General features: G+C 42.0%; 6 protein-coding genes across 15 annotated transcripts; 3 read left to right on the top strand and 3 right to left on the bottom strand.

The window, feature by feature from the left end:
- The first annotated feature begins 24,532 nt into the window (after positions 1–24,532).
- On the top strand, positions 24,533–26,132 carry LOC123996627 (transcription factor jun-D-like). The gene has a single exon (XM_046300147.1). The coding sequence runs from the start codon at positions 24,836–24,838 to the stop codon at positions 25,655–25,657; it is 822 nt and encodes a 273-aa protein (XP_046156103.1). The 5' UTR covers positions 24,533–24,835; the 3' UTR covers positions 25,658–26,132.
- Positions 26,133–29,614: 3,482 nt separating this feature from the next.
- On the bottom strand, positions 29,615–53,986 carry LOC123996327 (ras-related protein Rab-3A). Of its 2 annotated transcripts, none has more exons than XM_046299684.1 (5): positions 53,905–53,986; positions 38,239–38,463; positions 33,876–33,994; positions 30,508–30,632; positions 29,615–30,089 (listed from the first exon to the last, which is right to left on the bottom strand). In XM_046299684.1, exons 2-5 carry the CDS (start codon positions 38,461–38,463, stop codon positions 29,899–29,901), a joined length of 660 nt encoding a protein of 219 aa, XP_046155640.1. In that variant the 5' UTR covers positions 53,905–53,986; the 3' UTR covers positions 29,615–29,898. The 2 variants fall into 2 exon arrangements, with proteins under 2 accessions (XP_046155640.1, XP_046155641.1); XM_046299685.1 differs by lacking the exon at positions 53,905–53,986 and adding an exon at positions 44,483–44,576.
- Positions 53,987–69,716: 15,730 nt separating this feature from the next.
- On the top strand, positions 69,717–75,572 carry LOC123996816 (rho family-interacting cell polarization regulator 1-like). Its single transcript, XM_046300554.1, has 4 exons — positions 69,717–69,929; positions 73,012–73,395; positions 73,641–73,801; positions 74,143–75,572. The coding sequence occupies exons 1-4, from the start codon at positions 69,869–69,871 to the stop codon at positions 74,194–74,196; spliced, it is 660 nt and encodes a 219-aa protein (XP_046156510.1). The 5' UTR covers positions 69,717–69,868; the 3' UTR covers positions 74,197–75,572.
- Positions 75,573–75,683: 111 nt separating this feature from the next.
- On the top strand, positions 75,684–235,632 carry LOC123997192 (cAMP-specific 3',5'-cyclic phosphodiesterase 4D-like). Of its 7 annotated transcripts, XM_046301334.1 has the most exons (17): positions 75,684–76,178; positions 79,815–79,883; positions 116,689–116,891; positions 197,989–198,180; positions 198,739–198,780; positions 199,425–199,461; positions 200,601–200,730; positions 202,425–202,537; positions 210,205–210,298; positions 218,082–218,254; positions 219,420–219,518; positions 219,704–219,868; positions 221,740–221,839; positions 222,029–222,183; positions 224,543–224,665; positions 231,508–231,690; positions 232,660–235,632. In XM_046301334.1, the coding sequence occupies exons 2-17, from the start codon at positions 79,863–79,865 to the stop codon at positions 233,215–233,217; spliced, it is 2,388 nt and encodes a 795-aa protein (XP_046157290.1). In that variant the 5' UTR covers positions 75,684–76,178; positions 79,815–79,862; the 3' UTR covers positions 233,218–235,632. The 7 variants fall into 7 exon arrangements, with proteins under 7 accessions (XP_046157290.1, XP_046157292.1, XP_046157291.1 ...); XM_046301336.1 differs by lacking the exons at positions 75,684–76,178; positions 79,815–79,883; positions 116,689–116,891 and adding an exon at positions 118,984–119,817; XM_046301333.1 differs by lacking the exons at positions 75,684–76,178; positions 79,815–79,883; positions 116,689–116,891 and adding an exon at positions 123,169–123,826.
- A 7,325-nt stretch (positions 235,633–242,957) lies between these two features.
- On the bottom strand, positions 242,958–247,637 carry LOC123997256 (gamma-interferon-inducible lysosomal thiol reductase-like). The gene is made up of 6 exons (XM_046301418.1): positions 247,617–247,637; positions 244,200–244,388; positions 243,748–243,840; positions 243,482–243,634; positions 243,146–243,218; positions 242,958–243,013 (listed from the first exon to the last, which is right to left on the bottom strand). The coding sequence occupies exons 1-6, from the start codon at positions 247,635–247,637 to the stop codon at positions 242,958–242,960; spliced, it is 585 nt and encodes a 194-aa protein (XP_046157374.1).
- Positions 244,544–258,546, bottom strand: LOC123997852 (phosphatidylinositol 3-kinase regulatory subunit beta-like). 3 transcript variants are annotated; one of them, XM_046302462.1, is made up of 12 exons: positions 258,133–258,546; positions 257,632–257,834; positions 256,861–256,940; positions 254,353–254,458; positions 254,108–254,206; positions 253,743–253,923; positions 253,217–253,342; positions 252,974–253,116; positions 252,658–252,834; positions 252,335–252,406; positions 252,042–252,239; positions 244,544–250,234 (listed from the first exon to the last, which is right to left on the bottom strand). In XM_046302462.1, the coding sequence occupies exons 3-12, from the start codon at positions 256,868–256,870 to the stop codon at positions 250,042–250,044; spliced, it is 1,305 nt and encodes a 434-aa protein (XP_046158418.1). In that variant the 5' UTR covers positions 256,871–256,940; positions 257,632–257,834; positions 258,133–258,546; the 3' UTR covers positions 244,544–250,041. The 3 variants fall into 3 exon arrangements, with proteins under 3 accessions (XP_046158418.1, XP_046158419.1, XP_046158420.1); XM_046302463.1 differs by lacking the exon at positions 258,133–258,546 and having other exon boundaries at positions 257,632–257,863; XM_046302464.1 differs by lacking the exon at positions 244,544–250,234 and having other exon boundaries at positions 250,267–252,239.
- Positions 258,547–271,091: the final 12,545 nt, after the last annotated feature.

Below are 271,091 nucleotides of genomic sequence, written 5' to 3'. Positions count from 1 at the left end.
CATGAAGTTAAATATCACATGAGATGCTGACTGATTTAGGATGCTGTTCCATGAGTTTTATTACTGTAGTGTTGCAAGTATTGTGGCTGTTTTCTAATGAATTGAAATGGAACATCTGTATTAGTTTCAGTAACCTGTAACATGAAACCCCCAAAAAAGAACTCAAACCTCAACTTCATTTGCATGAAAAGCCAGCTTCAATGTAAAATGCAAAAGTGTTTTTTGACAAGGGGTTGCTGGAAATTATGAGATGGTTTCCCTACCTCTGAAATAAGGTGCCTTCGGAAAGTATTCAGACCTGTTCACTTTTTCCACATTTTGTTACAATACAGCCTTATTCTAAAACTAATGAGGAACATTTGAACTCTTATTAATATACACACACAATACCCCATAGTGACAAAGTGAAAACAGGTTTTTAATAACATTTACCAAATGTAATACATTTTATATATTTTTTTATCCTTATTTACATAAGTATTCAGACCCTTTGCAATGAAACTCGAAATTGATCTCCAGTGCATCCGGTTTCCATTGATCATCCTTGAGATGTTTCTACAACTTGACTGGAGTCCACCTGTGGTATATTTAATTTATTGGACATGTTTTGGAAAGGCACACCTGTCTATATAAGGTTCCACAGCTGACAGTGCATGCCAGAGCAAAAACCGAGCCACGAGGTCGAATGAATTGTCCGTCGAGGCACAGATCTGTGAAAGGTTCTGCAAAAACGTTCTGCAGAGGCCACTGGCCACAAAAGGCATAGATTTTTTTTAGGGTGCATTACAGCCACACAAAGGGGATGCTACCGTGAAATTGTGAATGAATGACTGATGTAGGGTGTACGTCCTGCGCAACAAACAAAGCACACAAAGCAGAGCTCATGCCTTTTTAAAGCAACTTTTTTCAAATCATCTTTAGTTACGTCATGCAGCCTTACAATGTATTACAAATCTAAGCATATAGATCAATGTTTGTAGAACAACTAAAGTTACATTAACTCTAAATGAAGCATATAGGAATACCTATTTCTTTGTTAACCGCTCGACACAGAATTGCGCACTCTCAAATTGTTTGGAGTAAATCTCCTTTCTATTTTATTCAGCATTGTTCAATTGTATTATTCATACTAAAAAGATGATGTAAAATAATCCTATGGAATTCTAAGCGAGTCGTCTGCTAAATTAACTAATGTAGCCCACAGCCATTTGGCATAGCCAGATCAGAGCCTAACATAAGGACAACTCAAAGTATACTATTCTGTTCTTCTGAATTCGATTTTCTTCAAGTCATACTTCTTTAGACCTGTCTAAAATAATAATTGATTTATTGCGAAGGTGTATGATATATATTACATGGATTTATTAGACTTTTTCAAATGTAGATGTTCTGCATCAGGGGTGCCAGGAGAAGCTAAATGTGTTTGTTAATTAACGGTAAGTTACCATGAGACCGACCAGTTATTTACTTGACAATCACCAGCCGACTAAATCTCGTGACCGCCACAGCCCTAGTCAAATCAAATCAAATTGTATTAGTCACATGCGCCAAATACAACAGGTACCTTACAGTGAAATGCTTACTTACGAGCCCCTAACAAACAATGCAGTTGAAAAAATATGGATAAGAATAAGAAATAAAAGTAGCAAGTAATTAAAGAGCAGCAGTAAAATAACGAGCGAGACTATTTACAGGGGGATACCGGTACAGAGTCAATTTTCGTGGGCACTGATTAGTTGAGGTAATATGCACATGAAGGTAGAGTTATTAAAGTGACTATGCATAGATGATAACAGAGTATCAGCGGTGTAAAAGAGGGGAAGGGAGGGGGGGAATGCAAATAGTCTGGGTAGCCATTTGATTAGGTGTTCAGGAGTCTTATGGCTTGGGGGTAGAAGCTGTTTAGAAGCCTAGACTTGGCACTTCGGTACCGCTTTCCGTGCAGTAGCAGAGAGAACAGTCTATGACAAGGGTGGCTGGAGTCTGACAATTTTTATGGCCTTCTTCTGACGCTGCCTGGTATAGAGGTCCTGGATGGCAGGAAGCTTAGCCCCAGTGATGTCCTGGGCCGATCGCACTACCCTCTGTAGTGCCTTGCGGTCGGAGGCAGAGCAGTTGCCATACCAGGCAGTGATGCAACCAGTCAGGATGCTCTTGATGGTGCAGCTGTAGAACCTTTTTGAGGATCTGAGGACCCACCCATGCCAAATCTTTTCAGTCTCCTGAGGGGGAATAGGGTTTGTCGTGCCCTCTTCATAACTGTCTTGGCGTGTTTGGCCAATGTTAGTTTGTTGGTGATGTGGACACCAAGTAACTTGAAACTCTCAACCCGCTTCTCTGCAGCCCTGTCGATGAGAATGGGGGTGTGCTCGGTCCTCTTTTTCCTGTAGTCCACAATAATCTCCTTTGTCTTGATCACGTTGAGGGAGAGATTGTTGTCCTGGCACCACATGGCCAGGTCTCTGATCTCCTCCCTATAGGCTGTCTTGTCAGTGATCAGGCCTACCAGTGTTGTGTCATCGGCAAACTTAATGATGGTTTTGGAGTCGTGCCTGGCCGTGCAGTCATGGGTGAACAGGAAGTACAGGAGGGGACTGAGCACGCACCCCTAAGGGGCCCCTGTGTTGAGGATCAGCGTGGCGGATGTGTTTTTACCTACCCTTACCACCTAGGTGCGACCCGTCAGGAAGTCCAGGATCCAGTTGCAGAGGGAGGTGTTTAGTCCCAGGGTCCTTAACTTATTGATGAGCTTTGAGTGCACTATGGTGTTGAACGCTGAGCTGTAGTCAATGAATAGCATTCTCACATAGGTGTTCCTTTTGTCCAGGTGGGAAAGGGCAGTATGGAGTGCAAAAGAGATTGCATCATCTGTGGATCTGTTGGGGCGGTATGCAAATTGGAGTGGGTCTAGGGTTTCTGGGATAATGATGTTGATGTGAGTCATGACCAGCCTTTCAAAGCACTTCATGGCTACAGACATGAGTGTTGCGGGTTTTCTTGGTGTTCTTGGGCACAGGCTCAATGGTGGTCTGCTTGCTCGCAGTGCACGTCCTGGTAATCTGTCGGGCCCTGCAGCCTTGTGAATGTTGACCTGTTTAAAGGTTTTACATCGGCTGCGGAGAGCGTGATCACACAGTCTTCTGGAACAGCTGGTGCTCTAATTCATGTTTCAGTGTTATTTGCCTCGAAGCGAGCATAGAAGCTGTTTAGCTCGTCTGGTAGGCTCGCGTCACTGGGCAGCTTCAGGCTGTGCTTCCCTTTGTAGTCTGTAATGGTTTGCGAGCCCTGCTACAACAGTCAAGCATCGGAGCTGGTGTAGTACATTCGATCTTAGTCCTGTATTGACGCTTTGCCTGTATGGTGGTTCATCTGAAGGCATAGCGGGATTTCTTATAAGCTTCCGGGTTGGAGTCCCGATCCTTGAAGCGGCAGCTCTAGCCTTTAGCTCAGTGCGGATGTTGCCTGTAATCCATGGCTTCTGGTTGGGGTATGTACGTGCGGTCACTGTGGGGACGATGTCATCGATGCACTTACTGCTGAAGCCAATGACTGATGTGGTGTACTCCTCAATGCCATTGGAGGAATCCCAGAACATATTCCAGTCTGTGCTAGCAAAACAGTCCCGTAGCTTAGCATCTACTTCGTCTGACCTCTTTTTTTATTGATCTAGTCACTGGTGCTTCCTGCTTTAATTTGGCTTGTAAGCAGGAATCAGGAAGATTGAATTATGGTCAGATTTGCCAAATGGAGGACGAGGGAGAGCTTTGTATGCGTCTCTCTCAGGTGGTCCTGAATTTGGTCAAACTGATTTAAGTTACCCTGCATTAAAGTTCATGGCTATTAGGAGCACCGCCTCTGGGCGAGCGGTTTCTTTTTTGCTTATGTCGGAATACAGCTCTTAGTGCCAGCCTCTGACTGTGGTGGTTTGTAAACAGGTACAATAAATACAGATGACAACTCTGGGTAGATAGTGTGGTCTACAGCTTATCATAAGTACTCTACCTCAGACGAGCAATAGCTCGAGACTTCCTTAGATATCATGCACCAGCTGTTATTTACAGTGGTGGCAGCATTATGCTGTGGGGATATTTGTCAGCGGCAGGTCCTGGCAGAGACTAGCCAGAATTGAGAGAAATGTGAACAAAATACAGAGAGATCCTTGATGAAAACCAGAGTGCTCAAGACCTGGGGCGAAGGTTCACCTTCCAACAGGACAACGACCCTAAGCACACAGCCAATGCAAAGCAGGAGTGGATGCGTGCCAAGTCTCAATGTCCTTGAGTGGCCCAGCCAGAGCCTGGACTTGAACCCGAGCGAACATCTCTGGAGAGACCTGAAAATAGCTGTGCAGCGACGCTCCCCATCCAACCTGACAGAGCTTGACAGAATCTGCAGAGAAGATTGGGAGAAATTCCCCAAATACAGATGTGCCAAGCTTGTAGCGTCATACCCAAGAAGACTTGAGGCTTTAATCGCTGCCAAAGGTGCTTAAACAAAATACTTATGTAAATGTGACGTTTCAGATTTTATTCATAAATTTCTATAAAACTTTTTGCTTTGTCATTAGGGGGTATTGTGTGTAGATTGAAAACAATTTAATCAACTTTAGAATACGGCTGCAACCACACAAAATGTGGAAAAAGTTAAAGGGTCTGAATACTTTCCAAATGCACTGTATTTGTATGGAAAAAGTGTTTATTTCTTGTGTCAATACCAAAATCCCTAGGCACTGGTTTTGTGTCCCATAAATGTTAAGAGACCAATATACCACAGCTCTCTTGAAGAATACAGGATATAAAAGTTATGTAGCACTTATATTATCAAATTAGCAGAATGTTGTTCTCCATACTTGGCGCTCAGTCATGAAAAACGCTTGCTCGCCTTTTTACTGCCTGTGGGGAATGTTTTTTAACAGCACTTTTGTGACGTCGTGAAAGATAACATTAACAGAAGTTTCATGCTAATGAGCTTTCATTTTCCGACTTTTAGTTTTTGGAGGCCACGATTGTGAGATACTTTAATGAAGGTTGAAGTTACCCTGTACCCAAATCCATTGGTATAGCATTACTCCTATGTATTATATGTCCCTGTAAGCTACAATTTCACACCATTGTGGGGAACTACTTAAGAGAATGTGTATGTGGGTAGGTGAGTGTCTTGTGTAGCAATGTATGAGGGAGAAAGATATTGTGTTTAAGATGTTTGAGCTAATGTCCTCTGTTTGGAAGATATTTTCCTCTGACAGGTTATGCCACAGTACTGCTAAGCCCTGAGATAAAGATACATGGTTCTCTTCAATTAGAGCCCAATGCCCTATCATCTACCTTCTCAAAAGGGCCAAGACAAAACTTACAAGCTTGACTAATACAGGCCTACCTTTGCTGTCTTTCAGTTTCCAAATTATATCCTTAGAGTTAATTACAACCTTAGAACTAGCCTATTTCTTTGCTCATAGTTTAAAACCTAACAGACAGCAAAACATGTCAAACTAAAATTACTACAGGTTGCTATTATTTTATCCCCATACCAGCAAACTGGAACTAGTACATCTAGCTGGTAGACAATGGACAGTCAGCCAGAAGGCCTGTGACTCATGCCTGATGATAATGGCCATGTATGAATTAGGGCAGGGCGGTATATCATATTTTACGATATACTGGTATTGATGCACAGAGCGGTTTTGGTTTTTACTTTACCTTCTATAACTGTATTGGAATGTTTGTTAAATGGGACAAGCCACGTGTGAAGTCCATTTTTATAGTTTACTTCGCTACTTGAGTCATCTCTATCTGCTCTCTCTCCTTGCCACTTTCCACACAGACCTAGCCCCACCCCCTGTCACTCAAAGAGCGCATTTGTTGTTCCTAGACCATGAGACACTTGCATTCAGTCTGCATGGTCAATGTAGCACATGCAACAATGTTGATGACAAGGTTGCTGTTTTCACTTTGCTTCTTTAATATAAATCCACTACCGCTCTATAATTACACATAGTTTGTGTGTCTTACAGCTGCAAACATATACTTTGTCTTTTCTTAGCAAGTTGGTTCTAAATCTTGTTAGCCTCTAGTTAGCTGGCTAGCTAGCTAACAAATGTACTGGGTCAGAGCAAACGTAATTAGCTATACAGCCTGATAATACCAGTGATGGTGTAGACCTAAATCAGCATGTTATTTGTGCAATAGTATATTCTAAATCAAAGAGGAATACGCAAAGCATGAATATGTTAGCTACATAAAGTAGCTAAAAGAAAACATTAAATGTAGCCAAAGATTATAGGGTCCCATAGGAAACACTTGTCAACACTATGGTTCCTACCCTGTCACAATAACTCCACCCTGGCATTTTCACTAAATCGCAAGTCAAATCGGAATTGCAACATTTGGTTAAAAATAAGGCCTAGGTTGTTTGCCCATATCGTGCAGCCCTACATGGCAGTGTGGAAAGGATCTCAAAGGAGTGCGGGAAATGCAGAAATTGATGAGTCTTAAATAGTTTTTGGTTGAATTGAACAGTGTAAAACAATCAGAATGGAGAAAGACCAATTGAAATGGCTTAGAATGTATTTGTTGCCACCCTAGGGTCACGCACTACTCATGAAGCAAATATAAGAACTTCTATTATTAAAAAACATAAAATACCATCCTTTTTTTCTTTAAATACCTTGATATGATATTTTGCCCATATTGCCCAACCCTAGTAGGAATGTAGGTGTACATACATTGGCAGCCAGATATACAGTTGAAGTCGGACGTTTACATACACTTAGGTTGGTCATTAAAACTAGTTTTTCAAACACTCCACAAATTTCTTGTTAATAACCTCTAGGGTACTGGCCAACATCCAGTGAGATTGCAGAGCTCCAAATTAAAATACAGAAATACTTGTTATAAAAATTCAGAAAAGAGACAACTATTTTACATAGGTTTAAAGATTAACTTATTTTAAATCCAACATTAATTTATTCAATAAATGTTCGATAAAGTCTCTCTTTATATCCAAAAACCTCAGTTTTCTTCGCGTTTTCTTCAGTAATCCACATGCTCAAACGCAGTCACAACAGGCAGACAAAAAGTCCAAATTGTATCCGTAAAGTTCATAGAAACATGTCAAACGATGTTTATATTCAATCCTCAGGTTGTTTTTAGCTTAAATAATCGATAATATTTCAAACGTCGTCAAGGTAAACAAGAAAGGCACTCTCTCGGTCGCGCGCATGATAAAGCTCTGTGACACGACAGGGTCCACTCATTCCGACTGCTCTTACTCCCTCACTTTTAAGAATACAAGCCTGAAACAATTTCTAAACACTGTTGACATCTAGTGGAAGGCATAGGAACTGCAATTTGAGTCCTAAGTCAATGGATACTGTAATGGCATTGAATAGAAAACTACAAAACCAAAAAAAATCCTAAATCCATTTAGGAAGTTTCTCAGGTTTTTTCTCAGGTTTTTCGCCTGCTAAATCAGATCTGTTATACTCACAGACACTATTTTAACAGTTTTGGAAACTTGAGTGTTTTCTGTTCAAATCTACCAATTATATGCATATCATATCTTCTGGGCCGGAGTAGCAGGCCGTTTAATTTGGGCACGCTTTTCATCCAAAATTCCGACTGCTGCCCCCTACCCTAGAGAAGTTAACAAACTATAGTTTTGACAATTTGGTTAGGATATCTACTTTGTGCATGACACAAGTCATTTTTCCAACAATTGTTAACAGGCAGATTATTTCACTGTATCACAATTCCAGTGGGTCAGAAGTTTACATACACTAAGTTGACTGTGCTTTTAAACAGCTTGGAAAATTCCAGGAAATTATGTCATGGCTTTAGAAGCTTCTGATGGGCTAATTGACATAATTTGAGTCAATTGGAGGTGTACCTGTGGATGTATTTCAAGGCCTACCTTCAAACTCAGTGCTTCTTTGCTTGACATAATGGGAAAATCAAAAGGAATCAGCCAAGACATCAGAAAAACCTGTTTATTCTAAAACAAACTTTGGTCTCCACTGTCCACATGTTGTTATTGGATTGTCAAGATTGCAGAAATACATATTTGGGGTAAACTTAAAGGCTATCTTCAGTCAACGTGATTTTTCAGATATTTCCACACCGAGGTTGGAATACATTTACAATTTAGTTATTTAGAAGAGGCTCTTATCCAGAGTGACTTAGTTAGTTCATTAATCTTAAAATAGCTAGGGGGGGCCAGCGACATATCAGAGTAATATTAACTACATTTGTCTTAAAGTAGCTATCAGAAAGGTCAGAGCTAGTAAAGGGGGAAAATAAAGTCAAGTGCGAGTTAGTTCACAAAATGCTTTTTTTCTTTTTTTAGGGGTGTCAGGATGCTGTGGGATTATTTAAAATACTCTTTGAAGAGGTAGGGTTTCAGATGTTTTCGGAAGATGGGCAGGGACTCTGCTGGCCTAACTTCAGGGGGAAGTTGGTTGGGGGCGCTAGGACAGAGAAGAGCTTGGACTGGGCTTTGTGCGAGCTGCCCTCTTATAGGGGTGGGAGGAGCAAGTGACCAGAGGTGGCAGAACAGAGTGGTTGGGTTGTAGGGTTGGGATTGTAGGGGCAGTTCCCTACCTTCAGGCTATGCTCAAACCCTACACCCCAACTCGAGCACTTCATTCTGCCACCTCTGGAATAATACTGTGACAATTATGATAATGGTATTTTAGTGTAAGTGATGTTTGAAAAGGCTGAAAAGGTTTTACATTTCAGCCTGTTTTGGTGGAATGGAGTATTGACCTGCCTGGGGACATCACCAGGCTGTAAATTTAGTTAATAGACCAATAACAAAGAGTTCCTAACCTCTCTGCCAATAACAGCTACATTTCAGTTTTCCAATCCCCACTCAGACTACTCCCAGACAGTCCTGGCAAAAAAAGTTGTTTGAGAAATTGCTCTTTGAAAATAATCAATTTTTGTTTCTCTTTGACCATTTAAATTAATAATCACAGTATGGTACTTCATTGTTTCACAGAAATGATTTGATATTGAGATAAAAAAATATAATTGAAATGTCTGCATTGGACCTTTTTAAGTTTACAATGTTAATTAAGAAAATTAAAACAAATAGTCGCATGGACAAAATTATTGGCACCCAGGAGCTAATACTTGGTTAAACAGCCTTTGGTGAAGATAACTGCATTGATGAGCTTGCTGCAGCTTTCTACTGGCAGTTTGGCCCACTCTTCAGCTGAAAACTGCTCAAATTCTTCAATGTTTGAGTGGTGCTTTCCACAGACGGCTTTCCATTGATTTTTTTGATGGAATTCAGATCTGGACTTATCGCTGGCCACTCCAGATCAGCCCAGTGTTTATTCTTGAACCATTCCTGGGTGCTTTTTTTATGTGTATTTATGTTGTCCTGCTGGAAGGCCCTCAACAGAGACTACATTTTTGGACACTGGGTTATACATTTCACTCAAAAACACCTTGATAATCTGCTGATTTCATTATGTCTTGTACACGTATAAGGCCCCCATTTACCAGAGGCAGCAAAGCAACCCCACAGCATTATCAAACCTCCCTGATATTTGTTTGTAGGGAGGATGTTGTGTTCTTTGAATGCTTAATTTGGTCATTGATAAACATAGGAAGACCCCACTGCTGAAAGAGACACCAGAAACTCAGATTCCACCTAAACAAGCCCAAATCCTGGAAGAAATGTTCTGTTGACCAATTAAACTAAATTGGCAAATCAAATCAGCACTATAGTTACCAATGACCAAATTAAGCATTCAAAGAACACCCTGACAGAAATGACACTTTTTTTTCTAATTTCAATTCATTTTAGAAGAAATAAATACTTATTTAAAGGTCCAGTGCAGTCAAAAATGTGATAATCCTGTGTTCTATATTCCTGTATGTCTTCCTATGTATATATATATTCCTCTGTGTAGAAATACAGCATATATATAAATATATATATGTGCTGTATTTCTACACAGAGATTGGAATAATACTGTGAAATTCTGATAATGCTATGATTATTATGATAGGCTAGTTTTAAGTTTTTCCCTCCCGCTCAGACCACTCCCAGACAGTCTTAGCAAAATTCTTAAAATAAAAGTAAGGGTTACCCAGAAATGATTTGCTATTGAGATACAAATGGCTGCATTGGACCTTTAAGAAATGTGCAAGGGTGCCAATATATTTGTCTGCCACTGTATCATGCGTTGTATGTATCATAACTGTATGTGGGTGGATTATGCTTTATAAATTGTCCCTGAAGGGATCAATTATGGTAATGTAATTAATCAAATCCTTGCTAGAACAAGGGAAGTACAGGGTGCCCAAGGAGTTGAAGATTGGAAGGATATTCATTTTACCACCAGCTTTCATGTGATGGATCAATCTGTGTCATGCCATATGCATTGAAATACAGTTTCCCACTATCCCTACAATACCATATCTGTGGGTGTATTAAATCAAAGGAAACCTCTCATAAAACCGAAAGGATTCGGCATCTCTGAATCACCAGTGTTAAGTGTGTTGCCAAATGCTTTTTTCTTGCCGCATTGGAATTCATTCACTGTCCAGTTTCCTTTTCATTCTGAGAGACAGAATTTCACCACAAATGCAGAACAATTTTTTTAAAATCAATTGCTAAGGGAGGAAAAACATTTGTTCTTCTTCTCAGACATTGCTCAAGGGGCGTGCAGATCAGATCTTCGGTAATTGTTTCGCTGAAATTTTAGCTGTGATAACTGGCTTTGACTTAAGGATGGAAGTCATCTCAGAGATGGTCTTTATATCCTCTTCTCCCTCTCCTCACATCCTTGCTCCCATCCTCCCACGTATTGTTTGCCCACACAACACTGCACCAGCCCATCCAATCGCAGCCACACTCTCCTCTGCCACACTCTCCTGCGTCATGCTACATGTAGGTGTTGCCATGGCGATGGTCGACAATGCCCCCCCCCGCGCTACCCGAGGATGATGATGACGACTGCTGATGCAGGCAGGCTGTGGACGTCATCACTTCCCTTCGGAATCGGGGCTATTTTTACTGCAGGGCACAGATATACCAGCCTGCCCATGTATTTATGGAAACTTGTATCTAATGCAGGCTGCCAGGAAACATTTTTAGTTTCTCTTACCGATCACATTAAAGAGAAGCTTTTCCTTTCCTGTAATTTTGGTCTATTTGATTTCAGTGTAAGTGGTGAAATAAGATTATTCCAGTGCTGCTGTTTTGAAAGGCATTCTATTACTTTGGATAATGTCTCCTGAGCAGTTGTCTGACTTTGTTTATCATCTTGTGAATGGATTTAACACTCACTGTGAGACATGGTGTTACAGGGTCTTTTCCTTATACTAAGTACCTGGATGGACTGACTGATCTGAGACATCGTAGGCCAACAGAATGTTCTCTTGTAAGGACATCTGTCAAAATTTCAAGCCCCACGAGAAAGATTGTTTTGATTCCCTTTTTATTCCGCTTTATTGCACCACTCTTGACTCTTTTTTTTTTTAACCAAACATACAGTGAGCTCCAAAAGTATTGGGACAGTGACACATTTTGTTGTTGTTTTGGCTCTGTGCTCCAGCACGTTGGATTTTAAATTACAGTGACTACGTGGTTAAAGTGCAGAATGTCAGCTTTAATTTGAGGGTACCATTTAGAAAGGACAACATTGTACATTGTCCCCCCTATTTTAGGGGACCAAAAGTATTGGAGTACAGAGCCAAAACAACAACAAAAAATGTGTCACTGTCCCAATATTTTTGGAGCTCACTGTTAGTGTTAAACACCTTTGCATATTTATGTGGCTATAAGTGTCATTTCTTGTTGTTTCTTGCCATTGTGAAATGACTTATTCATTCCCCATATCTTTTGTTCTTATCAAGAGGGTGTCAAGTGATGACTTATTTGTTGTGACTGGGTATCAGAGGGGCATGTTAAACATTTTTGGGCACTGAGGGCAGGTCAACTTTTTGTCTGAATCACAGAATTCCTTCTGGCCTTAGTTCAGTGATTGTAGGGTTCCTTTTACTTTCAGGAAAAAATCTACAGAGAAAATATTGTTTAATATGTCATTCCTTTTCTGTAGGAGTCAACACACCCAGAACATTTGATCCCACTAAACAAATGATGGATTGTTTCACCATTTTCCCCTCATACATCAATATTAATCTTAGTAACATGGTTTCCATAAAAATATTGCTGTGTTGTTGGCCGCATATTACTTTCCATCAAGTTTTTCCCTCAAACGTCACTAATTTGCATGCCTCTATTTCCTTTTAGGAAGTGAGATGAGAATGAATGGAAAAAATCTTGACATTTTGTTATTTTGAGTTTTTTTTTTTTCTTGTTCTGAAGGACAATGATGATTAACTAAATGCTAACTGTCCACCTGTCCTGTCCATTGCACGTTGTATAACAGTCAACACAGCAGTATCAAAGCCATAACACATAACCACTGCTGTGATGCGTGGCTGTGGGTTTGTGGCTTTGAGTGCATGTCTGTGTGTGAGGGTGTGTGACAGGCCACCGTAGGCTCCCTCTAACCTCGCATGTGAAACTACTCTACCCCCTCGCACACAGGGATTCCCCCATAGCCGTGAGTGTGGAACGTCACCTACATGTTGAAACTGCGTCATGGGTCTGTGGGACCAGAGGTGAAGGCAGACTACGTACTGTGAAACTGCTACCCGTGCTCATTCTAACGGTAAAAACACTGCAGAACCACATTTTGGTTAAGGTAGAAAACACATATCGAAGCAGTCATGCTGTAATACATGGCATCAGGTATAAACTAATTAGGTCATTTATATTTTCTGAGATATGCGATCATTAACATCCTTGTGCTTGTTACTGCCATCCCAGACTTGCCATTGGAGGGGATATAACGCGTTCTGTATCAGAGGATACAACCAGTCAAAAGTTTGGACACACCTACTCATTACAAGATTTTTCTTCATTTTTACTATTTTCTACATTGTAGAATAATAGTGTAGGCATCAAAACGATGAAATAACACATATGGAATCATGTAGTAACCAAAAATGTATTAATAAATCAAAATATATTTTATATTTGAGATTCTTTAAAATAGCTACCCTTTGCCTTGATGACAGCTTTGCACACTCTTGGCATTCTCTCAACCAGCTTCTTGAGGTAGTCACCTGGAATGCATTTTCAATTAACAGGTGTGGAATTTCTTTCCTTAATCCATTTTTAGCCAATCAGTTGTGTTTTTTGTGTGTTTTTTCACCTTTATTTAACCAGGTAGGCTAGTTGAGAACAAGTTCTCATTTGCAACTGCGACCTGGCCAAGATAAAGCATAGCAGTGTGAACAGACAACACAGAGTTACACATGGAGTAAAAAATTAACAAGTCAATAACACAATAGAAAAAAAAGAGAGTCTATATACATTGTGTGCAAAAGGCATGAGGAGGTAGGCAAATAATTACAATTTTGCTGATTAACACTGGAGTGATAAATGATCAGATGGTCATGTACAGGTAGAGATATTGGTGTGCAAAAGAGCAGAAAAGTAAATAAATATAAACAGTATGGGGATGAGGTAGGTAAAATTGGGTGGGCTATTTACCGATAGACTGTACAGCTGCAGCGATCGGTTAGCTGCTCAGATAGCAGATGTTTGAAGTTGGTGAGGGAGATAAAAGTCCAACTTCAGCGATCTTTGCAATTCGTTCCAGTGTTGTGACAACGTAGGGGTGGTATACAGAGGATAGCCCTATCTGGTAAAAGACCAAGTCCATATTACATCAAGAACTGTTCAAATAAGCAAAGAGAAATGACAGTCCATCATTACTTTAAGACATGAAGGTCAGTCAATCCGTAAAATGTCAAAACTTTGATTTTTTTTCCCAAGTGCAGTCACAAAAACCATCAAGCGCTATGATGAAACTGGCTCTCATGAGGACTGCCACAGGAAAGGAAGACCCAGAGTTACCTCTGTTGCAGAGGATAAGTTCATTAGTTTACCAGCCTCAGAAATCAGCAATTAACTGCACCTCAGAAATCAGCAATTAACTGCACCTCAGATAGCTGCCCAAATAAATGTTTCACAGAGTTCAAGTAACAGACACATCTCAACATCAACTGTTCAGAGGAGACTACGTGAATCACGCCTTCATGTCAAAATTTCAAATTTTTGGTTCCAACTGTCGTGTCTTTGTTAGATGTAGAGAAATTGAACAGATTATATCTGGATGTGTGGTTCCCACCATGAAGCATGGAGGAGGAGGTGTGGGGGTGCTTTGCTAATGACACTGTCGGTTATTTATTTAGAATTCAAGGCACACTTAACCAGCATGACTACCACAGCATTCTGCAGCGATATGTCATCCCATCTGGTTTGGGCTTAGTGGGACTATCATTTGTTTTTCAACAGACATTGACCCAAAACACACCCCCAGACTGTGTAAGGGCTATTTGACCAAGAAGGAGAGCGATGGAGTGCTGCATCAGATGACCTGGCCTCCACAATCACCCCACCTCAACCCAATTGAGATGGTTTGGGATGAGTTGGACCGCAGAGTGAAGGAAAAGCAGCCAACAAGTGCTCAGCGTATGTCGGAACTCCTTCAAGAAGGTTGGAAAATCATTCCAGGTGAAGCTGGTTGAGAGAATGCCAAGAGTGTGCAAAGATGTCATCAAAGCGGCTACATTGAAGAATCTCAAATATGAAATATATTCTGATTTGTTTAACACTTTTTTGGTTACTACATGATTCCATATGTGCTAATTCATAGTTTTGATGTCTTCACTATTATTCTGCAATGTAGAAAATAGTAAAAATATTGTAAAACCCTTGAATGAGTAGTTGTGTCCAAACTTTTAACTGGTACTATTTGATTAGATGAAGACAGATGCTCTCACCAAATACCTTTTTAACAGCGCTAAACCACTCCAATCAGGGACATAAATCCTGGGCGATGCCTCGCATACAACAGCTCAGCAAATGACATGTTGCTCAACATAAACACACACTACCTATTCATTACCTGGGCCTGGCCACGGCTTAAAGGTGTTCCATTCCCAGCGTGCATTAGTGATGCCAAACATTCCTGATGTGTTATCTCACTGTGCCTTGACTTGTAGCATTGAAAGATGTGTAGTCTATATCCACCGTCTGTCTATAAAGGTTAGATTTTCTTCTCCTGATTTATTTGTATAATTAACCTGTTGTTGCAGTATCAGTTATAGTATAGGTTTGTGTTCATTGGGGTACACTGTAGCAAAACAGTTTGAAAAAAAGGAAAACAAACATTTATTTTTGCACAAGATCAGCTATGTCCCCGTTTCACTCCGTTTCGGGCAGTTTTTTCTGATTTCATGCTGACGAAACATGACCCAGGTTCCTGGTGTTAGTGAAGCAGGATAGCATCAGCAGATGACATTAGACAATATCTCGGGATTTCCTTAGCTAATTGTGAAATCAAGACTCATCGTGGAAACAAGTTCATTGGAAGCAGCACCATTGCAGTGTTCTTCCTTCCCTGAGGGCTGCCGTGTGTGCAGGCTTTTGTACCAGTCAAGCAATACATTACCTGATTCAGCTAATCAACAAGACCATGACCTGCTGAATCAAATGTGTTAGTCCTGGGTTTCAACTAAAGCCTTTGCACAACTGCAGCCCACTATGACCAGGAATAGAAACCAAAGCAACAGGGTTGCTTCTAATGAATATGAATTGATTATGTTTTCAGGTTAAGATCATTGCAACATGTATATCTGCTCCTAAGCAATTTATTACATTGCCTCCAAATGTTAGATTACATTAAAGAACCAGGTTAATCTGCAGGTGGAATGCTCTTCTATAGGAGTTGATGTAGAGCTGGTGAATAGCTCAATCGCAGAGAGAATAAGATTATTCCTTTTGTACTCTTCTGTACATTGTCATTCCTTGACAGTACCAAATATAGTGTCATGCCCTATAATATACTTTCCCGGCAGCTGATATACCCACCATGACATTCATTTCATCTATTACATTTTGGGTTATTCGTTGAAAATAAATCATCATTGGAGCATTGAGCCTTCAAATGTAATAAAATGAATGTAAATGATGTGATTACATACTTCTTCATGGTCTTTTTCTTGCCCCCAAAAAAAACATTTCTAGTAACAGCATGTATATTATAGTATGAGCATGCTACAGCAGCCCTGTTCACATTGCAACAAAAAAATACTAGATGTTACTGCCTTTTTTTAATCCTCTACTGGTTGTTTTTTTCACTGGACCGCCCCCGCACGCTTTGCACTGTTGTATTCAGCCTTTTCTTACAGGGAAATATTGCCTGTTCAGTGAGCAGCGTTCACCTCCTCCCTTTTTTCTTTTTTTTCCCTACCCCTTCCGCCACAGAGAGCGCTGTCGCTGCTCTCTCTGACATCACAGGCAGACGTGGTCCGCCCCCACGTTGCCTTGCAGAGATGGGCCTACCTGTGACGCACACACTCCTCCTCGGTGTAACCCTTACCATGCCAGAGGCCTGTATGAACACAGGGTGAACCGGATTGGGATCATGTTTAAAAATAAGATTAGAAGTGCATGCACTGCAGTGGTTTGTTGTAGAGGTGGAGCAGCTCCATTTCACAGGGGGGACAATTGGGTTGTGTGACGTGTGTCTAATAAAAGAAACAAGTAAATGTCCGAAATGCTTTATTGGCTCTTCTATGACATTTGTGTGTAGAAATAATATGTTGATATAGTTTGACCTTTGGGACAGGACTTTAATGTTAAGAAATACTTTGCATGAAGACTAAGGGAAGATTTCCTCTGGTGACTTTCAGCAAATATTCCCTGCATCATTTTATACATTTCTAGCTAGTTTGTGGTCAGTTTTATCCAAGATGTGAAGTATAGTTCGTATTAGATTGTGAAGAATAGGCAGCATGGGAACTGAATACACAGCCTTTGCACTGTGCTTCAATCAACCAAGCTAGGCTCTTCTATTAAAGTCAGGTCAGCCTTATGGTTGAATTGAGTGGGGATACATGTAGATGGAGTAAGTAGCAGTGAAATGGGTGTACCCGCAGGATATTTGGCTCAGGGAATTGTAGTGGACTTTCCTTATCCAAGCAAGAACTGTATCCTCCCTTATACTCATGGAACATGAAATGGCGACAACACATAGACATGGCACAAGTGAGGCTGATCGAGGGGTATTGGATATACAATGTTTCTGTTAGTAGTAATGGGATTTTAGTATATGGAGTGGTTAAAATGTGAGTGTGTGGTGTCTGGGGACCCCTATATCAGGCTATAAGTGGTAAATGTCTCCCCTCCTTGTAGCTCCTTATTACACTGTCACATAATAGCTACATTGTTGCTATTGTGTAATGCAGTTTTACATGAATTAGTAACTGGAATATTGACACTTTGTAACAGAGAGCAGTACTAGTGGTTGACAAGGTACCCCCCCACATGTCTATCCAACTTGATGGATTCTCCATTCTACAAGCGAACAGGTCATTAGATTCAGGGAAATCCAGAGGGGTATGTCTCTTCATCAATAACAGATGGTGTGCAGACTCTAGCACAGTGGAAGTCTCGACCTATTGTTCACCCGTCTTGGAATACCTGACGGTCAAATGCCGACCCTTCTACCTCCCGAGAGAGTTTATCTGTTATCGTGACTGTGGTATGTATATATTCCACCTCAGGACTACAACAAGCACTTAACAAACTCTACGAGGCTATAAACAAGCAGGAAACCATGCACCCGGAGGCTGCTTTACTTGTTGCCAGAGATACGTGATGCCCAACATCTATCAACACGTCTCCTTCACCGCTAGGGCAATAAAGTCCTTCCTCGTCCCCCTTTCGGCAAATCAGATCATGTCTCTATACTCCTGCTTCCTGTTTACAAACAAGCTCAATCAGAAAGTACCTGTGACGCGCTCCATAGAGAGATGGCCCTTCGAATCGGATGGGTGCTTCTATGGTGACCAGTGAGCTGAGATAAGGTGGGGGTTTACCTAGCAAATACTTATAGGTGACCTGGAGCCAGTGGGTTTGGTGACGAATATGATGCGAGAGCCAGCCAACGAGAGCATACAGGTCTCAGTGGTGGGTAGGGAGTTTTTCCTAACCACCGTGCTTCTACACCGTGCTTGTACACCTGCATTGCTTGCCATTTGGGGTTTTAGGCTGGGTTTCTGTACAGCACTTTGTGACATCAGCTGATGTAAGAAGGGCTTTATAAATACATTTTATTGATTGATTTGATAGTATATGGGATTTTGGTGACAAAACGGATATTTTGTAAATGACATTGCCGAAGTCGAGGATTGGTAGGATAGTCAGCTTTACGAGGGTATGTTCGGCAGCATGAGTGAAGGATGCTTTGTTGTGAAATAGGAAGCCGATTCTAGATTTAATTTTAGATTGGAGATGCTTAATGTGAGTCTGGAAGGAGAGTTTACAGTCTAACCAGACACCTAGGTATTTGTAGTTGTCCACTTATTCTAAGTCAGAATCGTCCAGAGTAGTGATGCTAGATGGGTGGGCGGGTGCGGGCAACGATCGGTTGAAGAGCATGCATTTAGTTTTACTTACATTTAAGAGCAGTTGGAGGCCACAGAAGGAGTGTTGTATGGCATTGAAGCTCGTCTGGAGGTTTGTTAACACTGTGTCCAAAGAAGGGCCAAAGGTATACAGACACAACTACTCATTCAAGGATTTTTATTTTTTACTATTTTCTACATTGTAGAATAATAGTGAAGACATCAAAACGATGAAATAACACATATGGAACCATGTAGTAACCAAAACATTTTTAAACAAATAGATATATTTTTTTTATTTTAGATTCTTCAATGTAGCCACCCTTTTCCTTGATGGCAGCTTTGCACACACTTGGCATTATCTCAATCAGCTTCACCTTGAATGCTTTTTTCAACAGTCTTGGAGTTTGCACATATGCTTTGCACTTGTTGGCGGCTTTTCCTTCACTCTGTGGTCAAACTCATCCCAAACCATCTCAATTCGGTTGGGGTCAGGTGATCTGATGCAGCACTCCATCACTCTCCTTCTTGGTCAAATAGCCCTTACACAGTCTGGAGGTGTGTTGAACCAACAATCTCAAATTTGGACTCATCAGATCAAAGAACAGATTTCCACCGGTCTAACGTCCATTGCTCGTGTTTCCTGCCCCAAGCAAGTCTCTTCTAATTGATGTCCTTTAGTAGTGTGTTTCTTTGCAGCAATTCAACCATAAAGGCCTGATTAATGAATTCTCCTCTGAACAGTTGATGTTGAGATGTGTCTGTTACTTGAACTCTGGTGAAGCATTTATTTGGACTGCAGTCTAAGGTGTGGTTAACTCTAATGAACTAATCCTCTGAAGCAGAGGTAATTCTGGGTCTGCGTTTCCTGTGGCGGTCCTCATGAGAGCCAGTTTCATCTGACCTTCATGTCTTAAAGTAATGATGGACTGTCGTTTCTCTATGCTTATCTAAGCTATTGTTGCCATAATATGGACTTATCCCTATTTGGTAAAATACCATCTTCTGTATACCACCCCTACCTTGTCACCAGGGTTGGGGAGTAACGGATGACGTAATCCGTTACATGTAAGGGATTATAATAAAAATGTAACTGTAATCTGTTACCAGCTAAAATATTGGAATCAGATTACATATACTTATTAAAAAACTAGATGATTACTTTGAGGATTACTTTTAAATTCAGAAAGGATGTTTGCGGAAAATAAATCTGACACTTCTGTTTTTTCAATGCATTCAAATCAGCATTGAATAAAGGCACACTTTTAAATGTGTACAACGTGAGCGAGTCTGTCCATAGGTCTGAGACCACTATGATGACACACCAAATCTGTTTGATGGATCGCGGGGAATAGGCTTTTGGGATAGGCTTTTGTAGGCTACAGTCCAAGCTATATCTTCCAATGATGTGACTGCTGTTGGCATCCAAAGATTATACAACTAAAAGAAATGCTTGGAGGTAAGGATGACAGCAGTGGTGTTGTCTCCGGCGATACGGTTTTCACTTATTATTGATATCTACATAGCGCGTTGATGTGAATCACACTGCTGCTCTCTCGTTTAGCTATTTGCGCCTTACGGATTGTGGTTGTTGTAGATGGTGGTTCACAATTCTAAATGTGTATTTCAACCCAATAATGGTTGAATTCAAGAAGTTTAAGTTGCCTACAAATCACTGTTCTTTAAACCATTGGACAGCCAGTGAAAAATGCGCTCTTGCAACAGCTGCATAGTGTTTAACTTGGGTCAAATGTTTTGGGTAGCCTTTAACAAGCTTTCCACAATAAGTTGGGTGAATTTAGGCCCATTCCTCCTGACAGAGCTAGAGTAGCTGAGTCAGGTTTCTAGGCCTCCTTGCTCACACACGCTTTTTCAGTTCTGCCTACACATTTTTTATAGGGTTGAGGTCAGGGCTTTGTGATGGCCACTCCAATACCTTGACTTTGTTGTCCTTAACCCATTTTGCCTCAACTTTGGAAGTATGCTTGGGGTCATTGTTCATTTGGAAGACCCATTTGCGACCAAGCTTTAACTTCCTGACTGACGTCTTGAGATGTTGCTTCAATATATCCACATAATTTTCCTCACTCATGATGCCATCGACTTTGTGAAGTGCACCAGTCCCTCCTGCAGCAAAGCAACATGATGCTGCCACCCCAGTGCTTCACGGTCGGGATGGTGTTCTTCTGACTTGTTTTACTGTTGCAAGCCTCCCCCTTTTTCCTCCAAACATAACGATGGTCATTAAGGCCAAACAGTTCTATTTTTATTTCATCAGACCAGAGGACATTTCTCCAAAAAGTAGTTGAAAGCCGTAGTCTGGCTATTTTTATGGTTTTGGAGCAATGGCTTCTTCCTTGCAGAGTGGCCTTTCCAGGTTATGACGATATTGGACTCATTTTACTGTATATATAGATACTTTTGTACTTGTTTCCTCCAGCATCTTCACAAGGTCCTTTGCTGATGTTCTGGGATTGACTTGCACTTTTCGCACCAAAGTACGTTCATCTCTAGGAGACAGAACGCATCTCCTTCCTGAGCGGTATGACGGCTGCGTGGTCCCAGGGTGTCTATACTTGCATACTATTGTTTGTACAGGTGAACGTGGTCCCTTCAGGCGTTTGGAAATTGCTCCCAAGGATGAACCAGACTTGTGGAGGTCTACAAAAAACAATTCTGAGGTCTTGGCTGATTTCTTTAGATTTTCCCATGATGTCATGCAAAGAAGCACTGACTTTGAAGGTAGGCCTTGAAATATATCCACAGGTACACCGCCAATTGACTCAAATGATGTCAATTAGCTTATCAGAAGGTTCTAAAACTATGACATAATTTTCTGGAATTTTTCAAGCTGTTTAAAGGCAAAGTCAACATAGTGTATCTAAACTTCTGACCCACTGGAATTGAGATACAGTGAATTATAAGTGAAATAATCTGTCTGTAAACAACATTTGTTGGAAAAATGACTTGTGTCATGCACAATGTAGATGTCCTAACCGACTTGCCAAAACTATAGTTTGTTTACAAGAAATTTGTGGAGTGGTTGAAAAACACGTTTTAATGACTCCAACGTAAATGCATGTAAACTTCTGACTTCAACTGTACATGTAGGTAGAGAGGGAAACACAGAAAGTCTGGGTAGCCGTTTAATTAACTGTTCAGCAGTATTATCACTTTGGGGTAGAAGCTGTTCAGGAGCCTTTTTGTCCCAGACATGGCGCTCCGTTGCCGTTTGCTGTGTGGCAGCAGAGAGAACAGACTGTGACTTGCGTGGCTGGACTCTTTGACCATTTTTAGGGCATTCCTCTGACACCGCCTGGTATAGAGGTCCTGGATGGCTGGGAGCTCGGCCCCAGTGATGTACTGGTTCGTACAGACTACCCTCTGTAGAGCCTTGCGGTCAGATGCCGAGCTCTCAAGGGTGCAGCTGTAAAACGTTTTGAGGATCTGCGGGCCCATGCCAAATCTTTTCAGCCTCCCGAAGGGGTAGAGGCGTTGTCGTGCCCTCTTCATGACTGTGTTGGTGTGTTTGAAACCATGATAGGTCCTTAGTGATGTGGACACCGAGAAACTTGAAGCTCTCAACCATCTCCGCCACAGTCCCGTCGATGTGAATGGGGTCGTGCTTAGTCCTACGTTTTCATGTATTCCACGATCAGTTCCATTGTCTTGCTGATATTGAGGGACAGGTTGTTGTCCTGGCATCACACTGCTTACCCAGAAGTCAGTGAATGTTCCTGAGTGGCCGAGTTACAGTTTACACTTAAATTTGCTTGACATTCTATAGCAAGACCTGAACATTGTTGTTTAGGAATGATTAACAACCAATTTGACAGAGCTTGAAGAATTTTAAAATGAATAATGGGAAAATGTTGCACAATCCAAGTGTGGAAAGCTCTTCGAGACCCAGATAGACTCACAGGTATAATCACTGCCAAAGGTGATTCTAACATGTGTTAAATCAGGGGATTGAGTCCTTATCTAATCAAAATATATTACTGTTTTATTTTTCATTATTATATATATATATATATATATGTTTTTACAAATTATAGTTTTTCTTCCTTTGACAGAATATTTTGTGTATCTCGTTGAGTCTGCGCTCCACTCCATAACGATTTAATTAGCCTACATGTATTTATATATATATTATATATCAACTGTTACTAATAATAATCCTCAGCAACAACCACATGGCCGTGGCAGCATTTACAGAGGTAAGCAAATATAGGTCAGCAAAACAATATAATTAAATGGAATAATAATGTAGGCTGTAACAACTGAAGGGAACTAACAGTAAACACTGACACTGACTCAACTCCAGCCACTTTAATAATGGGAATTGATGGGAAATTATGTAAAATATCACTAGCCACTTTAAACAATGCTACCTAATATAATGTTTACATACCCTACATTATTAATCTCATATGCATACGTATATAATGTACTCTATATCATCTACTGCATCCTTATGTAATACATGTATCACTAGCCACTTTAACTATGCCACTTTGTTTACATACTCATCTCATATGTATATACTGTACTCGATACCATCTACTGTATCTTGCCTATGCTGCTCTGTACCATCACTCATTCATATATCTTTATGTACATATTCTTTATCCCCTTACACTGTGTATAAGACAGTAGTTTTGGAATTGTTAGTTAGATTACTTGTTGGTTATTACTGCATTGTCGGAACTAGAAGCACAAGCATTTCGCTACACTCGCATTAACATCTGCTAACCATGTGTATGTGCCAAATACAATTTGATTAGATTTGATTTGAAATGGGCAGTTGAATATGTGTGGTTGTTAAGACTCCCTACGGTCGATACTGATTGTGGCTAATATTTACCTTGATAGAAATAGGAAACAGAGAAAGTCTGTGTAGCCTATAACTAAGACATTCGAGGGTGCCCATCCCTGCAAGTAAAAAGGCAGTACAATTTAAATTCTGCATAATGGCACAGCATTTCATCAACTTTAATGTTCATGAAATGCTGCCATTTGACTGGTTTCACATTAGTTTCCAGTGATTATAAGGTAAAAATAGATCTAAAACAATGTATATTTACAATCCCCTTATCCAAACGGATTACTCAATTTACCTAGCTCTTATCAATAGCTCTCATTAAGTTGTAAATTACAGTGCATGGAGAACGGTGTTATTTCAATCTAAAAAAATTAAGTATATGCTTTTTCCACTTGGAACCGGTAAGTTCGCTAGACCTTATTAATGTTTTCTTTGTGCGTAGAGGTGGTGGAATTAATAGGGAATTAAGTCAAGGTCAGAATACGAAGTATCTGTTGACACACCTCCGCCACACCTTAATTTACTAGATCTCCACCCCAAACGAAAAGCGGTTGAATAGCATGCTATTCTCATGTTTCTCATGTTTAAGTTAAAGGTCATAATACACCTAGAGAGAAAAGTGCATGAAAGGGGAATTATGTTTCATTTACTTGCACTTAACTCGGGTCAGAATCAGCCCTGTGGTGAATAAACTTTGAAACTTGAAAACAAGACTAGGTCACTCTTAACTTATAACATTGTATATGCCTCAGTTAGTGAAAATAGTGTGACCTTCAATACACTGATAGTCATTATATATCATGTGTTTTTATAAAGCTCATTCTAAAAACCACACTCTTAGTCCTAGTTTCTCCATTTGCTATTTTCTTCTTACACCACACTTTTTGGACAAGGTAAAAAATAATGTTACAGGGTATTTAGTGCAAAAAAACATTTGTCAAACAGAACTCAATGACTTGTTTTTACTGTGCAAAAGCAATAGAACAGGGAAGAAAACAAGCCTTGACCAACCCCCACGCCTCCATCCAAGATTTGCTATGACATCAAACCACAATGCACCGCAGTGTTTGCAGTTTACCCGCCTTCTCCATGGCAATGGGGCTAGTACGTCCCCTTATTCAAATAAAATACGAAAAAAACGTGATTTCTGTCCAATCTGCGTGCTCTGAAGTGACATAATGGAATTTACGAGGATAGAAAAGGTAGCGGCAGCATGCGAGCGCACACATTGGAACTTCTACCCCTCTAGTCGAGAGATTAACCATCGACTGTTTCTTATCAATGGTTTATTAACAAGGGAAAAAACGACAACATTTGAGGCAAAAGGTGATTTGTACCCTTAACTTGGAGAAGGGGTAGGGCAACTTTAAAAGAGCATTTGATTTAATGTTATGCAAATTACGCATCGTTTTCTCGACAGCAACTGAGATTATGGGAACCCCTCTTTCTGTCGTAAGGCTCTGCTGACTTTTTTACAGCTGCTGTCATCTTAGATTTAGTCTTTTACCAAAATATGATGAAGAATGACATTCATTTCAACCTTGTAGATGCCACTAATCTAAAGCCCCATCTCCGCGACGCCGAGAGCATTCTCAACTCCCCGGACCTTGGGCTGCTGAAACTGGCTTCCCCGGAGCTGGAGAGACTCCTCATTCAGTCCAACGGAATGGTCGTAACAACACCGACCTCTCAGTTCCTCTACCCCAAATCAGTAACTGACGAACAGGAGTTTGCCGAGGGATTCGTCAAGGCTCTGGAGAACTTGCACAAACAGAACCAGCTGAACGGGGGGACTTGCGCTCAAATGAACAGTCTCGACCTAAGTACCAACGTGGCTCCTGTCACTGTACACATGGATTTACCCGTCTATACGAACTTGAACAGTTATGGTAATGGGCCTTTGGGTACCACTGTCAATTACTCCACAGACACTGTACCCTTCCCACCTCCCCCCTCTCACCATTTAGGTGGCACACAGCAGCAACAATCACATTCCCGGTTGCAATCCTTGAAGGATGAGCCGCAGATAGTCCCTGACTTGCACAGCTTCGGCGACAGTCCACCACTGTCACCTATCAACATGGACACACAGGAGCGCATTAAAGCCGAGAGGAAAAAGCTGCGGAATAGAATTGCTGCGTCCAAGTGCCGAAAGAGGAAACTGGAGAGGATATCCAGACTCGAAGACAAAGTCAATAACCTAAAAACTCAAAACACTGACCTGGCCTCAACGGCAAGTGTACTCCGGGATCAAGTGGCTCAGCTAAAACAAAATGTTTTGAATCATGTGAACAGCGGATGCCAATTGTTGCCACATCAAGTTCAAGTGTACTAATCGCAGGACGACATTGGTCAACCAGCATAAATAAGCTCAATATCTGTTCTCTTGTTGGCTTTCAAATATCTCAATTATGCACGTAGAGCCATCGACTTTACAGACTAAAAGGACTTCACTAATGTACATTTTCGGTTTACACATTCTTTATCATGTGTGTAAGACTGGATCAAACCAGTTCATCATTATTGTATTACTGTATCATAGCCTTATACTGAATAAATACATATTTGCATGTTTATTGACAAACTCGAATGTTACCTAAGAGGGTGTCATTGGGTGCAAGTATTTTTTTTACCCCTTTTAACGTTTACAAGCAAGCACTTGTACATTTTATATTCAATGCTCCAGTGTCTTATTTCAGTCTTATCTTAATGTGAAACTGTTGTCACCTTTTTGTTGCACTGAATATTTCCCTTCACATTCCTATTTTACTTGGATTCAGTTATCAAATAAACCTTGCTTGGTAATTCAAGGCACGTGTTTTGCTGTCTGTTGGTTCAGTTTTCTGATTCATTTACAAGCAACAAAACAAGATCTTACACACCAATGTCTTCACAAGCGACAGTAAGCCTTTATACTAGTTGCGTTTTCACAATAGGATAAATGATTGGGTGGGGCACACAAGGATATTGCTCAATACATATTTGGAAAGTCCAATAAATGATGACTTGGGTCCAACCCACCATTACAATGTATTTGATATAAATACACTTTTTAGTACAATATTCCCATGGGACACTTTTCCACTTATTTATGTGAATTTTACAAGTTTGCATATTAGCCAACTTTATTAGGCCTAAATTGACTCCTAACTCTGGTTTCACGTCCGGAGAATGGATTCCACCGTGACATTGTAGCATTTAGCATATTGGATACAAACGTATCCATTCCTCGCAGGAAGTCCGTTTGCTGTGATATGTCCGTGAATTGTGTATCAACATGGTGTGTTGTGCCCTCTGCTGGTGTAATACGGTAGGCCTTATGCAGAAATTAGACCGTTTTTTTTTGTTGTTTTTCTTTCACCTTTATTTAACCAGTTAGGCTAGTTGAGAACAAGTTCTCATTTACAACTGCGACCTGGCCAGGATAAAGCAAAGCAGTTGGACACATACAACAACACAGAGTTACACGTGTTATAAACAAACATACAATCACTAATACAGTGGGAAAATCTATATACAGCATGTGCAAATGAGGTAGGATAAGAAATTGTGCTGTAGATGAGTTCATGTATTGATTAAGTATACGAAATGTCATCTAATTGTTGTATCAACACCATTTTTTTGTTCAATTGAGTGCCGGTTATGCTGGTAGGTCTACGTATGATCATTTAGTCCAAATCAAAAATGAAGACTACTTTTAGTTACTTTATACAGTATGAAAATGTTTGCATATGACCACGTTGTGGTAGCACAGTTGACTGTTGGTGTTGTTTTTGTAAGTCAAACCTGTAATAATGCTTCATGGATAACTTTATGACAAAGGTCATCTCTGGTATAAACACCTTAGTGTAGACAGCCTGACACCTATGAAACAGATGGTCCCAGCTTGCTTTGAACGCAGCCTCAGAGACCACTCTATAGATACTGTAGCCAGACACCTATGAGACAGTGAATAACAGATGGTCCCAGCTTGCTTTGAATTTGCAGCATCAGTACCAGGGCTATAAAAGATGTGATGTTGCAGGGGCTGGCAGGCTCCTGGAAGCAAAGCCAAATGAGATGGTGCAACTGCTGTGTTTGTGAGTGTGTGTCTTCTGTATTTCTATGTGAGACGCACACTACATAATGATAGTGGTGAACATGCATCAATGAGGAAAACTGCAATATTGCAACAGGCCAAACTTTTATTTTTGCCAAAAGTCTTTTTTTTTGCAAGCCTGGAGTCAATACAACACACAATCCACGCATGAAACATATGACTAAAATGCATTTACAGTTTGTTTCATAGAAATGAAGACGGCATCGGCGAGGAGGACAGTTTACAGAGGGGGATGGGGGTTTCTCTGGATACTACTGAGATGGCAGACTCACAGCCATAATATAGTAGAGCAAAATTATGTTGAAAATGTATGCAAGATGATCAAATATTGTTGCTACTGTAACTACAGTAGTATTATTCTAATATTATTGTTACACATTGTCATTGTCTCACATCAAAACTTTGGTATGACTCAGTGAAGTAAACATTGGCCAGTTTCATCAATTGAGGATGCTTGAATGACTGATCTATTTGTATGATTATTTCACACTCATTCACTCTAGTAAAGACTGCCAGTAAAGACAACAACATAGAAACGTTCACTCGTAAACATCACACAGGTCTTAAGGGTGGTTTCGATCGCTTACAATGAGTAATAATATATTCTCTAATTTCAATGGAAACTTGCCTGGATTGAGACCTTGGACTGAATGTCAATTCAAAGACAAGAGGCAAAAGGCCATTCAGGTTTTTCTTTCCTAAATTAAACGGTTGACTAAACTGCGCTCAAACAGTCTCACGGGTTAGCGTTTAATTTTACACATATTTTACAGCAAATTGGTCCAATCGCACACACACTACAAACCCATAAACTATTTGTTGCATAAGCCTACGCTTGTGTGCATTAAAGGTAGACTCAGCAAAATGACATTGCCACGAGCAGCATCGCAGATATTGCGATGAGTGAGATGCAAGACTCACACACACACAGTATCTGCGCATGGGTTCGGGTCAAGCTGTTTGCGCATGGTAGGTACGGGACCAAAACAGCAGAAGTTTACCATCGCTCGTTAATGCTCTTAGTTATTGTGGATATTGGCCCTGGTTTACTTGTGCACCTACGTCATATCTACCTTTAAGTACTTACAAGCTGTGGGACAAAAACAGCCGTTGCCAAAACGAAGCAAAACATTTTTTTTTAACCTGTTGTACAGGACACAGTATGATTTCTATATTATTTAACCTCACTTCTGCGGTCTGTTGTATCCTATTTCAAGTCATAAGGAGCCAAGTATTGCCTCTGATATAACATGCACATTGCAATTCCTTATTTCTCACAAAAATACAAAATAAGATAATTGAAATGGATGTAAAAGGTGAGCGATGCTGATATACTTCAGCTATGCTCTGGTTCCGTGGCTTCAGCCTCTTTCCATGCAAACTAGCATTAATCTTAACAGCTCTTAGTGAGTGTATTTGCAAGTACCTGAGAGCGGTAGTAGGAGCGAAGATGTTTCGTGTAAATGGGCATAGGGGGATGACAATGAGATTAATTCAACCATAAATAAATTGATTCAGAGAAAATCTACAGCATTGACCTCTCATATCTTCATAGATCGTCTCTTTATGCTTAAAAAAAATAATAATTCTAATGGATCCCTTAGATATTATATTATGCACATTATTTACATACAAATTTAAACCAAACATATACAGTACCAGTCTAAAATGCCAAGAGTGTGCAAAGCTGTCATCAAGGTAAAAGGTGGCTACTTTTAAGAATCTCAAATATAAAATATATTTGGATTTGTTTAACACTTTTTTTGGTTACTACATGATTCCGTAGTTGTTATTTCATAGTTTTGAAGTCTTCACTATTATTCTACAATGTAGAAAATAGTAAAAAATAAAGAAAAACCCTGGAATGAGTAGGTGTGTCCAAACTTTTGACTGGTACTGTATAAATAATGTCTCTGTTTCTTTTTACCTATCTATAATTTGTTTGTATTTTCCTTACTTTTTTTATATGCGAAAAGCTTTACAAAGGAAAGCGGTACCAGTATACAAAACATAAGGTACATAAAAAAGAAAAAAAAGAAAGGCTGATTGGACAAAAATTTGAGACAGGAAATGATGTTATACCAGTGACTGATGCAATCCAATATATGTTTTCTTGTATTTCACACAGACAGGGGACTTAGACAGTATATATGCACTTGGCTTCAATATCTCTGTTTCCAAAGTATTGACCTCTTTATAACAACACATACTTTAATATGGAATTCCATCCGTCTCTAACAAAGGCTTTTATCAGAAAACCATTAGTCTGAGAAAATAAGGTAAACAATGATGAAGATTTGGGGCAGACTCTGGATAGAGAATTTAAGACCAGTGAGGACCCGAGTAAAGGAAGAGAATCATGTGAGAAACAGAGTGAACATCACCTATTCCCCCATATGGAGTGATTCATTGATTTGTGGGGAAGGGGGGGGGACCTGAGGATGAGTTGATGGTGTGTGTGGGGGGGTCGCTCAGCTTTAGCATGCACAGTCCTGGTGGGGGGGTGCGGGCTGCTCGGTGAGCTGGGGCCCCTGTTTAGCCCCTGTAACTGCCGGGTCAGCGGCATCCAAGCTCTCAGACATCTTTTCGCAGATTATGTCCACCAACCGCTCGAACGTCTGTTTCACATTGATGTTATCTTTGGCACTGGCCTCAAAGAACTCGAACCCTGGAACATGGTGTTATAATGGTGTTGGATTTAAATGTTTACCAAACTAGCCATACGTGATCAGTAATCTTGCCCATTGGTTTCTGAAGCTATTGTGAGCAAACTTTGTGTTTTGTCATTCCTGTATGACATGATATTTGGTGGTAGCTGGGAGATCTGTGTTCAACAGCCAATTCGGCACAATTATTTTTATGTTTGCTTATGATGCTGTTCCACCTCCTGATCGCATTTACTCTGGATAAGAACTTCTACCAAACGATTGCAATCAAATTATACATGTTATTGTTGCTGACAACTCAGATGATAAAATCAACTCATCAGATAAGAAGTACCATTAACATCAGCAGTATCATTGAATTATATAGCTCATGTAGTTATGGTGGGCACTGTGAGCTGGTGTTGTGTGACTTGAACTCACCCATGTGTTCAGAAAGCTGCCTGCCCCTGTCTCCTGCCACCACCCTCTCGTCCTCCATGTCACACTTGTTGCCTACTAGCAGGACCTGGGCGTTGTCCCACGAGTACGTCTTAATCTGGGTCGACCTATGGCAGCCATACAGAAAGGTTCAGTATTAGAAAAGATTACACACACACACACACACACGCATCCAGTGGTTTTGAGCAGGTGCTTGAGGTCAAAGAGACACAATGATGATCTGAGGATCGAAACATTGTTTCAATAAACCACTCTTACTAAGAACATAGATTGTAGTGTGCAGTCTGCAGAGACATGGTCCACTGCAGAGCCATTGAAAGCTTAGGTGACATTTTCACTGCACTTATCCAACACTCAAGGGTCATCTAAAATGAGTTTGGAATAATGCAACTTGCGATACGATTAACGTTTATTTGGGGTTATTGTGAGTAATAGTATTTGGTAACACGCAAACTTCACCTGCCACATTATGTAAGCAAGCATTGAAAATAAATGTACACATACATGTTATTCAATCATTTTACTCACGTGAACAAGCGCCTGCTTAGCCAAACGTTAAAATAGAACTTAGTTTTATTTGAGATGCTCCTTATTGGATATCAGGAAGATACAAACCCACGTCCCCTCCTTATTGGACATCAGGAAGATACAAACCCAAGTCCCCTCCTTATTGGATATCAGGAAGATACAAACCCACGTCCCCTCCTTATTGGACATCAGGAAGATACAAACCCAAGTCCCCTCCTTATTGGATATCAGGAAGATACAAACCCACGTCCCCTCCTTATTGGATATCAGGAAGATACAAACCCACGTCCCCTCCTTATTGGATATCAGGAAAATACAAACCCACGTCCCCTCCTTATTGGATATCAGGAAGATACAAACCCACGTCCCCTCCTTATTGGATATCAGGAAGATATAAACCCACGTCCCCTCCTTATTGGATATCAGGAAGATACAAACCCACGTCCCCTCCTTATTGGATATCAGGAAAATACAAACCCACGTCCCCTCCTTATTGGATATCAGGAAGATACAAACCCACGTCCCCTCCTTATTGGATATCAGGAAGATATAAACCCACGTCCCCTCCTTATTGGACATCAGGAAGATACAAACCCACGTCCCCTCCTTATTGGATATCAGGAAGATACAACCCACGTCCCCTCCTTATTGGATATCAGGAAGATACAAACCCACGTCCCCTCCTTATTGGATATCAGGAAGATACAAACCCACGTCCCCTCCTTATTGGATATCAGGAAGATACAACCCACGTCCCCTCCTTATTGGATATCAGGAAGATACAAACCCACGTCCCCTCCTTATTGGATATCAGGAAGATACAAACCCACGTCACCTCCTTATTGGATATCAGGAAGATACAAACCCACGTCCTCTCCTTATTGGATATCAGGAAGATACAAACCCAAATCCCCTCCTTATTGGATATCAGGAAGATACAAACCCAAGTGGATGTTTTTTGTCTGGGGATTAATCGTTGTAATTAGAGAAACACACAATTTTGTCTGACTCCGGTTCAACAAAAATATGAAACTAAACATGTAAAGTGTTGAACCTTCATTTCATTAACTGAAATATAACATCCCAGAAATGTTCCATACTCACAAAAAGCTTATTTACTTCTACTTTTGTGCACACATTTGTTTACATCCCTGTTAGTGAGCATTGCTTCTTTGCCACGATAATCCAACCACCTGACAGGTGTGGCATATCAAGAAGCTGATTTAAAGGCATGATCATTACACAGGTACACCTTGAGCTAGGGACAATAAAATGTCACTCTAAAATATGCAGTTTTGTCACAACTTAAGGCCACAGATGTCTCAAGTTTTGAGGGAACGCGCAATTGGCATATTGATTGCAGGAAAGTCCACCAGAGTTGTTGTCAGAACATTGAATGTTCATGTCACTACCATAAGCCACCTCCAACGTTGTTTTAGAGAATTTGGTAGAAGCGAGGTCCAACCAACGAGAGCGTACAGGTCGCAATGGTGGGTAGTGTATGGGGCTTTGGTGACAAAACAGATGGCACTGTGATAGACTGCATCCAGTTTGTTGAGTAGAGTGTTGGAGCCTATTTTACCAGATGAACCAGGTGATGTCAACTATACAACTGCTCTTGCTTCATACTCATCGCCAAACCCACTGGCTACAGGTTATCTACAAGTCTCTGCTAGGTAAAGACCCGCCTTATCTCAGCTCACTGGTCACCATAGCAGCATTCACTTGTAGCACGCGCTCCAGCAGGTATATCTCACTGGTCACCCCCAAAGCCAATTCCTCCTTTGGTCATCTTTCCTTCCAGTTCTCTGCTGCCAATGACTGGAACGAACTGCAATCATCTCTGAAGCTGGAGACTCATATCTCCCTCACTAGCTTTAAGCACCAGCTGTCAGAGCAACTCACTGATCACCGCACCTGTACATAGCCCATCTGTAAACAGCCCATCTATCTACCTACCTCATCCCCATATTGTATTTATTTATTAATTTTGCTCCTTTGCACCCCAGTATCTCTACTTGCACAACTATACTTGCACAACTATACAACTATAACTGCCAAAATTAAGGAAACACCGACATAGAGTTTTAATTGGGCATTGGGCCACCACAAGCCAGAACAGCTTCAATAGACCTTGGCATAGATTCTACAAGTATCTGGAACTCTATTGGAGGGAAGTGACACCATTCTTCCACAAGAAATTCCATCACTTGGTGGTTGATGGTGGTGGAAAATGCTGTCTCAAGAGCCACTCAAAACTCTCCCATAAGTGTTCAGTTGGGTTGAGATCTGGTGACTGAGACGGGCTAGACATATGGCTTACATATTGTTTTCATGCTCATCAAACTGTTCAGTGACCACTCGTGCCCTGTGGATGGGGGCATTGTCATCCTATGAGGGCATAGCCATGGTAGCCAAAACGACCAAAATAATGGCCTGCCCAGCATTTTTATAAATGACCCTAAGCATGATGGGAGGTTAGTTGCTTTATTAACTCACGAACCATACCTGTGTGGAGCCCCTGGCTTTCAATGTACTTTGTATCCCCCATTTACTCAAGTGTTTCCTTTATTTTGGTAGTTACCTGTATATATAGTATATGTGTCTCAAGTCCAATGGTCTTTATTTAGAAAAGGTCAACAAATTCTTATCACTTCGTAGGCCTTTCTGAAGAAAAGGTCAACAAATCTTTGGTGCCAATTGGACCTACTCCAGTCAGGCCTGTACTGTATCAAGGAACACTGGTCTGTGTTTGTCCTCTGTTTTACTACTATTTGCCATATGGTCACATGACCACACCACATTCCTGAGCAATCACTTACCAGTCCTGCACAGCATTAAAGGACTCCTCATTGGTGATGTCATACATGAGGATGAAGCCCATGGCACCGCGGTAGTAAGCCGTGGTGATAGTCCTGTACCTCTCCTGCCCTGCCGTATCCTAGAAATATGACACACACACACACACATACACACGGAGGTTGCATGAAAACGAGCACCACAGCCTATTTGACATTCACCACAGTCAAATTGACATTGACAGCGATCGTCCCACGCACACCAATAACGACAGAACATTAAAACCCTCCGGTGATTTCAAACAGTCTACCCGCAGACTGCTTTTGATGCCAACAGATGATGATGGGGTATCAGTAGCTTTTACAGCTCCTGACGCATTTCCACTGTGACTTGCCAAATTTCGCCTCCCTTCCTTGGTTGGCAAGCCAGGGGGTGGAGGGGGCAGATTGAGTTACGGCCTAAGCTCTAATGAATGCTCAGGGAATGAGGCCTCCCTGACAACCCAATACTGCATCTCTCTAAACTGTGGAGCAACATCAGCCCCAATCCCCATTACACACAACACTATGCTGGTTAGGCTTCATTTTAGGGTAGTAGTCAAATTGTTGCTTTTTGTATGAGCAATGTCTAGCATGCATAATGAATCCGAATACACATGTAAATATGTAAATTGGGTGAGATAAGTACATTATATGGTGTGTAACAAATGTGCTTGTTTATGTTTTAGGTCATATTTGAATTATCAGCATTCACAGCTTTTTCAATTTATACTGTATGCTGTACTGGGAGGTGGGGGATGGGGAGCAGTGTGTGTGTATAGGTGGTGGTGGTGGTGGTGGTGGTTGGGGGGGGGGGGGGGGTATATACTCAAGAGAAGTGTGTAGTAATGGGGGAGGGTGCAAACTTCAGAGTCATTGCCCTGGGAAAAGGCTGACCACAGACCAAGCCTTTCCTCAACACACATACACGTATCCTCTTTCACCAGCCCCCAGTGTTTGATGCACAATATGGATGCCCACTGCAGTGCCCCACTGCAAACTGGTTGAATCAACATTGATTCAACATACTTTGTCAACGTATTGTGATGTGGAATCTATGTGGGAAATACATTGGATTTGAAAAAAAAGGGATCAACATACAATGTTGTTTTGAGGGTGAAATTTCAACCACAGCTATGTCACCATGATAACCAAATTTCAACATAAACCTTCTAGAAAGTATGTTGAATTTGTAACTTTAAAAATGTCAGCTTTTCAACATTATATCCACTATCAGAATATGATTTTAAATAGTCTGGGCATCACCTCCTACTGGAGAATTGATCTATCGACAGCTACCCTTTGGTCTTCCATCCAAGGTTTTAACCAAGGCCCAGCCCTGCTTAGCTATGATATTTGTCATTGATTATTAACAATGTGCTATCATGAGAATGATTGTTGAGAGGGCGCCACTTAAAAATTAAATAGATTCACTATTAAAGTCATTCCAAAGGGTAGGTTTAACTTAGCAAATTAAATGTGACCATACTTTATCAATCATCAATGATGCTATTTAGGCCTATATAGCATTTGCAAAGTCATCAACAGCAACTGTTTGAGTTCAACCCAGAATTCAACTAAAAATAGAATACAATAGGCCAAATATCAACATTTGAAGGAGAAGTATTATCTACTTGGATAGTTCCACTTTTGCCACTGACTTAGTCTTGCTTTAATTCACATCTCCATCTCAAACAAAAATCATAGTTCAATCAAATGAATTTAATTTAATTAAACTTTATTTAAAGTTTGATTTGATTTTTAACACATCAATTATTAATTTGTAGACAAACTGGAATTAAAGCCAGACTAAGTCAGTGTTACAGATGGAACTATCCAAACAGAAAATAAATATTCTTAAAATGTTGATATCTGGTTGCATTGACAACTAAACACAATTCCTATGTGGCCCAGCTGGTGGAGCATTGCAATTTTAATGCCAGGGTTATGGGTTCGATTCCCATGTGGGACTATTATTAAAATGTATGCCGTCACTCTGGATAAGGGTGTCCTCTAAATGTAACTCAATATTACTTTTGAAATACAATAAATAGCTTATTAACATGTCTACAAGTTAACTAAAATAAAGTAGATACATCTCTTTTATATGTTGATATTTGGTTGCATTGTCAACCAAATACAAATCAATACTACTTTGTAATACAGTAAATAGCCTAAAGTTAAAGGAGATATATGAAATATTTGTGAATTTTCATTTAATTTAATTTCATAGTGTTTCACAATGTTTTAAAAAATAACGATTTTGGGCCCACACGAAATGACATACAGCTTGTTCAGCCGTCCTATTGGTCAACAAAAGCCAGACTGGCTCGATGTCAAATTGGCAAGCTGCACCCCCCTCTCTTCCATCAACGTCTCTCAGAGACGTGGTTATCATCTCACAAGCAGAATCATCAATGGCAGAAATCGCCTTGCCATTACCTGGTTGATATAATTCTAGAATGCTGGCCTCCCGAGAGGTGCAGCGGTCTAAGGCAGTGCTAGAGGCGTCACTACAGATCCGGGTTTGATCCCAGGAGACACATGAGGCGGTGCTCAACTGGCCCAGCATCGTCTGGGTTAGGGGAGGGTTTGGTATTTTATCAGGATCCCCATTAGCTGTTGCAAAAGTAGCAGCTACTATTCCTGGAGTCCGCACAAAACATGACATAATACATAACATTAGACAAGAACAGCTCAAGGACAGAACTCCATTTATTTTGGCCGGCTGGGATGTCCTTGTCCCATCGCTCTCTAGCGACTCCTTGTGGCGGTCTGGCGCATGCACACTGACTTTGGTTGCCGGCTGTACGGCGTTTCCTCCGACACATTGGTGCGGCTGGCTTCCGGGTTAAGTGGGCAGTATGTCAAGAAGCAGTGCGGCTGGGCGGGGTTGTGTTTCAGAGGACGCATGGCTCTTGACCTTCGCCGCTCCCGAGTCTGTAAGGGTGTTGCAGCGATGGGACAAAACTGTAACTACCAATTGGATATCACGAAAAAGGGGTAAAAAGTACAAAAATAATAATACAATTGAAAGATTCTGTTCATGTGACAAAACAAGCAATTTATAGTGTAAAGAATCATTTCACCATCTAAAGCGCTATGGAATATATTTTCAATTACAAAAAATATTGTACTTTCAGCTGTTTGAAAGTGATGTACAAAACCAAAAGTAAAAAGACACAGAAATGCAGCATCACATTCATGGAAACCAAGACTGTTCTCAAGGCAGGCCTGGTTTTATCTAGATACTGTATGTTCAAGTCACGTCTGGGATCATTTTTGCATTTTAGCTAACCCTAAACCTTTTCCTAACCTGCCATGTTAATTATCCTAACATGCCACGTTAATGATCCTAACCTGCTACAAAAAGTTGCTTCTGCTAGTCAAAACTGGCAGATCTGCCATGAGAATAGTCTTAGTTTCCACTAATGCCATACAGCCACAGAAACCACCATGCCATTACCTGGTTGCTAAAATTAAATTGTTTGCCTAATTTCATTTTATGTGAAAATACAAGCAATTCATAGTAAACAGAATCATTGCACCATCTAAATCGCTGTGAAATATCTTGTTTTCAGCTGTTTAAAGCTGGTGGACAAAACTGAAAGTAAAATGCTCAAGCGCGAGTGGTTTCCACTAGATTCCACAGACACAAGTCTCCAACATGTTGCAGGGAAATGGGATGTAGAGGAGAAAGTAGAGTTGTTTGTATTCAACCTAAGTGTTGTTGCAATTCACCTAGCTTCCACATGTGTGTACGTAGCACCTTTAAGGCTATCACACAAACTAATGTTACATTCAACCTAAATTGACTAACATATCCATGGACACATTTTGAGGTTACTGTAACTATGCATTCCTTCTTATGTAATCATATAAAGCGTGCTTGTTCAAGATAGCATGCATAGGTTATCACAGGTCTACCTATTGCTATAAAAATCTACGCAGAATCTCGAACGGCATGAATCACTTGCACTATGTACTTTTAATGTAATCTCAACTGCAGTCCAGGTCATTTGGTTCTGCTATTAGATGAAGCACAATGATCACATTAATCTGTTGTATAAATAAACAAAGTATCTGACATTGTATTCCCATTTGAACTTTGCTGTGCTTTTAAATGGTTGAAAGCCCAGTGATAAACATTTGGGCGACAACTAAACCAAAAATCTGAAATTGTTTTCCAATTGGAATTTGTTTTTGTTTTTTAGATGGTTGAAAGTGTAGTGATAACACATTGGAAGTTCAACTAACTTTAGGCTGTGTTTTTGAGCGAGTGAATACAGGGACAGAATTCTTCGTTACAGGGACATATCAACCGTATGAAAGGGTCTCCAAATCTCACCCAGATCTGTAACTTGATCCTCTTGTCGTTCCTGTAGATGGTCTTCACCTTGAAGTCAATGCCCACCGTGCTGACGAAAGCTGGCGTAAAAGAGTCGTCTGCGTAGCGGAACAGGAAGCTGGTCTTGCCCACGCTGCTGTTTCCAATGATGAGGATCTTGAACATGTAGTCAAAGTTCTGGTCTGAGGACTCCTTCTGTCCATAGGTAGCTGTAGCTGAAGCCATCTGAAATATTAGAGAGAGAGAGAGAGAGAGAGAGAGATTTTGTCAACCGACTGAAAATATCCCTTGTATTTGGAAGTATCATGGAAAGAGTTCCAATACTGATTCTTGGCGGATCACAGGACAGTACTATTATTACATTGTGTTTCTATAAATGGCCTCCAACACTTCAGAAATATCAAAGGTAAAGCCTAGGATAAGCAGTGGAGGCCATGTTCTAAGTACAGACGAAACGATACAGAATCCAAAGTGCCAAATATCCACACAGGGCCTGCTTAACCCCTTGTCAAACACACCTAGTACAAAAAGTGAGCAACCTCATCCACCACAGTGCAGTTCATCAGTGTTCACCAAGGCCAAGTAGTGGTAGTACTCAAGAAGACACTAAGTTCTGAAACATCGATATACCAGAGGCACAAGAAGACAAGGCATTGCATCAAGAGACATTTAAAATCGGTTCCCTTCAGCGTGACAAGATATCAGTGGGCGAGGAAATAGTCCCCCGACGGCTTCTCTTGCACCTGACAGGAATCAAAGCTTTTCGCACAAAGTGGACAATTCTGAACCGCCTAATACTTACAACACCTCTTTAATTATGGGTTGCTGGTTTTACAGACCAATCATTCTGTCTCTCAAAAGATGTGAGCCATTGTGTACATATTTAGTCAGCTCTCAACAGTGCATTCTTGAAAGATAGAGCAGCCTACGCCACATGCCACAAAAAGGACTTCAAGTGGATTGACTGCTCGTCCTCTCAGGACATCTGCCCCCGTGATAGGACAGTATAGTTGTGTTGGAAAGTGATTGATCGCATTGGCAGGGATCATATTGAACTTGTGACGGGAATCGTATCTACTCTTTAGGGCAACAGTGACTTCACTTCAGCCCATCAGGATTCAAAGTCTCTTAAGGCTCCATCTATAGCACAAACATGTGCTTTTTGGTCTTAATTTAAGGTTAGAATTCAGCATTATTGTTAAGGCTAGGGTTAAGGTTAGGGTTAGGTTTAAAATCAGATTTTATGACTTTGTGGCTGTGCCAGCTAGTGACCACTCTGCAGAGCTGCCTCCAGAACTAGATTCATGATGAAAATCGCTAACCTGTGTGGAGTACATAGTGCATCTTTGACCTTAGTGCAACTGTACCCATAGTGCTATTTTAAGATTTACTGTGGCGCTGTTCATAGCTTTTCAACACAGGACTCTTGTAAAGAGTAGAGAAGGAAGTGCCAATAAGGTCAATAGAAAAAGCATGCCAGAAATTGATATGCAACCGGATCAATACTGCAAACTCTAAATGCATTCTAAATAAGTCTTGACAAAATAAACTGACAAAACAGACTATGCATCCTTCAATATAATACATCACAAATGTCCGGAACCTGAATCATACAGGTTCTGGTTTAGGTGTATCCATTACATGTCAAAATATCAGAGTGAAATTCAAAGTATTTTCTAAAGTGTCTGCTTCTAGTCATGATGACTAAGATTTATCTAAGCTTCCTCTGATGATAGATAGTCATATGACTCTGCCTTACATGCTGTCCAGTGCTACTAGAAAAATACTGTTTGTCTCAAAGAACACTCTTGGCTTTGAACACTCAGGTTATGAGTGAAATAAGCTTGCTTGTGGGCCTGATAACTAATGTCCCCAACATTCAAAGCCATGTTATTTTGGCTATTGTTTCTGAAGAACATCATTTAGATGATAGGCCTAGACCTACCAGTACATAATTGCTGGACCTCACAAAGAGCTCATAGAGTGGTGAGAAGGAGTTTACTGTGCCCGGAATTCACCATTCATTCTCTGTATTCTGGGTTCAATCAAACATCATTTTAATCTTTGCTTTACTGTGAAAAGTTACAGCTGATTTTGGGATTGTATATCGATTCTCTCTCCTTAAATATAAACCATCTGATTTATTTGTTTCAGTCTTTGAATTGTTTAACTTTTCGCAAACAGCTCCTGATAATATCAGGGCATAAGAACTCTAATCTGTCTCCTGCATTAGCCTAGTGTGCCCAGCTGGCGCACATGATCACAAGGCCCAAGCTCATTTCCCCCCGATTTTCCCTGGCTAAACTAAATTCAGTTTAAAAAAGAAACGTCCCTTTTACAGGACCCTGACTTTCAAAGATAATTCATAAGAATCCAAATAACTTCACAGATCGTCATTGTAAAGGGTTTAAACACTGTTTCCCATGCTTTGTCAATGAACCATAAACAATTAATGAACATGCACCTGTGGAACGGTCGTTAAGACACTAACAGCTTACAGAAGGTAGGCAATTAAGGTCACAGTTATCAAAACTTAAGACAATAAAGAGGCCTTTCTACTGACTCTGAAAAACACCAAAAGAAAGATGCCCAGGGTCCCTGCTCATCTGCGTGAACGTGCCTTAGGCATGCTGCAAGGAGGCATGATGTGGCCAGGGCAATAAATTACAATGTCCGTACTGTGAGATGCCTAAGACAGCGCTACAAGGTGACAGGACGGACAGCTGATCGTCCTCGCAGTGGCAGACCACGTGTAACAACACCTGCACAGGATGGGTACTGCTCTTAGAACTGTGACAACGGGCAACCTCGATGGAATATGTAATCATTTTGCCAATACAGCTGTATATGTACACAAAATAGCAACTCAAGAAAATATGATACAATGAATGGCTAAATTGCTTCCGGACACTTAAGGGTCCGCAGAGCTCCTCCTCCCACTTACTATTGGAAACCCAATCATCGTTATTGACACCTCCCTCTCAAGAGATTTGTGCAATTTATCTAAATGTTAAATGCATTCTATTCAATTATTGACCGAAATATGCTTCTTGCAATGTCATGACAGGACTTGATGGTCCCTAGACTCCTTATGTCTTTCTAAGGACACAAGTCTGACTGGCCAGGAGAACTAATCCCACAACTTGGGCAAAAAAAGATGACATGAGTCTTGACTAGAGGTCGATCGATTATGATTTTTCAACACTGATACCGATTATTGGAGGACCAAAACAAGCCTATACCGACTAATCTGACAGTTTTTTTGTAATAATGACAATTACAACAATACTGAATAAACACTTTTATTTTTATTTAATATAATGGCTCAAATAAATAATGAAACATGTTCAATTTGGTTTAAATAATGCAAAAACAAAGTGTTGGAGAAGAAAGTAAAAGTGCAGTATGTGCCATGTAAAAAAGCTAATGTTTAAGTTCCTTGCTCAGAACATGAGAACATATGAAAGCTGGTGGATCCTTTTAACACGAGTCTTCAATATTCCCAGGTAAGAAGTTTTAGGTTGCAGTTATTATAGGAATTATAGGACTATTTCTCTCTATACAATTTGTATTTCATATACCTTTGACTATTGGATGTTCTTATAGGCACTTTAGTATTGCCAGTGTAACAGTATAGCTTCCGTCCTTCTCCTTGCCCCTACCTGGGCTCGAACCAGGAACACATCGACAACAGCCACCCTCGAAGCATTGCTACCCATCACTCCACAAAAGCCGCGGCCCTTGCAGAGCAAGGGGAACAACTACTTCAAGGTCTCAGAGCGAGTTACGTCACCGATTGCAATTCTATTAGCGTGCACCCCGCTAACTAGCTAGCCATTTCACATCGGTAACCCCAGCCTAATCTCGGGAGTTGATAAGCTTGAAGTCATAAACAGCTCAATGCTTGAAGCACAGCGAAGAGCTGCTGGGAAATGCACGAAAGTGATGTTTGAATGAATACTTACGAGCCTGCTGCTGCCTACCACTGCTCAGTCAGACTGCTCTATCAAATATCAAATCATAGACTTAATTATAACATAATAACACACAGAAATACGAGACATAGGTCATTAATATGGTCAAATCCGGAAACTGTCATTTCAAAAACAAAATGTTTATTCTTTCAGTGAAATACAGAACCGTTCCGTATTTGATCTAATAGGTGGCATCCATAAATCTAAATATTCCTGTTACATTGCACAGCCTTCAATGTTATGTCATAATTACGTAAAATTCTGGCAAATTAGTTCGCAACGAGCCAGGCGGCCCAAACTGTTGCATATACCCCGACTCTGTGTGAAATGATGCAAGAGAAGTGACACAATTTCCCTAGTTAAAAGAGATTCATGTTAGCAGGCACTATTACAGTAACTAAATATGCAGGTTTAAAAATATATACTTGTGTATTGATTTTAAGAAAGGCGTTGATGTTTTTGGTTAGGTACACATTGTTGCAACGACAGTGCTTTTTTCCGCGAATGCGCTTGTTAAATAACCGTTTGGCAAAGTAGGCTATGATTCAATGATAAATTAACAGGCAACGCATCGATTATATGCAACGCAGGACAAGCTAGATAAACTACTAATATCATCAACCATGTGTTGTTAACTAGTGATTATGCTAAGATTGATTGTTTTTTTATAAGATACGTTTAATGCTAGCTAGCACCTTACTTTGGCTCCTTGCTGCACTCGCATAACAGGTAGTCAGCCTGCCACGCAGTCTCCTTGTGGAGTGCAATGTAATCGGCCATGATCGGTGTCCAAAAATGCCGATTACCGATTGTTATGAAAACTTGAAATCGGCCCTAATTAATCGGCCATTCCGATTAATCGGTCGACCTCTAGTCTTGACCATATGTTAAACGAGAGACGAAGACTCAAAATAATTCCAATCAATGTGATTTACCATAAACTTTTCAACCTCTCCCAACTGAGGAAAGTATCTGTGGCATCAACCTGTGCGTCTGTGGCATCAAGCTGTGCATCTGTGGCATCAACCTGTGAATCTGTGGCATCAACCTGTGAATCTGTGGCATCAACCTGTGAATCTGTGGCATCAACCTGTGCATCTGTGGCATCAACCTGTGCATCTGTGGCATCAACCTGTGAATCTGTGGCATCAAGCTGTGAATCTGTTGCACCAACCTGGGAATCTGTGGCACCAACCTGTGAAACTCTGGCACCAACCTGTGAATCTGTGGCACCAACCTGTTGGCTCTTCTTTTCAGCCTAAAGAGTTTGACACCTTAACAACAGATGTGTGATGTCAGCTGGTCCTAAACTGTGTTGGTGCACTATGAGTCAGACAGTTTTGATCAGTCTTTTGAATGGGTTCCCACTGGCATCTTGTTAATCCTGTTTTAGTCCAGGATGATCCCAGAAAGCCTGAGAGTCAGACCTGATCCAAACACCGTGGCATTAGGCAAGCTAATGAGAAAGACAATGACAGTCTGCCAAAGGAGCTGAAGTATACCTCAGCTTAATCTGGCTCCTATAAAACAAAACCAACATTTTGTTAAAGCAAATTGGACAGCGCTATACATTACATAGGCATTATTCCAGGGTAACTACAAGGGAATAACTTTAGTGAGTTAGTCAAGTTAAGTCCAGGCTGTTACCTAGCTAGTAATTATTTTCTTACAAGACAATACAAAAATGCTATTGAAATGTGCCATAACTTAATAGCATATTACTACGTAATTACTAAGGTTATTCCGCGCCGGGTAGTTGTTTTGAGCCCCATGTAATGTGAGGCAATAAATAATCCACTTACATTTTGGGATGTTAGAATGTCCATAATATTGTTACAACCCCTGTCCTAAAAATGCTTAATCTTTATTGAAGTGAGATACTTCAATTTATTTTCCCATCTAAGCAGTCTGAAGAAACCATTGTGCTTCTTTATAAAACATTTGATTTTCCAAACCCATATCAAACATTTACATTTAAGCAGATGCTCTTATCCAGATTAACTTACAGGAGCAATTAGGGTTAAGTGCCTTGCTCAAGGTTACATTAGCGTATGTTTCACCTCATTGGCTCAGGGATTCAAACCAGCAACCTTTCAGTTACTTGCCCAACGCTCTGAACCGCGAGGCTACACGCCAACCCCAGGTGACCCAAGTTCATGAAAGATATAAAGAGTTGCTTGGGTGATCTAATTAGCAACACATTGTAGCTATCCTCTTTCGTCAAATGAAGTGGCCGACAGTATTAATTCAAGAGCAAAGATTAAACTTACTTAGCGAAGATGAATTTCTCGTCTAGAAATCACAGAACTGAATGTACTAAGGCACTAAAAGGCCCTCTACAGTAGAGTAACCTTGCCCAGTAAAATAAACATCTGTCAACACATTGCTAAAACTGAGAAATTATACTCCACAGCAGACACACCCATTTCCAAGACAACTCCCTGCATTCTCTTTCAAGGATGGGTTGAATTCATTTAACAAAAAGTGATGATTCATTACTTGGGTAGTGGCAAAACATAAGAGGGAAATAAACGTTTTTGACAGTTTGACAATTGACAGTGGACCGAATTGGACTGAATCAAATCACATGAAAATTCATAGTGAGACATTAACCAAAGAACTGTAAGGTACCAAAACATCCAGAAGATTGCCTAATATGGCATTTCCCCTCCATCCAATCACATTTTCCATTTTCTAAGAAGACAAATGCAGATCAGAAGGAGCTAAAAATATAATTTCCTCCCTCTTTATAGAGCAGAAGATGCCATGAACCTGCTAGTATCACAATGGAAGCCTGCCATTAAGAGAGTGGAGTTTTTGTTTTTGTAGTATGGGAGGGGGAAACAAAAAGTGCCCTGTAATCTAATATAATATTGTAGGGCAGGCAATAGCAGCCCTTATTTAACCATTAAACATTGAAGGTGCCTTAATACTTTTTCTGTGATGCATTTCCCCCAGAGAATCCAGCAATAACATTGGATAAATAAAGGTTAAAAAAATATGCTGGTGTACATTTCAAACAAATTAAAAATGGTTGGATAGGTACAGTTGAAGTCGGAAGTTTACATACACCTAGCCAAATACATTTAAACTCAGTTTGTCATGTTTTGTCATAGATTGTCATGTCTTGTCCCTGTGCTTTCTCTTCTATTCGTTTCCCCCTGCTGGTCTTATTAGGTTCTTTCCCTCTCTCTATCTCTTTCTCTCTCTCTCTCTCTCTCTCTCTATCGTTCCGTTCCTGCTCCCAGCTGTTCCTCATTCTCCTAACTACCTCGTTTACTCTTTCACACCTGTCCCCTATTTTGCCCTCTGATTAGAGTCCCTATTTCTCCCTCTGTTTCCGCTTCTGTCCTTGTCGGATCCTTGTTTGCTGTTTGCTGTACTGTGTCCTTGTTCCGTCCTGTCGTGTTTTTGCCTTCTTCAGATGCTGCGTGTGAGCAGGTGTCTCTATCAGCTACGGCCTGCGCCAACCCGAAGCGACCTGCAGTCTGTGGTCGCATCTCCTGTTGTTCCCCTCTACTGACTAGAGGATTTCAGTTATTCCTGTTTGGACATTACCAGTGAAAGAATTCAGGATTAATCTTTTTTTGTTAAGACTGGAATAAACTCTGTTTCTGTTAAGTCGCTTTTGGGTCCTCATTCACCTACATAACAGAAGGATCCGACCAAGAATGGACCCAGCGACTACGGATTCTCTCTACTCTGCTGTCGAGTTCCAGGGAGCGATGCTAGGCAGACACGAACAGGAATTGTCTGCTGCTCGACATGCCGTTGAGACCCTGGCCGCCCAAGTCTCCGGCCTCTCGGAGGAGATTCACAATCTCCGCCTCGATCCACCGATTACCTCCTGGGCTTCCGGGTCTCCGGAGCCCAGAATTAATAACCCACCGTGCTACTCTGGGGAGCCTACTGAATGTCGCTCGTTCCTTACCCAGTGTGATATAGTGTTCTCTCTCCAGCCCCACACGTACTCCAGGGGTATTGCTCGTATCGCCTACGTCATATCTCTCCTTACTGGACGGGCTCGGGAGTGGGGCACGGCTATCTGGGAGGCAAGGGCTGAGTGTACTATCCAGTATCAGAACTTTAAGGAGGAGATGATACGGGTTTTTGATCGTTCTGTTTTTGGGAAAGAAGCTTCCTGGTCCCGGTCTTCCCTATGTCAAGGTAATCGATCCATAACGGATTACTCTATAGAGTTTCGCACTCTTGCTGCCTCCAGTAACTGGAACGAGCAGGCGTTGCTCGCTCGTTTTCTGGAGGGACTCCACGCTAAGGTTAAGGATGACATTCTCTCCCGGGAGGTTCCATCCAGCGTGGATTCTTTGATTGAACTCGCTATTCGCATAGAACGACGGGTAGATCTTCGTCACCAAACTCATGGAAGAGAGCTCGCGTTAACTGTGTCCCCCCCCCCTCTCCCCGACACTACCATCTTTCCCCACTGACTCAGTTGTTGAGCCCATGCAGCTGGGGGGTATTCGCATCTCGACTAAGGAGAGGGAACGGAGAATCACCAACCGCCTCTGTCTCTATTGCGGTTCCGCTGGTCATTTTGTCATTTCATGTCCAGTTAAAGGCCAGAGCTCATCAGTAAGCGGAGGGCTACTGATAAGCGCTACTACTCTGTCCTCTCCGTCAAGTTCCTGTACTACCTTGCCGGTCCATCTACGCTGGACCGGTTCGGCAGCTTCCTGCAGTGCATTAATAGACTCTGGGGCGGAGGGCTGTTTTATGGACGAAGCCTGGGCTCGGGAACATGACATTCCTCTCAGACAGTTAGGGGGAGCCCACGGTCATGTTCGCCTTGGATGGTAGTCCACTCCCCAGGATATTATGTGAAACACTACCTTTAACCCACACAGTATCTGGTAACCATAGTGAGACCATTTCTTTTTTGATTTTTTGTTCACCTTTTACACCTGTTGTTTTGGGTCATCCCTGGCTAGTGTGTCATAATCCTTCTTTTGATTGGTCTAGTAATTCTATCCTTTCCTGGAACGTTTCTTGTCATGTGAAATGTTTAATGTCTGCTATTCCTCCTGTTTCTTCTGCTCCCTCTTCACAGGAGGAACCTGGTGATTTGACAGGAGTGCCGGAGGAATATCATGATCTGCGCACGGTCTTCAGTCGGTCCAGAGCCACCTCCCTTCCTCCTCACCGGTCGTATGATTGTTGTACTGATCTCCTCAAGAAGCGTTTTACATCCGCTCCTATCCTTGTTACACCTGACGTCACTAAACAGTTCATTGTCGAGGTAGACGCGTCAGAGGTGGGCGTGGGAGCCATTCTGCCCCAGCGCTCCCATACTGACGATAAGGTTCACCCTTGCGCGTATTTTTCTCATCGCCTGTCGCCGTCGGAACGTAACTATGATGTGGCTAACCGCGAACTGCTCGCCATCCGTTTAGCCCTAGGCGAATGGCGACAGTGGTTGGAGGGGGCGACCGTTCCTTTTGTCGTTTGGACTGACCATAAGAACCTTGAGTACATCCGTTCTGCCAAACGACTTAATGCGCGTCAGGCTCGTTGGGCGCTGTATTTCGCTCATTTCGAGTTCGTTATTTCTTATCGTCCGGGCACGCACTAAGAACACCAAGCCTGATGCTTTATCCCGTCTCTTCAGTTCTTCTGTAGCCTCTACCGACCCCGAGGGAATTCTCCCTGAGGGGCGTGTTGTCGGGTTGAATGTCTGGGGAATTGAGAGACAGGTAAAGCAAGCACTCACTCACACTCCGTCGCCGCGCGCTTGTCCTAGTAACCTTCTATTCGTTCCTGTTTCTACTCGTCTGGCCGTTCTTCAGTGGGCTCACTCTGCCCAGTTAGCTGGCCACCCCGGCGTTCGGGGTACGCTTGCTTCTATTCGCCAGCGTTTTTGGTGGCCTACTCAGGAGCGTGACACGCGCCGTTTCGTGGCTGCTTGTTCGGACTGCGCGCAGACTAAGTCCGGTAACTTTCTTCCTGCTTCTGCTCCTGGCCTTGCTGGGTTTCAGTCTGTCCCCAGCCACCGCATCTCTCCTGGTCCTGTTCCTGCACTTGCTGTGTCTCAGTCTGTCCACAGCCACCGCCTCTCTCCTGTTCCTGGTCTTAGCCTTGCTGTGTCTCAGTCTGTCCCTAGTTGTTACTCTCCTGGCCTGTTTGGTCCTGATTGCTCTAACGCTTACAGTTCTCTACCCGTGTCTCATTTTTATAAGAGTTATTGCACTAGATTCCCTCTTCATCGTTTCCCGTTACGGTCCTGAGGAGAGGAGTTGGGTTCTTTCTCGGGACGTGCTGGACCGTTCGTTGATCAATGATTTCCTCCGTTGCCGCCAGGGTTCCTCCTCGAGTGCGCCAGGAGGCGCTCGGTGAGTGGGGGGGTACTGTCATGTTTTGTCATAGATTGTCATGTCTTGTCCCTGTGCTTTCTCTTCTATTCGTTTCCCCCTGCTGTTCTTATTAGGTTCTTTCCCTCTCTCTCTCTCTCTCTCTCTCTCTCTCTCTCTCTCTCTCTCTCTCTCTCTCTCTCGTTCCATTCCTGCTCCCAGCTGTTCCTCATTCTCCTAACTACCTCGTTTACTCTTTCACACCTGTCCCCTATTTTGCCCTCTGATTAGAGTCCCTATTTCTCCCTCTGTTTCCGCTTCTGTCCTAGTCGGATCCTTGTTTGCTGTTTGCTGTACTGTGTCCTTGTTCCGTCCTGTCGTGTTTTTGCCTTCTTCAGATGCTGCGTGTGAGCAGGTGTCTCTATCAGCTACGGCCTGCGCCAACCCGAAGCGACCTGCAGTCTGTGGTCGCATCTCCTGTTGTTCCCCTCTACTGACTAGAGGATTTCAGTTATTCCTGTTTGGACATTACCAGTGAAAGAATTCAGGATTAATCGTTTTTTGTTAAGACTGGAATAAACTCTGTTTCTGTTAAGTCGCTTTTGGGTCCTCATTCACCTACATAACACAGTTTTTCACAATGCCTGACACTTAATCTGAGTCACAATTCCCTGTTTTAGGTCAGTTAAGATCACCACTTTATTTTTAAGAATGTGAAATATCAGAATAATAGTAGAGAGAATTATTTATTTCAGCTTTTATTTCTTTCATCACATTCCCAGTGGGTCAGGTTTGTAGGCCTCCTTGCTCGCACACACTTTTTTAGTTCTGCCTACAAATTTTCTATAGGATTGAGGTCAGGGCTTTGTGATGGCCACTCCAATACCTTGACTTTGTTGTCCTTTTTGCCATTTTGCCACAACAGTGTAAGTACACTTGGGGTCATTGTCCATTTGGAAGACCCATTTGTGTAACGTCTTTCATCTGTTGAATGAAGAGAGTCAGACCGAAATGCAGCGTGTAGGTTACTCATGACTTTAATGAAATATGTCGTGGTACATGAAATAACTGATAATACGAAAACAACAAATGAGTGAAACTAATTACAGCCTATCTGGTGACTACTACACAGAGACAGGTACAAACACCCACAAAATACAACGCGAACTCAGGCTGCCTAAATACGGTTCCCAATCAGAGACAACGATAAGCAGCTGACTCCAATTGAGAATCGCCTCAGGCAGCCAAGCCTAACTAGACACACCCCTAATCATACACAATCCCAATACTACAAACCCCAATACGAAAACACAACATATAAACCCATGTCACACCCTGGCTTACCCAAACATATACCAAAAACACAAAATATAATGACCAGGGCGTGACAATTTGCGACCAAGCTTTAACTTCCTAACTGGTGTCTGGAGATGTTGCTTCAATATATCCACATAAATTTCCTCTTCATGATGCCATCTATTTTGTGAAGTGCACCAGTCCCTCCTGCAGCAAAGCACCGCCAAACTTAATGGTGGTCATTATGGCCAAACAGTTCTGTTTTTGTTTCATCAGACCAGAGGACATTTCTCCAAAAAGTACGATCTTTTTCCCCATGTGCAGTTGCAAAGTCTGGCTTTTTTATGGCGGTTTTGGAGCAGTGGCTTATTCCTTGCTGAGCGGCCTTTCAGGTTATGTCGATATTGGACTCATTTTACAGTGGATATAGATATTTTTGTGTCTGTTTCCTCCAGCATCTTCACAAGGTCCGTTGCTGTTGTTCTGGGATTGATTTGCACTTTTCGCACCAAAGTACGTTCATCTCTAGGAGACAGAACGCGTCTCCTTCATGAGCGGTATGACGGCTGCGTGGTCCCATGGTGTTTATACTTGCGTACTATTGTCTGTACAGATGAACGTGGTACCTTCAGGCGTTTGGAAATTCCTCCCGAGGATATACAAGACTGAGGTCTTGGCTGATTTCATTTGATTTTCCCATGATGTCAAGAAAAGAGTCACTGGGTTTGAAGGTAGCCCTTGAAATACATCCACAGGTACACCTCCAATTGAATCAAATGATGTCAATTAGAATATCAGAAGCTTCTAAAGCCATGACATCATTTTCTGGAATTTTACCAGCTGTTTAAAGGCACAGTCAACTTAGTGCATGTAAACTTCTGACCCACTGGAATTGTGATACAGTGAATTATAAGTTAAATAATTTGTCTGTAAACAATTGTTGGAAAAATGACTTGTGTCATGCACAAAATAGATGTCCCAACCGACTTGCCAAAACTATAGTTTGTTAACAACAAATTTGTGGAGTGATTGAAAAATGAGTTTTAATGACTTCAACCTAAGTGTATGTAAACTTCCGACTTCAACTGTACCTGGGGGCTAAGTCTGTGAGAATTCTGTCATCCAGACCAAGTTTAATTAATACAACTCTTTTTTTCCACAGATAGCTAACTTAGCTGCTTAAAATGCTCGACCTCCAGATGAGTAGGAGGGAGGAGTTTAAGTATAATTCTTACAAGCTTGTTTTGGCTGGTCTGTATCTTATTCTTCAGACATTTGGGGCTGTTGGTGAACCATGTAGTGCAGGCATAATCAAAGTGACACCAGACTAGCGCACTTGCCAGACTCTTTAGGGTGTCAATTGCTAGGTTTCCATCTGTCACGCCTTGGTCATAGTATTTTGTGTTTTTGGTATATGTTTGGGTAGGCCAGGGTGTGATATGGGTTTATATGTTGTGTTTTGTATTGGGGTTTGTATTAATTGGGATTGTGTATGATTAGGGGTGTGTCTAGTTAGGCTTGGCTGCCTGAGGCGATTCTCAATTGGAGTCAGGTGATTCTCGTTGTCTCGGATTGGGAACCGTATTTAGGTAGCCTGAGTTTGCGTTGTATTTTGTGGGTGTTTGTTCCTGTCTCTGTGTAGTGTTCACCAGATAGGCTGTAATAGGTTTCACGTTCCGTTTGTTGTTTTTGTATTTATCAGTTATTTCATGTACCACGATACTTTCATTAAAGTCATGAGTAACCTACACGCTGCATTTCGGTCTGACTCTCTTCTTACAACAGAAGAACGTCGTTACACCATCCAATTGGCGACAGATTTTCTTGTAAATATTCTAAAATCTGCATAAAAACAATATGCACATTTTCCCATCAGAGTTGTGTTTCCATCAAATTGTCTTGTTTGCGGATAAAAGTTTGCGTAAATACGTAGTGCACATAAAAATAACTTTTGCAGTTACATTCCCATGTACCAAATAAAAAAAAAAATGGAATGGGTTTCCATTGCAGTCAAGGCCTACTGCTGGTTTTGTCACAAAAAATATTGCATAGGTATTGTGAATATACCCACTCTGGTATTGACACGTGCACTCTAGCCAACAGCTCGCAGATACAGGGTGGGTATAGCCTACATGATGAGATTATGATGGATAAAAGTGAGAGATTATTGTTATTTGTCAAACAGCAGCCAAGCATCGATCATCATATCACCAGAACAAGACCCTCGATCAGGGCACTTTCACCACCCTGTGAAGTTCATTGTAATTTATTTAATCTGTAGCCTAATAAACTGCATGCTTTCCCATGATGTGACATTTTTTTATCTGACATGTACTTTACTCGCATGAAAAGGTTGGGTGGAAACCTGGTTAATGTCAAGCCATTTTGATGATGCTAGAATTATATTTTGAACGGAAGTGTGCATACCTACGGGAGATTTTTGAAGAGGCCTAATAAGATTAAAACATTGTGAATGGTTGTGTTTATGTCACATATAAAAGGTAATACATGTTAAAAGTTAAATAACAAATATTTAGGCTATATTGAGGTTCTAGGTGTGTGAGGAATAGCCACTTGGATTAGAGAGGAGGCAGAGCGTGCACTAAGCTTTCCTGAATAATTAGGCCTGCCGAAGCATATGTGGGCACATTATTATAGTCCGATTTGGGAGAATGATGATCTGCAACAGACAGCGCATCTCAGTATAGGTAAAAAGACAGCCAGAATGGCTTGCTACTGTGCCTTTCTAGACTTTATAAAATATCTAGAGTGGACCCACAACTGATCCAAATGGAATGAAACATTCAAATCACAGGGCTTTTGCGCTGTTATTAAAATGAGATTTTCACTGCAGCCTAGAGTAGAATTTAGTACTCATTTGAAAACAATAATGAAATTATTCATTGCGTTGTGGTGTTGTTGGCTAGTCTAGGTAGGATAATAGTTTTTTCCCTAAACATGGTCAATAGGGGAGGTTTTTGAGTGTCTCTTGTCTTCAGTGTTCATTCATGCGCAATGACGCACCTGGCCTCTCCACTGCCTATCTGCTATTCCTATTTGTTCTTGTGGATTCATATTGAAAATTGATCCAGCCTATTTTGGACCACCCCCCACCCCAGTACATTTCGAACTGTCCTCACTGCCTACAATTTCCTTTATAGCATAGAATATCTACTTTCTTGCATTCAAATTATGATTATTTCAAATGGTCCCAATCTAACATGCAAAAATGCTCAAGTAGCTTTTTTAAAATGGGTATTTATTATTAGTTGTCCAATTTAACATAGCCTGCTTTGCTATTTTGACCATTAATATAACGATGTATAACTACCTAAAATGAGAAAAATGTACAATGCATCATCCCAGACCTCATAGACCGTGACCTGGGTGAGTGTCCTAAAACTGTGCGGTGTAAACTATCCTGAGATTGCAATCAGTAGGTAACTAGAGTCCCCAACCCTTGCTTGCTGATGTGGTCCCATTCAGACACACAGCATTACGATTCTCTCTGTTAGGTATTGTGCTGTCAAAGCAGTGGTTTTATGAAGACATCAAGGATTTAAATAGCCTGCAGAACAGTGTAAAGTCAATCTATACGAGCATGTTCGTTCCCTTGTCTTTGAGAGCACAGAGCGACCCGTGCACCTATCTAAAGCGCATTGGATTTCCATGTGGCAGGCCTGATATTAATTCACGTAAATTATACATTGCTTATTTGATGTAAGAATTATCTCGCACTACAAATGAAGGATACACATGCGGTATCGCGAACCAGATATGCTACTGTAACCGATGAGCTATTTTAGGAATTTCGACAGGTCATTCTTCTCCCACTGATGCTGTGGTTATTCGAGGCTTGACATGTCATACATTACGGCATAATTGTAACCAACCCCATATGAAATACTATATTTACGAGCTACTGCACTTACATTTATCTGTAAAAAGCAAGCATCGAATGTCAAATGATGGTTATTGTTTCTCCTTTATTCTATTTTGTTGGCGCATTTCCATAGAAACTTCTAAACAAATGTAACTCTACACCAGCTATGGTATAGTGTAAATGAAGAATATAATAATTATATCCTTACCTTTAAGTGTATTTTCTGCTCTTATTACGCAATACACCACCGCGTCAAGCACCTGCAGAAACACTAACGTCATATGACTGACAGTTGACTACTGAGGTAGGCGGGCCCTCAATGTTGGTGGGGTTTGATTGATATTTCAAGCCACTAATCCTGGACCACGTACACTGAAACGTCCTAAAATATTCAAGATGCGTTAAACCTATCCCTATTTATTATTTATCCTCCTAGCTTGTGCTTCTTTATAATTTATTACAAAAGAGTGTCAGGAAATTATTAATTGAATGACCATACATAGCCCTGCTCTTCAACATCAGTTGATAATAATAATAATAATCTTATCTTTCAATCTTTCAATTTCTTTAAATAATGATGTCCTTGGTGTATATAATTATTAGATCTAGTTTGGGACTTATTATTACTTATCATTTACTTGAATCATGTAGAGTCTACCACAGATTGCAATAATTAATTGTAGCCTACACTGTTTATTTCATTTGAATGGATATGGTGATGAGGGGAAGGGGGATAGGCGCAGCGATGAGTAGAGAGACTGGCGGTGCAGTATTTCTGGTCCCATAACTCTTCTGAACAATGATAGCAAGCATTGGGAGAGTGTCTGCCATTTTGAATGGATGAGGAGCAGAGGGAAGGACAGCCACCCTTGGCCACCCAGCTTTGTCTCCTGACTGCTTCTATCTTGTAAGACCCTCTTATACTTCAGCCAGCAGGGCTGGTGTCATGCAGGTGAAAGAGGACCCAAAAGCGACTTGGCGAAAACAGAGTCTTTAATCCAGTAAAGTAAATACAAACAAAAAACACAACTTTCACTCGAAATGACGAGGACAAACTGGAGACTCGATCTTGAACAGCAGGTGAACAGCAGGTTGCCTCGGGAAGGCACTTGAACCAGACAGACTCAGACACCTGCTCACCACGCAGCATCTGAGGAAAACACGACACGACAGGGCGATACACAAACACAGCACGGTGAATTCTAGACAAGGAACCGACAGGACAGGAACGGAACACAAAGGAAGAAATAGGGACTCTAATCAGGGGAAAGGATCGGGAACAGGTGTGGGAAGACTAAATGATTGATTAGGGGAATAGGAACAGCTGGGAGCAGGAACGGAACGATAGAGAGAAGAGAGAGCGAGAGAGTGAGAGAGGGAGGGGGAGAGAGAGGGATAGAAAGAGGGAAAGAACCTAATAAGACCAGCAGAGGGAAACGAATAGAATGGGAAGCACAGGGACAAGACAAGATAATAAATGACAAAACATGACAGTACCCCCACTCACCGAGCGCCTCCTGGCGCACTCGAGGAGGAATCCTGGCGGCAACGGAGGAAATCATCAATGAGTGAACGGTCCAGCACGTCCCGAGACGGAACCCAACTCCTCTCCTCAGGACCGTAACCCTCCCAATCCACTAAGTATTGGTGACCCCGTCCCGAACGCATGTCCATGATCTTATGTACCTTGTAAATAGGTGCGCTCTCGACAAGGACGGGAGGGGGAGGGAAGACAAACGGGGGTGCGAAGAAAGGGCTTGACACAGGAGACATGGAAGACAGGATGGACGCGACGAAGATGTCGCGGAAGAAGCAGTCGCACAGCGACAGGATTGACGACCTGGGAGACACGGAACGGACCAATGAACCGCGGAGTCAACTTACGAGAAGCTGTCGTAAGAGGAAGGTTGCGAGTGGAAAGCCACACTCTCTGGCCGCAACAATACCTTGGACTCTTAATCCTGCGTTTATTGGCGGCTCTCACAGTCTGTGCCCTGTAACGGCAAAGTGCAGACCTCACCCTCCTCCAGGTGCGCTCACAACGTTGGACAAACGCTTGAGCGGAGGGAACGCTGGACTCGGCAAGCTGGGATGAGAACAGAGGAGGCTGGTAACCCAGACTACTCTGAAACGGAGATAACCCGGTAGCAGACGAAGGAAGCGACCAGAGCGTATTCTGCCCAGGGGAGCTGTTCTGCCCAAGACGCAGGGTTTCTGAAAGAAAGGCTGCGTAGTATGCGACCAATCGTCTGATTGGCCCTCTCTGCTTGACCGTTAGACTGGGGATGAAACCCGGAAGAGAGACTGACGGACGCACCAATCAAACGACAGAACTCCCTCCAAAACTGTGACGTGAATTGCGGGCCTCTGTCTGAAACGGCGTCTAACGGGAGGCCATGAATTCTGAATACATTCTCGATAATGATTTGTGCCGTCTCCTTAGCGGAAGGAAGTTTAGCGAGGGGAATGAAATGTGCCGCCTTAGAGAACCTATCGACAACCGTAAGAATCACAGTCTTCCCCGCAGACAAAGGCAGACCGGTAATGAAGTCTAGGGCGATGTGAGACCATGGTCGAGAAGGAATGGGGAGCGGTCTGAGACGACCGGCAGGAGGAGAGTTACCCGACTTAGTCTGCGCGCAGTCCGAACAAGCAGCCACGAAACGGCGCGTGTCACGCTCCTGAGTCGGCCACCAAAAGCGCTGGCGAATAGACGCAAGAGTGCCTCGAACACCGGGATGACCAGCTAACTTGGCAGAGTGAGCCCACTGAAGAACAGCCAGACGAGTGGAAACAGGAACGAAAAGGAGGTTACTAGGACAAGCGCGCGGCGACGCAGTGTGCGTGAGTGCTTGCTTAACCTGTCTTTCAATTCCCCAGACTGTTAACCCGACAACACGCCCATAAGGAAGAATCCCCTCGGGATCAGTAGAAGCCACAGAAGAACTAAACAGACGGGATAAGGCATCAGGCTTGGTGTTCTTGCTACCCGGACGGTAAGAAATCACAAACTCGAAACGAGCGAAAAACAACGCCCAACGAGCTTGACGGGCATTAAGTCGTTTGGCAGAACGGATGTACTCAAGGTTCTTATGGTCTGTCCAAACGACAAAAGGAACGGTCGCCCCCTCCAACCACTGTCGCCATTCGCCTAGGGCTAAGCGGATGGCGAGCAGTTCACGGTTACCCACATCATAGTTGCGCTCAGATGGCGACAGGCGATGAGAAAAATAAGCGCAAGGATGAACCTTATCGTCAGACTGGAAGCGCTGGGATAGAATGGCTCCCACGCCTACCTCTGAAGCGTCAACCTCGACAATGAATTGTCTAGTGACGTCAGGAGTAACGAGGATAGGAGCGGACGTAAACGTTCTTTTAGAAGATCAAAAGCTCCCTGGGCGGAACCGGACCACTTAAAACACGTCTTGACAGAAGTAAGAGCTGTGAGAGGGGCAGCAACTTGACCGAAATTACGAATGAAACGCCGATAGAAATTAGCGAAACCTAAAAAGCGCTGCAACTCGACACGTGACCTTGGAACGGGCCAATCACTGACAGCTTGGACCTTAGCGGAATCCATCTGAATGCCTTCAGCGGAAATAACGGAACCGAGAAAAGTAACGGAGGAGACATGAAAAGAGCACTTCTCAGACTTTACGTAGAGACAATTCTCTAAAAGGCGCTGTAGAACACGTCGAACGTGCTGAACATGAATCTCGAGTGACGGAGAAAAAATCAGGATATCGTCAAGATAGACAAAAACAAAGATGTTCAGCATGTCTCTCAGAACATCATTAACTAATGCCTGAAAAACAGCTGGCGCATTGGCGAGACCAAACGGCAGAACCCGGTACTCAAAATGCCCTAACGGAGTGTTAAACGCCGTTTTCCACTCGTCCCCCTCTCTGATGCGCACGAGATGGTAAGCGTTACGAAGGTCCAACTTAGTAAAGCACCTGGCTCCCTGCAGAATCTCGAAGGCTGATGACATAAGGGGAAGCGGATAACGATTCTTAACCGTTATGTCATTCAGCCCTCGATAATCCACGCAGGGGAGCAGAGTACCGTCCTTCTTCTTAACAAAAAAGAACCCCGCCCCGGCCGGAGAGGAAGAAGGCACTATGGTACCGGCGTCAAGAGACACAGACAAATAATCCTCGAGAGCCTTACGTTCGGGAGCCGACAGAGAGTATAGTCTACCCCGAGGAGGAGTGGTCCCCGGAAGGAGATCAATACTACAATCATACGACCGGTGAGGAGGAAGGGAGTTGGCTCGGGACCGACTGAAGACCGTGCGCAGATCATGATATTCCTCCGGCACTCCTGTCAAATCGCCAGGTTCCTCCTGAGAAGTAGGGACAGAAGGAACCGACCAAGGAATGGACCCAGCGACTTCAGACGCTCGTTACACTGCCGTCGAGATCCAAGGAGCCATGCTCGGCAGACACGAGCAGGAATTGTCTGCTGCTCGCCATGCCGTGGAGAACCTGGCCGCTCAGGTTTCCGACCTCTCTGGACAGTTCCAGAGTCTACGTCTCGTGCCACCTGTTACTTCCTGGCCTGCCGAGCCTCCAGAACCTAGGGTTAATAACCCACCTTGCTACTCCGGGCAGCCCACTGAGTGCCGCTCCTTTCTCACGCAGTGTGAGATTGTGTTCTCTCTCCAACCCAACACATACTCTAGAGAGAGAGCTCGGGTTGCTTACGCTATTTCACTCCTTACTGGCCGGGCTCGAGAATGGGGCACAGCTATCTGGGAGGCAAGGGCTGATTGCTCTAACAAGTTCCAGAACTTTAAAGAGGAGATGATTCGGGTTTTTGACCGTTCAGTTTTTGGTAGGGAGGCTTCTAGGGCCCTGGCTTCCTTATGCCAAGGTGAACGGTCCATAACGGATTATTCTATTGAGTTTCGCACTCTTGCTGCCTCTAGTGAGTGGAACGAGCCGGCGCTGCTCGCTCGTTTTCTGGAGGGACTCCACGCAGTGGTTAAGGATGAGATTCTCTCCCGGGAGGTTCCTTCAGATGTGGACTCTTTGATTGCTCTCGCCATCCGCATAGAACGACGGGTAGATCTTCGTCACCGGGCTCGTGGAAGAGAGCTCGCATCAACGGTGTTTCCCTGCTCCGCATCGCAACCATCTCCCTCCTCTGGCTCAGGGTCTGAGCCCATGCAGCTGGGAGGGATTCGCATCTCGACTAAGGAGAGGGAACGGAGGATCACCAACCGCCTGTGCCTCTATTGCGGAGTTGCTGGACATTTTGTTAATTCATGTCCAGTAAAAGCCAGAGCTCATCTGTAAGCGGAGGGCTACAGGTGAGCGCAACTACTCAAGTCTCTCCATCAAAATCCTGTACTACTTTGTCGGTCCATCTACGCTGGACCGGTTCGGGTGCTACATGTAGTGCCTTGATAGACTCTGGGGCTGAGGGTTGTTTCATGGACGAAGCATGGGTTCGGAAACATGACAGCTGGATTCAATTGATTTAAACTCACACATCTGGGAGCAAATAAATAATGGAATTTCTGAATTGTAGAAATGCAATAGACCCCAAACCCTTCCAGACTGGGGTTAAACCATAGGTTTACTATTACAACCCTCTGGGCTCACGTCAAATAGAACACACTAAATGAGGATGTGAACCCCTATAGGCACGAGCACTACATCTAATGAAATAGAATCGGTTCATACGATTTTCTCGTGACCCCATTTTTTCAATAAGATACCCCATAAGAGGGCACAAGAGGGCCTGTTACATTTCAGACAGAATGACATTACTGGTGACAGCCACTGGTTGCCACAGCCTACAGCAGCAATATAATCATTGATTTGTAGCTTCCCCAGGATGACATGCAGAGAGAACACTATCTCCTTTATAAGATGGTTACTGTGCATTCAGTAGACCTTAGTGTACTGTACAGTAAGTAAAGATAATTCACAGATGTAAAATATACTCCATAATATTGTATCGTTGAGGTGATCACTTGCACTAGCTGCAAGTGCTGCAGGGTCTAACTAAACATTTTACAGCCAGCACTAGGTGGCAGTAGCTGTGGCTTTTGTGTGATTTCAGGACTCTTTATATCAGCCAGGAAGACAGGGAAACTCCTACCTGTGTTGATGAGGAAGTAAGTCAGTTGTAATTAAGATAAGTCACGTTTTAATGACTATTTTAACGCATCTAATGTGTCTTTGTCAGCTAAATTGCCACATCAGATGTGGTCGACTTCTATACTTGCAAAAAATATATTGATTAACCGTGAGGGTGGGCAACCTTTTGCCAGTCAGGCATGAGCATTAGTTAGCTAGCTAGCTAATGTTTTGTAGATAACTTGTCCTCTGCAAATCAAGCTTGATGATTGCTCATATTAACATAAGACCTCCGCTGAGAGTGTATGTTGTCTCTGGGAGATATCATACAGCAAATCAGGGAGAAAAGGAAAGATCATGTTATAATTTGTGACTGGAGTCGCAGAGGTGAGAATATCCAATGACAAATTGATGCAGTGAAATACAAAAATATATACAGTAGTATGTGGACACACCTTCAAATTAGTGGATTCGGCTAGTAAAGCCACACCCGTTGCTGACAGGTGTATAAAATCGAGCACACAGCCATATAATCTCAATAGACAAACATTGGCAGTAGAATGACCTTACTGAAGAGCTCAGTGACTTTCAACATGGAACCATCATAGGATGCCACCTTTCCAACAAGTCAATTCCATGACCAAGCAGCCGTACGTACACAAGCCTAAGATCACCATGCGCAATGGCAAATGTCGGCTGGAGTGGTGTAAAGCTCGCCGCCATTGGACTCTGAAGCAGTGGAAACACGTTCTCTGGAGATGATGAATCACGCTTCACCATCTTGCAGTCTGACGGACGAAAGTGGGGTTGGCAGATGCCAGGAGAATGCTATCTGCACAAATGCATAGTGCCAACTGTTAAGTTTGGCAGAGGAGGAATAATGGTCTGGGGCTGTTTTTCATGGTTTGGGCTAGGCCCCTTAGTTCCAGTGAAGGGAAATCAGGAGGCTGAAGAAATTCGGCTTGTCACCAAAAGCACTCACAAACTTCAACAACAAGCAACGGCTCCGCCCACAACCGTAAGGCTCTCCAGAGGGTAGTGAGGTCTGCACAACGCATCACCGGGGGCAAACTACATGCCCTCCAGGACACCTACACCACCCGATGCCACAGGAAGGCCATAAAGATCATCAAGGACAACAACCACCTGAGCCACTGCCTGTTCACCCCGCTATCATCCAGAAGGCGAGGTCAGTACAGGTGCATCAAAGCTGGGACAGAGAGACTGAAAAACAGCTTCTATCTCAAGGCCATCAGACTGTTAAACAGCCACCACTAACATTGAGTGGCTGCTGCCAACACATTGACTCAACTCCAGCCACTTTAATAATGGGAATTGATGTAATATATATCACTAGCCACTTTAAACAATACAACTTAATATAATGTTTACATACCCTACATTATTCATCTCATATGTATACGTATATACTGTACTCTATATCATCTACTGCATCTTTATGTAATACATGTATCACTAGCCACTTTAAACTATGCCACTTTGTTTACATACCCTACATTACTCATCTCATATGTATATACTGTACTCGATACCATCTACTGCATCTTGCCTATGCCACTCTGTACCATCACTCATTCATATATCTTTATGTACATATTCTTTATCCCTTTACACTTGTGTGTATAAAGTAGTAGTTTTAGAATTGTTAGTTAGATTACTTGTTGGTTATTACTGCATTGTCGGAACTAGAAGCACAAGCATTTCGCTACACTCGCATTAACATCTGCTAACCATGTGTATGTGACAAATAGATTTGATTTAATGCTACAGCATACAATGATATTCCAGACAATTCTGTGCTTCCAACTTTGTGGCAACAGTTTGGGGAAGGCCCTTTCCTGGTTCAGCATGTCAATGCCCCCATGCACAAATGGTTTGTCGAGATCGGTGTGAAAGAACTTGATTGGCCTGCACAGAGCACTGACCTCAACCCCATCGAACACCTTTGGGATGATTTGGAACGCCGACTGCAAGCCAGGCCTAATTGCCCAGCATCAGTGTCCAACCTCACTAATGCTGTTGTGGCTAGATGGATGCAAGTTGTGTGACTTTCCTTGTCTATCAGTGTTTTGGTACTTGTTTTGTGTTTTTTTGTAGACCCAGGAAGAGTAGCTACAGCCTCGGCAGAAGCTAATGAGGATCCAAATTAAAACCAAGAGGACTGCATTCAAATATAATTACAGTAGGCTCTATAGGCCTATTTCAATCATATTATAATACCTTTCATGTTCAATAAATTGAGTTATATTTTGCTACTTGTAGGCTACTGTCTAATTTGTCTCAATATATTTAATGATGTGTAGTCTTAAGGTAAGCATTAGAATAAGCCGCCTCAATATCTACTGTTTGATGCAAATTTGCCGCAAAACTAACTATCAATATGCAAATTAGATCATGTTTGTGGTTAATGTGTGTTAAAACATTTCAAATATGTTATATACATAAACCAAATCACATATGACTTTAAATGAACTTCTCAGAGAAAAAACAAAACATACAAAATGTTGTAAATATATTAAACATGTTGATGTTATTTTAATGGGGGAAAAAATGTATTTTTCTTTCAAAAATCATAGTCGCACACCTTATGTAGCATAGCCCATAGGCCTTTATGTTATGATAAGGTTTGTATCACAACTAAAGTTGCAACATAAATTCTTAGAATTAAGCACATTAATCCACATTACACTGGGTTTAGAGCCTAACTGGCATACATAAGTAGCGCATTAGTTTCAAGTTTGGGGAAGATAATTCTCACCATAAAAATGCACCTTTTATAATAAAAGCATTAAATGCATACTTGCATTTGCTGTAACCTTTGATAATGGTGTTTTCCTGCTCATGGAACATTTGCGCTTATAGCCTACTGCCATGTGCGCATTGCTGCACTTATAATTTGAAGAAGTAGTTTAGCAACATTTTAAGCTAAATGTTATGATCAGTTGCGTCAGCCATGTTGCGTAAAAAAGTTTAATGCTAGTGGTTGTATTAATTTGGGATCTATTGCACCCCACAACTGTCCCAGACTGTTTGGAATATTTATTTCTCGTACAGAATAGAATAGGTCGACTTTTGTACAATGTCGTATATTGACATAGGCTAGTGCTTCTGCTGTTTGTTAGGCCTACTCATCTTGTTGGCTGTCGAAAGTAAATGTGGACAGTTCTTCCAATATCTTCAATATCCACCTAGGTATTGGATCAGGACAAGCATAGTCTTCACTTGTAGCCTGTGAGAAAGACCCGATCACGTGATGGAGAGCCATGTGAGTGAGAGGCAGCACTCAGGGAGAAGGGCATAATGCAACAATCCGGTCCAGGAGCACAACTGCCACTGGCCGCAAAAGGCATGGATTTGTTTTAGGGTGCATTACAGTGACAAAGGGGATGCAGTCGGGAAATTCGAGGCATTATCAAGTGCTTGTCAAATTGTGAATGAGAGACTAATGGAGTGTGTACAGCCTGGAAAGAAAAAAAAGCTGAGCTCATGCCTTTCAAGCGGCATTTTTCAAATCCTCATTACAGTTGCATCATACAGCCTTACAATGTATTACAAATCAATCAGCTATGCGGTCGAGACCACCAGTGCGCCTCCACGGCCCTGTGTATCTGGTGCCTCGGCCAAGGAAGAGGCCGTCTGTATGTCTCCCCAGCCTGGTGAGGCCTGTGCCTGCTCCCAGAACCAATTCTCCCTCCAGTCCGGATCTGCCAGAGTCTCCCTCCAGTCCGGAGCTGCCAGAGCCGCCCTCCTGTCCGGAGCTGCCGGAACCGCCCTCCTGTCCGGAGCTGCCGGAACCGCCCTCCTGTCCGGAGCTGCCGGGAACCGCGCTCCTGTCCGGAGCTGCCGGAGCCGCCCTCCTGTCCGGAGCCGCCCGTCAGTCCGGAGATGCCGGAGCCGCCTGTCTGTCCGGAGATGCCGGAGCCGCCCGTCAGTCCGGAGCTGCCGGAGCCGCCCGTCAGTCACGCCCTGGCCATAGAGGATTTTTATCCTCTATTTTGGTTAGGCCATGGTGTGACTAGGGTGGGCATTCTATATTCTTTTTTCTATGTTTTGGTATTTCTTTGTTTTTGGCCGGGTATGGTTCTCAATCAGGGACAGCTGTCTGTCATTGTCTCTGATTGAGAACCATACTCAGGTAGCTGCTGTTGTTCAGTTAAATAAAATAAATGACAAACACGTACCACGCTGCATCTTGGTCTTCACCTTCTTCCACCAACGGCCGTTACACTTTTTGCCTTTATACAGATGACAACTTCTCATTTCTGATGAATTTAAACTGAAATTTTGTTTAAAGTATCACCCTTTTTTAAACAAGCCATACAAAGCTGGTTACACTTTTTTTTAAATCCTCCAGAATGTATGTCTATGGGTTTCCTGATTTCCCATTTTTGTGGTTTTTCCTGGACAGTTTAAGTCCCCCTGTTTGGGGCGTTTGTTTGTTCATTACGCCCTGTGTTTTCGTGGGGTTGGCTTATGTTCTCCGTTTCTTTGTGCATTAAAATAGCACTCCCCTGAACTCTCTGCTTCCTGCACCTGACTTCTCACCCACTACACTCAGATTGTTACAATTACCACAAAAATGGAGGAGGCAAGTGGTAGAAGGTAGGGAACTTGTTTGTCTGCCATTTTTTAAGATACAAATTGGCTGAAAATAATTGGCATAAATAGAAAAATATACCAGGTTTTTTGAGGACAAAAGTTTTGACTGCTGCACCATACAGATTGCAAAATAAACGATGTACCAATTCCATGGCACATGGTTTATGAACCGATTCAACACTTCGAGTTTTTCCATTTAAATTATTATACAACATTCTTGCCACCAACAGAATGCTACATACAACAATCTCAGCTTTGTAGATTTTGCTATGAAGAGACAGTATCACTACATAATTTATTATGGTATTGCCTCTATGTTGCTTGTTTCTGGTCACAGGTTCAGGAACAGATAAAACATCACAACATTTACTTAAAATGAACCTTACAAATAGCAGTGTTGGGGCGATTTGGAAAGCCATAGTCAGTCAATAAATAATACTCATAGGAAAGGTTTTCATCTTTCATCTATGGCTACTATACGATTAGGAAGGTTCAAAATGTATGTAAAACATCACAGCACAATTGAAAAATATATGGCACATGGAAACCAAACGAGGGTGGTCTATGGTGATGGGTGGGATGGGCTGAGAGTGGCTGAGGGGTGAGATGAAGGAGCTTATGTTCAGTAATGTATTATTGTTATGTGATTGTGGTATATAAAAGTACCAAGTATGTAAAATGTATATATATGTAACAGAAAAGCTGTAAAAAAATATATATAAAAATATGTGTCCTCCAAAGAGGGGGGGTGATAGATGGATTATTAAAAAATAAATACAAAAATAGAAAGTTGCCACGTCTTCACACTTGCTCACATTCTGGAGGACTTCACGCGCTGGTGGCGGGAGAATTAACCCATTGGCTTGGTTAAATATCAGTAACACAACTTTAATAACCCAGCACCAACAACCCAAACTTGCTCTTTTTACAGAAAACAACCAAACTATTGACCCAATGCCTGCAACTCAGCAATTGGGTCATTCAAACAACCCAGCATTTTTTTAATGTAACTTCAATTTTAAAGCCATGCATACATATTTCTCTGTCCTCAGTTAGATTTGAGGCCTCAATCTGTATTTTTGCCTTGTAACTGATTTGATTCTAAAAAGAGATAAGGAACAATACATGATCAAAATGTGCTAGCTACTAGTTTAAATACATGAAAGATCTAATTGTTAAAGAATGAATGTATGGGCTACATGCATTTGCTTACCTTATCAATGTTGAAGACGATAAACTAATTTATCACTCAAAAAAAAGTGTTATGAGTGAGTGCACCGCAACTATATTTCAAGTGTGTTGTGCAAAAATATGATTGCTAACATGAGCTAGCTAAGCGCTAGCCAGTCAGTGGCACTGACAGATTGAAATTGGTATCAACAAAATGTTTCACTCTCTCATAAAACATGACATTGCTAACTAGGCATAATTGAGCTAATACAATGTTCAAGTTTATTAGCATGTTTAATTAATAAGTTAGACACTCACTGAACAAATTTTGTAGGTAGCTAGCTAGATAGCTTGGTTTCCATTTTTCTAATCCCCATGATTGGTCATCAACTGGTCTTGGAACTTGTGTTCACCAGAAACAACTTCTGGTAAACTGTTTTGTAAGGAATCTCTCTCTGAGCTGATGTTATTATTGTGAAATAATTATAATGTTAAGGTAAGATTGGAATTGAGAAAGCTTAGCGACTGGTGTTTTGGGAAACACATGTTACATCTTCGGTCATTGTAGGGAAGATGACTCCTTTAAACACTCATAAGCCTAAGTTCCATGGCTATCGGGAAACCTGGCACTGAATGTGAAAACGCCTTGTGCATGTTTACCTTAAGTGTATGTGTGTGTGTGTGTGGAGTCAAAGTTCAATTCCTTCAAGACACTAGTGAAGTAAGAAAAGGGTTTGTGTACGTCAAAACTAGACATTAAAGATTCAGTCAAAAGTTACCTTGGCTTTATGACAAATGGCATACTATGGTGATAGGATGTCATTTGTATGTGTTCCATTGTTATACTTACTATGTACTGTTAAGTCTTTTAGTAGACATCCCAGACTTTTACACAGTAAATGCACCAATCCGTCCCCTTTGCTGATTGCAGGCATGGGAGTAATGGAAGGACACAGTCTATCCAAAGGCACACAGGAATTCAAAGACAAGTTCTGGGAGTTCTATAAGCTAAGTACTACAGTCTTGTATGATGTGTAGAATATGTTTGTTGTTTAATTATGTAACATCCAGTTATTTAGATTGCTTATGTTTATAAGAATTGAGGTCGGGGCGTTCGTATACTTTAGTTTAACTTTACTCAGAAGTATGCTGGCATTACATAGTTCACATATCATATCCCTCCCACCGTCTGGCTGTTGTAAAACATGGAACTGGAATCCCACAGTACAAATACATGGACTGGATTATGGCATAAAGTTCACTACGTTACAAATTATACCACTTTATATGTTATATTGTATCTGATGACAGAGAATGTAGAGGGTTGATTTGACTGAGATTGTGACATTTGGAATCCTAGGGTCTGATTGTAACCGTTTGTTTGTTATGTCTAACTATAGGCTGATTGGTGTGGTCTGATTGCCCTAGTACTGAACTCAATACTGAACTCCAAAGAGTTGAATATCAATGTTTCATTCTTGGTATAGTTGTCTCTTGCACACTGCAGGGTGTATAATTTAAATGTGTGTATGATTATATGTGCATTTTTATGTATTGCAGAACTTTTCTGGTGTAATATTCACATAATGGTATCCTACTGGTTAAGGTACCAATCTTGCCCTTGACCCGTCATTCAGAGCCCCAGCTGTTTTAAGCCCCACATTTTTGACTTGCCTGATTTGCATGTTATTTTGGCATTAATATGTCACATATCAGTTTGCAAACAATGTTAAAAAAAAAAATATATATATATATATCGTTGAGTTAATAAAGAATACAAGATGGTCTCTTTGTTTTCTTGAGTAAGGCAGTTTCAAAATGCAGTTGTTTCAGCCTAGCTCAGTGCTTTCTGTGGTGTTGGGGCTAGCCACCAGAAAATATAGAGCACTACGCCGTGTATGGCTCAGTGTTCTGTCGCTCATAGGGACACTATGTCACCGCCAAGTCTTAGGTTAGACCTAAAAACTTCTAGCCCCTTGGGTGCTGCCATAGAGTTAAATTAGAAGTGCCCATCCAAGAAGGCTCAAGGTCATTGGCCACAGATAATATGACATCAAATCACGTTATATGTACAGTAGCTTTGATTGGACTGATCATGTCAACATCATACTTTCAAAATCTTAGCTAGCAGTCATCATCATGAATCAAGTCGACAATCTACTGGCAAATCCTTGTTAATCCTTGTCATGTGAAGAGAAATAATGAAGATAAATTATAGATAAAACATATCAGTGCTCATCGGCCATTGGATATTACACAACAATGTGGAAATCGCAAATTCAACAATGAGTGGCTTGGAAGGAATCAGTGATAGTGGCTGTGTGGTCCAAAATCTGGGATTAAGGCGCTCTTTTCCAAATTTAAAATGATAAACAATCAACATTGGCCATGCTGTCAATGAAGCATGATTTGTGCCACGCTCAAAACAACTGATTTAATATGCCAGGGAGATATGTATACTGTAGCTAAGAAAGTGTATGTTGTGCAGTAAGATGTTAGTAGCCCATGTACCTCACCCTAATAATTTGATATATTTACCCCTCTTAATTTCACCTATTGTTCTGACTTGGTGGTGCACATGTAGCCTATAACCTGTTTTCGAGAAATGTAATCATTGAATATTGTAAGAGCTTTCATTGTCTGCTTATATGCCCCATTTATTTATCCTATGGTTCTAACTTGGTGTACAGGGAGAACACTGTAAGAACGGCCCATGTTCTGAATTCTGTCACTGTACATTTCAAAACTGCTAAACAAATAGTCATATAGACTACGTCCGTCCTAGCTCGCTCATTAATGTCTTAAATCAAAATTACGGATGGCCTCTTATCCACTTGTCGTCCCCTTATGCCATAGTTTGTACATCTCAATTGTCATTAAAAACCACATTTGTTTAAGCAAGTCAACAATATCAGCTATGTTTTTTAAAGACAGTAAATGAGGCTGAATGAACTGTTTCGCTGACAGACAAGGCTCCGCTGATAACCAGGTGTAACAGTGGTAAGATGTTGGGACTGCTGTTGGGACAGCTTTATGTAGGTCTTAACAGTTTGTGGGCACCGTTTGTCACCGTTATTGTGCAATTCATGTATTGTTTAGTTTTGTGTAGTGGCTTTGCTGGCATGCATTACACCCCCCACCACCAAGATTTACATGTTAAAATCGACACTGAAAAGGATTTACAGAATCAAAAGTTAATGGAGGAATGTGATGTATTTATTACATAGTTGGCCATTTATGGCAAATGTGTTGAAGAATGGAAATGATAGATTATGCACAGTCCGTCTATAATACATATAATTTGATGATCTTGTATTAGCGTAGGCACATGGAAAAAGTTCAAGTTAAATGCTGTAATTAACATTTGAAACATGAATAACATGTCATGTTATTTTTGGGAGAAAATACCAAATTTAAAAAATATATGTGAAGTTGTCGTACCTTCATAATACATTGCACTTCTACTTATATGAATTTGTATGAAAGGGATCAAAGGGTCGATGTGGCACAGATTAAAAAACCCACATTTCTGGTATGACTGGGGGTTATAGATTCAGGTATTACAACATTTAATCCATAAACACCCTTGTGTAGTGAGGAATTCCTCCGCCTGTTGACTAAGAATCCTAAGACAACGTTCAACTTCCTTATCCACTAAACTAGTGTATTTCCAACAGGAAGGACCCAAGAAACCTGTGAAATCCTATGCAAGTAGTCTCTCTGATTACTCAATCATTTACTTTTGTCAATGTTCTACTAATCTACGTACACTGTTATGGGATGGGCAGAATAAATGTAATCAGTAAGAAGGGATAGCAAATTATGTTTCAAGGGTCCTCATGTTCAACTGTGATTATCTTCTCAGACAATGCAATGCTGCTTTATTTTTGTGTTTTACTTGTATTTTTAGGAAATCAAGTGGCTTTATATTTTTTCTAATCATTTTAAAACAGTAGATATTAAATAATAGGTGACGGAACTAAATATGCATTAAGAAAGTTATCCTGTGAATGGGTGTTTGAAGGATATGAATTGTTTTGTGGAAAAATGTATCCCACTTTAATGCCTCTTGACTGTAGACTGTCATTCAACTCCCTCAGCTCTTAGGGTGGTTAGTTTCATTATTGAGCAAACATACTTGTTCAAACAGTGACTCGCCCGCTCCAGGCATTGAATATGCACTGAATAAAAGAAGCAGATCGCCCTGGCCATTCACCAACATCCTGCTTTCAAGGATGTATTAATGTGGGCATGCTGTCAAGTTGACCATCACGTCAATACCTCTAGGGAAACATGGCGGGAGCAATGAGTGTCGCTATATTTCTACCTTTTGTTTTGGTAGCCGTCACTCTAGGTAAGTCAATATTTAAAATCTTCTTCGTAAAAACCTATTCCCTTAGAGAATAATTTACCTAAACTGTATGGAGAGCTCCGTTGTAACTGGAAATTTATGCTAAACAGGGAGGTTATGGTCACACCGTAAAACAACCATGACCAGGAAATATGTATACAGGACATTGTGGTTTCAAGTCAAGTGAAATAGATTTATTTTTTGGATATTGCACATAAAAGCAGCTACAAAGTATTAAATAAAAGATCTGAATTTAAGCAATAGATTTTCTTACGCCATAGAACATTAGGTCACTAATGAAGAAAGTTGCAGCAACAACTAAAGGGCCAGTGGTGTGTGTCCAAGCAAATATGAGTTTGGGATGAGTTGAATCGATGGTTGTCTGTTAAAGTCCTGCTCTAGAACTTTGGTAATCACTAAGTATTTTTACATCTTACCGTTTTAAATCAAATCAAATGTCATTTGTCACATGCGCCGATAACAACAGGTGTAGACCTTATAATGAAAGGCTTACTTACAAGCCCTTAACCAATAATGCAGTTAAGAAAAATAAGTGTTCAAGTATTTACTCAAATAAACTGAAGTAAAAAACTATACAAAATTGAAAAATAAATAATTAAAGAGGAACAATAAAATAACAGTAGCAAGGCTAGATACAGGGGGTACCGGTACAGAGTCAAGGTGTGGGGCCACAGGCTAGTCAAGGAAATTGAGGAAATATGTACACGTAGGTAGAGGTAAAGTAACTATGCATAGACAATAAACAGAGAGTAGCAGCAGCGTAAAAATTGGGGTGGGGGGGTCTCCTGAGGGTGAATAGGCATTTTTGTGCCCTCTTTACGACTGTCTTGGTGTGTTTCAACCACGATAGTTTGTTGGTGATGTGGACACCAAGGAACTTGAAGATCTCAACCTTCTCCACTACAACCCCGTCGATGAGAATGGGTGCGTGCTCGGTCCTCCTTTTCCTGTAGTCCACAATCATCTCCTTTGTCTTGATCACGTTGAGAGAGAGGTTGTTATCCTGGCACCACAGGTCTCTGACCTCCTCCCTAAAGTCTGTTTCATCGTTGTCGGTAATCAGGCCTACCACTGTTGTGTTTTCTGCAAACTTAATGATAGTGTTGGAGTTGTGTTTGGCCATGCAGTCATGGGTGTACAGGAAGTACATGAGTGGAGTGTGGCAGATGTGTTGCAGATGTGTTGTTACCTTCCCTTACCACCTGGGGGGCAGCCCGTCAGCAAGTCCAAGGATCTAGTTGCAGAGGGAGGTGTTTAGTCTCAGGATCCTTAGCTTAGTGATGAGCTTTGAGGGCACTATGGTGTTGAACGCTGAGCTGTAGTCAATGAATAGCGTTCTCACATAGGTGTTCCTTTGGTCCAGGTGGGAAAGGGCAGTATGGAGTGCAAAAGAGATTGCATCATCTGTGGATCTGTTGGGGTGGTATGCAAATTGGAGTGGGTCGGTATGCAAAAAAATATGTCTGGCCCTGCGGCCTTGTGAATGTTGACCTGTTTAATGGTCTTACTCACATTGGTTACGGAAAGTGTGATCACACAGTCGTCTGGAACAGCTGATGCGCTCATGCATGCTTCAGTGTTGCTTGCCTTGAAGCGAGCATCGAAGTAATTTCACTCATCTGGTAGGCTTGTGTCACTGGGCAGCTCGCAGATGTGCTTCCCTTTATAGTCCGTAATAGTTTGCAAGCCGTGCCACATCCGACGAGCGTCGGAGCTGGTGTAGTACAATTCGATCTTAGTCTTGTATTGACGCTTTGCCTGTCGGAGGACATAGCGGGATTTCTTATCAGCGTCCGGGTTAGAGTCCCGCTCCTTGAAAGCGGCAGCTCTACCCTTTAGCTCCATGCGGATGTAACTGTAATCCATGGCTTCTGGTTGGGGTATGTACGTACGGTCAATGTGGGGATGATGTCACTGATGCACTTATTGATGAAGCCAGTGACTGATGTGGTGTACTCCTCAATGCCATAGTAATTTAGTTTTATTTTTTGCTTGTAAGCAGGAATCAGGAAGATAGAGTTATGGTCAGATTTGCCAAATGGAGGGCGAGCTTTGTCACTTCTCTGTGAGTGGAATAAAGGTGGTCTGGAGTTTTTGTCTCCTCTGGTTGCACATGTAACATGCTGGTAGAAATGATGTAAAACAGATTTACGTTTCCCTGCATCAAAGTCCCCAGGCCACTTTGGATGAGCATTTTATTGTTTGCTTATACCACTTGTTGAGTGCGGTCTTAGTGCCAGCATCGGTTTGTGGTGGTAAATAGACAGCTACGAAAAATATTGTTGAAAAATTCCTTGGTAAATAGTGTGGTCTACAGCTTATCATGATATACTCTACCTCAGGTAAGCAAAACCTTAAGAGCTCCTTAATACTAGATTTCATGGAACACCTGTTATTTACAAATAGACATAGACCGCCACCCTTTGTCTTACCGGAGGCAGCTGTTCTATCTTGCTGATGCACTGAAAACCTAGCCAGTTGTATGTTATAGATGTTGTCGTTCAGCCATGATTCAGTGAAACACAAGATATTACAGTATTTAATGTCCCATTGGTAGGATAGTCTTGACCGGACCTCATCCATTTTATTATCCAATGATTGCATGTTGGCAAATAGGACTGATGGTAGAGTCGGATTACTCACTCGCTGTCGGATCCTTACAAGGCACCCCAACATCTCTGTCTCTTCTTCAATGCAAATGACGGGGATATTACTTTCATTATATGCAAATGTGAAGTGTTGTTTTTCATTAGAAAAACAGAAGGGAACTAGACTTTTCCACATTACATTTATTTTTGACACCCCAGATCGACCAAGTACAGAACCAAATGTTGCTTGTGCGCTGGCAAGTAACAGTCTATCACGAGAGACTACCCGAATGCATACCAGGTTTTGTCTCAATGTGTTTAACAACAAAAAAATTGTCTCAAAACATTGAACTCCGATACAGATTTGTTAACAGGGATGAGCCAGTTGCAGAGCATAACTAAATATGATAAATATATGTATGCATGCCTAGTTTGTAAATGTGAAATGATTCAATAAAAACAATCTTTTAATGCAGGGTCCACTGGAGCCCCAAACTTGTCTTCATTGAAGGATACCAACAAGACAACCCCAACATTGTATGTCATCACCACAGTGGTCCCTGCCTCAAAAGCCAGTATAACAAGTCTCATAGTCAGTGAAACACCTGATTCAGCTCCTACTGGTAACACTGAAGTCCCATTGGAATCATCACCGACAACCGAGCCTTCCCAATCCTCTCAGACACTGACTCCATCACAAGCATCCGATGGTAGCACCACCTCTACAGGTTTTACAGCTGACACTTCTACAAATGAGACCCTAACTGGAACAACTTCTCATGACTCCACATCCTCAAACTTCTCGTCAACTTTGTCACCAAACTCTGATTTTACCACAGGGAACATAAGCTCGAGCACAGGTGTGTGTTTCAGATTCAAATAGTATATTATTGAATTCATCAAATCAATCCCTGCAGACAGTGAGTCTTAGCGGTAAGGCTGTTACCAATGGGCACCTAGGTTCTATTATAATTAAGTTTTCAAGATAACAGCATTTTCATGTTTTGTAAATGCCACAGAATGAATCAATACAGGTGACGACTTTTAAGACAACCGATTCATATATTTGCGTAACTATACTTTTTCACTGTAATTTATTCTTTAGCTTTACAAAGTGATGGGAGCCATGACTTATCAAGGAGTCCGGGTCTTGTAGCAGTCCTATGCATATTTTGCATCTGTCTGGGTCTTCTACTGGCTGTTGGGATTGCAAAGTTCATTAATTCCAGAGGTTCAAAGTTTGAGAGGCTCGAAGATGTGCCAATGGTGAGTAAATTTTTCTGTGAGGATAGCATACGACAGATATTGCATGCAAAAGAGCTTTCCGTTGAATGTACAGGACATTCAGATATGGAAGTGATATAGAAGAAATGCTGTGTAGCGCACAGGAAACCAAACCAAAATGGATGTTAACATATGAGAATTAGGAGAATTTATCAGATAAATTAAATTGACTATTAATTATATGCAAAGATGGTTTACTTTTCTATATGTTGTGCTAAGCACTTTTTATGCTCCAGTCCTTTTTCTCTCTCATACAATGTGTTCAAAAGGTAGAAATCTTTGAATCCAAATTAATTCGAACTCCTTTTCATTCCTGTTTTCAGGGCAAGATGAATGAAGAGTCTCCATTTGCCCGTTATCCAACAAAACAATTCTGAAAGATAACACATCATGAGACAAAGCCATTGATCCAGAACTGATAGAATGTAAATCAGTCTTTTGTTTGGGTTCAGATGGTGCCGTTCATGACATGTCATCCACCATCATGTTTTTTTCCTATCTTTGTTTGTTTTGTCTGGCTGCTGGAAAGTGACAAATGTTTGAAAGAAATCAGTATAGCCCAAGGGCTACAATCAACCCTGTGATGTAGTACGGAATATCTACTCTGAGGTTGGTCAGCAGCATACTAAAGTTGATCATTGGCCCAAGGTGAAGTACTATTCATTCACAGATGGCTGGATGCGTCAAGAACCATAATGTAGAAGATGCACAGACAATGGCTGCGCTTACACAGGCAGCCCAATTCTGCTCTTTTGTCCAATTATTGCAAAAAGATCAGATCTGATTTGTCAAAAGCCCAATTATTGGCAAATGTACAGAATTGGGTTATCTGGAATTCTACGTCTGGTAGAAATGTGTTTGGATAAGGAAAGTTTCCTCTCATAACCTCTACAAGACAGCATGTTAAATAAAACAACATTTAAATTTACTCAAACTAGGGGTCATGGCCAGATTAGAAAATGGGGTCCTGAGAGAAACTCCAAAATGTTTATTGCATATTGTTTATTGCTTATTGCCAGATGATCTTCTGAACTTCCCAATACCTTTTTGATGCATTTCAGTCACTTCAAACCATACTTCCATCAGATATGAATAATGTCAAAAGTACTGTCCAAAATGATTTGTAATAGACTGTCATAGATCCAATTTAAAAAGTATACATTGGCTGTTGATTACATCACTTTTTTTATTTTATCTAATGGGGTTAGCAGCCTAAAAAAAATTGGAAAACCATACTCTACCCGCTGTTGGTTCTTTTGACTTTAGGAATGCCAGACAATATATCCGCGGGAAAGTATAATCCAATAAAGTTACCAAAGCACTGGTAGTGTGTTCCGATTTCCATCACCTGAAGCATGCACCGAACTATGTAAACGCGTGCATGAGTTTGGCAAGTATCATGCCTGTATTTGCGTCTTGTGGCATGCTTCAAGTGATTTTAGAATACTTAACGCTCTACCAGCGCTTTGAAACGTTTATTTAATTATACTTTACTGTGGATGTCTCACAGTCCTACCTGCAAAAAGACCACCCGCATGGACAACCGGTAAAGTATTTTAAAATAAACCGTTTACTCCAAACAGAAGACGCAAACGATAGTTTCTATTGGACAATTCGGGTATTCGTTTCGTTCCTTTTGCACTGTTTGCTTCCGTTTTGTTTTAAATGGCAAACGGTTTCTATAATGAATACGCCCCCGTGTAAATGCAGCCAATGTGTCAGGTATCATTAGAAATAAAGCGGCTCCAAATTCTCTGCTTCTTGAAAATACTCAATGGCCTAATTTTTGTATGATTTGAATTATGTTTTCTGTTCTCCAGACGTGTTATATATATATATATATATATATATATATATAGGTAGGGTTATATAAATTGTTATTCTATGACACATTTTTTAAAGTGACCCACAAACAGCTAGTCAATAGCACAATTTTTGTTTGTTTACCTGTGTTAACTAAAGTAATGCTATGACAACAACCTGGAAAATTGACAATAATAGGTCGCTTTCTCAATAAACTCCAGGCTTGTTGTCATTGACAAAACGGCGAAGTTAGAGCGAAAAAAAACTATTTAGCTGCTCACTGTTCAGCTTTCAGCCTCCCATAATTTGACTGAACTGCGTGTCCTCCTCCGTTGCACGCGAACATTGTTTACAGTCACAAACATTTCCTGGCATGTGACTGAACGCCGTTCGCAACGATAGCAGCACGGACAGAGTTTCAAGTCTAAAAAGCAATAATAATAAAAAGTTTGGTGATAAAGACAACGAACTTCAATGAAGAAACAGAACTACATTTTCCTTCATAAGCTGCAGTTGTTGGTGTCTTTCTTATCTGAAATACTAAAGTCGACCAAAGGTAGGAAAGTGAAACTTTTCAAATAACGTTACGTGTTGACGGCAGGAGACTTTTAAAAAGGAACACTACATTTCGAAAACAGACAGTGAAATGTGGGATTTACATTTGTCAAGGAATTAAACAAAGTATGTTTTGATTGTAATTGGCTGTAGCCTACAAATGCAGGGGGAATAACTAAATAATGGCTCTCTTAAAATTTCCAAAATGTGTCTTCCACTAACTGGAAATCTTAAAGTTGAGCCTACGTGCCTTACTCAATTCTGGCAGGTGTGTCATTTGTGTCTTGCCTTTATCCAGTTTATACAGGGTTGGGAAGGTTACTTTCTGAACGCAATCCATTTGTTACTAGTTACCTGTCCAAAATTGTAATCCCTTGTGGAAAAAGTCCCTAAATGTCATACTTTAGTAAAAGTAAAGATACCTTAATAGAAAATGACTCAAGTAAAAGTGAAAGTCACCCAGTAAAATACTACTTGAGTAAATGTCTAAAAGTGTTTGGTTTTAAATCTACTTAAGTATCAAAAGTAAATGTAATTTCTAAAAAATACTGAAGTATAAAATGTAAAAGTATTACTATTTCATATTCCTTAAATTAAGCAAACCAGATGTTTTTATTTATTTATGGATAGCCTGGGGCACACTCCAACACTCAGACATAATTTACAAATGAAGCATTTGTGTTTATTGAGTCCGGCAGATCAGAGGCTGTAGGGATGACATCTTGATTTCTGTCCTGCTCAGCATTGAAATTGTAACAAGTACTTTTGGGTGGCAGAGAAAATGTTAGGAGTAAAAAGTAGATTATTTTCTTTAGGAATGTAGTGGAGTAAAAGTGAACGTTGTCAACAATATAAATAGTAAAGTACAGATACCCCCAAAACTACTTAAGTAGTATTTTAAAGTATGTTTACTTAAGTATTTTGCGCCACTGGTAATCAGTGAAGTAAATGTTGGATTACCCAAACTCAGTAACGTAATCAGATTACTTTCAGTTACTTGTGGATGAATTTATTCTTAAGGCATTAGAAGAAGACAAAGGATCCATCAGACACATTTGGTGTGTCATCATAGTGGTCCATGACTTGTGGTCAGACTTGCTCAGGTGGACCATACTTAAACTTGTGCTTTTTTTCAGTGTCTAATTGAATATCATTGAGAGAACTGAAAGGTGTCATAATGTGTTTTTTAGCAAACATCCTTTCTGAATTTAAACAAAATCATCTAGTTTGTCAAAAGTATCTATAATCTGATTACAATATTTTTGCTGGTAATTTAACTGATTACAGTTCATTTTCATGTAATCAGAATACTCCCCAAACTTGTTTGTCAATATTCTCTTGGTATTTTAATAGGGTTGAAATATAGACCTATTGGTCCAATAATTGTATTTTTATTTCTAGGTCATCTTGTTCTATTATTTATGTAGCCTACATGGTGTAGGCCTAGCTAGAAATGAATTAGGCATCAGTGTAACTGATCATATATTAATTGTAGCTCGCGGAATTTACACATTTCGAAATGAGTTCTTCAGGAAATTTCTGAAGATTTTTTTCTGAAATATCCTTTCGAATCTGTGCCTTCATTGTAACTTGGGCCACATTTATTGTTCAGGCTATTCCAATTGACAGATTTTGCTAAGACGTTCAGAGACTTTAGATTGTGCAAGCATGATTATTATATTTGGCAAAGAAGACTGTTTACATTATGAGTACTGATACTGAACATTCAGACATTTTTATGAACAGCGCTTAATGGCTGTTTGGAAGGCCATCATTACCATATGAATTTAGAATGAATTTCCCAGAAAATATTTATACAATCTTGCCCTCCTCTCTTTATCTTCCCCTCTTCCTGTTCAACTAATTTATCTCTCCGTCCCTCTCTCACACACTCTCTCAGTCACTCACTTATGCTATCAAACTTACTGCTGATTGAGTATAAATAGAAGGTCCTCAGCCTCTGCTGGAGTTGGCATGCAGTGCCAAGGAACTAAGCTAACAATTGTAAATCTGTATCCCATTCAGACATTCATAGTAGCTCTTCTGCTCAGTCAGTCATGGGTAGGCAGTGTGGGACAGCATGGTCTGTGGTATGACAAAACTGTGTCCCTTCGCATCCTGTACAAACAATTCACATGGGGTCGCATACATATGTAGTTAACAACAATTTACTGTTTCACAGACATAATCCCCCTGTCTGGTCCATATACTGTCAGTATGTTATTGTAGTACCTTTTGAATGGGGAAACGTTTAACAGCTTAGATGGCAGCTTATTATTTGGATCTTTGAGCACTATGTTGATAAGCGCTTTACAAATAAATTAGATTATTTTTTACAGTAGTAGCCTATACGCAGTACTTAATGATTGTGAGGGGCAGTAACTAGAATGCACAGTGTATGGTAGTCTTCTGATAAAGATTACTTTTGTGTCCTGTAGATGGGGTACTACTGCTTTTCAACAGATTTTTCCAATTGTCATGGAACAAAATGTGCAATCTGAGCTTGACTGACGCTTAGAAAATATTTACAAAACTGATGCCCAAATATGCAGTGTTTGTAGTTTGGCAGCCTGTGTGACAAGCTGTATAATGAAGATAAATATTTATTTGGTTTCACGATCATTGGATATGTCAGATTCAGTTTGCATACACTACTTGGCAACTGATGTCAATCACAACAGCAGGCTTTAATTTGATACAGAGATGTAATGTGGGAAAATAAACCACAATATAAATGCACGGTATGACAAAACTGTATTTTACGTAACTTGGGTTACTTACGGTGGGATAGTGCAGAGGGCACTGTTTATAATAATAATAATAATATATGCCATTTAGCAGACGCTTTTATCCAAAGCGACTTACAGTCATGTGTGCATACATTCTACGTATGGGTGGTCCCGGGGATCGAACCCACTACCCTGGCGTTACAAGCGCCATGCTCTACCAACTGAGCTACAGATCTAAGAGGCTTCTAAACAGCTTCTACCCCCAAGCTATAGGACTCCTGAACATCTAATCAAATGGTTACCCAAATGACTACCCAGACCCCCCCCTCTTTTACACCGCTGCTACTCTCTGTTGTTATCATCACTTTAATAACCCTACCTACATGTACATATTACCTCAATCACCTCGACAATTTTGCACGCCCAATTTATCAGTTTTTGAAGTGTTAAAAAAGTTTGAAATATCCAATAAATGTCGTTCCACTTTATGATTCTGTCCCACTTGTTGTTGATTCTTCACAAAAAAAGACAGTTTTATATCTTTATGTTTGAAGCCTGAAATGTGGCAAAAGGTCGCAAAGTTCAAGGGGGCCGAATACTTTCGCAAGGCACTGTATGTAATAACTGTCTGTTCTGGTTCATTAACCTCTTTTTCTTGGAGAAAAAGGCCCCCAGTGAGAAATAGGCCCACTATTCACTAGTGTACTTATTTCCCTAGAATCCATTGTGAAAGTTTGTTGAACAGAGTAGCTCATCCTGAGCTATTTTGAGGTTCTTGTGGAATAATGATATATTCTGCACTGGTAGAATATGTATTTTCTTCAGCTGTATAAGTAAGATCTGAAAAAATGAGGGTAAAAAAGTGATGACAAGGTATCTCAACCCAACTCTCTGTTTGCCTCCCTCAGCTGCGGTCTTGCCACACCAGGTGAAGGCGTCCCAGAGCTTCTGTGTCAATGTCTTGGCTGTTGGCTGAGGTAATTAAGATTCAAAGCTGTGTTCCCTCTCACCACACCCTCACCACTTCCTTACCTTATCGCCCCAAGAGGTATGGCTGTGACGGTCATGGAATTTTGGAGTATGCTTAATTGGTCAGCCAAATGACCAACTCACCAAAATAACCCAGTTAACATTTCCATGTGGGGCCTATATGGGTAATGGAGGGCTGTTTCACGGGCCCCATGAGGGAAACACAACGGGGACCCACAAGGTTTTGTCCTCAGTATCCACATTTGCCCCACGTGGTTGCCATGTTGGGCTTCATAATTTGCCCTAGTGGTTTACCCAAATGGATTACAGTGCATTTGGAAATTATTCAGACCCCTTGACTTTTATATGTTTTTGTTATGTTATAGCCTTATTCTAAAATGGATTCAATTGTTTTTTCCCCTCAATCTATACACAATACCCCATAATGATAAACAAAAAAGTAAATATCACATTTACATAAGTAGCAGACCCTTTACTCAGTACTTTGTTGAAGCACACTAGGCAGCGATTACAACCTTGATTCTTCTTTGGTATGACTAGTGTTGCAAAGGGTTGGAAACTTTCCGGTAAATTGACGGAATTGTTCCGGAAATTTTCCATGGGTAATTAAGCCCTGGAATCTTGCTTAAATTCATTTAAAAAAGTAAGCTAATAACAGTGAACCTTTTTTTGTGGGATACACATAAGGCAATTCTAGGTCTTGTGGCATATTTTGGTTAAACTATCCCCAATTGCATGCAAGGTGCATTCTTCCATCACATGAACAGCTGAGTCTCAAGATCTTGCACACTAATGAGATGCTATTGAGCCCACACTACTACACTGTCTGAGCCAAGGACTACATGCTTTCTGGTAAGTTTTGATGACAATACTGGGTGGGGTGAATATATTGTATATGACATACATGATTTTTTTGTTATTTAGTAAATAATTGGCAGTCGCCAATGACCTTGAACCTCAGAAGGTATTTGCATTGGTTACAGACAATACTTAGAACATGAAAGCTGCTTGGTCTAAAGTGGAGAAGTCCTACCCTCACATCACACCCATTGGCTGTGCTGCTCATGCATTGAATCTGCTCTTCAAGGACATCATGGCACTGAAAGCAATGGATACACTCTACAAGAGAGCCAAGGAAATGGTTAGGTATGTGAAGGGTCATCAAGTTAAAGCAGCAATCTGCCTCACCAAGCAAAGTGAGCAGAATAAGAGCACCACATTGAAGCTGCCCAGCAACACCCGTTGGGGTGGTGTTGTCATGTTTGACAGTCTCCTGGAGGGGAAGGAGTCTCTCAAATAAATGGCCATATCATAGTCTGCTGATATGGACAGCCCCATCAAGAGGATCCTCCTAGATTATGTATTTTGGGAGAGCATGGTAAGCAGCCTAAAACTCCTGAAACGTATAGCAGTAGTCATTGCACAGATTTAGGGAGACAATGCCATCCTGTCTGTTGTTCAGACTCTGCTTGCAGATGTAAGATAAGAAATCCGTATTGCCCTGCCCACTTCACTGTTGCTCCAAGCAGGGGCAACTGCAGTTCTGAAATACATCCAAAATCTTGAAGAGTTCTGCCTGAAAATCCATACACGCCACAGGGTACATGTTGAACCCCAAGTATGCTGGCAAGAGCATCCTGTCTGGTGCAGAGATCAACAAGGCCTATGGTGTCATCACTACCATGTCTCACTACCTTGGCCTGGATGAGTTCAATGTTCTTGGCAGTCTGGCGAAGTACACTTCCAAACAAGGGCCAACATATCTCATCAGCCACCTGGTGGACGGGACTTTATGGATCTGAGGCTCTCACCTGATGCCTCCATCATCCTCCAAATCACACCAACATCTTCCTCAGAGCGCAACTGGTCCTTGTTTTGGAACACACACACCAAAGCACGCAACAAACTGACCAATACAAGGGTTGAAAAATTGGTGGCCATCTGGGGAAATTTGAGTCTTTTTTTCACCTGGCAACGAATCATCCTCAACATGGTTGGAAAGTGACAGTGAAGATGAGGCCCAGAGTCTGATGTTCAAGAGGTGGACAATGAGGTGGTCCAGAGAGAAGAAATGGAAGCCTGAGAGGAAGACTACCAATGCCTTAGTTTCTAGACCATTATTTTACAGATGTACAGTGCCTTGCGAAAGTATTCGGCCCCCTTGAACTTTGCGACCTTTTGCCACATTTCAGGCTTCAAACATAAAGATATAAAACTGTATTTTTTTGTGAAGAATCAACAACAAGTGGGACACAATCATGAAGTGGAACGACATTTATTGGATATTTCAAACTTTTTTAACAAATCAAAAACTGAAAAATTGGGCGTGCAAAATTATTTGGCCCCTTTACTTTCAGTGCAGCAAACTCTCTCCAGAAGTTCAGTGAGGATCTCTGAATGATCCAATGTTGACCTAAATGACTAATGATGATAAATACAATCCACCTGTGTGTAATCAGGTCTCCGTATAAATGCACCTGCACTGTGATAGTCTTAGAGGTCCGTTAAAAGCGCAGAGAGCATCATGAAGAACAAGGAACACACCAGGCAGGTCTGAGATACTGTTGTGAAGAAGTTTAAAGCCGGATTTGGATACAAAAAGATTTCCCAAGGAGCACTGTGCAAGCGATAATATTGAAATGGAAGGAGTATCAGACCACTGCAAATCTACCAAGACCTGGCCGTCCCTCTAAACTTTCAGCTCATACAAGGAGAAGACTGATCAGAGATGCAGCCAAGAGGCCCATGATCACTCTGGATGAACTGCAGAGATCTACAGCTGAGGTGGGAGACTCTGTCCATAGGACAACAATCAGTCGTATATTGCACAAATCTGGCCTTTATGGAAGAGTGGCAAGAAGAAAGCCATTTCTTAAAGATATCCATAAAAAGTGTTGTTTAAAGTTTGCCACAAGCCACCTGGGAGACACACCAAACATGTGGAAGAAGGTGCTCTGGTCAGATGAAACCAAAATTGAACTTTTTGTCAACAATGCAAAACGTTATGTTTGGCGTAAAAGCAACACAGCTCATCACCCTGAACACACCATCCCCACTGTCAAACATGGTGGTGGCAGCATCATGGTTTGGGCCTGCTTTTCTTCAGCAGGGACAGGGAAGATGGTTAAAATTGGTGGGAAGATGGATGGAGCCAAATACAGGACCATTCTGGAAGAGAACCTGATGGAGTCTGCAAAAGACCTGAGACTGGGACGGAGATTTGTCTTCCAACAAGACAATGATCCAAAACATAAAGCAAAATCTACAATGGAATGGTTCAAAAATAAACATATCCAGGTGTTAGAATGGCCAAGTCAAAGTCCAGACCTGAATCCAATCGAGAATCTGTGGAAAGAACTGAAAACTGCTGTTCACAAATGCTCTCCATCCAACCTCACTGAGATCGAGCTGTTTTGAAAGGAGGAATGGGAAAAAATGTCAGTCTCTCGATGTGCAAAACTGATAGAGACATACCCCAAGCGACTTACAGCTGTAATCGCAGCAAAAGGTGGCGCTACAAAGTATTAACTTAAGGGGGCTGAATAATTTTGCACGCCCAATTTTTCAGTTTTTGATTTGTTAAAAAAGTTTGAAATATCCAATAAATGTCGTTCCACTTCATGATTGTGTCCCACTTGTTGTTGATTCTTCACAAAAAAATACAGTTTTATATCTTTATGTTTGAAGCCTGAAATGTGGCAAAAGGTCGCAAAGTTCAAGGGGGCCGAATACTTTCGCAAGGCACTGTATGTTGAAAACGGTTTTGGGAGATGTGATGGATCATTGGGGATCATTCAATATTCCCCTTCTTTTGTTGTTCAGTGAAATAATCCCAGCTGAAGAGTCAACTCATTTAACTAAATTGGAAGGGTTGAATCATTTGCAAATAAAGCCTACTTATGATAAGGTAAAAGGTTTATGTTTCAGTCTCCGTATGATATGGTAAATATATCCAATGCAAAAAAACATCTACATTTTAAATGGTATTAATATTAGTTTGCATATATTCCAGTTAATTCCCATATATTCCCATATATATGTGTGTAATCCAGTTGAAAAAGGAAACTATCCCAGTATTTGTTATTCTGTACAGGCTTCCTTCTTTTCACTCTTGTCATTTAGGTTAGTGCCATGGAGTAAATACGATTTTGTTGATCCATTCTCAGTTTTCTCCTATCACAGCCAATAAACTCTATTTTAAAGTCACCATTGGCCTCATGGTGAAATCCCTGAGTGGTTTCCTTCCTCTCTGGCAACTGAGTTAGAAAGGACGTCTATCTTTGTAGTGACTGGGTGTACTGATACACCATCCAAAGTGTAATTAATCACTTCACCATGCTCAAAGGGATATTCTTTGTCTGCTTTTTTATGTTTACCCATCTACCAATAGGTGCCCTTCTTTGCGAGGCATTGGAAAACCTCCCTGGTCTTTTGTGGTTGAATCTGTGTTTGAAATTCACTGGTCAACTGAGGGACAGTTAATTTAATGTGTTGGGTACAGAGATGAGGTAGTCATTCAAAAATAATGTTAAATACTATTGCACACAGAGTTAGTCCATGCAACTTATTGGGCTCTATTTTAACAAACCAATGTATTGCCTTGGAATCAACTCCCAAGTCTAATGTTAGTCTGTTATAGTTTGTTAAATGGCTTACAGATATGAAATAACAAAATGTAGAACAATATTTGCTAAATACATTAACTTGAACCCATTTGCAGTCCATATTGTTCTAAGTAATTGCATGGCTTCAGTAGCATTCACACTGATATACGGTAGTGGCTAGGCCTACTGTAAATTACATTATGGCTCAGCATGGACATGCCAGACATTGTCAATAAGCCAAATTAAACATTGATAAGGCCTAAAAAGAGAATGAATAATTCTAATTAAATTCTAAACTAAACATAACAACAACTTGTTTTAAATAGGCTATGTCACACTTACAGGCACCATCATTTCTCCCTGTGGGCATATAATATTAAAACATTGCAAACTATTGAGGGTTTTATGCGCATCCAAACTTGTCAAAGTAGCTGGACAAAGATCCAATATAAGGAGAAAGGGAGAATGTTCACTCACCGTTATACTCTTCCCAAATTGGCCTATGTTTTATGAACATAATCGGAACCATCTCCAGAAGTTGCATTGCAAGCGCGCCAAGGACGTTGTCACCGCAATACCAGAAAGGTGAATCATTCTAATAAATTGGGTTTGAATAACAATTTAAACAACAACAAATAAGTAGTCATAAAATGGCCAGGATAAAAAAAGACAGTCACTGCTGTTGAACCAGTCTTATAGTCGGCCCTAAGGGAGGTCTTGGGTTTTGAACGTATGAAATGGAAAACAAGCAGTTGTTACAGGTTACAGAACTTCTAAATATGAGGTTCACTGGTATTCACCGAGGTTCTCATCTCTCATGATGGACATGCAGCCTACATCATGGAGGGGTTTTTACGCACAACCAAAACGGGACCTGTATGGCTAAATGAATGTGGGCCTGCCTACAATGCATAGATTAAAAAGGGAATGTCGGCTCACTGTTTTACTCCTCTCAAACTTAATATTTTAATAACGCTTTGGTGATTTAAGATGTATTTGCAAGCGGTCTCAGTAGCCAAACCCTTTATCGGCTTTGCAATTTCATTGGGCAGACAAAAATACGAAGTATACAGGCACCAAAAGCACATTAGGCTACTCTTGTTCAATGTGCATATGGGCAGTGTGCGTCATGGCTGGATAGGCTGCCTTTCCGCTGTCAAAAGTCATGCCATAACCAACTGCGTTACTGGTTGGTCTAAAATATCACTATCCAGCCCACTATCACCACTACCTGAAATGATCACTTTCGATCATGTTTTTAGGAATGCACCTCAAATATTTCCACCCTGCCTATCTGGGCACAAGCGAGCTGATATAAGACAGGTATATTGCTGGAAAATGCCAGTGTGACAGTTTTTGCATGACCTAATTGCAAGTGCTGCTGAAACGCCAGCTGAAATTAGAGCCTATTACTTGACTTGTGAAGAACATTTTTACTTAGACTTGCCATAACAAAGGGGTTGAATACTTATTGACTCAAAAATAGATCTCAATACATCTGTAAAAATGTCTAAAAACATAATTCCACTTTGACAATATGGGGTATTGTGTGTTTTCCAGTGACACAAATCTAAATGTAATCCATTTTAAATTCATCCTGTAACACAACAAAATGTGGAATAAGTCATGGGTTGTGAATTCTTTCTGAAGGCAGTATGTATATATATTTTTTAAACAGTTAGGACCCCGTGCTTAATTTAACCTCTGTTTTGGACTGTTTTGTTCTGGAACCCATTTGTCAGGATATGGCACATCGCGTGGCATGAAAAATATTTTGCGATGTCGAAATCCTAATAAAAACATTCACAGGTCATCCAAGTTGACTCCTCTGTAATTCACCTGGCTGCCTCCCTAAAAAAACATTCTGTGAAAATAGTGCCTAATATTCTAAGAATTGATTTGTGTTGGTCCTCATGGTTTGCGCAACATTGTAGCATATAAACCAATGCGTGGCCATTGCAGTGGTGAGAGAGAGAGAAGCAAGCCTGTATCTCTCACAGAACTAGAATGACATTCTCTTTCTTTCATCTCTCTCCCCCTCTTCATAATTGATTTGATTAAATTGAGATATATTTGCCAAAGTTCTAGAATTACTGCTGTCTATTAAAAAATAAATTACATCATTCAGAATATGACACCAATGAGTAGGCCTATAATTTAGGCACAGATGTTCAATAGGCTATTTAAAACAAAATGTGATCTGTGGATTGTGTGTAGCCCAATCACAAGGCATGCTTACAGTCGGGAACGGTGTGGCAAATCTGTCAGTGAACAGCATGCAGCCAAAACAGGCCTTTCGTATTCTTTTAAATGCAATCAAGGGAAAACAGAGGTTGGAAAGCAAATGGATCCTGCTGAAAAGAAAAGACTAATCTGTCTGTAGGCTACCAAGTTATCAACTTCTAAACAAGAAAGAGAAGCTTTTGGCACGAGTGCAGCTGTGCATTATTGGGTGAGTCAGTGAAACTGGAAAGCTTTTTTGTTTTGTTGGACTAACTACCTCATCAATGTACAATATATGTGTCTCCACACATGTAGGCCTAGGCTATTGATAGATTCAGGGCAAGGTTGATTTTATTGATGTCAGATTCTTAGTTTGTCAGTGTCAAACTACAGTGCATTCAGAAAATATTCAGACCCTTTGACTTTTTACACATTTTGTTACATTACAGCCTTATTTTAAAATGGATTAAATAAAATCCTAATCAATCTAGACACTCAATACTCAATGACAAAGCAAAAAAAAAAAATTAAACGAACAAATGCCTTATGTAAATAAGTTTTCAGACCCTTTGCAATAAGACTCGAAATTGAGCTCAGGTGCGTCCTGTTTCCATTGATCATCCTTGAGATGTTTCTACAACTTCATTGGGAGTCCATCTGTAGGAAATTCAATTGATTGGACATGATTTGGAAAGGCACACACCTGTCTGTATACTGTACCACAGTTGACATTGCATTTCAGAGCAGAAACCAAGCCATGCGGTCAAAGGAATTGTCCGTAGAGCTCCGAGACAGGATTGTGTCGAGGCACAGATCTGGGGAAGGGTTCCAAATCATGTCTGCAGCATTAAAGGTCCCCAAGAACACAGTGGCCTCCATCATTCTTAAATGGAAAAAGTTTGGAACCACCAAGACATTTCCTAGGGCTGACCGCCCACCCAAACTGAGCAATCTGGGGGAGAAGGGCCTTAGTCAGGGAGGTGACCAAGAACCCGAAGGTCACTCTGACAGGGCTTCAAAGTTACTCTGTGGAGATGGTTGTCCTTCTGGAAAGTTCTCCCATCTCTGCAGCACTCCACCAATCAGGCATTTATGGTAGTGGCCAATGGAAGCCACTCTTCAGTAAAAGGCACTTGACAGCCTGCTTGGAGTTTGCTAAAGAACTCCCCGACCATGACAAACAAGATTCTCTGGTCTGATGAAACCAATATTGAACTCTTTGGCCTGAATGCCAAGCGTCACGTCTGGAGGAAACCTGGCACCATCGCTATGGTGAAGTATGGTGGTGGCAGCATCATGCTGTGGGGATGTTTTTCAGCAGCAAGAACTGGAAGACTAGTCAGAATCAAGGGAAAGATGAACAAAGTACAAACAGATCCTTGATGAAAACCTGGTTCAAGCTCAGACTGGGGCGACGGTTCACCTTCTAACAGGACAACGACCCTAAGGGCACAGCCAAGACAATGCAGGAGTATTGGAGACAATGCAGGAGTCTCTGGAGAGCCCTGAAAATAGCCGTGCAGCAACGCTCCCCATCCAACCTTACGGAGAAGATCTGCAGAGAAGAATGGGAGAAACTCCCCAATACAGGTGTGCCAGGTGTCGTAATGTTGGCTGTCAATAAATGTGAAGACTGTTATATTATGAAAACAATTCTTTGTGTAATTATTCTGTGATTTAAACACATCATGGAATAGTAATTAACTAGGAAGTCAGGGCACCATGGGAAAATGTTTAAACAGTTACTATTTCCAGAATTGAACTCTATTCAGATATGTTCATATCTTATCGATTACAGTCACTTATTAAATGTCGCAAACCCTTGGATATTGGCACGAACCCTAGCATAAATTATGAATCAGCGATATAGAAATTGGCTTAACTAACTAAATAATCACACACACACAATTACATAAACACACACACAATAGGTCATACATTGGTTACTAACATGATACACAGAAAAGTCCCTAGTGGATGAAACCGATATGACGGCTAAATAGACAAAGAAAAGGGTTGGGGACAGCTCAAGAGTGGGAAAGGCAGAGTGGACACGTACATACAGTTGATAACCACGCTCATGGAAATGCTAACCCTTTTGCACATGAGTAGCCGTTCGTTCAAAAATGAATAGCAATTTACGAGTGTATGCCTTTGTCCCTTTCTGTGATCGACCGGTCCGTCTTCTGGATAGTCAGTCGACAAAAAGTCACAGGTTCGTCCACCAGCGATCAAAGTCTTTCGTGGTCGTAGCTTGTTATAATGAATACGTCAGGCGTACAAATGGTAGTTTGATAGTGAAATGTTCTTTTAGAATGGATCTTTCAGAGTACCATTTGGTCATTCGATCGCTCGCTTTTACCAGACTAAAGTACTCCAACAGCTGCAGACTGAATGCGTAGGCTTCAGTTGTAGAGATTTTCTTCTTAACCTTTTGTAACGTACGGACTGTGTCCCTACGTCCTCTGGTCTGTATTTAAATTGCCAACCATTTCAACATGTTGCTACCGCTCCATGCTCTCTGGTCTCAATGGTTGATTATTCAGGTCATAGCTAGAACCACTTCACACACCGGCAGCAAGCCGGCATGTTTTGGTCTAATGTACGTTTTGGCGAAAGTGGGTTTTATACTGGAGTAGAGAAGGGGCGTTCCATGACGCCGATGTAAATGTCTGTGCTCACGGGGGGTGGCCACTGAATGACCATAAGTTACTATGAAAAACAATTCTCATTTAGAAGACTAAAATCACATTATCTTTCCAAAAGTATTCTTATACTTTAGCATTTATTTTATACAACATTTAGATGCAAACCCCATAATTTAGAAGTGTATACAAACAAAGATACAGTAATGTGGGTCTCCTGTCTTTCATGAGGTCACCAAATGAAACAAATTCGGGCAAAAGGTCATTCCTTGATTTCCCACCAACCATTCGAACAGTCCGGAAATACAGAAATACTGTTTCATCATTCAACTTTTTTTTTTATGTTAAAGTTTGGCCAAGTCTCTCTCTGTGTCCCACAGTCAGACATTCCAATCCCAATACTACAGACCCAGAAGCAGAGTATTTAGGACCATCATAAAACTGTGGAGAGAGAGAGAGAGAGAAAGGGGGGGGGGGGGGGCGCTTTTATCTTCCCCTCAGGGGCACGTCATGACACAAGCTTGTAACATCATACCCAAGAAGATCAAGGCTGTAATCGCTGCCAGAGGTGTTTCTACAAAGTACTGAGTAAGGGTATAAATTCTATATAAATGTGATATATCTGTTTTTGCATTGTTATTATGGGGTATTGTGTGAAGATTGATGAGGGAAAAAACAATTGAATCCATTTTAGAATAAGGCTGTAACATCACGAAATGTGGAAAAAGTTAAGAGGTCTGAACATGCACTGTTGCCTGTCATTTCAATAATTTGTGAGGTAATAAAAAAAGGGTTTAGAATTGCATAAAATGTATTTAAAAAGGCCATATTTTTCCTGGACCCTAGGCTACAATTTATTTTCCCCATGTGTGCAACTTCTGGAAGCACCTCTCTCTACTCTACTGTTCTATGTCAGCACTCAAAAGTGAAGATATTGCATGCAATGCTTTATTATTAAAAAAATTAAAATGAGTTCTTGTACCTCAGAGCCCCCCCAGGTCACCCCCCTCTCAGGCTCACTTTTGGTTCCGGTACCTTCCAATTTATAGATTTAGCACGGGTTATGATGGTTATTTTATTTTCATGACAATCTTCACCCATAACCTTCGGTTACACAGTTATATGGTAATTGTGCCAGCCCTACTGAAAGACTCCTTTTGTGATAAACTTGGGCCATAAGGACAAAGCATAAGTCTCAGACGATTCTACTACTTGCTCTTTATAGCGTCACTGGATGCAATTTGTCAATTTATTAATGCTTTACTATCTCTGTCAAATGTCTTGCTTAAGTATGTGTGTGATTGTGGGTAGACTTGAAAGGCCCTTCCGTCATAGTCTTATATGCACGTCTGGGGCATTCCTCATTCTTGACATGGGGCTCTGCCCTGCTGTTCCAAAGCATGCTCACACACAGCACTCTGAAACTCTGGGGTCCAGGGTGAAGTGATTTTTACTAGACTCAAAGGCTGTTATGTCAACTTTGAGGTGTCGGAGGATTGTGTTCTGTACCGGAATATTTTCAGCTCCATGTTCCATTGAGGAAAATGTAATTTTTCTGTTCTTGCTAGCATAATTAAATGGGGAAAAGTTATTTATTTCAGATTTGGAGAGGATGAGAGCTGTGAATTAATGTGTTGAATTCTCGTAAATAATGGTGATTTCACATTTAACACTGATGTGCCCACCTCTTGACGCCACAGCTCATGTTCTCATTATCAGTCGTGTTTTTCATTCCTACTTATAAAATCAATTATTTTGATTGTGATATTTAATTGAGGCCTCCTGCTGATTTCCCCAGAAAGTGGAGCTGTAAGAGTGAGGGAGACACACAAACACCATCAAAACACTATTTTCCCTAACCCCTTAACCTAACCCTAACTCCTAAACATAACCCCTAAGTCTTTTTTCCTTGTGGGGCTGGCGAAATGTCCCTCTTCTGGTCCCCACAAGGATAGTAAAACCCGCAACACACACACACACACACATATACATACACATACATACACACACAATGGTACTGAGACAAACAAACCCACTGATTGAACAGAACTCTCTTTGTACATTTAGTCAAGAGGCCTCCTGCTGATTTCCCCAGGAGGTGGAGCTGTAAGAGAGAGCGAGACACACACACACACACACACACACACACACACCATCAAAATCCTATTTCCCAAATTAGGGCTGTGGCGGTCATGAAATTTTGTCAGCTGGTGATTGTCAAGAAAATAACTGGTCGTCTCACGGTAGTTGACAATTAATTAACATGAATACATTTAGCATCTCCAGGTTTCCACACGTATCCTACAAGCCACTGATTTAGACCTTTGGAACATCTACATTTTAAAAAGTCTCAATCCATGTAATATAAATCCATTATTTATTTTAGACCGGTCTAAAGAAACATGATGTAGTCTTTCAGAAGAACAGAAAAGCATACTATGTTGTCCTTTTGCTATGCCACATGGCTGTGGGCTACACTAGTGCATTTAGCAAAAAAAAATTCTTAGAATTTTGTGGCATTATTTTATAGTAGGAAGAATACAATTGAACATAGCTGACTAAAATAGAATGGATATTTTCTAAAAACGATTTGAGGGAGTGCGCACATGCGGATATTCTGTGTTGAGTAGTTAACAAAGAAGCAGGTCCTCCGATATGCTTAATTTAGAGTTATTTATGCAACATTAGTTGCCATCAAATGTTGGGATATGTTTTGATTTTTAATATATTATAGGCTGCGTTATGCGACTCAAATGATTATTTGAAAAAAGTTGCATAAAAGGCATGAGCTCTGCTTTCTTTTTTGCGCAGGCTACACACACTTCATCAGTTTCCTATTTACAATTTGACAAACTTGATAACGCCTCGAATTTCCCGGTGGCATCCCCTTTGTGTGGCCGTAATGCTCTCTAAAAAAAATCCATGTTTTTTTTTTGCAGCCAGTGGCCGTTGTGCCCTTGGGTTGAATAGAATAATGATCATTTATTTTTCCTGGCTGCGTGCTCCGAAGTACCTCTCACTCACACGGCTCTCTCAGGTATCTCAATTCTTATTAGCCAATGCCAGTCACGTGATTGGGTCCTTCTCACAGGCTACAAGTGAACACCGACACATTGGGGATGCAACTGCGCGTCCTTATCAAATTCTGAGACGCATATTGAAGATGTTGAAAAAACTGTTCACATTTACTTTTCATCAGCCAACAGGATGAGTAGGCCAAACGAACAGCGAAAGCACTAGCCTATGTCAATCTACTATGCTCCATATTACAAAAGTTGACCTATTCTAAGCAATAAATAAATATCCAAACATAGTCTGGGACAGTTGTGGGATGCAATAGATCATAAATGAATACAATCACTAGCATCAAAAAATATTTTAGAAGTGAGAAGGCTGACGCTGTCGATCAGAATGTTTATCTTAAATTATCTTCCCCAAACTTGAAATTCATGCTGCGTATGTATGCCGTTGTAAAGCGAATTGATGTGCTGAATTTTAAGAAGTTATTTAGCCACTTTAGTTGTGATACAAACCTTATCAAAACATATAGGCCTATGGGCTTGGCTACATGAGGTGTGCGACTATGATGGAGAAAAAGTTGCAAAAAAAAGGCATGCTGTTTATTGCCTTACTGTACACAAGCTGGGCATAATTCACAAGTGATAGTGTAACGAATCCAGCCGAAGATGGTGCCTCTTCCTGTTCGGGCGGCGCTCGGCGGTCGTCGTCGCCGGCCTACTAACTGCCACCGATCTCCTTTTCTGTTTCATTTAGTTTTGTCTGATTAGTTGCACCTGTTTCTTGTTTTGGTTTTGGGCTTTTTAAACCCGGTAGGCCCACCGGCTTTTGTGTGGGCTTGTTTTCTGTTATTTGATATGTGTGATTTCTGTGGAAGTATTTTGTTCTCGAACCGTTTCGTCCTGTTGTTTTGGATTGGGTCTTATTGCGCCCATGTGTGGCGTTGACCGACTGTTGTTTTTGGAATAAACATTCCACATATCAACTACCCTGCTCTCTGCGCCTGACTCCTCCACCCACTACTTCTAGAAGTACATGACAGATAGGCTCATATTGTCACCCATCAGACTATACTTAATTTAATCTTGTCTTTACATATACTAAATCATACAGTACCAGTCAAAAGTTTGAACACACCTACTCATTCCAGGGTTTTTCTTTATTTTTACTATTTTCTACATTGTAGAACAATGGTGAATACATAAAAACACATGGAATCATGTAGTAACCAAAAAAAGTGTTAAACAAATCAAAATATAGGTGTACCTTGTTAAACTTGAACTTTAATGCATTTGAGCCAACCAGTTGTATTGGTATACAGGGGTGGTATACAGAAGATAAGATTTAAAATGTAATTGTATTGATCACATACACATATTGAGCAGATGTTATTGTGGGTGTAGTGATATGCTTATGTTCCTAGCTCCAACAGTGCAGTAATATCTAATAATTCACAACAATACACAGAAATCTAAAAGTAAAATGATGAAATTAAGAAATATATATATATATATTAGGATGAGCAATTTCGGAGTGGCATTGACTAAAATACAGTAGAATAGAATACAGTAGATGCATATGAAATGAGTAAAGCAGTATGTAAACATTATTAAAGTGACTAGTGTTCCATTATTAAAGTGGCCAGTGATTCCATGTATATAGGGCAGCAGCCTCGAAGGTGCAGAGTTGAGTTGGGTGGTAGCTGGCTAGTGATGGCTATTTACAGTTGCAAGAAAAAGTATATGAACCCTTTGGAATTACCTGGATTTCTGCATAAATTGGTCAAAAAATGTGATCTGATCTTCCACTATGTCACAACAATAGACAAACACAGTGTGCAATAACACACAAATTATTGTATTTATATTTAATACATACTTTTTCCAACCTACACTGAATGTTTAAATTATGTGAACCCCGAGGCTAATGACTTCTCCAAAGATAATTGGAGTCAGGAGTCAGCTAACCTGGAGTCCAATCAATGAGACGAGATTGGCGATGTTGGTTAGAGCTGCCCTGCAATATAAAAAACACTCACTAAATGTGAGTTTGCTATTCACATGAAGCATTGCCTGATGTGAACCATGCCTCGAACAAAAGAGATCTCAGAAGACCAAATATTAAGAATTGTTGCCTTGCGTAAAGCTGGAAAGGGTTACAAATGTATATCTAAAAGCCTTAATGTTCATCAGGTCATGGTAAGACAAATTGTCTATAAATGGAGAAAGTTCAGCTCTGTTGCTACTCTCCCTAGGAGTGGCCGTCCTGCAAAGATAACTGCAAGAGCACAGAGCAGAATGCTCAATGAGGTTAAGAATCCTAGAGTGTCAGCTAAATACTTACAGAAATCTCTGGAAAATGCTAACATCTCTGTTGACGGATCTACGATACGTAAAACACTAAACAGGAATGGTGTTCATGGGAGAACACCAAGGAAGCAGCAACTTCTGTTAAAAAAAAACATTTGCTGCACGTCTGAAGTTCGCAAAAGAGCACCTGGATGTTCCACAGCACTACTGGCAAAATATTCTGTGGACAGATTACACTAAAGTTGTGTTGTTTGGAAGGAACACAGTGTGGAGAAAAAAGGCACAGCACACCAACATCAACCTCATCCCAACTGTAAAGTATGGTGAAGGGAGCATCATGGTTTGGGCTGCTTTGCTGCCTCAGAGCCTGGACAGCTTGCTATCATTGATGGAATAATAAATTCCCATGTTTATCAAGACATTTTGCAGGAGAATGTAAGGCGATCTGTCTGCCAATTGAAGCTCAACAGAAGCTGGGTGATGCAACAAGACAACGACCCAAAACACAATAGTAAATCAACAACCGAATGGCTTCAACAGTAGACTGGTTAGCTCAATATGCCTTCTGGAGTGGCCCAGTCAGAGTCGTGACCTCAACCCAATTTGAGATGCTGTGGCATGACCTTGAGCGGTTCACACCAGACATCTCAAGGATATTTCTGAACTGAAACAGTTTTGTAAAGAGGAATGGCCTTCCTCCTGACCATTGTGCTGGTCTGATCCGCAACTACAGAAAACGTTTGGTTGAGGTTATTACTGTCAAAAGAGAGTCAACCAGTTATTAAATCCAAGGATTCACATACTTTTCTCACCCTACACTGTGAATGTTTACACGGTGTGTTCAATAAAGACATGAAAACGTATAATTGTTTGTGTTTTATTAGATTAAGCAGACTGTGTTTTGCCACTGTAACAGTCTGATGGCCTTGAGATAAGCTGTTTTTCAGTCTCTCGGTCCCAGCTTTGATGCACCTGTACTGACCTCACCTTCTGGATGGTAGTGGGGTGAACAGTCCGTGGCTCGGGTGGTTTATGTCTTTGATGACACAAAGGTCCTTAGGAGCTGAAGCAGAGCTCACATGTCTCTCGGCACCATCTTGCTGATAGCCCTATTTGGTAAAATACCAAGTCCATATTATGGCAAGAACTGCTCAAATAAGCAAAGAGAAGCAACAGTCCATCATTACTTTAAGACATGAAGGGCAGTCAATCGGGAAAATGTCAAGAAGTTTGAAAGTTTATTCAAGTGCAGCCGCAAAAACCATCAAGCTCTATGATGAAACTGGAACCACCACAGGAAAGGAAGACCCAGAGTTACCTCTGCTGCAGAGGATACTGTAAGTACATTCGAGTTAACTGAACCTCAGATTACAGTCCAAATAAATGCTTCAGAGTTCATGTAACAGACACATCTCCACATCAACTGTTCAGAGGAGACCGAGTGAATCAGGCCTTCATGTTCGAATTGCTGCAAAGATACCACTACTAAAGGACACCAATAAGAAGATAATTGCTTGGGCCAAGAAACACCAGCAATTGACATTAGACCGGTGGAAATCTGTCCTTTCGTCTGATGAGTCCAAATGTGATATTTTTGCTTCCAAGCACCATGTCTTTGTGAGACGCAGAGTAGGTGAACGGATGATCTCTGCATGTGTGGTTCCCACCGTGAAGCATGGAGGAGGAGGTGTGATGGTGTGGGGGTGCTTTGCTGCTGACACTGATTTATTTAGTTTTCAAGGCACACTTAACCAGCATGGCAACTACAGCATTCTGCAACGATACGCTGTCAGTCCCACTAAAAGCAAACTAGGTCGGTCATTTGTTTTTCAACAGGACAATGACCCAAAACACACCTCAAGCCTGTGTAAAGGCTCTTTGACAAAGGAGAGTGCTGCATCAGATGACCTGGCCTCCACAATCACCACAACCCAATTGAGGTGGTTTGGGATAAGTTGGAACGCAGAGTTAAGGAAAAGTAGCCAACAAGTGCCCAGCATATATGGGAACTCCTTCAAGACTGTTGGAAAAGCATTCCTCGTGAAATTGGTTGAAAGAATGCCAAGTGTGTGCAAAGCTGTCAAGGCAAATGATGGCTATTTTTATTTATTTACTTAACACTTGGTTACTACAGGATTCCATATGTGTTGTTTCAGAGTTTTGTCTTCACTATTATTCTACAATGTAGAAAATAGTAAAACATAAAGAGAAACCCTTGAATGAGTAGGTGTGTCCAAACTTTTGACTGGTACTGTATGTGTGTGAAATGTTTTAATTTATAATGGACCATTATCATGCATCTCGAAGCGGGGGGGGGGATACATGTCGTATATGCAGTTAAATAGTGAATGGAGGACGCTTTCCCGTGGTTTATTTTCATGTCAGCCAGGTAGGCTATTTTCCTGTTGTAAAGAGAAGCAATGTGCTTAATATTAGGAAAGTTGAGAAATAAATATAGTAGGCCTAGCCTATAGAAAGCTGATGGGATCCTCTTTTTAGTAGCAGGTAGGCTATTTTCCTGTTGTAAAGAGAAGCAATGTGCTTAATATTAGGAAAGTTGAGAAATAAATATAGTAGGCCTAGCCTATAGAAAGCTGATGGGATCCTCTTTTTAGTAGCAGCCATCACTCTTTTCTCATGCAATTGCATAGCCTATAGAAAAGAACATGAGCTCTTGGGCTCTCATGAAGTGTTTGATTCGATTTTTGATTACATTTGCATTGATGTCAGTGATTAGAGAACAATACAGTGCTGAGTACCAGGCAGTTAGTGAGTTTGGTAGGCTACTAATGACCATCAGCAGCATCAGAGCTCGGAGAAGCCTAATTACTGTGACCTAAACGGTCACATGGAATTTGACTGCTGTCATGACTCCTGACCACCGGTGTGGCGATAATGCGGTCACCGTAACAGCCCTAACCCTTAACCCTAATCATAACTGATAATCCTAAAATAGCTTTTTTCCAAAACAAACACACATGCATACACAATGGTACTGAGACAAACAAACCAACTGATTGAACAGAACTCTCTTTGAGCATTTAGTCAAGAGGCCTCCTGCTGATTTCCCCCGGAGGTGGAGCTGTAAGAGAGCGTGAGACACATATATGCGTGCGCGCACACACAGACACTTAAAATAGCTGTATGCGGATTTATGTAAATTTGGCATTCAATCCATAGCTACCAGTTCAAGTCTTTTACCCTCCGGATGCAAATGCAGGTGAGGGGTAATCATTACAAAAAGCAAATGGTTCGTATCAGCCTCCCTGTGGCTGTAGTTAACCAGTGTGCTCCAAATTATTTCTCTCATCTCTCGCAAGGTGATGATTTTAAGAATCAATATTCATTTTCTGAATTCAGACTGTTTCACACTCTAATGCTCCCAATGGTAATATCAAGTCATGCAGCTGGGAGAAACAAATAAAGTCAACTACTTTGCTTTAAGGTGTGCAATGTTTGGTTTTGATGTTAAATGTGTTTTAGGTAGTTTATTTTAAACTGTATCTCTGTCTTAAAACATCATAGCTATTTTAAGTGTGTGCGTATGCAAGTTTGAGTGTGTGTGTGTGTGTGTGCGTCCTTGTACATGCAGTGAATTCGGAAAGTATTCAGATGGACTTTTTCCACATTTTGTTACGTTACCAACTTATTCTAAAATTGATGACATTTATATATATATTTATCCATCTACACACAATACCCCATAATGACAAAGCAAAAACGTTTTTTTAATAATTTATGTATTCAGACACTTTACTCAGTACTTTGTTGAAGGACGTTTGGCAGCAATGACAGCCTCGAGTCTTCTTGAGTATGACACTACAAGATTGACACACCTGTATTTGGGGGTTTCTCCCATTCTTCTCTGCAGAAACTCTCAAGCTCTGTCAGGTTGGATGGGGAGTGTCGCTGCAAATATATATTTTCAAGCCTCCAGGGATATTCGATTGGGTTCAAATCAAATTTTAATTGCCACATACACATATATAATTTGCAAATAAATTAATAAAAAATCCTACAATGTGATTTTCTGGATGTTTTTCTTCTCATTTTGTCTGTCATAGTTGAAGTGTACCTATGATGAAAATTACAGGCCTCTCTCATCTTTAAGTGGGAGAACTTGCACAATTGGTGGCTGACTAAATACTTTTTTGCCCCACTGTACTTCTCGTGTCTGAGCCGTTGGATTGCGACTCCACTTTGTCTCTATACTGACGTTTTTCCTGTTTGATTGCCTTACGGAGGGAATAACTACACGTTTTGTATTCGGCCATATTCCCAGTCACCTTGTCATGGTTAAATGCGGTGGTTCGAGCTTTCAGTTTAGCGCGAATGCTTCCACCTATCCACTGTTTCTGGTTTGGGTAGGTTTTAATACTCAGTGGGAACAACATCCCCTATACACTTCCTGATGAACTCAGTGTCCGTGTATACATCAATGTTATTCTCAGAAGCAACCTGGAACATATCCCAGTCCACGTGATCAAAACAGTCTTGAAGTGTGGATTCCAATTGGTCAGTCCAGCATTGACTAGATCTTAGCACGGGTACCTCCTGTTTGAGTTTCTTCCTATAGGAAGAAGCAAAATGGAGTTGTGATCTGATTTGCCAAATGGAGGGCGGGGGAGGGCCTTGTAGGCAGCCCGGAAGAGAGAATAGCAGTGGTCTAGTGTTTTCCCATTGCAAGTACTACAGCCAATGTGTTGATAGAACTTCGTTAGCATTTTCTTCAAATTTGCTTTGTTAAAATCCCCAGTTACAAAAGATACAGTCTCAGGTTATGTGGTTTCCAGTGTGCATAAAGTGTAGTTCTTTGAGGGCCGTCGTGGTGTCGGCTTGAGGAGGAACATACATGGCTGCGACTATAATGTAAGGGAATTATCTTGGGAGGTAATACGGTCTGCATTTGATTGTGAGGTATTCTAGGTCGGGTGAACAAAAAGACGTTATCACACGTTTCTGTACGTTATCACAATCAGACAGTGGTTAATCATGAAACATACACCACCGCCCTTCTTCTTCCCGGAGAGTTCTTTATTCCTGTCCGCGCGCTGTACTAAGACCCCAGCTGGCTGTATGGACAGGGACAGTATATCCGGAGAGAGACATGATTCTGTCATGGCGTTGCCCTCTTTGGGTATAGCGAGCACCATCCCCTCTCACCACCTCTCTCTTCCCCCTACACCCAGGCTCTGTTATTGCAGGTCATAAATTCCTAGAGGAGTCTCTTCATGGCCATGCAGTATATAGAGAGAAGGTTTCACAGGAGAACAAAGGAAACTCTTCTCCATCATAAAACTTGAACTGAACAATGTCCATGTTTTGGAGAATGTGTACCTGGTAGGGGGAGAATCCAGCTATGACTGGTCCATTTCGTTTAATGTTTGTGAAACTCATGAGACAATACAGCCACATTACCATAACTCTGGTTATACAAGAGTCTCAGTTGTGAGGCTTGCATCTAATTGTTGTATAAAATGAATGAGTAAAGATGAAACTATTTGTGAAATTATGTAATGTAATTATAAACGGTTTAATGAAGGAAACTCCAATTCCCTTTGGAGTGTAACTAAATCATAGGCCCGCCCATGTGCACAGACATTAATCTGGCGTCATGGGACAGCTCTTTCCTACTGTTCTGGATTTAACCCCCACCTTGGGAATTTCCCGGCAGACCATGCTTACCTCGATTACCGAGAGGGCTAAGGTTTAACTTCTTCGAGATAGGGGGTGCTCTTTTAATTTTTGGCTAAAAAACTTTCCCGTTTTAAACAAGATATTTTGTCACGAAAAGATGCTCGACTATGCATGTAATTGACAGCTTTGGAAATAAAAAACTCTGAAGTTAACAAAACTGCAAAGATATTATCTGTGAGTGCCCCAGAACTAATGCTACAGGTGAAACCAAGATGAAATTTCATACAGGAAATGGTCCAGATTTTGAATGCCCTGTGTTCCAATGTCTCCTTATATGGCTGTGAATGCGCCAGGAATGAGCCTGCACTTTCTGTCGTTTCCCCAAGGTGTCTGCAGCATTGTGACGTATTTGTAGGCATATCATTGGAAGATTGAGAGACTACATTTACCAGGTGTCCGCCCGGTGTCCTCCGTCGAAATTATTGCGTAATCTCCAGGTCCATGCGCGTTCCATTTTCTTCAGAGGAGAAACCAAACTGCCACGAACGATTTATCATCGATAGATATGTGAAAAGGACCTTGAGGATTGATTCTAAACAACGTTTGCCATGTTTCTGTCGATATTATGGAGTTAATTTGGAAACAAGTTTGCGTTGTAATGACTTAATTTTCGGTTTTCTTCTTACCCAAACGTGATGAACAAAACGGAGCGATTTGTCCTACACAAATAATCTTTTTGGAAAAACCGAACATTTGCTATTTAACTGAGAGTCTCCTCATTGAAAACATCTGAAGTTCTTCAAAGGTAAATTATTTTATTTGAATGCTTTTCTTGTTTTTGTGAAAATGTTGCATGCTGAATGCTAGGCTTAATGCTATGCTAGGCTATCGATACTCTTACACAAATGCTTGTTTAGCTATGGTTCAAAAGCATATTTTGAAAATCTGAGATGACAGTGTTGTTCTCAAAAGGCTAAGCTTGAGAGCAAATATATTTATTTTATTTTATTTGCGATTTTCATGAATAGTTAACGTTGCGTTATGGTAATGAGCTTGAGGCTATAAATAGGATCCCGGATACGGGATTGCTCGTCGCAACAGGTTAAGTAAACACCATAAAACTTGAGTATTAGCTCAGGTTGTAATGGTTGTTGAAACTCCGAGACTATCGAATCCGACAGAATAAGAGCAAATCTTTGATACTAATTACTAGTCTGCAGCTAGGAATTATGTACCATTGAATGTGAAGGCCGACAACCGTCAACATCTACAGGAATATTTCTGAATGGGACTCTGAAGTATCCATTCTAATCACAAATGACTGGCGGATGAACTTCCAACAGAAAGAAGGACGATTCCAATGACACACTGGGCGTAAATATATACACTGCTCAAAAAATAAAGGGAACACTTAAACAACACAATGTAACTCCAAGTCAATCACACTTCTGTGAAATCAAACTGTCCACTTAGGAAGCAACACTGATTGACAATAAATATCACATGCTGTTGTGCAAATGGAATAGACATCAGGTGGAAATGATAGGCAATTAGCATGACACCCCCAATAAAGGAGTGGTTCTGCAGGTGGTGACCACAGACCACTTCTCAGTTCCTATGGTTCCTGGCTGATGTTTTGGTCACTTTTGAATTCTGGCGGTGCTTTCACTCTAGTGGTAGCATGAGCCGGAGTCTATAACCCACCAAAGTGGCTCAGGTAGTGCAGCTCATCCAGGATGGAACATCAATGCGAGCTGTGGCAAAAAGGTTTGCTGTGTCTGTCAGCGTAGTGTCCAGAGCATGGAGGCACTACCAGGAGACAGGCCAGTACATCAGGAGACGTGGAGGATGCCGTAAGAGGGCAACAACCCAGCAGCAGGACTGCTACCTCCACCTTTGTGCAAGGAGGAGCACTGCCAGAGCCCTGAAAAAGGACCTCCAGCAAGCCACAAATGTGCATGTGTCTGTTCAAACGGTCAGAAACAGACTCCATGAGGGTGGTATGAGGGCCCAATGTCCACAGGTGGGGGTTGGGCTTACAGCGTGCAGGACGTTTGGCATTTGACAGAGAACACCAAGATTAGCAAATTCACCACTGGCGCCCTGTGCTCTTCACTGATGAAAGCAGGTTCACACTGAGCACATGTGACAGACTGGAGACGCAGTGGAGAACGTTCTGCTGCCTGCAACATCCTCCAGCATGACCGGTTTGGCGGTGGGTCAGTCATGTGCTCGCCAGAGGTAGCCTGACTGCCATTAGGTACCGAGATGAGATCATCAGACCCCTTGTGAGACCATATGCTGTTGCGGTTGGCCCTGGGTTCCTCCTAATGCAAGACAATGCTAGACCTCATGTGGCTGGAGTGTGTCAGCAGTTCCTGCAAGAGGAAGGCATTGATGCTATGGACTGGCCCGCCCGTTCCCCAGACCTGAATCCAATTGAGCACATCTGGGACATCATGTCTTGCTCCATCCATCCCTCAGGAGACCATCCACCACCTCATCAGGAGCATGCCAAGGAGTTGTAGGGAGGTCATACAGGCACGTGGAGGCCACACACACTACTGAGCCTAATTCTGACTTGTTTTAAGGACATTACATCAAAGTTGGATCAGCCTGTAGTGTGGTTTTCCACTTTAATTTTGAGTGTGACTCCAAATCCATACCTCCATGGGTTGATCAATTTGATTTTCATTGATAATTTTTGTGTGACTTTGTTGTCAGCACATTCAACTATGGAATGAAAAAAGTATTTAATAAGAATATTTCATTCATTCAGATCTAGGATGTGTTATTTTAGTGTTCCCTTTATTTTTTTGAGCAGTGTATATTGATTGCAATTATTCCCGAATGAGTGAGCGTTCATGTGCAAAGGATTAGCATTTCAATTTGTCATAATTATCAACTGTGTAATGTCTCTTGTCTTTTGCGCCCTTCTCAGTCCCTTTGTCTACCAAGCCGTCATACCGGTTTAGCCCACTAGGGCACACCCCCTATCATTTCCTTGTAACCATATCTACTTTGTTTGTTTGCATTTCTGTGATTATTTTGTTAATAAAGAAATAAATTGAGACAATTGATGTATGGATGATTCATAGTGAAGACTGGGTTCGTGCAGATAACCAACAATTTATGACGTTTGGAAGACTAATTGATCAGATATTAAAAATGCCTGAAAGTTAACTTTAATCTGAAGATTTCCTTGGTGCCCCGACTTCCTAGTTAATTACATTTACATGATTAGTTTAATCACGTAATAATAATTAGAGAATTGATTTGATAAGTCTTCAGTTTAATGATGCTAAAGACACGACAATTCCGTAAAACAGGGTATGTTACAGTCCCTGATGTCTCTCTGGAAGGAGATCCTCACCCTGAGCTTGTCTACTTTATTGTCCAGAGATGGAATATTAGTGAGTAATATATTCGTAAGTGGTGGATGGTGTGCCTGCCTCCTGAGTCTGACTCTGTATAAACTCTGTATACCTGTTCTCTGCCGGCGGTGTCTTGGAGCAGCCTATGAGAAGTTCAATTGCCCTGGGGGGTGTGAACAAAGGATCCAATTCGGAAAGTCATATTCCTGGTCGTAATGCTGGTGAGTTACCACCACTATAATATATGTAATATGTTCTGGGCTAATAATGTAAGAAATAACATACAAAAAAACAAAATTCTGCAAAGTTGTTTGGCAGCTCGGCTTCTAGCTCCTATGTCTGTCGGGCTCTGGCTGGGCCACTTAAGGATATTCGGAGACTTGTCCCAAAGCCACTCCTGCGTTGTGTTGGCTGTGTGCTTAAGGTCGTTGTCCTGTTGGAAGGTTAACATTCACCCCAGTCTGAGGTCCTGAGCTCTCTGGAGCAGAGTTTCATCAAGGATGTCTCTGTACTTTGCTCCATCCATCTCTCCCTCGATCCTGACTAGTCTCTCAGTCCCTGCCGCTGAAAAATATCCCCAAAGCATGATGCTGCCACAACTACCATGCTTCACCGTAGGGATTGTGCCAGGTTTCCTCCAGACGTGACATCAAAGAGTTCAATCTTGGTTTCATCAGACCAGAGAATATTGTTTGTCATGGTCTGAGAGTCGTTTAGGTGCTTTTTGGCAAACTCCAAGCGGACTGTCAAGTGCATTTTACCGAGTAGTGGCTTCCATCTGGCCACTCTACCATGAAGGCCTGATTGGTGGAGTGCTGCAGAGATGGTTTTCCTTCTGGAAGGTTCTCCCATCTCCACAGACAAACTCTGGAGCTCTGTCAGTGACCATCGGGTCTGTGGTCACCTCCCAGACCAAGAGTTTTGGTGATTCCAAACTTATTTCATTTAAGAATGATGTAGGCCACTGTTCTTGGGGACCTTCAATATTGCATAATTTTTTCGGTACCCTTCCCTAGACCTGTGCTTCGACATAATCCTGTCTCGGAGCTCTTAGGACAATTTCGTCGACCTCATGACTTGGTTTTTGTTTTGACATGCACTGTCAACTGTGGCCTTTTCTATAGACAGGTGTGTGCCTTTCCAAATCATGTCAAATCAATTGAATTTACCACAGGTGGACTCCATCCAAGTTGTAGAAACATCTCAAGGATGATCAATGGAAAGAGGATGCACCTTAGCTAAACTTCAAGTCTCATAGCAAAGGGTCTGAATACTTATGTAAATAAGGTATGTTTTTTATTTAATAAATTAGCAACAATTTCTAAAAACCTGTTTTCACTTAGTCATCATGGGGTATTGTGTGTAGATTGAGAATTTGTATTTAGTTAATCCATTTTAGAGTAAGGCTGTAAAGTAACAAAATGTGGGAAAAGTCCAGGGGTCTGAATACTTTCCGAATACACTGTGTGTGTGTGTGCTTGTGTATTCGTAAGAGGGTGTGTGTATTGTTTGTACAGGGCATATGGGAGAACAGTCAGTCCTCGGTGCCAATGTGTGCATAGCTCTTCCCAGTAGGCCCACATGGTTTTAAGTCTCTCTGCTGTCACAAAGCCACGGCTGGCGCATTAAGGGAAGTCTCACTGTCTCTATCAGAGCCAAAACATTCACTGTAACAAGAACAGACAGAATGGCATACTGTAAAGCATCGTGTGTCCTCTACTCTCAACCATGATCTTATAACAACCCAGCCACTGCTCATCAGTATTGTTAAGAGTCGAGGGTTGAAGAATGCAGGTGTACTGTCGATTACAACGTGAACCGTATAAGATATTATTTATGGTTTATTTGTACTTATTATTGCCCTGAACTCGCAAGTAGTATTTTAGTAGTTGTAAACGTGAGTTAGGAAGCAGGTGCAGAAGGTGAGTTTAATAATGAAAAGAAACAGATGAACACACATGAGAAGCGTATTGAACGTGAGAGAAAACAATACTACCTAATGACTGGTGTCAAGTGAGGGCTAAATAAAGGGGGAATAATCACAGAGAAAATGAAGACCAGTTGTCCATAATGATGGGGAGCAGGTGTGGTAATCATAGTTGCCAGGGCCTGTAGTTAGTAGACCAGTAACGTCGAGCACCGGAGGGAGGGAGGGAGGGAGCAGGAGTAGGCGTGACAGTATTAGTATTTATTAGGATCCCCAATTACGCTACTCTTCCTGTGGTCCAAAAAGGAAACAAACATGCATAAAATAATTACATAACACTGCATAATACTACATGATCTCCTGCTTCTGCCTCACGCTTCAGAAACAGGAGATGGCTCCTGCCCTATGAGCTGTTCCGGCTCGCACAAGCCAAAGATTCGTTCAAGGCCTCCCACCTTATTATACAATAAATAATACAGTGCAAATTACAATACAAATGGCTGTGTCTTCACAGTCCCCTTTGCGCCGTGAGGTGTTCTTTTATCATTTATTTTATCTGGTTTTATTGCCAGCTTGAGTTACCTGCGGTAGTCATGACTATTTAATACTGTGCGTTTCCCAGCCTCTGTTCTGGACTTGGGGACAGTGGAGAGACCTCTGATTGCATGTCTTATGTTGTACCGATGAGTGTCCGAACTGTGTGCCAACTGCTTGAACAGACAGTTCCGTACCTTCAACACCTCGCATGAAGACCAATAGTGATACAGTCAGTCAATCTCTCCTCAACTTTGAGCCCGGAGAGATTGACGTGCATGTGACTGTCACTCGCCCTCTGTGTACATCTAAATGCAACACGTGCTGCTCTGTTCTGGACCAACTGCAATTTACCCATCTCCCTCTTTGCCGCACATGACCACACAACTGGGCAGTAGTAAAGGTGTGACAAAACTGGGGCCTTTAGGACCTGTCAAGAAAGCAGACCAAAGCATTATCATGGATAGACCTCTTCCCATTTTAGCAACCATTGAGTCTATATGTTTTGACTATGACAGCTTGCTATCTAGGGTTGCACCCAGCAGTTTAGTCTCCTTCACTTGCTCAATCGCCACATTAATTAATAATAGATCTAGATTTGGTTTAGGGCAGAGGATGCAAATCCATAACAGTTAGGTTTTTTTCAGCAATTAGTTTATGATCAATTCTTTCGAAAGCTGCACTGAAGTCTAACAAAACAGCTTCCCAATCTTCTTACTAACTATTTCTTTCAGCCAATCATCAGTCGTTTGTGTCAGTCGTTTGTGTCACCTTTCCCTATACTGTAAGGATGCTGAAAGTCTGTTTTGATTGTTTTCTGTAAAATAACTACATTTGGTCAAACACTATTTTTTCCAAAAGTTTGCTAAACACCGGTAACAGGCTGATTGGTCAGCTGTTTGAACCATTAAATGGTGCTCTGCTATTCTTGGGCAGCAGTATGACCTTTGCCTCTTCAGGCCTGAGGGTCTCACCGTCTTCTAGGCTCAAATTGAAGATGTGGCAAACAGGACTCACAATATTTTCCGCTGCCAACCTGAGCAATTTACCATCCAGGTTGTTGGTACCAGTTGGTATGTCATTTATGGATAGCAATAATTTTTTCCTCTTCCACACCCACTTTGTAGAACTCAAAACTACAGACCTTTTGTTTCATTCTTCTGGTCCATTATGCATGAATATGAAGGCTCAGTGTTTGTTTGCTTGTCATGCATACATTTGCTAATCTTGTCAACAAAAAAAACATATTAAAGTGGTTGGCAATATCAACGGGTTTTGATATTGACTTGCCATTTGCCCTAATGAAGGATGGAGCCGAGTTAGCTTTTTATTTTACTTAGAATTTAATTTCAGGTACGCCAGAGCTTTTTACTTTAATTCTTTATGTACAGTACCAGTCAAAAGTTTGGACATGCCTACTCATTGAAGTGTTTTTCTTTTCTTTTCTTTATCTTTACAAAAAAACTATGAAATAACACATACGGATTCATAAAGTATTGAAAAAAATTAAATATATTTTATATTTGAGATTCTTCAAAGTAGCCACCTTTTGCCTTGATGACAGCTTTGCACACACTTGGCATTCTATCAACCAACTTCATGAGGTAGTCACCTGCAAGGTATTTCAATTAACAGATGTGCCCTATTAAAAGATCATTTGTGGAATTTCTTTCCTTTTATGCGTTTGAGCCAATCGGTTGTGTTGTGACAAGCTACGAGTGGAATACAGAAGATAGCCCTATTTGGTAAAAAACCAAGTCCATATTACAGCAAGAACAGCTCAAATAAGCAAAGAGAAACAACAGTCCCTCATTACTTAAGACGGGAAGATCAGTCAATCTGGAAACTTTCAAGAACTTTGTGGTGGTCAGTGGTCTGGCAGAGTGCCTTGGTCTCATGACGCGCAGTCACGAGAGAGTTGGCTCTCGTTCCAGTGCTTTTCTTCAGACATAGGAATTCTCCGGTTGGAACCTTATTGATGATTTATGTTAAAAACATCCTAAAGATTGATTCCATACATCGTTTGACTTGTTTCTACGACCTGTAACGGAGTGCTTACACCTCATGAAGATGGATTACTGGGCTGAACACACTAACAAGTGGCTATTTGGGCATAAATGATGAACTTTATGGAACAAATCAATCATTTATTGTCGAACTGGGATTCCTGGGAGTGCCTTCTGATGAAGATCATCAAAGGTAAGTGAATATTTGTTGTAATTTTTAACTTCTGTTGACTCCAAAATGGCGGATATTTCTCTGGCTAAATTGTGCTCTGAGCGCCGTGCTCAGATTATGCTTTTTCCGTAAAGCTTTCTTAAAATCTGACACAGTGGTTGCATTAAGGAGAAGTCTATCTTTAATTCTGTGAATAACACTTGTATCTTTTATCAATATTTATTATGAGTATTTCTGCAATATCACCGGATGTTTTGGAATCAAAACATTACTGCACGTAACGCGACAATGTAAACTGAGATTTTTGGATAAATTTTTGTATAAATATGCACATTATCGAACAAAACATACATCTATTGTGTAACATGATGTCCTTTGAGTGTCATCTGATGAAGATCAAAGTTTAGTGATTAATTGTATCTATATTTTTGCTTTTTGTAACTCCTATGTTTGGCTGGAAAGATGGCTGTGTGTTTTTTTGACTTGGCGGTGATCTAACAATCATATGTGCTTTCGCTGTAAAGCATTTTTGAAATCGGACACGATGGGTAGATTAACAAGAAGTTACTTTCATTTGCTGTATTGGACTTGTAATGTGTGAAAGTTACATATTTCTCAAAAATATTTTTGAATTTCGCTCGCTGCCTTTTCAGCGGAATGTTGTCGAGGGGTTCCGCTAGTGGAACGCCTGCCCTAGAAAGGTTAAAACTAGCTAGCGATGTTTCTAACATGTTTTTATTTATGTACTTAAATGCAGAGGTCAGGCACCGAAGACGTGGCTGTCAAATTAAAAGCAACCTACCATCACTTCTCTGATTTAGAGGGGTTGGGTTAATTGCATTAGACACATTTTGGATGAATGAATTCAGTTGTACAACCGACTTGGTATCCCCTTTCTCTTCTGCAATGGAGGAGATAGACAAGGTAATGCTCTTGCTTTTGGACAACTCGACTATAGCCTGAAGTTAAAGCAGAACATGAAAGACTAACGCAGTGAGTATTCTGTAAACGCCACCTTTTTTATACATAAGTGGAGGTCCTCGGCACACACGTGAATACATAGGACTGTAGACACACAAAGCGACACACCAAGCTTGAGCAGTAGCCAGATCTTGCTAGGTACAAGTTGTTTATTTTGAAAACTGATTGTTTAAAAATGAATTTCTAATTAATTTCATGCTTTGTGCTCAAAACATTGTCAAATGTGAGAGTGCAGCCCAGCTGACCGAGTGGGTGAAGAACAACCTGGCCGGCAATCCAAGTTGCAGAGTACTTGAAATAGACCGCAATCCAGAGGGCTCAGAGGACCAGTCAGAATGGGGCCAAGACAGTTGAGATAGCCCGAGAGCATCCTCGTCTGCTGGATAGAGCCCCACAGTGGAGGTGTCTTAATACCTATAAAACCTAGCGGTTAAACAAGGAAATGGTTCCAATCGTTTTTCCACCATTCCATTTTCCGATAGGGTATTTTAGAAACACCTAAAATAAGGGCTGTGTTTTGTGTGGGCTTACTCTTGCGTGACATTTTGATAACTATGTAAATCTCTCTTGGCCAAATTGACTTATCAATATATTCTTCTCTATTTACTCCAATTCTAAAATGTTAATTAGCATCAAAGTAATGTCATGCAAGACTACAAATCCCTGCAAGCTCCTCCACATTTCTATCTGACATATTTGCAAACCAGTATTGTTGTTCTCTTTATAATAGCCACATTAGCAGCTAATCAGCGTTTCCTTTTTAGGGAGTAAATAGTCACCTTGTCCTAGAGAGATTTACATGGTTATCAAAACGTCACGCCAGGGTAAGCCTACACAAAACACCACCCTTATTTTAAGTGTTTCTAAAATCCCCTATGGGGAAAAGTAAAAGGTGGAAAAAATGATTGGAACCATTTCCTTGTTTGACCACTAGGTTTTATTGGTTTTATGACACCTCCACTGTGGGGTTCTATCCAGCAGACTAGGATACTCTTGGACTCTCGACTGTCCCCATTCTGTCTGGTCCTCTGAGCCATCTGGATTGCGGTCTATTTCATGTATTCCGCTGCTTGGTTTTCCGGCCGGATGTTGTTCTTCACTCAGTCATCTGGGCTGCCCACATTTGACAGTGTATTGAGCACAAACTATTCAATTAATTCTAAATTAAATTAATTGTGCAATAGGATTTTAATTGGTTCTCTCAAAATGTTTATTTTCCTCAGGTTGAGATCTCTCAGACCTCTCATTGTTTGGATTTGAAAATCCAACCATTGTTATAGAAGGGGGCAGTGCTCGGGGGCCGACTGTGGCTGTTGGTGTTTGTGTGAGAAAGACACAGTGGAGAGCCAATAAGTAAAATCACAGCTCCCTTCATTATTGACGCATTGTGCCGACAACATCAAAGAGCCATTCCAGACTGAGGTCAGGAGGACTTAGGTGTTAGCCAAGCTAATGACTAACTGCAATGGAAATAAAATGTTTGTCTGCTTTACTACAGATTGCCCAGGACTTTTCCGTTTTAAACCCAGACTGCTCAGGGAAACTCGCTGAGAACTGGATTGCAGTCTTAAAGGACAAAAAAACTTTGCTTCGACAACTGAGAGAAGCAGGCCCAAGATTTTCTCTTTGAATTGCAGGTATAGTTTGAAATAGCCCTGCTGGTGGAACCTCATATGCTCATTAATTTTTTTGTTTGAAACAATCAAGTTATTCACTAAACATTCTTCTCTCCAGATACACAATGTGACATCGATTTAAGACTTTTGACAATGGTCCTCCCAACACCAGTCTACAAGATTGGCAGGATGAATTCTGACCCAGCTTCCAAAAGACCAGAAAATTCTTAATTGACTTGCAGCCTGTACGCGGATAGGCATATGGAGATTGTTGGAGAAATTAAATGATATAATTTGTAAACCTTGAATGACAGGAACAGCATTCCAAAATCGGTGAACTGAACACTCCAAGACATGGTGTAATTGAGCCTCAGTCCCAAATGAATGGAAAATGTAGGCATCAAACTAGGATTGGGTGTTTATATTGATGTGTAAATTGTTATATAGTCCATGATTTGTAAAAGTCCTCATTCTAAAATCGAGTGATTTCTATCTGACAGGTTGGGACCAACATGGCGATGACCAAAACCCTATCCATTTATGTTGGCTCTTGGGGACTGCTCACAGGTGTTTACGGCCATAAGTGGACAGGCATTGGAGCAAGGGACATTGCTTGGGGCACTGGATTGTTTAGCTAAATATTTTTTTGCCTATGGTACATTTCTGAGATCTTTTATTTCGACTCATGAAACCAACACTTTACATGTTGCATCTATATTTTTGTTCAGTGCTCTGGCACTGTCTGGGAGACATACATTTGAAGTCAGAAGTTTACATACACCTTAGCCAAATACATTTAAACTCAGTTTCACAATTCCTAGTAAATATTCCCTGTTTTAGGTCAGTTAGGATCACCACTTTAATTTAAGAATGTGAAATGTCAGAATAATAGTAAAGATAATGATTTCTTTCATCACATTCACAGTGGGTCAGAAGTTCACATACACTCAATTATTATTTGGTAGAATTGCCTTCAAATTATTTAACTTGGGTCAAACGTTTCGGGTAGCCTTCCACAAGCATCCCGCAATAAGTTGGGTGAATTTTGGCCCATTCCTCCAGACAGAGCTGGTGTAACTGAGTCAGGTTTATAGGCCTCCTTGCTCGCACACGCTTTTTCAGTTCTACCCACAAATTTTCTATAGGATTGAGCTCCGTCTCCTTCCTGAGAGGTATGACGGCTGCATGGTTCCATGGTATTTATACTTGCGTACTATTGTTTGTACAGATGAATGTGGTACCTTCAGGCGTTTAGAAATTGCTCCCAAGGATGAACCAGACTTGTGGAGGTCTACAATTTTTGGCTGATTTCTTGACTTAAATGATGTCATTTAGCCTTTCAGAAGCTTCTTAACCCATGACATCATTATCTGGAATTTTCCAAGCTATTTAAAAGCACAGTCAACTTAGTGTATGTAAACTTCTGACCCACTGGAATTGTGATGCAGTGAATTATAAGTGAAATAATCTGTCTGTAAACAATTGTTGGCAAAATTATTATGTCCAAACCGACTTGCCAAAACTATAGTTTTTTAACACGAACTTTGTGGAGTGGTTGAAAAATGAGTTTTAATGACTCCAACCTAAGTGTATGTAAACTTCCAACTTCAACTGTAAATAAGCATGTTTAATTTTGTCTGGCTTAGCATTCCAAATAAAATAACCTTTTTCTCTCATATAATTTAAAAAAGTAAATGTGATGTTTCCATAAATAGACAAGTATTTACCTCTCCATGGTTGCAGAATCTTGTCAATTTTTGCAAACTTTCTATTGAAATTGATTGCGGTAAGTTCATTTATGTTTTTTGAGCTATGAATACTAAGTATGTCTACTTCACCATCCGCCCATTTTATTGGTAAACTACAAGGTAGTGTAAACACTCTTTTAATGATCCAAGACGCAATATGGTACACTTGTCATAATTGGGTTTTAGTCCAGAGAGGCTAGAAAAGTGATCAAGATCTTCAATAAGGATGTGCAAGGATCCAGATTACGGACTTTAGATCCAACAAGAACATCCAAGGGTTAGAAATCCAGGGGATAAAAACAATAGTGTCAATGTATGCCGATGACTCAAGTTTTTTCTTATTTAATAGCTAGCATTTGAATGGCCATAATAAATAGATATCGAGACAACGGACAGCCTTGTTTTACTCCTCTGTAAAAGCTCAATACGTTCTGACAAGTAACCATTATTTACTGTTTTACACCTGGGGTTGCTGTACATTAACTTTAACCCATTGTGTAAGAGATTCACCGAAATTAAAGTAATCCAGGCATTTATATAGAAATTAGAGGCGTACTTTATCAAACGCCTTTTCAAAATCTGCTATGAAGACCAGGCCTGGTATCTTTTGATGTTTCATAATGTTCAATTGTTTCAAGTAATTGTTGTACATCATCTACAATATATCTTCCATGTAAAACAACATCTGGTAAAACCTTTTTTTATTCTATGTGCTATGCATTTGGTCAGGATTTCTGCATCACAACATTGAAGTGTAAGAAGCCTTAAATGAATTAGATCTTTATACTTATCACCTGGCTCCTGTTTCAGTAGTATTTAAATCAGACCTTCTTGTTGAATACATAAGTATACCACTTTTATAGGAGTAATTAAAACATGCTAATAATGGATCTTTGAGTACATCAAAGAAGGTCTGATAATACCTCTACTGGTATACCATTGAGCCCTGGTGTTTTTCCAGACTGAAATAATTGAATTGCTTCAAAAAATTCCTCCTCTGTATGTAAGCCTTGGCTGATTTCTTTTGAAAGAAGAGGCACTGAGGTTGAAGGTAGACCTTGAAATACATCCACAGGTACACCTCCAATTGACTCAAATTATGTCAATTAGCCTATCAGGAGCATCTAAAGCCATGACTTCATTATCTGGAATTTTCCAAGCTGTTTAAAGGCACAGTCAATTTAGTGTATGTAAACTTCTAACATTAACATTAACATTTAAGTCATTTAGCAGACGCTCTTATCCAGAGCGACTTACAAATTGGTGCATTCACCTTATGACATCCAGTGGAACAGCCACTTTACAATAGTGCATCTACATATTTTAAGGGGGGGTGAGAAGGATTACTTTATCCTATCCTAGGTATTCCTTAAAGAGGTGGGGTTTCAGGTGTCTCCGGAAGGTGGTGATTGACTCCGCTGTCCTGGCGTCGTGAGGGAGTTTGTTCCACCATTGGGGAGCCAGAGCAGCGAACAGTTTTGACTGGGCTGAGCGGGAACTGTACTTCCTCAATGGTAGGGAGGAAAGCAGGCCAGAGGTGGATGAACGCAGTGCCCTTATTTGGGTGTAGGGTCTGATCAGAGCCTGGAGGTACTGAGGTGCCGTTCCCCTCACAGCTCCGTAGGCAAGCACCATGGTCTTGTAGCGGATGCGAGCTTCAACTGGAAGCCAATGGAGAGAGCGGAGGAGCGGGGTGACTTCTGACCCACTGGAATTGTGATTAAGTGAAATAATCTGTCTGTAAAAAAATTTTTGGAAAAATTGCTTGTGTCATGCACAAAGTAGATGTCCTAACCGACTTTTCAAATCTATAGTTAGTTAACAAGAAATTTGTGTAGTGGTTGAAAAACAAGTTTTAATGACTCCAACCTAAGTTGACTACAACTTACGACAGTGTCACACGCTCTCATGCTTTGTTTTTATCAGATTGCAATCTGAGTGTGAACATCAAGTTCAGCTGAGGCTTTAGTCTGATGTTTGGACTGTTGGGTTCATGAAATAATATAAATCCATTTGAAGATTTCATAAGATAGGATTGTTTATCTTATGAAATAACACATAAACAATATGGATTTGTTTTGGGGTGCTATTTACATTTTTTTTTAAATATATTCTTGTACTTTGTGGACAATTGTCTGATGTTGATGTATGTTCCGAAATGCAGGCAATACAAATTAATGATTTGAAATCCAACATTTTATATGGATTGTGTGTAGGAAAAGGAAGAGGATGGGATGGTAGGGAAGACAAAAAATATACAGTTGAAGTCGGAAGTTTACATACGCTTAGGTTGGAGTCATTAAAACTTGTTTTAGAGTTTTGCAGAGTTGCAAAGAAAAAGCCATATCTTAGACTGGCCAATAAAAAGAAAAGAAAAGATTAAGATGGGCAAAAAAACAGACACTGGACAGAGGAACTCTGCCTCTAGAAGGCCAGCATCCCAGAGTCTTCTCTTCACTGTTGATGTTGAGACTGGTGTTTTGCGGGTCCTATTTCATGAAGCTGCCAGTTGAGGACTTGAGGCTTCTGTTTCTCAAACTAGACACTAATGTCACTTGTCCTCTTGCTCAGTTGTGCACCAGGGCCTCCCATTCCTCTTTCTAGTCTGGTTAAGGCCAGTTTGCGCTGTTCTGTGAAGGGAGTAGTACACAGCGTTGTACGAGATCTTCAGTTTCTTGGCAATTTCTCGCATGGAATAGCCTTCATTTCTCAGAAGAAGAATAGACTGACGCGTTTCAGAAGAAAGTGCTTTGTTTTTCATTTCTATTAATTTTAATTGCAATCTCAACTCTCAAAGCAAGAATATACTGAATTAGAGATATCTATGTATTTCCCGTCCGTATGTTCCCTTTTTGCAACCACAGACTCAAAATAACACCAGGTAAAAATATATCCAGATGGCGCAGTAGAAATGGAATAGTATATTCTGGCAGGCTACTTCACACCAGCCAATTTAACCCATGCACTGTTTAGCACAGGAGGTTGGTGGCATCTTAATTGGGGAGGAGGGGCTCATAATATTGGCTGGAACGGAATAAATGGAATTGTATCGAACTCATCAAACACATATTAAATATGAATTACCACTTTAAAGCTGCAATATGTAACTTTTTGGACAACAACAAAAAATCTAAATGGGTACACCACAAACTCACACAGATGGCTTGACTTCACTTTGAAACCCTTCATTGATGGGAAACTTGATTAATGCCAGGCTTAAGGCAGTTAACGACTCAGGCCTCAGGTGTTAACAACAAGGCAGGAATCAATACTCGTCCGGTCTCTGAATTGTCACTCCTTAGAACACAAGGAGACCAGTCAAGCATGGTTTGGGTTAGTGCACTCAATAATTAGGAAATATATGTATTGAGCTGAGTCCACTTTGTCACTCTGGTAATTGTGTTTTTGGCATTGGGTGAAGATGTGTTCATGAATGAGGCTTTTTGTGTTGAACTTTTGTCACACATTTGAAATGGTCTGACACATCACATCAACTCATTCTCTGAGCCTTGTTGTCCCACATGTATACACAGAGGCCTGTTACATTCACTGGTTCCAGTTGAGTTGATACATTTGACCCGTGCAGTCATTGCCCTGTTGTGAGAATCCATTGTTTAGTGTCTGAGTGTCGTCATGCTATTTGTCAGGAAGCTGTAACCTAGCTGCGGAAGATCTTACATTGAGAATTGTATTACTTTGTGGTCCAAAGAAATTACATTTTTACTTTTCATAAGTTTTAGCTTTTCATAAATGCAACAACATTGTGATATCCTGGACAAGGTATTACTTGTAGATGTTCATAGAGTTCTCAAATTCCCTTCATATTTTACTCAACAATAAAAGAAAAATCTAAGTGATTGCTTTTCCTGAAACTTAGCTAAATAATATCCCTTGTGGACAGAAATGTCAATAGAAATATGTCAAAAATCCTTTCTTAGTAATTATTTTATAATTGATCAGAATACCTATCCTCTGATTGTATTTTGTTTCCTCCACAGAGTCTGAGGGACTCTCTACCCACGGCCAACCTCAGCTATGCAGTGCGGCGGCGTTTCTCAGGGACAATACTGCTGCCCCCACTGTCTCGGCGCCACTCCACCCACACCCAGGACCACCGCAGGCTGTTGGACCTGGAGGCCCTCTACAGGAATGCCCTTGCCAGTGTGGCTGCCACGAGCCTGGAGACCATCAACAACTCCAAGTCAGTGGAGCAGCTTGTTACTCTTTCAACTATGTCTCTGTAATGCTCTGTTTCCGTCTCTTTGTTTTTCGTTCTCTCTCATTTCGTTAGAAACACTCGCTCTGTCGAGAGCTGCCTCTCTTTATTTCTCACTCTGTCACTCGAGTACTCACAATTTCAGGGTTGGGTAGTTTACTTTCTAAATGTAATCCGTTAGTTGCCAGTTACCTGTCCAGAATTGTAATCAGTAATGTACATTATTGATTATCAAACTCAGTATTGTAATTTGCTTACTTTCAGTTAATTTTAGATTACTTTCCCATTAAGAGTCATTAGAAGAAGACAAAAATGAATATTACCAATTGAATGACATCTATTGCAGGATAAATCAATGTTAGAGTTTACTGGCCATAAATTGATGTTGCATTTTACTTTATGGGTTGGTTATGTAGGCTTCTTTTAACCAATTGCTTTCTACTACAGATAATTATATGAATTGTTATATATTTACATTAAAATCTAAGTCTGTCAGATTTCCAGTCATTCCAATTCATTTAATACCCCTTGATCTTCAAGAATAGGAATTGGAAATATGGAAGTATAGATTAGACAGCTTGTTCTACCTGGGCATAACCCCACAACTAAAGGACCTATTAGCCTACTCTGTTGTTTATGATTTAGTTGTCCAGGTGGTATAGGGCAGTGTGGAGTGCAATAGAGATTTCGTCACCTGTGGCTCTTTGATGATGGTGTTGATGTGAGCTATGACCAGCCTTTTAAAGCATCTCATGGCTACAGATGTGAGTGCTTCGGGGCGATAGTCATTTAGATATTTTACCTTGGTGTACTGTTAATCCGTCAGAATGTTAACCTGTTTAAAGGTCTTACTCATATCAGCTACGGAGAGCATGATCATACAGTCGTCCAGAACAGCTGTTTGCTCTCATGCATGGTTCAATGTTTCTTGCCTTGAAGTGAGAATAGAAGACATTTAGGTCATCTGGTAGGCTCACATCACTTGGAAGCTCGCGGCTGGCTTTCCGTTTGTAATCAATGGTAGTTTGTAAGCCCTGACACGTCCGACGAGCATCAGAGCCAGTGTAGTAGGATTCGATCTTAGTCCTGTTGACACTTTGCCTGTTTGAGGGTAGTAGCGGGATTTCTTACACGCGTACGGATGAGTGTCCTGCTCCTTGAAAGTGGCAGCTCTAGCTCAGTTCGGATGTTGCTTCTAATCCCTAGCTTCTGGATGGGATAGGTATTTACAATTACTGTGGGGATGAGGTCGTCGATGCACTTATTAATGTAGTCGGTGACTGATGTGGTAAACGCCTCAATGCAATTGGATGAATCCCGGAACATATTTCAGTCTGTGCTAGCTTAGCATCCGCTTCATCAGACCACTTCTATATTGAGCGGGTCACTGGTACTTCCTGTTTGAGTTTTTGCTTGGAATCATGAGGGTAGAGTTCTAGTCAGATCCTCCAAATGAAGGGCGAGGGAGAGCTTTGTATGCATTTCTGTGTGTGGAGTAAAGGATGCACAGGTGACATGCTGGTATAAATTTGGTAAAATGGATTTCAGTTTTTCTGGCCACTAGGAGCACCGCCTATGGATGAGCATTTTCTTGTTTGCTTATGGCCCTATACAGCTCCTTGAGTGTGGTCTAAGTGCCATATAGAAATATAGATGAAAACTCCTCTTGTTATAAATACTGTGGTCTACAGCTTATCATGAGTTGTGTGTGTGTACGTACATACATGCATGCATACATGCATACATGCATACATGCATACATGCATACATGCATACATACATACATACATACATACATACATACATACATACATACATACATACATACATACATACATACATACATACATACATACATACATACATACATACATACATACATACATACATACATACATACATACATACATACATACATACATACATACATACATACATACATACATACATACATACATACATACATACATACATACATACATACATACATACATACATACATACATACATACATACATACATACATGGGATGCATACATACATACATACATACATACATACATACATACATACATACATACATACATACATACATACGGACTTGGGAGAGGCGAAGGTCGAGAGCCATGCGTTCTCCGAAACAACCCTGCCAAAAGCCGCACTGCTTCTTGACACACTGCTTGCTTAACCCCGAAGCGAGCCGCACCAATGTGTCGGATGAAACGCCGTACAGCTGTCGACCGAAGTCAGCGTGCATGCGCCCGGCCCGCCACAAGGGGACACTAGAACGAGATGGGACAAGGACATCCCGGCCGGCCAAACCTTCCCCCAACCCGGACGACACTGGGCCAATTGTGCGCTGCCTCATGGGTCTCCCGGTCGCGGCCGCCTGCGACACAGCCCGGGATCAAACCCGGGTCTGTAGTGACACCTCTAGCACGGCAATGCAGTGCCTTAGACCGCAGTGTCACTCAGGAGGCCCATGTGGTATTTTAACACTGGTGAGCAGAACCTCGAGTCCTCCTTAATATCAGAGATTACACACCAGCTGTTGTTAACAAAGAGACACACACCTCCCCACTTGAGATTACCCGACACTGCCGTTGCATAGAAAAAACAGTTCGATGTTCAGTATATTATCCATGTCCTTGTTCAGCCATGACTCTGAGAAACGTAGGGTATTACAGTTATTCAGGTCCCGTTGATAGGATAGTCTCGAACGGAGTTTGTTCAGTTTGTTCTCCAGTGATTGTTCTCCAATGATATAGAGGCGGTTTATGTATGCCCGTGATCGGCCTCTCTTACTCCACCTTTTTCTTTTTCCGAGTCTCGGGATTAGGGCCTGGTCCGGGCTGAGCAGTATGTCCTGTGCCTCCGACTCGCTGAAGCAAAAACCTTCATCCAAATCGAGGTGAGTGGTCGCTGTTCTGATGTCCAGACGCTCTTTTCAGTCATAGGAAACGATGGCGGAGACATCTACCCTACAAAGTTAAGATCAGCGAAAAAACAAACACAAAATAGCCCGTAAAGTGGCTGCTATCCATTGCACCGCCATTTTTTATGTTATCATGAAATGGCATGCTTTGAGCACTACCGAAAAGTGCTATTTGCATGTGACAAAAGTATGCCATATGCTGTTGGTGACACTTTGATATCTCGATAATTTGCAGCTGTTTAGAGGACGAATCCACAGTTGAAACAACAACAAAGCGAAACCCCGCCTCTGTTTTGGTAAAAAGCTGAGGGATGTTTCTGGAGAAATGTTTCTAAGGTAATAGACAGAGCTATGGAAGAAGGACTGACCATCTATGATATCAAAATGATTGTTTTAACCATGTTTTGAGGCTATATACTGTTTGTTTACATTTACCATGTTTTTTAACATTGGAGAAAAACAATCTTATATTTTGGATTCACATGTGGTGTGACAGTTGAATTAGTAAGGCATTGTTAAGTTCACGTCAACCATTTTTGGGTTAAAATACACATACATTAGTGAACAGCCATCCACAATAACCACAATCCGTAAGGCACAAATGGCGAAATGAAAGAGAAGCAGTGTGATTCACATCATTGCACTATGTAGATATGAATAATACGTGATATCCGTATCGCCCTTAGGCTACACCACCGCCGGTGTCCTTACCTCCAGGCATTTATTGAAGTTGAATAATCTTTGGATGCCGACAGCTGTCGCACCATTGGAAGACATAGCTTGAACTGTAGCCTAAAAAAGCCTATTCCGGCTTTTTCCCTGTGATCCATCAAACACGTGCTGTGTCATAGTGGCCGCCGACTTGTCAGATTCGCTCCGTTACTCCCCGACCCTGCACAATATCTCGTTTCTCTCCCTCTATGTGCTCAACAAGCCATGAGAGGTCCGCAGTGTGATTCATTGAGAAGGCTACTGTGTGATATTTATGTCTGCTGCAAGGGTTTGAATTTACTCCACACTTCAGGAGAATGTTACAGTATGTCATGTCAGAAGGACAGACTGTCAACTGACTTTCTTTCAAAGCAGTCAAATTAACTGGGATGGAAACTGCACTGCACCTGTGACACTTGGTTTTCACATCAAGCTAATCTAGCCAAGGCTGAGGGAAGCGGAGACTGAATAACGTTTGTGGATGTGTGTGCGTGTGCTTGGACGTACAGGTAACTTCCAAAATAAAGGAAACCCCAATATAAAGTTTCTTCATAGGGCATCGGGCCGCCACAAGCCACCGTAACAGCTTCAGTGCACCTTGGCTTAGATTCTACAAGTGTCTGGTATTCTATTGGAAGTCTATATGCGACACCATTCTTCCACAAGAAATTCCATAATTTGGTGTTTTGCTGATAATTTGTTGCTGTTTCAGGCGCCACTCCAGAATATCCCATAAGTGTTCAGTTGGGTTGAGATCTGGTGACTGACTGAGACACACACATAAACACACACCTTTTTAAAAACCCTATGCTCCGTTGAGACCTCTATATCAAAGTCACTGAGATCTTCTTCTAGCCATGGTAGCCAAAATAATGGGTAACTGGGCATTTTATACATGAACCTAAAAGCATGATGTTAATTGCTTAATTAACTCAGGAACCACACCTGTGTGGAGGTATCTGCTTTAAATATACTTTGTATCCCAATTTTACTAAATTGTGTCCTTTATTTTGGCAGTTATCATTATCTCTGTGTTTGTCCCAGTGTTTATGCACTCACTCACACAGCGCCTTCCTATCACGCCTCCCTGCCCCTATTTATCTTTGTGGCCCAGATTCCGCTCAGTCAATAATATGAAGGTGGAATCTCTCTGAATCCTGTATCTCTCTAAGCCCAGAGGGGGTTAAGAGAAAAGCCTTCTGTCTGACGGCTGCTTCCCGCCTCTCCCTCTCCCAGCCTCAGGTCAACGGAGGTCACCTGCTTTATTGTGTCTGTGTTTGTTTATCCATACATTTTGTTATGGCCCGGCGGTACATGTATCCTCTCTGAGCTGACGCCTCTACCGTCTGCTTCTCGGCATCGCAGGCCTCACAGAGGCAAGATGACAGGAAAGGAGGCAGGATTCTGTATGATGGGCTTTTGTTGTTGGTTGTTGCTGTGTTACGGGTGTTAATGATTCTCCTTTCTCCTTATGAATTGATGGGTAATTACTGGAATGGCCTGGAAGAGGCAAGTGGGAGAAAGGTCAGAGAAGATATGGGGAGGGGAGAGTCTTGCCTGGTTCTCTTGCTCTCTCTCTCTCCATGTCTGTTTGTCATGTCTTTCTCTCCATTTTTCTCCCTTTTTTTCTTTCTTCCTCTGCCCTCTCGGGTTTCTCTCATTTTTTAGTTGTCTTACGTCTTCCCCTCTCTTCATATTGCTTGCGCTCTCTCTCCTATTTCAATAAGAGCCCATCATGTTTGCAAAGTCGGGAAAAGGGCACAGTGACATGCTCAGATCTAGAGAGAAAATGAATGGCTGAATCCTTGGTAATTAATTTGAAAACTTTGTGCAATTATGCAGGGCTTTTTGGTACAGAATGTATTCAAAGGTCTATTACTGTCAAATAAAAATGACTGGATGTCAGGTCTATGTGGAGTGTATGGAGAGTGTTATTGCCTTTTCATGTTGAGCATCACATGGTATATAAGTCTGTAGAGGGCTATATCAACTCTGAGTCATATTTTTATCAATAGTAGAATACCATTTTATTCATAGATGTGACCGTAAACTGATAATGAGATGAAGAAACAATGTTGTTATGTCACAGTCCAAAGGTAGTATCATGGTGAAGGAAATGAAAGAGAACAAACTGGAACTGGAAGTACAATTCATTGTATTCTATCTATCTTGGAGGGAAATGAAAGTTAAATAAAAGCTGTTCCCTTTTTATTGAAATCATTTACCAGCATTATAAAGAAACACATTTAATAGGAATGAACTTAAACTTTCCTTGCCCCCCTTGAGTGACTGAATATCTTTTGTAGTCTGTTTTTAACTGAACAAAATATACGGAAATGATTTGAGTGATGTTTAAAAAAAAACATAATCTCTTCAATTGAATCACAGAAAACTGGGGGCAATTTTCACTTTAATGATTTGAACCCCATGAAGAAGCCAACTTGAAAGTGTCCAAAGTTGATAACATAACAAATCAATGTTTTATTTCACATAAGGATTAATCGTTTCCTGAATTCCTTGTCAATGTTGCTCACCCGATGATGTAATGTGATGAATACCTCGCGTCAGTCGTGCTCGCGCGGTCCCAACGGTTGGCTGAACTGCTTCATAACGCGCGCAGATGGGAGCCCAACAACACAAGCAGCGGAGTGAGTTCACCTATCGATAGATGCTCCTCTCACTCCGACATCCTGCGGTTTGAAGAGGTTTCTGAATTGGGCGAAAAGTTGTTTTCTTTTACTCTTATACGCACATGTAGGCTACATTGAGAGAACGAGGATTGCAAAAACATTTTTGACAACCGATGAATCTCCATAGATTGAAAGGCAGCGATAGAAAAGAGTATCAAATGAATAGTTTCGTATAATATTTGAAGAGTTAATATTATTTGTTTGTGGCTTTTATATCCCCTGGGGTTCTGTCGATATTGACGCAGAAGAACTTTCCTATCTGACCTTCCCTCGTTTCAGCACCTCGTGTCGTGGACAGCACAATGTGCCATCGCCTGTAGCGCACATTGAAGTTTCATACGAAGAGGTAGCCTACTGATGTTGGAGGGAACAACCGAAAAGATGGAGTGCACAGGTCTAAGTAGAGAAAGTGCTGGTTCCGCCAAGGCACCCAAACACTTGTGGCGACAACCAAGAACTCACATCCGAATCAAGCAGCGTTTTCACTCCGACACAGAGCGTTACCTGACTCGCAACAGAACTATGGAGAAGGATCGCCCTGGGCTGAAAAAGCCACGATTGTCGTGGCCATCCGCATTTAAACGGTAATTGTAATGCGTCATTATTAATGGTGTTTTAAATAGCCTTACTAACCTCTTGATCTCTTTTTGCAACTGCCTTATTGTCACTTCCAAAGTTCATAATAAATGAGAGGGATAAAAGTGCTCAATTTAATGGCGGTGTCTCAGCAAGCTACTCCACTTAATTAGAATGCCAATATCCTCCCCACACTCTCCATTTTGTGTGAAGTAAAGTCAGTCAGGATGCACTGATTTAGCTCTTAACACAGAAAGATATTGAGCTCATGCTGATTGAAGTGTGTGCATAATCCCAGAATAAAAGGAACTACCTCTTTGACCAGACTGGGCTCATTGGACAGACGTTTGGTATTTCACGTAAATCCTTGCACCTCCAATAAGTGTGATATGTTACGTTTGGTATGGTTACCAAAGACAGAAGGTTACTGAAGGCAGAAATGATTGGAGGTTGGTCAGCGGAGGATGGGTGGGTGTCAGTGGAGGCTGGTGTGGGGAGCTATAGGAGGATGGGCTCATTGTAATGGCTGGAATGGAATAAATGGAACACTATCAAACATAGCTCCTCCCACCAGCCTCCACTGGTGGGCGTGTACCCAAGGCCCCAGGGTTCTGGTCTAGAAGCACACTTTCCACTGTGCTCAGAGGACACTTTCGGTATTGCAGTTTAGTCGAGCCGAAAATACAATTCCCATAGACTGCCCCATAGAGAAGTCCCAATTCAAAAATATTTTAAAAAATCACTTTTTTTCATCACTTTTGTGGCAAAAAAATATCCATTTACTTATTCAAGTAATTATTTTATACCGATTTGTATTCCGTTAATCAAAGAGGAAAATATGGACATTTTATATTCATCCAATGTCTGTCATGTTTCTGACGTGATGACGTTGTCGTTGCTCACACTGCTTCAGTGTGCACTGAGTGCTAGTTTGCAGGCGTTATCGGCTCTGTAAAGCAGATGGCAACCAGCATGACATGGCGTATGCGAATGTGAGCAGATTATGTTAAAAACAATGGTCTGCCATCTTGGAAGCTATCTCCTGTTCATATGTACTTCAGTGCTTAACAGTCTAGAAATCCAAAGGTTGTGTGTTCTAGTCGCATCTGGGCCAACTGTAGCATTTTAGCTACCCCTTAACCCAACCTTTTTTCTAGCCTTAACCAAATTCACCTAACTTGTTATATAAATTATCCTTGCCTTTGTTGTTAGTTCTCCTAACCACCAACGTCAATTCAAACTATCCCTGTAATTATCTTTTGTTGTTATGATGCAACAAAAGAGCCTTTATTTTTTACATTACTTAATTTTGCAATCAGACACGCACACAAGCACACACTGGGTTGCTGAGCATTTCCCCTGGAAAGAGAGTGTGGCAAGGGGTAGTTTGTGCAAGAACAGCGTTGGCCTACTAAAGTGAGAGAATATTGCATAGGGACCTTCCCCGTCTCTGTGGTCTATGAGGTCATCTGTCTGCAGTCTTAAGTTTGATCCTGGGGGAAATGTTTCTTGTTGTTTGGTTGCTTTTCATTAACGGTCTGTAGATATTGGACTAACCAGCGTGAGAGGGTGTTGTGTTGTGGCTGAATCCCTTTCTTCTGTAAGCCACGTGTAGGCTAAGATTACATGGTCAATTTAAAATAAGATCAGACATTCATTCAAATCATTGACATCATCATACGTAGAATGTATGCACACATGACTGTAAGTCGCTTTGGATAAAAGCGTCCACTAAATGGCATATATTATTATTATTATTATCATCCATCATCAATTTACATCAGATTGAAGTGACACCTTCAACCCATTCAGCTGTGATTTCCTGTGATCTTTGTGACCCTGGCTTTTTGGGCTGGAAACATGTTGTACTGGGGTCAGTAATGGTTCATGACTGGGGCCTACCATTATAGCATTGCAGCGTTTCACGTCACATTTCACCTCAGTTATCCACTCTGGAGGGGCCCACTGCCATGAAAGCTGCCTACTGACTGCCGCTGGCTGTTTGGCATTGAGGATAGTATGGCATTGAAATCACTGCAGGCTTCAGGTAGGAGTAGAGACGTGACTCACTCCGTGCATTCTGCCTCCCCGGTGCCTCGTATTTATGTATGAATGAATGCAGCTATCCCACACTGATGACTCAGTTCACATGGGCAAGGTAGAGAGAGATGAACGGACTGCTCCGTGGCTGAGGTGTGAGAGATGCTCCTGTCTTTGCTGATGGAAACTGTGTTGTGTGTTTTTTTTGTATGGTTCTGATTAGATAAGGGCCCAAGAACAGCATTTGTTTGAGGATTGAGGTGTGTTGACAAAATGGCGCAAATCCTCAAATGTTCCTGAATGTAGCCTGCTTCTTGCTGTCTACCCAAGCCGCTTGCCGGTGTCTCCATGCCGTTCACATGTTGGCCGTGAGGAAACAGAGCCTTTAATAAAGGTCTGTGTTAGTGCTGCTGAGCTGAGCCCGGACTGTGGACCGCCTCAGACGATGCCTCTCTGTCAGTGCTCCCCAGCTGGGCTGTATGAGGTCATGCTTCTGGGAAGAGTGACCCATATGTGGTCAGTGCTGCTGCCGTTTTACTCAGACGCTCTGTTTGCTTTTAAAGCACTTTTAACACTGAGACAGTGGAAGGATTAGCCATTCCATGGATGATGTTGCCATGGCACCCATCTGTTTTCGAGTGATAATGGCTAAAGGTCTGTGTTGGAAAGGGGTTATCAAGCCCCAGTTTTAAATCTACTGGTTTATGATTAAACTAGCCAATGTTAACATTGAGCATAGAAACGGTTTCAGTGTGCAGGATTTGTGTTATATTCGCAAATTTATAAAAGCTTATGGGTGCTATGTTCTAATGGGGTGACCTGCAAATGCCAGCTGTTGCATTACTGATTTGGATGTCCTGGTACATAGGGCTGGGGATTGCCAGTCACCTCACAATATGTATTTTGATTCTCATGATTCTATATATATTGCGATTCGACCCTGCAGCCCTTCTATTGTGATTTGATGTTCCCGAACATATTGCTCACTATACTGTATGTCTGCTGCAGAGAGACTAGAGAGAGCATGATAAAATTAGTTTTGATCAGTCAGGGAAATAAATGTGCTGAAAACATGTTGGCTCACTATTTACAAAGAAGATGGAGAACAAGCTATAGGATGAAAACCTACTGCTGTTATGGAGTTTATTTATTAGTACAAATCGATACTTTGACTAATATCAATAGAATATTGTGCCAAAATAATATTGCGAAATGTAAATGTAATCAATTTTTCTCCCCAATCACTACTGGTACACGCCCTGGTATTTGACATGAGCCTTGTATTATATTCCTGGATGCTGATTGGTTAAAACTCCATTCCAGCCAGTGTCTATTCCAGAAGTTACCACCGGCTAAAGCTATGATGTTGAAATGCCTATTTACTCTGTTCCATCTCACTGCGCAATCCACAGTCTCATCAGCCCTGTCAGATCATTTATAAACTTGATCTCCGCTGTAAAAAGAACCTAGAAATTATCTCCAATTTCTTTTAGACTAGCAATTGGTTTTCAATAGTGGAGATTTGTATAAACCTTGCAGTCTGTCTCCTCCAAGACGGGCAGGCAGGCAGCTTTTCTCAGCCAGTCGAAATCATGAATCATCATCATTACAGTACCAGTCAAAAGTTTGGACGCACCTACTCATTCAAGGGTGTTCCTTAATTGTTTTACTAGTTTCTACATTGTAGAATAATAGTGAAGACATCACAACTATCAAATAACACATATGTAATCATGTAGTAACCAAAAAAAAAAGGTGACTAAACAGAAGTGTTAAACAGATCAAAATATATTTGATATTCTTCAAAGTAGCCTCTCTTTGCCTTGATGACTGCTTTGCACACTCTTGGCATTCTCTCAACCAGCTCCACCTGGAATGCTTTTCCAACACTCTTGAAGGAGTTCCCACATATGCTGAGCTGTTGTTGGCTGCTTTTCCTTCACTCTGCTGTCCAACTCATCCCAAACCATCTCAATTGGATTGAGGTTGGGTGATTGTGGAGGCCAGGTCATCTGATGTAGCACTCCATCACTCTCCTTGGTCAAATAGCCCTTACACAGCCTAGAGGTGTGTTTTGGGTCATTGTCCTGTTGAAAAACAAATGATAGTCCCACTAAGCGCAAACCAGATGGGATAGCCATGCTGGTTAAGTGTGCCTTGAATTCTAAATAAATCACAGACAGTGTAATCAGAAAAGCACCATCACACCACCACCTCCATGCTTCACAGTGGAAACCACACATGCAGAGATCATCCATTCCCCTACTCATTCACTAACACTTTTTTTGGGGGGGGTTACTAAATGATTCCATATGTGTTATTTTCATAGTTTTGATTTCTTCACTATTATTCTACATTATTAAATGCGCGAAATTGTTGCCTATAGACCAACTTGCATCCATTGCTGTGATGAGAGAGAGAAGCTCGCCTGTATCTCACCCAGAACTAGAATGAGATTCAAGGTCTATGATCTCTCTCCCTCTCTCTACTCTAATAGACATGAGCCTGCGACTCTCATCTCTCCAGCGTTGCACATCATTTATTTCCTTATAGAATCATAGCCGCAGGAAGGGTGCCGCAGCACCCCTGAGAAATTGAAATACATTTGCCAAAGTCTGTTCAGAACAAAATGAAATCATTCCGAATACTACACCAGGCCTATAATTGACCCACAGTAGCGTAGCTGTGGATTGTGTGTAGCCCAATCACAAGTCAGGCCTACAGTCAGGAGCAAGCGGCAAGTCTGTCAGTGAACAGCATGCAGCCAAAACAGGCCTTTTGCAATATTTTGAATACAATCGCTGGAAAACACAGGTTGGAAAGAAAATACTTATCAGCCTGTAGGCTGCAAAAATGTATATATTTTTTAGCAACTTCCAAATTAGGCCTATTGCGAACAGCATTGTTTTACGAAGTAAAACAAGAGAGGGGATAGGCTTTTGTCACTTTGCGCATCGACTGTCACCGGTGATTGGAACTGCGCATCACTGGGTGACTGAGTGGAACTGGAAAGCTTTTTTTTTGTTGGACTTACTTCCTCCTCGTTGTACAATATGTGTGTCTCCACACAGTTAGGCCTGGGCTATTGATTTGATTCAGGACAGGGTCATTTCCTTTCAATCATTTGAATCATTTGTGAGGTATTAAAAAATATTCTGCTAAGGTCTCCAGTCATCAAAAATGATGTAGAATTCTATGAAATGCGTTTGATAAAATGCCACATTTTCCTGGACCCTCGGCTTAAAAAAATCTTCCCCGTGTGTGCAACTTCTGCAAGCCCCTTGGCTATAGTGCTCAATGCCACTACGCAATAGCGATGATAATGCATGCAATGCTTTATTCTACAAGTGTTTTTTTTTCTTGCGTTCTGGTGCCCCAGTGGTCACCCCCCTCTCTGAGCACTTTTTGTTCCAGCACCTCCCAATTTACAAATTAAGCACTGTGTCGGACGGAAGCCAGCCGAGCATTAGAAGATTAAGGAGGAAGCCTCTGCTTGATCACAAGCCAGATGAGTAGTGACGAAAGGAAGTCCAGTGCGCTGTTAGAGAGCGAGGTCAGGATGGGAGGTCGTAGTGTCGTACTGATATTCTAGCTGGGCCCCAAAATGGTCCATCTCGTCAGAGCAGTTTCTCTACAAATACTGGCCTTAGGTGTCTCATGCATACCTTGTTCCCCCCTCAGAAGTGGTCATCATCAGAGAGATCATTTCTCATTTGCTCTCCGATTCGCTCATTCATGGCAGGTCGGGAGTTTTTTTCTGATGAGGTGCAAATTAGGTTCTAATCCTGGCACATTAAGGCCATTAAAATGGTCCTTCTCAAAGCTTGATGAGGTTCTAAGTTCATCCACTTGAAAATATGTGTTTGCATTTATATCAGTGTTTTTGTAAGGGGCTTGGGTCGCCTGGTCTTAAGCATTAGCACCGTTTGTCTTCTTCTTTACTCATGGCCATGGAAACGTTCCAGGTAATTATTTGATTGGAATCACTCCCATTGTCTCGTGAAAGCTAGGAGTTAATGCACATCATTTGTTCTACTCTATCAAGAGCTTTCCGAGACCCAATGCGTTGTTTATTTTTCTTATGTTCTTTCTGTTGGCTATTGACAAAGCAGTGCAATCAAAATACTAATGGTTCAGGTTAAATGGTCTTTATGTATGGGTGACCAGGACCTCTAGTGATTCAGATTTGTTTGGGGCTATTTGTTTCCCTTGGGTGGCAGCCCAGTATTATAGTATAGCAACAAAAACTGTCTCTTCATTCTCACCCCAAGATACATTTTTTTACTTCAGTTTATTTTAGTAAATACTTTTTCTTTCTTTAAAACTGCATTATTGGTTAAGGGCTTGTAAGTAAGCATTTCACTGTAAGGTCTACATCTGTTCTATTTGGCGCATGTGACAAATACAATTTGATTTGAAGATTTGTGACAAGAGAACTGCAGAGCTACCCTGAAGCTGTACAGAGATCCACATTCAACATTTACAGTGTTTACTCAATACCTACCAAGTTGTCCAATTGCTCATGGAAAAATCTGTACCTGGTAGCTATAGTACTATGGTCTTGTCTGTTTCTATTTTATGACTCAATGTTACCTGATACCTGTATTCAGATGACTTTTATATTGGTACTTTGACATAAATTGCTCTGCTTACAAGGATAACCAAGAACGACTCATAAAAAGGATACCTATCTTCAAGATGGGTCTGTCATATGAAACTAAAACCCCCCTTAATTGTCTCAATGAAGGCCAGGGTTTGTTTTCCCACCTTTCCAGCCAAATGACTATGGCCCGTAGCTGTAAACATGCTGATTTCTTAGCCGGTGAGTCAGCCTGGTGTAATAGATTAGAATTTACCTTTGTGTCACCTGGTCAACACCATTGTCTCCATAGGCAAATATATTGCACCTTTTTTAAACTCAATTATCTCATTAGCAACAGACAACGACGAGACCGCCTATAGGGAGGAGGTCAGAGACCTGGCCGGGTGGTGCCAGAATAACAACCTATCCCTCAACTTAACCAAGACTAAGGAGATGATTGTGGACTATAGGAGGACCGAGCATGCCCCCATTCTCATCGACGGGGCTGTAGTGGAGCAGGTTGAGAGCTTCAAGTTCCTTTGTGTCCACATCAACAACAAACTAGAATGGTCCAAACACACCAAGACCGTTGTGAAGAGGGTACGACAAAGCCTTTTCTCCCTAAGGAAACTAAAAATATTTGGCATGGGTCCTGAGATCCTCAAAAGGTTGTACAGCTGCAACATCGAGAACTTTCCGACTGGTTGCATCACTGCCTGGTATGACAATTGCTCGGCCTCTGACTGCAAGGCACTACAGAGGGTAGTGTGTACGGGGGCTAAGCTGCCTGCCATCCAAGACCTCTACACCAGGCGGTGTCAGAGGAAGGCCCTAAAAATCGTCAAAGACCCCAGCCACCCCAGTCATAAACTGTTCTCTCTGCTACCGCATGGCAAGCGGTACCGGAGTGCCAAGTCTAGGACAAAAAATGCTTCTCAACAGTTTTTAGCCCCAAGCCATAAAACTCCTGAAAACGTAATCAAATGGCTACCCGGACTATTTGTATTATGTGCCCCCTCTTAACCCCCCCAACCCCTCTTTTTACGCTGCTTCTACTCTCTGTTTAGCATATATGCATAGTCACTTAAACTATACATTCATGTACATACTACCTCAATTGGGCCGACAAACAAGTGCTCCTGCACATTGGCTTACCGGGCTATCTGCATTGTGTCCCGCCACCCACCACCCGCCAACCCCTCTTTTACGCTACTGCTACTCTCTGTTCATCATATATGCATATTCACTTTAACTATATCTACATGTACATACTACCTCAATCAGCTTGACTAACTGGTGTCTGTATATAGCCTCGCTACTGTATATAGCCTCGCTACTGTATATAGCCTGTCTTTTTAATGTTGTTTTATTTCTTCACTTACCTATTGTTCACCAAATACCTTTTTTTGCACTATTGGTTAGAGCCTGTAAGTAAGCATTTCACTGTAAGGTCTACACCTGTTGTATTCGGCACACGTGACAAATAAACTTTGATTTGATTTGACATGGACATGAGAGCAAAGCCTTGTCATCCTCCTCTTGTTGAGCCAAGTCTTTTTGGTGGTGATATCTTTGGAACGTCCAAGGCGTCAGCCCGCCCCGGAGTGTGTGATGAATGCGAAATGGGGGCCTGGCAGGGTTATCAGTGAGCACTGTGTCGTGCTTGCATCAGCCAAAAGACCATGCTGTGATGAGTAGGGCCGGGAGTCTACAGTGAGCACTCGTGATTCTGGGGAAAGGAAATGGAGCTCTGTTTGCAGGGGGGGAGAGAGGGATGCTGACATTCTATATCAGAAGCTCACTTCAGAGGGTGTCCTCCAACGACGGCAAAACCAAGGAGGTTTAAAAAAAATAATATACATCATTGTTGAACACTGCTTCACCCGGCAACAAGCCATGGTGTGTTTTTTCTTCCGGATCATTATATATATATATTTTTTACACCACTTACAAACATACACATACGAATAATAACTTACAGACGTGCACAAACAACAAATACATCTCATCTGCTCAGACACACATGCTCTCACTCCCATCTCTTGTGACTGCACTGTTGTTTGCCACATGGCCTTAAATTGTACCAATTATTTTTTCTCGGTCGCCCATGCTATTTCAACATTTCAATAATAGATCATTTGATTATTCTATTGTGTTAATGATGTTGGATTGATTGATTTTCCAAGTGTTTAGTGTATGTTTTTTTTTTCAAAATGAGTGATGAGAAGAGAATCGTCCAGCCCATTGGGTGTCTCACGACACCCACATATGCCATGTCTTGAAATATGCAGACAGACCGATTTAAAAGTATAACATTACATTGTAATACTTCTGACAGCCAATTTCTAGCCGCCCATAACTTTTGGACTTCATAGCATTCCCAGAAATAATATATTATTTACTCATTGTTATTCTTTTGTATCTGGTGTAAAAAAATATATAATAAAAAGAATACGGTTAAAAAAATACACCATGGGTTTTTACACCAGCTTCAAACGGCTGAAAATCCAATATTTTTGCTTATGGAAAATATATTTTACCACGGTTTAGATGGTACAATGATTCTCTACAGAATACCTGCTTATTTTATTGCATAAACTGAAATTAGGCAAACTATTAATATTTTAGCAACCATGAAATGGTAGAGCAATTTCTGCGTAGTGCATCTTTAAATAACATAATCTTGAACAGTGCTATGGTTTCATCAGCCATGATTTCATCATATGTGCAGCAAACGTATGTGATAAATATTGTTTCAGTTGATAATAAAACATGTTTAGTTTAGCTACTTTTTCCTCAATCTATTACTTTCTAGCAAGTCAAGCTAGCTTTACAGAGCCGCTAGCTAGCTGAAAGCTAGGCTATGCTGTAACTAGCAATGCTTCATCGACATACCTAGCGACTGTTCTCTCTGCGTGCTGTTTTGGGAAATGCATGTCCGCTACATCTTCGGCTGTTGTAGGGAAGATGCATTGTTTAAGCACTCGTAAGCCTAAATTCCATCGCTATCGGGGAAACTGGGCCCAGATTTATTGAAGTTGTTATTTCTGTCATTAGCTAGGTTTCCATCCAATTGGCAACAGATTATAATGCAAATATTCTAAAATCCATCAAATGTACTTGTTGCGGATGAAAGGCTGTGCATAATGATTACATTTACGGTTAAATTCCCTTGTTCCGAATAAAAAATACAAGTTAAAAGGATTTCCATTGCATTTTCAACTCTACAGATGGTTTTGTCACAACATGTTTTGTGTTGTATAGTGAATGTGCCCACTCTGGTCTTGGTATATGCGCTTGAGCCAACAGCTCACCGATACAATGCAGTTACAGCCTACTATCTAACTCAACTCTGGACCTCGAAGCCAATTCCACTGCATTTCTTCATTGTTCCCCTCTAATCAGGGACTGATTTAGACCTGGGACACCAGGTCTATGCAATTAATTATCAGGTAGAACAGAAAACCAGCAGTCTCCGGGCCTCGTAGGGTAAGAGTTGTGTACCCCTGGGTAACATGATGAGATTATTATGAACAAAAGAGAAAGATAATGTTTTTTTGGGTCAAATGGCAGCCAAGCATTGATCATCAAGTCACCAGAATTAGACCCTAGATATTTATTGGAAAGGAGTATCAAGCTCATCACCTTGCACTTCCACCACCCTGTGAATTTCATTATTTATTTAATCTGTAGCCTCATAAACTGCATGCTTTCCCGAGTCACAGTGGGAGGACCACACGTCATCGCGTGAGTTTATTTTGATATGATGGTTATTATATACATTTTTGTGCGTAAAAGCGTTTCCACAGCCATTTCTTGCATTATACATTTTACAGACACATTAATATCACACCTTGTCTAGCAGATTCTGTTTTGTCTACATTTGGAAAGTTTACCGACAAATTTGCTGTTTCCATCAGGCCTGTCGGAACATTTTTTTTTCTTCAAACATTTACGTTAGATGGAAACCTGGTTAGACACTCAAGATAAAATCTAATGTAGGGAAATTGATCTCAGAAATATAAAAAAATGTGCGTTTTGAAGCCTTCGATAAGTCAGCCTCCGCATTAGTTATGTCTTACACTGAGATCCATACATATTTTTGGGAGAAGATTCTAGACGCATTTGTTTCAATGCATTTACAAGCCCATTAACCTTTGCCTTTGCAGTGCAGTGACATGCTCTGGAAAAGAGAAGATTTGTGTGGACAGTTTTTAGGGCCGATGTAGTCCCCTCTATCAGATACAAACACAATTATAATTTGGGGGAAATTGCAGAAAACTTTTAGTATAAACAAGACCCTGGTCCAATACCATGCTTTTAGCTCTGATAAAATATGTTTTGGGTCACAAACCCAGCATGAGCTGGCGCACATCCAGAGAACATTTATTTAGTGTAGAGGTGCTGACTAACGGAGAATAAAACTGTAAGCTATAAAAACAGAGTCACACACGCCATATGTATATCCTCCCAGTAATAACATTTTTTTTTAAATGTTTCGGCATCACTGTGCCTTCTTCAGGGTTGGCAAACCCAACAATATCAATATGTCTACTAATATTCCTTCACTCAGTACCATGATGTTTTTGTTAAAAATAGTAAATAATCTACATGCATAGATCTACTGTTCACATGCGTGCACGCGCACACACAAACACAAAGGTCTAACTGTTCACATGTGCACACAAGCTTCACAACCGCTGTAATTACGTTTGTTTGACCTGCACCTTGTAAGGCGAGGTCATGCTGATTCCAATCTGCCTGCAAGCTAATGGACAAAATTACACAATTCATCAGTGTGCCCTACGGTTGAATATTTTCATGGTATTTTACATATGTTCCATCCTGAGAATAAATCACTTTTCTCCCAGGTAACCCAGTATTTACCGCCAAAACCGTAAGTGTCATTCTAAAGCATATAAATGTGTCTGGATTCGATTCGAGCTTTGATCGGCATGCTAATTCTGATGCTTCCTGAGACAGATGAGCCCTACATTAAATACATTTTATGGGCCCTACATTAGACATTTTATGAGCTCAAGGCCAAAAAAGGCCAAAGGATTGTGTCGTTATCCAATAGGATAGGTTATAGGCTACATTACGCAAGGTGGAAAAACATGAAAGCCCATAGATGTATGCTCGCTCGGGTAAATAAATGAAACAAGCTTCCGTAGTCTGAGTGTGGACTGTATTTCTGTATTCTGTTGTACTGTATTATGTGGACTTTAATTACGCACCTCGTTCAAACCATGAAGCTGGGAGCGAACACGCAATGCAGGACAGGACATAAAATCAACGTTTATTGGTCGCGTACAGAGTTCAGAAGGTGTCATAGTGGTGCAGCGAAATGCTTATGTGACTTGTTCCTAACAATGCAGTCAAATGTCAAACATCTTTTAATGTAAAGAAAAATACAACAAAATTATGTGAAGAAATCAAGAGCGGCAAAATGAATCCAATTAACAACCCAAATAGCACTGTAGCAGTATCAAAATGCAAACTATACGTACAGTATGTACACCGAGGGAATATGTGCAGCAGTAGATATATTAGAATGAGCTATATCAAGAATTCAGTACATAAATAAATATGTGGTGTGTATAAACGGTGTAACTAAAATACAATGTACAGTAGAAGTATTAGCATAAGCTATGTTTGGGATACAGTATTTAAATACACAGTGTGAAACGGGGTGACCAACACACAGCCTGTCAGGATGCTCTCAGGGGTGCATCTGTAGAGGTTTGTAAGGGTTTTAAGGGCCAAGACCAATTTATTCAGCCTCCTGAGGTTGAAGAGGCCCTGTTGCGCCTTTATCACCACACTGTCTGTGTGAATGGACCATTTCAGGTCATCAGTGATGTGCACGCCGAGGAACTTTAAGTTTTTCACCAACTCCACTGCAGCCCCATCAGTGTGGATGGGGGCGTGCTCTCTCTGCTGTCTCCTGTAGTAACACGATCAGCTCCATTCGTTTTGTTGACATTGACATGCGGCCAACTGTTACAGGTTTTGGTTTTTCCATTTTTGTTTTTAGGTTGGACTTTTAGCACGTATAGCATTTTAGCACACAGATTTGTCACCTCGTCAGTCATCATGTGGTACAACCTTAACTTCCAGTCGCACTCTGTAAACGATCTGTGAAAACTTGAGTGCTTGGATGACTCATACAAAGGCTACACTTTCTCACCCATTTTCAGTCAAGTCTCTCTGTCATCCCAGGCAGACTGATACACTTGAGCTACTGGCAGGTATTCGTTATATGCATTGAGTCTCTTCTAACACACACACACACACACACACACACACACACACACACACACACACACACACACACACACACACACACACACACACACACACACACACACACACACACACACACACACACACACACACACACGAGCTGCATGGTATAAGATGACATTTAAGTTACCTTCATTACGACTCTATATTTTGGCTTCAGTCTAAGGCAATCTGAGTCGAGCTCAAAATCCAGAGAAAAGACATAAGAAAGAACTGCTCTTAAACGGCTTTTAACCCAATCAGTCCAACCGTATCGCCTGCTCATTTTGGACTTCTAACCCCTTTTAAACGTTGTGTGTTTAAGCTACAGGGTTGTACCATTGGATTTGTCTATTTATTCTGCACCCGTAGATACCAACCATTAGTCTGTGTGATTAATAATGGAGGCTGAGCTAGAGCGGTGTTTGTGAGACAAGGGCGGATCCTGAGTTTGTAGCTCAAAATGGTTAGAGCTACAAACTATTAAGGCATTGCAGTGTTTGTGGCATCACTACAGACCCGGGTTCGATCCCAGGCTGTGTCACAGCCGGCCGTGACTGGGAGACCCATGAGGCGGCGCACAATTGGCCCAGCATCGCTCCTTGATGTGGGCCGGGCGCTTGCAAGCTGACTTCGGTCATCAGCGGGACGGTGTTTCCTCCGAAATATTGGTGCGGTTAGCTTCCGGGTTAAGCGAGCAGTGTGTCGAGAAGCAGTGCGGCTTGGCAGGGTGGTGTTTCAGAGAGCGCATGGCTCTCGACCCTCGCCCCTCTCGAGTCCCATCGCTACAACTCCCCTACGGACAAGACTGTAACTACCAACTGGATATCACGAAGTTGGAGAGAATAAGGGGTTAAAGTACAAAATATAAATATATATGTGTGTGTGTATATATAAACACACACACACACACACTACCGTTGAAAAGTTCGGGGCCATGTAGAAATGTCCTTGGTTTTTGAAAGAAAAGCTTATTTTTTTGTCCATTTAAAATAACATCAAATTGATCAGAAATACAGTGTAGACATTGCTAATGTTGTAAATGACTATTGTAGCTGGAAACGGCTAATTTTTCATGGAATATCTACATACACGTACAGAGGCCCATTATGAGCAACCATCACTCTTGTGTTCCAATGGCACATTGTGTTAGCTAATCCAAGTTTATCATTTCAAAAGGCTAATTGATCATTAGAAACCCTTTTGCAAATATGTTAGCACAGCTGAAAACTTTTGTTCTAGGTGAGTATCTGGAGTATCAGCATTCGTGGGTTCGATTACTGGCTCAAAAAGGCCAGAAACAAAGACTTTCTTCTGAAACTCATCAGTCTATTCTTTTTGAGAAATGAAGGCTATTCCATGTGAGAAATTGCCAAGAAACTGAAGATCTCGTACAATGCTGTGCACTACTCCCTTCACAGAACAGAGCAAACTGGCCCTAACCAGAATAGAAAGAGGAGTGGGAGGCCCTGGTGCACAACTGAGCAAGAGGACAAGTACATTAGTGTCTATAGTGCAAAAGACTAGTCTCAACGTCAACGGTGAAGAGGCGACTCCGGGATGCTGGCCATCTAGGCAGAGTTGCAAAGAAAAAGACCTATCTCAGACTGGCCAATAAAAAGAAAAGATTAAGATGGGCTCAAGAACACAGCCACTGGACAGAGGAACTCTGCCTAGAAGGCCAGCATGCCATAGTCACCTCTTCACTATTGACGTTGAGACTGGTGTTTTGCGGGTCCTATTTCATGAAGCTGCCAGTTGAGGACTTGTGAGGCGTCTGAAGAAGGTAAGGAAGGTAAGGAGTTCTTCAACATAGGCCATTGGAAATCCCAGGGCATATTGCCTATAATTCTGTGTTAAGCTCACATAATCGCTGTCATAAACTCCACACAGCTGACTTTGACTTGTTGGATATTCATTTCCCAGTGAGAGAAAATGATGTACTTACAGCATTAATATAAATACCTTTTTATGAGGTTTTTGCTGTGGCGGACTGTATTGTTTTTTTTATTGACATTCGTCAAAACTTATGAATGCTACTGTTTTTGTCAAATTGTTTTGTGTTCTACTTGTAGCCTTTGTTGTCCTGAAAAGAAAATGGTAAAATACTTAATTGTGAGGCTAAATATAAGGGCTGGACATCAATGGAAGTCAGATAAATGAAAAGCTGGGATCTCGGGACTGATCGGGTTAACACTTCCAAATGTGTTTGTTTATTTATTGATGACAACTTGGCAACATTTTTGTCTTCCTCGATCTTCACCCTGAGACCAGACAGAGACTAGGGTGGACACATCAAGCAACCACCTTCGGGAGAGTTAAAACGGCGTACATATTTGTATTTTCTTTAACCTGCACCGTGTCATTCAGCTTCTGTGAGATGAGCATGTCGAACTTCTATTCACTGAAAAGTATTGAAATAGCAGGAAATTCACGGAGGCATCTTAATGGCACTGACATTGTTAGCTGCTTGTTCTGGCATGTCTCAGAAACAATTTCAAACAAACAAGACCTTTATGCAAAATCTCTAATCTTGCAGAGACATGCCACTCTAATCTTTTGTATGTTTATCTATTTGGGTCATACACAGTCTTCCCTTCGTACTAATATGTGCACCAGACCAGCACTGAGCACTCTAATAGTACCTATTTATTAACAATAGATTTAATGCTGTGTATGTGAAGTACTTAAGAAATTAAGTGGAAATGGTCTCCGCTTAGGGAAGCCATAATTAAGATGAACTTAAAGGTCCAATGCAGCTGGATTTTTAAAATTTGATCTCAATGTCAAAACAGACTGAAATTCCAGACGGTCTTTTCAAACAGCTCTTACACGAAAAGGGCATTAACATAATTTTCACAGTTTCACAGTATTATTCCAACCTCATAGTGTGGAAATATACCGTATATAAAACACAGGAACGTCAAGTTTTTGACTGCACGGAGAGGTTGGTTTCATTTCTGTAGTTGGTGGAACATGCAGTACGAGCAGATGTTTTTTCAGTGTCTGCATTTGTAAATTAGCGCCTGTGTAACAGTATAGCTTCCGTCCTTCTCCTCGCCCCTACCTGGGATCGAACCAGGGACCCTCTGCACACATCGACAACTGACACCCACCAAGCATCGTTACCCATCGCGCCACAAAAGCCGCAGCCCTTGCAGATAAAATAACACGTACATAACATTAGAACATCACAGCCATCACAAACACGTTTTTAAAGTCAATCAATCAAAACAATGAAATCTGCATCAGAAATCAGCATCAGAGTTTTTAAAATGCCTTCGTGGCATCATGGAATCCAAATGTAATTCATATTATAAGTGATTCCAAAAAATGGGGAGCGTTAAAACTCAACGCGGATTTACCTAATTTGGTGGAGACCAAAGGAACTTGGAAAAGTTAACCAATCCTGGTAGCTTGTATAGTAGAGCTTTGTAAACAAACAGGAGTAATGAAGTGATCTACGGCACTTTAATGAGGACCAGCCAACCTTTTGATACAGGAAAGGGAGGAGGTAAGTGAACTGGCATTGTGTCATGACAACCCTCAACGTCAGCGAAACAAAGGAGCACATATACAATCATGTAACACAGATCACAGCTGCTGCTACCAGCCTCTTATTATACTGCTCAGTTTATACACTGCACCTGTGGGACTGGGATATGAGTGGGGAAGTAGAAAGGACACCCCTGCAGCTACAAATCTACTGACTGTACGGTTCTTTTGTATGGAAGTTTCCCTTAAGATTACATGCACTCACTGGCCTTTTTTGAAGTTGACTGAAAGCTTGTTTTTTTCACATTTGAGCTTTTGATAACCACAAGGGGGCAGCAAGGGATGTAACATCTGAGCAGTAGGGAGAAAAGACTTACTTTTTGAAATTCTCAATATGAATGAGCCACTGAATATACGTGCACTCAGTGCTAGTCTGTTTGTGTACATACTGTAGTCGTAACCATGGTAATTACTTCCACAGTGCCGCACCATTCATCTGTACTGGGCACCCTTAAAGGAAATATCCACTCAAACTATATTTTGGTATAGTCCACTGTTAATACAGTCCCAGAATGTCACTTGATGTGGCAGTGACACTATGCTTCTTGAAAATCCTATATCTTGAAAATTTGATTGCTGACATGCAAAACCTTTTGGGTGGACTCATTTAAATAAATGATAGTTTTGTGAGTGGAGGGTTTCCTTTAATAGCACACTCATTGCAGATGCAGGTACAAGGAAGGTCGCTGACATATCCTTAGCTCTAGCTGTCCTTTTGAATAAATACACACTTTTTGCTTTTGAGAAGCTGTTGGTTGCCTAGGAGATGTTGCAGGGTGTAACAGACAGGAGGATGTGATTATGCAACATGGTGAAGGCTGCTATGGTAGAGCATGCCTGTGGTGTGGTAATGACATCCAGGTCTTCACAGTGTCTTTTAACACACCACCTACTGAACCCAATAACCATACTTTACTAAACATATGCACTGGTGCTATGTTTGTGCTCACTGATAACAGAGAGCAGTTAAAACGTTCATCAAAAAGGTGAATATTAAGCAAATACCTTACTTGTCCCGATTCAAGATTCTCCAATGAGAATGCTTTTTAGTCAAGGAGTAGGTTAATCTGGCTCTTATTTCATGGATAACCATTCCTTCGTGATGAAGCATTGGATTAAAAAATAAATAAATAATCCCCACTTAACATAACAGGTGCACATTTTGTATCCACAATCTGGCCCACTGACTCTTCCTCTTGCGAGCATATACCCATGCCAGGGACAGCCGTGCCAGGGCTTGCCTGCTCTAGTCCATAGAGGCTTCTCTTTGCCATCACTTGCTGACAATCAGTGACACACAGACAGGTCTTTCCAAGTTCCAAAGGAGATCGCCGCATTGCACCCACCCCTATACCCTTGGTTCCAAGAGGATTTTACTATTATTTGATTGTTCCATCTGGGCTTTTACCTTGAAAGTTCTGTGTTCTGTACTTTTTTACATTTGCTGCACTACATTCTGAGACCATCTCTTCCACTCCTTGATCTTTCCAAGTTACTCTTTAGCTAACATACACTGCCTTCAGAAAGTATTCACACCCCTTGACTTATTCCACATTTTGTTGTACCACTTGAATTTAAAATGTATTAAAAGTAGGTTTTTTTTGTCACTGGCCTACACACAATACCCCATAATGTCAAGGTGTAATTATGTTTGTAGACATTTTTACAAATGAATAAAAAATGAAAAGCTGAAATGTCTTCAGTCAATAAGCATTCAACCCCTTTGATATGGCAAGCTTAAATACCAATTCATCCCAAAGGTGTTCGATGGGATGGGGTTGAGGTCAGGGCTCTGTGCAGGCCAGTCAAGTTCTTCCACACCGATCTCGACAAACCATTTATGTACGGACCTAGCTTTGTGAATGGGGGATTGTCATGCTGAATCAGGAAGGGGCCTGCCAGATAGTGAAGCGTGATTCATCACTCCAGAGAACACGTTTCCACTGCTCCAGAGTCTAATGTCTGCAAGCTTTACACCACTCCAGCCGCCGCTTGGCATTGTGCGTGGTGATTTTTGGCTTGTGTTTGACTGCTCGGCCATGGAAACCCATTTCATGAAGCTCCCGATAAACAGTTCTTGTTCTGACGTTGCTTCCGAGGACAGACAATTTTCACTTGCTAAACGCTTCAGCACTCTGGTCCTGTTCTGTGACCTCTGGTCCTGTTCTGCAACTGCGGCAGAGCCGTTGTTGGTCCTAGAAATTTCCACTTCACAATAACAATACTTACAGTTGAGTGGGTCAGCTCTAGCAGGGCAGACATTTGATGAACTGACTTGTTGGAAAGGTGACATCCTATGATGGTGCCATGTTGAAAGTCACTGAGCTCTTCAGTTAGGCCATTATACTGCCAATGTTTGTCTATGGAGATTGCATGCCTGTGTGCTCAATTTTAGACCGAATCCACTAATTTGAAGGGGTGTCCACATACTTTTGGATTGTGTAGTGTATGTTCAGGAGTAATCATGTACTTAACAAGTCACATAATAAGTGGCATGGACTCACTTTGTGTGCAATAATGGTGTTTAACATAATTGTTTAATGACTATCTCATCTATGTAACCCACACATACAATTATCTGTAGGTCCGTCAGTCAACCACAAAGACCAGGGAGGTTTTCCGGAGTTCCTTTGTCCAGTGTCTTTGTTTTTTTGCCCAGTGGCTGTGTTCCTTTGCCCATCTTAATCTTTTCTTTTTATTGGCCGGCTTTTTCTTTGCAACTCTGCATAGAAAGCCAGCATCCCGGAGTCACCTCTTCACTGTTGACATTGAGACTGGTGTTTTGCGGGTACTATTTAATGAAGCTGCCAGTTGAGGACTTGTGAGACGTCTGTTTCTCGAACTAGACACTAATGTACTTGTCCTCTTGCTCAGTTGTGCACCAGGGCCTCCCACTCTTAGTTCTATTCTGGTTAGAGACAGTTTGCGCTGTTCTGTGAAGGGAGTAGTACACTGCACTGTACGAGATTCTCAGTTTCTTGGCAATTTCTTGCATGGAATAACCTTAATTTCTCAGAACAAGAATAGACTGACAAGTTTCAGAAGAAAGTCTTTGTTTCTGGCCATTTTGAGCCTGTAATCGAACCCACAAATGCTGATGCTCCAGATACACAACTAGTCTAAAGAAGGCCAGTTTTATTGCTTCTTGAACAAGCACAACAGTTTTCAGCTTTCAGTTTTAGCTGTGCTAACATAATTGCAAAATCGTTTTCTAATTATCAATTAGACTTTTAAAATGATACATTTGGATTAGCTAACACAACGTGCCATTGGAACACAGGAATGATGGTTGCTGATAATGGGCCTCTGTACGCCTATGTAGATATTCCATAGAGAATCTGCAGTTTCCAACTTAAATAGTCATTTACAACATTAACTATGTATACACTGTATTTCTGATCAATTTTATGTTATTTTAAATGGACAAAAAAATAGCCTTTCTTTCAAAAACATGGACATTTCTAAGTGACCCCGAACTTTTGAATGATAGTGTAAATGAGATATTACTGCAAGCATTTCTAAAAACATGTTTTTACTTTGTCATAATGGGTTATTGTGTGTAGATGGTTGAGAAAATCCACTTTGAATTCAGGCTGTAACACAACCAAATGTGGAGTAAGTCCAGGGGTATGAATACTTTCTGAAGGCACTGTAATTGGTCTTTAAAAAATCGAAACACTTGTGCAGTTTTCCTCCACATGAAGACACACCTTAGGGGGATAATGTACTGTAATTGGACTGTCAAAAATCAAATCACTCTGAAGGTTATCCTCCCCTTGGAGTCTTTATTGAAACCGTGTATGTGTGTAAGCCTGTGAGTTTGTGTGAAACGGTGTATGTTTGTGATATGGTATATGTAATGTACGTGTTTAGAACTGTGTGGGCTGCTATGTGTATGTCAGCATGGGTGTGTGGGTTTGAAACTCTGGATTTGAAACTGTGTGTGGTATGTTGTGTTTGTGCAACAGTAAAGGGTGGCAGTTAAGTGACTTCGCATTGAAATTAATAGTTTAACGCGCATTCAGAGGTCAGTAATTTAGTGGACATAAGATCTGGTACAGTCCTCTGCATTCCTGGTGACTCAAAATAACCAAACAGCTGATAAATCCTTATTATCCTATTGGGAATCAGTCCTAGAAGGGTGTACAGCCCTCCCAACCAAATAGGGCACTATGTACTGTCCTCAAAGTTCAATAGAGAAAGTCAATCTAATCTTAAAGGGATACTTCGGGATTTTGGCAATGAGGACATATCTTTTTCCCCAGAGTCAGATGATCTCATAGATACCATTTGTATGTCTCTGCAGCCAGTATGAATGAAGTTAGAGGCAGTTTCGTGAGCCAATGTTAACTAGTGTTAGCACAATTACTAGAATACTAGCAGTAACCATATTCTAGTCATTGCGCTAACGCTAGTAAGCAACTTCCTTCAAACTGCACGCAGATTATTATTATTTTTTATTTTATTTTAGCCCCAGTCCCCACAGAAGGCCTTTTGCATTTTGGTCAGGCCGTCATTGTAAATGAGAATTTGTTCTTAATTGACTTAAATAAAGGTTCAATAAAAAATAAATAATAATAGAGACATAAAACTGGTATCCACGAGTTCATCTGACTCTGGGGAATTAGGTAAAGGGACAAATTCATTGCCAAAATGCTGAAGTATCCCTCTAAGCTGTTAATACTTGGTCATCCAATTGCATTTGCTACATTCTATTCATGCATATTGGATACACAACACACCATGATGGCCGCTAGCATTATTGATTCTTGCTTACATATGAATGAACACAGTACTCAATTTAATGGATTACCTCGTCCATAGTACCACCTTTTCAAAGAAATAACGGAAAAAACTATTACAGTGGTGTTATGCCATTGTGATATAGTATTTGAAGTTACCCTGGTCCTAGATCTGTATGGGCTTTACCCGACTACCATCAGAGGAGTTAAAATCCATACAGATCTGGGACCAGGCTATTGGAAGTCCCACATACTCTTTTTGGTGCTCTGTCCCTCGCATACATCTGCAATATTCAACCGTTCAAAAGTTGGCCTGTTGCGTGGGTCTGGTGTCTGTCATTAATTCCTCACAGACGCACAGTATTTGTTTAGTTGTGATCCTAGAACACTCAACCCTGCTTTGTGAGTGTTCCGGGCCGGAATGTGTTGACCGTAACGGCCCTGTGTGCAGGGAGGGGTGGGGGCCCTGTAGCGGGGCTGGGAAAACTCAGAGTGCACCATCTGCTGGTTGCATTTGGCAAAGGTTCACACAGCAGCTGTGTGTGGATAAGTGAGCTCATTCCAGTACGTTGATCCCCTGACCCGCGTGCATTAGATCAGCCCTGTCTAGGGGGCCGGCCTGAGACGGACCACTAAACTGTAGTAAGACCACCTCATCACTTTCATGTTTCATAGATATTGACAACGAAGAGAAGAGCATTGAGTTGCAAATGACTGCAATATCTTCACTACAACCCTGTCCACATACAGTATGAGTAGGTGATAGAGAGAGCTTATGACAATGAGAGTTGTTTTTTGATTTTACCAGATGTTGTCATAGCATTAACAATACAGACGGACATTGTTGGCAGGCTCAAATAATTATTTACTGTACTATTAAATCTTAAATCTCCCAAATTCAGATTTAGGATACTTTTCAAATATAGTATAAAAAGACTTTGGAAATGTGTACTTTTTAATTTAAATAATTGCATAAAATAGGATCACAATTTGTTTGACTAAAGAAATATGATTAAATTCAGCCTTCTTACATTCCTTTTCAGACTGAACTTTCAGGAGTATTTTAGTCTAAGGGCCGTATTTGTATAGGTCTGATGCTGGCTTATGAGTTGTAGATACAGTACTGTAGGCATCAGGACAAACTCGAAATTCAGTTTTCCCTTAGCATATTCAGCCAATTATAGCCTGCTTTTTCCTGGCCCTCTTTATAAAAGCATGTTATTCTTTCTAGGTGGCACAGAATGTGTTATTTTTACTTTGTAAATATAAAAGTCGTATTGTTCCTCATCTACCCTCCATATTACCAGAAGTTACAAGTTACAAGATATTGGTTAAAACGGATGGGCACATGTTTTGGCTTCAGGGCTGCACATATTTGCTTGTCAAAATCAATTTTCAGGCCAGACAAGGTTATTTTTCCCACCGCTGGGTTAGAACCATCACACAGAGACTCATACAAAGCTCTCCCTCGCCCTCCATTTGGCAAATCTGACCATAATTCTATCCTCCTGATTCCTGCTTCCAAGCAAAAATTAAAGAAGGAAGCACCCGTAACTAGATCAATAAAAAGAGAGGTCAGATGAAACAGATGCTAAGCTACAGGAATGTTTTGCTTCCACAGACTGGAATATGTTCCTGGGATACTTCTGTTGGCATTGAGGAGCACACCACATTAGTCATTGGCTTCATCAATAAGTGCATCGATGACATCATCCCGACAGTGACCGTACGTACATACACCAACCAGAAGCCGTGGATTACAGGCAGCATCCGCACTGTGCTAAAGGCTAGAGCTGCTGCTTTCAAGGAGCTGGACTCTAACCCGGAAGCTTATAAGAAATCCCGCTATGCCCTCCAACAAACCATCAAACAGGCAAAGCATCAATACAGGACTAAGATCGAGTCGTACTACACCGGCTCTGACGCTCGTCAGATGTGGCAGGGCTTGCAAACCATTACAGACTACAAAGGGAAGCACAGCCGAGAGCTGCCCAGTGACACGAGCCTACCAGACGAGCTAAACTACTTCTATGCTCGCTTCAAGGCAAATAACACTGAAACATGCATGAGAGAACTAGCTGTTACGGAAGACTGTGTGATCACGCTCTCCGCAGGCGATGTGAGTTAGACCTTTAAACAGGTCAACATTCACAAGGCCGCAGAGCCAGACGGATTACCAGGACGTGTACTCCGAGTATGCGCTGAACAACTTGCAAGTGTCTTCCCTGATCTTTTCAACCTCTCCCTGTCTGAGTCTCTAATACCAACATGTTTTAAGCAGACCACCATAGTCCCTGTGCCCAAGAACACTAAGGTAACCTGCCTAAATGACTACCGACCCGTAGCACTCACGTCGGTAGCCGTGAAGTGCTTTGAAAGGCTGGTCATGGCTCACATAAACACAATCATCCCAGAAATCCTAGACCCACTCTTTTTGCATACTGCCCCAACAGATCCACAGAGGATGCAATCTCTATTGCACTCCAAACTGCCCTTTCTCATCTGGACAAAAGGAACACCTATGTGAGAATGGTATTCATTGACTACAGCTCCGCGTTCATCACCATAGTGCCCTCAAAGCTCATCAATAAGCTAAGGACCCAGGGGCTAAACACCTCCCTCTGCAACTGGATCCTGGATTTCCTGAAGGGCCGCCCCCAGGTGGTAAGGGTAGGCAACAAACAGATCCTCAACGCTGATCCTCAACACAGGGGCCCATCAGGGGTGCGTGCTCAGTTCCCTCCTGTTCTCCCTGTTCACTCATGACTGCACGGCCAGGCAGGTCTCCAACACCATTAAATTTGCCGATGACACAACAGTGGTAGACCTGATCACCAACAATGACGAGATAGCCTATAAGGAGCAACAACCTCTCTCTCAACATGATCAAGTCAAAGGAGATGACTGTGGACTACAGGAAAAAGAGGACCGATTACGTCCCCATTCTCGTCGACGGGGCTGCAGTGGAGCAGGTTGAGAGCTTCAAGTTCCTTGCCGTCCACATCACCAACAAACTAATGTGGTCCAAGCACACCAAGACAGTTGTGAAGAGGGCACGAAAAAACCTATTCCCCCTCAGGAGACTGAAAAGATTTGGCATGGGTCCTCAGATCCTCAAAAGGTTCTACAGCTGCGCCATTGAGAGCATCTTGACTGATTGCATCGCTGCCTGGTATGGAAACTGCTCGGCCTACGACCGCAAGGCACTACCGAGGGTAGTTTGATTGGCCCAGTACACCACTGGGGCCAAGCTTCCTGGCATCCAGGACCTCTATACCAGGCTTGTGTCAGAGGAAGGCCCTAAAAATTGTCAAAGACTCCAGTGACCCTAGTTAAAGACTGTTCTCTCTGCTACCGCACGACAAGCGGTACCGGATCGCCAAGTCTAGGTTCAAGAGGCTTCTAAACAGCTTTTACCCCTCCAAGCCTTAATATTCCTTTACATCTAGTCAAATGGCTATCCAGACTATTTGCAGAGCCCCCTTCCCCCTCACTCCCTCTTTACACCACTGCTACTCTCTGTTGTCATCTATGCATAGTCACTTTAATAACTCTACCTACATGTATATACAGTGGGGCAAAAAAGTATTTAGTCAGCCACCAATTGTGCAAGTTCTCCCACTTAAAAAGATGAGAGGCCTGTAATTTTCATCATAGGTACACTTCAACTATGACAGACAAAATGAGAAAAAAAATCCAGAAAATCACATTGTAGGATTTTTTTATTAATTTATTTGCAAATTATGGCGGAAAATAAGCATTTGGTCACCTACAAACAAGCAAGATTTATGGCTCTCACAGACCTGTAACTTCTTCTTTAAGAGGCTCCTCTGTCCTCCACTTGTTACCTGTATTAATGGCACCTGTTTGAACTTGTTATCAGTATAAAAGACACCTGACTGTACTTCCTCAACTAACCGCTTCCTCCGCACATTGCCTCTGTATTGGTACCCCTCTGTATATAGTCTCGCTGTTGTTATTTTACTGCGGCTCTTTTATTCATTGTTACTTTTACCTCTTACTCTTATCCGTATTTTTTTGAAACTGCATTGTTGGTTAGGGGCTCATATGTAAGCATTTCACTGTAAGGTCTACAACTGTTGTATTCTGCGATTGTGACTAATAACATTTTATTTGATTATATGCTTAATTTACAGTTATTTATGTAACTTTAGTTGTGATACAAACATTGGGCTATGTGTTTTGATTTTTAATACATTCTAAGGCATTTTTGCGCAGGTTGTACACTTCATCAGTCTCTCATTCACAATTTGACAAGCACTTGATAATGCCTTGAATTTCCCGCCGGCATCCCCTTTGTGTGGCCATAATTCCCCCTAAAGAAATCCATGCCTTTTGCTTCCAGTGGGCTGAATATAAGAATTATAATTCCCTTCTCCTAGCTGGATGCTCTGAAGCACCTCTCACTCACATGGCTCTCCGTCACCTGATCAGGTCTTTCTCACAGGCTACAAGTGAAGAGAGATGCACTGCATCTCAGTTCTCAAAGTCTTTAACCAATTCTGAGGTGCATATTGAAGATGTTGGAAGAACTATCCACATTTACTTTTCGCCAGCCAACAAAATGAGTAGGCCTAACGAACAGCAAAAGCTCTAGCCTTCTATCCCGCATAGTACAACAGTTGACCTATTCTGTGCGAGAACTAAATATTCCAAACATAAATTTAAGCAATGATCCTGACGCAACAGATGAGAACGTTCTGCTTAAAATGTTGATACACTATTAGGCTATTTCTTCACGTTGTAAGCGCATCAACGAGCCCATGGCAGTAGGCTATAAGCGCGAATGTTCCATTAGCAGGAAAACACCATTCTCAAAAGTGACCACAAATGCCATTATGCATGTAATGCTTTTATTATAAAGGTACATTTTTATGGTGAAAATGATCTACCCCATACATGAAACGCATGCGACGCATATCTATGCCAGTTTAGGCTCTACACCCGTTCTAAAGCAGATTAATGTGCTTAATTTTAATAAGTTATTTGGCCACTATTAGTTGTGATACAAATGTTGGGAAAAAATACATGTTGTCTATGCATTTAAATAGTGAATGGAGGACACTATTCCCGTGGTTAAATGTCATGCCATCCTGTTGTAAAACAGAAGCAATGTGCTTAATATTAGGAAAGTTGAGAAATAAATATAGTAGGCCTAGCCTATAGAAAGCCGATTGGATCCCTCTCTTTTTAATAGAGGCCATCACTCTGTTTTCTCATGCAATTGCATAGCCTAAAGAAATGTTGTGCAACATGAGCTCATGGGCTCTCATGAAGTGTTTGATTTGATTTTCGATCACATTTGCATTGATGTCAGCATGATTAGAGGGACAATAGAATGTTGAGTACCAGGCAGTTAGCACGTTTGGTAGGCAACTAATGACCATCAGCAGCATCAGAGCTTGGAGAAGCCTAGTTACCGTGACTAAGCGGTCACGTGGAATTTGACTGCCATCATGACTCGTGACGTCCAGTGTGGCGGTAATATGGTCACAGTAACAGCCCTACGCCTGGCACCTACAACTATATCCTGTTCAAAGGCACTCAAATCTCACACGTACACAATCTATGTCTCAATTGTCTCAAAGCTTAAAAATCCTTCTTTAACTCCGACCCCTTCATCAACACTAGTTTAAGTGGATTTAACAAGTGACATCAATAACGGGTTTCACCTGGATTCACTTGGTCATTCTGGGGGTGCTTGGCCTATCCACAGGGGTACTCGAGAAGACTGATAAGACCATAGGCCTAATGGTAAAATACACATGAGGTGGTATTTCAGGATTACTCCGGGCAGAGCAAAATTCAGTTGATGGTAGAGTAAGCAAAAAAGGTTGGGAACCACTGGTCTATGTCATGGAAAGAGCAGGTGGTGTTAATGTTTTGTGTTCTCAGTGTATATAGTGTTGCAGTGGAAATTGCCTAGCCCTTGTGCAGCTGGTTTCTAGAGGCCTTGTGTGGAGTAGATGAGGAATGGGTCACTGGCCACCCACTGGGTCAAAAGAGGACACAAGATGGTCTATTTTTTCCATCATCCACCAACCCCATGGGGGAAGGCAGAATCTCCATTTGAGACACAAGCTTATGATCGCTTGTGCTCCTCTACAAACTTTATCTTCCTCTCTCATTTTTTTATGGTCGGACGATGCCTTGCTAACTAAGCATAATGAAGAACCAAACAGGCCTTGTCAGCTAAGACCTGTTCCTGAGCCTGATCACATCAGCTCAGGCATGTGTTTGTTGAGGGAGAGTGAAAATGTGGCTCTGACCGGTTAATGTTTACAGGCCGATTGACTGAAAAAGGAAATCATTTTAAAGTACCCCCCCCTATTCTGAAGGCATATAAGGGAACAAGTTAACTTAACCTCTACTACTCTAGATGATTCATCATGGGTGAATAAAACTTTATTTAAAAACTGATTGGAGTTTTTACAGGAACTTGAAAAAGTATTACAGTAATGAAACACATTTTTGTTTGTATGTGATAAATATTATACTTTAACGTAAACTTCAACTAGTGTACAATTTTTATGATTTATGGACAAACTACAGCAACATATTTTGTGTTTTATTCAAATACGTTAGATGACCTGAGACTCATTTCAATAATGAGAATTTGGGGTGAAATGTGCAAGATTCAGGCAAGCATTTGAGAGTTTCAAGTTCCTTGGTGTCCACATAACCAACAAACTATCATGGTCCAAACACACCAAGACATTCTTGAAGAGGGCCTTTCCCCCCTCAGGAGACTGAAAAGATTTGGTGTTGGTCCCTAGATCCTCAAAAAGTTCTATAGCTGCAACATCGAGAGCATCCTGACCGGTTACATCACTGCCTGGTATGGCAGCTGCTCGGCATTTGACCATAAGGGGCTACAGAGGATAGTACATATGACCCAGTACATCACTGGGGTCAAGCTTGAATTATTTTTGATTTTTTTATTTTACCTTTATTTAACTAGGCAAGCCAGTTATGAACAAATTCTTATTTGCAATGACGGCCTACCCCAGCCAAATCCTAACCCGGACGATGCTGTGCCAATTGTGCACCGACCTATGGGACTCCCAATCACGGCCGGTTGTGATACAGCCTGGAATCAAACCAGGGTCTGTAGTGACTCCTTTAGCACTGAGATGCAGTGCCTTAGCTTCCTGCCATCCAGGACCTATATACTAGGCGGTGTAAGAGGAAAGACCCAAAAATGGTCAAAGACTCCAGTCACCCAAGTCAGACTGTTCTCTCTGCAACCGCACGGCAAGTGGTACGGGAGTGCCAAGTCTAGGACCAAAAGGCTCCTTAAGAGCTTCTACCCCCAAGCCATAAGACTGCTGAATAATTAATCAAATGGCCACCTGGACTATTTACATGGCAACCCCAATTTGTTTTTACACGGCTGCTACTCGCTGTTTATTATCTAGACATAGTCACTTTACCCCTACCTACATGAACAAATTACCTCCACTAACCTGTAACCCTGCACATTGAATACCCCCTGTATATAGCCTCGTTATTGTTATTTTCTTACTTTTTATTACTTCAGTTTATTTGGTAAATATTTTCTTATCTCTTTCTTGATCTGTGTTGTTGGTTAAGCTCAAACCGCAGCGTCGCCCTGCCTAGGCACTTCACCTTGTCTCACACACCCAGTTAACGATACAATACTTTTTACATTACGATACGTGACAATGAGAAACTTTACGATGCAATGCTTTATGATACAACAGTTGTCCATTTGTCAGAGCTGTCTTTCCCAAATGGTGGTTTGATTCCTTGCTGGGTGAAGACTTGATTGTTGCATGAAAGATTTGTTATGTTGGAGGGTGTTTTTAGATGGTTCACAGCGCAAACCATGCAGCCTCTTGTTTATCTGCAGTTCTTTGTATGATGCCTGATAATTACCCCTTGAAGGCATTTTGGGGTGACAGGTAGCTTAGTGTTTAGAGCATTGGGCCAGTAACCGAAAGGTTGCTAGATCGAATCCCTGAGCTGACAAGGTAAAAATCTGTCTTTCTCCCCCTGAACACGACAGTTAACCCACTGTTCCTAGGCTGTCATTGTAAATAAGAATTTGTTCTTAACTAACTTGCCTAGCAAAATAATGGTTCAATAAAAAATGTAAATAAAATTAAGATGCCAGATAGTTACCCCTTTTGAATTCTCTATAAGATGCCAAGGAAGTCAATTGAGGAGCTAATAGATAATGCAACAGGGCTTTGTTTTGGAGCCGTCACACTGCTAGCGCTTGCTGTTCCGCATCATGTAGTTGTCATGGGGTCTGCTCGCTAACGAAGCCTCCTGGCCAAGTCTGAAGGTAACTGAGTCAAAATCATGGGTTAATGTCTCTTGTGTCGGCATCTCAATGAAGCCTTTTGTTTGCGGTGTGGCAGACAAGCCTCTCGTCTTCTGCCTGAGGTGTAGTACTGTTCAGCAGGCCAACCATAGGTCAGCACTGTGCTATGTGTCTGATGTACCGATGTCTTATCTACTTACCATCCTGGCAAAACAAAAGAAGAGACATCTCTTCACATGAGTTTTTTAAAAATCGGTGTCTATTATTGGTCTACTTTGATGCTACCCGTGAAATCACTGTGATGTCAGCACAGGTGGAATGTCACTGGCCAAATCATACTAACTCTACAAGAGCTATAAAAGTAGCTCAGGAAGAACTTCATAGATTTCCAAGAGCTATGGATGGCCACAGTGATCCAAAGCTAGATTTCCCAAAGCAATTAGCAGTCTTTTCTGGCTTTTGGTGGCGTCAAAGATAAATTTTTGATGGCCAGGGTCATAACCTGCAGGGGAACTTGATGAAGCAAATAAAGTGAGCCAAACCCTCTAAAACCTCTCTTTACACAACATGCTATACCAATTCCCCTCAACTGATTATTTTTCCTGTACAAATGGATTGAGAAACTCTTATCTGCTTCTAGTTCTTGAGTTTCTTTAAAGTGACTCATGAACTGTCTACTTTTTTGGCATTTAATTACTGTATGTTTTCACAATCACTGTTGGCAAATACTTTGTGCAGTATGTATCATAGATTTCAGTTGAATTTCAGAATTTAGAGTCACCCAAGAACATTCACATCTGTATTTGGGAGGTTTCTCACATTCTTCTCTGCAGATCCTTTCAAACTCTGTCAGGTTGGATGGGTAGTGTTGCTGCACAGCTATTTTCAGGTCTTTTTAGAGATGTTCGATTGGGTTCAAGTTTGGGCTCTCACTGGGCCACTGAAGGACATTCACAGACTTGTTCTGAAGCCACTCCTGCATTGTATTGGCTGTGTGCTTGGGGTCGTTGTCCTGTTGGAAGGTGAACCTTCGCCCCAGTCTGAGGTCCTGAGCGCTCTGGAGCAGGTTTTCATCAAGGATCTCTGTACTTTGCTCCAGTCATCTTTGCCTCGATCCTGACAAGTCTCCCAATCCTCGCCACTGAAAAACATCCGCATTATGCTGCTATCACTATGCTTCACCGAAGGGATGGTGCCAGGTTTCCTCCAGATGTGACGTATGGCATTCAGGTCAAAGTGTTCAATCTTGTTTTCATCAGACCAGAGAATCTTGTTTTTCATGGTCCAAGAGTCTTTAGGTGCTTTTGGGCAAACTCCAAGCGGGCTGTCATGTGCCTTTTACTGAGGAGTGGCTTCCGTCTGGCCACTCTACAATAAAGGCCTGATTGGTGGAGTGCTGCAGAGGTGGTTGTCCTTCTGGAAGGTTCTCCCATCTCCACAGAGGAACTCTAGAGCTCTGTCAGAGTCACCATCGAGTTCTTGGTCACCTCCCTGACCAAGGCCCTTCTCCCCCGATTGCTCAGTTTGGCCGGGCAGCCAGCTCTAGGAAGATTCTTGATGGTTCCAAACTTCTTCCATTTAAGAATGATGGAGGCCACTGTTTTCTTGGGGACCTTAAATGCTACCAACATTCTTTGGTACTCTTCCCCTGATTTGTGCCTCAACACAATCCTGTCTCTGAGCTATAAGGACAATTCCTTTGACCTCATGGTTTGGTTTTTGCTGTGACATGCACTGTCAGCTGTTGTGTGCCTTTCCAAATCATGCCCAAACAATTGAATTTACCACAGGTGGACTCCAATCAAGTTCTACAAACATCTCAAGAATGATCAATTGAAACAGGATGCACCTGAGCTCAAATTCGAGTATCATAGCAAAGTGTCTGAATACTTTTTTATTTTGAATGCATTTGCTAAAATAAATAAAAATCTGTTTTCACTTTGTTGTTATTGTCACGCCTTGGTCATTGTATCTTGTGTTTTTGTTATATGTTTGGGTAGGCCAGGGTGTGACATGGGTTTATATGTTGTATTTCGTATTGGGGTTTGTATTAATTGGGAGTGTGTATTAGTAGGGGTGTGTCTAGTTAGGCTTGGCTGCCTGAGGCATTCCTAATTGGAGTCAGCTGATTCTCGTTGTCTCGGATTGGGAACCGTATTTAGGCAGCCTGAGTGCGCGTTGTATTTCGTGGGTGATTGTACCTGTCTCTGTGTTAGTCACCAGATAAGCTGTAATTAGTTTCACTCGTTTGTTGTTTTTGTATTTTCAGTTATTTCATGTACCGCATATTCTTCATTAAATGTCATGAGTAACCTACACGCTGCATTTCGGTCTGACTCTCTACAAACAACAGACGAACTACATTACAGAATCACCCACCACCATTCACAGACCGAGCAGCGTGTGAACTGGCAGGATCTGAAGGAGGACGTTATGGACGGCAGAAGCAAGGAGTATACTACGTGGGAAGAAATCGACAGGTGGGCGGCCGACCCAGAGCGAGTGCAGGAGCCCGCCTGGGATTCCCTACAGCAATGCGAGGAGGGCTACAGGCGAATCGAATCAACGAAAAAGACACGCCGGCAAAAACGGAGAGGCGCTGGTTTTAACAGGCAGCGACAGCTGGAGCAGCAAAGGGAGGATGAATTATTTGGAGAATGGACATGGGAAGACGTGTTGGATGGTAAAGGTTGTTACACTTGGGAGGAGATATTGGCCGGAAGAGATCGCCTCCCATGGGAACAGGTGGAGGCACTAAGGAGAGCAGAGGCAACGGGAGATAGGAGCCGACGATACGAGGGAACACGGTTGGCAAGGAAACCGGAAAAACAGCCCAAAAAAATTATTGGGGGGGGAGCTAGAAGGGAGAATAGTTATGCCAGGTAGGAGACCTGCGCATACTCCCTGTGCTCACCGTTGGGCTAGAGAGACCGGGCAGGCACCGTGTTATGCTATGGAGCGCATGGTGTTTTCAGTGCGGGAGCATAGCCCGGTGAGGCACATACCAGCTCTTCCTATTGGCCGGGCTAGAGTGGGCATCGAGCCAGGTAAGCTTGGACAGGCTCGGTGCTCAAGAGCTCCAGTGCGCCTGCACGGTCCGGTCTATCCAGAGCCACCTCTACACACCAGTCCTCCGGTAGCAGCTCCCCGCACCAGGCTTCCTGTGCGTGTCCTCGCGCCAGTACCACCAGTTCCAGCACCACGCACCAGGCCTCCAGTGTGCCTCGCCTGGTCAGCGCAGCCAGTGCTTTTCTCCCCTCCTGCGCTGCCGGAGTCTCCCGCTTGTTTAGCGCAACCAGAGCTGTTCTCCTCTCCTGCGCTATCGGAGTCTCCAGCCTGTTTAGCGCAGCCAGAGCCTTTCTCCTCTCCTGCGCTGCCGGAGTCTCCTGTCTGTCCAGCGCCACCAGTGCTACCAGTCGGCACCAGTGCTACCAGTTCTTCATTAAATGTCATGAGTAACCTACACGCTGCATTTCGGTCTGACTCTCTACAAACAACAGACGAACTACATTACAGTTATGGGGTATTGTGTTTAGATTGCTGAGAATTAAAAAAAAATGTTTTTTGAATAAGGCTTTAATGTAACAACATTTGTAAAAAGTCAAGGGGTCTGAATACTTTCCGAATGCACTGTATATGCAACAATTTCAAATATTTTGATGAGTTACAATTCATATAAGTTCATATAAGGAAATCAGTCAATTGAAATAAATAAAGTAGGCCCTAATCTATGGAGTTCACATAACTGGGCAGGGACACAGCCATAATGATCCCGCAGGTGAAGAATTTGGATGTGGAGGTCCTGGGCTGGCGTGGTTACACGTAGTCTGCGGTTGTGAGGCCGGTTGGACGTACTGTCAAATTCTCTAAAACGACGTTGGTGGCGGCTTATGATAGAGAAATTAACATTCAATTCTCTGACAACAGCTCTGGTGGACACACTGGATAAAGGATAAAATGCTCACTAACAGGTATGTAAAGAATAAATACAATAATGTTCTTGTGCATATGGAACATTTATGGGATCTTTTATTTCAGCTCATGAAACATGGGACCAACACTTTACATGTTGCGTTTATATTTTTGTTCAGTATATATATAAACTTGAGACAATGTCCGAGATGGCCGACCGTTGTTTTCAACATAATCTACTCATGTTCGCGTACGCCGTTTCATGGCGGTTGGCATCTGCTTTACAGATCCGAGAACGGCAGTGCACCAGCACTCAGTGCGCACTGGAAGCAGGGCGAGCAGCAACGACGTCATCACATCATCCAGAAACATAACAGATAGTGGATTGATATAAATGTTAACATATTCGGCTGTGAGTGATGAAGAAAAAAATGTGTCCCCGAGACAATTACTTGAAAAATTCTATGAATATTTTCGGCACAAAGGTGATAACGAAAGTTTCTTGTTAGGATTTTTAAATTTGACTTCTCTATGGGGGCCGTCTATGGGAATTGTCCTTTTGGGCTCGACTTCAGCTAAACTTCTGTACCGAAAGTGTCCTCTGAGCACAGTGAAAAGCGTGATTCCAGAGCGGAACCCTGGTCCTCTGGCTTTTTTTAGCATGAAATTGTTAAAAGCAACAGCCAATGTAAAATGGAATGATCTATGCTTCTTTTCCCATTATGATTCACAGATGGGCCAGGATGAATTAACACCGGAGTTTAGGTTGATTACACAGAGGGGTGTGTACTGGGCCATCATCACAGATGAGAATCCTCATGCAGTTTCCTCACTGGCTCTTCTCTTTATCTACTTTGGACCCTATTCGTTCCAACCAAGTAAAAACAGTGTTCTCCAAAAACATCCTCCAAAACAATGTTTACCTTGGACACTTGGATAGCAGTTTGAATTGTTTTAGGGTTTAATGTATAATCATTTTGACAATGCTGACAATCCCTAGTTTGTGTATTAGAGAGAGGAGCCTTTTGTGCGGGTCTTCAAGCCACAAGGTTAGGAAAAATTACAACATTTGTGCGTCAGGAAACTTGGCATTAAGCAGATGATGATACACGCAAGAAAGCTTGCGGCTGGTATCAATTAACTCGTTTTAACGAGTCACAGAAAATAGATTATACCTCTGGCAGAGCATGGAGTGTGTACTGTGAGGCCTTGCAGAAGATAAACACAAGGGGGAACCGTCATAAGGTATGTGTTGGCAGCCGAGAGCTTTCAGTGATTGCCTTTCAAGTGAAAATGCTTCAGATACGCTGCATTTGTCCAGAGCTCTTTAGATTCTCTTCCTGTACCGGCCAGACATTCACCAGACAGAGCATGCAGTGTTTACATAATAGGGCTGATTAATGCTGCAGTTATGATGGCATCCTTTGTATCTAACATACTTTTCATACAGAACAGTATTCTTCTATACCATTGTATGTGACTTAAATCTGTGTAATGATGACTTCTTAATTCCTGCAGAAGAGGCTCTTTTTTACTCTGAAGGCCTACACCTTTTCTACTTGATTGCCGCACCCAGATTTGGCTATCTGTGAACAGTTTCACAGATGTTGCTCATATTCATTCTGTTTGCTATTACACTCACAGCTTCCAAACGCTACACACACCTTGCACTTGCTGTGACAGGCACTGATGTCCCTGCCAGGCCTAGCAAAAGGACAGAACACACACTCACACACTTTTTGGGAGGCAGGCACATGCTCTTACATATACAGATGTACGAAATAGTATTTGAAACCAGGTCTGTGTCTAGCCCCATGCCACGTCCATGGTTCCATCTGGTCTCCCATGTTCTCTTTGGCAGCAGCTCCACCCTACAGACGTCTCCATCCTCTTCTCCTCTCTCTCCCCCTCTGACTGTTTTCCCGCTGTAGCCGATTAACAGATCGAATAGCGTGTTTGGTGTGTTTCATGCTTTAATGAGGCTGTCTGACGGGGGCCTGAGGGCCTAAGGGGTCTGTTCTGCCCTGTTCTGACTCAGGGCCATGCAGAGGAGGGGACACACTCTGACACACTCCAAGGCTCAATCCCAATACCCCCCGCTTAGCCCTCCCCTTTTGTTTTCGAGTGTCTCTCGTGGGGTTAGGCACTCTAAAACAGAGCAACTAGTGGTAGGGAGAGCTAAATTAGGCCTAGGGAGCATCACAGGAGCCTTGTGTTTTTCTCAATGCCTGTACTGGCAACAGTCCTTATATTTCAATGTTTCCCCTAGTTTAATTTAGCAGCGACGGGCAGCTCTGGGGGAGGATACGTTTTCGGGATGGTAAAACGTTTTCAGTGTAAACATAAACGACTCAAACCAGATATAAAGTATGCAGCAAAGATAATGGCGCTGTGTATTGTTTTAAAAAGAACTTTGAGAACTAACAAGCACCAAAATAAAAACTCGACAGTCGGTGAGAATCCAAAATTTAAAAAATGCCTCATGCAACAAATTAGCACCATATGCGCAACCAATGAGAACATCAGAACAACAATGTACCCAGCCTTTGGCTGTGGTTCAATGTGGAATAGTACTGAAGCAGGACTTTCATTCCATAGCAGTTTGAAATGTAACTGTCACATTTCCTTCACTCAGTCATCACCAGTGGAAGCGTTGTAGCTAGAACAATTAAACCCGTGGTTCTAAATGAATATTTATACCAAACGGTTTAGGGTCCATGCACAGATCGGCTACATAGCTACACATGCATAGCATACAGGTATTTTTATTCTCAGCTATACAATTACAATAAAATAGTTAGCTACTGCTACATTACCTGCGTTGGCAAATATCTTCAATCTCTAACCTTACGCTACTACAATAAAGACCAATGACAAGTGATTGACTTGGAAATACTTTTTATTGAACAGCAAGGCAAGCTTACAAAATTGTACATTCAATTTGCAGTAAATACATTAGCTAACCCTGGTTTCCCCCTTTGCTCAGGAGGGGGGGGGGATTGGGATTGGGATTGGGATTGATCCCAGGACACCCCTTTTGTCCACTCCTGATAAGGATCACTTGAGTGTAAAATTATTATTTTAGTCTGTCACACTGGTCTGTGTTGTATTGTTGTGTATTGTATTCGTCCTGCCCAGATACAGCTGATACGAGTGAGCTCGATTGGAGCACCATCGTTCACTTTTACCATTCTCCATGGTAAATAAACAGATATCCAAGTAGCTATTATTTTATCTATCTGTTTAATTATTGGGCAGAGATGATTAACTGCAACATACTGTAAACATTGCGGCAGAGTTGGATCTTACTGTAGCTTATTTCCAAAAAGAAAACGTCCCAAACGACACCACCGACTAGAGACGTTCTTGCAGGGACACGTAGTGTGGGAAGGCCAATTCAAATGAAACCAAACATTCCCTGCTGAACATTTTAACGACCCAGCTCATTAGAGGTGAGATCTCACTCCTTATCCCCCAATCACCTGCACATAGGTAAAGGAGGCTGTCGTTTAGATAGAAGTTCCAGATCAAACGCATTTATTTAACACTGTTCGGTGTGTGTGTGTGTGTGTGTGTGTGTGTGTGTGTGTGTGTGTGTGTGTGTGTGTGTGTGTGTGTGTGTGTGTGTGTGTGTGTGTGTGTGTGTGTGTGTGTGTGTGTGTGTGTGTGTGTGTGTGTGTGTGTGTGTGGTGTCTAGGAAAGTGGTGAGGTGAGGGAGCAGGTTGTGTTGTAGCTGACAGGTTGTGCATAGTACAATCCAGGGTGGATGGTTATAACTGTGCTCTTTTAATGAGTACCTGCAGGTGGTGTGATTATGAGTTTTTCTGAGATTGCCTGTTCTATGAAACCTGGAGAGCTACTGGGTGTGCAGGTTTTTATTCCAGCCCTGGCATGTCTGTGGCACAGTGCAACAACAAAAAAGTTGTCTCAATTACAGTGTTATCTACAGGAACATCAAATGTGTTATGTACTTATATTGGTGGACTCACTTTGTGCAAGAGTGACATTGCATAGTGTGTGTTGTGGGTAGCAGTTTCCTGGAGTTTCTCAACTGCAGGGCTTGAAAGCATTTTTGTAATGTACATTTTTGTAATTTATCCGACACACTTATCCAGAGTAACTTACAGTAGCAATAAGGGTTAAATGCCTTGCTGGTCAAGGGCACGGCAACAGTTTTTTCACCTAATCGGCTCGTGATTTCGAAACCATTCACCTTTTGATGACCGTCCCAATGCTTTAACTGCTGGGCTAACTGCTGGGCTAACTGCTGGGCTAACTGCTGGGCTAACTGCCGTCCAGTGATGTTTTTATCTCTGTTTTTATCACTGACCACAGACTGCGTGTACTTTTCCTGTGTGCATGTTTCTGTGCGTGTTTCTTTGCGCAGGTTTGTGCGTGTGCTGTGCTAGACCCTAGACCCCAGGAACTACATCTGAGTGCCCCCTCACTACCCCTTATTTGTGGAAGCTAACAATACACAATGTCATTGTTTAGCTTAAGGGGGAACGAAGGGCGTGCCACATTGGGAGGCATGTCGATCCCACGTGTCGGCCTGTGCTAGGTTAGGGCTGCCAGGCACCAGAGAGACCCAGTAGCAGAAGAAACCCACAGACAAGTCCAGACGTACAAAGCTAATCTATGGCAACTCGATCAGAATGCATCAGAAAACCTTTAAACTGTTATTTTTTTCTTATTCAGTATAAAATAATTATCCTTGCACTTGGGAATATGGTAGGTATAACTCTCATATCTTTTTAACTTGACCGTTTGCTTCTGGCATACTTATCTGAAGTCTTCGGTTCTCCTTTCCTCGGAAGATGCCAACGCTTCCTCAATTTCATCAAGTTCCTCCTTAAATGAAGGCTTGTATTTGCAGGCTGTTTCACTTTTACTGTAGATATCCTAAAAAATCTCTAAACAGTTGTGGGGGCTTGGATGGGCCCTGGGTGCAGCCCCCACAGCCAGAACCTCTGGGGACAGCGCAAGCTCTCCCACACTGCGGAGAGAGGTCAACGCTCGCTCTGCCCTCCGCGCTCAAACCTCATTCCCTTCTCCCTCACATTGGTTACTGTATCACGCAGGATTTCCCCTTTCTATAGAGACAGACAGAGAGTCTGAGAGAGACACTGTGAGAAACTTTGTGTTTCAGAACCTTTCTCTCTGAATTTTGGACGACAGCAGAGACGGAATCCTAATACAGCAAATCAAGAAAGCTATCTGGAGCACTGAATACCACTGGTCTTGTTGAGACCTGCGTATCCTACAGCACTTGGGACTCCTACATTTTCAGCCTCTCCCCTTCTCCTGATCTACAGTTACCCCAGTATCCCCAGCATACCTGTGATCGGGGGACACCCACCTACCCACCCACCGCTCCTTGAGTCTCCCCAGGCGGTAGCAGCATGTGGTGGGTACAGCCCGGCTGAAGAACCCTTCGGAGAGGATGAGCTCCACCTGAGCTCCAGCTCGTCTCCCAGCTGTTGTTGTGGGTGTGTAGCCTCTTTTTCTTTGTTAGCCCAGCAAGTCATACATAGACTTATAGCAGCCAAAAGCTTGACCCACAATGAACAAAGATCACCGATTCCCCAGGAAGGGGAGCCAGTTCAGCTATGGCCCCAACAGCCACGGTCGAAGACACTCCTGCTTAGGGTATGTATGTAGAACTGGATCTTGTGTGGGGGTATGTGAGTATCTTGACTGTTTTATTCCGTTTTTGTTTTTTGCAGTCAGTTCAACCTCATACCATGCAGTTGTGGTTTCAGACTGTATTTCAAGTGTTGTATTTTTCTGGTTCATGTACGACGCAGTGGCTGTACAGTAACATGACGTCAGAGCTCTGGCTCTGCCCTTCACAGAGCTGTATGTGTTTTGATTGACAGCCGTTCTGATCTTGAGCACCATGCAAGACAAGAAGTTGCCAGCATTCCTCCCGCTAATTGGGCAACTTTTGCAAGTGTTTTGTTGTCTGAGTGAGAGAAATACTGTAAATTAAAGCTGCAATATGTACCTTTTTGGGTGGCCTGACTAAATTCACACAGAAATGTGTGTTGTAGATGTGTCATTCTCATTGAAAGCAAGTCTAAGTAGTGGTAGACCAGTTCTATGTGCGCTATTTCTATGCTTCGCGTTCTTGTGTTTGGTTTTTGCGTCTTTTACTTTTGGGATTGTACAGTACACCAGCTGAAAATACAACATATTTTTACATCAAAAATATATTTCACAGCGGTTTAGATGGTACCGTGATTCTCTACACTATACTCGCTTGTTTTGTCACAAACTGAAATTAGGCCAACTTTTAGAATTTTTGTCAGGACATGGAGTGATTTCTGTATAGTGCATCTTTAAGAGGAGACGTTTTTTTGAAAGATGAGACGTTGAGGATTATAATAAATAGCACTTTGATGTCCTACAAGCAATCCAAATGTGCAGTTTTCTATGTCATGCACAGTGTCAACGTTTATGATCACTATGTTCAATGTTCAGCTACAAGGTTACATGGCATCATACCCTGAGTTGTTCTGAATGTTTGTCTATTGTCTATTCTAATTTTATACGACACGCACCTGAATGCACTCATGACTCCTTTATATGCGTACAAAAATAATGATCTCTTTCCCTGAATTACATTGTGAAATCCTAACACTGTAATATTGTATTTGATAACAGGCTTTCAAATGATACCCACCTGACCCAGATTGTGATTTATAATGGACTTTTTGGATTGTGTAAACAACAACAGTCATTTTGTGATGGGGATGCAGGGTTGTGTTCCAAACAAAACAACTACAAGTGTGCTTGCTCAATGGCACAGTTACAGTAGGAGAGCTCCAAAAAAACGTATAGTTGAACACTCTTCTTTGAGTCATCAAAGTGCATTGAAATGACTTGGAAACTGTGCACACTTTGGAGAGGTGTGTGGGCGATTGGAGACACCAGTTAGTCCTTTCACTCGAACTGTAATTTCTTTGTCTTATGTTGCACCTAACCCACATTTTCCAGGGATATTTTTTTATCATGTTTCTAAATGTATCCAGATAATTCTAGAGTTTGTTATTAACAAATATAGTGAATGTTAAATGCACAGAAAATCAACAGTGGATTGAGTCTTTCACATAATCTCCAAACTGTTCCCTTCTAATTGCTACCATGGTTATGCATATGCTTTTCATATTTCTTCTCTAGGAATGTTTTTAATTTAGACCTATCCATATAGGTCAATTCCTACGAGTGTAAAGGGTTAAGAGGAAGCAAGTAGAAAGAAAAATAGCTAAACATTTTCTATTTCTCAAACACAAAATCACACTTTCGCCAAGTGACTTCCTATTTTTTGTGGTTAACTGGAGCAACACTGTAGAATATGTTGTAATGTGTTCAGCTTGAGAAATTACTATTTTTGTGTTGTCTTATGTTGTATGTGGGGTCACAGTGTATGTTTTAATACACAGAAAAGTGTTGGGTGTCGCAATGTGTACGAGCTGTGCTGTGTGGACTGGATATCAGATATGTCTGTGAATGCATGGTGTATGTCACGTTTATGTTTAAATGTCTGGGCTAGAGGTCGACCGCTTAATCGGAATGGCCGATTAATTAGGACCGATTTGTGTCCTGCCTTGCACATAATCTGACTGAGCATACAAGCATACAAGTATCTAAATATCTGACTGAGTGGTGGTAGGCAGAAGCAGGCGCGTAAACATTAATTCAAACGGCACGTGCGTTTTGCCAGCAGCTCTTCGTTGTGCGTCAAGCATTGCGCTGTTTATGACTTCAAGCCTATCAACTCCCGAGATGAGGCTGGTGTAACCAAAGTGAAATGTTTAGCTAGTTAGTGCGCGCTAATAGCGTTTCAAACATCACTCGCTCTGAGCCTTCAAGTAGTTGTTCCCCTTGCTCTGCATGGTGGCTGTTGTCGTTGTGTTGCTGGTACGAGCACAGGGAGGAGCGAGGAGAGGGACAGAAGCTATACTACATTTACATTTACATTTAAGTCATTTAGCAGACGCTCTTATCCAGAGCGACTTACAAATTGGTGCATTCACCTTATGACATCCAGTGGAACAACCACTTTACAATAGTGCATCTAAATATTTTAAGGGGGGAGGGGGGGGGGGTGAGAAGGATTACTTTATCCTATCCTAGGTATTCCTTAAAGAGGTGGGGTTTCAGGTGTCTCCGGAAGGTGGTGATTGACTCCGCTGTCCTGGCCTCGTGAGGGAGTTTGTTCCACCATTGGGGAGCCAGAGCAGCGAACAGTTTTGACTGGGCTGAGCGGGAACTGTACTTCCTCAGTGGTAGGGAGGCGAGCAGGCCAGAGGTGGATGAACGCAGTGCCCTTATTTGGGTGTAGGGCCTGATCAGAGCCTGGAGGTACTGAGGTGCCGTTCCCCTCACAGCTCCGTAGGCAAGCACCATGGTCTTGTAGCGGATGCGAGCTTCAACTGGAAGCCAGTGGAGAGAGCGGAGGAGCGGGGTGACGTGAGAGAACTTGGGAAGGTTGAACACTAGACGGGCTGCGGCGTTCTGGATGAGTTGTAGGGGTTTAATGGCACAAGCAGGGAGCCCAGCCAACAGCGAGTTGCAGTAATCCAGACGGGAGATGACAAGTGCCTGGATTAGGACCTGCGCCGCTTCCTGTGTGAGGCAGGGTCGTACTCTGCGGATGTTGTAGAGCATGAACCTACATATCTACTGTTACCATGGCAATACTAAAGTGCCTATAAGAACATCCAATAGTCAAAGGTTAATGAAATAGAAATGGTATAGAGGGAAAGAGTCCTATAATTCTATAATAACTACAACCTAAAACTTCTTACCTGGGAATTTTGAAGACTCATGTTAAAAGGAACCACAAGCTTTCATATGTTCTCATGTTCTGAGCAAGGAACTGAAACATTAGCTTTCTTACATAGCACATATTGCACTTTTACTTTCTTCTCCAACACTTTGTTTTTGCATTATTTAAACCAAATTGAACATGTTTCATTATTTACTTGAGGCTAATTTGATTTTATTGATGTATTATATTAAGTTAAAATAAGTGTTCATTCAGTATTGTTGTAATTGTCATTATTACAAATAAATCAAATTTAAAAAATTGTCCGATTTAATCGGTATTGCCTTTTTTGGTCCTCCAATAATCGGCATCGGCTTTGAAAAATCATAATCGGCCGACCTCTAGTCTGGTATAAGTTTTTGTAGAATTGTGTAACCGAAGATTATGTCATGAAAATAAAATAACCATACATTTTTTTTATTGAAAAAAATATTGTGTGGAGCGAACAGCTGACTGAAGATGGGACAGCCGGGCATCGAATCAGTTTCCGCTGTAACTATGGACTCTTTACAATGTAAAGTTCCAACAGCTGGGCCTAAAATAGTATTTAAGAGATCATACAAAAGATTTTGCTGTGACTCTTTTGTGGATGATTTTAAAAATATTCTCTGGTCTAATGTGATTAATGAGTAGCATCCAGACGCTGCACTTGATGAATTTATGAAATTGCTTCTTCCAATTATTGATAAACATGCACCTGACTGTTAGAACTGTTAAGGCTCCACGGATAGATGAGGAATTGAAATACTATATAGTTGAAAGAGATGGGGCAAACGGTGTGGCTAATAAGTCTGGCTGTACATCTGACTGGCTTACTTACTGTAAATTGAGAAATTATGTGACTAAACTCAACAAAAAGAAGAAACTTTATTATGAAGCCAAGATCAATGATATAAAGAATGATGGAAAAAAAACTTTGGAGTACTTAACGAAATTATGGGCAGACTAAAGACTAATTCAACTCCATCTTTTATCGAAATGCCCAAGACAAACAGTGAGCAATTATATTCATGCATAAAAAAACTAATAATGAAAGGAAAGCAGTGCAAGTGTCACCTTGGTATGAAGAGATTCGGGAGACAGGTGCAGGAATGCGTAATCGTTTTTTTATGAAGCCCAAATTACGGCGTGCCGTGTAAAGGCACAGGGATGAAGACCAAACAAACATGAAACAAAACACGGGTAGAAACACAAAACAAAAGAGCGAGGAGTACCTTGAATAAATAACACACGGGATGAGACCCGTAATCATCTGCGCATTCCACAAGGGCACGAAAGCCCAAAACACACAGCACAGGTACTCACACGCACCAATGGACATAGTAACAATAATCGACTACCCAATGGTAACCAAAGGGCACATATATACAAATACAATCAGTGGGAATAGGGGACAGGTGTGCATAATGAAAGTTCCGTGACAGTACCCCCCCCCCCTGACGCACCAGCAGTGCAACGACACCGGTCTCGAGGACAATCACAGGAACGGAGTGCGGATCGATCAGGACCCGATGCAGCTGCCAAAGTTACGTTGTCATCGGACAGGCCAGTTGAAGTTGCTGAAGTTGCGGCAGCGCCGGACGGACCAGTCACAGCGTCCTTAGACGGGCCATTCCTGCTGTCTCCCTCAATGGTCGATTATTCTGTCACGTTGGTATGAAGAGATTCGGTAGGAAGGTAGGCCTTGAAATAGATCCACATGTATACCTCCAATTGACTCAAATTATGTCAATTAGCCTAACAGAAGCTTCTAAAGGAATTTTCCAAGCTGTTTAAAGGCACAGTCAATTTAGTGTATGTATACTTCTGACCCACTGGAATTGTGATATAGTGAATTATAAGTGAAATATTCTGTCTGTAAACAATTGTTGGAACAATTATTTGTCATGCACAAAGTAGATGTCCTAACTGACTTACCAAAACTCTAGTTTGTTAACAAGAAATTTGTTGAGTAATTGAAAAACAAGTTTTAATGACTCCAACCTAAGTGTATGTAAACTTCTGACTTCAACTGTACAAATACAGTCAGTCGGAATGGGAGACAGGTGTGTGTAATGAAAGTTCCGGAGGGATCCATAACAGCAAGTTTGAATTTTGTGAAGTTAGTGTGGTAGAGGGGGAAAAATTATTATTAACGATCAATAATAACAAACCTCCTGGCATTGACAACTTAGATGGAAAGCTAATGAAGATGGTGGCTGACTCTGTAGCCACTCCTATCTGTCATATTTTTAATCTGAACCTAGAGGAAAGTCTTTGTCCTCAGGCCTGGAGCGGCCTTTAATGGTTCTAACAGCAGACCTATAAGCTTGCTGCCAGGTCTTAGCAAACTGTTTAAAAAAATGTGTTTGACCAAATACAATGCTATTTCTCTGTAAACAAATTAACAGACTTTCAGCATGCATACTTTCAGCATGTACTGCACTGACACAAATGACTGATGTTTGGTTGAAAGAAATTGATAATAAAAAGGTTGTGGGAGCTGTACTGTTAGATTTCAGTGCAGCCTTTGATATTATTGACCATAACCTCTTGTTGAAAAATCTTAAGTGCTATGGCTTTTCAACCTCTTCAATATCGTGGATTCAGAGCTATCTGTCTAATAGAACTCAAATGATTTTCTTTAATGGAAGTGTCTCTAATGTCAAACATGTAAAGTGTGGTGTACCGCAGGGCAGCTCTCTAGGCCCTCTACTGCCACTAGCATTCAACAAAGCATGTGTGTCCATGTATGCTGATGATTCAGCCATATACGCATCAGCAACCATAGCTAATGAAGTCACTGAAACCCTTAACAAAGAGTTGGAGTCTGTTTTGGAATGAGTGGCCAGTAATAAACTGGTCCTGAACATCTCTAAAACTAAGAGCATTGTATTTGGTACATATAATTCCCTAAGTGCTAGACCTCAGAGGAATCTGGTAATGAATGGTGTGGTTGTTGAACAAGTTGAGACTAAATTACTTGACTTTACCTTCTGCAGGCTCTGGTTTTGTCTAATCTTGATTATTGTCCAGTCATGTGGTCCAGTGCTGCAAGGAAAGACCTAGTTAAGCGGCAGCTGGCCCAGAACAGAGTGGCACTTTTGCTCTTAATTGTAATCAGAGGGCTGAAACAGATACTATACATGCCAGTCTCTCTTGGCTAAGAGTTGAGGAGAGACTGGCTGCATCCCTTCCTCTTTTTATAAGAAACATTAATGTGTTGAAAATCCCAAATTGTTTGCATAGTCAACTTACACACAGCTCTGACACACCACATCCTGAAAATAAATTCAAGAAAACGTACAGTATGATATATAGAGCCCTTATTGCATGGAACTTCCTTCCATCTCGTATTGCTCAAATAAACAGAAAACCTTGTTTCAAAAAACAGATAAAGCAACACAACGCCACCCCCCCCCCCCCTATTTAACCTAGATAGTTTGTGTGCATGCATTGATATGTAGGCTTCGTGTGCCTTTTTAAAAATGTATGTAGTTCTGTCCTTGAGCTGTTCTTGTCTAATGATGTTCTGTATTATGTATGATGTTTCATGTTTTGTGTGGACCCCAGGAAGAGTAGCTGCTGCTTTTGCTACAGCTAATTTGGATCCTAATAGAATACCATATACCCGCTAATGACAAAGCAAAAACAGGTTTGTAGAAATGTTGCTACTTTATTTATTCTTTTAAACAGAAAGAATACCCTTTCTATGAAACTCGAAATTGAGCTCAGGTGCATCCTGTTTCCATTTATCATCCTTAAAGATGTTTCTACAACATGATTGGAGTCCACCGGTGGTAAATTCAATTGACTAGACATGTTTTGGAAAGCTACACCCCGGATTTATATAAGGTCCCACAGTTGACGTTGCATGTCATAGCAAAATCCACGCAATGAGGTCAAAGGAATTGTCCGTAGAGCTCCGAGACAGGATTGTGTCGAGGCACAGATCTGGGGAAGTGTACCAGGTCTCCAAGAACACAGTGGCCTCCATCATTCTTAAATGGAAGAAGTTTGGAACCACCAAGACTTTTCCTAGAGCTGGCCACCCGGCCAAACTGAGCAATCAGGGGAGAAGGGCCTTGGTCAGGGAGGTGACCAAGGACCCATTGGTCACTTTGACAGAGCTCCAGAGTTCCTTAATGCTAAGAGTCACATCTGGAGGAAACCTGGCACCATCGTTACGGTGAAGCATGGTTGTGGTAGCATCATGTTGTGGGGATGTTTTTCAGTGGCAGGGACTGGGAGACTTCCCACTCTTCTGGGAAGGCTTTCCATTAGATGTTGGAACATCACTGCATGGATTTGCTTCTGTTCAGCCACAAGAGTGTTAGTGGGGTCGGGCACTGATGTTGGGCGATTAGGCCTTCTTCGCAGTCAGTATTCAAATTCATCCCAAAGGTGTTCGATGGGGTTGAGGTCAGGGCTCTGTGCAGGCCAGTCAAGTTCTTCCACACCGTTCTCAACAAACAATTTCTGTATGGACTTGGGGGCATCGTCATGCTGAAACAGGAAAGGGCCTTCCTCAAACTGTTGCCACAAAGTTCGAAGCACAGAGTCGTCTAGAGTGTTATTATATGCTGTAGTATTAAGATATCCCTTCACTGGAACTAAAGGGCCTAGCCCGAACCTTGAAAAATAGCCCCAGACCATTATTCCTCTTCCACCAAACGTTACAGTTGGCACTTTGAATTGGGGCAGGTAACGTTTGGACACACCTACTCATTCCAGGGTTTTTCTTTATTTGTACTATTTTCAACATTGTAGAATAATAGCAAAGACATAAAAACTATGAAATAACACATATGGAATCATGTAGGTTAAGTGTGCCTTGAATTCTAAACAAATCACTGACAGTGTCACCAGCAAAGAACCACCACACCTCCTCTTCCATGCTTCACGGTTGGAACCACACATGCGGAGATCATCCGTTCACCTACTCTGCTTCTACTAACGTTAGCTAGCTGGCTAATTAGCTTGCTAGCTAGTTGTTTTGGGCTACCGGTGTCTCCATTTCAGTTAGCACAAACTGACGTTGCATGATACTTGCTTGCTAACTATCTAGTTTGCTCACGTATCTAAAGTTAGATTATCAGCCGCTAATGTTAGGTTAACTGAAATTGACTTTCTACTGTCAGTTTGATAAGCTAGCTAATTTAGCTAGCTGCGTAATCAAATCAAATTGTATTTGTCACATGCGACAAATACAACAGGTGTAGTAGACCTTACAGTGAAATGCTTACTTCTAAGACCATAACCAACAATGCAGTTTAAGAAAATCCCCCAAAAAGTATGAGATAAGAATAACAAATAATTTAAGAGCAGCAGTAAATATCAATAGCGTGGCCATATACAGGGGGTACCAGTACAGTGTCAATGTGCAGGGGCACCGGTGTTGAGGTCATTTAGATAATTATGTAGGTAGTTATAGACTTGGCGCTCCGGTACCGCTTGCCGTGCAGTAGCAGAGAGAACTGTCTATGACTAGGGTGGCTGGAGTCTTTGACGATTTTTAAGGCCTTCCTTTGACACCGCCTGGTCTAGAGGTCCTGGATGGCAGGATGCTTGGCCCCAGTGATGTACTGGGCCGTACCTGCTGCCCTCTGTGGTGCCTTGCGGTCGGAGGCCGAGCAGCTTTTATACCAGGCAGTGATGCAACCCAGTCAGGATGCTCTCGATGGTTCAGCTGTAGAACCTTTTGAGGATCTGAGGACCCATGTCAAATCTTTTCAGTCTCTTGAGGGGCAGACTTCACTACTGTCTTGGTGTGCTTGGACCATGTTAGTTTGTTGGTGATATGGACGCCAAGGAACTTGAAGCTCTCAACATGCTCCACTATAGCCCCGTCAATTAGAATGGGGGCGTGCTTGGTTCTCCCAATCATGTAGTCCACAATCATCTCCTTTGTCTTGATAACGTTGAGGGAGAGGTTGTTGTCCTTACACCACACGGTCAGGTTTCTGACCTCCTCCCTATAGGCTGTCTTATCATTGTCAGTGATCAGGCCTACCACTGTTGTGTCATCAGCAAACTTAATGATGGTGTTGGAGTTGGGCCTCTGCGTGCAGTCATGAGTGAACAGGTGAACAGGGAGTACAGGAGGGAACTGAGCACGCATCCCTGAGGGGCCCCCATGTTGAGGATCAGCGTGGCGGATGTGTTGTTACCTACCCTTACCTCCTGGGGGTGGCCCGTCAGAAAGTCCAGGATCCAGTTGCAGAGGGAGGTGTTTAGTCCCAGGGTCCTTAGCATAGTGATGAGCTTTGAGGGCACTATGGTGTTGAACGCTGAGCTGTGGCCAATTAATAGCATTGTCATATAGGTGTTCCTTTTGTCCAGGTGGGAAGGGGCCATATGGAGTGCAATAGAGATTGCATCATCTGTGGATCTGTTGGAGCGGTATGCAAATTAGAGTGGATCTAGGGTTTCTAGGATAATGGTGTTGATGTGGGCCATGACCAGCCTTTCAAAGCATTTCATGGCTACAGCCATGAGTGCTACGGGTCGGTAGTCATTTAGGCAGGTTACCTTAGTGTTCTTGGGAACAGGGACTGTGGTGGTCTGCTTGAAACATGTTGGTATTACCGACTCAGACAGGGAGAGGTTGAAAATATCAGTGAAGACACTTGCCAGTTGGTCAGCGCATGCTCAGAGTACACGTCCTGGTAATCCGTCTGGCCCAGCAGCCTTGTGAATGTTGACCTGTTTAAAGGTCTTAGTCACATCAGCTGCGGAGAGTGTGATCACACAGTCTTCCAGAACAGCTAGTGCTCTCATGCATGTTTCAGTGTTATTTGCCTCGACGCGAGCATAGAAGCTATTTAGCTCATCTGGTAGGCTCGTGTCACTGGGCAGCTCTCAGCTGTGCTTCCCTTTGTAGTCTGTAATAGTTTGTAATAGTTTGCAACCCTGACACATTGCGAATGTTTTCTGTAATCCATGGCTTCTGGTTGGGGTATGTACGCACAGTCACTGTGGGGACGATGTCCTCGATGCACTTATTGATAAAGCCAGTGACTGATGTGGTGTACTCCTTAATGCCATCAGAAGAATCCCGGAACTTATTCCAGTCTGTGCTAGCAAAACAGTCCTGTCATTTAGCATCTGCTTCATCTGACCACTTTTTTATAGACCAAGCAAGCCAGCCAGTACTACAATAGCTGCTTTTAGTAACGCGGGTGTATTTAGATACACTAGCGTTGCTTTCAATTGCACAAAAACAGTCCGCAGGAAGCCAGAAGTTAAATACAATTCTGTTTTAACTTAGCTACTCTGCCAGTGGGGGGAATTTGAGACAATATCAAAAGGATGGTATTATTAAACAGGCGTTACAAATGTGGGTCTGTTGTAGACCCAGTTCCTCTCTGCTTACCGCTGCTCTAGAGGCGTCACTACAGACACCTTGGTTCGAATCCAGGCTGTATCACAACCGGCCGTTATTGGGAGTCCGATAGGGGGGCGCACAATTGGCCCAGCATCGGTCTGGGTTTGGCCATTGTAGGCCGTCATTGTAAATAAGTATTTGTTCTTCACTGACTTGCCTAGTTAAATAAAGGTTAAATAAAAATAAAAATAAATATAGTTCTTTTTTTGTTGCTATTTAAACGATTATAACAGTGACCGCGGTCATTTGGCTTACCAATAACCGTCATCCAAAATTCTGTGACCGTCACAGCTCTAGTATATGTGTGTATCTGTGTGTACATGTGTACTTTGACTGCTCTGTGTTCTGTGCTGTACCAGCCTTGGGGAAAGGAGAATAGGATCGATAGCACCAACCCTGTCTGCTGATTTCACAACTGGGATGGGATGCAGTGAGTAACACTGGTGGAGCACACTTTGCTCACTGTGTGCGTGTGTGTGATTGGTGTGTGTTTCCGAGTGGGTGTGTGATTAGCCACACCATTCTCCTATGGAGCCATCCTGCACACTGGTTTGTATTCGTATACTGAATGTGCTTTCACCCACACGTCTCCTATTAGGAGGGAGGCACCACTGGGATGGGTGGTACAATGTGGTATTAGCCTCTTCAGATCAACAGTTGGCTGGGGTCACCAGTAACTCGTCCACTGATCATAGATTCTAACACCATCACTGACAGAGGCCTGATCATAGTCTGAAAGTGCCCTCGGGTTCAGATGGGCAGTATTCTGGGATTATGTTCGTGATTTTTTTGTTTTCGTCTATTTTTTTATATTTTTTATTCCGGGCTACCTGTATTTATTTATTTATTTTATTTCACCTTTATTTAACCAGGTAGGCAAGTTGAGAACAAGTTCTCATTTACAATTGCAACCTGGCCAAGATAAAGCAAAGCATTTCGACACATACAACGACACAGAGTTACACATGGAGTAAAACAAACATACAGTCAATAATACAGTATAAACAAGTCTATATGCGATGTGAGCAAATGAGGTGAGATGAGGGAGGTAAAGGCAAAAAAAAGGCCATGGTGGCAAAGTAAATACAATATAGCAAGTAGAGTTACCGTAGAGTTTCAATATCTTACTTTGTTAGTACTGTGTTTCTATAGTGCAAATCTGTTCACACAATTCTTCTGTGCCCCTCATATGCTTCGATTATTTACTTTATGTGTAATGCTAAACAATGGCCCAGACTATATGGATCCCTTATAACATTAACATATGATCAGATGTTTGGAGACGTTCAGATCATCACACTATTCCTCTGAGACCCCCCCACACACACACACCCCTGTTGTCTTGGTCCAATACCTGAAGGAGCCCCCCACCAATGCTTTCCAGATGTGCTGATGTCATCGTCACATGAGCGTTTGAGAGAGCCCGTACAATGCCAAGGCCACTGACCGATGTGAATGACCAAATAACTATGGCCACCACAGTTATGATCTTCACAGGAGGGCTGCCCACATTCCAGCAGTGGCAGAGCTATTGGGGAAGTACAGTGGTGCCATTTTCAGATGTGCACTGAGGAAGAGGGCACATAATAAACCTCATACTTCATATTGCTTAGCAGTTATGCCATTTGTTTAATCAGTTGCGATAAACAAGGGGTCAGGCAACTGCCAGTCACATCATTTGGCGGCAGTGTTGGGGTACTTGATGGAGATTGGCTTTATATGTTTCAAAGCAAAACACCAAGTTGGTGCTTCATCAACCATCGGACCCCACATGGTTTATTTTTCAATTCCTTTGAAAGGTTTTGCTTCGAGTGTGACTCAATAATGAGAGGCTTCAACTAACGAAGCATTGGCTGTAAACTTGCCTCTCCCTGGCCTGCTACCCCCTCAAAGCCTCTATCAGTGCCCAAGTGATGTTCAGACACTACTTCTATCACTGTTAATACAAGCTGTGGTCTGGTCAGTGTCTCTGGGTGCCTGTCAGTCTGATCTGCTGACTACTGCCACACTGGGAGAGACCCAAAGCATGTCATCCAGGTGGCACTGGGCACTGGAGAGTCTCCAGACTGAGATTACAGTTAGACCAGAGAGTTTGTCCATGTCATATCTCGATCAGCCATTCACATTTCAAACAGCCCCTTCAAGTCTAGTTTTCCACGAAGAGAGAGAGAGTGGTTGCATGCATAATGTAGCAAAATGCTTTGAAACAGAACATTGCACTCTCTGTTCTTATTGGTTCACGTTCGTGACTTCTGAACACGACCCATGCTCTCCCAGGCAGCCATGCAGCCCAAAGAGAACTGGAATGCTAATCAAGGCAGCAATAACACAACACTCCCAGTCTGTCCCCCCGAAATAAAGCCCCGAGCCTGGAATAGTTCCCAGATCTCACCAGGGGGGCCGCAACAGTGGCTCATGTGCGTCACTACTCCAGCTCCATGTATTCAGCATGACCGCCCTTCCCCATCACCCTCCTCCCCCTCCTCTTACTCCCAGAAACCTATTGATTCCTCCATGCCCGGCTCTAGGAGGTGTATGTTTTATTATGCCATGGTTTTGATGTTTCAGAGGGGCATTGAATATTGTGCCAGGGGGAGGTTATTATTTGTTATTTTGGTATGGAGTGACATCTACTGGTTACAGCCTCTTGGTTTGCGTTTCACATGAAAGAATTGGTCAATTCCAAAGAGGTTTTGAGAAGTTTAGAAATGTGAGATGTTTTGAAAGGCAGACTCACAGGAATCTCAGGGGAGTAGCATCAATTCCAGTGAGCGTTTTCATTCGTGACTTTTGGAAGACTCTTTGCGATCATAGTCACCTGTCCATCTTTACATTCTAAAATGAACCACATTTCTGAGAATAATAATATGCTTTTCCAAAAACACAATGTAAAAAGTATACAGATTTCCTATGTAGGTGCACTGTTAGTTGTGAATTGATCTCCATAAAAGGGTGCTAGAACATCAGCACCTAAATGATAAGCCTTTAATAATTAGACTTTGTCATTAAAACAACAGAAATAAAACATTCCATTGTCAAGCAATTGAACAAAATAATGGGCTTAGATTTTTGGATGAAGGGCACGTACGGTTCGCTCGACTCCACTCCACTAGGCAGGCACATGGTGATCCAGTGGTTACCCAACGGTACTCCAGCCAGTCCACAGAGGGTGACAATGCATAGCACGGAGCACTCTGATCTAGATGTGGCTCCTCATAGGGGAGGGAACGCAGCATGGCACAGAGGCACATTCTTTGAAAGCCACCCAGCCCAGTGTCTTTTTCAAGACCCAGCACGTTTGTCAGGCACGTTGCTCAATGATCAGAGGGTCCGATGTATGCAGCTTACGTATGTCCCTGTCTGTCATAGATTGTCCAGATCTATAAGATGCCTTCAACAGTCATGCTAACTGGAATGTATTTACCCTCAGTGCTCAACTGCTGCTGATGGCTTTAGTTTTCGTTGATGTTTCAGGAATGTCTCTTACTGTAGGTCAGGTCTTCAATGTTCGGACCAGTTTATTGTATTTTATTGAACCCTGACTAGATTTGATCAAATTTAATTGAACCATGTTATACTTTATGGTATTAGCTTTGGATATATTTTTTACATTTACTCTTTTAGTGATAAATGTTCTCTCCCGGTTTTCCCCAGATGGCTGGCAGTACCAGCAAGATTGCAGACAGGGAAATTCTATTTTAATCGCTCAGCACTGTGCCTGTCATTGGTGTGTGTGACAGATTTATGTCGTCGTCGTTCCCATCTCCTTAGCAGAAAGAGAAGGTCAGAGGTCATATACCTGGGTTGTGTTCATTAGGCACTGAATGGAAAACATTTTGCAATGGAAAACAAAAATGTGTGTTTTTTTTATAACACTGTGTTTTCACACTTGCGTGACTTTCAAAAGGCTCCCCTTTTCAATTCCCCTCCAACATGTCTGCCAACATGCCACCCCGGGCTCTGTGCCCTCTTCCCCAGTATACAAATATTTACCCCTGATTTCATTAGTAACGCTTTGTGAGCTCATGGGCCGTTTCAGTCCACTGCTTTCTCTGACCTTATTGATCTGGGCTCTGGCTCTAGGTCTGGGCAGATGACTTTTGGAGATTTTCTTGTCTGGGATCAGGTGAAGACTGTCATGTAGTAAACATGCTAAAACAGGAGTGGGTGATCTCCGATGGTGAGGGCTGATATGGGTGCAGGATTTTTCCCCAGACAAGTAGCAACACACCTCATACTACTAATCTCAACTAATCATTGTCTTCCATTCAGGCTTTTGTCAGTAGAAATTGTTCTCAGTTTTGTTGTGACACACTTCAATGTGTTACTGTCACAGTGTATTTTTCTCTCTTGAAAAAAGGACAGAAGTCTTAAGCAATGTCATGTGAGAGTTGATATATTAATATGTCTGTATGCACATATTTCAGGTATTTATGGTATTTAGATGCATGGTATATAGCATATAGAGCATTTAAAGAGTTAAACCTGGAGATATTGAGAGGGTAGGAGCCATGCTGCCTCTGAGACCGCCCCTGTTTTTTCTGACCTCACAGTTCAACTGGTATACACATACACAGGAAGGGAACACTAGCACAGGCACACAGACACATGATATCGCAAGACTTGCACACAAACAGACACTTATTGAGTTTTCAAGAGGGTCCATGTCTTCAGCTGTCAGAGGGAGTTGAGACTTAGAGGTGGAAGACTGGGTTTAGAAGAATTGCAGAGGAGAGAAAGACACTGATGAGGAGTGAGACAGAAGGGGAGACTGGGAGAGCTTTCTGATCAAGCCTTCATGTAGAGATTGTTCAAAAAGACAGTGAGAGCCAGACATAGGAATGGAAAAGGACAAAATCAAGCTAGTTAATCTGCATTTAGTTTATTTTGACCTTCATCTGGATAGAAAAGGAATTCCATATTGTCCGTTTAAGGGAGCTTCACTCTTGCTTCTACAACTGTTGAACATGTGCTTGGTGACAAACTCAACTCGTTGTGTCCCTCAACCACATCTAAGGATGTTACCCGGGAGAAAAAAATTGACTTTTTGAAACACACTGCAGCTTTTCAAGAGGCGGATTTTTCAATGTTTTTGACAGGAATGTTGGTGGGAAATACCAAGGAGGATTTCCCTCAAAGCCTCAGACTTTCTCCCAGATTCTCGCAGGGATTGTCTTGCTGTTTTGGCTTTTCTTGTAATTGCGGCATCTTCGGTCCTCTCTGTTTGACATATCATTCATTTGAGCGGCAATGGGAACCAGGTGCGGCGTGAGGAAAGCAGCAGGGTCGCGCGAAAGGAGACGGACAAGAGCACTCTAATGTTCCCACCGTAGCTTTCAAAAGGAGAAGGAAACTAAGGAAAGCAGAGAAAAAAGTAGAAAGGGGGGAAAAGAGGGAGCGAGAGGAGGAGTGAATAAAGGGGGGAGAAATATGAGTTTGCCAACAAACTGTGTATTCATGGCCCCCACCACGGACCGGTCGTTCAAAGTGCGGAATGGAAATATCTGTGGATCCCCGTGCGCAGTCAACCGGCCCATTGACATTGTCCAGAAGCGCAGGCGGTAAATGCACCAACTTATTATTCCCTCTCACCTATTGTCCCAGATGCTGCATGTAATCATTTCCATGTAAAAAGACCAATGAAGACCAACATGTGAGGTTTATAGGAGCATGTCAAATGAAAGATAAGAGTCTGTTTTTTAAAAAAATAGAAATTAAGGCATATATAAATGTTTCAACCATGTTCTATCCTAAATATTAGGAATTAGCAGAGGCTTTTATATATGGTCAAACAGATAGAAGAGGGGCCTTAAAAACATATTAAAAGGTATTATAAATACATCAAAACACAATAATGCTGACCCCTGCCAACTAATATCAACACTTATATTTAGTTTTGGAGAGATGACTTGCCTTGTTTAATTTTTTAGAAACATTGCCCTGTGCCTTGAAATTCTGTTAGCAAAAATCCACATATCTTTAAGATATTTTCTAATTTCTCTCTTTCATCAGGAGGAGGTTAATGAAAGTTCACAGAAGTTAGTAAAGTTTGACCTAACAATTAGTTATTGTGTTTTTAGGGATATCTATTTGGTTTATGAATTAAGTTAAATTATGAATTGTTAAATTAAAATTTGAAATTCCGTTACTAAACTGGTAATGGTAAACTGGTAAACTGAAAAATCTGTAATGGAATTACTGCAATTGAATTGGCTACAGTGGGAAATCATAGTAGGCACAAACCACAGTTGAGTCACCTGCTACAGTCCTCCCTTCCACTGGCATACTGGTACTATATGTACAGCTCATAACTGTTTTCTTTCTGTTTCTGTCATCTGGTGTTCAAAGCAAGAGTGTAAAGAACCACAAACCCTCCCTCCCTCTCTCTCTCGATCTGCCTCTCTCCTCTCTCGATCTGCCTTGCCTCTCTCCTCTCTCTCTTCTCTCTCTCCAGTTAATGTCACCTCTCCCGGCTCTTACTCACACCTACTCATGACCCCCTCTCTTTCCATTTACTGTAACCAGCATCCTTACCGGCTGACACTGGACTTCCATGTTCATTGAAAAGTAGTTGAAATTTGGTCAGTCCGCCCTGGCCTTGATTCCAACATACACAGACGTTGTTTTTTGGGGGGGTATTGTCCGGACCGGACCAGTTTTAATTTCAATATCTACAGAGGTTGATTTTTGGTCAGTACCCGGACCAGCCTTGATATGGCGCAAACATAGACCTCCATGATTCGTTCAGATTTGTCTCAGTTGGACCGGACCAAATCTGAACCAATCATAAATCTCTATGTTTCACAAGTGTGGAGAGCACAGTAGAGTACAGTAAAGTAAAAACAAAAATAGTTGAGTATAGTTCAGTAGAGCACACTAGAGTTGAGTACAGTATACTGTACTGTACTGTATTGTACTGAACTGTACTCTACTGTGCTCTACTGTGTTGTGCTTTGATGTCCAAACTTGTAAAACATAGATGTCTATGATTGGTTTAGATTTGGTCCGGTCCCGAATTTGGTCTTGTTTGGGGGCAAAGCTCATTAAAATAACAGCCATTGCATATAATAATACCCAAATATGCAAAGGAGGGTATTGCATATGTATACCTTTTGTACCTGTTTAAGATACATCACCATGAAGAGAGTTACATTCATATCCATAATTATGCATTTCTGGGTAGTACAGATCAGGGACACCTGATGAAATTCCGTTACCGCAATCCATTACCAAGTGTAAGTCCACTTCACTTACTGTAGTTCAATAACCAAAAGAGAACAGATGTAATATCATAGCTGACACCCCATTTTTTTCTGCAGACATTTTTTTTAATCTTAATTCGGAACAGATATTTAAGAGGTTTTGAAAACGTGGTAACACAAAAAAAATGAAATTCTGTTCCCAAACTTTGATCGGCACAATTCTTCCAGTAAATGTGTTTTTGTCAAATGTTCTGTTCAAATTGTTAAAAGTAGTCCTTATGGGTAGAGTTGTATGGTTTTTAAACTTTGAAATCAATGGATTTTGTTTGGCATAAATTTAAAGTGAGTCTCAGTGCAATTCCTTTACCCTGGAATTGTATATGTGTCTGTAATGAACATGATAGGAGACAGAGCTGGTTTCAAGTGCAGAGCGCAGCAGGTGTTTATTGGAAGGGACCATAGGAGAAGGTAGGGTCCAGGGGCAGGCAGAATGTCATACACAGTAGGTCCAAAATGGCAACAGTACAGGCAAAAAAGAGTTGTGAGTGAGGCAGGCAAAAATGATCATATACGGGAGGAGTGAGGAACGGGAAAAAACAGCACTCTGAAAGAAGTGTGTCTCAAAACAAACAACACCCCCACAGTGATGGGGTGCAAGGAACTGAACGAAATAGTGTGGGATGATGACATGCAGGTGTGTGAACAGGTGATTAGAATTCCAGTAATTGGGATCTGGAGAGTGAGCTGGAAAAGTGGGCTGCGTTCCGGGGATCTAAATGTTTGAGAGTGTGAGTTGGACGCAGACTTTACAGTTTCATTTTCAGCACCCACACACATCTGTGTGCTTTTAGGCCAGTTTCACTTTAACACAGCTCTTTCATCCTATCTTGGTGAGGGTTTTGTGTCACCCTTTGTTACCACAAGCTATGCTGAATCTTAGTAGTCGTGGGAGCTTTTTTGTTGTTGAAGTTTTTATGACTTTGTTTGGTATTAGGATGCTTCTCAGTGACGTAGCTGTGGATATAGCCATGACTGTGACTGGACTACGACTGTCAGGCTAGAATGATGTGGCCAGAGGGTTTCTTTTAATGAAGAACACATGGCTTCTCAGCACAGGTTAAATCAGAGGTCTTCTGGTCTGTGACAGACTTATTACCACTACTGGCATTCACATCACACACACACGTTCACGTGTGGCTCACACCACACCACACTCAACAGATGGCAATATGTGAACGAGACCATTATGATAGCTATATAGTTTGTACCCCAGGGACTCTCGTTCACGTTAGTCTCAGTGCTCCAGTTTAAAGAAGCAAAATGGAAATAGGACTAATTCTGTATCTGACATTTGAAAACGCATGACGACAAACCCCTTCACCGCAGAAACAAAGTCTGTTTATAATGTCAGGCCCAAATGTTTAAAACACTTCAAAGGCGACGTCTAATGAACGTTGAGTCAGGCGTATTTATAGACCAGTGTGGTGGGCCGATGAATTGAACATATGCAACTAATAACACAGTAAAAATCTGTTTAGACAAAAACTATGTATACTGTATAATCTTCCAAATCCTCTAACTAGCCTCTCATCATTTTAGTTTCCGCTAATGCCAACAAGCAGCCCTCCTTCCAATGCTGTGCTTTTCAATATTAATGCTTTGGGCACAACTTGATTAAGCCATGAGTAGGAATAGATTATTTATAGTTAATGCTGAGGGAGAGGTTGTTGTTCTGGCACCACACTGCCAGTTCTCTGACCTCTTCTATATAGGCTGTCTCATAGTTGTCGGTGATCAGGCCTACCACTGTTATGTTGTGTTTGGCCACGCAGTCATGGGACAACAGGGAGTACAGGAGGGGACTAAGTACACACCACTGAGGGGCCCCAGTGTTGAGGATCAGCGTGACAGACGTGTTGTTGCCTACCCTTACCACCTGGGGGCGGGCCCATCAGGAAGTCCAGGATCCAGTTGCAGAGGGAGGTGTTTAGTCCCAGGGTCCTTAGCTTAGTGATGAGCTTCGTGGGCACTATGGTGTTGAATGTTGAGCTGTAATCAATGAACAGCATTCTCACATAGGTGTTCCTTTTGTCCAGGTGGGAAAGGGCAGTGTGGAGTGCTATTGAGATTGCGTCTTCTGTGGATCTGTTGGGGCGGTATGCAAATTGGAGTGGGTCTAGGGTATCCGGAAGGATGTTGTTGTGAGCCATGACCAGCCTTTCAAAGCACTACATGGCTACCGACGTGAGTGCTACTGGGCGCTAATCATTGAGGCAGGTTACCTTGGCTTCCTTGGGCACAGGGACTATGGTGGTCTGCTTGAAACATGTTGGTATTACAGACTCTGTCAGAGAGAGGTTGAAAATTTCAGTGAAGACACTTGCCAGTTGGTCCGCACATGCTTTGAGTACACGTCCTGGTAATGCGTCTGCCCCTGCATCTTTGTGAATGTTGAACTGTTTAAAGGTCTTGCTCAGATCGGCTACCGAGAGTGATATTACACAGTCATCCAGAACAGCTGGTGCTCTCGTGCATGCTTCAGTGTTGCTTGCCTCGAAGGGCATAAAATGCATTTAGCTCTTCTGGTAGGCTCGCGTCACTGGGAAGCTCGCTTCTGGCTTTCCCTTTGTAGTCTGTAATAGTTTTCAAGCCCTGCCACATCCGACAAGCTTCAGAGCCGGTGTAATTAGGATTCAACCTGAATCCTGTATTGACACTTTGCTTGTTTGATGGTTCATTTGAGAGCATAGCGGGATCTCTTTTAAGCGTCCAAATTAGAAAGTGGCAGCTCTAGCCTTTAGCTCGATGTGGATGTTGCCTGTAATCCATGGCTTTTGGTTGGGATATGTACGTACAGTCACTGTGGGGATGACATCGTCGATGCACTTATTGATGGAGCCGATGACTGAGGTGGTATACTACTCAATGCCATTGGATGAATCCCACAACATATTACAGTCTGTGTTAGTAAAACAGTCCTGTAGTGTAGCATCCATGTCATCTGACCACTTCCGTATTGAGCAAGTCACTGGTACTGCCTGCTTTAGTTTAAGCTTTAGTTTAAGCTTGTATGCAGGAATGCGGAGGATAGAATTATGGTCAGATTTGCCGAATGGATGGCGGGGGAGAGAGTGGTCTAGAGTTTTTTCCCCCTCTGGTTGCACGTGATATTCTGGTAAAAAAATGTGTTAAACTGATTTAAATTTGCCTGCATTACAGTTCCAGGCCACCACTAGGAGTGCCACTTCTGGATGAGCATTTTCTTGTATGCTTATGGCCTTATAGAGTTGGTTTAGTGCGATCTTAGTGCCAGCATCGGTCTGTGGTAGTAAATAGACGGCTACGAATAATATAGATGAGAACTCTGTTGGTAGATAGTGTGGTCTACAGCTTATCATCAGGTACTCTACCTCAGGCGAGCAATACCTCGAGACTTCTATAGGGGCAGAATTGTAGGTTCATCAATGTTATTTTCCAATGATTGCATGGTAACCAGTAGAACGGATGGATTTAGGAGTCTACTCGCTCACCTACGGATTCTCAGAAGGAAGCCCGACCTGCGCCCCCTTTTCCTCTATCTTTTCTTCATGCAAATGACTGGGATTTGAGCCTGTTCCTGGGAAAGCAATATATCCTTCTCGTCGAACTCAGGAAAAAGTTTATTCCAGTTCGTGGTGAGTAATCGCTGTTCTAAGAGACGGTAGCAGCAACATTATGTACAAAATAATTTAAAATAAAAGTTACAAACAACGTTAAAAAAACTAACAAAATAGCACAGTTGGTTAGGAGCATGTAAAACGTCAGCCATCCTCTTCGTACTACCATCGTACTATGGCACCAAAGAGGATCATTGCTAGACATTTTCAATTCTTGCCATAGATTTTCAAGCTGATTTAAGTCAAAACTGTAACTAGGCCACTCAGGAAGTGGTACAAATGGGATGGATGTTTTGGAATATTTTTTATTCTGTACAGGTTCCCTTCTTTTCCCTCTATCAATTAGGTTAGTATTGTGAAGTAACTACAATGTTGTTTATCCATTCTCAGTTTTCTCCCATCACAGTCATTAACCTCTGTAACTGTTTTAGTCACTATTGACCTGATGATGAAATCCCTGAGTGGTTTCCTTCCTCTCCGGCAACTGAGTTAGGAAGGACTCCTGTATCTTTGTAGTGACTGGGTATATTAATACACCATCCAAAGTATGATGAATTATTTCACCATGCTCAAAGGGATATTCAATGTCTTAAAAAAACAAACATTTTTTACCCAACTACCAATAGTGATCCTTCTTTGCGAGTTGAATCTGTGTGGTTGAATCTGTGTTTGAAATGTACTGCTCGACTGAGAGACCTTACAGATAATAGTAAGTGTGGGGTACAGAGATGAGGTAGTCATTCAAAATAATGTTAATTAAAAACTATTGTTGTACACACCGTGAGTCCATGCAACTTATTATTTGACTTGTTAAGCAAAATTTGACTCCTGAACTTTTTTAGGCTTGCCATAACAAAGGGGTTGAATACTTATTGACTCAAAATGTTTCAGCTTTTCATTTTTTAAATAATTAGTACAAATTTTGGAAAACATAATTCCCCTTTGACTTTATGGGGTATTGTGTGTAGGCCAGTGACAAAAAAATCTCAACTTAATCAATTTTAAATGCAGGCTGTAACACAACAACATTTGGAAAAAGTCGAGGGGTGTGAATACTTTCTTTCAATGCCATTCCCTCTATCTTCTTGACTACTCAGTCAAAACCAATACCTTAGCTATTAGGATGAGACAAACACTTGCATCAAAATGTCTGAATTTCCAAGAAGATAAGAGTTTTCTTTTGTTCCCCTGTACAGTCATTGTTTTGTTGAGTACATTTGACTCATCCAAGCTACCTGCTTACTGGTTTGGACAGAATGCTTTGACGTCAGCAGTTCTGTTTTGCATAACAAGAACAAATTTGGTAGCAAACAATGCGCCATGCTGACTGGGTTAAAACCTGTGGAGTGGTCTTATCTGGTGTCCATTAAGCACCACTGTGCTAGTTTATCTGCACAGACTTGCTCCAACGACTCAGAAACCACTGGTGACGTCAACGCACACCCACTCTCAGACGCCTCAACCTCTGTGGTCAATGACTTGGGGCCTCTGGCACAGATAGGGAGACAAGTAGGACTGTGAGAAAGTGTGTGCATGCTTGTGTGTTGATGTGTGTGTGTGTGTGCGGATGTGCTTGTTTGAGAATATAACAACACACACAAGCCACCGCAGACTAGCCTCTCTGTCTACACTTTCTGCCCAAACTCTCAACACTGTCACCAACAATAATATTCTCTCTAAACTGCGCGCCTGCGCACCCGCACACCTCCTCCAGGACTGCCGCCCAGAAGAAATGCCATGCCGCGCGGAGATTTAACTTCACTGAGTTCGCCCCATTAGTTTGCACTATATTGATCAACGTTTTTGCTGTGATCGAATCAAAATGATATCAGCCACTTTTCAATGCAACAAGCCAAAACAAATCTAACTTTGCAAGATTTAGTCTGTTATTTTGTTGTACGCAGAGCCAGAGCGCAACGGAGTATAATTCTATTGGCGGGTGTAGCCCACGAGCGGTCTTTCAATCACCCGCGAGTGAATGCGCTTTTCAGATCAGAGCCGCACGTTTGGACATTTGTTGATATTCTTTGCTAGATAGCGAATTGTTAGCCCAGTTATACATAAGTATAGGTCAGCAATGGAGAGTTACTGCTTCATACAAGAGCACAAAACGTCTAGGCTACATTTCAAGCTCGTAGAAAAGCCAGTCAGGTAAAAAGCTTGTGTCTTAATTAAAGGGGCATTGTTGTATTTTGAGACCGGCGTGAATATGCACATAAGACAATAGGAAGAGGGGTAGCCTACCTTGTCTAATTCGCTGTATGGTAAAACTAATACATTTTATTTTTTAAAGTGGTTTCTTGCATCATATTACACTATACAATGCAATTTGCAGTCACCTATATGGCCCATGGTGTTACAGAATAAGTTTGAAAAATAATGAATTAATGTCAAGCCCTTCATAATGTAAAAACGTTTCTAAAAGTCTCCTGCAATCTAGGCCTGCATTGAACACCACATATACTGTAGGCTATTTCATAGAAATCAAAAGCTATTTCCGTGTGAAAATGTTATGTGATTTGCTCCATTGGTTTTGTTGGTAGGCCTACATTATGCTTAAATAGCCACAATAGCCTATTGGCTACTGTCTAAAACTGTAATGGTACAGCCTCAATGTTCACTGTAAACGTGCTCTGGAAGTTGTACAAAATTCTTATAACATTCAAGTTTCCACTCACAAGACCAACAATTTGCTCAGGGCCCCAAAAATTTGAGGGTCTCATCAAACAAACATTCTCACAGAAAGGGGACAGACAATTCTATGTTTCCTTCCTAAGAGACACCAGGCACATGTGACAAGAGGACATCATGCCCAGTGTGCCTCAGTCTTCCTCTTCTTGGCTGCGAAGTCTTAATGTGAAAAGGAAGTGGAGGAACCTGCCTCACACCAGGGCTCAATCACTTGTTTATTGAAAGGCACCTATTAAAGCCATATGAGTCTTGTTAGAGGAGAGCACCCCTGCTCCCCTGAGCTTGTTTGTTCCATGGAGAGCCCTGCTCTGAGTCCTGCTCTGCCCGTTGAGCGCTCATGTTCCATGGCCCGACCTGCCTAATTGTGGCCTCTCGGGGGTAGATGCAAAGGGGGTCGATGCAAAGGGCCAAATCAAGACCTGGCCCGCTGGGGCCCTAATCAGACTCAGCTGGCAGGACGCAGAGGGTGTGTGTTTGTGGATGGTGTGTGGGGGGAAGGGAGGTTTTGTGTGTGTGTGTGTGTGTGTCTTCTGAGTACATGGTTGGGGGGTTTACTCATCAATATAACTTGTGGGAAGAGGGCTGCAGGTTTCTGATAGGGCTTAATTAGTTTATGACCTGAGCAGTCTAACCCATGTATCATCCCTTAACCATTCAGCACAAGTTAATGGCAATCACCTCATCCTTACACGGTGTGCCATTAGATTAAGAGTTTCCATGTTAGTGCTAATCAGTTCCCCACGTACCGTACCCAACATAATCAATAAGATGAGTCAGGCCTACTTACACTACATGACCAAAAGTATGTGGACATCTGCTCGTCGAACATCTCATTCCAAAATCATGGGCATTAATATGGAGTTGGTCCCTCCTTGCTGCTATAACAGCCCCCACTCTTCTGGGAAGGCTTTCTACTAGATGTTGTAACGTTGCTGCTGGAATTTGCGTTCATTCAGCCTCAAGAGAATTAGTGAGGTCAGGCACTGATGTTGGGCGATTAGGCCTGGCTGGCAGTCGGCGTTCCAATTCATCCCAAAGGTGTTTGATGGGGTTGAGCTCTGTGCAGGCCAGTCAAGTTCTTCCACACTGATCTTGACAAACCATTTCTGTATGGACCTCGCTTTGTGCATGGGGGAATTGTCATGCTGAACCAGGAAAAGGCCTTCCCTAAACTGTTGCCACAAAGTTGGAAACACAGAATTGCTTAGAATGACATTGTATACTGTAGCGTTAAGATTTCCCTTCACTGGAACTAAGGGGCCTAACCTGAACCATGAAAAACAGTCCTAGACCATTATTCCTCCTCCATTAAACTTTACAGTTAGTACTATGCAGCCTGGAATCCGGCAAACTCAGATGCGTCCGTCGGACTGCTAGATGTTGAAGCGTGATTCATCACTCCAGAGAACACGTTTCCACTGTTCCAGAGTCCAATGGCGGGGAGCTTTAAACCACTCCAGCCGACGCTTGGCATTACGCATGGTGATCTTAGGCTTGTGTGCTGTTGCTCGGCCATGGAAACCCATTTCATGAAGCTCCCGACGAGCAGTTCTTGTACTGACGTTGCTTCCAGAGGCAGTTTGGAATTCGGTAGCGAATGTGGCAACCGAGGACAGACAATTTTTACTCGCTACATGCTTCAGCACTCGGCAGTCCCGTTCTGTGTGCTTCTGTAGCCTACCACTTAAGGGCTGAGCCGTTGTTGCTCCTAGACATTACCACTTCACACTATCAACAAGTACAGTTGACCAGGGCAGACATTTGACGAACTGACTTGTTGGAAAGCTGGCATCCTATGAAGGTGCCATGTTGAAAGTCACTGAGCTCTTTAGTAAGGCCATTCTACTGCTAATGTTTTTCTATGGAGATTGCATGACTGTGTGCTTGATTTTATACACCTGTCAGCAATGGGTGTGTGTGCAATAGCCAAATCAACTAATTTGAAAGGGTGTCCACATACTTGTATACAGTTTAAGTCGGAATTTTACATACACCTAAGCCAAATACATTTAAACTCAGTTTTTCCAATTCCTGACATTTAATACTAGTAAAAAATTAGGTCAGTTAGGATCACCACTTTATTTTAAGAATGTGAAATGTCAGAATTATAGTAGAGAGAAGGATTTATTTCAGCTTTTATTTCTTTCATCACATTCTCAGTGGGTCAGAAGTTTACATACACTCAATTAGTATTTGGTAGCATTGCATTCAAATTGTTTAACTTGGGTCAAACATTTCGGGTAGCTTTCCACAAGCTTCCCACAATAATTTGGGTGAATTTTGGCCCATTCCTCCTGACAAAGCTGACAAAGCTGGTGTAACTGAGTCAGGTTTGTAGGCCTTGCTCGCACACGCCAACAAATTGTCTATAGGATTGAGGTCAGGGTTTTGTGATGGCCACTCCAGTATCTTGACTTTGTTGTCCACAACTTTGGAAGTATGCTTCGGGTCCATTTGGAAGATCCATTTGCGACCAAGCTTTAACTTCCTCACTGATATCTTGAGATGTTGCTTCAATTTATCAACATATTTTTCCTTGCTCATGATGCCATCTATTTGTGAAGTGCACCAGTCCCTCCTGCAGCAAAGCACCCACACGACATGATTCTGCCACCCCGTGCTTCACGGTTGGGATGGTATTCTTTGGCTTGCAAGCATCCCCCTTTTTCCTCCAAACATAACGATGGTCATTATGGCCAAACAGTTCTATTTTTGTTTCATCAGACCAGAGGACATTTCTCCAAAAAAGTATGATTTTTGTCCCCATGTGCAGTTGCAAATCATAGACTGGCGGTTTTATGGCGGGTTTAGAGCAGCGGCTTCTTCCTTTCTGAGCGGCCGTTCAGGTTATGTCAATATAGGATTTGTTTTACTGTGGCTATAGATACTTTTGTACCGGTTTCCTCCAGCATCTTCACAAGGTCCTTTGCTGTTGTTCTGGGATTGATTTGCACTTTTCGCACCAAAGTACGTTCATCTCTAGGAGACAGAACGTTTCTCCTTCCTGAGTGGTATGATGGCTGCGTGGTCCCATGGTGTTTCTACTTACGTACTATTTTTTGTACAGATGAGCGTGGTACCTTCAGGCATTTGGAAATTGCTCCCAAGGATGAACCAGACCCGTAGAGGTCTACAATTGTTTTTCTGAGGTCTTGGCTGATTTCTTTAGATTTTTCCATGGTGTCAAGCAAAGAGGCACTGAGTTTGAAGGTAGGCCTTGATACATCCACAGGATCACCTCCAATTGACTCAAATGATCTCAATTAGCCTATCAGAAGCTTTGAAAGCCATGACATCATTTTCTGGAATTTTCTAAGCTGTTTAAAAGTGCAGTCAGCTTGGTGTATCTAAACTTCTGACCCACTGGAATTGTGATACAGTGAATTATAAGTTAAATAATCTGTCTGTAAACAATTGTTGGAAAAATGACTTGTGTTATGCACAAACCGACTTGCCAAAACTATAGTTTGTTAACAAGAAATTTGTGGAGTGGTTGAAAAACTAGTTTTAAAGACTCCAACCTAAGTGTATGTAAACTTCCGACTTCAACTATATATAGTGTATGTAGTCACCAAAGTCCTATCCCTGTAGCTGAAACCCTTTCAGATTGGCCAAGACCATAAGCACTTGGTTCAGGTCCATTTCAACACATTGAAATATCCTATTTCCAATTGGAAAAGGTATTGAATTGAACAAACCTCAAGGTTTACGTCTGACTACATCGTCAACTCGTACTACCCCGAAGTGTGTTTGCTGTATCTTAGTGGGTGTCTAAATGTGCCTATGAGCAGCTGGCCCGCTCTCTTGCTTACATCTGTGGCTTTACATGACGACTCATCCAGATGTGATTGACGTCAGTCTCACGACATACAAGCCACCTTCAAACGGGAGTCCCCGCTTACAGACAGGACACACACACACTCTCTCCCTTTGATGTGGGAGCAGAGATCAGAGCCTCCCTGCCTTGGCTCTCCACCCCTCTCTCCCTCCCTCCACCCCACCCCTCCCTCCCTCCTTTAACCAAATGTTTACCGCTCCTGTTTTTTCCCCCTCATATGCCTCCATGCAGCCAGTGCCACACCCTTCATTTTTTTCCTTTCTTCATTTTCTTTTACAAGGGAGTGTTTTTTCCACACAACATATTATCAACATTCCTCCCATAGACTGCAAAGACAGGGAAATCACTTTCAAGAAACAACTATTTGTAATTTCTCTCATGGCCAGCGCTTTCACTTCCACTGATGACATCACAGTCTGTCAAACTTTGTCTCATTCACACGGAGAGCTTGACAGATAAATACGTGTCTTTTGCCTGATGAGCTTTTAATGAACTTCCATTTTCCTCCAAGAATGGCTGAATATCTCTCGCCGATCCAGTTTGTTCTTGATTTTAATGCACCGTGTTTGGACTGTGAGGTAGCAACAGTGTGATTTTTTTCCCTTTCCATTGGGAAAGAGCATGAGGACAGTAATGAAACACGGGAGAGAAAGAAGAGGGTCATACCACAGAGGTCAAGCCAGGGCTGGTCTCCTCTGACGGAGAGATTTGAGAGGACTAGCACTAGCTAATTGCTAACAGATACCCAGCACGCAAGCAGAGTCCTACCGGCTAACGTTCCATACTGTAATACCCACCTGTAGAGATAGGGGAAAGGGCTCATGCTGGAATACCACTTTTTTTCACTTCATGACACTTCATTCTTTTTAAGCCTTCTTGACTCCTCGCCTAGGTCATGGGATTGAGCAGAGCTGATGGTATCATAGTAAGTAGTCATGAGTTGCAGGTTGGCAATGTCCCAATGAGTAATGTTTGTGTCATAGCAAATGAAAGCAGATGGCAATACAGATGGGTGGTGGTTTGGGTGAGTTACTGCCATAGAAGAGCACTTCAAAACCAAGAGAAAAGCACGTCAGGTAAATGCAAGTCTTTTATAGAGCTTGGACTTCAATTTTCACAGAAGTTTCTTTCAACTGTCAACATTTGAGGGGGGTTATTTCCTCTCCAAAAGCACAAGAGTCCACGAGAGGCCGGGGTGAAAGTGAGTCCGCGAGAGGCCGGGGTGAAAGTGAGTCCGCGAGAGGCCGGGGTGAAAGTGAGTCCGCGAGAGGCCGGGGTGAAAGTGAGTCCGCGAGAGGCAGGGGTGAAATTGAGGCCGCGAGAGGCAGGGGTGAAATTGAGGCCGCGAGAGGCAGGGGTGAAATTGAGGCCGCGAGAGGCAGGGGTGAAATTGAGGCCGCGAGAGGCAGGGGTGAAATTGAGGCCGCGAGAGCCAGGGGTGAAAGTGAGGCCACTAGAGACAGGGGTGAAAGTGAGGCCATGAGAAGTAGGTTCTACACTAGATGTGAGAGGATTGAGCTGTGTAGCCATTGGGTTGTAGCACTCTCTTGACAGGCCTGAGCAGTGCCCACCACAGTAGCTTATCTACCTCTCCCAGTCGTCTGTCACAAGCGCCTCTGACGTCACGGCCCCGGCCAGAGTATATGGGTATACGGACGGTGGCATTCTGGAGCCGTTGTGGTGCTCATCTGATACATGGCTGCTTGTGTGTTATCACAGGACCACTGCTGGATAGGATAGGATCCTCCAGTTCCCCCTGGAGTAAGTGAAGCCAAAGTGTGTGAGTGGGTGAGTGGGTGTGTTTGTGGGAGGTGTGGGGGTGATACTGTACTGGTATGTGTGGTATGCGTGTGTATTTATTTGTATCTGTTATATCGGTTACTTCTACACTCTCACTCTTCATGTATACATCCTGTAGATTTTTTAAGCGGTTTTAATAGCTGTTTTTTTCACCTCTGATTCTTGTTGGCTGGTACAGAGGATTGTTCCGGTAAGAGTTCAGCCACAGTGCAGAACAGTATAGTCAGTTGGAGGTGAACAAAAACAAAAGAAGGACTATCTTTTGGCTTTGCTTTGGAGATCTTTCCAAAAGTTTCTCTGTTCCTTTAGTTCTTAACATTTCACTTTATTTATGATGTATGTGAGATGATATGGGTTCTATTATCTTATTGGCTCAAGTGGTACATTCAACTTTTGTTCAGCTGTGCCACACCAACTTACTAGGCCAAACATTCCCTTTTTATAAACCGCTAAATGTCATAAGCTCACATATTTGTCATATTAGGTTAATCTGCTTATCTGGATTACACTGTTTATAAAAAATGATGATTATTATTAAAAAATCATATTATTCTTAATCCATTTGGTCAAGCCAGTTAAAGTCCCGAAGTATTGTGCATGTATATGGAGGGTGGAACGCGTATGTGTTCAGAACTGCTTGTTACCAGTAAAGTTGGGTCTCTCTTACCCTGTTGACAGTGAGTCAAGTTGTGGTGTTTGGAGAGTCGCTCAGAGAGGAAAGAAATGTCCACAGACGGTTCTCTGATGACTCCATGTCTGTTCTCGTGCAACAACTTCTCTTCAAGGGCTATTTTTAGAAAACATATTGCTCATGGCTGTATCTTATGTTGCTGGATACAGAGCATTTTTCTCTTTTGGTCAACTTATATGAATTGATACACAGTGAATGTATTATGTTGTGGGGTTAAATTTTGTTCTGCTGTTGAGATGATAAATAACGTGTATAACATGTTTATCAGTATCCAGAAATGACTTATAAACACCAGAAGCTAGACCAGATAAGAGAAGAATAGTCAGTAACCTATCTAAAAGACCTTTGGCTAGACCCGGTACAAAAGTATATAGGGCAAAGAGGTTTATATAGCCTCATTTACACGTTAACCATGGCGTTTCTGTTCAAAAGTTGAGTGTTTGACATAGGTTTTATAGGAAGTGTTGAAATTGTTTACTCTAGACTGGCACGTGGGACCTCAAATAAAAAGTCAGTTTTGTGCTAATGCTCTGTCTTCATACGTAAACTGTGTTTAGATGTGCAGTTTCAAATACATTCTTTTTTTCTTGTTTTTGGTGGTGCACCGCGTTGTTTTGCTACGGGTGTCAGGTCGCTCATAATGGGGTGAGAGGTGCAACACTAACATCCCCCTTTCCCAAACTAGGTGCCCCCCCCCCCCCCAGTACAAAGCTTACGCATCACCAGGAACACACACACCAAAAAAAGGTCCACTCCTCTGTTTTCCAACATTCTCTGCCTCCACTCCCTTCTTTCCTGGCGTGTAAGGGCTGAGGGAACTTCCCCGAGACAAACACACACACTTTGATTGTCATAGGTCGACGAGGCCCCCGGAGCTGGTTCTCACGCCACTCGGAAAGAAAACAGAAAGGGGATTGGACTTTTTATTAGCTAAAAGCGGTATTTGGGGAACGACCTTAATGTCCATTCTTCCTTTGTCTGAATGACACAGACCTGAAGGCTTCTTTGAGTTTCCTCTGAATCACTAGTCACTAGTAACCCCTACCTCCTTGTACAAATTACCTCGACTAACTGTAACCCCTGTATATAGCCTCGTTATTGTTATTTTATTGTGTTACTTCTTCTTCTTTTTTAGTTTATTTGGTATACATTGTCTTAACTCTTTCTTGAACTGCACTGTTGGTTAAGGGCTTGTAAGTAAGAATTTCAAGGTCAACACTTGTTGTATTCAGCGCATGTGACAAATAAAGTTAGATTTAATTTGAATCCTGAGGGGGGCTCATCCTTTTATCCAGGAACTAATGGATTTGCTCTTTTTCCCACATTTGAAGAGGAAAGGAAACATGGAGGATTATCTTTGTGTTTGTGGAGATCAGATGACGTTTCGATATCACCGTTCCGCTTCCGTATAAGATAGTCATTTAGTGATTAGTCTGCACCAAATGTTTGCGTGTGTGCGTGTGTATATGTGCCAGTGGTCTCCTCGGGAGACACCCCAGAAGGGTGCGTGCCACAGTGGGATACAGGGATGCCTGTCTCCCACGAGTTCTGACGGTAGTCCAGACTCAAAGAGAAGGGAGAGGAGACACTGACTGACGTCAGAGCCTGAGAACAATGACAACACCAATGACAACACTATCGACAGTTATGACCTACCAGACAAAGAGCACCTCATAGAACATCACCATAATAAAAAATGATTGATTCGAAGGTTTATTCAGTGGAATGGCACAATTGGTTTAATGCTGGTGTGATACATGATACATATCCTCCATGTTGAGTGTAGTAGTGTCTGTGTAACATCAGATTGTTTTGGTCATTTACATGTTATACAAATTTACAGTAGCAAACACACTTATCCAGAGCAATTAGGGTTACGTACCTTGCTCAAGGGCACATCGGCAGATTTAACCTAGTTAGCTCGTGGATTCGAACCAGCAACCTTTTAGTTACTTGCCTAACCTCTAGGCTACTACCCAATCCACATTGAGGCAAAAACTTCATCTTACCTGTTCTCTGGCTGACATTTAAGATGCATGTACTTTAAACAGTGGTCCAATTGCTCTGTGCTCTCTATAGAGACACTGGTGTGCTGGGGAACATGCACTGACTGGCACAGTGATGAGTTATATTTCTGTCTCCAGTAGATGGTGCTACCTGACACTCAGAAGACCACTCTGTTTCCAGTATTTTTTATTGAACCTTTATTTAACTAGGCAAGTCAGTTAAGAACCTTTTTTTTTATTATTTTTTTACAATGATGGCCTTACCCCAGCCAAACCCTCCCCTGACCCGGACAATTGTGCACCGCCTTATGTCACTCCCGAGCACAGCCGGTTGTGATACAACCCGGGATCGAATCAGGGTCTGCAGTGATGCCTCTAGCGCTGAGATGCAGTGCCTTAGACCGCTGCGCCACTCGGGAGCCCAGTAGAGGGAACTAACAGTATGAATACCACTGTTTATGGACACTTGTCCTCCCACTCAGTCTGATAATCCCAGGTTTTTCCTAGTGGCATTTCTTGAACTTTGCCCAGGTGGTTTTCTTGGGAAAATATGCGCCTTCATCTACCGCACTAGAAAATAGAAATAGAAGTGGGAACGTTGTTGAGAACAGAAGCCGCCTGCAGCTGGGAAGGAGATCGCCACAGTCCATAAGTGTACTCCGATATCTCCAAGCCTCAGGCTCTGATAGTTTACTCAAACATGAACATTTCATGTGAATGACGTGGATTTCAGTTCTAATGGGCGAGTTTTGTTTCACGTGTGAGTGTTTTTGGGGGTTAATTCAGTTATTTTGGATGGAGCTATTCATAGCTGCTGATGCCATTGGCCCCGTGATTGATGACATCCCACCCTCAGAGATGGCCCAAATCGCTCCGAGGGGACGGACGCATCTTTGAAAATTAGATGAAGGGAAGGGTGAGAAAAAGGGAGGGAAGGGAGGAGGAGAGGTGGGGTAATAAGGCAAGCCCCTCCCCCTGGGGCTCTCCCCACCAATCAGGGAGGAAAGGGAGGAGGAGAGGTTGGGTAATAAGGCAAGCCCTGACACTGATGCTTTTATACTGCAGCTCCTCCTCCGTGGTACCTCCTCACCAATCAGGTGGAGCTTGTTAAAACGCTGCATTGAGCCGTCGAAATGCAAACCTATCTTTCACTCTCTCTCCGTGTTGCTGTCCCTCTCATTGTTTCTGATTAATGATGTCAGTCACTGCCCGAGTATGGTGCAGGTTTGTTTTTAAATGTTAGTTTAGGCAAAATACTGAGCCTCGTTGTGTTTAGGGTGCATACGTCACAACACAACACACCCCATACAGAGGCATGCAGGTTTGGCTGCTGTTGTGAGAGGAGTGAAATGCACTCGTACAGCCACAGGTGGTTGTTGCAGGTGCCTCGGAGACATTCAGAAATAGTTTTACTCAAAAGAAATTCGCACACCACACAGTGCTGGCAAATAATAACTTGTTTGGAAATCATGACAACAACAAAATCTGCAGCACTTTCTATTCACTATGTGTTGAACTTGAAGTCGATTGAAAGGGTATGTACCGTATTGGGTGAGGGTTTCAGCCTAACGTAATTATATGAGACTCTAGCCGGGGGAGGGGGGGGGCGTATGTTTCAGGCTATGTATAGCCCTCTCGCATGTACCTCCATCAATGACAGAGGGCTATTCTTAGAACCACTCTCTCCCAACTCCACCTCAGCCTGACCTTGCAGCTGCCGCCTGTATACAGTGGCACTGCCCCCTGGATCAAACTCCGCTTCTGGAGTTGGATTGGACAAAGGAGAGTCACACAGGTCAGACGCACGGTCACGTATTCCTACCAAAGAGCCTAAAGGAGGAGGTTATTGTAGTATTTGAACTTCGTAAGCATTCACCTGCCGACTGCGGTATCTGTAAAGTCCCTGTTGTATTGGATATACTTTGCTCATGCAGAGCCTGTGGTTGATTGGTAACAATTCCAGCTCTTGACACATACTGTAGCTTAGATGACTGACTTTGGTTCAATCCCCACATCCAGCATTCCCGCTGTATCTCCCACTTGCCTTTCTCCCCCTCCGATCTCCTAACTGAACGTCTAATTGCATTCTCAAAATATGAAAAGGAGAGAGAGAGAGAGAGGAGTTCCACTGTCCCATCACACAGTCAGCCCTATTATGAGATTGGATGACTATGGACTGATCCCCCTGACATTTTGGGGTCAGGGTCTGGCTGTAGAGGTCGGAGAGGTGCCAGCGGCGCCATTAGTTTTAGTGCTACCCAGGGCCCTGACAGAGGCGGAAGACTTTGGCACTCTGCTGACGTACGTGGTGAAGTCAGTGCTGACACTAGCGTGATTATGTTCAAATAAATGGTGTGGGGGGTTGTAGAGAATGGCTGCTGCTCTAGGCCTGCTATCAATAGGACAGCTCTTTTCTATTCTCAATATACTGTGTATTACCTATGAGGCAGGCAGAGATTGGTCAGTGGTGTTTTTTGACGACGATAACTACAATGATGATTTCGGATTGAAGATTCACACATTTTGTCAGACTTCTATACCTCTGTCATCACACTGGACAGAATAAAAGAAGGGACAATGACATCTTGTCTTCCTGCTCCGCTGCTCCAGACACCTATTCACATGAATCTTCCCTTCTCTTTCTCATCTCTCACCCTAAGTTTTGATGTGGAGAATGGGCTGCCGGTGGGACGCAGCCCTCTGGACCCCCAGGCCAGCCCCAGCTCCGGCCTGGTCCTGCAGGCCAACTACCCCCACAGCCAGCGCCGCGAGTCCTTCCTCTACCGCTCCGACTCAGACTTCGACCTCTCACCAAAAGCCATGTCCCGCAACTCCTCCATGGCCAGTGAGCTGTAAGTACCAATGGACCAAAGTGATGACCTTCCTAACCTTACCCCTTCTCTCTCTCTCTCTCTCTCTCTCTCTCTCTCTCTCTCTCTCTCTCTCTCTCTCTCTCTCTCTCTCTCTCTCTCTCTCTCTCTCTCTCTCTCTCTCTCTCTCTCTCTCTCTCTCTCTCTCTCTCTCTCTCTCTCTCTCTCTCTCTCTCTCTCTCTCTCTCTCTCTCTCGCTCTCTCTCTCTCTCTCGCTCTCGCTCTCGCTCTCGCTCTCGCTCTCGCTCTCGCTCTCTCACTCTTTGTGAATAGTTTTTTCTGACCTTTCTGTCTCTCTTTTTGTCGTTGTTGCCCCCCCCCCAACCTTGCTGTTTCATTAACCAATACATCTCTACTCTCTTATATTTATACTGTCATAGCTAACCCTTCAACTATGATTCCCACAGAGGTCCCTAAAAACATAACCTTCCTGTCTCATATTGTTGATGTTTGTTTCTGGAGATCGGAGGCCATGTCACAGTCTGTTTACCCATGTCAAGTCTAGCTTAGTCACTGGACTCTCGCTCTATGTATTTAAAGGGAAGAGGGCTTGAAGCACTGGGAAGTCGGTTGGCTGCCGCGGTGAGAGATGCGTGTGACACATTTTTTCTATTTAACTTCCCCTTTAAGGACCCACTGCGTTTTTAGGTTTCAGACACTTCCTGCCCTCACAAACCCCTTAACCCCTCCACACACCCCCACCCACCTCCTGCCCCAACACATAACCTTTAACCCCCCCAGCCCATACACACACACATGCACGCATCCCTCACCCCCTTTTCCTCCCAAACCATCCCAAAAGAAAAACCCCACAGGCCTTGCATCTGAGTTGAGCCTGCTGCTGTTTGGGTGCTGCATGGATAGCCTGAGGCCTATAATCTTAACAGAAAGGCTCGACCACGAGACCACACATTATGTGCATGATAATATATAAAGCACAATTTCAAAGGATTTTGTTTGTTTTTCCCACAGTTCTCACAGTCAGTTGTGTGCATGTCACTTGTTTCCTCTCCATGTGTCCAATGTGTTAACTGATACAGGATATATGGGTGTTCAGGCGGCATTTAGGACGCCCATTGCTTTACACTCAGGGCGTACCATAGAGCCCCAGTATACAGTATATTATATCAATATTGCCCTTGTAAGATGGTGATATTCTGTTCTTCACCTATTTGTTGAAGATGTAGTATCTAACCCAGTGTTTTTGTTTTCTTCTGTCCGTTTAGACATGGAGAAGACATGATTGTGACACCATTTGCACAGGTCAGTGCTTTGTTCATGCGTTTTCTCTTTAAGTGCATGGTAATATTGTGTGCAGTACAGTGAGCCAGCCTTTATGTACTTCTTGCGTGGAAAATCATATGATGCACAGTGCTGTCTTGGTGGTGTTTTAAGTGGTAGGGCGCCATTCATTACACACAAACACACACACATGAAATACTTTATTTGAATCCACAAAGCACATTACAGTCGGGAAGGATTCAAACATTTCAAAGGTCTGAACACACGGGCCTACTTTAACGTAGCTGTGACGACATCTGTGTGCCAGCGATACTCTTCCAACCCAGACCACCGGCTTTTGCTGCAATAACCCGTCTGCACGTAGTGCGTGTCATTGTGTGTCACAACTCAACTTGGGTTACAAAACAAGTGAGGAGTCCAATATTGACATGCGTCGTAAGCAGAGCCGGACAGATGTCAAATCTTCAAGGGTTTGGAAAGGAGAGATCTTTTATGTGCCGACTGCCCCCTCGATTTTTCACCGGGGTGACATTTTGAACTCGGAGCAGTCTTGAGTTGCAACATGAAGGCACACAAAGTCCCTGAGACAGGTGTTTAGGGATGTTTTGTACCCCTGTGCATTTCAGTGTCTCACTAGAGCTCACGTGTGTGATAGGTGTATAATACCTGAGTAGCAGCAGGTAGCCTAGCGGTAAAGAGTGTTGGGCCAGTAACGGAAAGGTCGCTGGTTTGAATCCCCAAGCTGACTAGGTGAAAAAACTGTTGATGTGCCCTTGAGCAAGGCACTTAACCCTAATTTCTCCACTAAGTCGCTTCAGATAAGAGCGTCTGCTAAATTACTAAAATGTACAATTATGTACGACCTGCACATGCCAAAGGCAGGGCCATTAGCCTGGTCCCAGTACTTTTTGTGCAGTATAGCCAAATGGTCATTGTCACGATAGGTGCAGGCTATACAGCCCAAACAGAACTGGCACCAGGCTACAGAGCCATAGGCAGAGTTTGATCAACTACCCTCTATGTTGGCATCAAAATTCCAAAACCGTAACATTCTGATTTTCATTTGATAGCTCCCATTTAAAAATCTGGATATTGTGCGTAGAATATCATGGACATAATGCATCATACCACTAAATCAGTCCCCCCCCCCCTCTCTTTAGGTGCTCGCCAGTCTCCGAACAGTCAGAAGCAACTTTGCCGTCATAACTCATCTGCAGGATCGGCCCAACAGGCGGCCGTCAGGCAGCAACACTCCCTCAATGCCTACTCATACCAATCCAAGCATACCAGGTCAGTAGGTTACGCATCTGATTATACCTCTTACATTACTTCACAACAATTGGTTTTGTTGTTCCCTAGTGTCTGTTGCACTCTGTGAAAATGGTAAGTTCACAAGAACTGAAAATACAGCTTGCCCTACGATCTAACCGTAAGATTGGTTTGATGTTACTGCCAAAATTGCAAGTATTGCGTATCTGTCAGCTTTATGTTGGTAAGGGCAGTGCAGTGTGAATGAAAAGATGTAAAGAGACATACAGAATAAAATATCTGTCTCTATATCCATCCTTTTGGGGGGGGGGGTGGGGGGGCACTGGTCCTATTTTCTATGGCAATCCAAAATGTCATAGCTCGATACAAGTACTCAGGAGGACATTTGTAGTATTTGAAGCTGCCATGGTTTGAGAATGATTTTTCACTGATAACAAACCAGAGAAAATATGTAAGAGATGTCTAGACAATGAATTGTATAGTCTCTGGTTTGAGATGGAGCCTTACAGTCTGATGCCAGATAACTGAACACAGGGGTCAGGGCCACAGTCTGTGGGACTAGGGTAAAATAAAGAGAAAGTGTTCATAGCCGTGGGAAGCAGGGGTGCTGAGGGTGCTGCAGCACCCCCCTGAATAATCGGATTAATAAAATAAAAAATAAAAAATGTAAGTAAATATTTTTTTCACGTCAGTAGTACACTGGGCATTTACTACTCCTGTATTAGCGGACCAATATAGACGTCTGTAGCGGGCAAAAAATGGTTTTAGCATCTCAGATTTGGCAAACAAAAATTGTTTTTAAGATAATTAAGAAAGTTATCTTGCAGGGGTCAGCAGTCAACAGAGTTGTTGCCCTGTCCCTTTCTCTGTGATCATCATTCTAATGGAACCCAGAAAGAACAAAACTCTGTCCTCAAAGATTTACATCAAAAGGTGCAAAGTTATGGGAAATGACCCAAAACATCCACATCAAATTACATTTCTTGATCAAATAACATGGAAAACAATCTATTTTTGTTCAGTATTAATTTACCATCCTTACAAACCACTTAATGTAAATGTACATTACTGTATTGTACATATGCTGGTCATCTAGGTTTGTACCTGTAGACTTTCCCTCACCATGATGAAAAACAATGTACAATACAGTAATTGAGTACATTGAGGCATCAAGTGGTTTGTGATGATGTGGCTCAGTTGGTAGAGCATGGCGCTTGGAACAGTAGGGATTTGGGTTCGATTCCCACGGGGGGACCAATACGAAAAAGTATGAAAATGTATGCACTCACTACTGTAAATTGCTCTGGATAAGAGTGTCTACTAAAATGGAAAAGGAACGAATATACCTTTTCAGTTACCACAAAGAAATAAGTTGGATTTGCAAAGTACTGTATTTCAAGAAACTGGAAAACATAAGCTATATGAAGCAGATTAACTGTTTTCTACAGATAATTATCAGACTCTAATTACAAACGCTGGTAAACACTGAAATACAATACATTTAGTTTACAAAAAATTAACAAAAGTACCTCACTGGACCTTCACTAGTCCTGTATTAGCGGACGATATAGATGTCTTTGTACCCCCCCCCTTGTTTGAGGGTTTGGACATGAACCAAAGGATCTGGGGCTCAGTCTAGACTAGGGCCTGGATGGGATGGTCTCTGGTGGTCTCTCTCAGGGCTTTAACAGCATAATGACATTTGACCCCCTCAGAGGAGCCCTACCAGAAGCTGGCCATAGAGACACTGGAGGAGCTGGACTGGTGTCTGGACCAGCTGGAGACCCTGCAGACCCGTCACTCAGTCAGCGAGATGGCTTCCAACAAGGTGAGCTGTGTTGCATTTGAACTGAGCCTCATCTACAGTAACAACCTGGGAATGATTGCTTTAAAGCAGTGGTATTCAAACTTTTTCAGCAGGGACCCCATTTTTTTCCACCAAGAATTTCTCGCGAACCCACCCCACCCCAAATCTGATGACACAACCGTAAAATTTGATTTTTACATCAACAAATAACCTTCAATTCATTGCATTTGAATCTCTTGTCAAAATGGAAATAAACCAATAAATACATTTTTACTCAATAATAATAATTATTTTTTCTCAAATTATCTTTCTCAAAAACATTTGTATATTATCCCATACAATAACGTGACCCCACTGCACTTCCCCCCGTGAACCCACTAAAGGTCGCAAACCCAACTTTGAATACCATTGCCACAGCACCTTTCATCTCTCTCATAAGTATCACATTGCCCTGTGTTCATGTCGATCACATGTCTTATGTTTAAGATTTACAAAGTGATGTTATTCTTTACAGTATATTAGATTGGAGAATTGAGTTCCTGGTGTAGCATATGCTGCTTTCCTTAATGCATCAGGACAGTGGTTGATTGAAGTGATATGATGCTTTTGGTCGCTATGCCATCTCAATAGCTTTTGAAAATGGCACAGTATACAGTGTATTCGTAAAGTATTCAGACCCCTTGACTTTTTCCACATTTTGTTACATTAGTTTATTTTTCCTCATCAATCTACACACACTACACCATAATGACAAAGCGAAAACAGGTATTTAGAATTTTTGCAAATATAGTAAAAATAAAGGTATTCAAACCCTTTGCTATGAGAATCTAAATTGAGCTCAGGTGCATCCTGTTTCCATTGATCATCCTTGAGATGTTCTACAACTTGAGGTCCCACAGTTGACAGTGCATGTCAGAGCAAAAACCAAGCCATGAGGTCGAAGGAATTGTCCGTGCAGCTCCGAGACAGGATTGTGTCGAGGCAGAGATCTTGGGAACGGTACCAAAACATTTCTGCAGCATTGAAGGTCCTCAAGAACACAGTGGCCTCCATTTTTAAATGGAAGAAGTTTGGAACCACCAAGACTCTTCCTAGAGCTGGCCCCATAGCCAAACTGAGCTCAGGGAGGTGACCAAGAACCCGATGGTCACTCTGACAGAGCTCCAGATTTCTTCTGTGGAGATGCTTGTCCTTCTGGAGGGTTCTCCCATCTCTGCAGCACTACACCAATCAAGCCTTTATGGTAGAGTGGCGAAACGGAAGCCACTCTTCAGTAAAAGGCACATCACAGCCCTCTTGGAGCCAAAAGGCACCTAAAGGACTCAGACCATGAAAACCAAGATGATCTGGTCTGATGAAACCAAGATTGAACTCTTTGGCCTGAATGCCAAGCGTCATGTCTGGAGGAAACCTGGCACCATCCCTACAGTGAATCATGGTGGTGGCAGCATCTTGCTGTGGGATGTTTTTCCATGGCAGGGACTGGGAGACTAGTCAGGATTGAGGAAAAGATGAACGGAGCAAAGTGCTGAGATATCCTTGATGAAAACCTGCTCCAAAGCTCTGACTGGGGCAGGACAACGACCCTCGGCACACAGCCAAGACAACACAGGAGTGGCTTTGGGACAAGTCTCTGAATGTCCTTGAGTGGCCCAGCCAGAGCCCGAACTTGAACCCTATCTAACATCTCAGTATAGACCTGAAAATATCTGTGCAGTGACGCTCCCCATCCAACCTGACAGAGCTTGAGGATCTGCAGAGAAGATTTGGAGAAACTCCCCAAATACAGGTGAGCCAAGCTTAGGTATCGTCATACCTAAGACTCGAGGCTGTAATCACTGCCAAAGGTGTTTCAACAAAGTACTGAGTAAAGGGTCTGAATACTTATGTAAATGTTATATTTAAGTTTTTTATTTTTGATACATTTGCTAACATTTCTAAAAACCTGTTTTCGCCTTGTCATTATGGGGTATTGTGAATAGATTTAATACATATTAGAATAAGGCTGTAACGTAACAACATTTTGAAAAGGTCAAGGGGTCTGAATACATTCTGAATGCACTGTAACAGCTGGAATGCCATGGTCAAGGAAATGTCTAAAATACATAATAATAATAGATTTAATTTGTATAGCGATTTTCGGTTCTGGGTGGAAGATCTTCCACAGTCATCCACAGAGGGAGGTGGAAGTCCAACGGGTCACAACATATGTCTGATCCACTCTCCATGCGCACCTTCCTGTGGAGGCCCAGATGACGGGTTGAGCTGGGGGGAAACGATGGTCAGATCCATGGGGGAAACTAGTCAGAAGCCAGGACACCTTTCCATCCCCAGTCGTAGACTCCTTGGTAAACTCCTCCGAAAACCATGTAGCACCCACCTGTCTGAAGCCATGCAGCCACTAAGCTTAAGGCGCTTGAAGCTCACTACAGTCAACAATACAGTCAACACTACAGTCAACACTACAGTCAACACTACAGTCCACCTTGAAATAAACCATTGTGGAAAAACTTTAGGGATCCTCTGCCATATTCAACAGTCGCCAAGCCTCTGTCATCTCGTTGTTTCAAATGAAAACAGTTAGATGGCTAGATAGCTAAATAGCAAGCTTCTCAGTTCAGTTGGTAAAATAACTGACTTACATTTACATTTACATTTAAGTCATTTAGCAGACGCTCTTATCCAGTCTTGCACTGCTGTGGATCATTATATAAATACAACATGCGACAATTTCAAAGATTTTACTGACTTACAGTTCATATAAGGAAATCAGTCAATTGAAATACTTTCATTAGGCCCTAATCTATGGATTTCACATGACTGGGAATACAGATATGCATCTGTTGGTCACAGATACTTTTTGTTTTAAAGATAGGGGAGTTTATCAGAAATCCAGTCATATCTGGTGTGACCACCATTTGCCTCATGCAGTGCGACACATCTCCTTCGCATAGAGTTGATCAGGCTGTTGATTGTGGCCTGTGGAATGTTTTTCGACTCCTCTTCAATGGCTGCGCGAAGTTGCTGGATATTGGCAGGAAGTGGAACATGCCATCGTTCAGGTCCATCCAGAGCAGCCCTAACATGCATATTGGGTGACATGTCTGGTGAATACGCAGGCCATGGAAGAACTGGGAAATGTTCAGCTCCCAGGAATTGTGTACAGATCCTTGTGACATGGGGCTGGCCGTGCATTACCCTGCTGAAACATGAGGTGATGGCAGTGGATGAATGGCACGACAATGGGCCTCAGGATTTTGTCAAGGTATCTCTGTGCATTAAAATTGCCATCGATAAAATGCAATTGTGTTCGTTACCCGTAGCTTATACCTGCCCATACCATAACCCCACTGCCACCTTGGGGCACTCTGTTGACATCAGCAATCAGCTCACCCACACAACGACATACACATGGTCTGCAGTTGTGAGGCTGGATGGATGTACCGCCAAATTCTCTAAAATGACGTTGGAGGCAGCTTATAGTAGAGAAATTAACATTACATTCTCTGGCCGTCAGCATGCCAATTGCACGCTCCTTCAAAACTTGAGACTGTGGCATTGTGTTGTGCCAAAATTGCACAATTTAGAGTGGCCTTTTTATAGTCCCCAGCACAAGGTGCACCTTTCTAATGATCATGCAGTTTAATCAGCTTCTTGATATGCCACACCTGTCAGGTGAATGGATTATATTGGAAAGGAGGTATGCTCACTAACAGGGATGTAAACAAATTTGTGCACAACATTTTTGAGAAATAAGCTTTTTGTGCATATGGAACATTTCTGGGATATTTTATTTCAGCTCATGAAACATGGGACCAACACTTAGATGTTGCATTTATATTCTGGTTCAGTGTATATACAATCAACTTAATTACCTAGCAAAATAAATATGTTATCTAAAATTCTGTCCAGAAACACCTACAACTATTAAAATATGTTCAATATTTACAGAGCTTTCTGCGTATGCGACCTCACAGCGCCATGGCAACCACAGATTCACAGATATGACCACTTCACAGATATGACCATTATTTGGACCAAGGAGGTCGGTTCTTGTTGCGTTGCAGTATTTACATTTTTACAGATGTAGGCAGTTGAACTGCTGTTGCATTCTCCCTCTGCTTAATATTTGGGCATACAAAGAGCATTGGGCTGATGCACACGCCCTCCCATTCAGACACAAACACACACCAACACATGAATGGAGCCCATCCTTCCCATTGAAGGAGTTAACCAGTCGCATGGATTCCCATCCCTTCTTTCCACTCCACTCCTCCTGGATGCATTATGTATCCCCCCTCTCTGTCTCAGCCTCCACCTCTCACACTCCCCTCCCCTTTACACCCACAACCAATCATATCCCTCGCATCCCTCCAGCCTGTGTAGCTGATTGGCTAGGGGGCATCCCACATGTAGGCAGTTCAAGGGGAGATACACACAGGGAGGGAGAGACTTTCCTCGCTCATACTCTCCCCATCCCTCCCTCCCTCCCTCCATCTCTCACTTCTTCTCTCCTCGGTCTCTGTATTTACATTGAGAGTGGGATGGTGGATGAAGGAGCAGCAGTCAGCCATGCGCTCTGGTGTCCTGCACCTAGCTGGACTGTCTGTCCTCTTGCTCTGTATCGCCCGTTCCCCATGTCCCCTCTGTGCCCTCTGTCCTCCTTACTCAGCTCAGGGCTACAGGCACACCTCGTCTTTGGCTGACGACTGTTAGATCTTTTCCCCTCTTTCAATCTCGGACCTACAGACTGTCAGGTTGTGACAGAACTGTAGACCCATAGAATCTGCTACTGGATTTTATTCATCCGAGTTGGTTTTTACTGCTCACTCGTCTTTGTTTTTGATTTAACATGTGTCCACTGGGTTGGCCGAAGTCACTTTGTTCTCTGTGTCTTGGACACTCATACAGGTGAGTGCACAGGAATGTGTGTGGGCTCAAGGTGTAAGGGTGTCAGAATTTCATTTTCTGTTATTGCATTGCAAACTTCTTAATGGGTCTGGATAACGATAAGTGTGCTTTGGTGCACTGTAGAGCAGTATGTTTTTGGATGTATCTGTGTTTTAGCATATTATGTCAGTGAGATGGTACACTACAAAAGTATGTGGACACCTGCTCGTTGAACATCTCATTCCAAAATCATGGGTATTCATATGGAGTTGGTTCCCCCTTTGCTGATATAACAGCCTCCACTCTTCTGGGAAGGCTTTCCACTCGATGTTGGACCATTGCTGTGTGGACTTTACACTCCCGTCGACGCTTGGCATTACGTGTGGCGAGCTTCGGTTTGTGTGCGGCTGCTCGGCCACGGAAACCCATTTCATAAAGCTCCTAACAAACCAGGAATTTGACAAACTGACTTGTTGGAAAGGTGGCATCCTATGACGGTGCCACGTTGAAAGTCACTGAGCTTTTCAGTACGGGCCATTCTACTGCCAATGTTTGTCCAGAGTAAACTGCCTGCTCCTCAGTCCCAGTTGCGATATATGCATATTATTATTAGTATTGGATAGAAAACACTCTGTTTCTAAATATGTTTGAATGATGTCTGTGAATATAACAGAACTCATATGGCAGGCAAAAACCTGAGAAGAAATCCAAACAGGAAGTGGGAAATCTGAGGTTGGTCGATTTTCAACCCAGCCCCTATTAAATACGCAGTGGGATATTGGTTATGTTGCACTTCCTAAGGCTTCCACTAGATGTCACCTGTCTTTAGAAACTTGTTTGAGGATTCTACTGTGAAGTGGGACCGAATGAGAGAGGTTTGAGTCAGAGGTCTGCCAGCAGTCACGCATGGTCAGGCGCATTTCCAATGAGAGGTAGCTGTGTTCCTTTGGTTTTCTGAAGACAAAGGAATTCTCCGGTTGGAATATTATTTAAGTTTTATGTTAAAAACATCCTAAAGATTGATTCCATACATCGTTTGACATGTTTCTACGGACAGTAACGGAACTTTTTGACATTTCATCTGCAACTAGGGAACGCGCTTCATGACTTTGGATTTGTTTACCAAACGTGCTAACAAAAGTAGCTCTTTGGACAAAAATTATGGACATTATTGAACAAATCAAACGTTTAATGTGGAACTTGAATTCCTGGGAGTGCATTCGAATGAAGATCATCAAAGGTAAGTGAATATTTATAATGCTATTTATGACTAGTGTTGACTACCCAATATGGCAGATATCTTTTTGGCTGCTTTGTTGTCTGAAAGCTGTACTCAGATTATTGCATGGTTTGCTTTTTCCGTAAAGCTTTTTTGAAATCTGATACAGCGGTTGCATTAAGGAGAAGTGTATCTATATTTCCATGTGTAACAATTGTATTTTCATCAACATTTATAATGAGTATTTCTGTAAAATGATGTGGCTCTCTGCAATATCACCGGATGTTTTTGGAACTAGTGAACATAACGCGCCAATGTATACTGAGATTCTTTTATATAAATATGCACTTTATCGAACAAAACATACATGTATCCTGTAACATGAAGTCCTATGATTGTCATCTGATGAAGATCATCAAAGGTTAGTGATTCATTTTCTCTATTTTTGCTTTTTGTGACTCCTCTCTTTGGCTGGAAAAAGGGCTGTGTTTTTCTGTGGCTTGGCTCTGACCTAACATAATCATTTGTGGTGCTTTTGCTGTAAAGCCTATTTGAAATTGAACACTTTGGTGGGATTAACAACAAGATTACCTTTAAATGGTATAAGATACATGTATGTGTGAGGAATTTTAATTATGAGATTTCTGTTGTTTGAATTTGGCTCTCTGCACTTTCACTGGCTGTTGTCATATCAATCCCGTTAACGGGATTGCAGCCCTAAGAAAACCATATGGTGGTTTGTATGGCTGGCGTTGTGCGCTCCGCCATCTCGTACCCACGTGATTACATAACGGGCTGAGCCCAGCTGAAGACGTTGTGCCCTACCCTCCCTTCCCAAATGCCCTGCGCTCACTCTCAATGAACCACTCACTGAGCACTGCTGCCTCTGTGTACCATGATTCACCATGGCAACCACACCGCTCTGTTTGAAAAATAATGTTCCACTTCTTTCTGTCTGGACTGTGTGCTGCACTGTCTGCTAGTGATATGGCTATACTTCCCTGGTTTTTCCATTTATCCCCATTCATGGAACGACTGTGTCCCTGCAGATGGAAAATACCAACAGGGCTAATTCAGCTAAACATGGTCCAATATTTGTTGTGCATGTGTTTAGTATGAAATAAACAACAACAACTAAATGTGTGATGCACTGAAATAGACTTGGGGTTTGTATGAGGTTGTGTCATGATAGAAGTTAATGATTCATTTTATGGTCTTATTGAAATAATTGTGTATTACTTGACTACTATTAGTCTATTAATATCACACATTTATTTTGATGTGATCAAGGAAGTCACTACTGTCATTTGATTTACTTGTTAGTTACTCCTAACACTTTAATGTGTGGTGTAAAAAAAGTCACACCAAACATCATGTAAAAATATGTTTGGTGCCATTTTGAACTCTCATTTTGTTTTATTTATTAATTTATCATTTCACAAATTGTTTATGCAAAAAGAGAAGTCAGTTATCCACATTACACTTGTTCTACTGAGGCATTTTCTACTTTCCACACTGTACAGTATGTCCATGTATGAACTTGTGTCACTGAGGCCTGGTGTCTGATCTTGTCCCTCAGTTCAAAAGGATGCTGAACAGAGAGCTCACCCAGTTGTCAGAAACCAGCCGGTCAGGAAACCAAGTCTCAGAGTTTATCGCCAACACTTTCCTAGGTGAGTGACAACAGCGCTCCTGAATGGCTCCTGAACAGGCATTAAAATGGCCATGCAAGGTATTTATTTTGACCCTAATGCCAAATAGGAATTGATGTAAAGCATTCATCCTGCTCAAATTCTGTTACATAATACAATATTTATTTATTTTCTTTATAAGGTGTTATACAGCATTGGTCATAATGCTCTATAAATGTAGTCAAAGATGTTCACGAGTTGTGCATTATTATGGATAGCTCATAAGGTATTATAAATGCACTTAGAATGCATTATGAAGAGGGTATTCATAGGAAATTGTCACAGACAGGCCATATCTATGAAAGGAATCGCAGGATGACTTTGTCTGATGCAAAGTTAAGGGATATTTGTTACAAATACATGGCCCTCAGACTGAAAATAACAAACAAATGGTACAAGTGGCAATAAGAAGGCCTCCTCACAGAGACACATTCACTCATGTTCTCCCAGGCCTTGAACCAGGAGACTTGAAGCCCCACCCCATAGCACTCCACTATATACCATTCCCACTGGTCACAGGTGCAGTTCGTCACCTGTGATGAGGGAAGAGAGAGAGGCAACAAAGAGAGAACAAATGATAGCACGACATAATGACATTTCATCTCACATTCTTGCAAATACTTAAGAATAATGTATCAGGGTGAAATGATGAAAGTATGCATATAACTGTATGTTGATGAAATATGGATACTGATCAGTAAAATAAAGGACAAACATTCATACATACACTCTCATACTCAGCGCCCCCTTCTAGATTTGATTTTTATTTAACTAGGCAAGACACTTAAGAACAAACTCGATTTACAATGACGGCCTACCCCGGCCAAACCCGGACGACGCTGGGCCAATTGTGCGCCGCCCTATGGGACTCCCAATCACGGCCGGATGTGATACAGCCTGGATTCGAACCAGGGACTGTAGTGACGCCACTTGCACTGAGATGCACTGCTGCACCACTCTAGATAGAGATAGCAGGCACCCATAAGTATTCAGACCCTTTACTCAGTAATTTGTTGAAGCACCTTTCGCACCTTTCAAGGCGAAGCACCTTTCACAGCCTCGAGTCTTCTTTGGTATGATGCTACAAGCTTGTCACAGCTGTATTTTGGGAGTTTGTCCCATTCTTCTATGGAGATCCTCTCAAGCTCTGTCATGTTGGATGGGGAGCATCGCTGCATGGATATTTTCAGGTCTCTCCAGAGACGTTAGATCGGGTTCAAGTCCGGGCACTGGCTGGGCCACTCGAGGACATTCATAGACTTGTCCCGAAGCCACTACTGCGTTGTCTTGGCTGTGTGATTAGGGTCCTGTTGAATGGTGAACCTTCGCCCCAGTCTGAGGTCTTGAGTGCTCTGGAGCAGGTTTTCACCAAGGATCTCTCTGTAATTTTCTTTGTTCATCTTTCCCTCAATCCTGACTAGTCTCTCAGTCCTTGCCACTGATAAATATCCCCACAGCATTATGCTGCCACCACCATGCTTCACTGTAGGGATGGTGCCAGGTCTCCTCCAGACGTGACGCTTGGCATTCAGGCCAAAGAGTTCAATCTTGGTTTCATCAGACCGGATAATCTTGTTTCTCATTGTCTGAGAGTCCTTCTGGTGCTTTTGGCAAACTCCAAGCAGGCTGTTTTGTGCCTTTTACTGAGGAGTGGCTTCTGTCTGACCACTCTACCATGAAGGCCTGATTGGTGGAGTGCTGCAGAGAAGGTTGGACTTCTGGAAGGTTCTCCCATCTCCACAGAGGAACTCTGGAGCTCTGTCAGAGTGACCATCGGGTTCTTGGTTACCTCCGTTGCCAAGGGCCTTCTCCCCCCGATTGTTCAGTTTGGCCGGGCGGCCATCTCTAGGAAGAGTCTTATTACAAATGTATTCCATTTAAGAATGTTGAAGGCCACTGTGTTCTTCGGGACCTTCAATGCTGCAGAAATGTTATGTTACCCTTCCTCAGATCTGTGCCTTGACACAGTCTCAGAGTTCTACTGACAATTCCTTCGACCTCTTGGCTTGGTTTTTGCTTTGACATGCACTGTCAGCTGTGGGACCTTATATGGACAGGTGTGTGCCTTTCCAAATCATGTCCAACCAATTTAATTTACCACAGGTGGACTCCAATCAAGTTGTAGAAGCATCAAGGATGATCAAAGGAAACAGGATGCACTTGAGCTCAATGTCAAGTCTCATAGCAAAGGGTCTGAATACTTATGTAAATAAGGGATTTCTGTTTTTTTTATTTTTAATGCATTTGCAAAAAGAATTCTAAAAAAAGTTGTTGCTCTCATTATGGGGTAGTGTGTAGATTGAGTTTTTAAAAATTGTTAGATCCATTTTAGAATAAAGCTGTAAAGTAACAAAATGTGGAAAAGGGGAAGGGGTCTGAACACTTTCCTAATGTACTGTACAGTATATAATGTGTTGGAGTACTGAACAGGCCAACATATTCAGAGGGTGAACATAGGTTGCACAGTGGGGGGGGGGGCACACAACCTGGTGTGGGGTCTGGGGGAACTCTGGAGCTCTGTCAGTTTTTTGGGGGGCATTTAAAGCTCATTTCCTGCATTTCTACACAATCTAATATGACCCTTTTTGGGTAATTTTGTGGTCACTTATTGTAAATAATATAATATGTTTCTAAACACTTCTACATGAATGTGGATGCTACTGCACAAATATCATACCCCCCAAAAATGCTCACTTCCCCTGTTATTGTAATGGTTAGATGTTAGCATGTCTTGGGGGATATGATATTTGTGCGCCTAACTTTCTCACTCATCATTATAGCGTCCACATTAATGTAGAAGTGTTTAGAAACATTATATAGTTGAAGTTGGAAGTTTACATACACCTCAGCCAAATATATTTAAACTCAGTTTTTCACAATTCCTGACATTTAATCCTAGCAAGAATTCCCTGTCTTCGGTCAGTAAGGGTCACCACTTTATTTGAAGAATGTGAAATGTCAGAATAATAGTGTAGAGAGTGATTTATTTCTGCTTTTATTTATTTCATCACATTCCCAGTTGGTCAGAAGTTTACATACACTCACTTAGTACACTCACTACATAGGGGGTAGCTCAGTTGGTAGAGCATGGCGCTTGTAACGCCAGGGTAGTGGGTTCGATTCCCGGGACCACCCATACGTAGAATGTATGCACACATGACTGTAAGTCGCTTTGGATAAAAGCGTCTGCTAAATGGCATATATTATTATTATTATTTTAGTATTTGATAGCATTCCCTGCTCATGATGCTATCTATTTTGTGAAGTGCACCAGTCCCTAATCCAGCAAAGCACCCCCAAACGTGATGCTGCCATCCCCGTGCTTCAGGGTTGGGATGGTGTTCTTCGGCTTGCAAGCATCCCTCTTTTCCTTCAAACATAACAATGGTCATTCTGCCCAAAAGGTCCTATTTTTGTTTCATCAGACCAGAGGACATTTCTCCAAAAAGTACAATCTTTGTCCCCATGTGCAGTTGCAAACCGTAGTCTGGCTTTTTATGCCGGTTTTGAAGTAGTGGCTTCTTCCTTGTTGAGCGGCCTTTCAGGTTATATCGATACAGGACTCGTTTTACTGTGGATAGAACTACTTTTGTACCCGTTTCCTCCAGTATTTTCACAAGGTCCTTTGCTGTTCTTTTGGGATTGATTTGCACTTTTCACACCTAAGTACGTTCATCTCTAGGAGGCAGAACGCTTCTCCTTCCTGAGCGCTATGATGGCTGCGTGTTCCCATGGTGTTTATACTTGCGTATTATTGTTTGTACAGATGAACGTGGTACCTTCAAGTGTTTGGAAATTGCTCCTAAGGATGAACCAGACTTGTGGAGGTCCACAATTTGTTTTTCTGATGTCTTGGATGATTTATTTTGATTTTCCCATGATGTCAAGCAAAGAGACACTGAGTTTGAAGGTAGGCCTTGAAATACATCTACAGGTACACCTCCAATTGACTCAAATGATGTCAATTAGCCTATCAGAAGCTTCTAAAGCCATGACATAATTTTCTGGAATTTTCCAAGCTGTTTAAAGGCACAGTCAACTTAGTGTATGTAAACTTCTGACCCACTGGACTTGTGATACAGTGAGTTATAAGTGAAATAATCTGTCTGTAAACAATTGTTGGAAAAATTACTTGTCATGCACAAAGTAGATGTCCTAACCAACTTACCCAAACTACAGTTTGTTTATAAGAAATTTGTGAAGTGGTTGAAAAACTAGTTTTAATGACTCCAACCAAAGTGTATGTAAACTTCCAACTTCAACTGTATTCTCATTTATAATAAAAGTTGTGCCCCTGCATAGGAGTACACAAATATGCATATTTAGTTATGCATGTCTTCTAGCCTATTAGCATGTCAGCCTGGCATTGCCATGGAGACCATAATATTATTAGGCTGCCTTTTGCATCAGGACGTGTATGATCGTAAATTCCCTCTGGAGTGCCAGAGGACGCTCTGGGAGTTTGTAAATTAAGAACTTATTGATCCGAGTGTTCTGACCTTACAATGGCAGTCAGGCACCTAAGCTAACTGGCTAAAGTTGTCTAGCTTGCTAGCTACTTCTAGACACAAATGAGAAAACACCACTCTGACCATTTTACTCGTCCTAGTAGAGTTGGTTAGGCTCAGAGTGCAGACAGAGTGCTCTGAAATCAGAGTAGATAGCCAGAGTGAATTTACTAACGCATGCTTTAACTAATAATGTGGCAGCACAACTGCCCCCTCTCATTGCAGCCACGGAAGTTCAAGACCGATCGCTGTACTGCAGGCATTGTTAGCAGAAGACAGGATCCCCCATTATAGTGAATGGAAAAATAGCAATCTTTTTGTGTTATAAAAACATTTGAAATAAATACAAATCAAAGACAACTCTCATTCAAGTGAACAGGAGCTTTCACACGAAACGATAACTACAAAAAGAGTGGAGAACGATAACAATGGCTATCGTTTGGATAATTTTCTGAGTGATCCACCTGTCCCCCCGACGATAAAACATTAACAACCAATCAAAAAGTTGTTCAATAGAAGCATTATTGGTGCTTGGAGCGCGAGGCGAGAAGGCAGAACGCGCGGCAAACATGCCTGATATCGGAGGAATTGGGAGAATGATGATCCACAACAAACTTGCATATCAGTATGAGAAGGCCCTATTTTCAGATAGTGTATGTTAACGCACGATACATCCTGACAAAATGCGCACTATGACTGGCTTGCTAATGTGCCCTTCTGGACCTTAGACCTAAACTGTCTAAAAGTCTAGGCTAAATTATTATTATTTCGTAATGAAACATGCATTCAAAATGGTTATTGAAATGCCATATTCAATGCAGTTAATTAACAGCCTAGACTAGAGTGATTTACTGACTAGAAAAAAAATCGGATAAAATGCATTATTGTATGATAATGATAATTTTCTTGTCCCAGCCGGACTGGGAGCTCAGCCTGGGGAGCACACAGTAGCCTATCCCAGGCTACTTGTCATTTCGTTATCTGATTTGTAAAAAAAACTTTCACTGTGTAAAATCTTTGGGTAAAGGCTATTCACTGTAATATTAGGCCTAATATTTAGCTAATTTATTTAGGCTACACTTCTGTAGTCTGTCTTCATGGGTCCTTTCAGCTACAGGCAGCTATTCGTCTTTAGCTCTTGGAGTCCCAGGAAAAGCTAGACTACATTAGCTTGAATGATTAGTCTGCTAATGTACCTTTCTGGACTATGTAAACTGTAGAGAATAGATACATAACTGATCCAAATGGTTGCAAAATCAGGCCTAGGCTGGATGCAGTTATTTCGGCATGAAGTATTCAAAACAGAACGTTTGAGTGGTTATTCAAATTAGCCTACATAGCTGCAGTTTACAGCCCTAGACAATACTTGTGTACTCAATTGATAACAATAAAAAAAGCCCACATTTCACTGTGTTGTAGCCTAGGTAGAAAATGGTATTGTCTAAAAAACGTAGGCCTAATCAATAGTGGAGCTTTGCGTGCCCGGGGACTGCAAAACACGGCCTGGATGAATACACTGATCTGCCATTTTATAACCTGTCAACCTGTTTTTCTTTGACAGGTAAATATGTATAGCCCTAGTATCTAGCTAATGAATTGCATATCTAGCTAATATTTAGCTTCTTACTTCGGCTACACAGCTCCAGCCTTTTTCTCTTCCAGCCGTTCCCGTGTGCAATTGGCTTTATGGAGGCAAGCCTCTCCGCTATTCCTCTTCTCTTGAAATCCCAGGAAAAGCTATAAGCTACAAAAGCTATAATATATTTAAAACTATGCCCAATAGCCTTTTTGTGGAGAGAAGCAGGACTGCTGATTGCTGAATGTAAAATAGGTCTAGGCCAAATGAACTGTTGTGGAAATCTTAGGAGTGCGCGTTGGTGGGATCTTTGGCCAGTGATGATAACATTATTGCACTGATGCATTGCAAATGATTGCACAGGATATACAGAGAGATGAGCACAGTGAAAAAGAAGATTCAAACGAATTGACAACCATTCGAAAAATGGAAATCACTTCCAACCACTTAAGCAACGAGGCAAGCAATAACATGATGTAAAAGATACATAGCATTTGTTGTTAAATTGCTACATTTAAATACGAGTTTCTACATTATTTTTTCGTTACATTTACATCGAAGGACAATTTGCAGATGTCACTATGACAATGAACACACACTGAATGGTCTGTGCTACCACATTATTAATAGGCCTACAGCCGGCAGTAGAATGCGTTGATCAGTTGATTGACAGGTGTAGGCTACTGCAGAACAATCAATGATAAACTGCCAGCTGTTGTGGATGCTCACCAACGTTTATAGTTCTGTATAATGTTTTGTTATACAGTGCCTACAGAAATGATTCATACCTCGTGACTTATTCCATATTTTGTTGTTACAGCCTGTATTCAAAATTGATTAAATAGGTTTCCTCCTCAGCCATCTACACACAATGCCTAATAATGACAAAGTGAAAACGTGTTTTAAGAAACGTTGCCAAATGTATTGAAAATAAAATACAGAAATCTAATTTACGTAAGTATTCACACCCCTGGGTCAATTCATGTTGGAATCACCTTTGGCAGCGATTACAGCTGTGAGTTTTTCTGGATAAGTCTCTAAGAGCTTTGCACACCTCGATTGTAAAATATTTGCACATCATTCTCTAAAAAATCTTCAAGATCTGTCAAGATGGTTGTTGATCATTGCTAGACAGCCATTTTCAAGTCTTGCCATTAGATTATCAAGCCGATTTTAAGTCAAAACTGTAACTAGGCCACTCAGGAACATTCAATGTCGTCTTGGTAAGCAACTCCACACCACAAGAGCTCTATTTTCATGTCGTCTGACCATAGCACTGGTTTCAATCCAAGTGCCAATGCCATTTATCAAACTCCAGGCGGTGCTATGGTCGAATGACATGAATATAGAGCTTGTTATATTTGTCACTGTCTGACTACCAGGAATCATTTTTGGTTGAGAGATTACATTTGCTGCAGAGTTATCGGTCGAAGCCGTATTCCTAGTCCTAGTCTAATTGATTGCTCACCTGATTTGTGATGGAAAAAGATTAGATTAGCTATAGTTATTAATATTAACAATCATCAACTGTGTCCCCCTATATTGGTTGAAAGAAATCTCTCTCTCTCTCTCTCTCTCTCTCTCTCTCTCTCTCTCTCTCTCTCTCTCTCTCTCTCTCTCTCTCTCTCTCTCTCTCTCTCTCTCTCTCTCTCTCTCTCTCTCTCTCTCTGTGTGTTTGTAGAAAAGCAGCAAGATGTGGAGATTATGTCTGGGCCTCTTAAAGACAAGGACAAGAAGAAGAGGCCCATGTCCCAGATTGTTGCGGTGAAGAAACCTGCCCTCAGCCCCAGCCTTGCCCCTACCCAGATCCCCCGCTTTGGGGTCACCACCCTCCATGAGGGTCTACTGGCAACGGTGAGTGCCAAGCACACACACACTTACACAGACGGGCACAAACACACTCCAAGCTCAGTGTGTTAGAGCATGGTGTTGGCATCTTAATGGTTTGTTTCCCGCATGGATGACAGACCTTTGGATAAAAACGTCTGCTTAGTGACCGTATTACTATATGTGAAGAAAAACACATTACGTCTCAAGTTTTACTGTCACATGCACAAGATACATCAGGTGTAAAACAGTACAGTGAATTGCTTAACTATAGTAATAAAGAAACAGTTATATACTGTACAGGTCTTGTATACAGGTCAGTGCAGTGCCAGTAGCGTTATTTCAATGTGCAGGGGTACTGGAGCGAATGAGGAAGGAATGTACATGTAAAGTCGCTGTTAGCAGGATAAATACCCATAATAATAATGGTCATAAACAATATAGCAGCATCGAATGGTAATATGAATCTCTATAATTAATCAATTGATTTTGGCAGCAGCGTATGTGGTGTGTGCATGGTAATGAGCGAGTGTGCGAGGTGTCAGTAGGGATTGTGTGAGCATGAGTACGTCGGTATGTGTGAATGTGAAGAACGTCAGTGTAGGTTTGTGTGGCTGAGTGGTAGAGACCATTATGTGCTTTCATACGTCAGACATACTACAAATACTATATGAATCTCTTCATTCCATCCCTAAAACATTTTTGCATTTTTATGACTGGAGGGCTTACAATAGTCGTAAATACGGTGGTATAAAAGCCCCTGGCCACAGGGCCTTTATTTAGAAAAAAGGCAATGATTTGTACAATGGGTTCACCCATCTCATTATGTGCATAGGATTGTGGCACTGTTTTATGATCTGTCGAATACTGTAATGTATGAGTGGTATTGCGTAGCTACTGAGTTTGTTTACCCCATGTTACAGTGAGGAATGGATAAGTTACTGTACTTTAATGCTTATTGCTTGACCTTTAATGTCATTTATGTAATGCCGTTACATTCTACTGCCGTCAGTGACGTGTTATAAAGCGTTATCACTCGTCACATCATCTGCCCTCTGGAGGATCGCAATTGGAAAAATACTTTTTTGTGCCATTTTCATGTATTTTGCTATGCATGTTAAAAAAGTTAGATAAATCAAATATTTTTGCCATGCCAGACTTTTTCTCACTGAAAGTTGTGTTGTCATTCTAGGAATTTGAAGACATCAACAGATGGGGTCTAGATATTTTCAAGATAGCTGAATACTCGGGGAATCGGCCTTTGACCGTGGTGATGTACTCCATTTTCCAGGTATGAGTATCCCATTACTTTGTAGCATTTTCTAGCATTCTCACCGAGGCGTTTGAATCTCTTAGTGTATTGTTTGAGTCCCGGTCTTGGCTACCCCGAATTCGCTGCAATACTTTACCCCTATGTTTCTTACGTATTTGGTTTACTCTTCTGTGAGCCTGGTTTCTGTTGCTCCCCAAACTCAGGAGCGAGAGCTGCTGAAGAACTTTAAGATCCCAGCCGACACCTTTGTCACCTTCATGATGACCCTGGAGGACCACTACCACACCGACGTGGCCTACCACAACAACATCCACGCTGCCGACGTGGTACAGTCCACTCACATCCTCCTCTCCACCCCTGCCCTGGAGGTATGCGACTCTCCATTATGAGGAAGATTACCGGATGATGTTCAGCCATATTCTATATTCTAATCCAGTTAGTTTACTTGCCCTGTGCATGGCTTTGGATTTCATCAACTTTATCAATGCATATTGAGGGAGAAGGCATTTGTTCATGGTTTTAATAGTAAAAATACACTGCTCAAAAAAATAAAGGGAACACTAAAATAACACATCCTAGATCTGAATGAATGAAATATTCTTATTAATTACTTTTTTCTTTACATAGTTGAATGTGCTGACAACAAAATCACACAAAAATGATCAATGGAAATCAAATTTATCAACCCATGGAGGTCTGGATTTGGAGTCACACTCAAAATTAAAGAGGAAAACCACACTACAGGCTGATCCAACTTTGATAATGGTAATGTCCTTAAAACAAGGTAAAATGAGGCTCAGTAGTGTGTGTGGCCTCCACGTGCCTGTATGACCTCCCTACAACGCCTGGGCACGCTCCTGATGAGGTGGCGGATGGTCTCCTGAGGGATCTCCTCCCAGACCTGGACTAAAGCATCCGCCAACTCCTGGACAGTCTGTGGTGCAACGTGGCATTGGTGGATGGAGCGAGACATGATGTCCCAGATGTGCTCAATTGGATTCAGGTCTGGAGAACGGGCGTGCCAGTCCGTAGCATCAATGCCTTCCTCTTGCAGGAACTGCTGACACACTCCAGCCACATGAGGTCTAGCATTGTCTTGCATTAGGAGGAACCCAGGGCCAACCGCACCAGCATATGGTCTCACAAGGGGTCTGAGGATCTCATCTCGCTACCTAATGGCAGTCAGGCTACCTGGCGAGCACATGGAGGGCTGTGCGGCCCCCCAAAGAAATGCCACCCCACACCATGACTGACCCACCGCCAAACCGGTCATGCTAGAGGATGTTGCAGGCAGCAGAAGGTTCTCCACGGCGTCTCCAGACTCTGTCACATCTGTCACATGTGCTCAGTGTAAACCTGCTTTCATCTGTGAAGAGCACAGGGCGCCAGTGGCGAATTTGCCAATCTTGGTGTTCTCTGGCAAATGCCAAACGTCCTGCACTCTGTTGGGCTGTAAGTACAACCCCCACCTGTGAAGGTCAGGCCCTCATACCACCCTCATGGAGTCTGTTTCTGACCGTTTGAGCAGACACATGCACATTTGTGGCCTGCTAGAGGTAATTTTGCAGGGCTCTGGCAGTGCTCCTCCTGCTCCTCCTTGCACAAAGGAGGAGGTAGCGGTCCTGCTGCTGGGTTGTTGCCCTCCTACGGCCTCCTCCGCGTCTCCTGATGTACTGGCCGGTCTCCATGGTAGCGCCTCCATGCTCTGGACACTATGCTGACAGACACAGCAAACCTTCTTGCCATAGCTCGCATTGATGCGCCATCCTGGATGAGCTGCACTACCTGAGCCACTTGTGTGGGTTGTAGACTCCGTCTCATGCTACCACTAGAGTGAAAGCACCGCCAGCATTCAAAAGTGACCAAAACATCAGCCAGGAAGCATAGGAACTGAGAAGTGGTCTGTGGTCACCACCTGCAGAACCACTCCTTTATTGGGGGTGTCTTGCTAATTGCCTATAATTTCCACCTGTTGTCTATTCCATTTGCACAACATCATGTGAAATGTATTGTCAATGAGTGTTGCTTCCTAAGTGAACAGTTTGATTTCACAGAAGTGTGATTGACTTGGAGTTACATTGTGTTGTTTAAGTGTTCCCTTTATTTTTTTGAGCAGTGTACTTAGTAACACTTGTTTTTTTTAACCTTTATTTAACTAGGCACTTAACATACACAGTAGTAGTAACTTAACATACACTACAGTAGTAGTAACACAAAAGTGTGTGTTGATTGTTTTCAGGCTGTCTTCACTGACCTGGAGATCATGGCTGCTCTGTTTAGCAGTGCCATACATGACGTGGATCACCCCGGAGTGTCCAACCAGTTCCTCATCAACACAAGTCAGTTCCATCCCTCACTAGCAATCTCACTGATTAGATATAAAGGATATGTCCTTTGGCGCAAAATGTGCCTTGGATCTACTACTGTGAAGACTACATTATAGCATCTGTAAGGCGTTACATCACTGAATACAGGAGTGCCTTGGAATTGTTGTTGCTTTACTATAGTTGTGGGTGTTCCTACTGTAGACTCTGAGCTGGCTCTGATGTACAACGACGCCTCTGTCCTGGAGAACCACCACCTGGCCGTGGGCTTCAAGCTGCTGCAGGAGGACAACTGTGACATCTTCCAGAGCCTCAGCAAGAAACAGGGACAGTCCCTCAGGAAGATGGTCATCGACATGGTGAGACACTGACTAAATTAATTGGAATCAGATATAAATAACATTATATCTACACAACTCTCTGTTATCATAGTTAAACATGATAATGAGTTAGCTAACATCATAATAACATGGCCATTTAGCAAAACCTTTTTCCCAAAGTCACTTAACGGTACATTTAACACACACAAAACATTAGGAACTTACTCGTTCCATGACATTGACTGACCAGGTGAATCAAGGTGAAAGATATGATCCCTTATTCATGTCACCTGTTAAATCCACTTCAATCAGTATAGATGAAGAGGAGGAGACAGGTTAGATAAGGATGTTTATGCCTTCAGATATAGATTGTGTATGCCAGTCAGAGGGTGAATGGACAAGACAAAATATTTAAGGGCCTTTGAACGGGGTATGGCAGTAGGTGCCAGGTACACCGGTTTGAGTGCTTCAAGAGGGCCACCATGGTCCCAAGAAAGCTAAGGTAACTGAGCTAAATGACTACCCCTCCCCATAGCACTCACTTCTGTCATCATGAAGTGCTTTGAGAGACTAGTCAAGGACCATATCACCTCCACCCTACCTGACACCCTAGACCCACTTCAATTTGCTTACCGCCCCAAAAGGTCCACAGAAGACGCAATCGCAATCACACTACACACTGCCTTAACACATCTGGACAAGAGGAATACCTATGTAAGAATGCTGTTCATCACTACAGCTCAGCATTTAACACCATAGTACCCTCCAAACTCGTCATTAAGCTCGAGAGATCCTGGGTCTCGACCATGCCCTGTGCAACTGGGTCCTGGACTTCCTGACGGGCCGCCCCCAGGTGGTGAGGGTATGTAACAACATCTCCACCCCGCTGATCCTCAACACTGGGGCCCCACAAGGGTGCGTTCTCAGCCCTCTCCTGTACTCCCTGTTCACCCACGACTGCGTGGCCATGCACGCCTCCAACTCAATTCTCAAGTTTGCAGACGACACTACAGTGGTAGGCTTGATTACCAACAACGACGAGACGGCCTACGGGGACGAGGTGAGGGCCCTCGGAGTGCGGCGTCAGGAAAATAACCTCACACTCAATGTCAACAAAACAAAGGAGATGATCATTGACTTCAGGAAAAAGCAGAGGGAGCAGCCCCCTATCCACATCGATGGGATAGTAGTGGAGAGGATGGAAAGTTTTAAGTTCCTCGGCGTACAAATCACGGACAAACTGAAATGGTCCACCTACACAGACAGCGTGGTGAAGAAGGCGCAGCAGCGCCTCTTCAACCTCAGGAGGCTGAAGAAATTCAGCTAGTCACGAAAAACACTCGCAAACTTTTACAGATGCACAATCGAGAGCATCCTGTCGGGCTGTATCACCGCCTGGTATGGCAACTGCTCCGCCCATAAGGCTCTCCAGAGGGTAGTGAGGTCTGCACAACGCATCACCTGGAGCAAACTACCTGCCCTCCAGGACACCTACACCACCCAATGTCACAGGAAGGCCAAAAAGATAATCAAGGACAACAACCACCTGAGCCACTGCCTGTTCACCCCGCTATCAGCCAGAAGGAGAGGTCTGTACAGGTGCATCAAAGCTGGGGCCGAGAGACTGAAAAACAGCTTCTATCTCAAGGCCATCAGACTGTTAAACAGCCATCACTAACATTGAGTGGCTGCTGCCAACATACTGACTAAACTCTAGTCATTAATAATGGAAAATATATGTAATAAATGTATCACTAGCCACTTTAAACAATGCCTCTTTATATAATGTTTACATTACTCATCTCATACGTATATACTGTACTCTAAACCATCTACTGCATCTTGCCATCTTGATGTAATACATGTATTTCTAGCCACTTTAAACAATGCCACTTTATATAATGTTTACATACCCTACATTACTCATCTCATATGTATATACTGTACTCTATACCATCTACTGCATCTTGCCTATGCTTTTCGGCCATCACTCATTCATATATTTTTATGTGCATAGTCTTATTAATTCCTTTACACTTGTGTGTGTATAAGGTAGTTGTGAAATTGTTATGTTAGATTACTTGTTAGATATTACTGCATTGTCGGAACTAGAAGCACAAGCATTTCGCTACACATCTGCTAACCATGTGTATGTGACAAATAAATGTGGTTTGATGCCCTGACAAATTGAGGCTGTTCTGAGGCCAAAAGGGGCTGCAACTCAATATTAGAAAGGTGTTCCTAATGTTTTGTGCACTCGGTATATTCAGCATGTGGCCCATATGGGAATCAAACCCACAACACAACCCTGGATGTCGGCAGCACCATGCTCTAACCCACTGAGCCATTGGAATTAGTGACTGAAGTAAGTGTGATCAATGGGTATTGTCCTCTGCAGGTGTTGGCCACTGACATGTCCAAGCACATGAACTTCCTTGCTGACCTGAAGACCATGGTGGAGACCAAGAAGGTGACCAGTCTGGGAGTGCTGCTGCTGGACAACTACTCAGACCGCATCCAGGTCAGAGGTCATTCCTAGATTAGTAGACTCCACAGGCAGTGGTGGACTTACCATTAGGCAACTCAGGCAATTGCCCGGGGCCTCATATCATTAGGGTTCTTCTGAACTTGGCATCAATTTGTTTAATAATACATCATTTCTCTGTTATCTTAACTTTTGAACACTTGGGTCTATTAGCTGTTATGACCCAATTCCTGAAAGCTAAGACTCTTTCTATTTTCCTCTACTAAACTCATTAAGCTGGAAGGACACATTAGAAGGGACTGTGAGAAAAGCACAATTGAAAACAATGCACATCTTTTCTTTCTACACACATTATTACCATGATTAGATTTTCCCGAACATTCCATTAGCATAACTTTACGATCCATTTCACTCATTTTTTATGCAAATAAAAATGTACACCTTTCACATATTCAACTAATTTAACATATTTTTTGAGTTGGTTGTAGTTTGTATATGTGCTAGAATGGTTAAAAAGGCCATCAAATGTAGACCTCCCGAGTGGCGCAGTGGTATAAGACACTGCAGCGCAGTGCTAGCGGTGCCAATAGAGAGTCTGGGTTCGAGTCCAGGCTCCGTCGCAGCCGGCCGCGACCGGGAGACCCATGGGGAGGCACACAATTGGCCCAGCGTTGTCCGGGTTAGGGAAGGGTTTGGCCGGCAGGGATGTCCTTGTCCCGTCATGCACTAGTGACTCCTGTGGCGGGCCGGGCGTAGTGCACACTGACATGGTCGCCAGGTGTACGATGATTCCTCCGACACATTGGTGCAGCTGGCTTCAGGATTAAGTGGGCATTGTGTCAAGAAGCAGTGTGGGTTGTGATTCACGGCTCTTGACCTTCGCCTCTACCGAGTCCATACGGAAGTTGCAGCGATGAGACAAGACTATAACTACCAATTGGATACCACGAAATTGGGGAGAAAAAGGTTGATATTCCAATGAAAATATCACATAAGGTATTGGCCCCAGAATTTACACATCATTGCATCCCTAAAATGAGATAGAAAGTATGTTGAAATAATAAAGGACACTGTATAAGCCTGTGTTAAAATAACTGCTCTTTTATGGCCTGCAAATGTTCTTTTGACTAACAAATCTATCTGGAAATAAAATTGTGCGGCCCGCTGTTGAATTCTGACAACCCGATGTGGCTCGAGACAAAATGATTGACCACCCCTGTTCTACAGTATGTGGTGATACAAAACCTTTACTAGTGAAGGACATTTCAAGTGTTTTCAGTTATGCTTTTCATTCTGCTCCGTTCACCTAAATAAAGCCGGCTCTTTTTAAAGCCATGATGGTAGTGGCTGCCCATTGCTACTTAGCATTTATTAACCATAATTTATTCACGTTACTTTAATAAAGTTGTTGCATATACAACGTTAGTTTTACTCAAAGAATTAATGTAATATTTCATTCAAAGTCATCAAATAATCTATATAGAGCTGCTGCCTATGCTGTCTGACAAAATCACTTTTATAGTAGTTCTTCAAAGTAAATAAGGCATACTTTTAAGACTGCTGAATACCAACTATCAATCACTTAGAAAAGGTTGGTGACCACTGATCCCAATACAGTTCACCTTCGCATGACTTAAAAAATGTAACACTAACCTACAGTTTTGTAGGAATGAGGTTTGTGCGGTAGGTCTACTACATTATCACAGCATATTGGCTATATGCCTGGCCCGCCAATATTGTTATTCTCAGACCATGTTATAAACTCAGCAAAAAAAAAAGTCCTCTCACTGTCAACTGCGTTTATTTTCAGCAAACTTAACATGTATTTTAATGAACATAACAAGATTCAAAAACTGAGACAAAAACTGAACAAGTTCCACAGACATGTGACTAACAGAGAACTGGAATGTTTTCCCTGAATAAAGGGGGTGTCAAAATCAAAAGTAACAGTCAGTATCTGGTGTGGCCACCCCTGCATTAAGTACTGCAATGCATCTCCTCTTCATCTCCTCTTCATGGACCACCAGATTTGCCAGTTCTTGCTGTGAGATGTTACCCCACTCTTCCACCAAGGCACCTGCAAGTTCACGGACATTTCTGGGGGGAATGGCCCTAGCCCTCACCCTCCGATCCAACAGGTCCCAGACGTGCTCAATGGGATCCGGGCTCTTCGCTGGCCATGGCAGAAACACTGACATTCCTTTCTTGCAGGAAATCATGCACAGAATGATCAGTATGGCTGGTGGCATTGTCATGCTGGAGGGTCATGTCAATATGGGCCTGCAGTAAGGGTACCACATGAGGTAGGAGGATGTCTTCCCTGTAAACGCACAGCATTGGGATTGCCTGCAATGACATCAAGCTCAGTCTGATTATGCTGTGACACACCGCCCCCAGACCATGACGGACCCTCCACCTCCAAATCCATCCCGCTCCAGGGTACAGGCCTCGGTGTAACGCTCATTCCTTTGATGATAAACGCAAATCCGACCATCACCCCTGGTAAGACAAAACCGCCAGTCCTGTCTAGTCCAATGACGGTGGGTTTGTGACCATAGGCGACGTTGTTGCGGGGGTGTCTGGTGAGGACCTGCCTTACAACAGACCTACAAGCCCTCAGTCCAGCCTCTCTCAGCCTATTACGAACAGTCTGAGCACTGATGGAAGAATTGTGCATCCTGGTGTAACTCGGGCAGTTGTTGTTGCCATCCTGTACCTGTCCCGCAGGTGTGATGTTCAGATGTACTGATCCTGTGCAGGTGTTGTTACACGTGGTCTGCCACTGCGAGGATGATCAGCTGTCCGTCCTGTCTCCCTGTAGCGCTGTCTTAGGCATCTCACAGTACGGACATTACAATTTATTGCCCTGACCACATCTGCAGTCCTCATGCCTCCATGCAGCATGCCTAAGGCACGTTCACACAGATGACCCTGGGCATCTTTCTTTTGGTGTTTTTCAGAGTCAGTAGAAAGGCCTCTTGCCTACCTCTGTAAGCTGTTAGTGTCTTAATGACCGTGTGCATGTTCATGTTAACGACCAGGTGCATGTTCATTAATTGTTTATGGTATATTGAACAAGCATGGGAAACCGTGTTTAAAGCCTTTACAATAAAGATCTGTGAAGTTATTTGGATTTTTAAGAATTCTTTGAATGACAGGGTCCTGAAAAAGGGACGTTTCTTTTTTTGCTGAGTTTATTTCAAAGCTCAAACTTTGATAACCGGTCGATCACGAATGACTAGTCGATCTTCAAGGCATTCCTAGTCTATCGCCAAACACTTCTGTAGAAACGCCAACGATGAAGGCTTGCACTCCTTTTCGGGCAGGTAGCGTGCTAGATGTTGACGCGTGAGGCATCACTCCAGAGAACGTGTTTCCACTGCACCAAATTCCAATGGCGGCGAGCTTTACACCACTTTGTGCCATTGCACATGGTGATCTTAGGCTTATGTGCGGCTGCTCGGTAATGGAAACCCATTTCATGAAGCTCCCGATGAACAGTTCTTGTGCTGACATTTCTTCAAGAGGCAGTTTGGAACACATTAGTGTGTGTTCCAACCAAGGACAGACAATTTTTATACGCTGCGAGCTTCAGCCCTTGGCGGTCCCGTTCTGTGAGGTTGTGTTGCCTACCACTTTGCGGCTGAGCCATTGTTGCTCCTAGACGTCTCCACTTCACAATAACAACACTTACATTTGACCGGTGCAGGTCTAACGGAGCAGAAATATGACTAACTGACTTGTTGGAAAGGTGTCCTCCTATGATGGTGCCACGTTGAATGTCATTGAGCTCTTCAGTAAGGCCATTCTACTGACAATGTTTGTCTATGGAGATTGCATGGCTGTGCTCGCTTTTATATGCCTGTCAGCAAAAGGTGTGGCTGAAATAGACGAATCCACTAATTTGAAGGGGTGTCCACACACATATATATATATATATATATATATATATAAAAGTAAGTCAAGACATAGTGTCATGTAAATGTAGGTTTCTACATAAATGCCTGAAGTAGAAATGACAAAAGTTTTAGAACACCTACTCATTCAAGGGTTTTTCTTTCTTTTTACTATTTTCTACATTGTAGAATAATAGTGAAGACATCAAATCTATGGAATAGCACATGTGGAATCATGTAGTAACCAAAAAAGTGTTAAACAAATCAATATACAGTGGGGAGAACAAGTATTTGATACACTGCCGATTTTGCAGGTTTTCCTACTTACAAAGCATGTAGAGGTCTGTAATTTTTTATCATAGGTACACTTCAACTGTGGAGTGGAATTTAAAACAAAAATCCAGAAAATCACATTTAAAAATCATACAGTCATTAATTTGCATTTTATTGCATGACATAAGTATTTTATACATCAGAAAAGCAGAACTTAATATTTGGTACAGAAACCTTTGTTTGCAATTACAGAGATCATACGTTTCCTGTAGTTCTTGACCAGGTTTGCACACAATGCAGCAGAGATTTTGGCCCACTCCTCCATACAGACCTTCTCCAGATCCTTCAGGTTTTGGGGCTGTCGCTGGGCAATACGGACTTTCAGCTCCCTCCAAAGATTTTCTATTGGGTTCAGGTCTGGAGACTGGCTAGGCCACTCCAGGACCTTGAGATGCTTCTTACGGAGCCACTCCTTAGTTGCCCTGGCTGTGTGTTTCAGGTCGTTGTCATGCTGGAAGACCCAGCCACGACCCATCTTCAATGCTCAAGATCTCACAATACATGGCCCCATCCATCCTCCCCTCAATACGGTGCAGTCGTCCTGTCCCTTTTGCAGAAAAGCATCCCCAAAGAATGATGTTACCACCTCCATGCTTCACGGTTGGGATGATGTTCTTGGGGTTGTACTCATCCTTCTTCTTCCTCCAAACACGGCGAGTGGAGTTTAGACCAAAAAGCTCAATTTTTGTCTCACCAGACCACATGACCTTCTCCCATTCCTCCTCTGTATCATCAAGATGGTCATTGGCAAACTTCAGACGGGCCTGGACATGCGCTGGCTTGAGCAGGGGGACCTTGCGTGCGCTGCAGGATTTTAATCCATGATGGCGTAATGTGTTACTAATCGTTTTCTTTGAGACTGTGGTCCCAGCTCTCTTCTGGTCATTTACCAGGTCCTGCCGTGTAGTTCTGGGCTGATCCCTCACCTTCCTCATGATCATTGATGCCCCACAAGGTGAGCTCTTGCATGGGGCCCCAGACCGAGGGTGATTGACCGTCATCTTGAACTTCTTCCATTTTCGAATAATTGCGCCAACAGTTGTTGCCTTCTCACCAAGATGCTTGCCTATTGTCCTGTAGCCCATCTCAACCTTGTGCAGGTCTACAATTTGAACCCTGATGTCCTTACACAGCTCTCTGGTCTTGGCCATTGTCGAGAGGTTGGAGTCTGTTTGATTGAGTGTGTGGACAGGTGTCTTTTATACAGGTAATGAGTTCAAACAGGTGCAGTTAATACAGGTAATGAGCGAAATTACAATAATGTATTTTTTTGCTTTGTAAGTTGGAAAACCTGCAAAATCGACAGTGTATCAAATACTTGTCCCCCCCCCCCCACTGTATATTTGATATTTGAGATTGTTCAAATTTCCACCCTTTGCCTTGATTACAGCTTTGTACACTCTTATCATTCTCTCAACCATCTTCACCTGTAATGCTTTTCCAACAGTCTTGAAGGAGTTCCCACATATGCTGAGCACTTGTTGGCTGCTTTTTCTTCACTCTGCGGTCTGACTCATCCCAAACCATCTCAATTGGGTTGAGGTCAGGTGATTGTGGATGCCAGGTCAATCTGATGCAGCACTCCATCGCTCTTCTTCTTGGTAAAATAGCCCTTATACAGCCTGGATGTGTGTTGGGTCATTGTCCTGTTGAAAAGCAAATTAAACACACAAAAAACAAGCCCCACTTAGCCCAAACCAGATGGAATGGTGTATCACTGCAGAATGCTGTTGTAGCTATGTTGGTTAAGTGTGCCTTGAATTCTAAATAAATCACAGACAGTGTCACCATCAAAGCACCCCAACATCATAACACCTCCTCCATGCTTTATGGTTGGAAATACACATGCGGAAATCATCTGGTGACCCACGTCGCTTCTCACAAAGACATGGACTCCAGACCAGAGGACAAATTTCCACCGGTCTAATGTCCATTGCTCATGTTTCTTGGCCCAAGCAATTCTTCTTATCGGTGTCCTTTAGTAGTGGTTTCTTTGCAGCAATTTATTTGGGCTGCATTCTGAGGTGCAGTTAACTCTAATGAACTTATCCTCTGCAGCAGAGGTAACTCTGGGTCTTCCATTCCTGTGGCGGTCCTCAAGAGAGCCAGTTTCATCATAGCTCTTGATGGTTTTTGCAACTACAATTGAAGAAACTTTCAAAGTTCTTGAAATGTTCCGTATTGACTGACCTTCATGTCTTAAAGTAATTATTTGAGCGGTTCTTGCCATAATATGGACTTGGTCTTTTACCAAATAGGGCTATCTTCTGTATTCCCCCCTACCTTTTCACAACAACTGATTGGCTCAAACGCTTTAAGGAAAGAAATTTGACAAATGAACTTTTAACAAGACACACCTGTTAATTGCATTCCAGGTGACTACCCCATGAAGCTGGTTGAGAGAATGCCAAGAGTGTGCAAAGCTGTCATCAAGGCAAAGTGTGGCTATTTGAAGAATCTCAAATATAAAACACGTTTTTGGTTATTACATGATTCCATATGTGTTATTTCACAGTTTTGATGTCATAACTAGTATTCTACAATGTAAGTGTTCTAAAACTTTTGACAAGTAGTGTATATGTAATTAAAAAAAATATTCTGAAAAGATCAAAGCAATAGATTAACGGGGTCCTTTGTGCTTGTCTCAAGGTCCTGCAGAACATGGTTCACTGTGCTGACCTGAGTAACCCCACCAAGCCACTGGCCGTCTACCGCCAGTGGACGGACCGCATCATGATGGAGTTCTTCACTCAGGGGGACAGGGAGAGGGACAAGGGCATGGAGATCAGCCCTATGTGTGACAAACACAATGCCTCTGTCGAGAAGACCCAGGTACTGTACTGTGCAGCGCATGTGCATAGCATACAAGTAGTGTGCATGCAGGCGAAGGCGCGCAGGCTCTCTCACTCACGCAAATCTGCAAACCCACCCGCAGATCTTTGGCACTGCTTAACAGACCCAGTTGCTTACAAGTTATTGTCATACTGTCTGTTTGAACCTATCAAACAGTGTGGGGCCATACTCGTGAACCTTTGCTAAAAACCATTGGTTTAAATCATTGGTCTTACATTTCTAGCTGTTAGATTTTCTCATATGCCAACCTGGCAAAAATTGCCACGATGCTGGGGACGGCCAGCTGAGCAGATAATTCGATCCGGAAACTAAATAAGGAATCAACCTTAAACGGTATAGCCACCATGAAATTGTATTTGTTAAACAGGTCAATTTGGCCACCAGAGGGAGATTGTTAAACCATCCAACTGCTTGTTTAAGTGGAGTGTTCCAATATATTTTGCATGATGCTTCCATGGCTAAGCTATTGATGTTCCACAAAGTTCGAAAGGCAGTAAGGCACATTTCTGCATATATGACAAAATTCCAAGTTTTTGCTCACCGTTTCATACACATCCATGTGCTTTTACGGGGATTATGCGTTTATATTTTTAGCTACATCCACCGTAAAAATAAATCGAAGATGGAGGTCTTGTCAACTGGTTGTATTTTTTCCAAACCATTATGACTGATTGGGGTCACAGTTCGCTAAGACAGTTGGCTAAAAGTTCAATGGATACTTTAGTGAGAAAGTATTGGGATCAGATCCAACTACGTAGACAATTTTAATTGGCTGATAAGAATTTTGTTACTGGATATTGCATTGTGGCAAATTTTGCCAGCATGGTTTATGAGAAAAGCTAGCAACTAGCCATTTGAGACCAATGGTTTAAACCAATGGTCTTAGCAAAAGTTCAAAAGTATGGGTCTTTGTGCATTTACATCTCACATATTTACTCCCCCCTGCAGGTGGGATTCATAGACTACATTGTCCACCCTCTGTGGGAGACGTGGGCAGACCTGGTCCACCCTGACGCCCAGGACATTCTGGACATGCTGGAGGACAACCGGGAGTGGTACCAGAGTATGATACAGCGCAGCCCCTCACCCACCCTCGAGGACAGGGACCTTGACGGGGTACCAGGGGCCCTGGAGGTCATGGCGGGGGGCTGCTGCACCTCCACAGGGGACAAGTTCCAGTTTGAACTCACCCTGGAGGAGGAGGAGGAGGGCGACGTCGAGTCAGACCTGGAGAGCTCACCCGAGGAGGAGATGTCACTGGAGGGAGAGACTTCTAGGAAGACCCCGGCACTGTCTCAATCCCCAGAGCCCAGCAGCAGCAGCACCAGACACCGGCCCCCCTCCCCTCACCCTGGCCGGGCCCTCAGTCTGACCACCATGTCAGTTAGGAGCCCCGGCCATCTCAGGACGTTGAGCCCCGGGCTGGACGGGGACGACAGAGATGATATGGACAGAGAACTGGGTCAGGAAGGCAATAGTGTAGCGTACCTACGGCTTGGCACGTAACACCAACCCTAGCCCACCCAACACCTCATTCAGTCCCTGCCTTGGTTCGTGGGTCCCAGCAGCAATTGGACGTGCAGGGTGGGTTTTTTGACAACAGTCTGTAATGACAACAGTCCCTTTACACTGAAGACACCTTTACACTGACCACTTTCCCTCCGTTTAATCTTGTAGAACAAGAAGTATCGTTATATCCTCTTTTTTTCTCCTTCTATAAATTGATTCTAGGGATAAAGTGTCAGAAACAGACTGCTGTATATGTCTAGCTGATCAAAGGTAGAAATAATTACATGGCTAACCAGTCTCACCAACGTCTCCTGATGGAGCAAGGAATTCTACTGAGAAAATGTCTTCCTCAAAATGATGGAATATAGATCTATTCAATGGAATATTGTAAGGATTGTGATCAATTTACAGGGTCTTAGAACTGTTGCACCATACAATTAGGGGGGTTATATTTGTTTGAATTCAGTAAGCATAAACTAGTATATTTTATTTAGTTTCTGAGAGTTCTGTGAATGATAAGTTTAACTAAATCCAGTATGTACCTGAATAGTGAGATAATTGTGACTTAAACCTCAGGGTATGGAGAGAGAAATGATTTTAATGTAGCACAGACTTCTTGGGTGCCCCTTAACCTAGACTGCCTGTTTCGAATTTTGTCTCTTAGAACTTCAAGAGGTTCAAGTTACACAAAAATACATAACTGATTGACATGTGTCTGGCGCCCTCTATTGATCTAAATGAAGAGTTTGAGAACTAAAGCAAGTTAATAAGTATGGAGTAAGAAACAAACAGTACCAGTATAATTATATACAGTGGGGTCTGAAATTATTGACACCCTTGATACAGAATAATTTATAGGAAATCTTTAGGGGTGTCAATAATTATGACCCCTACCTTTAAGGGGGGGGGAGTCATTTTTTAGCACAAAATATAGCTCAGTATTTTTATTATTTATTTTATACAGTCAGTATTGCTATTCTTTATCAAGGGTGTCAATAATTTCAGACCCCACTGTATACAAGTCAAGCATTTAAACATTTCCTGAAGTACTGTGGTTGATTGGGTTGTTTTAAATCTAGACAAACACCACCACTACACTCATATTCGTAACATTTGTATTTGTTTTTATGGGGTCATGTTTTACGTTTGTGTCACATTTTTAAATCTGATATGAAATGGTTGTTTTCTTTTATATATTTGGGATGTCTTCACTATGTCTGTTTGTCTCTGTGCTTTGTAAGCATAGTTATCAGGGTGCCTCCACCATCCAGTAGCACTTTACAATCTCTGTTGTAAATTAATTCAGTTCTGAAGCGCTTGAGCCAAACCATGATTCTACTAGACAGCTTACTGAAGGTTGTGTAGATCTGAGAGGAATGGATAGGTGTAATAAATGTGGTAATAATTCCACCTAACCTATCAGAGTGGTTAAATTGTCATGTACTGTAGCTTAAACCTATGAAATCCTGTCAGATCTCCACAAGTGTCTAGGGGCTATGGGTTGTTTCTGGACAGGGCCGCAGAGTAGACTAATAAGGTTTTTTGTCCAGTAGGGTGCGATGCTTTGAAAGTTGCAGATAGAAATGTAGTGAACAGAGATATAATAATAATAATATATGCCATTTAGCAGACGCTTTTATCCAAAGCGACTTACAGTCATGTGTGCATACATTCTACGTATGGGTGGTCCCGGGGATCGAACCCACTACCCTGGCGTTACAAGCGCCATGCTCTACCAACTGAGCCACAGAAGGAGATGATATGATTCCCTGTAAAACACAACAGAAAATAATTTCCGTATTGACATTTGATAACTTCCAATTTGCCTGAATAAGCCCCCAATGTCTTGTTTAATTTGTTCTTGAGGGGAAACAAGTTTATAGGGAAAATTGTGCCACAAGTGTTTGGAATTTGAACCAAGGCATCTGCCAGCCTAAGTCATTATGAAAGGTTTAACACAATGTTCTCTCTGAACTGTTGATTGTATTCATGTTATTTGATCAATTGTTAGAATTATGCACATTTTTTTCATGGGAAATGTCGCACCTTAATACGTTGGATGTAAATGCTTCGACTTAAATGCCTCATTCAATTTAGTCAAGTTGATTAATGTTCTGCTCTTCACAGGGATACAGCTTTTATCTACAGTATGTGAATGCCAATTGACCACAGCAAAACACTGAAACATCCATTTTCCACCAATGCTGTATAACTTTCAACAAGTATGCTACAGGGAAGGACCAACAGGATTTGTAAGACGTTGGAGAATATGCTTGTACCCCAGATGTACAGTACTAGTCAAAAGTTTGGACACCTTCTCATTCAAGGGTTTTTCTTTATTTTTTACTATTTGCTACATTGTAGAATAATAGCCAAGACGTCAAAACTATGAACACATATGGATTCATGTAGTAACTAAAAAATATATTTTAGATTCTTCAAAGTATCCAAGCTTTGCCTTGATGACAGCTTTGTACACTCTTGGCATTCTCGCAAACAGCTTCATGAGGAATGCTTTTCCAACAGTCTTGGAGTTCCTAGATATACAGTTGAAGTCAGAAGTTTACATACACCAAATACATTTAAACTCAGTTTGTCACAATTCCTGACATTTAGTCCTTGTAAAAAATTCCCTGTCTTAGGTCAGTTGGGTTCACCACTTTATTTTAATATGAAATGTCAGAATAATAGTAGAGAGAATGATTTATTTCAGCTTTTATTTCTTTCATCACATTCCCAGTGGGTCAGAAGTTTACATACACTCAATTGCTTAACTTGGGTCAAATGTTTCAGGTAGCCATCCACAAGCATCCCACAATAAGTTGGGTGAAGTTTGGCCAATTCCTCCAAACAGAGCTGGTGTAACTGAGTCAGGCTTGTTGGCCTCCTTTCTCGCACACGCTTTTTCAGTTCCGCATACACATTTGCTATGGGATTGAGGCCAGGGCTTTGTGATGGCCACTCCAATACCATGACTTTGTTGATCTTAAGCCATTTTGCCACAACTTTGGAAGTATGCTTGGGGTCATTGTACATTTGTAAAAGACCAATTTGCGACCAAGCTTTAACTTCCTGACTGATGTCTTGAGATGTTGCTTCAATATATCCACATACTTTTGCTTCCTCATGATGCTATTTATTTTGTGAAGTGCACCAGTCCCTCCTGCAGTAAATCACCCCCACAACATGATGTTGCCACCACCGGTTGGGATGGTGATCTTTGGCTTGCAAGCCTCCCCCATTTTCTGCCAAACATAACAATGGTCATTATGGCCAAACAGTTCTATTTTTGTTTCATCAGACCCAAGAAGATTTCTCCAAAAGTGCTTTGTCCCCATGTGCAATTGCAAACCATAGTATTTATATGGTGGGTTTGGAGAAGTGGCTTCTTCCTTGCTGAGAAGCCTTTCAGGTTATATTGTGGAGGTCCACAATTTTTTTTCTGAGGTCTTGGCTGATTTCTTTTGATTTTCCCATGATGTCAAGCAAAGAGGCACTGAGATTGAAGGTAGGCCTTGAAATACATCCACAGGTACACCTCCAATTCACTCAATTTATGTCAATTAGCCTATCGGAAGCTTCAAACGCCATGACTTCATTTTCTGGAACTTTTCCAAGCTGTTTAAAGGCACAGTCAACTTAGTGTATGTAAACTTCTGACTCACTGGAATTGTGATACAGTGAGTTATAAGTGAAATAATCTGTCTGTAAACAATTGTTGGAAAAATTACTTGTCATGCGCAAAGTAGATGTCCTAACCAACTTGCCAAAACTCTAGTTTGTTAAGACGTTTGTGGAGTTGTTGAAAAACAGGTTTTAATGACTCCAACCTAAGTTTATGTAAACTTCTGACTTCAACTGTATATTCTGAGCACTTGTTGGCTGCTTTTCCTTCACTCTTCGGTCCAACTCATCCCAAATCATCTCAAATTGGGTTGAGGTCTGGTGATTGTGGATGCCAGGTCATCTGATGCAGCACTCCTTGGTCAAATAGCTCTTACATTGTGGTCCTGTGTAGCTCAGTTGGTAGAGCATGGCGCTTGTAACGCCAGGGTAGTGGGTTCGATCCCCGGGACCACCCATACGTAGAATGTATGCACACATGACTGTAAGTCGCTTTGGATAAAAGCGTCTGCTAAATGGCATATATTATTATATTATTATATTATTACACAGCCTGGATGTGTGTTTTGAGTCATTGTCCTGTTGAAAAACAAATTATAGTCACACTAAGCGCAAACCAGATGGGATGTGTCGCTGAATGCTGTGGTAGTCATGCTGGTTACGTGTGCCTTGAATTCTAAATAAATCACAGACAGAGTCACCAGCAAAGCACCATCACACCTCCTCCATGCTTCACGGTGGGAACCACACATGCGGAGATCATCTGTTCACCTACTCTGTGTCTCACAATGTCACGGCAGTTGGAATCAAAAATCTTACATTTGGACTCATCAGACCAAAGGACATATTTCCACTGGTCTAATGTCCATTGCTTGTGTTTCTTGGTCCAAGCAAGTCTCTTCTTATTATCGGTGTCCTTTAGTAGTGGTTTCTTTGCAGAAATTTGACCTTGAAGGCCTGATTCACACAGTCTCCTCTGAACAGTTGATATGAGATATGTCTGTTACTTGAACTCTGTGAAGCATTTACTTGGCCTGCCATCTGAGGTGCAGTTAACTCTAATGGACTTATCCTCTGCAGCAGAGGTAACTCTGGGTTTCCCTTTCCTGTTGCGGTCCTCATGAGAGCTAGTTTCATCATAGCACTTGATAGTTTCTTCAAGTGCAGTCGCAAAAACCAACAAAGTTCTTGAAATTTTCCGGATTCATGTCTTAAAGTAATGATGGACTGTCATTTCTCTTTGCTTATTTGAGCTGTTCTTGACATAATATGGACTTGGTCTTTTATCAAATAGGGATATCTTCTGTATACAACCCCTACCTTGTCACAAACGCATTTAGAAGGAAAGAAATTACACATGTTAACATTTAACAAGGCACACCTGTTAATTCAAATGTATTCCAGGTTGCTACATGATTCCATATGTGTTAATAGTTTGTCTTCGCTATTATTCTACAATGTAGAAAATAGTACAAATAAACACCCTTGAATGAGTAGGTGTCTAAACTTTTGACTGGTATTGTACATAGAGAAGAATCAGTGGAGGCTGCTGTGGAGAGGACGGCTCATAATGCTGGCTGGAACGGAGCGAATGGAATGACGGATACCATATGGGAACCATGTGTTTGATACCATTCCACTTATTCCGCTCCAACCATTATTAGGAGCTCGTCCTCCCCAATTAAGGTGCAACCAACCTCCTGTGATAAGAATACCTCCCATTTTAAAGCGATAGGACAGTGAAATTTGAAATGAACAGTACTTCCAAAAAGGTTAAACAGCTCCAGCTTGGTTAACTTGCCTGGGAACTAACACTACAAAGTATTCCCCCTTACTCTTTTCCTGGTAAGGCAGGAGAAGAGTACATTAGTATTCATACATACTGTACTTTGACAGTATTCCATTCACTCAGCTGTTTGGTCATGAACAAGCAAACAGCTGAAATAAGAACCTTAAATTGTGATGGGGAGGAGCTCAACTGTATTGAGGGTAAAACGTACATAAATCAGTGCCATTCAGTGTTAAACGTGTTGGCTGAGAAGTTAGAATGGTGATCATTTGTTCCCTTGGTCCCTTTGTATTGCTTTGCTCTGAAACAGTGACACACGACGGCATGCCATTACTGTTGTACTTGTGTTCTATGTCCGTCTCTTCATCCTCAATGTTGTTCCAAGTCCAATATTTATTCCTAGTATATTTGTCTGTCGAAATGTAAGTACTGTAAAAAGAGATCTTAACGATAGAATCTGTAGTTGTGACATGTATTTTTGGACTAATATATTCCCATCAGAATCCCAAATATAAGCTTGTTTTACTCCAATGTTTGTAAACAATGTAAATGTAAACAAACACTGTATAGCCTCAAAACATGGTTCAAACTATAATTTTGATAGCGTGGAGGGTCAGTCCCTTGCATCCATAGCTCAGTCTATGAATTTGAGTGTGGGTACATTTCTCCAGGCCCATTTCTTTTTTATTTATTTATTTAGTTACATTGTTGTTTCAATTAAGGATTCTAGCTTTCAATACATTTTTCTGGAGCCTAAAAAAAATCAAGTAATACCTACAAAATGTATACATCTATCGCTCCAATATTTGTTTTAGAGAATTTGCTTCGTTTTGTTTAATTTTTAAAGCCCAAATTTTCTGGAGTACAAGTTGTTCGAAGTGAAAATGCCAATAAATATGGAAACCTGTATATGCCTATAAAATGGATCATTTTTGTGCCTATTCTTAAATCTGTCTGTGCGCAAATAGTTAATTTCTGTTTTATTGAATCCCGACCCAATCTTTGATTCAAACATTATTCTAAACGTCAATTTGATCGTGGGATATTATTTGCAATGCAGCTTTAAAACGGTAGTGTACCTGCGTGTGCAGAGATCATTCACCGTAAACTGCTGCTTGTGTCGCTCAGCGTTAACCGACACCTGCATAGCAGAACTTTTTTAATAATTTTTTTATTATTAAGCCATGGGTTTACGAAGCCCCAAGTCTGTCCATGAAAATAAGACCACGAAGTGAAGATTTTTTTTGCATGGAAGGCAACGAAAAAAATGCAATTGCTAATTTGCTACGTGAGGATTTTTTTTTATCGAATAAAGTAGACGATTCGGGATAGTTAGTTTGTTACGAATGCACTGATATAAGTAGACGCATGGTATTTCGTCAACTTTGAAAAAAAAACGACTTTATATCGCAGTTGTGCATGCTCTTATTGTCTAGAATGGTCCAACCCAGTGGCCATTTTAGCATGTAAATATTGATGGGGCAAACAACAACAAAAAAAAGTGTGACGCAATGTCAGCAAAACCACTACACATACTGACAATTGAGATGTACAAACTACGGCATAGGGGGATGACACGCGGATAAGAGGCCATCCTTATGAACATGGGCTGTTCTTACAGTGTTCTCCCTGTACACGTCAGAACCGTGGGATAAACACATGGGGCATATAAACAGACAATGAAAGCTCTTACAATAATCGATTATTACATTTATCTAAAACAGTTTATAGGCTATTTGTGCACCACCAAGTTAGAACAGCAGGTGAAATTAAGAGGTGAAAAATAGACCAAATTATTAGCGTGAGGGACATTGAAAGTCATTTGGGTCTTTGCGTGTCAAAAAAGATACACGTCATATAACACTATTTTCTTGTTTTAAATAGGCTTTTAATTTAACACGTAAAACACACAATTATATTATAGAATGTTGTGTGTGCTGAATTTGCACGTGCAAGCCAAGCACCACCATTTCTATCAGTAGCACTGTCAAAGCTGTACAAAACAAGTAGCCAGTGTGTTTACAATACCGCATTGGTGAAAATAGACCAACATATTAGCGTGAGGCACATGTGTAGTAAGCTGTTAGTAGCCCAACATACACTTAGTATTACTTAGCTACAGTATACATTTCTCCCTTGCATATTACATAATTTATGCAGCAGCATACATTACATTGTTGGACTCGTAGCAGTCCTTTGTCAAAGTCTGGCATTCTTTGGATTTATGGTGGGAACCACTAACTTTAGTGGTTTTCTATGGTGGGAACCAATAACTTTAGTGGTTTCTTTGCAACGCTTGCAGTTAGCCACTGATTCCTTCCAAACGACTCATTTGAAGTCATTCTGTGGCCAATGACCGTAAGCATTTTTGGATGGGCACTCCTAATATAACTCAATGGCAGGACCCAAGGGGATCAAATTTCAAAGCTCTAACCTTAGAATTGGGGATGACGTACTGTCCCATGAGTGACAGAAAACAGCCAATCAGGTGCAACGCTCTGTATTTCTGCTGGTTAGCCCCACCACCACAATGCACTGAGCTAGGCTGAAACACCTGCATTTTGGAGCTGCCTGTGAACTCACTTTTTTTTTAAACATTGTTCGCAAACTGATATGTGACATGTATTAATGGCAAAATAACAAGCAAAGCAGGCCACTCAAAACGCCCTGAATGACGAGTCGCCACTGGTCCCACCTGATCTCGCCTCCTCCTGCCTGCCTTCCATTTTTGAGGACATTTCCATTGTTAGAGCCATCACTTCGACTATCTTTTCAATATAATACATCTTGGTTGGGTCTAGATTTAGGGCTCTAAAGAGCAGGGTTTCCCAAACTCTGTCCTGGGGCAACACCCTGAGGGCACGTTTTGTTTTTTACCCAAGCACTATACAGCTGTTTCAAATAACCAACCACAGTATGAGTCATAATACCCATAAAATCTAGAGGTCAAACAAGGAAATGTTTCCAATTATTTTTCCCCATCGAGGATTTTAGAAACACTTATACTGAACAAAAATATAAAACGCAACATTCAACAATTAACGATTTTACTGAGTTAGAGTTCATAAGGAAATCAGTCAATTGATTGGCCCCAATCTATGGATTTCACATGACTGTGCATGGGCACAGCCGTGGGTGGGCCTGGGGAAGCATAGGCCCACCCACTTGGGAGCAAGGCCCAGTCAATCAGGAGTTTTCCCCCACTAAAGAGCTTTATTAAAGACAGAAATACTTCCAGGGGGCTGGTCTAAGACAATTCCGCAGGTGAAGAAGGCAGATGAGGTCCTGTGCTGGCATGGTTACACATGGTCTGCGGTTGAGAGGCCGGTTGGACATACTGCCAAATTTTCGAAAAAGACGTTGGAGGCAGTTTATAGTAGAGAAATGAACATTCAATTCTCTGGCTACAGCTGTGGTGGACATTCCTCTCAACTTGAGACATTTGTGGCCTTTTATTGTCCCCAACACAAGGTGCACCTGTGCAATGATCACGCTTAAGACATCTGTGGCATTGTGTTTTGTGACAAAACGGCACATTTTAGAATGGCCTTGTCCCCAGCACAAGGTGAACCTGTGTAATGAGGTTGTGCCCAGTCTTTTGGCTGCCATTGCTAGAAAAAGAGATTTATGACTTTGAAAGAGGGGTCTCAAAAGGACCATACGTTGTTTAAAGGGTGTGTCAGTCACCAGATCAACGCAATAACACTTTTTGGAGCAGCGCCTAAAATAGCATTTTCAACCAAACTATAGAATTACTTGTAGAATCTACCTCAAGGCGCATTGAAGCTGTTCTAGCGGCTTGTGGTGGCCCAAAACCATATTGTTACCTGTACTTTTGAAAAAAGCTGCACATAAAAGGAACATTGTTCTCCAGAATATGCAAATTTTTATTTTAAAATAAGTCAAAGGTTTTTCCACAGATAACATTACATGTCTAATGATGTTGACAAGAGGTTGATATTCTGCCATGATTGTTGCTTTTTCCAAAAGCTTCAAAATGACCCCAAGTTGGTCATCGATGCATTTCAAATATGTTGGTAGCTTGAGGGTTAAGCTTTCTGGATGAAGGCTTGAAAGATATTTACAAACTGTTCATACAAAACAATGAACCTCAATTTGTTAGCATTGGGTTTATTTATCAATACATAGGGAGTTATTTAACACAGTATTGTAGAATCACACTGACAAAATATATTTATATTTTTTAATCTTTCAATTCATGAAATACAGTTCAGCAACTGATGTTTTTGAAAGACCATTCAAGTTAATCAGGGAAGCTGGTACTTATATTGTAACAAAATATTTCTAAACATGACTGTTGGTTTCAGTACAAACGCGTGTCTAGTTTCGTCTGTGCCCCAGTACAGGCAGGGTGCTTACCTCCCCGTGGACAAATATGGGTAGTCATTACATTTTAGCTCAGCCCATGACCAAGTACATGTTGACCACAGTTTATGACTTTAAATGTAATTCATATTAAAACTCAAACAAGGACCAGTAACCCCCTGCTACTCACCTTGTACATTTTGCAGACCAAGTTGAAAAGCGATGACATTGCTTTGTCCTGAAAGTCCTCCGTGTATTCCTGCAAAGCAGCAAAGGAGGAGGAAGTGGAATGTCAATGTACAGGCTTGACTTCGGCACAGTGTCTAATTGCATGACCGGCTATAGACTTAAGAGTTTTAAGTAGCACTGTATCCGCTCAAAAAAACATTACTCGGTAACCCCATTGTTGATAAACAGTAGATACTCACCCCTAACCCTAACCCTAACCCTCACCCCTGGTTGTACTATAGCCATGTTATCTACATTGTGCACCTAGTTTCAGTCCCGGCACGGTCTTCTTACCCCATTAATAGTCACCCAGGGGACGTGTGTTTTGGCCGGACTGAGAGCTTTGCTCTTCAGGGCGTTCTCATGCATCAGTTTGAAGCCGAGCTCTCCCTTCACACAGGGTGTTACACTGTCCCACATCATGGAGGGGATGTGCAGCTGTAAGCACTAGAGAACAGACTGCAACCAGAGCCCTTGATGTAAACAAGTGCACAAATGCATTTTGAATGACGAAATATGCAACAGCTAAAACATTAAGTTAAAAACAGTACAATACTCACAGGTTGGGCAGCATCAAGAAAGTTAGCTGCAGATTCCATGCAGTAAATGACTTGGAATGCTGAGTACCGACCCACTGAATGTAGAAAATATGCCTAAGCGGAAGGTATTAAATCATGAATTAACAATATTTCAGGTTACAAGTAGTTTGCCATTTGATTGGCATGTGCACCTCAATCATGACACTCTGGTTCTCCATGTTGACAGGTGAAGGGAGAATTCCCTGAGGGAAGCTCCCGTGAAAGAACACCAGGAATAAGACTGCAGCATTAACACAACACAAGATTCACTTCTGTGATTACGGTTGATTTCTCTAATGTTCTTATTCACTCAGTAGTCTAACTGAACACGGATCCATCAAAAGGCCTAAACGGAGGTACAACCTGAACTTCACTTTTGAAAATGTGCCCTACTGATCCTGACCCAGTGCTCTCCACTTCGAGAAGAGGCCTACCTGTGCATTGCCGTAGGGCACCAATTTGACGTCCATGATGTCTTGGAGCATGGCCCAGGTGGGAAAGAGCTGCTGGCTGAGGAAGGCCCTGCAGCCTGGACACAGGCTCTCATAGTACAGGGTCACCTCCACTCGGGGTACCGCCAAGTTGGGCCTGGTGGCATTGAGCTCTAGACACTGCTTCTGAACCTAGACAGGATCCATGAACACGTGTGATACATGTTCAGGGAAAGCACGTGTCGTGGAATCATTCTAATCAAAAGGAGAGACTTACATTTCTTCAAAATCAAGTCCACTTTAATATTTAATTATTGCAGTAATGGAGCTTGTCAACTAGCCCCCCCCGCCCATTGGTGATTCGTTGAGAGCCCAACCAGCAGGACTATACCACAGTATTTTATAGCAAAGTCCCTCCTGGATGTTCATGACAAACAGATGTATGGAAATGGGTCACAAGGATAACAATTGTATGAAAGGCTTATCACCCAAAGACATGATAAATCTTCTGTCAGCATTAAATCTCCCAAAGGCGCATCCTCAGTAGAACACACATAGATTAAACCACCTGTTCTGTTGCATTAAACAACCATTTGATGCAATAACAGTATTCTAACATAATCTTGAAATGTATGTTCTCACACACGGCAGGCTTACTGTTTCAATTAGAGAAAATGATGACTTGCCTGGAATTGACCTGATAATGAATATTGTGGGAACCAAAACAACTTCCAACCCCCAGTTACATGTTGAATATTTAGAAATCATAGTAAAATGGAGGGCTTTGAAATACTCATGAAGACACATTTAAGGGATAACTTGAACCGAAACAAAACAGCTTGTTGGCGTCACATTTCTCATTGACATTTGGCTCCAGTCACATGCCCTCGCGAAATGTAGGACCTCTGGTGCTCAATTTCAAAAGCATGACTCATTCAATCATGGACAAGGAACTCTTTGAACATCAATTTAAACTGAACCCACAATCCTGTAAAACAATGGTTGGGAATATGGGATATACACTGACATTTACATATAATTGCAGGAGAATGTCTTAATGCTTGGTGCTATTACACACAAAAAGGACATTTTGATTTTTGTAGAAAAAGGACACTTTAATCATTCAACTGCGACAGATGAAATACTTCAAGCCAGAATCAAGAAAAAAAAATCTTGAATAGATTTGATAAAACAAACCTAAACTGAGCCCAGCAGTTGTCATTACAATAATGTCTCAGTGCAAGTTATTCAAACTTGATGATCATCCTTGATGATCCATTCACACGCCGGTTTGGGCTTCGACTTTCCTTGGGATTTCTTGAAAGTAGAGCAGAAGAAAAATGACAAACACAGGTGCAAACGTCATGTTGCTTACAGGTACTGAAGCCAAAGCCTTCCTTGACACTTATCTCAGACAACACTCTGACCAATTTGAAAAGCCAGTGGGTTGGAGCTCCTCCCACCATTGATTACGATCATCCTCAGGATGTGCTAACCAGATGGATTTTTGTGACCACTTGAGAAACCAAACTCTCTCATTGGACATCCCACAGCAATTACAACAGCCATATCATCTCTTCAACCACTTCTCTTTACCTAGAGACAAATTGGTTGGCAAAACAGGCAGAAGAACAAACGCAAAACTTAGGCCAGAGTAAAAAGCCTTCTTAATTGATTGATGAATTATCTAATAGATAATTAATAACATACATACAGTCACAACATCAAAGCAGTACCTAAATAAAGCAGTCCATCATCAGTAGTGACTAACTTCACAGAAAATTGCCAAGACAACAGTGAGGAACATCATAGACCATCTGACCACATTTTGACAGTAGATATCACAATTCTCCCAACGTTTACACTCAATTGCCTTCTGAGCAAGGGATTGCTTTTCTCAGAAAACTGTCAGTAAAAATGTCAACAAAAAGGTATTTTGACAACTATACTCTTTTTAATAAATGGTTAATTTAGTCCTATACAAAACTACCAGTCTAACAAATACAACATGAAAACATACCATTGTTTATGTGCAGCCAGAAAGTAATGCAATAACAATTTTACAGAGTTGGACTAATGTTGTTTACAGTCAATTTTACAGAGTTGGACTAATGTTGTTTACAGTCAATTTTAGAGAGTTGGACTAATGTTGTTTACAGTCAATTTTACAGAGTTGGACTAATGTTGCTTACAGTCCATTTTACAGAGTTGGACAAATGTTGCTTACAGTCCATTTTACAGAGTTGGACAAATGTTTCTTACAGTCCATTTTACAGAGTTGGACTAATGTTGCTTACAGTCCATTTTACAGAGTTGGACTAATGTTGCTTACAGTCCATTTTACAGAGTTGGACTAATGTTGCTTACAGTCAATTTTACAGAGTTGGACTAATGTTGCTTACAGTCCATTTTACAGAGTTGGACTAATGTTGCTTACATTCCATTTTACAGAGTTGGACTAATGTTGCTTACAGTCCATTTTACAGAGTTGGACTAATGTTGCTTACAGTCCATTTTACAGAGTTGGACTAATGTTGCTTACATTCCATTTTACAGAGTTGGACTAATGTTGCTTACAGTCCATTTTACAGAGTTGGACTAATGTTGCTTACAGTCCATTTTACAGAGTTGGACTAATGTTGCTTACAGCCCATTTTACAGAGTTGGACTAATGTTGCTTACAGTCCATTTTACAGAGTTGGACTAATGTTGCTTACAGTCCATTTTACAGAGTTGGACTAATGTTGCTTACAGTCCATTTTACAGAGTTGGACTAATGTTGCTTACAGCCCATTTTAAAGTGCATTTTTTCCTTGTTTTTTTCTTCTTCCTTGTTTCAAAGTACTTAACTCCAACCTATGTCAAGGTTGTATAAATTACAGTTTCACAAGTGCAAAAGTTAAAAACCCAGCAGTCTTAAAAACATTTGAAAGTCAAGATACAACAAACACTACGACAGAATTTCATTCTAGATAAGCTTTTGAGCAGACAAATAGATCGTTAGAAAACAGTCTTTTTAATCTATTTGCTTATTTAGAGATTGTAAACACATTAAATGTAAAGAAGATCCAAAAAAATCACATGAGCTTCTTCAATTAAATCTGTTCAGGTTATGATGAAGGAATAACAAAAACACTGAAACACAGGGTTTAAAACGGCCTTTCATAAAAACCCATTTCAAACAGACCCTTAAAAGTGCCTCTTCAATGATACCATCCTTGTCTTACAATGAATGAGATGTCCACGATGAGGAGTGTTCCTGACCTATCATAGCCGGTTATTGTAAATAAATAAATGAGCATGTTCAAGTCCAATTGTAATAAAACTCCCGAAACATTTTCATGTCTTTGTGGTGCATATACAGTTCCAGATTATAAATATTGGCAAGGCAACCTCCCGACTCAAACCTCAAACATTTACCCACTTATGCTGCACTGTCATAACAGTCTGTGGATCAATGGACGATAGACATAATCTCCAATATGGGCCCAAGCACACAGAAAATGCCAGGGGAGATATATAACAATTCCTCTGAGTCTGGCTCACGTTGAAAAGACAGTCTACACGTTGGAGAACAAGCATAGTCTTACACTGCAAGTGCAATTTCAAAATCAACCGGAAACAGTTTTTGGATTGCTCTCTCTATTTACATACACTACTCTCTCACATGCACCCCCCCCCCCAAAAATGCAATCTCACCTTTGACCTGAAGGGTAGCCTAACTGAGCAGGACTCTGGCTGAAATGCTATGTTCAGTAAATAGTACACAGACTATTCATCTGTCATCTCTCTCCAGAGAGACCTTTTCTCCTAACTACCAGACACACAGAAGAAACAGGTTTACCAGATTAACATGACACACAAAACAAACGATGTTAACAGTTATGAAATGTACATTTTCACCAATCCCAACATGCTGGCCAATTGAACCACTCCTAATAGTGAGCAATAAAATGCACCAATGCAATGTCATCATAATATACAAGACATCGTCCACTTCTAGCACCAACAACCCCGTCACTCCTGCTTCTGGTTAGGTTAAGAACATGATAATAATACCATACAGGATCTTTAAATCAAGTGAGATTCTTGCGTGCAAAAGCTAATGATTTATGACCTTCTGTGTCCCTGCCGTTGGATTTCTACCTCAATGCCTCCTCTAGTCTTGTTTAAAGGTCTGATTCATACACGACAAATGTGAGGGTTATCAATGTCGACAACGAGGCGTCATCAAGTGGTCTCCGAACTCGCTGCATAGTACTAATCAGTTTGTCAAAGTAGTTTGTTCGAAATCTAACAAGAATATCTTGTGTATGTTAGCATCACAAAACAGATTTGGAAGCTTGTGCCCTGAGAAATAAGTGCATTCATAAAGTGTGTCAGGTAAGGTCCAATGAAGGAAAATGCGTTTTGAATCATTGAAATAGGCTACTTATACCTTAACGAGAGACTGACAAATACCTCCGTTCATACAGCATACATAACCTAATGTCAACAGCAAGCAACTCATCCCCCCGACGAGATTTACCAATGATCGACTCGAAAAATGTGAACATAAATCCATTTTCAACATGGACAATTCCAACACCACCATCATACACACACTAATGCAGGGGTGGGCAAGTTTCATCTTCATAGTGTCTTTCCTTTAAATCAGCAACTGATTGAGACCTGGGAAACCAGAAGTGTGCACTCTGAGCAGGCAGTGGCACTAGTGCCAGGTACAACTCTGAGGGAGTTGCCCATCTGCTCTAAGGCAATCAATAGTGAGGTCCATTTCAGATTTCCAGTTTCACACACAGTGCTGTACAAAACACTTGGCATCTGATTGGGGCCAGGCATCCACACGGACTCTGATTTACAGAGAAATCATGGAAGACAGAGGATTAGAACAGAAGGCACTTTCACCACCAAGTGTTCCACCATGTTCTACTGTGAAAGTGCACATAAGCATGAAAGGTTACACAGAGAGCAGATAGAATGCTTTCTTTGTGTGTGTGTGTGTGCTACCCAACGCTGTGGATTTTGTGTTTGTAGTAATATGTACTTGAAGTAAAGAAATAAAACATTGACAGTTAATAATTACTGTTCTCCCTCAATTAGCCACAAAATCCCTAGTTTGAAAGCAACTGTTTTTCTGGAAGCTGTGCTGCGCCATTTCCCCCAAAATCCTCCCCCTCCTGTGCAAGCCCACTAGTAATTTGAGTTCAACTAATGAGCTTCGGCCCCTCGCCATGTCAGTAACAGCTAGCAAGTTGCAAATGAGCGAGACAGAAAGGAATGACGTGGTGCACATAGACGTAGTACGCAATTTTGGCTTGTGAGCGCTTCTTTCAGAACTGTTGGCTAAAAAGTAGTCAAAAGTACGGGAGAATCCCTTTAAGCATTTTACCACAGTGGACAATGTGAGCAAGGCTTAATGTAAACAGAAAAGCGCTGGCAGGTCTTTTTGTTCTCCATGTCTTGAATATCAAACCCTCTGGCAAAAAGCCCCTCTTTAACTGTAGAAAAAAGTAACAGAAAAATAAAGAAATACATTTCAAAGTCGATTTCAAAAGAATCTACAGCAATTACTTTTTTTTTGTTTCTCCAAAAAACGGTGGTGTTGTAAAGATTTAACAAAAAATAGATCATGTGAATGTGCTCTTCCATGTCAAAATCCACTCCGCCCTCCTCTCAAACCCAACGCGCAGAAAGACGGTTGCTTTTTTGTTTTCTTGTATGGGAAAAGTGAGGGTTTGTGGTCTTTATGAGTTCTGTGTGTTTCCTCTGTGTGTTTCCTCTGTGTGTTTCCTCTGTGTGTTTCCTCTGTATGTGCCAGGCCCTGTCCGGGTTATCTTGCGTCTCATCTGGGTTGCTGCTGGGTTAGGACAGGACATGCCAGAGTTACATTCAGCAAGTCATTGTGCTGGACCAGGGAGGTGTGTCTATAGTGAAGCACCAGCTCTCCCAGGGAGCTGTACAGGTCGTAGGGCTCGGCAAAGCCGTAGCCCGTGGAGGTCTTGAATATCACACAGTGCTTGATGTCCCCGTCCACACTGCATGTACAGATATGTGAAGTCAAGAACAGAACCTTTGGTTAGCCGAAACACAGCAGTAAAAGTGATATTTCACCCCAAAACCACAAATGTTTTTCAAGACCTCAGAAGTGGACTACTATCAAGATCTACACGCCATAAACGTTCCTGCTACAGTGGTTCCTTACGCTGGACGTGTTTGTGGTAGATGGTGGCAGATTGTGGTAAATTGCTTTATTTACCACAGTGTTTTCCAGACCTGAGCTATTTATTAATTTACTTATGAACTGTACTGGTTTATTTAGGCAACTAAATGTATGTTTAGGTTAGGCATATTTTGTAGGCTATTTGGCAGCACAAAGATTTTTGCAGCACTCATTCGCGGCTTTGGATCAAAATAAATAAATACCAATACCATTCCCAAATGTTCTGCAATCCCATAGGTTTGGACGAGCTGAATCAGTTGTGTTACTGCTTGCTGGAACAAAAACCTGCACCCATAACGGCCCTTTGAGGATAAGATTGGCCAACCATGTTTCCTATGCATTTGAGATTTTCAGCATCTCGGCAGGTGAGGCCGGAAACCATCTGATAAACCTGGCTAAACCCCACCCAACTGTCTAGCCGTATTCCAACCCGAATCATTCTGTGTTCACTAAAGCCTTTTGTTCACACAGCAAGCCTTAATGCTCAAATCAGTTTTGTTTTTCAAATCTGTTTTGGAATACTGACTGTCAAACAGCAAGTTACAAGTGACCAAATTGCATTTGTGTGTGTTCAGACAGCAGTCATTTGTTGACATGGCTATGCGAGATGTAATCCTAATGACGGGTATGTGTGCAGTGGTGTAGTTTGATTGGTGGTGGTGCTCGTGCTTCCTATCACTCAGAAATGATGTAGCTAGCTAAGGTGGTGACAACAATGCCTGCCATGGACGTCTCCCAGTTGCTTTGAATGTTCAAAATGATAGTGTAAGAAAACATGTAAAGCCTCTAACAAGTCCTTTTTGGCTAGCCACAGCAGTCAACTAGCTAGCTAGGTAGCTGTTTAGATTTCTAGCACATTCACTCATTTGTTTGTGAACGATTAACAAGCTAGTTAGATACCACATGTTATTGTCAAACTGTCAACAGAGTAGCTAGCAAGCAACAATATTTACCAAATAACAGTCTAAAAACCACACAAGGGCAAATAAATTAGATTTGACCGTACAGACACAAGTTGCATGGCCAGGAATCAGATTGGTATCGGATTTTAAACCACCTACGAAGGTGGTTTGAAATGTGGTTTGAAATATTTGTTTCCATGTGCTTTTTGGCTGTTCAGACTGCAAGGGATAAAAACAGATTGAAATTGGATATGCAATACAGATTGCGGAAAAAAAACAATCAATATTTTTGATGATATATCGTATCGTTTTGGCAATATTGCAATATTATGTTTGCGCTAGTTTTCTGTACTTGCACCAAAATGCCAGTATTCTTCCTTCATAGCCTGTTCTCCATCTTCTTTTGAAATAGGGACCCAATATGTTTTCAGCACTTTTATTTCCATGACTGAGCTAAACTTGTTTTCTCACGGCTCTCTCTTGCCACTCTGCGGAAGCAATATTTTGTAATATTGAATTGCAATAAAATCACAGTATTGAATCACAATACATATAGAATGTGAGAATCGCAATACATATCGTATCAGCACCTAACTATCATGATAATATGTATCGTAAATTCCCAGCCATAATATGCAAAAAAAAAATTGATTTGAGTCACTTCAAACTGCCAGTGTTAACAAGGCTTTGCAGACCCCAGATCAGGCTAACGGGACTCACACTACAGAGCAGGCGTAGGAGCCCTTCTGGGACTGGCTGTCTCGGATCAGGAAAGTGCCGTCAACCTTTCCCCTCAGCAACTCCTCGGCTTGGCTGCGCGTGATGTCGCCCACGTACCAAGTGCGCTCGTCGAGGTGCGGCAGGTCTTCCTCCTCATCCACCAGAGAATACAGGCTGGGAGGTAGAGGGGAGGAACAGCTGACATGGGGAGGAAACCAGTGTCAATACGATACGACATGATAATACGTGGTAATACATTATAACTGGCTAAAGGCCACGTTGGTTTCACTCACCCTTCCATGTCATTTTTGATCCCCAGCCACTCGTTAATCTTCTTCTGTCTGGTGCCCTTCTGATTGAGCCACCTGGGACGTTAACACAAGCAAACTGTTGGACTGCCATGTTCCTAAATATTGCTGTGTGTGTGTGTGTGTGTGTGTGTGTGTGTGTGTGTGTGTGTGTGTGTGTGTGTGTGTGTGTGTGTGTGTGTGTGTGTGTGTGTGTGTGTGTGTGTGTGTGTGTGTGTGTGTGTGTGTGTGTGTGTGTGTGTGTGTGTGTGTGTGTGTGTGTGTGTGTGTGTGTGTGTGTGTGTGTGTGGTAGAAGGGTATAACTTACACCAGGTACTGGTCTCTAATCTTTTTCAGCTGCACAAGGTCCGTTTTCAGGCTACTCATCTTCTTATCGATCTCTCGGTTGTCCATCGCATGCTCCTTCAGGTCCTGCCCTAGCTTCCTCTTCCTGTCATGGATCTCAGTCACCCGCGACTTCAGCTTATCCCAATTACTTTGGATTCTGGAGCTGGAGCGGCAACATTGTTAGGTCCCCCACTTTAAAATCATGATCACGACCAGCTTGATAGTCAATCAGAGGGCTCGTTCAAAGCCTGGATCACAACAGGACATTCCTAGAGCAAGCAATGTATTGTGGATACCTCTCAGTATCTTTGCTGTTTCCCTCCCTGAGGAACTGGTCAATGTTCTCCTTGCTATAGCCTTCTTGGGTATCGCACTGCTCCTCGGAGATCTTGATGGTCTCGTTGAAGGCCTCGATGGCCGTGCGGTTCATCTGTAACTCCTGATGTACAGGGAAAACAGACGATTTATGTGCTCATTTCAAACGCTATGGAGCCCAGACCCAAATGGGACAGTGAAAAACACAAGTGTTGGATATGTACCTGAGAGGTGCGAGTATACTCTTCATACAAGACGTCATATTCCCGGCTCGTCTCCTGGCAGTGTTCGTGGTACACCTTCAGTTGCTCTCCTACTGCTTCCACGCTGTCCCCTTTTACCACCTGATCCTGGAAACAGCAGAGACCACAAGTCACTAACTGACCACAGCACTTGAGATGTTGAGATAAGGTGCATTCAATATGGGCTCGGTGCATTTCAAATAGAGAAGGGCAGCAAGCAAACTGTTCTCACCTAAACAGAATTGTTTGGGGACATTTCAGAGAAGCGTAAGTGCTCTTGGGAATGCCATGGGTTATTTTCCTTCACGCAATGTGCCATAAGAAATGTAGGGCCTTCCAGAAAGCATCGGAGTGCTGTTCGAAGGCTACATTCCGTATCTCTTATAACATCTCTGTTTAAAAACCAAGGAATCCCATTAAGATATGTCCCAGAAGCCAAACCAAGACTGAGTCCCTTCAGAACAGGATACAGAACACTATAATAATAATAATAACAGAATGAGCCTACCTGCGGATATTTGGTGATTGGGTACAGTAGCCGTGAGTCCAGCTTGGGGTTGTACTGGGCCAGCGACTCATGGTGATAATACAGGATGAGTTCCACCACAGAAGCAAAGGTCAGCGGCTCAGAGAAGCCGTACTTGCCTCCTTGGTGGAAGATCTTGATCAGCTGGTTGTTTCCTCCTTTCCTAGAAAAGTCCCCGAGATGTTGTACAACATTACTGAGGTTCTATGAAAGACTCTGGAAGCTATCCAAAGTGGTAAAATGCCATTGCACTTCAAATGAGTGACTAGGCAAGCTCAAACTTGGAGTGTATTTTAGGAGTGACAAAATAGTCACTTTTAGAAAGACTTCATTATTAATACCCTTACCTGAGAGTCAATGTATATTCTCCTTGCACCTTGCTTGAGGCATCTCGGACCAAGAATGTGCCATCTGGTGTGTCTCTCATCTTGTCATTCACCTCATCTCTGGAAAAATGTATACAAATATATAGCATGATTATATAATTAAAGATGGTTGAGTAAGACTAGTGACAATATTTTCTTCTTGAAACAGAAGATCATGGTTTAACTGTAAATAACCAAGTGTGGATATCCATTATTTATACATTTACCTGGAAATGTCTCCCCAGTACCACTCTGCATCAGCCATCTTGCTGCCATCCCCATTGATGACAGAAGATGCCATGGCTTTGGTTTTGGAAGGCTTGGAAGGTAGGGCTGTCAAAGGAATCAATAGGTGGTGGTGTTACAAATACAGTGGGACATCCAATCAAAACCTACCCAGGAGGCAAAGGTGGGTTTTTAGTGTAATAACCTTATTAAAACCAAGTATAGAGTTTATTTGTTATAATTAATTGGTATTAGATTTAAAATATGATCTAATTGCTCCTGAATTGTAATGTCATTCATGCATTTATTTTTTATAAATATTTATTTAATGTACAAGTGAATAGGCTGATTTACTTTTAAGTTTAAGTTTTGATCAATAAGGTAGCTTGTTAAGCTGTGACCAATGGGAGAGTTGACCTGGTTAACATGAAGCCTGGGAAAAAGAGACGTTGAAAAAGAGAGGGAGAGACATTGACAGAGAAATGTAGAGATATTATCAGTGTTGGTGAACAAAAACTATTGTAACGACCTACTTCTGACACCAATGTAATGAAACATCAGGGAGCAGGTCTCGAACACTCGACCTTCAAGCCCGAAGTCCGGCGCGCTATCGACTCTACCGCAAAAGTAAGCGCAGACGGCAGAGTCGATTTCAGCCCTTATGAACCCAGGATCATTACACTATGAAAGACGATAAAAAAATAGAACAAAACCCATCTCTAACGAGTTTTGAAGGGACATACGGATTTGATTTGATAATAGTTATTATTATTTTTTGTTAAGAAACACTTGGAGGCTGAAGCTACCGTCGCGTCGTGGAGGTATTTGACAGCTCTATGAAAGAAGACAATAAAAATAGAACAAAATCCATATCTACCGAGTTTTGAAGGGACATACGGATTTGATAAGAGTTATTATTATTTTTGTGAAGAAACACTTGGAGGCTGAAGCTACCGTCGCGTCGTGGAGGTATTTGACAGCTCGAGGTTAGCCTAGGATAGTGCGAGACCTGGAGGGAATTGCTTGTGGAAGATTAACGAGTTCATGTTTCCATGGGATATCTGTTGCTGCTAATGTGCTTGCTGTGGATCTTGTGAGGACACCTGCTGGGAACTGCTATACTTCAGTGAGGAAATATCAACGAGTCGTGAGTAACTACAACGGTGGGGCGCTTCGGGACATTATGTATGGTATAATGTTTTTGGAGCACTAACGCGCGCCAACGGGTAGGAAGTAATTTTGGACATGGGTTGTGCACGACTCATTGGGGTTTATTCTTTTGATTTATTTTGATGTGGTACATTGAAAATGTGATAATACACATTGTGACGGCCCTGAATTTTTCTGAACCGTCTCAGTGCAGCTCCTTCCAATAGGGCGCTTTCCCTTTAATTCCCAATTAAATAGCCAGTATCAGCTGCGCAAAAGTGGGGTTGTGATGGAGACGTGCATGAGGATGTGTTCAACCCTCAGTTCCGAAGCTTCTCTATTCCGTTTGTTTTGTTGCCGTTAAACGTGTGTTTTGTAGCCTAAGAGAGTTTACCCAGGATCGGATCCACTCTTTGCGTCCCTGGACTACACCTCTCCGTTCTTCGTGGCCTTTCTCCGCTGGAGATCTATTGGCGGATTGGATTGTCTGACTGACCGACTGACTACCACCTTTTTGTATACGGTATTTCATTTATTTGGATGTGATGTATACTGTGATTTGTGTAGTTAGTGGTAGTTGAGGACTTAATTAAGAGTTGATCCGCTTTAAGGTTCTGTGGTAAAGTAATTGTTATATTGATTGTATGTTTAATACTGGGTTTACGCTACACGGAACGAACGGACAAACATCGCGTGACAAAAGTCACTTGAGTTCACTGAACTCCTTTACCGGGCAGGACTCTTTTTAGGCCCGAGGTACAGGACATTTCTGGAGGAACCAGAACTCATTGTGATATTATTATATATGTGTGTAATCATTGTTGTTGCTAATACAACCCACGCAACAGAATATAATTGTTTTTGAAGTTCTTTTCAATGTTTTAAGGGTTTATGAAAAGTTTATTTCCATCCTGACTTTTACATACGTCCTTTGTATTGGTGTAGACTTGACGGACCAGATGGGACTCATTCCCACCCAAACTAAAAGGAGAAACTAATGTTTTCTCTGGTAGGCACAACCTACCTGGCACCCCTATAAATAATAACCTCAAGTCAAAACCGTTACAACATCTTTACCCTTATGTCTGTTGCATTGGTGGAGTCAATTACTGTTTCAGTTTAATTTAATGCATGGGAAAGCACATCCTTATATAACAACAAAACATCTATAATCATTCTATCTGAAGTTAACACTCTGTCATATCCTTAGCGAGTTTTACAATAGGGATTCGTATTGGAGATGTCCTTCTCACCTAATACCCCATGCTGTTCAGATATTCTATGGTAATATGGTGAGAGTCACATTCGAGCCTGGTGAGGCTGAATGAGTGTGCTAAATTGTTGTGAGCTTGTGTGTTTACCTGATGACATCTGCTTCAGCTCCCAGGCCCTCTCCACCAGCAGCCTCTCCAGCACCTGAACCTGATGACCTTCTTCTGACCTGGACACAAATAAATACACTCATACGTAAGTCATTCAGAGGACGGTTGCTGTTTGGTTTTTTTTTAGGCTGGGTTTCTGTACAGCACTTTGAGATATCAGCAAGGGCTACGTAAATAAATTGGATTTGATTTTGATTTGACGGTGGAAAGCTTTGCTTTTACAATGAATTAAGGTAGAGAGAGTTGTTCAATGCGATAAGGGGGTGGGGGGGGGTTCATATTTTACATTAGTACCAGATGGATGGGTGCCATAATAGGACTTCAGTTACTAACATGTGGGACATTGGAAAGATGCTGAGGGGACGTATACTCTGCTGACTATAGAGAATAGTGTTATGGAACAGACAGGTGTTATGGCTTCAATCTCTTTCTGGCTCCATCTGAGGCCCATTCCTACAGCCAGAACTCTGTAGACTGACAACAGCATGCGCTCAAGAAGATGCTGGCACTGTTAATGCATTCTCTTCCTCTCTGTGTCTGTGGGCTGGCCAGTGTCTCTCTCCCTCTCTCGCTGGCACAACAAAGCCCTGGTGAAAGTGGCAGAGGGACCTGCCGTATATGAAGATGGCAGGTTTTTAATCCCCCTTCAAGATTAGTCTAAATTTGAGTTTAAGTAAAAACAAATCTTTTGTCTGAAAGTTTTATGACCAACATAGGTAGAGTATTTTTTTTTTTAAATGTGAAACTGACCCAGTGGTGAGCAGAAGAGGGCTGAAGAGGAATGCGAGGGTGAGGGGGTCCAGGCCGTTGTGGGCCGAGCTCTGGCCGTTGTGGGCCAAGCCCTGGCCCACTCGGTCCAGGTGTCTGAGCAGGTAATGCAGGCTCGGCAGGGGCACAGCCGGGGGGCTCCAGAGCCTTCAGCAAACGCCTGCCTGTCTCCCCGACAGACAACTCTTGGATACAAGAACCAGCAAGGAGATTGAGTGACAATCTTAGTGGCTTGGCTGTGAGACACAATGGTATGTAAAGCAACAGTATTTTCTATCCAATGACAAATTAACATATTTTGCTTTGCATTTCTAAGGGATTCCAAAATATACACAATTCTTTTGACAGTCCCGATACTGTGCTTCAATGATGGCATTTAAATAGTTTTCCTTAGCTTTGTTGGCCACCAAGTAGAATATGCTCCTTGCATCAGTTCTTGACGAGATACATGAAGAAGCATGTGAGTGCTAAAGGTGCTGTTACCTTCTTCCTCTTGCAGGGTAGTCTTCAGGCTGGGATAGATAGACTTTGGGATGACGGAGGATGGCAGGTCCTGCAGGAATCCCATCAGGGTCTCTGAGAGAGCCTGGGTGTCGTACTGGCCCATCTCAGGACCAGAGAACTCTGTAAAAGACCACTTTAGTCGTTAATTCAGACACTGCAGAGTCCGTTTGTGTACATCGCTGGTTCTCCTGTTCTGTGGTAAGGTCTCCAGAGAGTGTTGTTGTGGTGTGGCAAGTGTTACTGGTGCGGCTAAGTGTGCTGTCTGGGAGACAGTGTCCAGACTCGTCCTACGACAGGTGACAGTGTCTGAGTGCCTAAAATAACGTCCTCCTTCTCTTCCACCGCTGCGACAGGCAGGCAGACCAGACTGGCTGGGTGCTGTTTACTGCTCTGTCACGCCTCAGCTAGCAAACAACAGCTGTCTGAAAAGGCCTGCCTGGCTCGGCCGAAGTCTCTCTATCTGAGCAGATAGACTGTGGGGAAAGTGTCTGGCATGTGTGAGCACAAGGAGGGGAGAATCTGAGTTGTTCTATCTGTCTGTGTCATGTTAAAGGTATGTGTGGGTGGGTGGGTGGGTGGGTGGGGGGTCTAGCTTACACCTGTTCTGTCTGCACATGCAGCAAGTCCCAGGTCACATGAACTCTAGGAACAGCCTCTCCACGTAAACAGATCTTACAAAACACACACTGTTCACTTTCTCCAGTCGAAACTGTCATGCAATTATAGATATACACGTATATCAATCGGAACATGAACTTGTAGAGACAATTCTATTGCATTTAATGCAATCGTACTGCCAATTGTACTGAGTTCCTCTGAGGAAATCAGTCAATTGAAATAACTGAATTGGGCCCTAATCAATGGATTTCACATGACAGGGAATACAGATATGCATCTGTTGATCACAGACACCTTTAAAATAAAAATGTTAAGGTCGTGGATCAGAAAACCAGTCAGTATCTGGTTTGACCTCCATTTACCTCATGCAGAGCGACACCTCCTTCACATAGAGTTGATCAGGCTGTTGAATGTGGCCTGTGAAATGTTGTCCCACTCCTCTTCACTGGCTGTGTGAAGTTCCACAATACCATACACGCTGTCTGCCATCTTCCCGGTACAGTTGAAACCGGGATTCATCTGTGAAGAGCACACTTCTTCAGCATGCCAGTGGCTATCGAAGGTGAGCATTTGCCCACCGAAGTCGGTTACGACGTTGAACTGTAGTCAGGTCAAGATCCTTGTGAGGACAACGAGCACGCAGATGAGCTTCCCTGAGACGGTCTCTGACCGTTTGCAGAAATTCTTCGGCTGTCTCGAGACGAGCCCGCAAATGAAGAAGCCAGATGTGGAGGACCTGGGCTGACATGGTTACACGTGTTCTGTGATTGTGAGGCCGGTTGGACGTATTGCCAAATTCTCTAAAACAATGCTTATGGTAAAGAAATTAACATTCAATTATCTGGAAACATCTCTGGTGGACATTCATGCAGTCAGCATGCCAATTGCATGCTACCTCAAAACTTGAGACATCTGTGGCCTTTTATTGTCCCTAACACAAGGTGCACATGTGTAATGACCCGAAAAAGTATTTCATTGGGAGCACCCAAGTACTTCAACGGCAGGAAAATCCCTGGATTGTCTTTAGAGGGGAGAACAGCAGAGCCGGGTTTTTAAACAGACTGTCCTATTTCTCTACACTAACACAGGCTGTGTTATTGGCCCACTGTTGAAATAGAGCAAAGATAAATAGAGCATGCAGTGGATCCTCCAGGAGTGGGAGACACAAGGGCAGCATGGTAATAACCCTCGAGTTAAGTTGGAATTGAACCTATTTAACCGAACTCAATAGGCAAGGCTATAGTATGAACAGCAGCACAGATCACTGAAGTCACCGGGTTGGGAGTAAATCCCTTTTTATCCCATTGGAATGGATGACTCTATCCGACCATGGTAACAAACTATACCAACTTGTGTAGCTCAGCAAAAGATGCATGTAAGAGCAGCGCATGCATGCACAGACATAAGGTGTAAGGGAGGAAGTGGGTCTTACCAACATTCAGGCTCTGTCTCTGACTGCCAGCAGCCAAGGAGCCAGGTGGCCTATTCAGAGTCTCACACTCCAAACCTGCACGAGTTTCTCACACACACACACACACACACACACACACACACACACACACACACACACACACACACACACACACACACACACACACACACACACACACACACACACACACAAGTTAACTTACCCTTCTGAAATAGTCTCTTCTCTCCTGGCATGCCTGGATTAGTGGGTCAGTAACACATATATAAAAATCCAAAATACATCACCCGGAGCTAAAAACACATGGGCGAGACGCTAACTGGAACACGGCATGTTTCAACGCTAACCTGGCCTTTGACATGCTACCCAGAGGCCAAGGAGCCCTTTTTAGGAGTGCTAAGTCTGAAGGGTCTGACCATATGGCGGGAGGAAAGGTTGACTGGTATTCAGGAGTAGAGGTGTGAGCGGAAAGGTGAATTCCTATCAAATCCCAAGCGTCTCACCTAGCTGATAAACACTTTCAAAAGTCACTGTTTCTATACCATTGGGATCGATGTCGATCATAAAATCTAAATAAATATATGTATACATATGTCATGTCATACATAAAATATCCCCTACCAAAGCATTGGTTTTAAATGTAAGTATGGATAACTGATACATTCGTGCCAAATTGAATGCACTATGTGGCATATTTTCTGGGCAATGCTGCTATTTATCTTGGCAAATTCCTTGTACAAAAACACCCTAGAATCAAGTGTTCTGATATTACACAGCCATCTTACCTTTTCTCTCAATGGCCTCTACCAACGTCCCCAAAGTGAAGGGTGGGAGGGGATCATTTTCTGGAGGAGGAATCACCTGGACAAACTCATGAGCTAAAGTCCCTGGAAGACAACTAGGATTTTTGCATTTTTTTGCCATTATTTTACCAGGTAAATTGACTGCGAACACATTCTCATTTACAGGAACAACCTGGGGGATAGTTACAGATGAGAAGTGAGGGATGAATGAGCTATTTCTAAGCTGGGATGATTAGGTGGCCATGATGGTATGAGGGACAGATTTGGAATCTAGCCACGACACCAGGGTTAACACCCCTACAATAAGTGTCATGGGATCTTTAGTGAACACAAAGAGTCAGGACACCCATTTAACGTCCCCTCCAAAAGACCGCATCCTACACAGGGCAATGTCCCCAATCACTGCCCTGGGACATTGGAATATTTTGGGGACCAGAGGAAAGGATGCCTCCTACTGGCCCTCCAACACCACTTCCAGCAGCATCTGTTCTCCCATCCAGGACCAACCCTGCTTAGCTTCAGAAGCAAGCCAGCAGTGGGATGCAGGGTGGTATGAATTTGCCTAATCATCCCAGCTTGATTCCAGCAGCATACCACCCTACATACCACTGCTGGCTTGCATCTGATGCTAAGCAGGGTTGGTCCTGGTCAGTTCCTAGATGGGAGACCAGAGGCTGCTGGAAGTGGTGTTGGAGGGCCAGTAGGAGTCACTATTTCCTCTGGTCTAAAAAAAAAATATCCCAATGCCCCAGAGCAGTGATTGGGGACACTGACCTGTGTAGGGTGCTGTCTTTTGGATGGAACGTTAAACGGGTGTCCTGACTCTCTGAGGTCATTAAAGATCCCATGGCACTTTTTGTAAGAGTAGGGGTGTTAACCCGAGTGTCCTGGCTCAATTCCCAATCTGGTCCTCAAACCATCACAGTCACCTAATAATCCCCAGTTTACAATTGACTCATTAATCCCAACCCTCTCCCCTCTAACTATTCCCCAGGTCGTTGTTGCAAATGAGAACATTTTCTCAGTCAACTTACCTGGTAAAATAACAGATAAATAAAAATAAATGCTGTTGGATAGGCCTTGATGTTGTTTAAAATCAATGAACACTACTACACCGTAGCGCTTGATGGTTTTTGCGACTGCACTTGAAGAAACTTATAATGTTCTTGAAGTTTTCCGGATTGACTGTCCTTCATGTCTTAAAGCAATGATGGACTTTCGTTTCTCTTTGCTTATTTGAGCTGTTCTTGACATAATATGGACTTGGTCTTTTACCTAACAAGGCTATCTTTTGTATACCACCCCTACCTTGTCACAACACAACTGATTGGCTCAAATGCATTAAGAAGGAAAGGAATTCCATAAATGGACTTTTAACAAGGCACACCTGTTAATTGCATTCCAGGTGACTACCTCATAAAGCTGGTTGAGAATGTGCAAAGCTGTCTTCAAGGCAAAGGGTGGCTACATTCAAGAATCTCAAATATAAAATATATTTTAATTTGTTTAACACTTTTTTGGTTACTACATGATTCCATATGTGTTATTTCACAGTTTTGATGTTTTCACTATTATTTTACAGTGTAGAAAATAGTCAAAATAAAGAAAAACCGTTGAATGAGTAAGTGTGTCTGGAACTTTTGACTGGAACTGTATATATTTTAATCTAGCCTATTATAGGCCTATAATAAACTCTTCTATGAAGATGCGCTTATTATCCCAAATGGCCTTATATTGCGGAGCCTATTTGAAGGTCAGTTGGCAATATAATAAGCTATAATAAGTTGTTCCCTGTTACACATGGTAACAGGAGCCCTGCTTGGCCTAAACAGTACAACAGTGTATCAGCCCCTTCAAAACTCCCTAATTCTTCATAACATCCCTCACACAGGTCCACTGACGTCGGCATTTGCCTACATATTCAATCTTAAGTATTTGCTTTTCAAAATCTAATATTCCCATCACTTTTTCTGATTGTTTTCTCATAACTCATTAGGCCTACTAAAGTGGTTCAGACCAATCCACTGCTCATAACCTATATCAATCAGCACTGTGCCAGGTGTCTATCTTAGTAGGCTATAGTTTGTGAACTTTATAATGTAAAATTCTATATTTTGTTTATACCATGAATATATCAATTGACGTCAATTATTTTTTGTAAAACAACTAGTACATCATAAGCTGCTGTAAATAGGCAACCTACGTTATTGTCCTTCATCAGCCAGTTTGAAATGATGGTGTAGGGTACAATGCACTGCTGCAATATATGGGCTGGGCAACAGTACATTCCACTCAATATCAGATTAGCAAGATGATGTTGTATTTACAATGTTGCAAGGAGCAGCAATGGCTTGCCGCATGCTCCACCAACACTTTTTATTACATCAAAATAATGGATGGATTGAAACACACACTCAGAGCTGTTAGGGCTTAATGCATGTATTAATTGACAAGTAACTGAACGTAGTCATTTTTAGAATGAATCAAACCACCGTTTTTCTTCGTGCATAAAGGCTCTCCAAACCTGTTTTGTATGATTGAATAAATACTTCCATAAACTTAAATAAACAAACTTAAATAAACAAGATCAGAGTATTTTTTAAATGTAACGGTGCTTCAACAGATATGAATATTTAGATGGATTTCATTCATTGATCCCAAATATTCTGAATCCGTTCTCTCGATATATTCTATTGAGTCTGTCAACAAAATATTTAAAGGGATGGCTCAAGATAAATGTACTGAAAATAGAGAAAATCTGTTGGCCAGCAAGTGGGTTTTCAGCATTTGAATTAGATTTATTCAGCACGTGCAAGAGAACCACGCATATAACCCTTAAGCACCTTCATAAGGCAAGTCTGCATTCCAAACAAAAGGCAATGAAGAAATTTACAAAACTAGAAACTAACATTTATTTGTTGGAGTAGAGGACATTGTGTATTTCAGGTAAAATAACAACCCAATGATTATATCCCAGGACAAATTAGCTTGCAATGGCAAGCTACCGTGGACTTCAGGAAACAGAGGAGGGAGCAACCCCCTATCCATATTGACGGCACAGCAGTGGAGAGGGTGAAAAGTTTTAAATTCCTCAGCGTACACATCACGGACAAACTGAAATGGTCCACCCACACAGACAGTGTGGTGAAGAAGGCGCAACAGAGCCTCTTCAACCTCGGGAGGCTGATGAAATTTGGCTTGTCACCTAAAACCCTCACAAACCTTTACAGATGCACAATTGAGAGTATCATGTCGGGCTGTATCACCTCCTGGTACTGAAACTAAATCTGAAATGTGATAGAATACAAATTGCAACAACAGATCAGGTTGGGGTCGTATATTAACAGAATGTGTAATTTAGGCCATTAAATGTTTTCAGTCAGACATTCACACTTGCCGTACAGAGTTGAAATATCTAGCTAACATTTTGAATTGAATAACATTGTTTGTAAACATCAGAGCTGTAACGATTTGATGCTTTGGTTAAAAGCAAGTACAAACGCATATAGTATTCACAACGCAGTATCATTAAGTATGTACTATATATACAAATGAGCACAATGTTTTATGTACTAAAAGCAAACTTATGCTGCATCGAACTCAACACCAGATGCTGCTAATGGGCACACCCCTTCTGAATCCCTTTAAACTCGATGCGCCCTGAGTTTGTGTTATTAGTACAAATTAACATAACCGCTTATTTGGTTGAAGCTAGCTAGCTAGCTAGCTATTTTACATTGAGAACGAGGTAAGTTATTGGACAAGAAATGACAAATAATCTAGTATTTTCTGTTTTTCAGCCCGCATATTTCTAAACGTAATTTATTTCAATCAGTTACGTATATTGGTTCAACTTCTAGGCAGGAAGTGATATTTTTTCGCTCAACAGTATCTTGTATGCTATCGTTAGCTTTTTGGTTCCCGCCGGTTAGCTGCGCGGCGTTATTAATGATATAAAAAGACAATAATATCAATTGTGTAAGCACATGGAAATACATTTTTGCAAATTATTGAGGTATTTATTTCATGAATTAAAAGTGTCTGACTGTGAAACTCAATCTCCCATGATTCCATAGTTCCGAAACTGACATTTTATCATTTGTACCGGAACTGACCATTGTGTTCGTTCTTATTATACCTGTGGTTGTGTTGAACACCGCACGCACCCAACTTAAAATAAAGAATTACTCTGCACAGAATACATAACATGTAACAGAATAATCTATTTGGCCTTTTAATTAGATATTTGATGTTGTAGCTAGTTTATTTATGGCCTGTGTGTCTCCCATATAAATATGATTACATAGCTACACGTATCTACACATTTTAAACTGTTAACTGTAATTCTCTTTTTGCTGTCTGTATGTCATTTGTGTAAATATGAATACACATCTAGTTCATAAATAATAATACTAGTTTTGTTCACAACTGAGTGAATTAAAGCAGATAAATAACAAACATTTGAGTGTTAACTATGGAGGCTTTTGCTTTTGCACAATATAACGCAGTTCCCACGATAATGAAAATCAACCATCCACAATGTATACCAATGTACTTCTATCATGTGTGAATCTACTATATATATATATATATATATATATATGATTGTCTCACAGTATATGATCACACATTTTTATCTTTCTACGTTAACATACAATAATGTTTATGTTCACACCAAACAGAAATGAGCTTGAGCAAAGAGCGGGATGCGGCACGGGTGGCATTTGAGGAGGCTCTTCGAGAAAGCTATCGCACAGCATTACAATTTCAACATGTAGCTGTAAGTGATATTTCTTTCCATTTCCAAAGTATATTTTTAGGGCAGTTGAATTGTGGGTACATACCACAGTTGTTGTGTTGTAATTTGAATCGCAGATATATTTCCATTCTATGTTTGAGTTGCATAAATACTTTAGGATCAGAAAGAGCGAGCTGCAAAGCGACAGTCACCTGCTCCTGCCACAAGCCTTGTCCCTGTCCAATGGATAGAGAGGGACAGAAGAGGCAACATAATTCACCAGAGACCTGGACTAAGAAGGCCTCAAGCCATGGTAAGTGTTATGTGCCCTTTTAGTTGTGTGTTTGTTTACACATGTAAAGTGTAACCATTTTTTTGTAAATAGATAACATATGCCAGTCCTGGCTGCCTCATGTTAATTCTATATTATTGTCAGCAAAAGTCTCAGCGGAGGACATGGACCTTCCCGGAACAGGTGACCATATTGCAGCTAATGGCTGGGGTGAATACTGCCTTAAATAGAGCTTAACTCTGGGGCATCTGACCCTAAAACAGTGTTTCCCAACCCTCCCCACTGAGCTTAACCCTGGGGCATCTGACCCTAAAACAGTGTTTCCCAACCCTCTCCACTGAGCTTAACCCTGGGGCATCTGACCCTAAAACAGTGTTTCCCAACCCTCTCCACTGAGCTTAACCCTGGGGCATCTGACCCTAAAACAGTGTTTCCTAACCCTCTCCACTGAGCTTAACCCTGGGGCATCTGACCCTAAAACAGTGTTTCCCAACCCTCTCCACTGACCCCCCCAGAAGTTTCACATTTTTGTTTTAACCCTAAATTGCCATACCTGATTTAGACTTATCATGGCTTGGATCGTTACACTACTCCCTCAGTTCAGAAAACACAACCTGTGCTTCTCTATCACAAATCCCTCACGCCTGAACAGGACATGCTTTTGAGCATCATACACTGTCCTACTTCTGCTCATCAGAGTAGCGAATGGTAGGAGGGGGTGTTAACCTGAGGTAGGCATGAAGCCAGGTCGCTTGACCCTGAGGAAATCACACAACACACAACATCCCCAAAAAGAGTAAGGGCCTCATCAAGGCTAGTGTCATTCAACTGTCAGGCAGCATGACTACCTTGTTAGGACATTTATAACTACTACTAAATGCTGTTGCAATATACTGACCAATTTTTTGCTGGCTCACTGGCTTTCATTTCAATACAAAGTAGTGCTATAAAACTTTAAAATCCTCAGACCGATTGACTGTAACCTAAGCCTCTGTCTTGCAGGCATGAACTCTTAGGTTGCATGTATTGAAAATAGATTCAAAATGTTATATTACTCTCAAAATAAGAAGAACCACTGCTAATGTACATTAAAACCACATAGTTATGCACAAGTAATATAATGACATATCTAATATAATGATGTACAGGACATGTATATCATAATTTCATGAAATATCTATCAGAGTGGATTCTCATCTCATCACCCAATCAACACAGTTATACTAAGTTATACTTAAGTTGCGTTGATGAAGAAATATAACACCATTTTTATTTAATAGTTTCCAGTACCAGTACCCATACTCCTGCAGTACCATGCTCCTGCACCTATCCCCACAAGATTCAGGTACAGAATGCTAGAATGCCAAACAAATACCATGATAACTTTAACATGTTTTTAAAACAGCCAAGCTATTCTGTTCATGAGTTCTGTCATCATTTTGTATTCACATTTTTTTTACATCTCCACAAGACTCCCTGATGCAGGACCTACATGAGCTGATGGGGAGTTTCATGGGGCCAGATTGTCACATAACCCCAAAGGTGACTTGGGCAGAGAGGCAGACAAAAGTTGGGGGAAAGGATTGAGGCAATGGTGGACAGCATGCTCTCTTCTGAAGGTACTGTGTTGAGCCAGTGTCAGTATTGAAACAGTGAGGATTGCCTGTCCAGGCATCGTATCTGTGCCGCATGTGACATAGCCACCCATAGCACCAAGGTTTTGCACAACATGAGTCCTCTGTTTGAAGGGTTTTATCGCCCCTTGTCCCCAACCACCGTAATTCATCAGGATGATGCGTGGTCCCTTACCTTCCAGGAGCACGGTGTGTGTTTATTGTTTTGGTGTTTCAAATTAAATCTGATAGCATCTCCTGCAATACACACTTTTTAGTCAAGCTGCACACAATCTGAGTTTAACTGATGATGCTACGATGATGTGATGTAATGTTGATATTTTGTATCTTACACGACTGTAATAGCAATCTTTATGTTGATTGGTTAGGTACACGGTAGTACATTATTAGAATAGCTGATAGCTGACTGAAGATGTTTTTTTTTATGGGGGAGGGGGGGGTGCTTTCATAATATATATTTGTTTGTTCTTGTTTATCTATTTCTACATGTCTGATCTTCTGTGTGCATCCCTGGCTCAGCTTTTAATTATTCTATTAGTCATCTTGATGTAGGAAAACTATATACATTAAAGTCAAATATTTTAGTGTGTTTCACTTGACATATTAAAAGCTTCACGTATGTTATTCCTTAATTGAATTGAATTTTTTCAGAATGTCAAAAGACTGAAAGAGACGACCAGCCTCCTTGAAGAAAAGCGGGCAGAGCTGGACATCAACCACGCTGTGCTTCAGGAGTGGGTTGCTGAGGTCCAGCAGTGGCCTGAAAGTATCTTAGGTTCTGAACAAATAGAGCAAAAGCTGAAACGGACAACCAGAAAACACTCAAACCAAGTTTATTCTACCCACAAGCATATATTTATACCTTCAAACTGGGCGGAGTTGCCACCTTGCATGTCTAAGATAAACACTCCTTCCCTGTTGTTAGGCAGAAACACAATATGTTCCGTTTCCTGGTATTGTCATGGCCTACCTAAGTCTAGGACCCTCATGGGGGTGGAAGTGTTTGTGTATGGGATAGGACTGTAGTCAGATGGTTTTCAGGGTGGGCCCCTATGGCCCCTTCCCAGCAATGTCTTCTCTCTTCAACTGCTAACCTTATCTCGAGTTGAGTTTCACATCCCTCCTTGTCCTAGTTCCACAGCAACTGGCCTGCCTTATCAGGAAGTAAAACCAAACTGCTACCCTTTGCCTCCTTCCTTAGAAATATTAATATTCAGCAATAACATGTTTGAACAGAATATGAACTTTCTGACCCTCCCATAGTCTCACTCAGTAACTTTCCATACCCAAAGTTCCTGTTCATCCTTCATTGACCCCCAACATATACAGTTGAAGTTGGAAGTTTACATACACTCAGGTTGGAGTCATTAAAACTTGTTTTTCAACCACTCCACAAATGTATTTTTAATAACAAACTATAGTTTTGGCAAGTCGGCTAGAACATCTACTTCTAATTTTTCCAATAAACTATCAAAATAAAGAAAGTCGCACACTCCATGTATAATTTCCCAGCAATTGAATGGGAAAAAAATGTAAAAATCAGCCAAGACCTCAAAAAAGAATTGTAGACCTCCACAAGTATGATTCATCCTTAAAAGCAATTTCCAAACGCCTGAAGGTACCACATTCTTCTGTACAAACAATAGTGTGCAAGTATAAACACCATGGGACCACGCATCCGTCATACCTGTAATGCTCCGGGTGTCGTGGGTGTGGAGTCAAATGCAGGAGACAGAGTTCAATGCTGTGCGTCTTTACTAGCACCAACGCACCACAGGGTGCACACAAAAGTAACGTTCCCAAACACAGGGGAAAAAGTACAAATAGAAAAAATCACGACTAAGCACGTACCTCTACAACAGAGCCGAAGGTTTACAATGAAATAATCCCGCACAACAACCAGGCGGGCCGGCTGTCTAATAAAGACAAACTAATTAAACATAAACAGGTGCTACCACTAAACATACAAGGAGGGGGAGGAAAAACAATCATTGGCAGCTAATAGGCCGGTGATGACGACCGCCGAGCGCCACCCGCCCGGGAAGGGGAACCACCCTCGGTCGGACTCGTGACAGTACCCCCCCTCTGACGCGCGGCTCCCGCAGCGCGCCGACACCGGCCTCGAGGTCGCCCCGGAGGACGAGGTGCAGGGCGATCCGGATGGAGGCGATGGAAATCCCTCAACATGGATGGATCCAAGATGTCCCCCACCGGTACCCAGCACCTCTCCTCCGGACCGTACCCCTCCCAGTCCACGAGGTACTGCAGGCCCCTCACCCGGCGTCTTGAGTCCAGAATGGCCCGGATCGTGTACGCCGGGGTCCCCTCGATGTCCAGAGGGGGGGGGGGGGGACCTCCGGTACCTCACTGTCCTGCAGGGGACCAGCTACCACCGGCCTGAGGAGAGACACATGAAACGAGGGGTTAATACGATAATAGGAAGGGAGTTGTAATCGATAACGCACCTCGTTTATTCTCCTCAGGACTTTAAAGGGCCCTACACACTGCGGACCCAGCTTCCGGCAGGGCAAGCGGAGAGGTAGGTTTCGGGTCGAGAGCCAGACCCTGTCCCCCGGTACAAACACGGGGGCCTCACTGCGGTGGCGGTCAGCACTCCTCTTCTGCCGTCCACTCGCTTGTCGTAGAGATTCCTGGACGGCCCTCCAGGTCTCCTTGGAGCGCTGTACCCATTCCTCCACCGCAGGAGCCTCGGTCTGGCTCGGATGCCATGGTGCCAGGACCGGCTGGTACCCCAACACACACTGAAAAGGGGACACGTTAGTAGAGGAGTGGCGTAGTGAGTTCTGAGCCATTTCAGCCCAGGGAATGTATCGTGCCCACTCCCCTGGCCGATCCTGGCAATATGACCGCAGAAACCTACCCACCTCCTGGTTCAATCTCTCCACCTGCCCATTACTCTCGGGGTGATAACCGGAGGTCAGGCTGACAGAGACCCCCAAGCGTTCCATGAACGCTCTCCATACCCGAGACGTGAATTGGGGGCCCCGATCAGAAACGATGTCCTCCAGCACCCCGTAGTGCCGAAAGACATGGGTAAATAATGCCTCCGCAGTCTGCAGGGCTGTAGGGATACCGGGCAACGGGAGGAGACGGCAGGACTTAGAAAACCGATCCACAATCACTAGAACCGCGGTGTTCCCCTGAGACGGCGGGAGATCGGTCAGGAAATCTATGGACAGATGTGACCATGGCCGCTGTGGAACGGGGAGGGGTTGTAGCTTCCCTCTAGGAAGGTGCCTAGGAGCCTTACTCTGAGCGCACACTGAGCAAGAGGAGACATAACCCTTAACGTCCTTAACCAACGTAGGCCACCAATACCTCCCCTGAAGGCTCCCCACTGTCCTCGTCACCCCAGGGTGACCCGAGGAGGGTAGGACGTGAGCCCACCGAATCAGTTTGTCCC

Source organism: Oncorhynchus gorbuscha, linkage group LG15, assembly GCF_021184085.1.
Source record: "Oncorhynchus gorbuscha isolate QuinsamMale2020 ecotype Even-year linkage group LG15, OgorEven_v1.0, whole genome shotgun sequence".
Lineage (NCBI taxonomy): Eukaryota > Metazoa > Chordata > Actinopteri > Salmoniformes > Salmonidae > Oncorhynchus > Oncorhynchus gorbuscha.
The sequence above is the reverse complement of the archived record's forward strand: the minus strand, read 5'-3'. Positions and strand labels throughout refer to the sequence as shown.

Excerpts from the sequence above, each read along its gene's own strand:
- LOC123996627 (XM_046300147.1), top strand. The coding sequence starts at position 24,836 with ATGATGAAGAATGACATTCATTTCAACCTTGTAGATGCCACTAATCTA.
- LOC123996327 (XM_046299684.1), bottom strand. The coding sequence starts at position 38,463 with ATGGCTTCAGCTACAGCTACCTATGGACAGAAGGAGTCCTCAGACCAG. Across the intron at positions 33,995-38,238 it reads GGATCAAGTTACAGATCTGG|GATACGGCAGGGCAGGAGAG; the intron begins GTGAGATTTGGA and ends TCATATTTCTAG. Across the intron at positions 30,090-30,507 it reads GCAGCTTTCTGAACACATGG|GGTTCGAGTTCTTTGAGGCC; the intron begins GTGAGTTCAAGT and ends ACCATGTTCCAG.
- LOC123996816 (XM_046300554.1), top strand. The coding sequence starts at position 69,869 with ATGGCGGGAGCAATGAGTGTCGCTATATTTCTACCTTTTGTTTTGGTA. Across the intron at positions 69,930-73,011 it reads TTTGGTAGCCGTCACTCTAG|GGTCCACTGGAGCCCCAAAC; the intron begins GTAAGTCAATAT and ends CTTTTAATGCAG. Across the intron at positions 73,396-73,640 it reads GAACATAAGCTCGAGCACAG|CTTTACAAAGTGATGGGAGC; the intron begins GTGTGTGTTTCA and ends TTTATTCTTTAG.
- LOC123997192 (XM_046301333.1), top strand. The coding sequence starts at position 123,600 with ATGTTGGAGGGAACAACCGAAAAGATGGAGTGCACAGGTCTAAGTAGA. Across the intron at positions 219,869-221,739 it reads TCTCCACCCCTGCCCTGGAG|GCTGTCTTCACTGACCTGGA; the intron begins GTATGCGACTCT and ends GATTGTTTTCAG. Across the intron at positions 221,840-222,028 it reads CCAGTTCCTCATCAACACAA|ACTCTGAGCTGGCTCTGATG; the intron begins GTCAGTTCCATC and ends TTCCTACTGTAG.
- LOC123997256 (XM_046301418.1), bottom strand. The coding sequence starts at position 247,637 with ATGACAGTGCAGCATAAGTGG. Across the intron at positions 243,841-244,199 it reads TGCCCTACGGCAATGCACAG|GCATATTTTCTACATTCAGT; the intron begins GTAGGCCTCTTC and ends CCTTCCGCTTAG. Across the intron at positions 243,635-243,747 it reads TTCTTGATGCTGCCCAACCT|TGCTTACAGCTGCACATCCC; the intron begins GTGAGTATTGTA and ends TCTGTTCTCTAG.
- LOC123997852 (XM_046302462.1), bottom strand. Across the intron at positions 253,924-254,107 it reads GAATATACATTGACTCTCAG|GAAAGGAGGAAACAACCAGC; the intron begins GTAAGGGTATTA and ends GGACTTTTCTAG. Across the intron at positions 253,117-253,216 it reads AGTATACTCGCACCTCTCAG|GAGTTACAGATGAACCGCAC; the intron begins GTACATATCCAA and ends CCTGTACATCAG.